Raw genomic sequence first — 288,358 nt, forward strand, 5'->3', positions numbered from 1 at the left:
TCCACCCCCCAGCAAAAGATAAGATCTTAATCATATTCTGATCAGCAAAACAGAAACAAAGTTTTATTACTAGCACATGATACTATTCTCTAGGTTTTACTCTATTAAAAAAAAAATTCAGAATAACTTCTTCATACTTTGCTCAGATATTTAAGATACACTTTAGATTGCAACAAAAACGTGATCCTGAGTAGAGTTAAATCATTCACAAACAAGCTGAACTTCAAACGGGTATATGCTGTAATTTTCATAATGTGGGGTGTTTAAGGGTATGAGTATTACGTTATCATCTCCATGTTAATTTTTGTTAAGCTATAGTATGACAGCACTTGGCCTTTGCTAATTACGCAAATGTGAATTTAGGGACTTTATATTTTTAGTCACAGTTCTATAAATTTCTATGGACTTAATCATTCATTCATTCAACAACTTATTTTAGAGCACCTCTTGTCGGTTAGCCACTCTTCTTTATACTGGGGATACAATGGTGACCAAAACTGACAGAAAGCACTGACGTCATAGAGCTTATGTTGTAGAGGGAGGAGACAGGCAATGAAAATAACAAATGTGAATAGTAAGTTAGAAAGAAATAAGTGCTATGGAGAAAGTGAGCAGGGTAAGAGAAGCGGGGAGGGCTGGGTGATGATCCTCATGATTATGATTGCACTTACCTACCCCAGAGCATCAGAAATAACATTGGTATGCCAAAATATTGTTTGCATTGGGTCTTTCACTTTATATACGATAGCTGCCAGTGGTTTATTTCCTAATTTATAACCAAGATTACTGGTTTGTTTCTAGAATCCCCTAAATTCAAGATCTTCCTAAAATATGTCCTTCTCTGAGAGTCTATTTGGAATGTGAGCGAAATTTGACTTAAAAAGACAAATTGTCTCTTTGTACTGGCTACTGTGGGAGTGATTGGCATATTAAAACCCCTGCAGAAAATTAGTCCTTGTCTTTTTTCTTGAATGCACGGAATTAATGTTAAAGTTGTAAAGTTAAAGTACAGTTAACATAATTTTGAAAGAATAATTTTCAAACAAATTTGAGTTGTCTCACTAAGAAACTTTCTCACTAAGAAATTAAGTGACTTTGGAAAATGACTAAGCCTCTGGGAATCTTTACATACTTACAATGAGGAAGGAGAAAATTGGGCAACTAAAGTTATCTTTAAAGTCTTGTGATAAGATCTTAACACAACATGGAGTAAATGGCTCCAGTGGTGGTCACGGAGGTGATACCTGATCTCCCTCGGGAAGTCTCCTTCGTCTTCCTCTTTGGGTTGGGTCTCAGCTGCAGAGAGTCTCCTCACCTTGGGTCATGTCCTTCTTGAGGCAGCCCACGACTAGTGACATCCAGGCAGAGTAAAGGTTTACCATTTCAGCCCTACGGGGGCCATTGTAACGGGCCACACTTGTTCTACACAGAACTGGCCACGTAATTTGTGGGGCCCAGCACAAAAGGAAAATGTGGACCACTTTTTTCAAAATTTACTAAGAATTTCATGAAGATGACGGCAGAGTAAGGAACCAAGTGCAGGATACTTCTGCAAGTGGGGCCATCTGCGCACGTGCAGAACGCAGGCTTTCCCCTGCTCCCAAGTCGACCCTGGCTCCACAACCCCGCGTGTTCCAGGCCCAGGAACATGGGGCTTATGTTGCAGTTCAACCTGGATTCCAAGCCCATTCTTGTGCTTGCTAGTTGTGTAACCAAGCAAGTTGCTTACTTTTTCTAAATCTCAAATACTTTATAATAAAAACTTTAAACTACCTACTTTTCAGATTCACTTATAGCTCTAAATACCATGACATGAGCAACTCTGCTGTCATTCAGTTTTATCTAAGTTATATCCAAATGTTTTACAGTAATTTCCACTTTCCTACCTAAGTCATCATGAATGTGATTATTCATCCATTTCGTTTTTGTCCTTACACAGGGGTACTTCCAGATTCTGTGGGTCCTGAAACTTATTCAATTTGAGAGGTCTTGTATAAGAAAAAGACTATGAAATCAAAAATACAAATTTGGTATGTGTGTTAGTATTTACTTAGAATGAAAGAAGTAATAAATTTAAATATAAAAACCTGACAAATGCCATAAATATAGAAATTTTTTTTCAACCCAGTTTTAACCAATCTTTTTTTTTTTTTTTTGCGTTATGTGGGCCTCTCACTGTCGTGACCTCTCTCGTTGCGGAGCACAGGCTCCGGACGTGCTGGCTCAGCGGCCATGGCTTATGGGCCTAGCCGCTCCGCGGCATGTGGGATCTTCCCGGACTGGGGCATGAACCCGCGTCCCCTGCATCGGCAGGCAGACTCTCAACCACTGTGCCACCAGGGAAGCCCTTAACCAATCTTTTTAAAGTTAATGTTTTTGGCTTCTACTAGCATACTTTTTTCATGTTATATTTGAATTTTGGTATGATCAATAATTATGAAAAATATACACAACTAACCTAAAATTAAGGCATAAAGAAGAGCAATTTAAGTGCATTTTTAAATGGCTGCACTTTCATATTGAGCTTTGCATTTGCACTTTATATGCTGACTGATGCATATGTGCACGGTAGTTTTGTTATTGGAATACTAGCTTTTTCAAGCGATTTTGCTGCATTGGTGGAATTTTGCATTTTGTTTGCTCTGAAAGCACCAGACTGTCAGAATAAGATAAAACAGATATGCTAAAATATAATCCAATACACTGATATGCATAAAGCAAGCATTTTTACACCCTGAAGTACTTCCTGCTTTTACTACTGTTACAAATTGTATTCTATAAGTAGAGGTAACTGACAATTCTATTTAATGTGCTTCCCACCGAAAAACAAAAAGAATGTGTGGTTTATTTACAATTGTGTGCACTGTCTCATCAAACATGACTGACAGAAGAGAACTTCTATCAATATATATTTTGACTAGGCATCAGTGAGAACCTAATGCTCCCATTCATTTGCACACAGCTGATGACTGGAAGAATTTTCCACAGACGAGTTTCTGGTTTCATACATTTCAAATCTTGTATTTTCTCCACTACCTATATAATTTCATTACAAGGCACATTGGATATGTTCATGTTAATAAATAAATTTTAGTCTTGAACCTTTGTGTTATGATGCTGGATCAAGTCAGCGCTCTGGGCAGGTGTATTTCTGGAAGCTATCCCTACGCTAGGCCTGCTAGCAGTATCTTAACTATATGTGGAATGGACTGTGAACCACATAAATATACCACACCAAATCAAAAATAAATGTATCCCCAACTCAGCTTCTTAGTTGGATCCCCAAAATGCCTGTGGCCTCTCCAACACTACTGGACCATGAGGGAAAGTGTGACAAAGAGGAATTCAGATGGAAAGTGACCTTAATTGATTACAGTTAAAATAGTTTATCTTTGTAGATTTTACAAAAATATGATTATGTGCACAAATTGCTAGGGCACATCCTAGAGTTCAGGAGGGTAAATCTATTCAGCTCTTACACTGATTACCAACATGGTCCTCTTTAAGGAATTCCTGATTTCCAGTATTGGTGTATTTGTGGGACAACAGGATGCTGATGCCATTCTTATTTCAGGAAGTAAATAAATGCAAAGACTGTATGGAGCTGTTCAATATCATTTGTAATTAATGAATCTTCATTCTTAAATAACAGGTGTTAATTTTTTTTAAAGAATTATTTTATTATATCAAGCAGGTCCAATGCAGTATTGTCACATAGATGCTTGCTGTCAGTTTCCCCCCTCTCTTCTTTTTTACACGCTTTCAAGGTAAATTTCATCTATTTCTTCATGTTTGTCCTCATTGATCAGTGAAATATCCATGTGTCTGCCCATGCCTTTCCCTCCAGCTAATTTAGATTTCATTAGATCCATTCAATAGTAATAAAAATGTACATTTTCCAGTATACACAATGTATCAGAGACAATGCTAAGGTCCCAGAGTATTACTGAATTTATTTAATCCTTAATAACACTCTGAAGTATTATTACTGTTTTCCCTATTTGAAGAAATGGAGACAGAGAAAGCCTAGATAATTTACCCAAGTTTACACAGCTAGTAAGTGTTCAGAATTAGAATTTAGAGCTGCATGACTCCAGATTTGTGATCTTAACATATTATACCATATTATTTGTTTAGAATCCAACTATCTGCTCTTTAATGTGACTACTTTTAATCTGATTAATTTATCCTAGTGACATGTACAGTATAATCTTTACTGTAGCAAAGTGTAACTATAATCACATTATAGCTTTTTGTTGTGTGGTTTACATACTAGATCTTGAGATCCCAAGGCAGCAGGTATTTAGTTTTCTCATCTTTGAATTCTCATCCCCTAACTTCTAGAGAAAAGAATACTGAATGAATGAATGAGTTAGTTAATTGTTGAATGAATCTAACAGTAGCCAGTAGAGATTAGTGGCTTGATCCAAAAGGGTCACATTGTCTATAGAGAATTTTACAAAATGAGCTACTGAAACTTGGTCGGCTTTATATTATCAGCCTCCACTGGCAATTCTAAACAATGTCAATGACAAAATAAACCGCTCCACCTGGAGGGATCACTCTCACTGTGCCACCTCCTCCTCTAAGCAGTTGATCTCAAATCGGGTTGCTGGAGTTTTCAGTGATTACTTGCTGGCAGTTGTTTGGGGATTGTCTTGTTGGTCAAGTCCTCTTGGCCTCCCTTGATTTTCTCTTGCACAGCTTCCCATCTCTTGCAGGTTTGAGGCTGTTGGTGGTGTGTTCCCACACATTTGTATATTGCCATCTAGTTTTGTTGTAAATGTTGTCCATGGGTTTTTGGTTTTACTCTCTAGCTCTTCTGTCCATTCTTATATAGGTTTTCTGGAATATCCAAAAACTCTGCTGTCTCTACTTCTGTCATCTTCCCCGAATCCCCCTGGGTATTTTCATTTTTAATCTTTGTTGATATGAAATGTGAGAATGGTTCCTCATTGTTTTTAACTTTTTATTACTTGATTTTTAGTAAGCCTGATAATTATTTTATTATGTATGTATTTATAATTGGCCATTTGTATTTTTTCTTTTCTATATGGACTGTTTTGCTATTTTTCTATTGGAGTCTTTGCCTTTTTCTTAATATGTAAGAACTCTTCTTAAGATATAAATCTTAATTCTTGTCTATCACATAACAATAATAATAATTTTTAACAGTGTGGCATTTATCATCTAAATTTATTTTTACATAATATAGTTTTAAGTGAATAAATTTCTCAATTTTTTTCTATGTTGTTTTTGGTTATATTTAGAGAGACCCATTAACACAACATTGTAAATTAACTATACTTCAATAAAAAAAAAAAAAACTGGAGAGACCCACCCACTGGTTGGTAAAGAGCTTGGTAAGTTTTACTGATGAACAATATTTAATTAATGTCAATTTAGGGTGAAAAACAATGAAATCTTAGAAAGCAGTACATTTTCTTAATGGGAAATGGCCCCAAACAGTGTTATTCCTATTCATAGATGATTTCTACATGTTCTGATCTATTAAACAAAAAATAACTAAGGTTTTTGCAGTGCCTCATTATTTAAAGACTCCTTTCACTTATATAATTTGAGCCTCACAATAATTCACATTCTTAGAAAAATAACTGCCTAAAGTCAGCAGCAATGGATTTCTTTTCCAAGTGAATTCTGCCTAATTATAAATCTCTCTTGTTGTTAAGGGATCTGAAGGTCAGTATTAGCAACTAGAGTAAAAAAAAAAGTCATGGACAAATTAGTTAGCAGACATTTGCCAGGAAATGGATTGTTTGCAGATTACTTGGCAAATCCCTGTAAACAAGCAAATCTGCCCCCCACCCCTTTACTCTGCTTGCTCTGCTTTACTCTGCTTGCTCTTTTCCTGCTTGCTGTGTTCCAAAGAAGCAAATGTTTAGACACATTTGAACCATCAAAACTAGCAGTTTCTACTAATCTATACAAAATAAGTTATAAAGACCAGATGATATTTAAATATTACCCATTTTTTCTATAGCTAACAAGATCTTTATATTTTAAAAGTATTAAAGAAGATCACCCTTTTATAGGGTTTTTTTCTGTTTGGTATTAAGTTAAAAGTTTAAGAAAACTGTAAAGCACTTTTATGAGATTTGGAGAGTTATTTCTTGAATAGAATTTTTTTTTTTTTTAATGTCTCTAAATCAAAGTTCCTATGATGCTGCAATTCTGGTGAGTCAGAAACAAACCATATTTGGACTTTCAATTTTCTCCTTTCCTGGCTTCCTCTATCTTTTTTTTTCAAGCTCAACAAATGTAAAATATTTTAATCAAGTGAAAACAGACGAAATGTGACTCATTCTACTTCATTCTACTCGGCTAGGGATTGGCTTGCTGATGTCATCCCATTCTCTGCTGCCAAATCATTCTAAGGCAAAAAATCAACTAAGGGGATCCTGCATTTCAGTGTAGGAACTAAAGCATTGTTTTAAACTCTCTTTATCTCCCCTTTTCCTCTTTTTTTGTTTCCTTTTAAAAAACCTCTTGAATAATTTCATACTTTGCTTGTGTGTCATACCACATATATTTCCTTTCATCCCCTGTGTCTCCATTCCACTGCTTAATATATATTTCTTCTGAAAACTGTTTGCTATGCTTTATGTAGGAAAAAGAGCCATAAGATTTATACTTAGCAGCTTGAAAACTCTGCTCACTCTCTTTCTATAGCCTCCCTTTCAGGGCTGGCATTACTCTCTGCTTTTATGACTTTATCTAACATCTTTATTCTAAGAGCTCTGAAAACTTTACCTTTTTACGAACCATTTTAAAGGACCTGACTCAAATTCAGCTTTCAGCTGACAGCACTCCTCAGATGTCCCACAAACATCTTTAACTCAAAACATTCAGAATATTCAAAACTGAATTAATTATTCCTACTGGGCACCCAAACCTGATTTTTAAAACAATTTTTCATTGTTAATATTAATAGCTTCATCGTTCACCTACTCACCAAAACTATGTCGCTGAAGTATTTTTTAAACTCTTCCCTCTCCATGATCCTTCCTATTGAATAAGTGTTCAAATACTATTGCTTTTTTTCTCAGAAATAACTCAAGAATTCAGTCCCTTTTTAATTGTTAAAAGGAAGGACTTTGGAACCAGGTTTAAATCCTGTCTCCACCACTACTATCTGTGTGACCTAGCCTGTTAGTTAAAACCTCTCTGGGCCCCAGTTTTCTGTCTATGAAGAGGAAATAAGTGTAGTACCTATATCATAGGGATTATGGATTTAAAACTGTACTTGGTATATTGTAAAGTACTCCATAAATATTAGTTATTATTATTTCATCATTATCATCTTCATAGCTTCACTCACTTTTATCTCTTGTCTAGAGTATTGAAATGATCTTTTTAAAAAATTAATTAATTAAGTTTTGGCTGCATTGGGTCTTTGTTGCTGCGCACGGGCTTTCTCTGGTTGCAGTGAGTGGGGGCTACTCTTCGTTGAGATGTGCGGGCTTCTCACTGCGGTGGCTTCTCTTGTTGCGGAGCACGGGCTCTAGGTGCACGGGCTTCAGTAGTTGTGGCGCACAGGCTCCGTAGTTGTGCCCATGTCCCCTGCATTGGCAGGTGGATTCTTAACCACTGTGCTACCAGGAAAGTCCTGAAATGGTCTTTTAAGTAGCCTTCTAACTCCAGTTCTTACCACTCAATTTCCTAATCTGAGTAAAGTGTTTATGTAGGTGAGGGTCCAGTCAGAACAACAGAAGTTATACTAAGTGTGTCAACATTGAGAATTGAAAAGGTATTGAATAATATTTATTAGAGGACTAAAAAAAAAAAAAGAAGTAACCAGAGGAATAACTGCAGAAGCTGCTACCACTCTTAAGGCTGAGGGAAGAGAGGCATGAGGCTGGGGTTTTCAGAAACTGGATGAATAAAGAAAAGGCCCTGTGAAAGGGACTCAGACTTGGGGGAAAGGGCACTACCTGGAAGGTACTGGTACCGCCAAGGGGCCTCATGAGGAAGGTTTGGGAGAGCCAAAAGAAGCCCGAGTGCCATGGTAGAGTGACTGACAATCATGAAGCAACCAGAAAGGAGACAGTCCCTTGTCCCTTTTCCCAGTCTTCTAGTTTCCCTCTACAGTCCCCTGTTGACAGAATCTAACAGAACCAGCTGGCAAAAGAGAGTTATTTGCATAGTTCCAGCACTAGCATCCCAGGAGAGAGTATAGAAGGATGTGTTGGAGATGAGAGTCAGTAACTTAATAACCAATACTGTATGCTTTCTGAAATACAGGCAATCTGTCCTCCTCAATTTGAAAACATTCAGTGGCTCCTCGTTGCCTAGTTTTAGACTCCTCACTCTCTGGTCAAAATCTACTTTTTCAGCTCGTTTCTCAATCCTCCCTTTCTTCCCTTATTACTATCCCCACCCCACCTCCTAACTTCCAGCTGCATCTTCACCATGCCCTTTACTGTGCAGTCCTTGATTCATTCTCCTGAAACATTTAATACTTCCATTGTCTTAGTCTGTTGCCTCATCTGACTTTTCTTATATTTTGACAAAATTGTGTCCATCCTTTAAGAGTCAACTCTTCCATTAAACTGAGTTCCAGACAAAATTATTGACCCATTCCTCGGTACTTCCATAGATTATCTGTTCATTCATTCAAATCAAGTGTGTATTGACTCCATATTATATTATAGACATTGTGCAAAGCATCGTACATACAATGATGAACCAAATGCTCTTGGTATTTGCTACATGGAGTTTCCTGAGGAAATGATTTTTGAGCTGGGATTGGAGGGAACTGGGATTGAGACATCTAAGAGAATTGAGAGGACTGTTGTATAACTGAGTGTGGAGGGTAGAAGTAAGGGCTAACTGGAAAAGTACATTGACACTCTATAGCATACACATTCTAATCACAGTCCTAGGAAGAGAGGAGAGGAAAGAGAAAAAGACAATGGCTAAGTTTTTAATAACTTCAACACTTAAAGGCTAAGTCAAGCAGAATGAGTAATCAGAGAGGCAGGATTAAAAACAGAAGCAGTGAGAAAAACATTTCAAAAAGATGGAGTAGCTAAAGTGTTGAATGCTGCTGAGGTTTAGTAAGATGAGCATGCAGACTTTTGCACTGGACTTAATGACCTCATAGTGATCATAGCAGATCTTTTTCAGTGGAGCAATGGCACCAGCACATAGAATAGAGTGAAGAATGAGGGAATGAAAACGGAGACAGCTAATGTAAAAAACTTGTTAAGAGGAATTTGACTTAAAGAAGAAAGACCCAGGGCACTTATTTTGTTGTATTATTTTCCAGCTTTTCTAACCAGTACAGTGTGTACTTCCTGCAAGCAACTTCTATAAACTTAGCACTTAGACCAGAAACTGGCACCTACTAGATGCTTGTTAAGGAGTTGAATGACTGATGAAGATTATTAAAGGGAGTTAATTAAACTGTAGAATAACAGAGTGTCTTAGTCTGTTTGGGCTGTTATTGCAAAATACCACAGACTAGGAGCTTATAAACAACAGAAATTTATTTCTCACAGTTTTGGAGGCTGGAAATCTGAGATCAGTTTGCCTGCATGGTCACCGTCTGGTGAAGGCCCCCTGCTGGGTCACAGCCTTCTTGTTGTATCCTCACAAGGTAGCAAGGGGCTAGGGATTTCGCTGGGGCCTCTTATAAGGGACTAATTTCATTCATGAGGGCTCCACCCTCATTACTTAAGCACCTCCTGAGAGCCCCACCTACAAATACCATCATTAGGGGTTAGGATTTCAACATATGAATTTGGGGTGGTTATGCACATTCAGATCATAGCACAGAGCAAGCTTTTTGTGGCTTAGGTTTAATAGAATAGAAGCTAAAATGTTTGTTAATTTTTTTCCCTGAGTTATTTTTGGCCTAATTTTGAAGATATGTTTCAATGATTCAAAAACATCTTGCATATTAAAAGGTAAAAATAGAAGTTAGAGGAATTGATTAGAAAATAAAGCCAATTTTTTGAAAATAGCACAGTGCAATAAACTTCACAACTCTAATCCACATTCCTGTTAAGTTTGAAAAGTCATAGGTGTACCCTAGTTTAATTCCAATTTAACATATGCAAGAAGAAAACTAAGCTTTGTTTGATCTGCAGTGGTATTACTAGTTTCTTTCAACATATATTCTCCAATGTTATAGGAGCAAGTATCTCAATTTTTGTCTTTAATTTGCATAAAATCCAAGTTTATGTTTACAAAATCACTTTTGCTAATTTTAAAAGTATAAATTTGAATTATGTGTAAAAAATATCTGCAATATTACAAGTCAACGGATTTTAATTTAGGCTTCCAAGTTTAATATCTCCTAGATGTTTTTATTGAATTGTTGCTCACAATACAATTGAAAACAAATTATCAGAGGACTTTGGGCCCAATTCTACACAAAATTTTCAAATATGTGATATTGTTATTAAAACCTTTCAGCGTCACCTTTCATAGCTTTGTCATCCCCTGTGGCTCTTCTTCCCTTCTCTGCTTCCCAGTCTTAAGCAACTTCCACAAAATTTTGTACTCCTTTGTTGAACTAACTCCCCTGAAGCTCCTTTCAGCATTTGCCTCAAGATTGGATACTCTTGCTCTTGCCATCTGCTTGTCTTATAATCACGTCCCTGGCCTTGACATATTTCTACCACTTGCCCTTCTTATGGAGTTCACCAATGAGCCTGAACTCACTCGAACCAGTTCTTTCTCTATTAATTTCCTATTATTGGTGTCATGTCAGGGGCTCATTATCTCTACACACCTCCTGTTATCCCTCCTCCGTGCCCTACTCAGTTCCTCTACTCCCAGGCTGTGATGTGACATACACACCTAGTAATCATTGGAAAAGTTTATTGGAGACTGAAGAGCTGCTAAGAGTAGTTTGTTTGGGGAAGAAAGGGAGTAATTGCTCTTTAAACAATTCATTTTGGGCAACTAGAATTTTGGTGGGATAATATGAAATTGGTGCTATATTATTACTTAAAATCTCCACCAATTTTGTAATAAATGTGATATCCTGATTCTAGCGTACTACACAAACTTGTAATTCACCAAAAAATGTTTATTACTTTTGCTAGCTAATGAATTATAGATCCCTTTTTAAACCTAGAGATCTTCTAGGAATTGTAAGAAATTAAAATATGAGTATAGACAACCAACAATTATTGACATCTACTATTGGCCAGATGTCTTACATGCAGTTATTTTACTAATCTTCATAATTATTTCACTATTTAGGGAGCATTATCTCCATATTATACACAAGGGAAGAGTGTCTCTATGAGACACAGGTAGCAAATATGGCATGAACACAGGTATCTAAGCCAAGGTCAACTGCAAACTGTGCTGTTTCTGAACATTAACATTCAGTTCAATTATTTTAGTAGGATCTAAATGTGGCCTATTGTCTCATTTAGAGACGTAATTTCCCATTGTAATTAAGAACACGGCATTTGGAATTAGATTTCCCGGGTTCTATCCCTTTTCTTCTACTCACCAGCACTGAGGCTCTGAGTACATCACTTAACATACCCAAGACTCAATTTTGTTATCTCTAGGTTAGGGATGGTAATGGTAAAAATGATAATAGTTCCTTTCTTCCAGGATTGTCTGTGCTAAATGAGATAATCCGTGTAAAGCAGTTAGCATGGTGACTGGTATAGAGTAAACATAAAGTAATAGTTCTTTTCTTAGTTTGGACATTTTGGCTTTTTTTAAAAAAAAAATAGCTTTCTTCCCATTTGGCTAATAAAATAGGAAGCCAAAAAACCTATGTGTTTGAGGCAAGAGTTTCCATATTCCTTTGAGGAGGAATTGTGTTTCTTGGCTTCTTTATGGATGCCACAACCTGAAGGTGGGAGGTAGAGGTGACCATCAGTAAAATCCTTAAATGAAGCAAAGGTGACGTGTCATGGTGGTTAGGACAACAGTGTTAGGATTCTCTTTCCTCTTTCAGGATATGAAAAACTACAGAGAATGGAGAATTCTGCAGTAAGATGTGTAGTGGCTTTAACTAGTTTAGAACTCTGAAGTAAGACTAAGATCTACCAGTAGATAAATACCAAGACCTGGGGTTCTAAATAAATGGTAACTATTTTACCACTTTTCATCCCACTATTTTAAACCCATAGCAGACATAATTAATCTAACACAGCATTCTTTCCTGTTAAATTCATAGATTTGTTCTCAAGCTCTTCCCAGTAAAATGATGCAGGTAGTCATCATAAATCCATCAGGAATCAGCCCACAGGATGAAACCTATTTGTAGTCTTTGTGGAATGTTCACTTTTTAAATAGTATTGGGACAAGGAATCTAGAGGGAAAATGAATTAAAGTAGGGAACCATCCTAGTGTGGTGAGATTAAAGTTTAAAGATAAAATGAATTTGATAATTTGAAAGTAAGTCTAAGTCAGTTCAATAACAATTACCGAAACACAAACTGGTCTAAAACTCTAAATGAGTAGGGGGTTAGACACACATGAACATGTAATTTAGAAGCAAGATAGGTTGTAGTAGGTGGTGATTAATTAGTCCAGAAAGAAGTCCTAAATATTTTCAACAGTGGGAAAAGTAAGGCACTAAGTGGACATTCAGTCATTATTCATTCAGCAAACATCTTTGGACAAAGCCCTACTTGGTAAATAAAAAGGTGCTTCTTTTTCATTTTTATTTTTGAAATGCTAAAGAGACCTAGACTTCTCCATAAAATAGCATAATTTACTAAATTGGAGACTTAAAAGTGTGTTATGTGAAAATGCCTCATTTTTTAGACAGGGATAGTCATGGACCAAGTTCTCCAATATTATTCTCAGTATTTCAGTATTGCTTTTCAGAATTTCAATGTGAAGTATTTCAGTTGTATTAAAATTTTCATACATATGTAAATTATATATTCAATTAAGTCTCTTTTAGGCGAGTGGGTCACTAGCTCCTCTGGAGTTTGCCTGTGTTACATTTGAGGAAAATAGTAAAATATCTAAATTGGAACAAGAACTGTACCCGTGTAAGTAAGAGATGACCCTCAATATTGAAGATGGAAGTACTATGTTACAAATGACATGGAGACAAAAATACTTAATACAAGTCACTTATTCTATAAAAATTTTTAAAATACTGTTCTCTAAACTTGCTGATACATTACAACTTTGGATCTGGTTTTATGTCTGATTCAGCAGTTTTAGAAACAGTAAAAACTCGGCATACAGATGTGTTCCTGTTTGCACAGACTTCAAATCTGCCAAAGCAAATACTGGTCTGCTCCCTGTAATTCTACCACACCACCAGAGTTTCTCCTGTATTTATGGGATGGGTGTGTTGATTGTAAGTTAAAGCTCTGGTGTTTGGTTCTTGATTACATTGTACTTAAGTTCATTCTATGTTTTTTTGGTTGGAACTTGAAAGCAATGACACTTTTAGATTTGGAAGAGTGGAAAGAAATAAGGCAGGGCAATTATATTATGGTCATGATATATCCTCATTATATACCCTTGACTTGTACACATGTTTGAAGAACTCATATTTTCTCTTGTTTCCAAAATATACCTTTAAAAACTCCATTTCAGATTTATACTTTATCTGTACTAGTGGGAAGTTACTGAACTTGAATTTTATTCTTAACATTTCCATGCTACTAGAGGAAAAAATATTTATCAGGGAAGAGGCTTGAAATCTATCAGTAATAATATTGTTCTAGAAATAATTGAGCTGTTAAGCAAAACTCTTTTGAGGAATAAAGAATTTCATTTAAATATTGGTAAATTTAAATGTAACAAGTAATGAAACATGAATGATTGAAATTGATCTTGAGAAAAGTTTAATAAATGAGCTTTATGTCTCTGATCCCTCTTTCCCTTCCCCTCATCCTCATTTCTACTTTCTGGCTGAATCTTCCACCAAAGATAATGATTTTTATGAGGATTCTCAAATTCATCATGCCCACCGTGAATGTATCATTTTCCTCAAAGTGAGTTATGGAATCTCATATTTTAATCTATCTCCTTAAATTTACCTTACATGTTTATTTATATACTACTCTTGTCATTTCTTTCTTTTGCTCAGTAGCTCTCACTTTTCTACATTAATTTTAAACCTGTAGAAATTAATTTCTACTGCTTCTGAATATGAAACCTCTGCTTGTTCACTTATTGCAACTTGAATAAATAAATGTTATTCCATCCTCCACCTTGCCTTGCACTTGTTCTCCTCACCTCTCTTCCACTCGTTCTAAATCCAGCTTTTTCTCAAGACCCCGTCTCACAATCTACGGCTTTTTAACTGCATAATTCAGTTGATTTACATTTCCTATGTCTTAAGTTTTAACATTGCATCTCATTCTTTTGATTTTTTTCCTATTTTTCTCTTTTCCTTTTTTATTTTTTCAGAGAGGGGGTTAGTGGTTTTGGTTTTTGTTTACATTCTACTCCCCCTCACCCAACTAGATTGTATTCTATGCATTTAACTTCTATTTTTAAAATTATCTTCCTAGTTTTTTACACATATATTAAAATTAACAGTCTAAAGAAGTTAATATCTTTAATCTCTTACCAACTAAAACAGCATCTTAAAATGCTATACTCCCCAAACCCTATGTGTATGTGCATATACATTATATTTATAATGTTTATATATATAATATATTTATATAATACATAAAATACAATACAACGTATATAATGTATTCGTATTATATTATCTACTACATAGACTATGTATTATATATATTGTATAATACATAGAATGTATATATTTATCATGTTATATTATACATTGCATACAATATAACTATATTATATATGACAATATGAAATGATTATATAATTTTAGTTTTATATTGTATTTATTAATCCATTGGAATTTTTAGAAATTGTTTTATATGGTCAATGATTATTTAGATTTACCCATATGTATACCATTTTTCTTTGCTTGCATCTCAGATATCTTTTCTGAGATAACTTTTGTTTTCTTCCTACAGTATATCCCTAAAGTGACTTACACTGGTTTCTATTTTTGCTGTTGAGAAATTAGCTCTTAGCTTATTTGTTGTTTTTTTCACAATAATTTGCCTTTTTCTCATGCTGCTCTTATAATATTATGTCTTTGGTGTGCTGCAGTTTCAACACAATGCATTTATTTGTGAGTTTCTTTTTATTTATCCTGTTTAGGTTTTTAAAATTTCTGACTTTGAGGATCAGAGTAATTTTCAATTTTGAAAAAATTATTGGCCATTATCTTTTTGAATATTGACTCTCTTCCATTCTCTTGAGTTTCTCCTTCTGGGATTCTAATTAGTTGTATGTTAGAACTTTCTTATTCTAACCTCTATATCTCTTAATGTCCCTATCGTATTTCTTATTGTATTGTTTTTGTTAATATTCCATACTGGATATTTTCTTAAATTCTAATTTCCAATTTATTAATTTTATCTTTAGTTGTGTCTAGTATGTCTGCTTTTGGATTAACTGAGTATTTTGTATGATTTCATTTTATCTCCATTATGGACTTTTTATTAATAGCCGTTTTTAATATTTTGTTAGTGGTTGCTCTAGGGTTTATAATATACATTTTTAAATCAAGGTCAACCTTCACATGTAGTATTAAACTTTACAACAGTACATTTTCAATTCTTCTTTCTCATCTTTTATGCTATTTTTATCTTATAGCTTACTTTCCCATGTGCTATAATTGCTATTATTGTTGATTTAGGCATTCAGTTATATTTTAGGGTAAAAATGATAAAATAACATCTTTTATATTTACCATAATTTTAACCATTCCCAGATATCTTCATTTCTTTGTGTAGACCCAAGTTTCTGTCATATTCCTTTTGCCTAAATAATTTTGTAGTGCAGGGCTTCCAGTAATGAATTACCTCTGTTATTGTTTGTCTTAATAAAGTCTATATTTCTTTTTTGTTTTAAAAGATATTTTTGCTGGGTAAATAATTTTTGGTTTGCATTGTTTTTTCCTTCCCTACTTTAAAAGTGATATTCCACTTTCTTCTGTCTTGCAATGTTTCTGATGGGAAATCTAGTGTAATTCTTTTTTCCCCTTTATATATTATGTCATTTAAGCCTGGCTGCCTTGAAGATTTTATTTTCTATCTTTGATTTTCAGAAGTTTAAAGATGATGTGCTTGTTTGTTTTTCCTTTTTGATATTTGTCTTGTTTGGTGTTCTCTGAGCTTCTTGAATCAGAGCCTTGTATATATTTTATTACTTAGATGAAGCTCTCAACCATTATCTCTCCAAATATTTCTTCTGTCCCATTGTCTCTCTCTTCTTGAGTTTGTTTTGCAACCCTATCTTCTTTTCATATTATTGGAATCCAAGCTGCTTGGCTCCCTTGTAACCTCACCTTTTTATGGGTTAAGGAAAAATTATGATTTTGAAGATTCTTTGGGTTTTACTTATTATTAGGATGGGAGCAATGCACTTATTAGATTTCTACTTACTAGTTAGAAGCAAGAGGTCCTCTAGTTATATATTTCATTTTGAGACATATTTAATGGCTTTGAGCAATGAAAGATGTGAAAATTAATACATTTCATCTTCTTTCTACCTTCTTTCTTTTCCAACTCCTTAATTTGGATTAGTTTGTTACTTCATTTATTTGTTTGTTTGTTGTTTATACCATCAAACTTAACTTTTTTTTTTTCTTTAGCTAAATGTTTTCAGTTTTTAGCACAATCTTTTCACATTGTGCCTCCATTTCATCAGCCACATCTTGATTGGCTGTTTTCATTATTGCAGATTTTTGTTTTAAAAGTATTATTTTGCCACTTTTCCTTCCCCTCAGTATTTTGTAGACATCACTTCATTTTGTTGTGGTGGTGAATATTACTGTGGAAAATTTTCAAGCCAATTTGATTTTCTTCCTTTGTATAGGACTTTTTCTTTAAACTACCTCAATATTCAGATCATTTTTTATTTACATGGAAATTCAGTAAGTCTGCTAAGATATGACCTTGTGTTGATTGTCCAGTAACAACTTTTCTTATGATATATATCTTCTTTTTATATGTGTATTAAAGATGTTCTCTTTATTAAAAATGTTTTTTCTCTCATATACTCTGTATATGTTTTCTGTTCCACTAGTTCTTTATTTTTTAATTGATTAATTTTTTCTTTCCTGTTTTAGAAATTTTATTTATTTATTTATTTTTGGCTGTGTTGGGTCTTCGTTACTGCACGTAGGCTTTCTCTATTTGCAGCAAGCGGGGGCTAATCTTCATTGTGATGTGCGGGCTTCTCATTGTGGTGGCTTGTCTTGTTGTGGAGGACGGGCTCTAGGTGCACGGGCCTCAGTAGTTGTGACACATGGGGTCAGTAGTTGTGGCTCACAGGCTCTAGAGTGCAGGCTCAGTAGTTGTAGTGCATGGGCTTAGTTGCTCCTCAGCATGTGGGATCTTCCCAGACCAGGGATTGAACCCATGTCCCCTGCATTGGCAGGCAGATTCTTAACCACTGCACCAGCAGGAAAGTCCCCATTAGTTCTAGTTTTAAAATCAGGAGCACCAATTATGTATATATTGAACCTCTGATTTCCTTAGTCTTCCAATATCTATTATTATCTTCATATATTTTAATAACTGTATTATCTACCATTTCATTTTTGTGTGAGTACCTTTAACCTGTTCACTATCTTTCTGCTTTCAGTAATAATTATTCCATTGCTTTTACTTTCAACTATGGCTTTCATTTCTAAATATTTTCATATTTATCTTCCATTTCCTTTTTGAGCACTTATAAACTCATTTTTCATCTCCTATAGACAGGTAAACTTTTTGACTCATAATTTATTATTAGTATAATTTGTTAATAAAAATATCACACACTAATTTTATTGACAGTCTGAAGAATTCTTTGTTTAAACTATGCCTCTTTTTTTTTTTTCATGTGTTCTGCTGTTCCTCTTTTACTTTTTGCTTGCATTCCTTTTCTCCTTTTATTTTTCAGTTTCTCTTTTTAATTTCCATGGTGGCATTAATGGGGCTGGAAATTAGCTGAAAGATAAAGTGGAGAAAAGAAAGTAGTAGCAAAGAAACAAACTGTAAGGGCCTGTCGCTTTGATTTGGATTTCTTATTTTGAGCACTCTTTCAGAGTGAATCTTCACCCAGTTTTCAGCATCCATAAGATTGGCATGGCTGACAGTGATGTTTACAGTGAAGTTCTCCTTCCTACTCACCTGTCATTTCCCCACAGACTTTCTGAGCTTTGATCTGGTAAAATTACAGATCTTTTGATTAAGTGCTATGCTACCTCCTTATATAAATGTTATATATAAATGCAATAATTGAAAAAGGTAGAAATTATATGGCTAAATAACTACCATGTGGTGATATTGTATTGTAGCTGAGGGAATGGACTCTGGAGTCAAAGGTACCAGAGTCTGAAACTCTGATCTAACCACGGTCTTCACCTGATTATACTTAACCATTCTAGGCTTTGGTTTTCTTAACTTTGAACCTATTTCATGCATCATGTTTGTATTAAATGATATAAGGCCCAAACAACACTTAGTAGAATGCCTGGCACAAAAAGTATTCAGTACATTTTATTATTATTATTACTATGATTAATTTTTTGTTTTTATTATATCATTTTGCTTTTAACTACTAATTCCTTCTTACTTATAAATTTGCAAAATCCTTACCTACAAGTTGCTACAGCAAACATCTTCCTTAATCTCATCTGGTTCACCTTTTCTTAGTCATCGTTTTTCTTTTTCTCACCAGTATTCTTCCGTATCTAACACTTGGAAGCATTCTGTTTTTGATAGATTGTATATACCAGGATCCTGGCAAGAAAGAGATGAGATCCTCTAGGGGCATAATAGAGGATGATGAATGAAAACATTTACAAACAAGTGGGAAGGAAAGTGTAGTCAACAACCAATGGTAAAGCACCCAAGACCTGTGTTTATCATTCTTAGGCCTGGAAAAGGAAAAGAGGAGAGCAGTTTTTGGAACCTGGGGAGATGTTGCTATAGGAAAAAGCTACCCCACAGGAATGCAGCCATTTTCTAACCACAGCCTGGCAGGCGGGGCCCAGAGGAATAAATACTCTGACCTCATTCTCTTCCCACTTTCCAATCCCCTACTGTGCTTCCCAATGGCCGGACCATAACAGGCCAAACCAGAGGATGAGGCTGTCTGTAGGTATAACCTGTAAATGTCAGCCTCTTGGGGCAAAGAGATGTACAAAGAAAGATGGAGAATGAATCTGATGGGGCAAATGGAGAAAACAAAGTACATTTGTTGCTTTCTTTGGGAATTTATTAAATCAGAATAAATATTCTAACTGTAGAAAATTCTGTAGAGCCATATCTGTACATAATTTAGACTTTAAATTGAACATCTTTTTGACCTGAATTTTTAGAGTTCTGGCTCTTTTTTAAATTAGCCACTCTGCTTTGTGTTTTGAAATAAAAACAAGTAAACATAACTTTGTGGGTTGTTCTATACTTTAAAGAGAAGAGAAAAAACTTGACTAAATACTACCTTAATAAACCTTACTCTGTAGATGCTTATGGCATGATCCCATGGTTCATCCCTCTTGCTAACATTTATGAGATAGTTTTACATTTAAGTTTTTAATGACCACTTATATGTGGATTATATAAATTTTTGCTAAATAAGAATAGAATTAACAAAGTGCCCACTCTTGCTTTTTCATCATGGGCCTGCTCAACAATTCATGTTTATGGGACTCCAGCTCACAAAAATTTACAAAAAGAATTGGTCTTGCTTCTTTCTCTTGAACCATAATCTATTGAAAAGACAGAACATCATGTGAAAACATAATTTTAGAAAAGAAAAAATATTAACATGGCTGAATGAATGAATACATAAAGTAGTTGATTAATAAATTATAAATTAGAGTCGAGTTACTCTGAAAATAAAAGTCAACAACTCTCTCTTAGTTTCCAACTTGGAATCTAAAAACTGACTATTGCTGAAAAGAAAAATTAGTTTATATCTCAAGTTGAGAAATGGGTGGCCTGATGTTGACCATCATTTCTAATGATTGTTTATTTTTATCACTTATGTGTATCCCTCAAGAGGGCAACTTATATATGTTCTATGACAGTAGGTAAGGGGTTGGTTTTCAGACCTTTAATTTTTTTCCATCTACTATTATGAAAGAAATTTCTGGATGATTAATTGACTTCTCAGACATATCATTAATAAATGGCTCTGGTCATTATGTGCCTCCCATCTGTCAACAAACCAACAATTAAAACTTTTTCAAGCTCCTCTCATTTTTCTAGCAAATCTTCTACCTTCCTATCCTTTCTCACTGGATTTTTCCAAAAAGTGGTACCTGCTGCCATGTTTCCCCTTTTGCTATCCACATTTCATCCATTTAAGATGAGCTTCATACTGTTTCATTTTCATGAGGTTTTTGCTGATAATCAAGTAATCACAGATTGGTGGTAAAAGATCTCACTTTATTCCAGCAGCACTGCCAAAGATGAGTGATTGCCAGACTAGATTCTATACTTGAAAGTGTATTCATTATCTTTATATCTATATGTCTTTATTATATAAAGATAATAATATTTATATATTCAGTGTCCATGTGGAAAACTGATGATAAAGAGTAATATACACTTCTTTCAGGTAAGAGTGATGTACTCCTAGATCTAAATATATATCTTATTAAAGGTCAAGTTTGCAGAATGAAAAATAGCAAGGGCCTATGAGAAATTTCTGCCACATAAAAGAACAGTAATCTGAAGCCTCTGGCCAAACTGGTCATCTCTGTTTCTTACGAATATCAAGCAGATCCTATCTTAATGCATTTGTATGCGTTTTTGCTGGAGTTTTCTTCCTCTGGTGATTTTCATGGCTAGCAACTTTTTGTCATCTAGCTCTCATTTTAAACATCATTAGTAAACTAACTAAACCTAAATAAACGTTCTTTTAAACCAATTCAACAGCTTTAACGTATCTTTTCCTAACCACAACAAAGCACATGCACGTCTCCAGGTGCCTTATCCACCACCCAGAAACAGAGAATCTTTCCAGCAACTCTTTCTACCTTCCTTTATTTATAATATTGTAAATTGGGGGAACAGCTTAAGTATCTGACAACAGGGGAATGGCTAAATAAGTTATAGATTGGACTATGATAGAATATGGTATAGTCATTAAAAGGGCTGTTCATAGAATTTTTAGTATATCATTAAATGCTATCTCATAGTGTTAATTGGGGGAAAAAGTGGTACATCAAGCAAGAGATTACATGTAAAATGTATTCTCAAATGAAAAAATTTTGAAGAGAAATAAATATTGTATTAACAATGATTATATCAGGGATTATTAAGCGAAATCATTTTCTTTATACTTTTTGCATTTTCCCTTTCCTAGGGATGAGGGAAGCATATGCTACTCTTGTAAACGTGAAAATTACATACTAGATTAAAAATGTAGAAGACATGCTTAGATCATGGTGTAGAGCAGTGTTTCTCAGACTTGTGGTTTGGTCTCAGGAGTGCTTTTCACTTTTATAATTATCAAGGACCCCAAATAGCATTTAGTAGATTACACCTATTGATATTTATCATTTTAGAAATTAAATCTCAGAAATTTTTAAAAAGTTATTAATTCATTTAAAATGACAATATACCCATTTTATGTTACCATCAATGATGTATTGTTATAAAATAGTATGTACCAAAACAAAAACGTAATGAGAAGAGTGACATTATTTAAAATTTTTGCAAATCCTTTAAATGTCTGGCTTAATAGAATACAGCAGATTCTCATATTTACATCTGATTTCAATCTGTTGCCATATTTTGTTGTGGTTAAAGTATATGAAAAAACCTGGCCTTATACAGATATGTGATTGGAAAAGGGAAAACTTCACAGACTCACCCTTACCCCCAACCCCCTAAAAAAAAGAATGTCTTAGGAGCACCCAGGAGTACTTAGACCCTTCTCTGAGGTAGAGGAAGAACTGGAAGTCAGATCTAGGTTTGAGTCCTGCGTGATTTACTTACTAGTGGTATAATTTTGACATTTCATGAAACCCCACTGAACTAAATGTTAGTTATCTGTAAAATGAGATTTGTATCCCACTGTGCCATTGAGAAAAGTCATTGTCATTGTGGAACTCCTTTGCAGTATCAAAACAAAGACTTGAGATCCAATACATGTCATTTTTCTATTTTCTCTGTTTAATCAGATACTGTCTTTAATAGTAGTAGTTATGTTTTCAGCTTTCATAGTCATAAATGGTAAAGGAATAATATTTTAATTCTGTGCATGACTTCTAAGCAAATGGAAAATCTGTCTTTTTTTTTTTTTTCAGAAGGCTATCAAACTGTTCTTGTCATTATTCTTACCCATCCTGTGTCTCCAAACTCTTGCTCTCCTCTTAGCACATTCTGTTATATCAATGTTCAAGTTGGAAGTTCTTTCTGAGTTGAGGCAATCTAAATGGAACCCTGCCAAACCAAGGAATATTACATTGCTCACTTGTCTTGTCCTTTTACCCATTGAAAATACGCTTTTAGTGGCTAAAAATAACTTCAGTATCCGCTGTCCATTCTTAAGCAAAGAAATGAATAAGGTTTTTCTTAAACAGTCTATTTAATCACCTTTTAAGGGTAGTAATAATGAGAATGATACCTTATATTTTATTAATTTTTAAAATTTATGAAGCTCATTCATGAATAGTCCCTGTAACAATACTTGGAAATATGAAGGGACATTTACTAACCCCTTTGCAAACAAGGAACTGGGCTCTGATGATATATGAGGTCCTCCTCAGGTCAAGAGGTTAATCAGAGACTGTCCCAGGACCAGAGCTCATGTTTCCCAAGGCCCAGTACTGCCAGTGATAATATTCTGTAGAACAAGATGAGTTTTTGTAGTTTTTTTTTTTTTTAACCTAAAATCATTTTGATTATACTAGCTATTCATTCCCTCTTTTCAAGATTTGGAATTTGGAACTGTATTTATCTTTCCAGATATTTTAAAGGGCTAGTAACACTCGCGGGCTTAGATAAGATAGGGACCTACAGATGAGTGTTTTCTACTTCTCTTTGCTATGTTGACTCAGGCTTCTGAAAAACCACTTTGGAGTGAGCTTAGAAGATGAGATGAGGTTGCTATGTGAAAAACAGAATTCAAATCTATGTATGGTTACTGATTCATGCACATTTTTTCTTGAGCTATGTCTTCTTTTGGAAGCTAAGTTATGGGTGTGGTTCTACAAGAAACAAAGCCATGCAGAGTATTAGAAATGCTTTTATTTTTTGCTACAAGACTAAAGATGTGGGGATATTAGCAGTATCCTTCTGTGTCTCTCTAATGACAGAGAGTTCTGAAGAATCCAGTACAGTAGTTTATTAGTTTAGTGAAATCATTACAAAATCATTTTACCCTGAAATATAATAATTACCATAGATATTATCTTGAAATACTGACTAGACCATTAAAAGATAAAGGTATTGTTAAGGTTGGGATTTATTGCAGTTAGCTTTTAAATATTTTTTGCCCCCTCTTCCCATCTCTTTTACTGTAAATACTTTATACTTTAAAAATATTGTTTTACCTAATAAGTTTTTAAGTATAAGTAAATATAAGTTTTACTTAAATACTTCATGCTTTTTAAAACATTGAGTTTTTACTTCCCCACTTTGTAGTGTGAAGTGGCCTATGATTTAACTCTGCTAGATTACCTTCAGTTTCTCTAAGTCACTTGAGTGTTCTCCTGTGTGTCTTCCCTAACCTCCCTTCAGCCAATCTTTGTTGGAGCGCTATTCATTCTTTGATGCTCTGCTTAAATTCCACCACATCCATAACTTCTTTCCAGATTCCTCATGATTCTAAGTGCCTTTTTTTTTTTTTTTAAAGAAGATGTTGGGGGTAGGAGTTTATTAATTAATTAATTTATTTTTGCTGTGTTGGGTCTTCGTTTCTGTGCGAGGGCTTTCTCTAGTTGTGGCAAGCGGGGGCCACTCTTCATTGCGGTGCGCGGGCCTCTCACTATCGCGGCCTCTCTTGTTGCAGAGCACAGGCTCCAGATGCACAGGCTCAGTAATTGTGGCTCATGGGCCTAGTTGCTCCGCGGCCAGGTAAGCCCATGAAGAACCAAGACTAGGTCCAATATATATTTGCATCCTCAAAGTAATCTCCTGACAAATGTGCATTGTATTGAATTGCATATAACTTCTGAAGCCACAACCTCCTCTTCCTTAAGTAAGTAGGATGGACATATTAGGATGAGCAAGGTGTATTTGTAATGAGGGTTTTGCGCTCATGCCTTTAGGCAGTTATTTATTAATTCTTCCTATTACTGATGATTTCCATGTCACAAATAATTGAAGTAATTGGGAGAGATTCATAAAAATTGAACAGAATCCAGGATAAGTTTAGTAAATTAAGTACATTGTGGCTTTTGGAGCCAACTGATGGGCCTTAGAGATTGACTACAAGATGTGAATTAATAAAGGGTCTCTTCTTACAAATAAATGTGTGTAAAATTAATTTTAGTTAGTTTAACAGGGAGAGAAATTGCCAAATGTTTAAGTGTCCCTTGATTGCTTTAACTGTGTATTTATGGAGAAGAGAGTTCAGATGTCCCAGGAACAGTTGTCTGGATTCCTCTCATTCCAGAATCATGGAAGTGGAGATGATGCTGAAAGGGAAGACAAGGCACATTTATAAAATTTCACTCATCCAATAATATCTTATGATTGCAATTATTCCAGAGAAAACAAAAGTAAGTCTTTGTAAAACAAGAAAATGAGATCCATGTGTTCCTCCTAATCTCATGAGATGGTATCACTCACATACTTAGAAAAATTAAAATAATACACTATTCGACTGGTGAGTGAAATCCTGTCTTAGTATTTTCTATGTATTAGGAATAATAACCCATTTTTTTGGTAATAAGTGGTCGTAGGAGTCTTTGCTTTTCTTATCCTTGGGTGTCAAGGAGGACTCGGACTTATGTTGCTGCAGTAACCTAAGAACATATTCAAAATCAAGTTTATAAATTGCTTTTTTGCCCACTCTTTTTGTGTATGTGTATGTTTTTGTGTATAGATATCTACACATTTTAATTAAATAGTAATTAGGGCAATGTGTGATAAATATACAGAATGCTCCTGATTTCTAAGCCATATAATCAATGAGCCACTGGGTCCTTGTGGTATTTAAAGCATTGAAAATCTTGGCTACAGAGTGACTAATTTTAATATTTAATTAACTTTAATTACTGTGGTAAGAGCCTATCTTAATTTATATTTGTATATTTATACCAAAGTGAGCTCATTGATTACTTGGAGATATTTAAATAAAAATTATAATCCAAATGCATTGTATGTTTTTTTTTTTTTTGCGGTACGCGGGCCTCTCACTGTTGTGGCCTCTCCCGTTGCGGAGCACAGGCTCCAGATGCGCAGGCTCAGCAGTCATGGCTCACGGGCCCAGCCGCTCAGCGGCATGTGGGATCTTCCCGGACCGGGGCACAAACCCGTGTCCCCTGCATCGGCAGGCAGACTCTCAAACACCGTGCCACCAGGGAAGCCCCACTGTATGTTTTTTAATCAGTAATATATTTTAGCTTTTTCATGATTATTAAAGTACTTACATATGACAAATAATTGTGATAATAGAGATTGTGAGCAGAAGTTTCTGCTTTTCAGCATTAAGAATTGACCACTGCTGGCCATTTCTCATTTGATATATGCATATCATATGGGAGGGATATATGTATATCAGAGGGAGATAGGGATGAATCTTTTTATTACTCATAGATTGTCTAAAAAAGTGTTTTAAAAAGTTGGCATTGAATACTCCTGACATATTGGTAACTAATGTAATTATTGGTGTAATTATTTTTCATATTCAAACACTGGACACAAATGTAAAATGTAAAACAAAACTACAACATAAATGACACTTGAAATGGCAGGTTATAGAAAATGCTATACTTTCTCAACAGCCAATTTACAAAAATTTCTTTTATTACCTCACAAAGGCAGAGAATTCCACAGCTCTGTAAAACTAAAATGAAGTTACTAAAGGGTCTGAAGGAGTAGTTTGTCCCAAGACACAGGAAAATGTAAAACATTAAACAAAATACTGATTGAGGTATGAAATGTGATAAGATGTCTCATATTGATTTCCTTGCCCTCTACTGCCCTCTCCAAGCCAAGGACCAATTTCCCAGACCTCTGGTCACCACATAGTTGTCAGTTGAACAATGTAAGAACTCAAAAGTCTGATGGGCTGAATGACTTCTTATTTTGTTGAGAAACAACTTGAGACTCTCAGGGCTTTAATTTTTTTCAAAGCAGTATACGGAGCATGGCAAGCTCATTTGGTATAAATGGCCTTTGGTGTCACTGAGTTTCTGGACAACTTCCCCTTTGTAGCTTGTACATACTCCTGCCATCTAAAAAGTTTCCCTCAGGGGAAGCCCTGACTCATGGACTCTCATTTTAGCTACAGAGAATTGTCTATTCTAATACAAACAGTCATCCACATTTCAGGATTTATTAGGCTTAATAAATAAGGGATTCATGGTTAAGAATGAGGAAATAAATGTTTTAAATGTAAACATAGTGTTTTTTAAAAAAGGAATGAACTACTGATACATGCAGCAACATGGATGAATCTTAGAACTAGACACAAAAGGGTACATACTGTCTGATTCCATTTATATAATGTTCTGGAAAGCTATGGGCATTGAAGTCAGATCACTGTTGCCAGGAGTGGGGTTGGGAGGAGAAGGTTGACTCCAAATGGAGGCACTTTTTGGGGTAAAGAAAATATCCTCTAGATTGCAGTGGTGGCTACACGATTATATACCTTTGTCATACTCAAAGGACTGTACTTTGAGTACATCTCAAAAGGTGAATTTACTCTATCTAAAATGTGCCTTAATAAACATGGCATAGTTACCTTTCTTGTGTGTGTGTGGTGAGAACCTTTAAGACCTACTCTCTTATCCAGCCTGAGGACTCTTTTGATGCTGTCTTCCTAGTTAGTAAAGTTGAATTATATTATACTTTAATTATCATGAAGTACAGTGCAGAGAGTGCTAGGACTTGGAAACCATTTTTGAAACTATTGTTTGCATTGTCTGAAAGGTCACTTAATCTCACTGAATCCCATTATAAAATGGGAATGATCATTCTGCTCATATTATTTCACTGGGTTATTGTGAATCTCAAAGAGTATGTGTGTGCTCAAACAGTATGTGAAGAGTTGGGTGCTATATGAGCCAACATGATTTATCAGATCATTTATAATTTTGGCTGACAGGACTCTCCATAACTTCTTTTTTTTTTAAAGATGTATAAAGTTTTATTGAAATACATTTAAAGACATGAATAAGTCGAGACATGCCATTTTTATTAGGAGAAAAATTCAATATCATTAACACATCTATCCTTTCCAAATTAATCTCTCAACTCAATGTAAGTCCAATAAAAATATTAACTGGCCTTTTCCTGGAATCTGACAAACTCAGTAAACAATTTATATGAAAGAGTAAAGGAACAGGAAGGGTGGAAGTGATTTTCATGATTAAGAGGAGTAGGAAGAGCAGACTTATTAAGTTATCAAGGTTTACTGACAACAACAGTAAGTATGCACGGTGCCACTGACACAGGGATACATCAACAGACAAAGGGAGGAGGCTGGAGAACCCGGGAGCAGACCCTCTAACAGCAGTGACATCACAATCAGTGGGGGAAGGATGGACTAGTCAGTAAATAATAGCTATTCAAATGAAAAAAAAAAAAGTATCTCTAACTTATAAACCAAGAGCAACAAAAACAAACCCAAACAAAACATCCAGGTGGATTAAAGACCTAAATGTGAAATACTTCCAGAAGAAAATACAGGAGTAGGGAGGATTTCCTAAAGAAGACACAAAAAGCACAGACTACAAAGTAATAGATAAAAGTTTTCACATTCTCCATAACTTCTAAATGTGACTGTTGATTGCCTTAAGAGATAAGATAATATTTTGAAAGGTAAAATTGCAAACTTTTCTCAAAATATGACATGCTAAAATATAAACATCTGGATTAAAATGAAAGTTCATATTTTAAGACTTTAAAAAAGAAAATATTTCTAGTTATGCCTAAATGTAAAAAGATATATTTACAATACAAATATTCAGATAGAGCTAACCTATATTTGTAAAGTTTGGATATAGATACCATTAAATTAATTGGTTCATATATTTGTTTACTTGAAAAGCTATTATACTGAAGGCATTTTGAGAGATTCTCTAAGTATTGTCATTTGTTTAAAAAAAAATCAGTGATGGCGTTTAAGGTAAAGAAATAAACATCATATAATTTCCTTGAACTTCAGCTCCTTAAGAGAAAAGACTGTGAAAGCAGAGTTCCAAACCTGGACCTAGCCATTTCTTGACTAGTAGGTCATTTCTTGACTTGTCTAGTATGACTTGATACAAGTTATTTAGCTTCTATGAGCCTCAATTTCCTTTCTTCATCTGTAAAACAGAGAAAATAAGAGGACTTATTCCATAGTATTGATTTGAGGATTAAGTTAATGAGTACATGCAAAGTACTTATATAGTATTTGACACATAGTAAGTACTTAATACATTCTAGCCATCATTATTTTTATTGTTATAGTTATTTTTACAATGACTTTCAGCCAGAAAGAAAGTATATTCACAATATGCAGTCTTTTTCTGTTCAGAAACTATGGTTTTGCTGTTTTATAGCAAATATGTGTAGACAGGCACCTAATCAGTTATGTGTCCTCCTTCTACTCATTTATGTTTCTGTTCCTTGCTTAGGTATTTCTTTGACTAGAACCATCATATTCCTAGTCCTCTGGGGATGACATCTTGTCAATAAATCATTTTTATTTATGATCACTGTTTCTTCTGTCATGGCCATTCAATCATCAAGTTCTACTGATTCTTTACTAAACAATATGGGTTCAACAATAACTATTAGGCAAATATAAATAACCAAACAATATCCGTAATCTTCGGGAGCTTTCAGTCTGGCAGGGAAATCAGACATAAATATTGTGTGAGGTTAGGGAGGTCCATACAGAACACGTTGGTCAGTTCTATGAAGGAGCAGACTGGTTTGTCAGGGGGGCAACACTTGAGCTTTGCTGGCTCTATCATCTACTTAGTTGGCAGAGGTGTCCTCCTCAAATTTGTACTTCAGCTTCTCATAAGTCATCAGTGAATTTATTTCCACAGTATAGTCTGAATTTCTTTGCTTTTTTCTATTTCCATCATCTCTCATTTGGACTAAAAGTGCTTCCTAACCTGTGTCCTCACTTCCATTCTTGCCTTGCTATAATACATTTCTCACAGGCCATTCAGATTTTTTAAAAATCCGTAAATTAGAGCACATCACTCCTTTGTTAAAAAACCCTCCTTGGATTCTCACTGCATTTAGAAAATAATCTAAACTCCTATACATGACCTGCAAGACTTTACTGACAGACCTCATCTCCAGCCTTACATCATATCAGGCTAGCCATAATGGCTTTCTTTCTACTCTTTCACACTCAAAGCTTATTCCTATCTTTGGTAAGAGGAATAATGACCTCCCAAAGATGTCCATGGCCTAGTGTCTAGAACCTGTGAATATGTTACCTTACATGTCAAAAAGGATTTTGTGATATGTGATTAAGGATGTTGAGATGGGGAAATTATTCTGGATTATTCAGGTGGAACCAATGCAGCCACATATGCTATTATAAGCAGAGAACCTTTCCTGGCTAGGGTCAGAGAAAGAGATGTGACCCCAAAAGTAGTGCCAGGGTGATGCTATGTTGCTGGCTTTGAAGATGAGGAATAGGTCACGAGAATGTGGGTGATCTCTAGCAGCGTGAAAAGGCAAAGAAATGAATTCATCCCTAGATCCTCTCAAAAGGAGTGCAGTCCTGCTGACACCTGGATTTTAGCTTAATGGGACCCAGGCTTCTGACCTATAGAACTGTAAGATGATACATTTGTGTTGTTTTAAGGCACTAAGTTTGTGGTAATTTTTATGGCAGCCCTAGAAAATTAATACACTATTCCAGGCCACTCATGTTCCCTGTCCCCTCTGCTTGGAATGCCATTTTCCCCCAGTTCTCCAGGGACAGATCCTTTTCAAATTTTAGGTCTCAGTTTCACTATTACCTCCTTACAGAGTCTACTCTTATGGCCTTATCTGCAGGATCCTTCCCACCACTGACTCCTGAGCAACTCTAAAACAACACACTGTTTATTTCCCTCATGGCGTATCCCTGTCTGGAATTACCTTGTTTGCTCACTTATTCTGTTTTAAGCTCCATAGCATCAGGGACCTTGTCTGTGTTGTTCACAGCTCTACTGCAGACCTTGTTTGTGTTGTTCATACTACATCCTTAGTGCTTTGATTAGAATCTGGCATATAATAGACAATCAACAAATATTTGTTGAATGAGAAAATGAATTAAACTGGGGAGGTGGTTATTTCAGGCAAAGGTCAGAGCCTGAATAAATTTTGAGGTGTGAAACTGCTTATGTTCCTGGGAAAATCTGTGTTTCCAATGGCTAAAGCCAAAAGAGGAAAGTAGAGGGAGATGGGACCAAGAAATAGGCATTTTCCTTCTCCTCCTTCATTATTATTACTGTTACTATTATTTTAAAATATCATGTTGCTATATCATGTAAGTACTTAGGAATTAGTGAATATAAAAAAACAAAATAGACTTACAGGTATAGAGAATAAATTAGTGTTTACCCATGGGGAGAGGGAAGGGGGGACTACATAGGGGTAGGGGATTAAGAGGTACAAACTTCTATGCATAAAATAAGCTACAAGGATATATTGTACAGCACGGGGAATATAGCCAATATTTTATAATAACTTTAAATGGAGTATTAGCTATAAAAATATTGAATCACTATGTTGTACACCTAAAACTAATATAATATTGTCAATCAGCTACAATTTTAAAAAAATGCAAGCACATAATAAAACCAGCAAGACTCAGTGAACAATTGATGTGGGTTGAAGGAGAAGGAAGAGTGTCCTCTGTGTCTTATCTTTGGGACTAGGGTAATTGTGGTAGTGTTCATTGGTATTGAGCTACATGGACTTGTCCAGAGGGAGATGTTCAAGCACTTAGAAGTACAGGTCCACAACTCAGGAGGGAAGCCTTGACTGGAAGTTATTAGCATGTAAATGGAAACAAAGTCAAGGGTCTAGTAGTTAAAATAGATCAAGATAATGGGCAAGGAGAGAAAAAAGCTGATAGTACAATACTGGGGAGCACAATAACTTTCTGAAAGGAATTAGCAAAGGAAATTTGACCCCAAAAAACAGAGGAGGAGGAGGAGTATGTGGGACCAGGAAGCCATGAGGGGAAATAGTTTCAGTAAGAAGAAGGGAGTAGTCTGAGTATCAAACACAACAGGAGGAAAAAGGAAAGATCTTTGGGTTTATCAACAAAGGGGTATTGGTGTCTCTTGTGGTGCTTGTGATGACATCCTGATGCACAGGGTGAAGTATAACCAGGAGGGGAAGGAGAGGAAAAAAAGAGATGGTAGAAGATGTGGAGTCAAGGGAAACCTTTGGTTTTCTGCTTCTTTTTTTGAAGAAATTGAGGAAGACACTGACAGAGTAATGTCTCGAAGGAAATGTAAAGGGAAGGGATAAAGAGTGCAGAGGGAGGGACTAACCCTGAAGGGTGCTGAGACACCTTCTGAGATTGTAAGTATTGGTATCAAGTAGATCTAAAAGCTAGGAAGCAGTGAGAACACTCACTTTGGAGTAACAGAAACCTAAATCTACCGCTTATTAGCTTAGCAAACTTGAAACTTCTTTGAAGCATAATCCCTTTATATATGACTTGAGAAAATTAATAAATACCCTTTCAGAGGGCTTCCCTGGTGGCGCAGTGGTTGAGAGTCCGCCTGCCGATACAGGGGACGCGGGTTCGTGCCCCGGTCTGGGAAGATCCCACATGCCGCGGAGCGGCTGGGCCCGTGAGCCATGGCCGCTGAGCCTGCGCGTCCGGAGCCTGTGCTCCGCAGCGGGAGGGGCCGCAGCGGTGAGAGGCCCGCGTACCGAAAAAAAAAAAATAATAATACCCTTTCAGAGTTGCTGTGAGAAATTGGATTAGTAAAAATTGACCCACTCGGCCCATATTATTATAATATGCACAATTCATCGGAATTGTGACAGATTTTTGAGCTCTCCACCCAAGCACTGAGGCCTAGAATCAGTTCTTCAAGGACTGAGAAATGGTCAAGTCTTCCTGAATTCAGCCACATCTATTAAACAGACACACCTGGTCAATACCTGTGTATGTTTTACTTTTTTCCAAATTATAATGTAGAATCCTAAAGCCAAACATAGAAAAAAAGCCCAAGTCACAAATCTAGCAAGGCTAAGAGAGAATGCTAATAATTTATCTCAGCTCTCTTGAAAATATTTGCTCTGCCTCTATCATACCATGTGCTTTTGGTATGATGGAAAGAGGAGGCTGGGACTGGAGGAAACTGTGAGAGGTTGCCTTGGATTTTAAATCTTTCTTATAAAAGCTGTGTTTACATTTAAATTTAAAATAACTATTGATTTGCTGATAATAACTGTTTTAATAACAGATACTAAGATGCTGGTCTGAGCAAGCACTGAGCGTTTATGTGCACTGATTCTGCTACAAGTCCTGTTCCTGTTTAGTTATCATCTATGTGCTCTCAGCATTTAGAATACTTTCTGCGAATTGCAGATTCTCCATAAATGTCCTTAGTCTCTGTGGTTCAGTAAAGATTCCACACAAGATGCCTGCAAATTGTGCCAACCCTTTGGTATTGGGGTGTTGATGTCTAAAACAGTTTCAAAGTAGAATAGAAGTGGCAAGCACATGGGGTGAAGTTTTTTTTCTCTGCATTTTCCTGTTATTCTTTTTGAATATTTAGCAAGGGGTTTTTCAAGTTCTGGCCTCTCTCAGATATTCTAGTTAGAATTAGCAGAAGGGTGATTTTTGGTTCTTACTCGGCCCATTCGTTTAAGTGGGAGCAGGGCATTTAAGTGTGGTGGTGCCAGAAGTATTTAATTGAAATGGGACGTGTTGAAGTGAAAAGCTAGACTGAGGGGTACAGCTGCGTGGAGAGTTGACCTCCTCTGGAACACTTCTCTGGAGATTCTAGCTCCAAAGCAAAAATTCAAAGTTTCTTGGATTTCTTCTATGAAGAAAAGTGAGGATAATACATCACTTACCTAATCTTACCCTATAATCTGTCCTTTCTCTGAATTTCTCCTAGGCTTAATGTATCCCACACATATGTATATGCTCTCGCTTATATTTCTTGTTTCATGTAAATTTCTTTTCTTAGTGTCTGCACGTGTTCCTTGGAGACAGTGGGTATGCCTTTCACTTACTTTGTGTCATCCTCTCCCTCCAGTGCTTAGTGCAGTGCAGGGTTCCTGATCACTGCTGAGTAATTATAAACCATTGACTCACCTGTGTTGTGTAGAACAGACATTCTGATTCTGGGTAGACTCAAGGTAGCAAACGTATTAGGTTATGTGGAACACTCGGAGGTCATTAGGATCTTGGCAAGCATGAGTGTGGCACAAAAGTTCATGAATAATGCTCTTGAATGGCAATTGCAACTGGAACTACCAAATTCCCTGAAAAGCTGGTTTAGGGGTAATAATACCAACATCTACTTTTATGTAGCTCTTTGCAACTCAGAACTTAGTTAATAATATATTACTTGTTTTAATGTCACTAAACGCTGTCCACTGGTCAGGGCAAAACTCTGTTCTCAAATGAGAAAATTGGAGTGCACAGAGATAAAGGACTCTGTGTTTACAAAATGGGTGAGTGGCAGAGCTGATTTCTGAAGCGAGGCTTTTTGCATCCAAATACAGTGTCCTTCCCATTACTCCACACTGACATAGTGGACTGCTTTTTTACATGATAAAACTCTCTGGGACAAGAAGGACCTGCAAATGTGTTTCTCTAAATAAGAGAGATGGAGAGATAAGGAGACGATCTTAATTCAAAGTATGATGCATTTGTCAAATAGTTTCTTCACCTGGACATTTAACGGTCCCCTTCCAGTATCTGGGTAAAGAAACAGAATGTAGCAAGGGGACAAGAATGAGTCCTCTTTAGTAAAAAGAAAGGGTTAAAATTTGTTCCTTTGAAAGTTTAAGGTGGACAAGGATCCTGAATTATCTAGATACCAAAAACTAGGCTGAAAGTCTGTATTTCCTCCCTATAGGGAAAAAGTGAAGGGGTGTGTGTCTGGGAAAAGGGTAGGGAGGGGAGAATAAGTCTCTTTCCTTCTAACAGGCTTTCTTTAAAAAAAAAAAAAAAAGGAAAGAGAAACAAACGTTTGTTTCTGTGATTAAGCCCCATTTATGTTTAAAACATAAATGAAATCGGGACAGTTCAAGGCACTGAGGCGCGTGTTCTGATTTGGTTGTTTACTATCAATCAGACCGTTGCTTGGCAGACACTGGATGGTTATGAGCCTGAACAAGCTGAAAAGGGGCAGGAAAAGAAGTGGAGGCAGCATTCTTCCTATTTAAAGCTGCATCGCTTGAAAAAAGTTTTCGCAGACTGTGCCGGAGCTGGTGCTGAAAAAGGGGGTTTTCAGAGGCTGCCCTGGGGCTGATGCTGAAAGAAGAGCCCACAGCTGACTTCATGGTGCTACAATAACCTTAGAATCTACTTTTCACTCCCAGGAGGACCCACATGTCTAATATTTAGACATGATGGCAAATTGGGTGGAAGCAAGACCTCTCCTCATTCTTACTATTTTATTAGGGCAATTTGTCTCAATAAAAGCCCAGGAAGAAGATGAGGATGGTGAGTTTGCCGTTTGCTTTCCTTGTGGTGTTTATTGCATAGTTTGGGAAATAGATGGAATGTTAAGCCTCAGGAAGAGCATGAAGAGGAGGTTCTGATTTGAAGTTGAGAAGGGGGCTGACAGATTTGCACCTGGGAAACAGCTCGGAAGACAATCGGGATGTTTGTAAATCCGGAGCTTCCACATCTGCGGTTCGAAGAGTACACTACTGAATATTTCTGGGAAAGCCTAGGATAAGTCCTTTTGCCTGAATGTGGAGAGTGGGAAGTTTAAAAGGAAAGGAGAGTGCTTAAAACAGAGCACTAAAGGCACTTTTAGTGAGAGGAGTTCTGTTCTGTGGGCTGGAGTTTTCAGAGCAAGGAGAAGTCGCAGCAGAAGCAGGGTAGGGTGGAGTCCTTTTTGTACTGAACTTCAGCTGCTTCATAAAATTCTTTGTTTAGAAAAACCTCTGCAGCCAGTCTGATAACTGATTTTTTCTTTGTTTTTGGCTCCTTATTTTTTTCTCTTTACAGACTTCTACGTCTTTCCCATTTTCATTTGTGATCTTACAATCACTTTTGCTTTCTGAGAGGCAGTCTCGTTTCTTTCCCCATGGCAGAAGTTGATAGAAGCCAGATTTCTTATTTTCCCACCCTACTGACTTGATTATCAGGACAGTGGTGGTTCCCTGTTGGATGGCGGAAGGCAGGAAATCCACATGCCTTATATAATTTATTTATCAAGGAGTATTTTATTGGCGTTATTCATTAGACACAAGTTTCCTTTCTTTTTTTAAAATGTGAGACAAATCTTGACTGGTTATCGATTTTTTTTCCTTTGAAATTTGCATATGTTAGGGTTGGGTTCTGTGGTATGTTAAGCAAAAATGCATGGCTGCTATAAAATATAAGAAAATATTTAAATTGGTTCCACTGATTATTAAATCCTTCCCGTCCAGGCCTGAAGTTTCAAATACGGACATGTACTGTTTCATAATAGGCCATTATAGATTTTCATAACAATTTAACATCAAACTCAAGCTTTTAAAACTTAGCATATTTATTAAACTTTTGTTATTGTCGTTCATATATTTTTTGTGTATATATACACATATGTATGCGTGTATATATATTTTTTAATACCTGCTTCTGTGTATTTTTGCTCTGTAAATGTTCATAAAATTAATATAGAGGCCACGAGGTCTAAAAAGCATTTAAAAAGTGAAAATAAGAATCTGGGATGAATACCCAACAATCTGTCCAGAGTCCCATAGAGGGGGCACTTTCTAAAATCTTGGATCTTTTTATGTTACTTTTTATGTTTTTGAAAATGAGACAATTTATAAAAGATGAAACTTCTTCAGTTTCCTTGTAATGTTGTGAAGAGCATGTACAGTTTGGAAGGGTTGGGGAGAAAATTTAATAGGAAGTAGAAGTCAGGAAAGGGGAGAAGTAAAATACAGAAAAATTACAATAGAAATAGAAAAATCTGAACATAAAAGAAGTAGTTGATTCCCCTCCCCCACCAAAACAACCAGCAACTTACTTTTAAAACTTAATTAACACAACTTTCCTTATTAATATATTTTAAAATAAATAACTTACATTTATAAAGTATGAAAATAATTGAACATGTAAATAAATGTTTCCTATAAGCATATGGAGTAGGCCATATGTTAAAAGACTTTCTCAAATAGTTGTAATTACATTGTAGGTGCTTCTGAAAAATGAGCAGAGTTCAATTTTCCTTAATACTAATTTACATAAATGTTAGGAATGTGAGGCTTGATGCAAAAAGTCCCTGATTCCATACCAACTCTGCTCCCCCCCAGTATAACCAAACAGCATAGAAACTGGAATTCCAAACATTATATTTTACAGAAAAAGGGTAATTGCTTTCATACGTATTATAAAAAATAAATTCTTCAGTTTTATAACTCAAGCTAAGAGAATATATGTAATAAAAATTCAAAAGCAAAAGAAAATAGTTATGGTCCTAATTAAAGTCGATGTAGAAAAGAATTCCAGAATCCAGAATATTCAGAGCTACATAACTTGTATTTACTTACCATGCATATTTTGGTTTAAGTTATATTGTGTGGTACTTGGCAATACTTAATTTCCCTGTTCAGGCTTGTCACAAGCTTAATAGAAGTGTCAGAATTTTGAAACTCCATGTGATTTTTAAGTTTGGGGAAGAGTAAGTTCAGGTAAATGTTTTAAACTAAAGAAATATCTAAGGCACACATGCAAAACAAGTATGTTTTTCAAATTTTAGCTCTAAGTCATATAATGTGGTATTGATTTTGTGTGCAAATATGTCCCCTTTGAGGAGACCTATTATCATATGTAAGTACATATTTGTGAGCTTTTATTTTTTTCTTTTCAGGACTTCAAGGTATATTTTTCTTCTGTTTGACTGTGATTATTTTTACTGGAAATTTAAAACATATTTTACTTAGTTACACAGTACCTGTCTGATAAAAATACTTATGAATGATAAAAGAAAGTAAATAAGTTTTAGGCTGTTTAGGCCAAAATCATTACTACTTCTCACTAAATTTTAAGAACTGAATTGATTTTTTAAATTCATAAAAATGAGAAAGTTTGAGAGTTGGGCTAACTTTAGTTGAGACTACTAAGTAAAATTAAGTAACAAAAATGAGTTAAGGTGACAAAATCAGCTTTTCATGAGTTTTTGTGTGTGTGTGTTTATTAGGGGGGGTGCTTTGAGAGGTTCCCCATTTGTTTTTTGTAGGAGAAAATACTAGTGCATTTATAGTAATTTTTATATTCCTAAATAAAGGTCTAACACCTAGTGAGCTTATATACATTCTTGTTATTAGAAGTGGACATACTTAATCTTGGAAAATAATCGCTGATATCAATCATTGATTTCAACAACAGAGAAGAAATGGAGAGAAGGGAGGGTGCAGAATTGTACCATTTTATTTCCAGAGACTATAAATGTCAGTGCTTCTCAGAGGCACTGAGAAGGTAGGTAACATCAATAAGTGAAGCAAGCGAGTGTTTGTACGTCAACAGGAGATGGTGGGCCTGTGGAGAACTGAAGATGCATGCCCACTTGAAGACAGTCACATCTAATGTTTTCAGAAAGCATTGCCTAAGCCGAGTGCAATATATTTGAGTGCCAGGTTTGGCTCCTGGACCATAAATTTGCAACCCTCTGTGGCAACCCTACACTAATATCCTGGACCCAAGCCAACTTCTGATTACTAAGAGATGAGGGGCTCACAGTCCTTTCTATACCATGGTCTCCTGCATTTTTATTATATTATGTCTACCATTTATCTCATTGTTAAAATACAAATATGAAGAAACTAATGCTTAACACTCAGCAGTACTTGGATGGGATGATTTTAAAGGAGGTACAGAATACAAATACATAGCTTAAGATACTTTTCACTCATAAATTGTTTTAAACTCTTTACTACTGGAATAGATACTTTGAATCATGTAGGATATGCAAACTTTTCTTTTATAGTGGATGTTTTAATCTAGGTCTACCTGCATATAGCAGAATGCAGGAGTTTAAACAAAAAAGTGGTTCTTTTCCTTATATAAAATACTTCTAGTTAGGTAGTGAAAGGCTGGTATACCAGCTCTACAAAGTCATCAGGGATTCAATTTTTTTCTAGCTCTCTCCTATCCCTAGGGTACAGTCCTTGATGTTATGTTCCTAGACAGCTGCTGGAATCCCAGCCATTATATTTACTTTCCTGGCATCTGGATAGAGAATGGGAGACAAAGGCTGTGATTCCCTCTTTTTTAATGGAGACTATTAAGTCATCATATCATTTCAACTTACTTGAAAGTTGGCTAGAATTTAGTCATATGGTCATACAAAGTTACAAGGACTGCTGGGAAATGTAGTCTTAGCTGGATAGCACTGGCAGTGTACTCTACTGAACAGAGTTATGTTATGAAGGATATAAAAGGGAGAATAGCTATTAGGAGGCAACTATAATCCCAGCCACAATGAGCTTAATTGTCAACTAGTGGAATAGATCTGGTTTCAATGGACAGAATATAGTTGAGTAACCTGATTTACCCTGGTTATTGTTCACTTCTGAGCAGACTACAAAGCCAAGAACACGGGATGGCACTTAAATACTAGGTTGTAATTCTTTGCAATTCTTTCCTTATTCTCTTCAGATAAATTTAGAAGTACCTATAACTTTTATTCAAATTAGAACGAGGCTTTATTTTGAAGAGTATCTCTCTATATATGTAGATTGGTAGATTGATAGTTATAGTGAATTTTTATATTGACAAATGCAGTGTATACTTTGACCATGACTCTTTAAGTTTGTTGGTAAGCGATCCACAGATCAGTGTTGAGCTGGCTGCATAAAGAATCACGTGAAGAGCTTGTTGCCAATATAGATTCTAGGCTCCCTTTGTTTCCAGATATCCTGATTTGGTAGATTTGGATGGGATCCAGGAAGCTTTCAGGTGATTCTGATTCATGCTGGTGAACCACTGTATTAAATCTGTACCTAACACTCTTGTCTTGATATGACACCATTTGGCTTCCTGTTCTAAGGCTACACGCTGTGACTTTGGCAATAGCTTGCTATTCTAGTCATTCCTTTCACTTATAAGGCTGCTTAATTGAAGTTTGTATATAAACCACTGCAAATTCACCATCATTTCTGGAAAAACATCTCAAGGCCCAAATCCTCCTCATGGCAGGTTAGGTGAATCATTCGACTATGCAAAGGACACAGACTATTAAAATGTATTTGCAGGTGAATATATAGTTTTCTTTTTCTCTCTTTTACTTCCTGCTCTTCACACTTCTATCATATCAACACAGGCCTAAAACTCATTGTGTTGATCATTCTAGAAATGCACATAATGCAGTATGTAAAGTAAAAACATAAAGAGAAAGCTTTGTTTTGAGAGGAGGAGACTTAGAAGACTGAAGTCATGTTAATCTATTTTTTTCTTTTTTTAATCAAACAGCTTGCTCCTACTTGAAGGATAATTCATACATCATCACTTAGCCTTATATGGAAATTCATAAAATATTTAAAAATGGATTAGTCACTTTTTGACTAATTTTTTTTCTCTGAGATTACAACATTGAAAAGTTTAGATTTACACATGAGAGATATAATGATAGTAGGAAAGAAAGACTAAAATTGTTAATTATTAATTGACCTATTGTGTACATTTTGGCAAGTTGAACAAGTTCATATAAGACAATGGAATGGTTGGAACATATGGACGGTTCAGTTTTCCTCTAAATTTCTTTCCATGTAAATTTCATGTGGCTTTTTCTAAATTTCATTTAAGGCTGAAGAACTGTTATATACAAAGAGTATCTATCCTTGGCATTTGCGTGAGAGGTAGTCTATCCAGTGGAAAATTTTGCCTTAAAGTTGTGACTACATTGCTGGCCTTAGTGTTCTTATTTTATTTTATTTTATTGATATGTTTACAACTAAACTCCTCAACAGAAATCAGGATGGTTCCATCATATACTGAGTATATTCTCTAAGGAACAGTATATCAGGGACATTACAATAGCACAAGATTTTCCTTACTCATGTGTTGCCTTCTACAGAGAAGGCAGTAATATTAACAATATTAATAAATTAATATTAATAAATAATGAACTTTGTCCCTATCAGCTTTCTGGTATAATGTTCAAACTCAAAAATGTTTGTATGCTTTTTTTAAAAAAATTTAGTTTACATCTTAGAAGGAGGAAGGACTGTCTCACAGTTGGTTTCCTTTTTCTTTTCTTTTCTTTTCCTTTCTGGGTGTCTGCTCAATCAGAATTATAAACTCAGTTCCAAGATGACAGTATTCTCAGTGGAAACATTGCTTGCAACATAAGCATCACAACCTTGTAGTCTATATACTTTAGTAAGTAAAATAAGCCACAGTCCAACCATCGTTGGGAGAACACCTTAGTTCTGGTCCATCTCTGCTATTTAGCAGTCTTGCTACCTTTACAGTCCTTTAACTTTACCAAACCTTTGGGTCCTCATCTGAAACTGGAAAATTTATACACACTCCTGTTAATCTGATGGGACTCTTAGAAGGGTCATTTGGGAACTTTACCTGAAGGCACTTTTAGAGCACTTAAATGAGACACAGAAAGTGATATTACAATCTGATTTCAGTCATCACAGATACAAACCTTGGTGGTATATTTTTTACTTTTGCCAATTTTTTCTTTTCCTGTGATTTTTTTTTTTTTTTTTTTTTTTTTGCGGTGCGCAGGCCTCTCACTGTTGTGGCCTCTCCCGTTGCGGAGCACAGGCTCCGGACGCGCAGGCTCAGCGGCCATGGCTCACGGGCCCAGCCGCTCCGCGGCATGTGGGATCCTCCTGGACCAGGGCACGAACCCATGTCCCCTGCATCGGCAGGCGGACCCTCAACCACTGTGCCACCAGGGAAGCCCTCGCCAAATCTTTGAATATGTTTTGAAGAAACTTCCAGATTTGTTCTCCTTCTGTACTTTGTTCTCCATCTCCTGGAGGAAGTTGCTCCATTAATCATGCTCTCTTTTCCATAATTCCAACAACTTCCTTTCTATGAGCTCTTTCCCCTTAGCCTGTAAACAAGCTCACCTTTCTCCCAAGGTCTGTGTCTGCCTCCCACCCTCTCTTTATTCTTAGCCCAGCTGCTTTAAAGGAGCAGAACAGTTTTCTGTCTGCCTCCATGCCCTCACTCATCCATGCACTCTGACTTTTGCCCCCTCCATTCCACTTATGCTCTTCTGGTAATGTGTGATGTTACAGTGGGCTCCTTTCACCTACCATTGACCACTCCAACTTTCCTGAAAGGCGGTGCTCTGAAGATTCTCCCTCTACCTTCCTGACCTTTCCCTCTCAGCTTCATGGGCTCCTTCTCCTTATTTATCCCTTAGCACTTTGTTTTCTCATAGGATTTTGTCCACTGGTCCTTTCTGTATATTCTCTCCCTAGAGTATCTAGGAATCTTACTTGCAGGGTTTTGGTTAACAGCTAATTGCTGATCATTCTCAAATCTCTCTCTCCAACCCTGACCGTCCACATCTACTTCAGAATACCCAGTTTCCCACTGGATGGTCCATAACCACTTCAAGTTCAGTGTATCCCAAACTCAATTCATTGTCTTCCCTCCAAGACAGGATCATCTTTCTCATGTATTCTTTTTTTTTTTTTTTTTTAATGCGATACGCGGGCCTCTCACTGTGGCCTCTCCCGTTGCAGAGCACAGGCTCTGGATGCGCAGGCTCAGCGGCCATGGGTCACGGGCCCAGCCGCTCCGCGGCATGTGGGATCCTCCCGGACCGGGGCACGAACCCGTGTCCCCTGCATCGTCAGGCGGACTCCCAACCACTGTGCCACCAGGGAAGCCCTCTCATGTATTCTTTATGTCAGTTAAAGGCAAGATCATCCTACCTGGTTATTCAAGCAAAAGTCTAATCAGTCACTAAACTCTACCATTTTACCTGCTAAATATTCCTCATATATACCTCCTCTCTCTCTCTACTACAAATGCCTAAGTTTAGGCTCTCATCATCATATTGCAGTATTACTACAATTTACTGCAGTAACATCTAACTTTGTCTCTTGCCTCCCATGTGACTACTTCCCAGCCACACCTATAGAGACCTCCTCTGTTGCCACTGTGATATAAAACTAAAATCTGATTACCTCATTACCTTCCTTAAAATCTTCCATTGACTCCCATAACCTGAGGAAAGAATAATGTTCAAGCTCCTAAGCAAGGCATACAAGACCTTCCATGATCTGGCCCATTTCTAGAATTTTAGTCACAGTCACTATCATTCTTTGCCTCAAAATAGAAATTGCCTGTAGTTCTCACCTCTCACTACACACGTGCACACACATGGTTCCTTTTTTTAAGTCTATTTCCCAGGTTCCACTTCATGTCATAAATTTATTTTATGTATTAAGTATATGATAGTTATTCCATGCATATATGCCAATGAATATTTTTGAAAATCTAAAAAATATCTCTCCCACTGTTTATTCATTCAAATATGAGTGAACTGATTTCAAATTCAGGATTTTCAAATTATATTTGCATATTCTTGAGCAATTTTCTTGATGGCTCTATGTCCCTGTGCTTTTGTCTATAAAATTAGAATAGTAATATTTACCTTAAATAATTATTTTGAAGACTATCATGTATATAAACCACCTACATAGTAGTATGGCTCCCAACAAATACTAGGAGCTCATCAAATGATTATTGATATCATTATCCAACATTATTATCCAGTTGATATTATTATTCCATTACTATTTAGTAGTATAGCAATAATGATAAATGCTTATTGGGTAATTATAAGAACCAAAATGTTAGATGTTATGGAAAAAATAAACAACTTTTGCTCTCAAAGAGATTAAAATTAGTGTAAACTTAAAATGCAAATTTTATTTACTGTTCTACTATTGTCATTTGGACAATACCTCAGTATTTTCATCTAAATCTAAATAGCCTATATTGTAAGCCCATTTATAAATTTTACGCTGCAAATAGCAGAGCTTTATTGTAGCGTCTTCTTGTGTAGGTTTATATGGGAAAAAACAAAGGAAACAAAAAGCTCTTTCCGTTGAATACTTTCTAATGACCCTGTGATTTGAAGCATCACTGCTGCTCTCCTGTTTCTCACCGCCACAGCATTTCATTCTCTGTAGTCGTTCCCAGGATGTAAGCAAGCCAAGCACGATCCGTTCCATGCCCCAGTGCTACCTCATGTCTGTCTACCAGCTCTGTCTGTTTCAGAGTTTATTTTCTGAAAATATGATAGTCATAAAAGTCTGTAGTAAAAATTGGAAGCTTATTTTCCACACTGCATTGCCCTGTGTTGTATCTGGAATGAGAGGAATTGCTTCACTGCACAGGGATTTACAATGCAGCTCACAGGACTATCTGGATACAGTAGAGGGAGTGACTGTCTTTTCTCAGACTTTGCAGCAAGTCTCTTCATTTTCCAAAGGCTGCTGGTTTCTTCACTCCCTTCGCTCCCAGAAGATTTTTGTGAAATTGACTCCAGAAAGCAGAAACTGGTGTAGGATGTAGGCACATTCTTTATACTCACACTTTCCTTACTTTGCTGTACTTTTCTTTCTTCTCAGTTTTTCAAACTTAAACAGAATGATGGGTTTGACTTGGCAGGAGGTGTGCACATGGAATTTCACCAGATAATTAGTAGCTATGAATTCCTTTAATTAAATCTTTGTTATTCAATATAGCTGTTCTGTGGCTGTCAGCTCTAGAGTTTTTCATTATGGAATTTTAAAGTATGGGTGCTTCCCTTAGCAAATACAATTTATTTATAGAGATTTAATATTTTCATTTCATTTATTTTTCATTTAGTATTTCTTAAATAGCAGTTATATACTTATTATTTTCTCCCGAGGGAGAAGAACCTATCAGATTTATTTATGCTAGTTTGAAATTATTTTTAAATTTTTCTTTTTCATTCTTTCCAGAGCTTTCTATTGAAGAAATAATTAAGTTACAGTTTAATTCAGAGCATTATGCTTCTCATGTTAGTGCTAAATTTTTAGCTAGAGTTTCCGGTAGGATGGACTGGTGGGTGAACAGTGAGGTTAACTGGTTACCATGGGAAGATGAACTACAAAGAAAAAGTTCCTAGTTTTCTGGTCTTTGGCTAAAAACACAAACCCTCTGAAGTTTTATAAAGAAGGCTTATACTTTCATTTGAGAGGGCAGAAGGGCACTGGCCATTCTAAGGCAAATGAGTGATTCTGATATGAGAATCTTCTTTTATGAGTTTGTACAGAAAAAAAGAAAAGGAGACTTGGGGGCAATGAAGGAGGAACAACTGAACATTCCATCAAGAGCTTGTGTTTAAGCTTTCAGGTGCTGCAAGTGTTATGTCTTTCTGAGTGTTCACAAAAAAACACTTCTTTCTCCAGCCCTTCCCCATTTCCTCTTAAATCTTGATCTCTACACATTAGATTAGGCATGTGTTTGTCTGTATTTTTATTTTTCTCCCTTAAGCACAGTAAAACTGAACTGAATTTTGCTGAGAAACAACTGATAAATTCCTGAACCAGCGGAGTGCTTATTAGCCTGGGAAGATTTCAGGATACTTTGAATCTGTTTTATTTTTTAAAAAAGTAGGCTAATTCCTTTATGTAGAGAATGAATCAAAATTGAAACAATTAGTTCTAAAGAGATTAATCCGTGGATACATTCAAAGTTCCATTGGCAGTGTTTGTGTTTGGGTATGTGAAGGATGATGAAATAAAATTAAATCAGTATTTTATGATAATTAAATTAGTATTTTTATGGTATTTTGGTATATTCAGAATATAAATATTTCATAAACTTGCCAGAGCTATATTCACCTGAGCTACCTTGTACCCCTTCCACATCTGTTCCATGTTGCTAAAGTCCCAGGAGGGTAGGCAGGTCCAGTTTTAAGAAAATAGTTTTGAAGTAGGTGACTTTTAAATTAAATTAAATTTTTTTTAGGGAAATACGCTTTCAACCTCCTTTCAGTTTGAAGGAAAGGCATTCAGAAATCTGCCTGAGAATCAAGGTCACACACTGAAGCTTTATCTGCATGTCTCCTTCCCAAATTTGGTTCAAATTACAGAATTTTTCTTCCAACCTGACCTCCTATCAAAACTTACCTGTTTGGTGTCCTCTTCTTCTCTACTCCTTGGGAAACTAGTCTACAACACGTGCCCTCTCTAGTCATTGTTCCAGTGCACCCTTTAAAAAATATTACTCCTTTGTAATTGACTATATTATATATGGTAATTTGCCTTTTATGATTTTTTTCCCCAATATTCTCTGGCCATCAGGATCAGCTGACATCATAGCTCTGGGTGAAAGTCCCAGTATCGGATGGACTCTATGGCACTATAGGTGGATAAAACACAGCTGTTATGGGCATCCTGTATTTGTCTGTGGAGAGTTCTACAGTCAAGACATTAGAATCACTTCAAACCTATTCTAATAGAAACTGAAAGTTGCCTTAGTATAATCAAAATGGAAATTTGCCCACAGGATTCCGACTGTTTCTGAAGAGGACTTCTGAGTTTCTTCAGGATAGAACCATATGATTGTGCATCATATGGAAAGCATACATGCATGGGAAGATGGGTTCTCTGTGGGTACACAAGGATACCAATTAGCAGTTGGCTCAGATAGCCTCATTGAAATCATACATTAAAATGTAAGGCTCCAATCTAATGTGGGGCTCCCTGACCATTCCTGTATCATGTCTTGTGGGATTTATTTTGAGAATTTTAAAGAGGTTGGGGAAGTTCATGATATCTCTTAATTTTTGTTCTTTGATTTCTCTAATTTTTTTGTTTACCCTATATTCCTAAAACATAGTCATTTTAGAATGAATAAATAAATAAACACAACCACAATACTATATCTCTGTTCTTTTGAGCTAATGGCATAGATACTCGTAACTAGGCCTATAGGCTGTAGGAATAGGGCACTATCTCACAATGAGATTTTTTAATTCTGGGAAATTCCTTCGGTTCCCAATTATTACCATTTTTCTACACTTAGAACCTTTAACAGTGAGCAGTTTCTACATTTAGAACTTCTTCTTTTCCATTTACTTTCAAAAAGCAATTAACAGGGCTTCCCTGGTGGCGCAGTGGTTGAGAGTCTGCCTGCCAATGCAGGGGACACGGGTTCGTGTCCCAGTCCGGGAAGATCCCACATGCCGCGGAGCGGCTGGGCCCGTGAGCCATGGCCACTGAGCCTGTGCGTCCGGAGCCTGTGCTCCGCAACGGAAGAGACCACAACAGTGAGAGGCCCGCATACCGCAAAAAAAAAAAAAAAGCAATTAACAGAGCCTGGGTTTTGGAGTCTCAAATTCGAATCCTGAGTTTGCCATTTGCAACCTTGTGACCTTGAGCAAGTTACTGATCTTTGAGATTCAGTTTTCTCATCTGCATATTGAAGAATTGAATTCAAATTTTGATGGGGGGAGCAGAATCCCTGGGACAGAACAGGGCCAGGAATGGGGGAGAGGAGTAGAGAGAGGTATAATTGCGAGGTTTGAAATGGCAATAAGGAATTTTTTTTTAATTTCATGTTTTTTCCTTGGGCCAGGCCTGTGCTCAGCTCCAGATTATTCACAAAGCAAGTCAGGAAAAGCAAACTGGCACAACTCCTGAAAGTTATACTTTGGTATTAGGATGCATTTTGCAAACTTAGTGGTACATATACTCATTTAATTTTATTCTTTTTTTTCTAATATAATGATTTTGGCAGTTGTTTGCCCATTTGTTTCAGGTAGAGTTCAAGAAAAGTGAAACTATGCTCAATACATAAAACATTTGTTTACTTTCTTGATATTTTACTGGTTCAAGACAGACTTATTTGGACCCTGGCAATGTTTTTATGAGGGATGGCATGCACCTCCACCTGGGTGGTCAATGCAGAGGAAGGAGCTCTCTGAGCTGATTCAACTTCTACTGACTCAACATAGCAACAGGGTGCAAAGAGCACTGGCCCTGAGTCAGACAACTCCAGTAAAGTTCTGACTCTTTCCTTATAAATTCCTTATAATGTGTTGGAACCTTAATTTCCTCATTTATAAAACAGGGATAATACTTTTTATTTTGCTACCTCACAGATTCAAAATGAAGAATTCATGATATCTGAGGAAATTCTGTGTCAGGTTTAAAAGCCTCGATAAGGGTAATGTTATTATTTTAGTACGATTTACTGTAATGAAAAGTTAGATGAATACAAAATAAATGTTTTATTTTAGGTAAATGAGAATATTTGTAATCCAAAGGAATATAAGACTCTTCATAGAACTGAAAGAAAGCAAAATTAGTGGGGTTTTTTAAACCTTGAATTTCAGAGAGTAAAACACCTTGTTTACATACATATCTATCTAGAAAACTCCCAAAGCCCCAAAATAGGAATTAAATAGGAAAAAAATGAGAATAGAGACTTTGACTTGAGGATAAACAGAACAGATGGAAAGACAAAACGTGATTTTTCTAATATAACTGGACTGCAGTCTCTCTACAAGCAAAAATGTAGCTTCCTGTCAGAAGGCTGAATCCACTATTATTGTTACTTTTTCCCTATTCATCTCTCATCAGGAAGCCTGTCTCAAAATCAAAGTTAAGCTCTAAGGGCCTGTTTGTAGCATGGTATCCTTTTTCCCTGGGTCAGAAGGTGACTTGGAGCCAGAAGTTTAAACTGGTGATAAATAGCCACAGCAATCTGAGCCAAGTGTTTAGAAAAAGGCTCCATCATCCCTCAAGCCTGTCTACTTTCTGGTGTATTTTAAGACTCTCTACTTGTACAGAGAGAAACATGCAGTTAACGAGATGAGGGCCTCAACTAAATAGACTGTTTCTTTCTTTCATGAATGAATTGTTGAAATAATTCTAAATTAAAACTAGACCAGGACACAGGAAATGTGCATTCTAATTGTAGCTCTATCATGAACTAACTTGGTGATTTTGTGGAAGTGACTTAAATTCTCAGGCCTCAGTTTCCTCCTTTGTAAGACCTGTGGTGTATTATCCAGGGCCACTTTCTGCTCTGAAATTCTATGACTATAAAAGGTTTACATAAACTTACTTCACATAGGTCAGATTTGTGCTATACCACTGTGAAGAATCTCATGTATGCATTTTGGTGGATTGAAGCATTATGCATAATTTCTGTAGGTAATATCTTTCTGTACTTTTAAGTTAGGATTTGAAGTTTTGATCCAGGTTTCTAGTTATTTACCTGACTCATGGTTCATTTAAGAAACACAACTTCCAAAATGATCTGCTTTTCAGTGAATGACTTTACAACAAAGTTTCTAGACACTGTTGTAAAAGGTGATTGTGAAAAAAATTCAGAATAATCTGGGATTAAATTTTGTAGATTTCAGATTAATTTTGAATTTCCCAGTTAGAAAATACGTAAATGCATTCAGTGCTGTGTTACACTATTACAACCATAAGACTTGGTGCTCTCTAAATATTTTTTGGTGGGATGGTGGTCAGAGGTTAGTGGCATCCTAGACCCTCGCCCTTAAAGCTGATGGATTTGTCTTTGCAATGAAGATACTGCTTACTTTTCCTGACAATCTGCTGAATGTACTAAATTGCTATTCTATCTAGCCTTTAAAAAAAAAGGAAGGAAGGAAGGAAGGAAGGAAGGGAGGGAGGGAGGGAGGGAGGCAGGAAGGGGAATTAAAAACTTACGAGCTTTACCTGAGGAGTAGATCATGAGATTGTCATGATTGTTCTTGATTCCTTATTTTATACTTGTTCCTGAGCCCTCATTTTTCTTTGCAATAATGTTTGTTGGGAGATATGTACACGTTTAGTCTGAATATTTAGAAGGTTTGATTTATTCCACTGATATTTCTTGAGCACAGAACTTTTTGGAACATGCTGCTTGTCTCCCATTTTCTTCAGGGAAAATGAGGGATTCATTTTTGTGTTTTATTTCCCACTTTTCCTACTTCACTGATCCTGATTTAGTCCTCTAAACATTTATGTCCCCAAGTCCTGCTAGAATTTCACTCCCAGGCATTATGGATAGAAAATAGCCTTTTTTTAAAAATGTCTTTACTAGAAGTACGTGTGTCTAATTCGGGCATATGAAAAATTTAGATTAAAAATCTGACAAGATTTTAAAAAGGCACTCACAAATGCTCACATTCATGTAAAATCAGAAATGCCAGTGGGAGAAAACTGTCAGGTTCTAGGTTAATGGACTCTTTGATAAATGAGATATACTCAGTCATCTTAAAGCAGGTGACAATAATTTCCTTCTTTGGGGAATATAAATCCCATTCTACCCTCAAAAACCATTATAAAACTGTTTTAGTGACATTAGAATTTGCTTCAGATGATTCTGAAAAATTTGTCTTTTTTAAAAGAAATAGTGCTCTGATCTCAAGTGATGATGATTTTGACTTGCTTTTCTATACAGGGCAGTATATCCCCACCCTGCAACCTACTTTCATTCCTTCATTATTCATTAACTCAGTAAATATTTACTCAGTACCTATTGTAAACCAGGCCCTTTACTGGATGATACAGAAACAAATATTTAGTCCTTGCCGACACACAGCCTGAGAGGTGGAGGCGGGATGGGAGGCCAGGGAAGGTCTCAGAGGAGGGAGCACCTGAGCAGTCATTTCCCTGCATTCACCCCATTATTTCCTCTATCTGTATTCCAGCCTCTTCTTCACACATCCACACCCTTCAAATCATAATCAAGTCTGGTGTGTGTCATCTTTGAAAACTTTTGATTATCCCAGATATCTTTGCTCTTTTTCTCTAAACTACAGCACTTCTCCTTTCTATGACATATTTAGCACTTAATAAAACCTTTCTGCATCGCCCATTGTTTTAGTTTTACTTAATAAATGTCATTGATCTCTTACTTATGTCATATGCTCCTTGAGTGTAAAGACCATTTCTCAAACCCAAAACGTCAGATACAGATTCAGTGCTATGCATATAAGAGGTTTTCAATAAATGTTTGTGATCAACAATTTGAACAAAATATATTTCCCTTGATGGTTTAAAGTCAAATGCCTTCTCTCCATTGATTGTCAGATTGTTGCCTAATTACATTACTCAATCTTGCTTGTTTTTACATACATAGCAGCAAACTTAAAAAAATGGAGCCGGCTTTTACGTATAGGTTAGCTGTATTTAGCGCCTTTTTGGGTAAATCCTCATAAAAATACATACTTCAAAGCACACTAATTGGCTACTATGTACAAACAAAAGTTAATTTTATAACTTACCCATTTTATTTATAGTGATTTTAGTCAGGCTATAAGGATGCAAAGATGATTGACACACTCTCCTGTATTTAAGGGACATCCATAATGAGGGGAATAGACATATGAACAAATAATTATAAAACAATATAATAAATATGATGAAAAAGAACGGCATAGGAGTATTCAGTTCACCTGTGAGAGCAAAGGTTAGTTTCCTGGAGGAGACAGATCCAAAATATAAGTGATGAATGTGCAGTAACCAGAAGAAATGAGACAAGAGGAGCAAGTAAATAGCATGTAGATAGGAAAAAATATTTGCAATACTCAGAAGTGTTATTTAACATTGTTTTGCAGGAAACTACAAGTACTTTGATGCTTGGAGAATGGACCGTGGAATGATCTCATTTATTATTAGAGATGACTTTTTTGGATAATTTATTACTAATTATTTAAAAATTCAGTATTTAATAACAGTAGAGACAGTGGGTGTAGACTATTTTTTTTCTTTCTCTATTTATTAAGCAACTTAATTGTGAAGGGAAGAAGAGATATAGGACCATAGTTAGGTAGAGTCAAGTGAGGATTTTTGTTTTGTTTTCAGATGACGGGATGGGATGTTCACAGACTGAGAGAAAGAGTCCCATGGAGGGAGAGATGTCGAAGATACAGAAGAAAGAAAGGGGGAAAAGACTGACCAGGATATAGGAGAGGGCAACACTGGGTGTAAGGGGAGAGGAATTAGCCTCTAAAAGGAGATTGGCTGTTGTATCTTCGACATTAGATGCAGGAAGGCAAAGATGCGGTTGTAGCTTCAGGTGAAATAAATACGTTTGGGGTACAAGAGGTAGGGGTGTGATTGTTCATGCTTGAATACATCAAGTCTTTTTATTGCCTCAATTATTTTAATGCCTCAATCATTTTGATGCATCAATATTAAATTAAAATGGAATCAATTTAATTTAAACAAATTATATATACTGGATGTCCTTTGAGACCAGTTGTCTCACCTATTGCTCTGTTTGTGCTAGCATCATGTGAAGATTTAAGTTATCAGTAAGTCATTTGTTTTCATTGTGAATGTTGGTTAAATATCAAATAGTTGCTCAAAATGCTTGCATCATGATACATGATGTTTCTTTTTCCAACTGGGCAATGTGTTGTGCCTTTGGATAGTCAGGTTCAACCTTCCATCAGTCTCTAACTCCCCCTGACCCCCACCTCACCCCCACTAAAAGTCAGGTGTTCCTAAATCACAACGATAAAAAAAGATTCACTTTTTCATAGGCAAGGTTAAGGTTTTCTGTGCTGGCCAGTGGTCTATATTCAGTTGACATTTATTTGTAGAGTTTTCTGCCTCTATTAGTAATAATATCACACTAGATATAAGTAGGATTGTACAGTTCACAAAGTACATTCACTCATTTGATGTTCACGTAAAACCTAAGCACCTTCGATTACAGATGAGGAAACTGAGATGCACAAGGGATAAATGATGCAGCAGATGTTGGATAGAGATAGAGAACCTAGGTTTTCTGGCTCCCAGTCCAGAACTCTTTCAATTGTATCTCACAGAGAGAAGAAAAGGAAAAAGGAAGACAGTTTTATTTATCAAGAAGAGCACTCCACACTACTATATGAAAATCATTTTTATTCAGTGACAGCATTCTTAGAGACTTCAGTGAGACAGACAATGATTAGGGAAAGTATAATTCAATCTTGTAGAAGCTTAGATTTTTTTTTTTTTAGACCTGGAAGTTACAGATTATCATGAAGAACTATAGTGAGGAGGAAATAACCATACAACTTTTAGTTTATACAAATAAAATTTTTTACTTGAGGTGAAATAGGAAACGTTGTAACCTGGAATCTGCATAGCAGTGAAAACAAACGCAATCACAGGTTGTGTTACAGGGCAAGAGCCAAAAGGGACGTTTGGAAAGAAACACTAATGCTGGTTTAGCGTTCAGTGAGATCCCTCAAATTATTAGGCTTTCTGACCTGGCTTTATATACTGCACTGATTATAAAATTAATGAAACCATCATTGGCCAAATATTTATTGAGTGCTTCCATGATCCCTGAATCCTAAGTGCCATGTTAAAAATTGGAAGTAGAAAGGATAAGAAATGATCTTCATATTTAAGAACCCCAATATGAGAGATACAACTAGTTATATACTTTTGTGAAGAGAAATGATGGATGTATAGGCACCAACATGCATGTAGACCATCTTAAGCTGGTTTATAAATTAATGAATGGACTTGAGGATATGGGGAGGGGGAAGGGTAATCTGTGACAAAACGAGAGAGTGGCATGGACATATATACACTACCAAACGTAAAATAGATAGCTAGTGGGAAGCAGCTGCATAGCACAGGGAGATCAGCTCGGGGCTTTGTCACCACCTAGAGGGGTGGGATAGGGAGGGTGGGAGGGAGGGAGACACAAGAGGGAAGAGATATGGGAGCATATGTATATGTATAACTGATTTACTTTGTTATAAAGCAGAAACTAACACACCATTGTAAAGCAATTATACTCCAATAAAGATGTAAAAGAAAATAATAAATTAGTCAAAAGTTATAAATATCAGACATCTGAACCAAACTTTTTTTTTTTTTTTTTTTTGGTATGCGGGCCTCTCACTGTTGTGGCCTCTCTCGTTGCGGAGCACAGGCTCCGGACGCACAGGCTCAGTGGCCATGGCTCACGGGCCCAGCCGCTCCGTGGCATGTGGGATCTTCCCGGACCGGGGCACGAACCCGTGTCCCCTGCATCGGCAGGCGGACTCTCAACCACTGCGCCACCAGGGAAGCCCTGAACCAAACATTTTTAATGGGAAGATCTGCAATGAAAATGTTTATTTGCTAAGAAAATATTTTTCTTCCTGCTATAGTACATTTTTGGTCAAAACATTTGTAAGAGTTTCCATGAAGGTAGTTACAGATGAGTTAAAAATTTAGTCACCTGGGCTTCCCTGGTGGCGCAGTGGTTGAGAGTCCACCTGCCGATGCAGGGGACACGGGTTCATGCCCCGGTCCGGGAAGATCCCACATAAAAAATTTAGTCACCTGCAGAAGTGTTCTACCAATTTGTGTAAATGCTGCCATTGATAATCACTAAATCTGCCAATAAGAAATATTTATTTGACTTCTGTGTACCAAGTCAAGTGCTATGGTGCACTTAACCTATATATTTATTAATAAATTAGGAAGTAGAATCCTTGATTCTTAACCATGGGAAGTTTCTAATTTAGTTGGAAAGTAAATACTTGAAATAATTAGGCTAAGAAATAGGATATGTAATATGAACTAAAAATACATTAAACTTTTCAGAATATGCCTAGAGTCAGTTCAGGAGAGGGGAAAATCAGCTGGAGTTGTCAGGAAATGAGTGAAGGTTTCAGAGAAGAAACAGACTGGAGGATATAGTGTTGTGGAAGCTATCAGAAGTGTTCTAAAAAGAAGTCAGTGGTAATTGTGTGTATCACAGAGATCCAAGGGAGGGGTGATGGAGAAAAGCTACTGGATCTGGCAGTGTGGAGTTTCCTGTTCACCTTTGAGAGTGGTTGTCCAGGCAGTAAACAACCAAAGCAAAATTTCCAGAGGTCAGACAGTTTTTATATTCTAATATACTGATTTTTGAACTAATTTTACATAGTAGTCATTTAGGTCATATATTTAACTAGATTGTACTCAGCTAATTTTAGTTCTATGTTGTTTTCTAATTCTAAGGAGCTACTGACTATTATTAATGAAATGATAGATGTGATCTGTTGGCGTTTCCATTATGTTAATATTTTTAGTGCTAGGAAATGTTTATGGTGCTGGTGAGGTATTATACAAAAGTAGAGAACGGTGATCAATGGATTAGATAGAGAGCTGCATAAAATTCTCTTTGGCTTGATGATATTTAACCTTAATGTGATAAGAATACTTGTTGTTACCATAAAAATAACAGAAATTTCCATAAATTACTCAATAAAGTCATTACTATGGAGTCAGTCATTGCACATATCTTCAGCCATTGCTGTGCTGATTCTCAGAGACTCATCTATTAATAACTGGTATGATTACCTAAAAATTTTGACTTTCTAATTACAATTTAGCAAACAGTTATTGGACACTACTGTGTTCCAGGTAGGGATACCACAGTGTATAAGACACAGTCCCTGCTCTCATTGAACTCATGGTTTATCTAGAGAGAGAGAAAAACAAGAACATAGAATGGGAATGTTTTAAAATTTAATTGTCACAAATAACATACTTTTTCTATTTAGATTAAGAAAAAGTCATGTATATATAACTGACATCAGATAAAAATTGTTTATTATTTCACTGTTTTCACTGAAGGTAAAAATATTGTTTCTTCAAACCAGGACATACCAGAGGGAGTAGGGCATTTTGACCCAACTCTTGGCAAAGTTTTATTTCAAGCAAGAATACCACAAAATATTTAGTTCCACTGAAGAATTAGCCCACATTTTATTTCTGTCATCCAAAGCTCATTATGTTCCAGACTTCCTATTACTGGTATGTGTGAAATACACTTTAGACAATAGCCTAGGTTGGGATTCCATGTTGTTTACTGTGTCCTGTCAGGTGGGCAGAGTAGTGCAACTAGCACTTCCTTTAGCATAAGGAAATAACAGAATCCCCTGTTTGTGATTACTGTTCAAGATAATTGATGAAATTGAATTCCTGTTCTTTTTGGACCGTTTTACTTAAATGTCCTTAGCATGCCCTGTTATCTCAATGAATATTTTACATTCTTCTATACCACTGTATTGTTTTTAACTTTTGTTTTGGGTCAAGCTTCCAGATGTGTTATCATTTGTATATGCTTTAATAAACATGGAAGAAACAAATTTAAAAAAGAAAGCAAATTTACACAACTTTCACTTTTAATGTGATCTAATAGTTTTAGCATTATTTGTATTCAGATCTTTGTATATCTCAAAAGCTCATTTAGAACATGGTGCTATGCTTTGTGATCTATCTATCTATCTATCTCTCTAATTTTCATTAAATTGTACAGAACATTTAGCTCCTTGTTTCATTACAGCCTGAGTGCTGAGGGCTATCCACTGGGAAGATGAGTGAAAAATATATACATAGTCAAAGCTATTACATAGTCATATTAACAGTTGCTTAGGCTGAATTTTTCCATTTTGTTACCAGATGTTATTTTTCATCTACCATGGCAACTAATCCTCCATCATATTTCCACTATTTTATTGCAAATTATTAGAGTAACTTAATAGACCATATGCTTATTATATTCCCTAGTGCGAATTAACACTGGATTTTGCACTAGCTATTTGGAAAGTTTCAGAAGATAATGTTAACACTGGCAATTTAATGGAATTTATTCTTAGATAACAAACTCAAATATTTAGCACAAAAGCATAATTGAGGCACATCAATATATATTTTGGGGTATGCAAAAGTAACATTAATTTTATTCTATTAGTGCATCCATGTGTGATAATGTTCTACTTATATAATGCCTATGACTCATTGGGGGCAATCTCTCCAACAAAGCAGGATAGCCAGACTCTTTTTAAATGAATACATGAGGACAAGACCATCAATATGTATCAGAAAACTGAGTATATTTGAAACTTTCAAGTATTGACAAGTCCTTATAAAAGGAAAATATGTTGAAATGAAGAAATAATATATTGGTTTGTTTTCAAATGTAATGTAAATTATGATTTTATGGTATGTTTTATTCTTGTATTTTTAAATTCTATAATCTTCAGTATACACAATCAAAAATCATTCTCTAAAAGGGAAATTTAGAATCCACTTATTTAACAAATATTTATTTTTATTCATTTATTTTTTAACATCTTTATTGGGGTATAATTGCTTTACAATGGTGTGTTAGTTTCTGCTTTATAACAAAGTGAATCAGTTATACATATACATATGTCCCCATATCTCTTCCCTCTTGCATCACCCTTCCTCCCACCCTCCCTATCCCACCCCTCTAGGTGGTCACAAAGCCCCGAGCTGATCTCCCTGTGCTATGCGGCGGCTTCCCACTAGCTATCTATTTTATGTTTGGTAGTGTATATATGTCCATGCCACTCTCTCGTTTTGTCCCAGCTTACCCTTCCCCCTCCCTGTATCTTCAAGTCCATTCTCTAGTAGGTATGCATCTTTATTCCCATCTTGCCCCTAGGTTCTTCATGACCATTTTTTTTTTTTTTTAGATGCCATATATATGTGTTAGCATACGGTATTTGTTTTTCTCTTCTGACTTACTTCACTCTGTATGACAGTCTCTAGGTCCATCCACCTCACTACCAATAACTCAGTTTCGTTCCTTTTAATGGCTGAGTAATATTCCATTGTATATATGTGCCACATCTTCTTTATCCATTCATCTGTTGATGGACACGTCAGTTGCTTCCATGTCCTGGCTATTGTAAATAGAGCTGCAATGAACATTTTGGTACATGACTCTTTTTGAATTATGATTTTCTCAGGGTATATGCCCAGTAGTGGGATTGCTGGGTCGTATGGTAGTTCTAACAAACATTTGTTGAGTGCAATGTGACAGACACAATTCTGTGGCTCTGGGAATGCAGCGATGAGTGGGTCTCTGACCACATGGAACTGGAATTTTATTCCAGGGTGTGGCTGGCAAATAATGGCTCTCCAAAGAAGTCCATGCTCTAATCCCTGTGACCTGTGGATATATTACTTCACACAGTAAAGGGGAATTAGGTTTATTGATGGCATTATGGTTGGTTATTAGCTGACTTTAAGAGAGGGAGATTAACTTGGATTAACTGAGTGGGCCCAATGTAATCACAGGATATTTATAAGAGAAAGAAAGGAGACAGAACAGATGCAGTCAGGGAAGATGTGATGACTAAGGCAGGAGTCAGAGTCAGAGAGAGACACACGAAGATGCTACATTGCTAGTTATGAAAATTGAGGAAGGGGCCACATGTCACAGAATGCAGGTGGCCTTTAGATGCTGGAAAAGGCAAAGCAATGGATTCTCTTCTAGGGCCTCCAGAGTGAGCACAGCCCTGCCGACACCTTGAGTTTAGCCCAGTGGGTCCTATTTCAGGCTTCTGATCTCCAACACTGCAAGATAATAAATTTGTGTGGTTGAGACAGTAAATTTGTAGTAATTTACAGCAACAATAAGATACAAATTCAACAATATAAAAGTAGAAGAGGGAATTGAAAGAAAGAAACAGAGAGATGGCAACGTTGGATCAACTGGCCTGTGGTTGCTGGCTTTGAAGCTGGAATGGATCCATGAGTCAAGGAATACAGGGAGCCTCCAGAAGCTGGAAAAGGCCATGGAATAAATTCTCTACTAGAGTCACCAGAAGGAATGCCAACACCTTTATTTTAGTCAGTGAGACCCATTTGGGATTTGGGATTTCCAGAACTGTAAAATAATATTGGTGATGTTTTTAAGCCACTAAGTCAGTGATAGTTTGTTATAGCAGCAATTGAAAATTAATACAATGGAATAAGACAATATATGAGCAAAATATGTCTTTTAAAAAAGATAATTTCAGTTACTAAGTGGCAAAGGAAGTAAAACAGAGTAGAGTTCTGAAGCTGTGCTGGCCAGTCTAATATCCACTATCCACTTGTAACGATTTAAATTTAATTTAAATTAATTAAAATCTAAGTGCTGCTACTGTGGCTAGTGACTACTGTATTGGACAGTGCAAATAATAGAACATTTTCATCATAACAGAAAGTCCTCTTCGACAGTGCTGTTCAGGAGAGCTGGAGAGTGATGCTCCTTTACATAAGGTGGATTTAGTTTGTGTACAAATCTGAATGAGAAGAAGGAATTGAGCATGTGAAAGGCCAAGGGAAGAGCATTCCTGGCAGAAAGAGCAAAATGCAGAGCAATACGTGCTATAAAATAAATAAAATATACGGATGGGATGTAGAGCACTTAAAAACCTCGCAGTGTGCTTTAGAGACATGCCTACCATTTTAAGTACCCATTAGGCCCTTCATTCATTCAGCAAGCATTTACTGAAAGCCTAATTTTGGGTCAGATTTTATGCCAAGTAACATATATGCAAAAATGATATGACAGAGATGCTAAACTCATGGAATTCACAGTTTGGTAGAATTCTCCTTTTAAAAATTATGGTTCGGGCTTCCCTGGTGGCGCAGTGGTTGAGAGTCCGCCTGCCGATTCAGGGGACACAGGTTCGTGCCCCGGTCCGGAAAGATCCCACATGCCACGGAGCGGCTGGGCCTGTGAGCCATGGCCGCTGAGCCTGCGCGTCTGGAGCCTGTGCTGCGCAGCGGGAGAGGCCACAACAGTGAGAAGCCCGCGTACTGAAAAAAAAATGAAAAAAGAAAAATTATGGTTCACTTTGATGGCTTCAGAAGGCCATTGATTCTAGAGGCAGAGAGTTAAACTGCAGTTTTGCATTGTTCTAGGGAGGGTGAAGGAAGAGGGGGACAGTCAGGATTGCCCTGCTATGCTGGGGACTGCCCACTTGTCCAGTGTCAAAGGCATCTTCCTGGTCATTTTGTGGAAATGATTTATCCCTGCCAAAAACACAAATCATATCAGTGGAAGAAGCAGAAGTAGGAATCATGAATTTTGGCTCCCCTAGCAAATGAGAAGCATCTTCAGTAAAATTTAAGTCCTTCTATTAGTAAGTCTTGAACTAGGACTTTATCTTGATAGTGTATTTTTGTTGTTGCTGCTCTGTATTCATTTCATTGTCCTTTTGCAGTTTATATTAGTGATATTGACTTTCAACTGTCATGTTTTATAGGGTAAAAAATAGAGTTTCTGGTATGGTTGTCTCCTTTAAGGAATCCAGAGGGTTGTGTGTGTGTGTGTGTGTGTGTGTGTGTGTGTGGTGTATGCTTTTTTGTTTGCTTGATCATTTGTTTTAATTTTTTCTTTTAAAATGATTTTACTTTAGGATGCTATAATATTGACTTATAAAATACATCATTATTAAGTTGATAGAAAGTGCCAGAGTTTGCAGTCAGTGGGTTACAATTTTCCACAGCCACGGAATATTGGAAAATTGTTACTCAAAGGTAATGTGGAATCTCAGGGGGTCTATATGGGTACTACCTTTTAAGGCAAATGCATCTTACCAGGGAAAGTGATGGAGGATGAGTTCCAGATGTTGAAATGCTTGTTTTGGCAACTGCTCCAAAAAACTGCAGCATGTCCTGCCAGAACAACCAGAAAGGATGTGAAGCACTGATGTAAGAGGGAATAGGCACATGGAGGCAAGGCAAGAAGAACCCAGAGAGTATAAGTACAGGGGAGATAGTTGAGCCAAGAGATCAAACTTTGGTGCCCCATTAACTGCAAATAGTAGCAGTATGTCTGCCTCTGTCCTGGGATGCACACACAAGCTTATCGCTGCTGTGTACCCCACTTACCCCTTCCTGTACCTTCATTATCTTTCCTATAACTATTTTTGTCAATATGTTAATCAGGAACCTCTTCCTGACTAATATGTTTATTAGATATCATGGGGTTATTAAAACCTGCATGACTGGAGTCAAACAGATTTGTCTTCAAATTCTGGGTTCCTCATTTACTACCAGGGTGGCTTTGACTGAGTTGTTTAACCTCTAAACCGTCCAGTTTCTTCATCTGTAGAATGGAGGTTATAATATCACTGCCAAAGATCTGTTGTGAGAATCAAATGAAATAACGTATGTGAAGTGCATGCATGAATGAATTTCTTCTCCCTTTTTTCTGCATCAACCAACCTCCAGGATTAGCATTATGTTTTTGTCCAATTAGAAAAAATTCTACTTTCGGAAGACATCTGAGAATTGAACGTAATGTTGGCAGACTCACAGATTGGATATTTTAGCCAGGTTGACTTTTTGTGAGCTCTTGTAATAGAATCACACAGGCAACCAGGTGTTTTCTCTACATATCAGGCACCCTGTTGGAATTGTTTCATAAAAGATGAAGAAAATACGAAAATAAAAAATCCATCCTTGATGAATTTCTTTTTACACACTGAATATCCACGATGCGTCTTTTACTCCAACATTCTTTTAACCTGTGTGTTGATTTTAAAATGCAGGCTAGTAATTGCCATCTGAAACTAGTCAACCAGTTCTAAGCAGTTCAAGACAGATAAAATTTCCCACCTAGCTTCACATCTTGGTGAGACCTTGAACTTCCCTTTCTAAATCATTTTCATTTTCCCACTTCCCTCTACAATCCTCTCTGCCCCAGATCTTTTCTGAAATAGAGATTTTTTTCCAACCTCTGTGCTAAGCCTGGTCCTGGGCCAGAAAAAGCCAGGCTCTTCCAAAAGGCCAGCCTCTGCAGGAGTTGGAACCTAAAAACCTAATTCATACCACAACTATTTTCCCAAGGGGCGGAGTAACAGGAGCCAGGATAACAGGAAGAGATCCCTGTGGGGAACTAGCTCTTTCCACACCTGGACACTTGGCTGAGTTCCTCTGTGAATTTGCTGCGGGAGCTTTGACGTCTAAATTTTGAGTTGAGCTATACCTTGTGTTGATCTTCCTGCCGCTTCAACTTAGCACATTAGCTGCCAATGCCTGTTGCCATCCTGATTTCTCTGAAGAAACATCACGGAGATACAATTCAGAATTTCTTGGTATCATGATTTGTGTAGCCTGAAAGTCATAGGGTGCTGACCTTACCTATTATTACACGTGGTGTTAGAAACTGTCAGTATAAATCTTAGCTCTTCCACTGACTAGCTGCATGATCTTCTATTTTAAATCATACATATAAGCCTCAGGTTCTGTACCTATAAAGTGTAGAGATAAGAATACTTGCTCTAAAAAAAAAAAAAAAAGAATACATATGTGTTGAAGTGCTTGAAACAGAGTGGATGACTCCTTCTCAGTTCTCTGAGATTTTGAATATTTCTGTTGACATTGTGATTTATTTGACTCTCTCTCCTTAGTGACTAAGTGATAGAGATCATTTTTATTTCTGTGTATTTGTTGCAGCCACAGTATCTAGCACTTGGTTGGTCCAGGGGAGGTACATAGAGCATTTTTGAGTGGGGCCTCTGAAGTCAAGCTGCAAATCCAAATCTCAGGCTGCCTTGATCCCTGTGACTTTGAGTAAGAAATTAACCTCGTGAAGCCTCAGTTATCTCATCTGTAAAATGGGATGAAAGTCATTGCTTATCTAATTCATGTATCAAACAAGAGAACATACCTACAGCAATTAACGCAATGTGTGGTATGGATTAAACTTACAAAATTCCTTAGTTTTAATTTTTACTGTAGGTAATCAACAATTTAAAAAAATGTTTCCAATGAGATTTTCTTTACTGAAATAAAATTTTCTTCTATGTTAGATTAGATGATTATGCTTTTTATTCTCCTAGAAATTTGAAAACAATGTTATGCCTTGAATTATAAGAAGTTATCTTTTTAAGGCTCTTAAGTAAACAAAGGAGCAGAACAGTTCTCTTTCTAATATAAAAGCTAGGATCATAGACCCAACAATACAACTTTCAGGTGAATTCCATAGTCATGTGATTTTTTTTAAAAAGCAAAGTGGTTTTTAAAATAAAAATAGCTTTTATATCATTTCTTACTGGGATATGTAAAGTGTGTTTAATTTAAACACACCTTTGAAACTCAATGTGGAAGGAGAATAAGCCAACTGCAAAGAAATCTTATAAAAGGAATAGCTAGATGTCAGATGTTTATTTGATTTTTAGATTGTCTAGGCCATCACTTCTCTTTAAGCATTTGCCATATATTCATGTCTTCAGTCATGGATAAGACAGAAAAAAGACAGTCAAAGCCCAGTTATTTTCACTGTTGCTTTCCTTGAGAGGATCTGTTATCTTGATTATGAGTGTCTTCACTCTGAAGATTGCTCCATTTGTCATTATGCCTTTATGAAATATAAACCATAAAACCATTTTGGGATCGATCGACTATAAGCCCATTTGCCATAGAGACCATTTTAGTTGAAAGAAGGTACATTTTGGAAGTATGTTCAGAGAAGAATGTGGTAATTCTATTGTAATACAAAGGGTAAAGTGATTGAGTGAGTATCAGAGAGGATAAGAAAGGAAGATAACAAGGTGGGGACCTTGTTAGTGCATCTTAAAATATTTGCTGGGATCATCTGTGTGGAAATGAGTTAGATTTATTTCTTGCAACTCTGGCAGGCCAAGGTAGCTCCATATGGTAGAAAGTATAGGTAGGTCGATTTTGGCTGCCACATAACCCGTGATATGCTCATTGAATTACGTTAAAGACTGCTCTGCTCTGTATTTATACATAGGAACATTCTAAAATGCCACATGGGATTCCCTATGGAAGATCTTTTTAATGATTTGACCTAAGTAAAAATAGAATGGGCTCCCATTTAGGTGGTGAATTCTCCATCTCTTGAACTAACCAAGCAGACCAATGAATATTGGGAACATGTTCAGGGAACATTGGGAAAATGTTCAGGGAACATTTATTGTGTATACAAAACTCTTTATCTTTCAAGGATTTTTTTAAATGGAGGAATAAAACCCAAGCCTGGTTTAGATTATTTCTTAAAAGATAGAAAATATTCATAGCCCACAAACACATTGACATTTCAAACTAACGTTTCAATCTCTGAGAACTTTTAAAGGGCTTTAAAATTTACGTCTTTGAAAATATTTGTGTCTCAAAGAATTCTAGTTGACTGAATTTCAAATAGAAATCTCTTCCATGCACCATATCTCAAGGATTTTTATATTGACATAACATAAGAAGATTTGTGTTTGTGCCTTGATATGTGACAATTAGCATGAACTCTATTCACTTCCTGTGCTGTTGCTTGTCATCTGAGAGCATTCTGGACATAATTTATTGCCTGTTAAGCCATCTGCAAAGTACGATTGTAATTTAGGACATCACAACCGTTTAGTGGCTAAACAGTTGGTTGCTTTCATTTGACCTTGTTACGGACTGTGAGCCTGTTTGATTCCTGAAGGCACACACATTGTTCAGGAATGTTTGCCAGTAATGAGTGAGGGCTAGTTTTCCATATTGACCTCATACATAATTACATAAATTAAAGCAAACCGTAACAACTGAGGGTACACATAAAATACACCTCACAGAGGGATTTTAAAGCCCTTGCACTAAGCTTGTAATTACATAGCCATATAGGACATATATCATTTTTGCAAAGGGTATGTTTAAGTTTCTAAGACTTCACAAAGAACACTAAATAAAAGGTTCTATTTTAATAAGTGTTATCATAAAGTTTTTCTCTAGAAAAATTTGGCTATGAAAGAGGAATGTCTTTATAGAAGCCCACGTTTTTATTCTGGAGGTTAATGACTTGATAACAGAAATTTCTAATGCTAGCCTTCCAAGCTGTGTTGAAACCACTAAATACTTAAAAAGGAAAAGGGAAATGTAGAATTTTAGATCCTAACCCATTGAAAAGAGCCATTTTTAATGCACTTTATTTTCTGTATTATCAGAATATGTTGATATTTAGCCAAGTCCAATTTAATTTTATAATTAACCTTTATCATATGTGGGTTTTGTTTTTTTTGGTTGATAGTATGGGAAATCATTGTTGCTTTTCTTCTTTTAACATCTTTATTGGAGTATAATTGTTTTACATTGCTCTGTTAGTTGCTGCTGTATAACAAAGTGAATCAGCTATGTGTATACATATATCCCCATATCCCCTCCCTCTTGCGTCTCCCTCCCACTCTCCCTATCCCACCCCTCTAGGTGTTCACAAAGCATGAGCTGATCTACCTGTGCTATGCGGGTGCTTCCCACTAGCTATCTATTTTATGTTTGGTAGTGTATATATGTCAATGTCACTCTCTCACTTCGTCTCAGCTTACCCTTCCCTCTCCCTGTGTCCTCAAGTCCATTCTCTATATCTGTGTCTTTATTCCTGTCCTAGGTCCTTCAGAACCATTTTTTTTTTTTTTTTTAGATTCCATATATATGTGTTAGCACATGGTATTTGTTTTTCTCTTTCTGACTTACTTCACTCTGCATGACAGACTCTAGGTCCATCCACCTCACTACAAATAACTCAATTTCATTTATTTTATGGCTGAGTAATATTCCATTGTATATATGTGCCACATCTTCTTTATCCATTCATCTGTCAGTGGACACTTAGGTTGCTTCCATGTCCTGGCTATTGTAAATAGTGCTGCAGTGAACATTGTGGTACATGACTCTTTTTGAATTATGGTTTCCTCAGAGTATATGCCCAGTAGTGGGATTGCTGGGTCGTATGGTAGTTCTATTTTTAGTTTTTTAAGGAACCTCCATACTGTTCTCCATAGTGACTGTATCAATTTACATTCCCGCCAACAGTGCAAGAGGGTTCCCTTTTCTCCACACCCTCTCCAGCATTTATTGTTTGTAGATTTTTTGGTGATGGCCATTCTAACTGGTGTGAGGTGATACCTCACTGTAGTTTTGATTTGCATTTCTCTAATGATTAGTGATGTTGAGCATCCTTTCACGTGTTTGTTGGCAATCTGTATATCTTCTTTGGAGAAATGTCTGTTTAGGTCTTCTGCCCATTTTTGGATTGGGTTTTTTGTTTTTTTGATATCAAGCTTCATGAGCTGCTTGTATATTTTGGAGATTAATCCTTTGTCAGTTGCTTCGTTTGCTAATATTTTCTCCCATTCTGAGGGTTGTCTTTTTGTCTTGTTTATGGTTTCCTTTGCTGTGCAAAAGCTTTTAAGTTTCATGAGGTCCCATTTTTATTTTTGTTTTTATTTCCATTTCTCTAGGAGGTGAGTCAAAAAGGATCTTGCTGTGATTTATGTCATAGAGTATTCTGCCTATGTTTTCCTCTAAGAGTTTTATAGTGTCTGACTATACTACCCAAAGCAATCTACCAATTCAAGGCAATCCCTATCAAACTACCAATGACATTTTTCACAGAACTAGAACAAAAAATTTCACAATTTTTATGGAAACACAAAAGACCCCGGGTAGCCAAAGCAATCTTGAGAAAAAAAAAACGGAGCTGGAGGAATCAGGTTCCCTGACTTTAGACTATACTACAAGGCTATAATAATCAAGACAGTATGGTACTCGCACAAAAACAGAAATATAGATCAACAGAACAGGATAGAAAGCCCAGAGATACGGTCACCTTATCTTTGATAAAGGAGGCAAGAATATACAATGAAGAAAAGACAGCATCTTCATTAAGTGGTGCTGGAAAAACTGGACAGCTACATGTAAAAGAATGAAAGTAGAACACTCCCTAACACCATACACAAAAATAAACTCAAAATGGATTAAAGACCTAAATGTAAGGCCAGACACTATAAAAGTCTTAGAGGAAAACATAGGCAGAACACTCTATGAAATAAATCACAGCAAGATCCTTTTTGACCCACCTCCTAGAGAAAGGAAAATAAAAATAAACAAATGGGACCTTGTGAAACTTAAAGGTTTTTTTTTTAATGTAAAGTATCACATTAGTTTTTATTCTATTAGATGTGTCTGTAAATGAAATTGCATTTCATCTGACTAGTAAAAGAATCATAGACTTTCAGAATTAAATGAAATTTAGGCCGAATATTAAAAATATTTACAAGTAATTTATTTTAGATTGTGGAAAGCCAAAAATTTAAGTACCCAATTAAATATTAATGTTCAGCAAGTGTTACTGTATTTATTTCACTTTCTGAAACAATCTTGTATGAATTTTGCAGGAATTTACTCCTAGTTGTCTTCACCACTAGTTTCTGAAACAACATATAAGATACAATGGTGAGAAAATCTTTATCTTAAAATTCACAAATCAAATTTTCTTTCTCATGAGAAGAGAGTGAAATGGCTTTGACGGAGGAGTAATATTTTCCATTTTTCAAACTTTCATTGGAGAGCAATTCGTATTTCTTATAGAAGATCATATTACAATTAAAATGAACTTAATTACCTCTCAAATATTTTAGGAATTCCATCTTTGGTTAAGGCCGTGGTCTATATGAATTATTAATCTCTATGTGGGATCAAGTTTGTGCAGTGACTCTTTGTGGCAAAATGAAGATTCAGCTAGATCTATGATTTTAGAATAGGTGGGGGTGAAGGACTTTAAAGGTACTCCCAAATATCTTTGTACTTTGTCTAGCATTCCTAAATTTCGCTAAATCTTGATTGTTGCAGTACTTCATAATTTTCTAATTCTATACAGGAAGGAAATATGGATTTTATGTTTATTATCAACTTTATAATGTTCTTTTCTTTTCAAACCTATATTTACATCTTTCCAGTCTCAATTTACACCCTCCATGACTAAGTAGAGGCCACTGGCCTGTCACACTCTTCTCAGCCTGGAAGCCTCATTTCTTCTGTATCTATTTATACCGATGCCAACCTCCCTTGGGTCTGTGTTTGGCTTTTGCTGGATTCTTTCTACCTCTATGTATCTTTCCCTAGATGCAGCAACCTAAGCTACATGACATGTTCCAGGCCCAGCTACATTGTGACTTTGTTTAAGTATCAGATACTACTTTGTTTATATACTTTTCTCTCTTCACAAATATGTTGCCTTTTTAAACTAGCATCTTGCTGGAATATCTTCAGAGATAACTGTGCAAAAGCTCAGATTATTTTTCTGAGTCTTTCCCATCATAGTGTAGCTTGTCATCTAAGGATCCCTCTTCCCCCAATGAATGGAAATTTGTTTTTCTGTAAATATAACTATATTTTCCACAGATAAGTTCATTAGCCCTTTTATGTGTCTACTAAGAGCATCACAGAACTTTTCATTGACAATTACTCACAATTTGGTTTTTCAATCCCCAGAAGGGTTTAGGATTGTCTAGTAGCAATTCTAAGGATTTGTGATAACATGCTCAATTTTTTTTCTACCAGCTCATTTGGTAGAGGTCCAGAAAGCTTGAGAGAGGAGATGAGGCTTTTCTTCCTTCTCCTTCTCCTCTGTCTCTTCTACCCACTCCCCATCTCCTTACCCAAGAGATTTTGCTGGGGTGCTAGAATATTGGGGAAGACTTGTAGATGGATTTGAAGGTAAAAATCACTCTCATGATTCTAGAGAAGTCTCTGGGCACTGCTTTGTTTAAAGAAATTACAGTACTCCACTCCTTGGAAGGCACCAGTATTTGAACTTCTATACCTGAAGAAATACTTATTTGGCCCTCCTACTTCTTGTTTCCTGACTCTGAGCTAGCTCCTTATGCATGTCAAGACATCTTCCTAAGTCTCACGGTGACTCAAAATTCAAGTAGTTTTGGTATGAACCTTGTCAGAGGCCCTTTGAAAATGTAAATAAATTACATCCACCAGGTCTGTCCTGTCCAAATTTCTTACTTAACCTGACAACTCTAATAGGTTAGTCAAGCACCATTTCCCCTTCCAGAACCATGATTCCTCTGTGAGTTCTGTTGTATTAAGTACATAGTTATGACCCACTTTATAACAGATTCCATAAGATTGCCTTGGTGGAAATGAGTCTTAGATTTCCAAGGTCTTCACTGGATTCTGTGTTTATGAGTGAGGATTATTATTGACAGTTTACCTTTTCTGGCTTGGTGTAATTTGTTATTGACAGGTCACATGTCTTACCTCACTGTTCGACATTCACTCTTAAATTTTTTCATAATTTTTGTGTAGATGCTACAGCATCACAGATATTTATCTGTGCCCAATTTTCTAATGAATAAAACACTTAATGTATTTTTAGCAATTTGAATCTAGTACCTCTGATGTGCCTACCTCAGTATACAGTTTAAATGTTGAAATCATGAAGTGAATACATCTAAACAGAAACAACTAACTATTCTTAGAGTATTCCCCCAATATACCATTTTATATTTAGGATTCTTCTGGATTCTGTGGTTGGATTTCTCCTTTTCTTTGACAAATTTAAGGATACTTTTCATTAGTGGCTATGATGTTCCTTGTAAGATAGTTTCCCAGATATTTTTCTGATCTGCCTAATTTCTATTTGTATCTTATCTGTCACATTTTGGAATTTACCCTTTTCTCCCTTGATTTGGAAATCTTTACATTTTATGCTTATTGCTTTACTCTCTGTGAAGTCAGCTTGTTCTGTAACGATTTGCTGTAAAAAAAATTTTTCTTTTTTTGCATCTGGCTTGTTTTTATGATTCGTGACAGAAAATTCATCTTGGGCTTCTAATGCTGTATTTTAAAATAGTCTCCAGACTTTCTGTGGTTTATGTTACTTTAAACTATTCTTTTTACTTTTTTTTAATATCATGGCCACATTTTCCTATACTTTCTTTCCTAAAATTAAATTATTTTTTATGGCATTCCTTCTTTTGCCCAAATGCTGAGCCTAATTGTTGTAAATAATGAGTAGACAGAAATGGGCACTCATGATACAGCCTGCATCAATTCCTGCTCAAATCTGTCTAGACTCTGAAAATTCAGTTTTACCAAGCAGATGTCTGTAATCTCTTGTATTCTTGCATATCTGCCTATGGGAGAATGGCAATATAAATTCACATGATCGTTAATTTATCAAGTTTTCACTTTCTGAATTGTCATATACTATTCTGATTATTTTACTTACAGTGGTTCTCTATAACATTCAGAATAAGGTTCATATTCTTTAGTTTGACAAACAAGGCCTTTGTTAATTTGGTGCCTGATTACTTGATTTACTTCCCACATGAACTCTTCCTTTTCTCTCCCAGTAAAGTTCTTACTAAATGGTATCATTTCACAACTCTGTACCTTCTCCCAGATCTTCCTGGAGTATCTTTCCTATCTTCTTCATTGTTCATATATTCAAATGTAATCACGATGTCCACTATAATCAAAATGTTACCTATAGGCCACTTTTCAATTAAATTCATGTAACTTTCCCTAAATCCATGATTCTTTGCTTTCTGTGTAATTCTACTGTCTTGCCCTGTGTGAGTCCAGATGTGAGAGTCAGCACATTACTCATAAACACGATAAAGACCATTCATGTCAAGTCTGTGATAATTTAATAATTTAATTGAAGATTTAGGGTTCTAAGGAAGGGTCATGTTATTAAGGACTAAGATCTCAATTTCTTTCTTCATCCTTCCTCAATCCTCTCTGTCTCTGTCTCCATCTCTCTATCTCTATCTGTATTTATCGCTATCTCTTTTTTCTCCCTTACCTTCCTTCTCAGGAAAAAAACATCTTTCCTTATTTCATACATCTTTGTAGCCTGACCTCACCTTTCATGCAGGCTTTCTCTATACTCTAAGCAACTTAGCAAATATATTCTTTCTTTTAAAATACTGTGCTTGCCCAATAGAAATTGTACTGAATAAAATCTTCTTCAGCTTATTACCTAACAATAATTTTTAAAGTGCCCACAACGATCTAGGCAATGTAGTAGACACCAATTCCATAGTGGTGAAAGTGCAGATAAGATTTTTACCTTCTTGGAGTTTCTAACTTAGCATGTGATCCAAACAGCAATGCATCGTTACAAATTACTTGATTTGGATCCCCAGCTGGATTTTGTGCCATTCCTATGGCTACCATAAGCATCCAATACACACTTCTATTCCTACATGTAACCATGCATTATTATAATTGATTATTTATGGGTTGATCTACTGTACTGGTCTGTAAACTCAAAGGAAGGATGATGTCTTATTCACTTTGCATTCTTGGAGTTAAGTGTAGCACCTATATATATTGTGCTCTACTGTAATAAGTATTTAATAAATATTAGGGGTGTGTGAATGAATCGTTTATATTTTCAGCTTAGTTTCATTATTTTAGTGAACTATAGTATATTTTCATTCTGTATTTTTACTATTAAATAGGAAATTCAATGAACACTGCCTTGAAATGTAAGAACATTAAACAAGGAAAAGATGCTCAAGGAATAAGTTATTCTTAATTTCCGATGTAAATGATTTTTCACATTATTTTACTCATTTGAGTAAGGTTTATATTGGATTCATAGTTCCCATATAGTATTTTTAGCACTTTATAGAATCAAGAATTCTTATATTCTCTCATCTCCCATTTTTTGAGAGTCTGGGGTTAGGAAGTCTTTATGAGAATAAAGAAATACTCATGGCTTCCATTGTTCCATAATGTAGGAATTTAGAAAGAATTCTGCAGTGCTCTGAAGGCAGTGCTGGTTGTGGACTAGAGTTCAGCTTTCCATGAGATTCCAAACTCAAAGAAGGGCTAATTCAGTAAGAATCATTGTAATAGGAGGAAAATTGCGTGCTAATGTATTCCAGGAGATGATGAAATCTCTTGTCTTATTAATTTGGCAGTGCTGAGTTCCTCTTATGTAGAAAGTAATTTCCTTTCTAAAGGAAAGTGAGGCATCTGTTCCTACTCAAAACCAAATGGAGAATTCATCATCCACATCAGCAAGTCAGGACTGCTCAGTGCTCAAGCCATACTTCCTGCTCAGCATATTCTATTCATACAGACTAGTTAGTCCCGCTAGTGTCTCACATTATTTGTTGGAATAATAAGCATTTGCCATTTCTCAAGTTCATTATGACTTTTAAAGACTCTGATAAAAATGTATATATTTTAAAAATTTAACAAGATGGCTCATGGAGTTCATTTAGTCAGATTTTTTGAAAAAGTATTACATATCATATCATGTACATCTGTTTTTCTTTGGTCCCAATCTTTTGGTATTGTGCAGTTACAACAAGGACATTGCAGCCTTCTGAGTCTTTATGAAGCTAAAGATATATTTATAAAATCACAGTCCAATTTTCTAATCCAACATTTACAATAAACAAGCACTGATTATTTGTTTTTCCTCCCTCTCCTTTAAGAAAAACCTTGCTCAAAAATAAAACTTTTGTTCCCCTAACTAGATAAAGCTAAGCAAATTCCCAACTATGTACTTGCTTATTGAAACTGAGATTCCTGTTCTTCATGTGTGTCAAACTGCATGTTTCTTTCCTTTCTTTTATTTATCTGTATTTTGATTTCTTGAATTCTTGAGAAAACTCTCAAGTACTTTTGAGTTCACTGTTTTTAGAGACTCCAGAGTCTTGCATCACAGCAGCATGTTTCTTGCAGGGGAAGAATGTCTTTGAGAGCCCGCACCCCTTTCCATACCATCTGGTTTGCAGATGACAAATACAAGTGCTAGGGTGTTTTCTTTTCCCCCCTAACGATCTGGGAAAAAGATTGGACCTAAAATTCTACCCTGGTGATCCCTAATATATTAATCTTCATTACCATGTCAGATTCTTCAGGAATTCAATTCTCTAGCTATATGTGTTTTTAAAGATGAAGCACACACTACCTATGACACTCCATTTGTAGGACATTTTCCATGGTGCTGTAACGTCTTCATTTCTTTTCTGTAGCCTAGCCACATCTTACTCCTTTTTCAAAGGCTGGTTTAAGATTTTGTTTTTCATGTGAAGTCTTTCCTAGTTAATCCGTCCTTTATGCATTGCTCTTTCATGGCCTGGAGCACTTGTCTTCACATCATATCATGGTGTACATTAGTTTAAATGTTTCACGTGTGCTTTGGTTCCTCAATCAGAGTGTAAACTGTTTGATAACAAGATTCTTTTTGTTTATTTTGTAAAGTGTAAGGGACAGTATAGGGACATAACAGATATTCAAGACCTAGTTGTTGAATGAATACTAAGTAATGCCTTTGAAGAAGCCTCATTCTAATACAGAATGTGGGAGAGACTGTATTAGGAAGGGATTAAGTTAGGGAAAAATTGTACAATGTGAAATATTAACCTCAATTACAGGGCGAGGTCTAGTCTTTACATAGATTTGTGTGAATTAGAGAAGGTGTCACCTCTGTGTGATCTTAGGCAAGTGGACAGTACCCTTGTGCAAACAAAAATGCCTCCCTTCATCCAGTAGGTGCAGCCTTCAAGCTAGGGCTCATAGCAAGACAAAGGGAGCTTGGAATGAATTTCACCTCCCACTGGCCCCCTCAGTTGGAGCTTTGTGAAGTGTACAAAATGCAAATGATACATAGGAGCCCTCCAAATAGTGGCACAGATGATGCATGCAAGTAAAGGAAGTTTGGTAGCTTAGGAAGTGCCTACTCTGTGTGGTATACCCTGTGTGGCACGAAGCTAGAGGCTAAGAACCTAGGAAATTTTATGGGTTGCATATTGGGAGAGAGTTGTGAGTAGTCATGGCTCGTGTGAAAAAGATTTATTTAAGAATCTAGGTTTTAAATTGGTGTTCAAAATTGTTTAAGAGATTGAAAAGGCCAGAGAATGGATATGTGGGTAAGGAAGCAGTAGATGAGGTTTGTAGGGAGTGAGCAACAGTCAGAGTGAAGAAAATGACACAATTCTGAAGGTGTGGACGAATTTGTTACTGGGGCAGAGTGCAACTGAGGGCTATCGCTGAGGTTCGTGAAAGGTGGCATGGTTGAGGTGCCATTTAAGAAGACAGTTTTAGTAGCTACATTTAAAACAGATTGCAGGATAGCATGAGTACAAAGAAATTGGCAAGATGTCTGTGGTATTGAAAGAAGAAAGAAAGGGAGAATGATTAAGACAAAGTATGGAGAAAAATTTCTGGTTAACTCTATGTGGGTATAAAATCTAAGGATGTGTGCTTTGAAAGTTGAGGAGATGGAACGGATAATAATGATTTAAATTATTATTCTTTAATGTATATTCATGAATGTAATAATAATTATTATTATTTTGAGAGCAACATTTATTGAGTTCCTAATATGTGCACTCAGTTACTAAGCATTCTTTTTTTTTTTTTTTGCCGTATGCGGGCCACTCACTGCTGTGGCCTCTCCCGCCGCGGAGCACAGGCCCCGGACTCACAGGCCCAGCGGCCGTGGCTCACCGGCCCAGCCGCTCCGCGGCATGCGGAATCCTCCTGGACCTGGGCACGAACCCGCGTCCCCTGCATCGGCAGGCAGACTCCCAACCACTACGCCACCAGGGAAGCCCTAAGCATTCTTAAATAAAGCAAGAACATAGTACTGAATTGGCATTCAAAAATATGATCTCCTCAGTATAGGTCTAAAGTATTCTTTTTTAATAGAGTGTCATTTGTTTTCCTTAATTGATAATCTGCTTATGATTTTATGTAACTTTAAAAATTACACTCTAAAATTCTGTGATCTTATGGGAATGTTTCCCAAAGCATAGGACATTAGTCTGTAGTGATACACAGGATAATTTCAGGTAGCACACATTTTATGTTTTGCAAGTTATGTGCTTATTTGTATGTTAGAAAAAAAACCCCAACTATATAGCTTATCAAATCTGAGGTTAAAAATTTAAAGCTTCAAAAATGGAAGAGTCAACTTAAAATGAATTTTAATGGAAAATACACAAAAACAATGGTACATAATATAAACAAGTATAGAAAATTTATAATTATGGTGAACTAGTTGACTGCCTTTGGGGAAATACTAATCTACAGTTTACTTATAAATTTTAAGAATTTATCTCAAAAATAAGAAAAAAAGGAATTTGGGGGGGGATTATAAATGTTAGACATATTTAATTGGAAAGAAAACCTGTGTTGCAGTAGAAGGAATTTTACTATTTTAATGAAATTTTTGGTTTAAAATTATTTTTAATCATAACATCAAAACATTTTAAATAGTTTTAATTTAAATCTTTTAGAATAGTCTGTATCTATTCCAATTGTAGATTGTCAAGTCTTTACAATATTTTCAATATTTACATAGATTAGGGGAAAATTTAGCTGTTAAATACATCAAATTTATATAATCTGTTAGCATAAGTCTTAAGAGATTCCAGAAGAGTTTGGTAGTATCTATAAAATGACTATCCGTAAAACATCTCAGTTTTTTTTCCTTAGTATCATGAAGCTTAACTTTTGGTCTTTGGTCTTTGACATAAACTTCATTATGAAGTTAAGCAAGGGAAATATATTGGACAACTGGATTACTTCAAGTTTAGAAGAGATGGCTTCACTACTAAGCTCTATAATCTCTTTGATCCAATTAACTGGCCAGTTAACTTTGTTTACAGGTCAGAATATACCTTAAGAATCCAGGGGAAATTTAGCATTGCATTTCACTCTTTCCCTGCAGCACTGGTAAATATCAAGAATTCAGGGGAAAGTTGAGAGATGAGAGTATGTTAACTATAAGTTTGCTTTAACTATGTGACCCATGCGACTGTGTAAACTTATTTTATTTATTGAGTGAGAGGAGATCTTTTACTAGAGCCACAAATAAATCATCCTAGACAGATGGGCATTCTACTGTATATCAATGACATAGTTGTTGGCTAACGTAACAGAAAGAACACACCTTCTGCAGTCACATAAGTAAGCTTTGAAACCTGGCTCTTCAGTACTTTGGGGAAATCATTTGCCTCTGTGAGCCCCAGTCCCTTTATCTGTAAAATGGGGAAATAGGAAAATAATTTCTACCTCAAATAATTGTGAGCATTTATCAGATAACATCTGAAAATGCCTTGGATAAAGTAAACACTTAATAAGTAATTCTTATTATTACTGGTGACCTTAAGCATCCTAATTAACCACTGTCTTCCTTGGTCTGTTGCACACTGTAGCTCCACACTAAACCATCTGGAGTCCTTAGCTCATGTCATTCATCTCCCATCTCTGCCTGTCAATCCTGCTTTAATTCCCAGAATGCTTCACTTTCAGCACATCTCTATTATAAGGAATACATCTGGTTGTTTTCTAGGTCCTTTCAATAAAAGAATGTTGATTTATTATTTAAAATATTTTTAAATTTCAAGTGGGCAAAGTATGATTTTTTAGTACATTTTAGAATAGAATATTTGAATCTTTATAAATTAACAAGGAATATTTGTGTAGCACTTAACAGGTTACAATGCTTTTTTTTCATGTAAATTATCTCATTTGATTTGAGGTGAGAATTATTAAACCCATTTTTTAAATTGGAAGAATTGAGGCTTAGAAAAATAAATAACTTACTCAAGGTCTTCCTGCTAGTAATTTCTAGAGCTGAGTCTTTTGATGCCAGAAACGGTTTTTTCTAGTATACATTAAACTTCTACAATGAGAAATAAGATGATAAAAACAAGGGGAAGGGGTAAAGATAATATCCTAAAAGGAAAGGAGTACGGATATTTAAAGCTCTGACAATAGAGCATTATGCATTTTGAGCAAAGACAAACTTCTCCATTCTCTCTCTTCCTTTTTGTATATATGTGCACATACGCATATATACATAAAATTTCTGTATCCTCATCGTTAGCTTTGTTGAAGCACAGTGGTATCTCTGTGTTTATCTATCTGTTCTATAAACATATCGTTGTTTCATAATAACGTGACAAATGTGCCTCCAGGCTTAAAATGTATTGGTATTCAGAATGGTACTCTAATTTGTTAAAGACAGAATAAAGGAAAGAAGGCGAAGGCGACTTCTTCCCCGGGAAAGAGCTCTAGAGTGAGACTCAGAAGGCTGTGTTCATCTTTGAGGCCTTGGGCGTGTTCTTTGTGTTTTAATGTTCTGGGAAATTTTTGTTTCGTTCTTTGTTCTGTATGGTACTCTATGGACTATGTACATATGTTAAAGTGAGTCCTCTTTGTTAGTATAAATGAGTTATTTTTAAAATTTTGATGCTTATTTTTATTCTCACTTTCTAGAGGGAGATAATTATAAATATGCTAAACAATTGTACTCCAGCATACTTTAACTTCTGGCCATTTTTTAAAATATATTTTTTATTTTAGAAGTTTCAGATTTACAGAAGAATCATGCAGTTAGTACATAGGGTTCCCCTATATCCAGACCCAATTTCCCCTCTTCTTTTTTTTTTTTTATGCAGTACGTGGGCCTCTCACTGTTGTGGCCTCTCCCGTTGCGGACGCGCAGGCTCAGCGGCCATGGCTCATAGGCCCAGCCGCTCCGCGGCATGTGGGATCCTCCCGGACTGGGGCACAAACCTGTGTCCCCTGCATCGGCAGGCGGACTCTCAACCACTGCGCCACCAGGGAAGCCCCTCCCCTCTTCTTTACATCTTACATTACCAACTGATGAACCAATAGTGGCACTTTATTGTCAATATTTTATTCAGGTTTCCCTGGGTTTTACCCAATGACCTCTTTCTCTTCCAGGATCCCATCAAGGATACCATATTACATGAAGTCATCAAAGCTTCTTACACTCTTCTTGGCTGGAACAGTTTCCCAGACTTACCTTGCTTTTCATGACCTTGACAGTTTTGAGGAGTACTGGCCACGTATTTTATAGAATATCTCTCAATTGGGATGTGTCTGATTTTTTTTTTACATTATTAAACTGGGGTTGTGTATATTGAGGAAGACAACCTGAGAGGTGGGTGTCATCCTCAACTACCCACATACCTTACCACTATTCATGTTAAACTTCATCCCCTGGCTAAGGTAGTATTTGTCAGATGTCTCCACCATAAATTTATTATTTTTCTCCCTTTCTATACTGTACTCTTTGGAAGAAACTCACTATGTGAAGCCCACAGTTAAGGAGTTGGAGTTATGTTCTATCTTCTTGAGAGTGTAGTATCTACAAAAATTATTTGGAATTCTGCACAGAGATTTGTCTATTCCATTTATTTACTTATTTATTTTCATGCATTTATTTCAGTATGGACTCATGGGTATCTATTTTAAATTTTGGGTAATAATTCAATGCTACTTTGCTTATTTTGTTGGTCAAATTGTTTTAGCTTTGGCTTTTGGGAGTTCTTTCACTTGGTTCTGGTGTCCCTTTGATATATCCCTATCATTATGGGGGTTTTTTGAGTATTTTATTACTTCATAGCGTTATAAGACATTCCAGGCTTATCCTGTGTATTTCCTACCCCCGTCATAGAATCAGTCATTTCTCCAAAGAGGCTTTTTAAATTGCAGTATGGCATTAGAAACCACTATTTGGGACCTAGGTGTGTGTTCATTGCTACTAACAAATCATTCTTTTTTTTTTTTTTTTTTTTTTTGCGGTACGCGGGTCTCTCACTTGTGGCCTCTCCCGTTGCGGAGCACAGCCTCCAGACGCGCAGGCTCAGCGGCCATGGCTCACGGGCCCAGCCGCTCCGCGGCATGTGGGATCTTCCCGGACCGGGGCACGAACCCGTGTCCCCTGCATCGGCAGGCGGACTCTCAACCACTGCACCACCAGGGAAGCCCACAAGTCATTCTTTTTACACCCTCTCAGTTGACAGAGCAAGGAAATATATGTGTGTATACAAACACGTGTGTGTGTGTGTGTGTGGGTGTGGGTGTGTGTGTATGTATATGTATAAATGAATTTTTAAAATATTTTGGAAACAACGACAGCTTGGAAGTAGGATAACCTTAGCTTTTATAGCATTTCTTCTGAAACTTTCCTTGTGTGGGATATCATATAAAATAGAGGCAAATTAGGACATATTAATGAATACCTTAATGGTAGAGCTAAGTAAAGGCTGGATACAATATCTTAAATATATACTCTAAACCAGAGATTCCCTACCTGGAGTTCACAGGCTGAATGGGCCTGCATATATGTTTTGTTTGGTCCACACAGTGTTTTTTAAAACTATTTGAATTACAAAACTAACACTGAAAAATTGAGAGATGTCAAATACAAATACTGATTTCTAGTTTCTTTTAAAAATTTATCCTATCCGAGAAACTGTGGACCCACATTATTCATGTACCAATCACCTGGCATTGAATGGTGGTTGAAATCTTGGTGGGGACTGCCTCCAGTCTACCATAAGCCCTCTACCCATCCCCACCTCCACCTCACTTTCTCTTGGACACTGAGGAAACAGTTCAGGTTCCACCTTACATGCACTGTTGTTTTTCACATAGTAAGGAAAAGAGGAAAATGCTTCTTGAACCCATGACTAGCACATTGGGAAAACAAAGGGTTGTCTATGACATATATGTTTTTTAAGTAAAATGAAAGAAAGCATATTCCTCTATGTGAGTGAGAAGTATCCCTATTTGCTTAATATGCAAAATGAACCCTGCCCACTAAATTTGGATGTCTGCCCCAATCCTTGGTTCTCCAGTGAGGATCAGAACGAAATGTTTTCCTGCCACTTCTATAAAATGACTTCATAGGGCTTCCCTGGTGGCACAGTGGTTGAGAGTCCGCCTGTCGATGCAGGGGACACAGGTTCGTGCCCCGGTCCGGAAAGATCCCACATGCCACGGAGCGGCTAGGCCCGTGAGCCATGGCCGCTGAGCCTGCATGTCCGGAGCCTGTGCTCCGCAACGGGAGAGACCACAACAGTGAGAGGCCCGCATACCACAAAAAAAAAAAAAAAAAAAATGACTTCATAAAGTAATACAATCCAACACAGAGTTTGGATTTTGGTGTGACCTTGATACCAGTATTATATGGCCTAGTTTTAAATCTTTAAAAGATATCTCTAATGTCTTTTATTTTTTGTGACAATTTTTATAAATCTTGAACCATGTTATTTTGTGTAAATGGCCAATGATAAATGATTTACTCAAGATCTATAAACTATATCTTATTGCTATATTTAAAGCACTATATTTGTATTTTTGCATGCAGAGATCAGTCCAGTTAGTTTTATTCAGAGGGGAAATGAATAAAGAACACATTTATTAATTGTAGAATATAGATTTCTGGTATGCTAAATATATAGAATATGAATTCAGCATCATATTTTACATTTATCTTCTGTTTTCAAAATGATGAACATTACAAGAAAATAAAAAGTTTGAGCCATCAACAATTAAAATAAAAATAAAGCCCAGGTTATAAGTAGCTGCAAATGAAGCAAGCTTGTAGCTTGCCATGTTTTACTGATTGAACTAAATTGGATATATTTGGCAAGACAATGGACTTATGGCAGGAACAACAACAACAAAAAGGTTGTAATTACCTGAATAAAGGTGGGTTTAAATCAAGTTTAAGTATAAAAATAGTAAAAACAAAATTTAAAAGTATATAAAATAAATCAGGTTTAGCAATTTGACCACCTCCCTCTCCCCATGTCATTGCATAATTGTCAGCATCATAAATTTTACCATGTTTATGCATGTCTGTCTGTACATATAAATATAAAAACACAAGATTTTACCGTGTTTATGCATGTCTGTCTGTATATATAAATATAAAACCACAAGATTTTACCATGTTTGTTCATGTATATTAGGTATATATGTATTTATAAAAAAATTAGTGGCCTAATATGAGTGTGTATAACCATTTGTAAAAAAGGAAATATCTACGACCACAATACACAATATAAAACTATGTTTTATATATATATGTATATATATGTGTGTGTATTTGTAAATACATACACACATACAAGGATATATGTGATGTAGGGTTTTTACCCGATATTTTTACATATATAATAGTAATATCTCTATTAGAAGATGCTGGTGAATTCAATGGAAACTTCTGGTCTGCAGAACAGTATGTTGGTTTATCATACATAAATTAATTTCTTATGAACTTATGCCACATAAATTAACATTTAGAGAAATAAATTTGATGAATACAGCTTAAGTTAACCATCAAGATTCTGGACTTTCAGTGCTGAGAAACCGGAGCTTGAGTCAGGAACCCTATCTCAGCAGCTCTCATGCTGCCAATCATTTTATACTAACACCCACCTGACTACAGCCCATCCAGAGAATGAATGTGATTGATAAAGAATGTATGATTAATAAAATCTTGTTTCTCTGCTGATCTCATTCTTCATGAAAAAGCTTACACCTGCAGTAGTACTGTCTGGTTTCAAATCCAGGGCCTATCACTTCTGAGGTGTGGGAATCTTTGTCCTGGGGCAAATTGTTTAATCACTGTGAGCTACTGTCTGTTACCTCCTGGGGATGAAAGTATGTTTAGGATTAAATGAGATCAAGAATATAAAACAGTTTGGACAGTACTTAGCACATATCGAGTATTCAATAAATATAAGCTTCTAGTGCTATTTCTAGTGCTACCATTACTGTGACTGCTATCAATTTACATAAAGTTCTTTGAAACTGAATTGTCTTTTATTTTAATAACTCTTAGAAAATCAAAAAAGATCAACATCAAAATGCTGAATCACCAGTTCATTGTCATTAATCTGGAAATTTCCTAAGTGTGTAGGTATGGCCATAGTGTTTGCAATTGTTTGAAGCCGAAACAGTTGAAACGCTTTAGCCTACAGATTATCATGAACAAGAAACTGCCAAGTGGAATACTACCTTCTGTTTTTCAGTTCACTGTTTGTAACCAATATTTATGACACAGAAGATTAGGACTTGTTAGAAATCATTGTAGTACCTCATTTGCAAGCTCAGGTAGTGTTTCTCTTATCAGGTACCCAGCAGCTTCATGGAGCATTGAAAACACTTGGGTTGCTGTTCAGAACACCCAATTGCCTGTGTAGCAATACTTTGTCAGAAAACATCTTCATCATAAATTATGTATTACACGTTATTATCCAGGTTTGGGAAGAAAAAAGTTGCTAAAGGGGTTGAGATAATACCCTAGAAATCTATGACCACCTGTGATAGGTTCTGTTTTTGCTGTTTGGTTGCTTTGAATTAGAAGTTATGGGTTTTTTAATTAAGCTAGTACTTTATTATTTGACTTCAGCTGTAAATGTAAGTGGAAATGGAAAATAGAAATAGGAGAACAAAAATAAAAAGTATGACTTAAAGATTTGTTATATACATTATATGTATATTCCCGAAAACCTTAGGTTGTGGAGCTGAAGATATGGTTACTGTTCTTAAGGGCAAGATGACTTTCCAAAACTTTGAAACTAATGCTTCTTGTAATTTCTCAGATTGTATTAATTTCACGTGGTTAATAAGGCATGTAGGAGTTAGTGTTTTCACTAATGATGGAATAATTGGGACCAGGGGGATTTCATTTTGTAAATCTTAAAACTGATTATCTACCCCATCTCCTTTTCGGACAGGCTTAAGAGAAATAAATGAAACTTTGCATTGCCATTTATTATATAATTTGCTTCACTTTCCTGGTATTTGCCCTTTATTTCTTGGTGTTTGGCAACTCCCCAATTCCAAAAGGATGTTTTTATGTAGTTTTGTTTACTCTGTAGTTCATCAAATTTGAATTTGCTTTATACAAAACTCTTGAAAATGATGCACTCCAGTACAGTCTAGCAAGTTGCTGAGAGATTATTATGTTTATATTGTCAACTACTTTAATAGAATGATATTCAAGCTCAAGCTATAATTACTATCAACTCTGTAAGGGCTTCCTGGCGGGTGAGTGAATAAGCTCTAAGTGAGTGGCTTATGGAACAGAATGGACGAATAGAGGTACTAAAAACTCTCAGAGCAGCATGGAGAGAATGTTAGATCTAGGAATCTTTCTTGATACTGAAGAACATTGATGAGCATATCATTTTCAGTGTTTGATTCTGTTTTTATTAGTGAAAGAAGAGCTTTCAGGGATGGTGAACCAATTAATTCTACATGCCTGTGTCCTCACTAGACTGTAAGGTCTGTGAGGACAGGGCAGTGATTTCCTATGTATCTCCCCAGTCTCTTGTTCAGAAATAGACACCGAAAAGAAGAATTAGTTGCTCCACTTTTCAAGGCAGGACAGACTGCTCCAAAAAATCATTACCATGTAAGAAACATAACTTCTGAACTCCTGTGGCTCTGTCACCAACATCTATCTGGCTTCACATGGCCTCTCTAGCTTCTTTCTGTTATTTTCCCTCTGTCCTTAGGCTGAACCCTCCCCAATACATACTAGGACCAGAGTAATGACCACCTACCTGTTTGCTGCCTGGCAACTTTCTGTCCTCTATGATTCTCCCAGTTTACTCTACAATCTCAGGAGATTCAATCTTCCTTTCATTTTTCTGCTCAGTGAAGGAAAAGACTTCAGTGCTGCCACATCATCATCAACCAAGTTAAATACAACGCTGTTAGTTGGTGTTCAGGATTTCTGTGATTGGACGCAACTCACACTTCCTGGCATTTCTTCTACTTATTCCCTATATAGAGTACTCAATATCAGGCAAACCAAATTCTAGAATGCTCCCCAAGCACACCCCATCTTTAACTCCTTATTTCTGTGTAATTGCTTAAGTATCTCCCCGGTTGTTACTTCTGAAGCTCATAGCCAGGCACTCACAGGCAGTGATTACTTAATTGCTGTATTGATTGAGTTCTGACAATAAATTAGGTAGGTAGTTAAAAATTATACATGTTTTATTGCTATATATTACGTTTTGGTTAGTTGAATTTCACTCATTGTTTTTTAATTCTATTATGCTTTAAAAATGATTCACGGTATTTGGTTTAAATAAAAGAACAGTCAAATTATTAGAAAGTTAGGTTAGTTTCTACTTAATATTTGAAGCCAGGGCTTAAAAAGTTAGTTACACAACACCCTTAAACATGCATAATTCATTTTATCTGATTAACAAAAAGGTTTTTTTAATTAAAAAAATATATAATCAAGATTGTAACTCTTCCTAAAACGCGATATTTTATTCTCTCTGATTTTTTGAAGTTGTCTGTACCAAAATGATACTGTTACTCTGGAATGTTGATGTGGTAGGAAACTTATACTTATGTCTCTAAAAAGTAGGCCATGACTACATATCATAAAAATAGATGTAAAACGTGGCTCTTCTGGCTTCTTGAGGTCAAAGAACCTTGCCATGTGCATGTTTAATTACATGTCCGTACATTCAGTGAGTTAACCTTTCCAATAACAGACATTTTAATACAAGACAATCAAAATATGAACCTCAGTCGGTGAATTACAGATACCTTATAATCAAAATCTAATATCTTCTGAATTAACCCAAAATTTAGTATTCATATTTTATTTTATCAATTATGTTACATAGAAGTATTTTGTTCAGAATTCAAATGTTATGTTCAAAATTCAAATATTATTATGAGAAATATGATTAACACATACAGTCTCTCCCTTTCCCCTCTAATTTGTTTTGCCAAGTACAAGAGGTAAATTTAGTTAAAAGTTTTACATATATATGAAGAAATTCTCTTGGAGAGACTGTAAAACTAATTGAATCATAGTTTTTATTCTTGTCAACAATTTGGTTTTTAAATTCACACTTCATTAGCGTTGCTAGATTTTCACCTTTTGGGGCTAAAGAGGGTATCATTAGTGTGTTCTTCTGAAGCCAAATTGCATCAAGAATCATCATATATTTTTCTATCCCCCAGGTCCAGACAGGCTGAGCATCTTATTAGTGAGCTCCAAGCCTAGTTGTTTATTGTTTCTGCTCAACAGTAATCCCCCTGCTTGTGACACACACACCTTTCTCTGTGAACTAAGCATAGTACTTAAAGCTGCCTTCAGTATCCAGCAGCAGCTCAAACCCAACCTTTGACCCTTAAATCTTTTGTCCAATGAAGTGTCCTAAAACCATCTATTTTGGTGTCTTAAGACAATCTAGTTCATTAAACTTTTTTTTTTCCAGCTGAGAACTCTTTAAGCAAAAGTTAATTTTCTCACTGAATGATTGTCATATTTTCATGAAATTTTTGACATGGCATGACCAATTTAAGGGCAAAACAGAATTCTTAAAATGCTTTGTATTTTATTTGCTGTTAAGTCACAAAAGTGTCCCATTATATGAACTTTACAATATACTTAACTGTCAAAGTCATTTCCTATAACCAAGAATGAACTTGAAATCACTGTTCATGATTATAATTTTCAAAGATGACATTTCTCCTAATAAGAATGGTCATTTTAAAATACTATATTATTTCCTTCAGATCTCTACTTACATTCTACTTTATCTGTGAGATCATCCCTGATTATTCAAAATTAACCCTGGTTTCCCCTTCCCATTCAATTCCCTTCTCTCCCAGCACTCCTTGTCTTTGCCTTGCTGCAGTTTTCTTTACTTGTCACTATTAGAGAGATCATATGATAATGTATTTAATTTGCTTATTTTCTGTTTCCCTCCACTAGTTCGTAAGCTCTTTGAGGATAAGACTTTTTATGTTCTGTCCACACTTACCTTCCTAACACTGGTATGGTGCCAATACAGAGCAGGTACTCAATATATATACATTGAATGAATGAAAAAGAAATCTACTGAGATTTTTGATGTGACTTGGGATTTTAAATCTGGACTCACAGTTAACAGTTACTGTGCAAAAGGTAAGATTGTAGACTGGTTGATCCTCTAAATACTCCTTCATCTATAAAATGAAGTGGACATATCCCTTTAGAAGAAATGAAAGATATGTATGAAATCTTTTCAGAGCCAAAGTGGCTATTTATATATGGTAGCATTCCTCTGATTTGATTTCTCCCTTTCCCTTTTAGTTAACCATGCAGCTGTAATGAACACCTACTGTGCCTGACATCGCCTACTAGAGATGTCAAGAATACAGATGTGAACAAAACAGAGACACCCTGCCTCAGTGGAGAGTGTAGTCTAGGAGGTAGTAAAGCAAAACTTAGGGTTGAATATGATCAGCTTTTTATAGAGGTACCCTTTTGAAATTGAGCACATATTAGGTGCTCAATAAATAATTGTTCAATAAGTGAGTAAATGAATTTTTTAAAATTCTCAAGCAAAATTTAATCTCTTTTCACTTATAAGTGAAAAGCAAACATTTTTTTCATAGACTCTCCTCTCACGATATCTCTGTGATTAACAAGATTTGGAGTAAATTATCCGAAAGTACACACATGGATTTTTCCTACAAAATACTGCCATCTTTCCATGAATTACTAGAGGAAGGAAAATTATCATGCAAAGCCAGGTGAGCCTGATCAGAAGTAAAAGTATTCAGGCATGTGTTGCCCATCACTGTATCACCAGTGTCCAGGGAAGTGTCTGGCACAGAGAAGATAGAAAATGCATTTTTGTCGAATTGAACTGAAGGAATTAAGGAAGGAAAAGTATTTTAATTCTGTGGCCAAAAAAGATCTCTAGAATATCACAATACATAAATCTTACTTCAGTTAACTGCTCATTTCTTTCATATTTCTTTGCTTCAATGTCAGTTATGGTCATAAAATTCATAACTGCTATAGACAGAACCATTACAAGGGCATAATTTAAAACAACGCAAATGTTCATGCCCCCTGGGGGCATGAACTTTATTTTACATCACTATAAACCTCCCAGTATACTATATACTATAATTTAACTGTATAAAATGTGTATTTAATAAATGGCTAAATTATAATCTAATGTCTTTTCCTAAGTCTTAGCATAAATTAAGTTTGAATGAATGCACACAATACAGTTAAGTCACTCTTTGATTCCTAACGTGAAAATAATTTCCTAGACCACAAATTTTGTCCATTTTGAGATTAAATAGGTGATTTATGAAAATAAACATCACCTAGTAGTTTTTGAATGTAAAAGACAGAAGAGGGTTTTAAAAAATGAAAACAAAAATGATATTTGTCATATAAACTATTATTTTGTCTACACCATTTTTCTCTATGTATTCTTGAATATTTATGGAATGTCTCAGAATTACCTCTCAAAATAAAAGGAACTAAAAAGATATTCTTCAATCATTTTACATTTTTCATATTCAAAATATGGATTTTCAGATTTCTTTAGCAAACTGTTTATGATCTGGGCCTTTTTTGGTGAAATGTGAGGGATTTTTCCTGCCAATTTATAAAAGCACAGAAAATAGGCGAAGGCACAGCTGACAGCCTTCCAGCTTTACTAACGCCAGCCATCTGTTTTCTATAAGGTAGTTATTGTTTTCTCTTGTTAAATTCTCCCTGTGAAATGTTTTCCTTGAGATTTCTTTTTCTGGTCTGAATTCTACCTAGTGATACAACTCACTAGTGGACCATAAAGGCACAGATGGATTCTCAGGGAGCTTTGCAACTTCTTACCTTCACAACAGAGTCTCACTGTACTGATCTAAATTGTACACTTTTCTAGGGAGGTTTATTACTAAAATACCAAAGAGTCATAATGATTAAATCAATTAATATTTGAGGGCATTTATACCTTAAAAAGATGATTATAGAGTGCGATTTCAGATTTGTGGTAGTTCTTCGTGGTAAATCATTTATGGAGGGGAATGGAGGGAAATTTATTACTAAAATACCAAAGAGTCATAATGATTAAATCAATTTATTTTTAAGGGCATTTATACCTTAAAAAGATGATTATAGAGTGAGATTTCAGATTTGTGGTAGTTCTTTGTGGTAAATCATTTATGGAGGGGAATGGCATTTAGCTTTTATCTGTGTTGTTAAAATGAAGGAGCAGAAAATATATTCTTTAACAGCTTGTACATAAGGAAGGAAAGGCCCTAAATGGGCATGATTACACTAAGGAACAATAGTTTTCCTGTTGTTTCTTCCATTTAAAGAAAGTAGTACATCATTGGAAGTGCTTATTGTGATGACTGTAGTAATATTCCCAAATCTGGTATCAAAATACAGAGAAGCATTTAAAAAATAGAGATTTCCAGGTGCAAAACAGAATCAGAATCACAAGAGGTAGGGTCTAGGAATTGGCATTACAAAAAAAATTGAGTAGATTCTGATGTACCAACTTAAAATAAAGGCTGAAATTAAAAATAAATTTAAAAGAAACCCTTCAATTTGAGGGATACATAGCATTTAAAGTCACAAAACCCATGTAATTTTTATGGGACTGATTTTGGGTGAAATCTTTGACTGAAGGAAGAACTGAAATATTATAAACTATGGACAAAAAAGTAACCTGAAGCTTTAAATGGCTCTGAAAGATGATACTGGGGTTTGCCTCTCAACCCTGTAGGCTCAATACCACTTACTTTTTAAAGACATAACTGGCGGGCTTCCCTGGTGGCGCAGTGGTTGAGAATCCGCCTGCTAATACAGGGGACACGGGTTCGAGCCCTGGTCTGGGAGGATCCCACATGCTGCGGAGCAACTGGGCCCGTGAGCCACAACTGCTGAGCCTGAACGTCTGGAGCCTGTGCTCCGCAATGAGAGGCCGCGACAGTGAGAGGCCTGCGCACCGCGATGAAGAGTGGCCCCCACTCGCTGCAACTGGAGAAAGCCCTCGCACAGAAACGAAGACCCAACACAGCCAAAAATAAATAAATAAATTTATTAAAAAACAAAAAAACAAAACAAAAAACATAACTGGCAAGGTATGGGTCATATTGGCTGAAATCACAAAATATTCTGCGACGACTTAAAAAGCCTCTTGTCAAAGTGCCACATAGTTAGCTGTGATTACATTAAACACAGGAGTACTGCTGTGGGCAGGTAGCTCAGGTTCTGTGGCATTAACAGGTCCAACTAACTGCTATAACAGCTTTGTCTGGTATCATATGCTAACTAGAAAAATTCCTCTTGCCCTACAGAAATCACATTCCCCCTCCTCCCTTTGTCTTATCACTGCTCTTCTTTGAAATCTGAGTGTGCTTCTGTTTTGTGATGTTGTTTATGTGGACAGACCAGAAGACTGATTGTTAAATACTTGACCTCGGGGTGCTTTGTGGGAGAAACAGGATTCCTCCACTGTGATCATAGCCCTGTATGAATGGATTTCTGCCAATATAATGTAGTGCAGGACTTCTCTCTCCTTCCTAACTATGCCAGATTCTGACAGGTACTCATGAGGGGGAGAGGAGTGAACATGAATTTGCTTTTGGTATACATGTAAATGGAGTCTGGGAACCTCTGTGCTAAATAATAATAATGGTTGTGTTTGAATAACATATTGATTTTTTAAAGCACTTTCACATCTATTTAGTTCTCAAAACATCCTTGTGTGAGGGGTAGTATATTACCCTACTTTTTAGAGGAAAAACCTTGAGGATCAAAAAAGTTGTCATTTGCCAGAAGTTATTAATACATAAGTAATATTTACTGCCAAGGTCAAAAAAGCAAAATAAAACAAAAAGCTTAGCATTCCTCAGCTCCTCAATTTTCATTCCCCATGTACCACTTTGCCTTGTAGAGGTTCCCAATGACTGGATTAAGAGTCAAACTACATCTGAAAGTTTCATCAGTTAGAGCTGCAAGTTTGCCCTCTCATTCCTTGTTGTCTTGAACTGAGTTGGCAGAGTACTACTTACCCCGAAGGTGGAGCCAAGAAAGGGGTGCCACTTCGTCCATCCCTGTCCCTTTAAACTGCCGTTCAATTTCTATTTCCTCTTCTTTCTCTTCTCGTTCCCTCTCTTCCTTCCAACCATAGTGAGTTACATATAGCAACTGGTTAAATTCTATTTCTCAGTTCGCACCTGACACGCAGCTTCCACCAGAAAGACTAACCCCCCCCAACTACAAAATGCCTGAAACAATGCTTGTGTGTGCTCCCTTAGCATCCTGTATTTATTTCTATCAAGATACTTATCATTACATACTTTAATTGCTTGATTATCTGACTGTCTTCCTCATTGGGCTGTAGCTATTTGGAATTAGGATGGCATTTTTTGCTTTGTTCAGCTCTAGTACATGGTAGAGAAAGGGCACATAGTAGGTGCTCAATATTTGTTGGCTGGATAAAGACCATATTGCCTCTCCTCATGGCCTTAGCATTCCTTGGAGTGTTTCTGTGGATACTTCTTTGGAGACTCCAGTTCGTACCTTTACTCTGCCAAGACCTTTCAAGGCCCGTATGTAGCACACTGGGTTGTATATGTTTCATTTTACTAAGCATGGTCATCTTTGTCATTGCCATTGTTAGGCCTTTGGTTTGGAATGCATTTTAATTACAATGCTACCTCTATAGGGGAAATTAGATTTGATTTACATTATTTTATTTACATGCTTCACTAAGAAATATAACTTATTCTTCCTGAGTTTTAGGACTTTTTGACATTTTAGTATAACTGCTGAAGAGCTGATTTCCTCTTTCCTCTTAAGATATTCTGCAGAATGTAATATATCACTTTTCTTGAAATCCATCCTTGTTTAGCAACGTGGAAAGAAATAAAATTTTACAAGGAAGAGAAATACTTCTTTGATTATAAAATAGTTCCTAAGTATGAACAACATTCTTGAAATAGAAATTATTAATTTGGTGTTAATATTCATAACTGAGGGAAATTTGCCATAGTCTCTTTCCATCACACAAGATACCGCCATGTAAACAATCCATATATACTGACTATTAGATAATATACATTTTGCTACCTGATTGTCACATTGGCTTTTTTCTTTACTAATTTTTAAATTATTTCACTCTTAATGTTGACAAACTGAATGATTGTTGAACTAAATTAATCCCCAATAATTTAAAGTATAATCTAGTTCCCATATAAGAATTATTTTTTAAAATTATGACATCTTTAGAACACTCTAAATGGTGGATTTTGTAATCTACCATACATGGGCTGGCATAAAGTAGCACAAAGTCATGGCTGAGAGAGGGTTATCACTGCATATTTCATATTCCTGTTCCGGGTAAACTCTTCATTTACTCCATGGACAGTTTAAGGACTCCAAAACCTGGGAGCCTATAAGAGATGAAAAGCCTCTTATTTTATGAGATGAGATAGAATGTTGAATATATAAATTCTGCTATACAGGACTTACAGTTTTGTGTGGATATGGAGAATGATTTTGTCTATGCCTTAGAATTCCTAACTCTAAGAGAAGTCATTGGTAAATGTAGATAGGCATGAAATAATGCCTCTAAATGTATTCTGTTTGGCAATTAAGATGTTGAGAATGACCTTATTCCCCTATAGTTGAACCTCTGCTACTCCGGAGAGATTTCTATTGGTGGAGACATACTGTAAGGGTTTTCTGTTTGTTTATTTGTTTGTTTTTGTATCTAGCCCACCTTGTCATCTCATTATCTTATTTGATAATATGATCCAGTCATGAAAAGTCTGGCTGAGCTCATGATAAATCCCATCAGCCTTTGTATTTGATATTTAGACAAAAAGTTCCATTAAATAAATCTTAATCACTACTGTTCCATTAACATCATAAGAATATCAATTCATCCAATTAGTTTCCATTAAATTAGGATGCATACGGGTCAGGTTTACATTTTTATTAGATCACATTCCCTCTTTTATTAACATAAAACAAAATGTACAATCACATCTATTCCATTATTTACTTTTATTTCTAATCATTATTGCCAGTCACATAGATTATGATGAACTGATAATTATTAAACAGGAAAAATTTGAAGTTGTAGATTGGTTCTTGGAGAAAGTTTCTATTTTCAGAGCTCTTAACAGAAGATTAAATGTTATAAAAAGGAAAACAGTTAACTTTTGTAAAGTCTAGTTCAGACTTCAGAAAAATGAAAGGAAATGAAGAACTGAATATGATGTAATTTAAGAAGCAGGTGTTTGATGGTTTCCTTTTAAATTATATTTTTTAATGTTGAATTTCATTGACTTTTCCCCAGTGGCTTTTTCAGCATCACCTCTTTAGTTTAAATAAAGTAGATAGAATAAAGTATATTGTTTGCTATGAGGAGAATCACATTTATACAAGGTAAGCTGAGTTTTCTGGGGGAAAATTTCATTTCCTGTGCCCTATAAACCAATCTAAAAAAGAACTGAATAACAGTTGGTATGCAGTCATTTACTATCCATACTCATCAAAATGCCTGAAAGCTTATTTGTGTCATGGAGCTAGTTTTCCCCATCAATATCCTGTGAAGCCTCAGGAAAGCTTAGGGGAAATTTCACAGGATATTAGGATGGTAACATTTGGTGGCTATACAGGCATAGCATCAGGAAATGAAATATTGACCATTTAGAGTTGGGAGCTGAATAGAAAGAAAGAATAGAGTTCATATTCTTAGTATGTTTCACTTGCTTCCCTCTGAAAACAAATTCATTAAAAAAAAAAAAACCGATCTCTCCCTTTTCGTATTTCTAAGAATGCTTTACTCTTTTAAATTTTTCTTTAAAGTTAATCCAGACTCCTCTTGTTCTTCATCCTTCATGTGGATTGTCAGGTTATTACTCTCACGCATTCAAAATCCACAATTGGAGTGTGAATTGTAAATCTTATGTATTCAAAGTTGTCTTTCTTTTAAATACTCTCTAAAGTAGCAGTCCAATTGTCTAACTTAGAACATAGTTATTAGGAATGCGTGTTTGTTCAGATATTGGCTCTGCTGCTCTCTAACTTTGTGATCCTGATTGACTCCAAGCCTCTACCAGGGTGGTTTAAGGATTAAATATAAAATGTACATAGGAATTTAGCATAGCTCTTACAACGCAATAAATAGTAGCTGTTAATATTTATACTGGATTGTTCTTCCTTAGTATTCATCCCAATATGCCTTAAATAGGGTTTACAATTTTTTCCAATCAAATTTATTTATCTTTCCAAAACTTGAATTTCATTCAATGTCCAGACCATCCTCCTATCCTGCAGATATCTGTTATTAGTTTTCTAGGACTGCTGTATAGCACGCTGGGTGGCTTAATAAAACAGAAATGTAATGTGTCACAGTTCTGGAGGCTACAAGTCCAAAATCAAGGTGTTGGCAGGGCCATGATCTCTCAGAAACCTGTAAAGGGATAATCTTTCCTTGCCTCTTCCTAGGTTCTGGTGGTTGCCTGCAGTCCTTGATTTTCCCTGGTTTGTAGCTGCAGCACTTTAATTTCTGCCTCTATCACATGTGCCTGTGTTTCTCTGTGTGTTCTCTTCTCCTCTTCTTATAAGGATACCAGTCATATTGGATTAAGGACCAACCCTATTCTAGTCCAACCTCATCTTAAGTAATTACATCTTCTAAGGACTTATTTCCAAAAAAGGTCAACATATCTTTTGGGGGGACACAGTTCCACCCACAACTGTATCCAATAAATGTTACTTCCTCCATTCTATCCTGAACCTCAAAAGTTATTTTTTAATTTTTCCAATGCCTTATCCCATCCATAGTTAATCAAATTCTACATATTTTCTATCTGGTGTCTTGTGGATTTACCCCTCTGCATTCCCAGAACAACTATTTCTCCTAACTACAGTATAACATTTTAAACTAATGGCCTTTAGTCTCATTTGCTTCCAATTCACCTTAAATTCTGTTGTTAGATTAATATTCCTGAAAGCTACTTATACATTCTCCTATTTATTCACTTATTCATTTATTCAATAAGCATTTACTGGACATGTACTATGTGTCAGGCACTGTTCTACATTCACAATACAGAGAGAAATGAAGAGTGTTCACCCTCAAGAAATGTACAGCCTGATAGAGTTTACATGTAAAAAAACAATAGACTGTTGCAGGTATTTTGCCAGGTGTATGGACAAGATGAGATCAGAGCACAAAGAAGATAGTCACCAAATTACATGTGGGAAAGGGTTAAGTCATGAAAACCTTCCTAGAGGAAGAAGTGTCACTCATAGCAAGAATTCATAGCAAGAATTTTCCGTATACGGCACCGTTCCCTCCTGTTATGACATGTTTGCCCTCCTCTCCATGCCTCTTTTAGGTGGTTCCTGCTCCCATCCCAGGCAGAGTCTTCCTTACCTCCACCATCTCAAATACCTTGCATTTTTCAAGACCTACTTTAGACCCAACTTCTGTTCACCCCTCCTCAGATAATTTCACCTCATCGTGATCTCAGCTCTTTAGATTTCTTACCCATAATTCCTTGAACCTAGTGTCTTACATAAACAATGTGCTTCCTTGACGAATTGTGGTCATTGGAGAAATAGCTGGATAGAAGATAATTTATATTTAGATAGTCCTTAGTAAATATTTATAAAAGTCCTTAGTAAATATTTAGTAAAAGTTTATAAAAGCATGATTTTATAAACTTCCTTCTTATTGTTTCAACTAAAAGCTCTTCTGGAGTAGCTTATATGTCTTTTACTTTTGTATCTCTCTGGCATGGGATATGGTCACAGACTCTTGATAAATGCTTATGTAATCTATGAAAGTGGATATGAATAGATTTGCTGAGTATAAAATAAGTGAACCTCTAGCACAGATATTTGATACCTTATTTCTCACTGTTTTCTAAATTATAAACTGGCACCCATGGTTGAAACTCATTGTCTTTCAAGCTAAATGTTACACAATACAACAATTTTTGACTTCCTAAAATTTCAAGGCAGCATAATCCAGAATTCTGTATCTAAATTGGAGGAATGGTATTTTAATTTGGCTTTGCTGAATTTCCAAATGGCTGTAGAATTGGACCTGGAAAAATGCATTTATAGCTCATCACAGTGTTGCCAGACTTAGTCATCGGTGGCAACTGATTCCTCCCGTGTTGCTGTGTGCCACTGTCCCGGTTTCTGCACTGTCAGGCAGCTCCAAGCACCGAAGAGCCACATCCCTGCTCCCCTCTAAGACACCCACCTATGTAGGCATCAGGAGGTTTAGAAACAAGAATGCTGTTGTTTTACCCTCAGACAAGAGAATAGATGCCAAAGAGATGAAAACAGGAAGTAATGAGTGAGAGGAAGTGCCTGTGCTCCTTCAGATCCATCCCAGCTAGTTGGTAGAAAGAAAGTGTTCGTTGCTTGTTACCAGCAATGAACCAGGAGTGATAATATTATACCGCCTGGAAGTGAATTTTTGGAAGAAATCATTTTGGATATTAGTTTTAGCACTTAAAAAAAAAAAACTAAAAAATTGTTAAAGAAAGGAAAGACATTACAGAACCCTTTTGACTTCTCTGACCTCTAGCCTCGGTGAAGTGCCTCTCTTAAATATTCCCACAACTTGGGTTTGCCTCTAGTTTTATACTTAAAGAACTGTGTCCTTCTAGTCTATTGCTGGAATGGTTCCCTAACTGTTCTGTGAGCTTCTTGAGGATGGGGAGGAATTCGTAACTTGACCTTTGCTTGGCAAAGTAACAGATGGATAATAAATATTTGTTAAGTAAATAAACTATATTATCAAAATGCATACGTTATGTTACTTTGATGTTTGTTTCAAGAGTAAGCGCATTTACTTTATAATTTGAAACTATTCTTAATGCCGAAGCTATTGGAAGACTAAAACATCCAAGGAAGCCTGAAAAACGCACAGTGGAGCAGCTGCACCATGGGGGCTGCTGGGATGGTGTGAATTGTGGCTTTCCGCTCTCTCACTGCATTCAGACTATCCTAGGGTTCAAAGTCCATTTTCTTACCAAAGAGGACATTGAAGGACAGTCAGTATGTGACCAATCTACTCTTCAATTAATGCCTTTTGGAATTCTGCATTCCTTTCACTCCTAGCTTATTTGCAGCCTGCTTTTATAAACATAACTTTTTTTTTTTTTCCCAAATGATTGAAGATTGTTTTTGTTTGGGATTCTAGAAAGCCCTCAGGTTGATGTTCCTGAGAATTTAGTTTTAGTTAATTAAAATAAATAGCATTAGGCAAAAACCTCTCAAAACACAGAGGAAGATTTCCAGGATAAGAACCAATAATTCAAAAGGGGCTGGGACTCATGTAGGTTAATGAGAAAATAGAATTAAGTTTATAAAAATTTCAACGTGTATGCAGATTTTCCAAAATGAATTCTTGAAATATACATGTGTACAAACTTATTTTTTCTCCTATAAGAAAGTTGCATTACCTTTTGCAACTTCTGTATATTTTGATTGTTTTTGGCAAGGAAGCTGGACTCCAAATGTCTCATTCCACCACCTAAACTGTGTTCTTGTACTAGACAAGTATTCACTAAAACTTTCTGGATAAATAAATACTGGTTAAATGGATTAAATAATGCCTCCATTCCTTTTTCCAGATTGACTAATTTATTTGGATTAACTTTCAGCAGCAATTTAAGGCAACTTTATTTGTCATCTCCTAGTATATTTCATCCCACCCAAAAGTGAAGGCTCATAGTTCATCTTTTCCTATACATTAATGAGTAGAGAAACTGAGGCACATATCCTTTACTAAAGTAAACAACCTAGTTAATGTCTTCTTGTTCAACCTAAATCTTACCCTCTACAGCTTAGCTAATGTTCTACATTCTTCTCTGATCTCAACACCAGATAACCCAATGTGTTAGCACAAAAAAAATGTTCCATAGCTATCTGGGATTGAACAAATAATGAAAAGTCTTTTGAAAACTCTAAATCTTCTTTCTTAAAACATGTTTTAAGAAAGAAATGTTTTAAGAAAATAATGTGTGTTCCTTTCCTTTATAGATATCTTCTTTTCCTCTACATAAGGGTGTTTTAATTTGATCTCCATTCATTTACTTATTAAGGGTAATAACTTCTCAGAAGCACTGAGAAGTTATTACCCTTAATAACTTTACAGTTATTCTAAATAACTGTATTTACAGTTATTTACTTTAAATACAGGTCAAAATCGTGGCTTTTGGCTTTACAGGTCAAAATCTTGGATTCCATTTTTTGTATTTTTCTTGTCCAAACATAGGATAATGAAATATCCCTAGTTTAGTTCTGTAAATATTCTCTTATAATATAACAATAACTCTTTTTAGTTACATAATAACTCTATAATTACAAAACAACTCCACCATCTAAAGCTGCTAACACAAACAATTAATATTCAATTCAATTAACAAATTAATTCAACAAATTTTTAATGAGCATCTACTATGATCCTGACTACTATTCTAGAATATCAGGATATATCAATGGACAAGCCAGAACAAGTTGTATCTGTCCTTATAAAGCTATAAATCTATCATGAAGAGACACAAAATAGACACAAATACAATAATATAGTAGGTTCAAAAGTGCTAAATACCACATTAAAAGAAAAAAAAGCAGGAATTGGTAGATGGAGGGTGACAATTTTTTGTAAGGCGGTCAGAGTAGGCTTCATGGAGAAGGTGACATTTGAGCTAAGACTTGAAGGAGATGAAGGAAATCTGAAATGTGGGTACTACATGTTGCTCGGAATTTGTTACTTAATTTATCTCCAGACTACATAAAAGTCATGATACTACCCATTTGAAGAGAGAAATAGCTAGGCAGATTTTTGGTTCTCTTCTTTATTTCAAGCAATGTCATTGCTGGAGAGAGATTAAGCAGACAGACTTCATTCAAAACAGTTCGAAACCTTTCATGCATTTAGGCAGGCATTTCATACATTTGGCATAGCACAAATTGTACTTAATTATTCATTTAGGATCAATATTTGAGCATAGAACTAGGGTTTGCTATAGATATTACTACTAAAATTTCTAGTGTTTTCAATATAAGGCAGGCTCAATTCTCTGTGTGGTGTTTTTACAGCTAGTCAATAGTTTGAGCCTTCGGTTGGAGAAAAAAAACTATGTCAAATGCATTAGCAGACTGAAAGTTGGTTTTCCAGACAAAACTGTAGATGAGCATTGCATGTGCACTGTGTGTAATTTTAGTTTCACATTTTGGCCACAGTCATTTGGATTTCCCAATGATACATGGAAAGAAACTTAAGTAATACCTAATATAAAAGATTTTCCTTTTTATTTTTTCCATTTTAAGTAAAGGAAAAACAGCAGTTTTACTAGTTAACTGGAAAGCCTTTGCATATGAGATTGAGAAACATTTCATGACTGTATTGAAGAAACTAACTACCTTTGTACAGTTTGTCTAATCTCATTATTTGTATGTTTCACTGACATACTATGTATACATTGTCTTCTTTTTACTTTCTCAGATTTCAAGATAAGCTTTCAAAATTAATTGTTATTATATTGCTTTAGAATATTAAATATGATTGTCCTAGTGGAACAGAAATTTAACTCAGCTCAAATAATCATCAAATGGCTACTTTTGTTCAATTGGTACAAAAAAATAGAGAAGGGCACAAAAAAAGTACTAGTTTGAGTAACCATCCTAAAAAGGGATTTAAATTCAGAGGGCTCATTGGAAAGTGAAAGTGTATAAGTGGATTGAAGAAACAAAAGATGCAAAGCTTCACAGGCCTGCTCCATACTCACCCACCCTCTCTCTCACAGACCTTGAGGCTGCAGTGGAAAAATTTTGTCAAAGTATGTAACAGATCCCCCTCAGCTATCCCTGGTGGCTTCATATGTATCTTATTTTTTAAATGTTGGGGATCAGATAAGGAAAAAGAAATGATCAATGTGGAATTGTTGGCATTGAGTCAGAAGGCTCTAAAGGAAGAGCTGAATACCCTTCATCATCTCTCCGTTGTGTGGATAAACAGTGCCTGAGCGCAGAAGGAAGGGAGGGATTTCCTTGGAACATTCTCTGGAACTGAGTCCAGCAGCTGGGGCTGTGCTGTGCATTGGTAAAGGCAGCATCTGTGCTCTGGTCCAGAGGGACCAGTGGAGCTGCTCTGCTGCTGCTTCTCTTGTCCCATAAAGCGTTCTCTGCCCACTTCATGAGGACACCAGCTGACTGTGCCATGATTCTAACCCTTCAAAAACTTTTACAATTAGAGAAACTTTAAATTATGTTAACCCAGACCTTCATAACCAGCAAAGGGACCTAGACCAACTGGGCCAGGAAGGCTGAAGGGCTGCTATAGCTTTTTGAAAATTTTTTCAAAATATGAGCGGCTATGACGGACACAGTTTTCTTCCTTTCTGGCCACACAGAAGTCTAGATGTCAGGGGCATACTTAACAAGAACAATCAAGTGACCCATTTCCCTATCATTCAAAATAGGGGTCCTCAGTGCACATCCTCTTTGGAAAGTTTAGGGAAGGAGGAATGAGAGCTTCATGTGCTATCTTTTTAATAAGCACGTTGATGAACTAGTCCTTTCTTCCTTCATTCACTCACTCATTCACCCACACAGCAAATATGTTTATCAAAGACTAATTATATGACATTGGATGTGAAGGTTACTGAGATGAACACATGTCTGGCTCCCAAGGAGCTCACAGTCCAGTGAGAGAAAATGGTCTGAACAAACACTTGTTTGAATAAGAGATTTAAAATTTCTGTGATATGCGAGCACATTATTTCTACAAGGAAGATCTTTAGTTAATGTCTACAAAATGTCCAGCATGGGCTTAGGAGCGTTTATTTCATATCTTTTTCAAAATTTTTAGGTAGACCCCAATAATTTAATATTAAAAGTAGAATCACATCTCTCTTGGACAGTCAAAGGTTTCAATAAGGCCATTTCTATACAGACTTTTTTGCACAAGTATAATTATATGAAGGAATGTAGCCCTAGGGTGTGGGCCATAGTTGTCAAGCAGCAGCAGTTCTGTTGTCTGAGTTTCTAATTATCTATTATAATAAGATGGTGGATTTGTTCTGCCATCTAGTGATTAAGAACTGAATTCTTACAAATAAATTTAAAAGCACCTAATCTTTGTGAGAAGACAAACCTCTGAGGATATATGAGAAACACAGGACATTGAGTTACTCTCAAACAAAACATGGTCAGATAAAATACATCTCTTTTCTCTAAGAGATTAGTGCCAAGATGTTTGTGGTAATGACTTTGCAATGGATTGGTTTAATTTGTTGGAACATTTGATAAGGGTGAAAGAATCATGTAGCTTGGAAGATAAAATTTTTGGAAGTTACAACACCATGGAAGATTACAAAATAATGGCAATACAATCAGATATCTATAGGCTTCCTCAATTTTAGGAAAATTAAAGAAACGTACATAGAAAAAATACAAGTTTCAAAGTATTTTGATTTTGGAATTCTTTTTCAGATTTTATAAGAAATAATTTTTAAACTTCTGGACCTTCAGTTAAGGTTAATGTCAGCTTGCATTATTTTATGATTTCTATAGAGGAATCAGGAGGGTGGTATTGACCCTCTCAGAATGTCATATGAGAATTCTTACTTAGTTATTTTTTAATAATATTGTCATTCATAAAATAATTATGTCATGACTACTTTACTGTAAATTGGCTGCAATTTTGCTTCCTATTTTACTTTTCTTTTTCATTTAAATAAACATCTTTGTAGAAAACAGAAGGGGCAACCTAATCATAAGGTACACAACTACCACGTACAAACTTGAGAACTGCAAGCCACCCTGTATTTTCTACCCAGTGTTTCTTTGTACATGTCTTTCATTCAGACACGAAAAATCAGAGTTCACTGAGTTTTTGTGCCCTCTGTGATGTGCATGGATTCTGTGCCGGGGAAGAGAGGGCAGGTTTTAGCAGCGAATGTGGTTTTTCATCTCCTTGCCATTTAAAAGCACTCCAACTAACTTTCCACATCATATTAAATTTAATTATAAATTCTCAGGGAGAAAAGGACCAGTGATGACTCAGAGTATAAAACTAACTTTTAACACTGTCATTTAAAGCAAGTAATATAGTGCCCGTTGGATTGAGGTCATGCTGTCTTAAACTTTCAGGAAGAAACTGACCTTCTGTGAGTTAACACAGACTGAGAGAATGTGTCTTTTTATTCCAACCATGAATGAGCCACAGAGAACAGGATAACTCACCCCTGAAGAGTCTCTCACATATTTTAATGATGTTTAATCAACAACATCATTGTATGTCATCTCGTTTTTTGTTTTTCACATTCACTACTTCCCCATATATAATTGTTTCATCAGTGAAATTGAGATCTACTTCACAATGATAGTATATATTTTTGAGAACGGAATAAATATACTTCCAATATTTTGCACATGCAGTCCTAGGCACATACCCACTTAACCCTCAGTAGATACGTGTGAACACTTTTACCTCCCAGGGTGGGGGAAGGGAGAAGCAAGCTAACAGAACTTGTGGTGTATCTCATTTTCAGTCAATGGTATTCAGTGCTTGTGATTGGATATTTCTTTCTCAATCAAAAAATTTAATGAACAAAGTTATTCTTTTTTTACTTAATGGAGTAGTTCGATGGACTATGGGTGTAAGTCCATTTCTATATAGGTTGTGTTTTGTGAAAACATTCACCATGGAACTACATTGTTTCAAAGTGATTTTTCTTCTAAAAGTAACACTGCTTATTTGATGTACAAATTTCTTATGTTTTCCAAAATAGTTCTGCATGAAAGCATATTAAAGCAGGATACTTATTTTCTCCTTAGTTTAAAATGCCTATAGTAACGCTGGATAGACAGAGCCAATATTGTTTTATTGAGTAGCTATATATTATGTGATAAATATCTTTTGATGAAAATGAAACAGATTAGAAACTTCGTGCTCTTCTTATGAATAACACAGAAGCCAGGATGTGGTGTCATGCTCTGAAAACAATTTTCCATTTACCAAATATGTGATGAAAGACTAAATATGTGAGGCAAAGTATTCCATAGAGCAGTGAGAAGAATGCTATCCAAGAAAAACTTTCTGAAGTTAAGAAGATGGATATTTGGACTAATGTCTTTAAACTGAAATCATTTTCATCCGTAGTTCTATATTAGCATTTGACTATATTTATTGTGATAAATATATAAATATAACTAAATATATTTCAAAAACTAATTGTAAATGCATTTTTAAATTTTTAGTTTTATTTTTGTAAAGTGCAAAGTTAGTGCTGGTGCAGTTAAATTAGTGAACCATAATTTAGATTCATTCATTCATTCATATCCACCCATTGAACAAGTATTTGTTGGATGTTGGCTCTATGCAAGGTATGATGTCAAGGTTTAGAAATACCGTGACGAACAAGACACACTAGTTCTTACCTTCATAAAATTTACTGTCTAGTGGTGGAAATAAGAACATAAACAAGGAAAAACAATGAATACTAATTGTGATAAATCTTATGAAGGCAGTGATTTTTGCCTAGCCATTCCATTTTAGTAAATATTTAATTACCTTGCATATAATACAAAATGAATGAATCACTGGATGGATGGGTGAATGGGTTCTTTAAGGAGTTCTGTGAAGCATTTCAATTCGGTGAAGGAAGTCTACTTTTATAGGGTAGTCAGAGAAGAATTGTGGGGGGCAGGTGACAATTAAGCAAACCATGATAGTGAGCTATCAGAGTCTGAGTTGAGGGATGGAAAGGTAGTGCTAGGCAAAGGGGTCAAGTTGTACAAGGACTGGGAGGGAGGGCCTTTGGGCTTGAAAAAGGAGCTTTGAATTGAAGTAGTTGGAAAGCTCCTGAAGGAATTAAGCAAGGATTATATGATCCACATTATGTTTTAAAATACTATAGTTTTGTTTCTTAAGAATCACAAAGTTAAAGATGTAATATATGTGTTTATTTTATAGTAAATGTATAAGAGAACTACGATGTGTATAACTGTGTGTATGTTTTCCAAATCTGCATTAAATTTTTATCTAGATATAAGAAAAGTATTTGGCAGATATTAGGTTATAGCTTACCATACTGTTTTGGTTGTGACTTTCCTTAATTAATTTTTTTTCCTTAATTAATTTTGATGCAAAGATAATGAATGCATTACCTGTATAAGCTTTGCATTTCCACTACAGTTTAGGAAGCACCTTTAGTTTCGGATGTTTAGTGGAAATCTATTCCATGAAATGGGTCACCATTATTCTTTTTTACCTTAATGTTTAAAATGAATTTAAGTTTTTCCTCATGGTATGAGAATATATATTGTCTTCTGTTGTTGTGGGATTTACTAATGGAAAATTTCTGGTCAGTTTAAAGTCACATAGGGTTCACCAGACACTGAAATTTTGTATTCTCTTTGGAACTGTTCTTTTCCTGCTTTTCAAATGGTTTATTTTGATCCTTCTGACATGATCTTACCACGTTTGGTTATTTGTATCTTCAAAAATGACTTTGGGAAGCCTCTCTGACTTAGTATACTTAACTTTGCATCACTTTTCCCCCCATCATGCTAGAATATAAGTATCATAATAATTTAATTGTGAATTACATGCTTTGTCTTTAAATACTAATGAAGTAAGTTCATCTGTGTTTTGCCTCCTTAGGAAGTTATTGCTTAGCCCAGAGTTTTTTAGAACCCACAAGATGACTCACCTTCTTAAATATTTCCCAGATTTCAAAATTTCAGAAGATTACTAACCTCCTTTTTTTCTTCTTATTTTAGAAGGATATGGTGAAGAAATAGCCTGCACTCAGAATGGTCAGATGTACTTAAACAGGGACATTTGGAAACCTGCCCCTTGCCAGATCTGTGTCTGTGACAATGGCGCCATTCTTTGTGACAAGATACAGTGCCAGGATGTGCTTGAATGTGCTGACCCCGTAACTCCCCCTGGGGAGTGCTGTCCTGTCTGTCCACATACAACTGGAAGTAGCAATACCAATTTTGGTAAGAATACTTAGGGCCAACTCAGAACTGGTCCAATGATTCATCTTTATAGTAACAGTGTTTTTTGCTCTCAGAACTCAGCAACCCAAGAAAACAATCAAGCCACTATTCAGTGGTCTTTGGGGTTAATAATTTCTCTCACTCACTTTATCTAACAGTAATGAAAATAAAGTTATTTCTTGTCTTCTTAAAAACCAGGGAATTTTTTTGGCTGCATTTTAAGTGGTTATGTCTAATTTGAGAATTCCTTGTAGTACTTAAGATGGTCATTTGTTACCCTATCCATGCTGGGCGCCTCCAAGATATTTGTTGCTTTTCTGTGAAGTCCATTAATATCTAAGAGGAGATCTAGAAACACATTTCTCTTCCCTGGTGCCAGCTTTGACCTTGGTAATGGAATAATAATTTCTAATGTAATTTATTGCCACAGCACCCTCTATTACAGTGGCTCAGAAATGCAGAATGCTTTTAATGTTGGCTAAGAAAGACGAGAATGAAATGGATTTCCTTGAGAAAACAATGATATAAATTACTGGTTTTTAAAACTTCTTTTTTGGAGAAAAGTGTCTGTGTTTAACATAGCCTGTGTATTTGAGTAACATGTTAGAAAAACTTCCATATAAGAGAAACAAGTTCATATTTATGTGTTTTAGTGAACCAGGTAAGATTAATATTAAACTTTTAGGTTATTTGTTTTAGCAGTCATGAATGGAGACTTGCATGCATCCTTGTCAAGACAGTGCCAAGGCTTTATTTTTTCCCCAAAATTTCACTGCAAATAACAACAAATATGATGAAGTATTCAAAAGTATTTTCATGGAAACATTACACAGTAATTTACCAATTATCCTCTTGGGTATCTTTCAACAGTGACAATCTGCCTGGAATAAATACCCAAACTTAATTTCTAGCCAGGTAATACGGAAGATATAATGGGAAGAATTAAAAACAAGACACCAAAGGGCTACCTGAAGTAGATACAATCTGCACAGAATCCCCAGGAGTAAAGCAAAATTAAACCTGTGGGAATAAGCAAGTAGTATGTTGGGACAATGGTGGCAAATATCAAAAAACAGAGCAAAATACACAACTTCCTACAAGTAGGTGGTTTACGGAAGCCCAATTTATTCCAAGATGAATAATGAAAAAAAAAAGAGATGACAACAGCATTGATACAAAGATACTATAAGGAAAAATGTAGGACAGTTTAACGAAATTTATGAGATAAAGAACACACTAGTAAATATACTATCACAGAACAGATAAAAATTCTGACCAACCATTTAACCATAAACTAAATAAAACTTAATGAAGTAATTGAAAGAAAGAACGTCATAAATTAGAAATACAAAAAGAAGAAATAATGAGTAAATAAGTAGAAGGATAACCAAATCATCATAGGGAAATGAAGATGAAATAGGAAGGTGCACAAGGAGAATTGATACTGCAGAAAATACAATAAGGGATGTAGAAAATAGAAATGAGAAAAGTAAAAATAAAAAATAGGGAAAAGGATTTGAAAGAAAATAATATAGAAGATATGTAAAGGATAGCCCTAAAGAAGAATCCCAAAGAAAAAATAAATGCAATAGAGCAGAACAAATAATGACATAATCCAATAAAACTTTTCTGGAGTAAAATTAAACTTTCATTTTTGATATTGAAAAAGGAAACCAAGTGGCTAAAAAAATTGACCCAGAAGAGTCAGCATAGAGACATATCTTAGTAAAGTTATTAAACTTTAAAGAAAAAGAGTCTTTTGGAAAATCAGTGAAAAAGAATGGATAAATTCTAAAATGAAAAACTATTCAGATTAGTCACAGGTTTCTCCATAGTAATAATATTCAATACCAGAAGAAAGTGGAACAATATCTACATGTTTCTCAAGGAAAACAATATGTGGAACCAAAGTTTAAAGATAAATCCATTCTCTCCTTCAAGTATAAAAGTTATGGAAAAAACAGTAAAACACACAGGAACTCTGGGAATCTTTCCATAAATTTCTTAGGGAAACTAACTATGGGACAAACCCAAGACAACCAAGAGTTAATTGGTGAAATTGTCAAAGAACTGGCATGAGCATTGATATATTTAACTCTAGAAGGAGACTAAAACAAAAGTGCAGTTTAGGGTGACGATGGGAATGTAAATGTTACTGAATCTGACAATATAGAAATAATACAACTAATAATAAATAATGAGAGAAGACAAAAAGGGGCAAAGTAGAGTTGAGTTTGCTAATTCCTCACCTTTAAGAGGCAGAAGTCAAAGAATATCATTCAAAGCTGACAAATCATATAGAAGAAGTATAGTAGCACATTTAACACCACAGAGATAAATACTAGCGCATTTTCTGTCTTAAATTGCGTGCTGGAAGAAAGTGTGGGGGTCAGAGAACAAATAGGAAGCACTGTAATTTTTATCACTGCTCATTTTAATAGAGCTAACAGAAACTGTCTAAATAAAGATATGAGTAATATAAAAGAATAATGTTAAATAGTAGAGCCAATATATGAATCTTCTCAAACATCAGAAAGACTAACATACCAAACAATACAAATGTTCTTGAAAACATTATGAAACATTTTTTTAAAATATAATGAAAAATCTACAGCTATATTCTTAAAAAATTGAAAAAGAAAGAATAAAATTATGTGCATTTAGCATCCATCTCAAAAAATTAGAAAAAGAACAACAAAATAAGCTGAAAATAAGCAGAAGAAATTCATAAGGAAAAAATGAGTTGAAAAGTGAGAAAACTGAAACACAGTAGAAATATGTAAATTCAAAAGACAGTACTACAGGAAATCAACAAAATAAATTAACCATAAAATAAGAAATGGTAATGGGGAAATGACCAAATGAAAACAGAGAACATAAAAGAATAATAAAAGGTTTCTCTGCACAACTTTATGCTGGTAAATTTGAAAACCTATATGAAATGGATACCTTTCTAGGAAAATATAATTTGCTAAAACTAGCCCTGGTAAAAGGAGAAAAAGTGAGCACACAGATTTCCCTAGAAGAAATAGAAAAATTTGTAAAGCAGATAGACCTACAAAATGTAGCAGATGATTTCACAATTGTGCTAAACCATTACAAAACAGATTATTTTAATGCTGTTTAAGCTCTTCTAGAACATGCAAAGAGAAGGCATACTTCTAATGACTTGTTATGAATGAAGTACATCCTTGATAGCCAAATGTGGCAAAATTGCACAAAAAAGAAAACTATAATCATATAAATTTACTTAATATTTTTAAATTTATTAAAAAACATAAATAAAATATTAAATCTGTTAGCACATTAAAAGGATAATTAGCCATGAAAAAGTAGAGATTATTCCTTAAGTAAAAGAATAATTCAATATTAGGAAAGCTATTAATAAAAATAATTAATTAAAAATAATTATCTTAGCAGATCTATTAAAAAAAAATCACATGCTTTTCTCCATAATTGAAGACATTTGGCAAAGGCAAATAAATATTCTTGATATAGATACTTAGTAACTTAGTAATAAATGGCATTTCATTAACATAAAATATTTACATCTCAGCTTAGAAGCTTTATTATATTTAATAATAGAAGCATTACCTTTAATGCTAAGGGCCAACTCAGAATTGGTCCAATGATTCATCTTTATAGTAACAGTGTTTTGTTACAATTGTGTACTTACAAAACCTGAGGGAATAGAGTAAAAAAATACTACAAAACAATTTAGTAAAATAGTGCAGTATAAAATTAACAAATTAATAGATATACTATATACAATTACCTCATAGAATAAATAATAGGAATAAAACTGTCTTATTTATAATAGCAATATATAGGATAAAGTGGCTAAGGATAAACTTCATACAAAATTTGCAAGACCTATCTGAAGAAAACTTTAAAACACTACTAACTCAAATGATGACTTTAATAAATGTAATGTTCTATTATGTTCTTGGTTAGGAAGACTAATAATAGAAAAATTAATAATAGTGACCTCCTGTGAGAAGTGAAATGTGGGAATTAGAGGAAAGGGGACAAGAAGATTTTTCACTGTATAATTGTATACTTTTATTAATATATTTTGGGTTTGTTTTTTTTAACCATGTGAATGAATAGCCTACTCAAAAAAGTATAAAAAACAGAGCATACTGATTGAAGATAATTAGTTATAATTTTAATGGTCAATGTTATAATTTAATGAATTTTAAATACTATATAAAGGATGTTAAGAATAATCACATAACGTCAGAATTTTCCAAAGGGATGTATTATTTTGCCTCCTACGAACATATTGATCCAAAACAACTTTTGAATTATATCTACTGGTGACAGGGAAAGCTGTTTAAGTTAAATTCTGACTCTAAAAATAATTATTGAAATAAATATTTAGGAGATTCTCAGTAACTATATCTGAATAAAATAACATATTTATTCTTTTCTTTTTATAGGTAGAGGAAGAAAGGTAAGTTTTACTTTGCATAGTTTCATTTTTGTAAATTTTTAAAATTCTAACGCTATCCACATAGGACTGTGCTTTGAAGTGTTTGAAAACCTTTTGTAAAGTATAAAGTACCACACAAATATAAATATATGAGCACAGTTTAACTACTTTGATTATAGATTATAGATGCCTCTGGTTTATTCACTTTGTTAATTTTTGTTTATAGATGTTTCTTCCAGAAGATTGTGAATCCCTTAGGAATTGAGACTGTGTCATATTAACCTTTGTATTACTTGCATTTATCACAGCACTTAGTATATACCTTATATATATTAAATGTCTAATTCATGTCTAATTAATTTATTTATTAAGGTCTAATTAATATATTAAATGTCTAATGAATGTCTAACAGAAGGAAATAAGGAGGGAAGGAAGGAAGAGAAGGGAGGGTATTAGTTCTACTTCAGTGGAATCGTGGTCTCTTGCCCATTGATTGGGAAGTAAAGATTCATTTAAAAGAATTAATTGAACGTTTTGCCAAACACACATTACCTTCCTTTCTCTCCCCTTCTTCACATTCAAGGAGCCTAAAATCTAATCCGAGAGACAGCCTTACACTCAAGAGGACAATATTGGGGTATAGCCGTGGTTTAGCCACTTGTCATCTGGACATGGGTAATCCCAGTCAGTGAAGAGAGTTCCATTCCCTTGGAAGTGCTCTCCGTTTTCTGGTTATGTTGAAAACTATGGAATTTGCTCTGGTCTTATCCAGATGCGCTGGGCACAGGAATCAAGAATGGAAATGAGCAGTCATTCCAATTTTCATGGCAGATTTTAGACAGCAAATTTAAATTCTTTGCCTCTGCATGCAGTGGAACTTTGGTAAAGTGATAATCAGATAATGCAATGCAATACCTTCATGGTAAATGAAGGTGATGCTGTCTATCAAGAGGGGGTCCTTGTCACCTTTACATTTTTTGGTTCAGAGGGCAGCACCATAAATTTGTCTTATTTGACATAAATATCAGTGAAGCTATTTACATTTGAATATATGTTAAAGGAGAAGGACTACAGATTCCAGCTCACATTTAATTTACATCTGAAAGCTATAAAAATATGAAACATAAAGGTTTGAGTAGAGGCCTCAAACAAACTAAACAGATAGGTGAATAGGTAGGTAGATAGATAAACAATCTGTGAAATAAAAAAAGAATGACGGTGAGAACTGCCCTGATGTAATCAATTTGATTTGGTTAGTAATCACCCAATTTGCTGAGGGACAACTGTCAGGCTATGTCATTTAGTTTACTGCCTTTTCCCAAAGGTGGAATGGGACAGCTGGACACACTCAAAACAGCTGTTAATTTAGCATGCTTTAGTTATGTGCTACTGTCTTCATAACCCTGTTATTTATTATCAAGCGTCATCAGAAATATGAGAGCAGAGTAATATTATATAAATACATTTTGTGCTTGGTTTCTATAAAATTGATTTTTATTTATAATTCATTCATTCATGTTAACCCCCAAATAATTACTGAGCCCTTGTTAAAATCCTGTGGGAGGCAAATAATACAGATGACATGATGCTGGGAAAAATGCTGTGACTGCTTCCATGGTAACGGCATGCTATAAAAGTGATGAGGCATGTCCACAGAGCATTAAGTGATGAATAACAGATGAGAAGTAAAATAAACTGTAATTCTCATCTGAATCTGAGTACTTGAATTTTATGTTTCCCAGGGGTATGGAAATCAAATTTAGTAAAATTATCATTCCACATAAATTGATTTATTCAAAGCCCATATTAACAAAAGCAACAAATATTTACATATATGGCTTATTTCCAAAATAAGAAAAATCATAGAATCATGAGATAAATTTGTTATCAGAACCTGATAAGAGAACATTTAATCCCGTATCAAGTATTGTGGAACAATAGGAGGCTCATTTTTCTAATTTTGCCTGAAATAATTTCTCCTCCCTTCTTACTTGTTTTTCTAGACTTGTTCCTAAAAGGAACATTTTCTTCAGTATCATTCTCATAAACTCCTTTATTTATTGGACACAGATTTGCATACCATCTCTGAACAATTAAAATGCTCTTGATATTTCAAAGAAAGCTCTTTTAGCTCTTAAAAGGTTAGCTTTTAGCTCTTAAAAGCTCTTTTAGCTCTTAATTTGTATTACTTTCATGTTAAAAGTGGAAAGACCTAGTCTAGAAGTTAGTGCAGAGATAAGCCTGTTCTACTTTGCCTCCCATATGTGTTGATCCCCTATTCCTCTAGTCTTTTTGTAGGTGTGCTTCAGTCTACCTTGAAGCATCCTCCTGCCTCTGTAGAGCCATTTCCAATACTTTTTTTTTTTTAAACATCATTATTGGAGTATAATTGCTTTACAATGGCGTGTTAGTTTCTGCTTTATAACAAAGTGAGTCAGCTATACATATACATATATCCCCATATTACCTCCCTCTTGTGTCTCCCTCCCACCCTCCGTATCCCACCCCTCTAAGTGGTCACAAAGCACTGAGCTGATCTCCCTGTGCTATGTGGCTGCTTCCCACTAGCTATCTATTTTACATTTTGTAGTGTAGATATTAGTCCATGCCACTCTCTCACTTCGTCCCAGCTTACCCTTCCCCCTCCCTGTGTCCTCAAGTCCATTCTCTACGTCTGCATCATTATGCCTGTTCTGCCCCTAGGTTCTTCATAACCTTTTTTTTTTTTTTTTTTTAGATTCCATATATATGTATTAGCATACAGTACTTGTTTTTCTCTTTCTGACTTACTTCATTCTGTATGACGGACTCTAGGTCCATCCACCTCATTACAAATAACTCAATTTCGTTTCTTTTTATGGCTGAGTAATATTCCATTGTATATATGTGCCACATCTTCTTTATCCATTTATCTGTTGATGGACACTTAGGTTGCTTCCATGTCCTGGCTATTGTAAATAGAGCTGCAAAGCATTTGCAATACTTCTGAATTCTCAGTTTATTCCTGACTTCATGAGTATTAGCTGCCTCAGCATTAGAATCAGCAAGTACAATCAGGGTACTGTTCTGTCATTGAGTCCATCATTAAGACTGTCAAGATTGTAAAATAATGTTTTAAATGAAGACAACATCTAAGAGTAAAATACTGAGGCATTGATTAGGTAAACCAACTCAGGTACATGATGGAAAACTAAGATTACCAGAATGTTAACAGTGATTATCTCCTGGGCATGAGTATGATATTTAGTTTATCTCTCTGTTTCCTCTATTTAACAATTCCCTACTATGAACTCATGTTCTTTATATAATCAGATATAAGAACAGTATATGTAAAAGGAGAAATTTAATAAAAGAGAATTCATTATCGTTGCATTTTCTATAGTTTGGGTATAAGCCTCAATGCATTCATTCTCTGTAATTGCCTAGGAAAAAACATTTTTCATAGTGTATTAATGAAAATTAATATATTAATTAATTTATTGAGAACTTCTGTGTGTCCAGCTGAGAATATAAAGTAGACATAATCACGACCTTGGGGAGACCAAAATCTGTTGGAAGACAAATTCTGAAATAAATAATGCAAGCAAGTACGTGATACAGTAGAGGTATATAAAGATTCAATTCATCCAATATTATTTAAACTATATACTTGACATCATGCTATAAGAATGCAGTTTTTGATAATCTAAAGTTCTAAGAATCAAAAGAAATTCCATCTATTTCTGTTGTGTTAGCTACATCTATTATAAGAGCAAATTAAACTTCCTGACTTTATTTAAGTTCTGATAGTTTCTTGTGTTATTTTTTACTTTCCTGTTCAGTTAATGTTTTTTCTAGATTTTCCACAGATATTGAGAATTACCTGACTAATATTATTATGTCCTTTCTTTTCTTTCCTTTTTTTTTTCTTAAAAGACAGCCATACATCTCTTGTTATTTCTCATATTCTTCCATGAGTTAAAAAAAAAGGGATGGCAGGTTTTTCAGGAATGGCATCTGATAGGTTACTAAAAGCTAGGTGGCATGTAATATGAGTGTGAAAATTCAAATATGTCCACATTTCTGGATTTTCTCTTTGGGTTTGTTTACTGTAAAAACTGAAGGGAAACAACTTTACACATTTCACACATTGGATTAATTTTCTTTTCATGTCTTTGAGATTAGTGTTTTTTCATGAATAATGTCTGACTAAATATTTTAAAGATTGATTGTTAACTTTTTTCTCAATTTATTTTTTTACCTTTCTTACGCAGAAATTTCCAGTGTTTATGTGGAATATTCTAATATGACATGTTAATGCTCAGCAAGCCACATATTTTGCTAATTGAACTTTTATTTTGTTTCATAGGGACAAAAAGGAGAACCAGGATTAGTGCCTGTTGTAAGTATATATGTATATACTGCTTTCATGTACCATTGATAAACTTAGTTATAGCCTTGTTGTATTGATATATTATTGCTTATATACATACTTTCAAAAACAGGGAATTTATTTTATAACCAAGTTTTTAGTATAAAAGAAGCAAACCAAAATAGATCAATTCTTTTTTTTTTTTTTTTTTAATTTATTTATGGCTGTGTTGGGTCTTCGTTTCTGTGCGAGGGCTTTCTCTACTTGTGGCAAGCGGGGGCCACTCTTCATCACGGTGCGCGGGCCTCTCACTATGGCGGCCTCTCTTGTTGCGGAGCACAAGCTCCAGACGCGCAAGCTCAGTAATTGTGGCTCACGGGCCCAGTTGGGATCGTCCCAGACCAGGGCATGTGGGATCGTCCCAGACCAGGGCTCAAACCCGTGTCTGCTGCATTGGCAGGCAGATTCTCAACCACTGCGCCACCAGGGAAGCCCCTAGATCAATTCTTTAATACAATATTTCATATTTATTTTTCACAATTTCCTGACTTTTATTGTTGCATGACTAAAGGTGTAAATTAGGGTTTTACAAAATTAAATATAATGTATGTGAATATAAAGTGATAGTTAAGATGTACATTTTTTATAGTATAAATAGCCATATATAATCCAAATGGAAAGGCATGATTTAATGTGCCACACTTCTGGAAATATGTTATGCCATTATCCTGATTTAAATTCCATAGTGTATAAGAGTTCTTAAGAGTTATTTAGACTTGTAGATGATCAAAAAGTGTATCATTAAAGAGGATGAAAGTTCTTCACCACTCTCCTAGATTTTAAAGGAGTTATCATCATTTTGTCAAGACAGAAGTATAACATGTTGATTTATTTGACAATATTTGCATTTTTGCTTTGCTTTTCAATTGGCTTGTCTTTAACAAAGATTCCCTAAAAAGTAAACCGTTCATATTGTTTTCTTTCATTTAAAAACACAATGTCTAAGGTGCTGTTTTAAGCGCTTTCCAAATATTTATTTGTTTGTCTTCACAACAACTCTGAGAGGGAAGTAATTTCATAATCATTATCACCATTTTACAGAAGAGGGACCTTAAGTACAGAGACGGTAATTAATTAGTCCAAGGTCATACAACTGGTAAGGGAAGGGATGGAGTTAGGATTTGAACCCAGGCCTCTTGGCTCCAGGATTGGTGCTGTCAATCACTATACCAGTACTGCCTCCCTATATTAGAGTTTAAATTAGATAATGTCTTAGCTTTATAGGCTAGGAGGAAATGGGCATCAACTACCAACATCTGTTTGTTCTAAAAAAATTCACTGGGCTTTTGCTGTTCTTCTTATTTGTTAGACTATTAAGTTTTCGAAAACTCTTTAGAAACTTTATCTTTACATATTATCTTGTTTATCATTTAGGTAACAGGCATACGTGGACGTCCAGGACCCTCAGTAAGTAGTTTCCTCCAATATTCATGGTACTCTTAAGTTCTTTGAGATACTGAATCTTTATGGATATTATATCTATGAAAAGACAACAGACTATAAAATAATGATGCTTGATTTCTTGAAACATTTTGTTTTGAAACATCCTCAAGTTTAAGAAGTCCTTTGCAGCAGTGAATGATATTGATGAACCCTAATTAGGTTAACTGTTCTCGTTGAAATTAGGGCATATTAGCCTGTTGTTTGACAATGATTAAGGGTAGACTCCTTTTATCTGTTTAATGAAACACACTGTTAATTTCATCTGTTACTATAAAATTAAATCATATATTACATTAGAGTTTGAGAAATTATGCATCAGATAGCATATTTCTGGTTTAGCGTAAAAGACTATTGATTTCAGGTTTGGATTAGTGGTAGCATTCACAGGTAACCAGATGGATAAGACACACACACACACACGCACACACAATTCCTGTAAATTTTAAAACACATTAAATTAACATAAGTGAAATACTGATACGCTTTAACAGACCTGCTATAGTCCTTCTGAAGCTTTTGCTTTTAAACAATACTGTATGTTGACCTGAGTAAATGAACAGTCTAATTTTTACAACTTGATTGAAACTCTTTTGAAGAGAAATAAAATTCTCCTGGCAACTGCCATTTTCTGGGGAAAAAAAGGTTAATTTAAGATATCAGCACAAAATGCCACTTTTGAAATATAATAATTTGTTATTTAAAAAATATATATTTATTCATTTGGCTGCATCGGGTCTTAGCTGTGGCGTGTGGGATCCTTTGTTGCAGCGCGCAGGCTCTTTATTGCGGTGCGTGGGCTTCTCTCTAGTTGCGGTGTGCGGGCTCTCTGGTTCTGGCTCAAGGGCTCTGGAGCGTGCGGGCTCTCTGGTTCTGGCTCAAGGGCTCTGGAGCACGCGGGCTTAGTTGCCCCGCTGCATGTGTGATCTTAGTTCTCCGACCAGGCGTCGAACCCGCGCCCCCTGCACTGGAAGGCGGATTCTTAACCACTGGACCACCAGGGAAGTCCCAATCATTTGTTTTTTTTTGGTTTTTTTTTTTTTTTTGCGGTATGCGGGCCTTTCACTGCTGTGGCCTCTCCAGTTGCAGAGCACAGTCATCCAGACGCGCAGGCTCAGCGGCCATGCCCCACGGGCCCAGCCGCTCCGCGGCATGTGGGATCCTCCCGGACCCGGGCACGAACCCGCGTCCCCTGCGTCGGCAGGCGGACTCCCAACCACTGCGCCACCAGGGAAGCCCCATTTGTTATTTTAATAGAGAAATAACTGCAATTACCATTTGGAAAATTCTCAGTGGATTTTAAATATACGATGGAGATGATGCAATTCTAAATCAAGTTAAAAAAAAGATACTAGATACTTGAAGGCACACAAATAAGTGTGTGAATAAGAGGCCTTTCTTTCCATTGCTTTCATCAGCAACTTGAATAGTGATGAACAGTTTGGGATATCATGTACCAATATGAACTCATACATTCCGTCAGAAAATTGGAAATCTGGAGTTTGTACAATTTTGTAGTTCTCAAATCTGAATCGTAAGTTTTTGTGTCTGAGACAAGACAGCAATGAAACAATCCTTACAAATTTACAGTTATTGTTCAAACTAGTATATACAGCTCATTGGGCACCACGATTTTACACTTCTTTTCAAGTCTTTAAGCTTCAGTGCTAAAAAAAACAGCCTTTCTATGCACACAGAGCTTTTATATACACATGGGTTTATTTTCTGTAGTCTTCAACTGAATTAAACTTAAAAAAAATGTGATATTTCTGTTTTCCAATTTTCTTATATCGGTAAACCTTTAAAACAAAAATGTCTGAAGTATATGTGTTTTGCAGGCATAACCATTGTTTTCTGTTTTAGGGACCTCCAGGATCACAAGGACCAAGAGGAGAGAGAGGCCCAAAAGGAAAACCTGTAAGTTGGCAGTGGAGTTCCCTTTTTGCGAATTGTACTGTGTACTGCATAAGCCCGTCTACACTAAGCTCCCTGGATGCAGCAAAGAGCCAGTGGCACCATTCGTTTCTCATTTCTATTAAACGTGGCATAGAATTCAGGTCATGCGGTAATTGCATATCGATCCTGATTCAGAGGAAAGCATCACATGCTAATAATTACCTAACATCTTCTTAGATAACACAGATGATATTTATTTGTCCTTTAGGGGATCAAATTAAAATAAAGTAGAATCTAAGGAAACATAATGAGTACCTCATGTTGTTTTCAGAGGTTGTAAATCATGACTTAACAATGCCAAGAATGCATTGTTGAGATAAAACACCCAAGTTCTGTGATCTGTGGTTGCTACAGGAATAACCAAATAGGATAAAGGAAAAAGAAATTATTAGAGGACAAAATTTTCTTTCAAGTGGTTGTGTAATGAATTTATTTCCCAAGTAACACTGGCTTTTTCACTGAGCGGCTGCTGCAGAGCCATCAAAGGAGTGATTTTAAACATCAACAAATTCATTACCAAAGGGAACATCTTTCAATTTAAATAATCAATTCTATATTCTTGAGATAAGACATGAGGTTATCATATAATACGTGCCAGATTTTTCTCTTATTACCAAGTCCTACTGTAGCAATTCTTTTGTTTTTTTTATATCTCACCCTCAAAAACTTATGTCCTTTATGTACTAAATACCTAGACAAATTTGTATATTGCTGTCATTATCCGTGTTACAATCAGAAAAATTTCTACTGCTTAATTTTCTGTCTAATGATATCTACTAAAATTTAACTCTATGGATTTTTAACCTTCCAAAGATGTATTTATCCATATCTAAATGGGAAAAATAGATGAGCCAGGAAGGAAAAACAACCTTAAATATATAAATAAGGATAAAACCTATTTTTAGATCATGTCGCTAGGAACTCTTGCCACTGGTTTCACCTTTGATACTGTTTTTTGCTTCTACACATTTCACCAAGTATAGGGTGACGCCAGTACTGTTTCCAAACCATAGCTGGAGTTATGGATGGTATTTGCAGGTATGCAGGTAAATGACAGTGGCCCCAAGGAAGGAGTTCATAGCCATGTAGGTGGGCAGCAAAGCTGTGTCCCAGTTCCCTTCCCTTATGGCCCATTCTTCTTTGCTGTTCTGCTGAGCTACCTCACCGGTGTTGGTAGCTTAAATGCTGTTGGTAGATCCTCAGATGTCTGTCCAGGGTCTAGGATGACAGAGACAGGTGGAAGATGACTTCAGTTGGGTGGAGGGTGGGTGGTCATGCAGAAAACACTGTGTATCAATGTACTTGTGCCCAGAATAATTGATAAAACTGAGTCCTAAGTCTAGGTAGAAGTTGCTGTGGAATTAGTTGCTGGAATTCCAGAATTTCTGTTAGGATTCAGTGAATCTACTCCTCAGTCCTCTTACTCTTCTCTCCTCAACTTAGTATGTTATATGCTCCATTTCCTATCTTGGTTAAGTTTGAGACAATCAATGTGAATTGCGTGTGTGTGTGTGTGTGTGTGTGTGTGTGTGTGTGTGTGTGTGTGTAAAACTTCGAGGAGTAGTTATTTACCTGGAATCAAGCAAGACAGTCCTGGCAGATACCCAAGTAGGAAATTTGTTCCTCTCTTAATCCTAGCAAGCAGTGGTGTGATGGTAAATGTTTAATGACTGACTTATTTAAAAAAAAAAAGGTCATGAAGAACCTAGGGGCAAGACAGGAATAAAGACACAGACCTACTAGAGAATGGACTTGAGGATACGGGGAGGGGGAAGGGTAAGCTGGGACAAAGAGAGAGAGTGGCATGGACATATATACACTACCAAACGTAAAATAGATAGCTAATGGGAAGCAGCCGCATAGCACAGGGAGATCAGCTCGGTGCTTTGTGACCACCTAGAGGGGTGGGATAGGGAGGGTGGGAGGGAGTGATTCACTGTTATAAAGCAGAAACTAACACACCATTGCAGAGCAATTATACTCCAATAAAGATGTTTAAAAAAAAAGAATATGCCTGTAGCTTTTGCTGATTTCCCTGGTGTAAATACTCCCACCAGGGCTGTTTTCAAGATACTGGCATGACGTCATAAGATACCTATAGGTAGAATGTTTTGCCTCAGGTTCCAAGACTTGCAGGAGATGCTTACCTGGACAAAAGCTGTGGCTGACACAATATAGGCTGGTACTGCAGTCATAAATACCATTTTTCTCCCCTTACTTCATTACCATCAAACACTACAAAAGCTCGTGAAGTAAAGCACAGTTTCTCAATCTTAACACCACTGATGTTTGGGGCCAGATCATTCCTTATGCATTGTAGGATATTTGGTAGCATTCCTGATTTCTACCCACTAGATGCTAGTAGAAACACCTGCCCCCCTCCCTCATACAATTGGAACAAATAAAAACGTGTCTTGGTGTTGCCAAATGTCCCCTGGCAGTGGGGAGTGGGGGAGGGGAGCAAATTGCTTAAGACTGAGAACTACTGATACAGAGATACTCTCTTGAAGCCCTCATTACTAGCCAGTGATCATAATGACTGTCTCTCATCACATATCCTTAGTTTTAAGTGTATTGTCCTGGTAAATTCATAGTGACAAACCTGTCAGGAGGTAGACAGTCAATGGTGTGATGAGTTCTAATTGCACAAGACACAACCTCTATAGGTCTCTTCCCTCATCTGTAAAGTGGGGAATATACCAGTTATTACCAACTCTAACATTTCATAGTGTGTGTGTGTGTGTGTGTGTGTGTGTGTGTGTGATATTACTAACCATCAGTGAATAAAGTTCTTTACAATTTGGGGTCATTATTATTCCTATTTGTGAATGTTTAAATGTTGCCACCTAGTGGCAATGTACAAGTACTTTTTATTGTGGTTTGCTGCCTGAGATAGTGGAGTATCCTGGGGGATGGGAAGGAATGATTATAAATAGAATACTTACCTTAATATAAAACTTATGTGATTCAGCACACTTGGAAATATGAAAATATATATTTTAATGTATTCTAAAGTTATAATTTTTGTTTTAAATATTTACCAGCAAAATATCATGTATTATAATATTTTTTCTTATTTTCACTTATAATCTTGCTTATTATGTTCACTTAATTTTGGATAGTTTTCACAAGTTTTTATTAATTTTAATCTCAATTTGTATAAAAGTAAATCATGTAGGCTATTTAGAGGATATACCATGAAGGCACAGAATGCATCATTAAGTCAATGAAAAAGTGAACTGTCTTCAGAGCAGACTTTGAAACATGATTTTTAATCACAGAGGGCTGGGGGAAGGACACAAGTTTTTGAGGATTAATATTGCCCAAACCCCTCTCTACTTGCACTGGAACTAAATGTAGTTTTTGGTTTTTCTTTGGAAATCTCTTTGGGAGCAGAGAGAATGTTTTAGCTCATTTTTTGTATTAACCAAACCTGGTTATCAATTAACAATTTCACATTTTAAAAATACATTAAGAGTTTTCCACATGTAATAGTCTGAGGAGGTCAGACTACTATGTTTTCTATGCCACCACTGACAATATACACTTCCAGCTCACAGTGTCACATTCATATGATCCAGAAGTCCTAGATAGCAATGAAAAATTAGCCTCCATTGTGTAAAATGAAAAAAGAGTGCAGTGAATGGTTAGTGGTGTAGGAGTCAGAAGGGGTTTGATTTTTAAAGGGTGAGAATAACTTTCTGAGAAATTAGTTTTCAAAATGTGAGTTTTCTTAGGCTAAGCGATCTACTTCTATTTGAACACATAAATTTGCTTAATTATTCCACTACTCCAGGAAGTAAACATGTCAAACATGAGTGTTTAAATATATTAAAATATATTAATTAAATTTCTGAATAGCTATTATGCCACCCTCCCCCAAACCGTTGTATGCAAACTGCCCCGTCTGCCCCCTCTGCTTGTCCTGCGTTTATTCCCTCTGCTGTACCAGCTTATATTTGCTTATTGTGGGCTGGAAGATATCCTCATGCTTAGGCATGAGAAGATTCTATTAAACTCTAACTCACTTACCATATTTTTCTTGATCCCTGCTTCTAATTAGTAAAAGTATATTGAGTTTTTTCATCCTTCCTTTCCTTTCTTTGGTCCTGTTAAGAATCTCTAGGGTTAAAAAGCCATAAAATAGTTAACAAGGCTTGTAGGAATGATAAGGTTAGAGGACGGAGCATTTCCAGAACTGAGGACGTGGCTGTTCCCCAACCTGCCTTCAGAATGTGGGCTAGGAGGAGGGTGGAATTCAGCAGCTACAACTCATTGCTCACTGCCCTGAGAAGTAGACTTGGCTGAGTCCCCGTGCCTTTCCCTCTACTTCTCATTGGTCTGGACTACCTTTGGGAGTAGTATGGAAAATAAAGTGTGCCAGACTTCAAGTACTAGAGTAGAGGATTGAAATGTGAAAATGTAATAAGCATATACTGAGTGTCTACTATGAGCCAGGAGCTATGTGAAGCATTAAAAAATTAGAAAGATGAGAAAAACCACAAACCCCAATCAAGGATCCATCACATTCTTTTTTTAAGTGGGGGAAAGTTAAGCAAGAACATACACAGTTAATTTAATCTAAGACAGACAAGTGAATTTAGAAATCGTTGATGAGATACCCTGAACAGCAAAACTCAACCAAATAAGGAAGCTTATACTAGAATACTGATGAACTGAATACACTCTTATAATTATTTCAAGAAGGCTCATTACTGGGGGTTTAACACATCAAGAGTAAAATTCTTACCCAGAATGTACCATGTCCCGATGGTAGAGGCTGTGACCAGGGCTGAAATCTGCAGTGTTGGAATAGCTGATGAAATTACTGTAGGTGGCTGGGTTGCTATTTTTAAAACAATAATGAACACTTTATCTCCATCAAGAAGTCTGGTTTTTGCTTTCAATTAAGTACATATTTGGCAATGGGTTCTAATTTCTACTGGCTTATTTTTCCAGGGTCCTCGTGGTCCTCAGGGAATCGATGGAGAACCAGGTGTTCCTGGTCAACCGGGTGCCCCAGGACCTCCTGGACATCCATCTCACCCAGGACCCGATGGCATGAACAGGGTGAGATGTGTGCATTGTTCAATATCATCTTTAGATAAAATATTAAGTTTTTGATTTATTGTTATGATTTTAAATTGCGTTAGTTCAGATGTTGACCCTTGACTGCAAGAGAAGCTTAAGTGAACACAATACTGCTATGAATAACAACAAAACTAGGAAATCCACAGGGAATTGTTGGAAAATTCGAAGTAGCACTTTTTAAAAGTGCTGCTTCAAATTATTTGTATTTCTCAATGTCAGTTCTGGTCATTGGAATTTTGTACTTTCTGTTGATTCTGAAGGACCAGTAATATTGTTCCTACTATGAATTGATAAGAGAAATATGTCCTTATCCTTTGTTCTCTAGGCTCAGAATGCTGACAGAATCTGTGTCATGTCCTCTACACCAAGGGAGGATGACACATCCAGGATGATGTATATGAAAGAGCCACTGAGTTGACACTAAAAATGCTACCTGGTTATTTCCTGAATATCAGTTTCCTGCCGGAAGTAAAATAAAACAAAGTGTCTTTCTATACCTGCCTCTTTGAATTCTTAGTGGCAGAGACAGGGGATTTATGAGTAGATTGCATAGCACAGCAAGGGAACTTATGGAACCCTGAAATATGATTTTTCTTTTACAACAATTTTTTACATTTGATTTTCAACACATTGTAGAAGGAATTGCCAGTTTATTTTTAAAACAATATGCACATTCTTTTCCCACTAAAATCTGGAAATTAATAGAACTCCTGGAATGAGTATGGGCAGCTTTGGTCAATTGGGTTACCAGAGATTTTTAGATATGAAAGAGAGTAGGTAAAACTGTTGCCAATTTTGGAACATTCAGGGACTCATTAAAAGGATTGTAAAATTGTAATCAGCTTATATAAGTACAGTTTAAAGTTGGCCACAAACAAAGAAGGATACCATCTAAGTAAAATATTCTGAAATGGAATCTGGAATCTTTAGGACAAATGTTTTAAAGGCACTTTTAGGTTTTGTTCAGATGCTTGGCATGCTCTAACCATGGAAGAAAATCAGATAAAATGATTCTCAGAAGAGCCATTCTTTAAGAATCCCAGAGAATGTACACTTCTCAGTTTAAAAAGTATGTTGATATATGTCTTTTACTGTGGAAATAATGTCAATACATTGCTTTTACAGCCGTTTTCAGCTCAGATGGCTGGGTTGGATGAAAAGTCTGGACTTGGGAGTCAAGTAGGACTGATGCCTGGCTCTGTGGTAAGCTCAGATTTTACTGATAATCAAAGTACTTTGGAAAAACCATTGTGCAGAGAGGTTTGAGTTGGCTAGTTAAGAAGTGATATATGTCTTCTTAAAACATATCCATCCATCAGTTCATTCATTCAATTTATTTATCAAACCCTGGTGTGTACCAGTTAAAAGCCCAATGGTTTTCCATTCCTAACTATGCGAAATATTTGTCTACATTAATAAAGGGCTGTCTGTATTTTTCACTTAGTATTTGAAGAAAATAAAGAATTTTAAAACATATAACCACCACCACCTCAACAAAAACTGTACTTTTCAAAAATTAAAAAAAAATTTTATGGTATTGTTAGAAAGTTATTTGAAAAAATTTTGAAATGAGAAGTTTTACCACTTTAAGTTTTTATTATTTCCTATTTAATACTCTCTGGTTGCCTTATGCCAACAACTCTAAAATTTATGCACTGGGCCATCCCCATTCTCTTTTGAATTTCTTCAGCAGCTAGAAAGATTCCCATTTTCTCTAAGTACGTATTTTAACCTGGGTATTTGGAGCAGTGCAATTTCATTGAATGAATTAACACTTTTCAAAGCAACTTCTCCATGCTTTTTTGCTCATAACATAATTCAAAGCCATCCCAGATTAATGACATTTCAGACAATGTAAAGTCAGAATGCATAAACACCCCTTCTACCCATCCTTAAGGCCAGCAAATAACTTAAACATTATTTGTATATATTTTAAGTCACTTAAACATTGTTTGTTTATATACATTCTAAGTCAGTAGCAGTATGGTCTCATTCAATGATTAACTTGGGATATTTTTCTGAAATATATGAGTTTTTAACCGTTTGAAGTTGAAATTACATATGTGTTTATTTTTTTTAAATGAAGCTTTTATTTTCTTACTAGCTAAATATCTGATCAATCCAAAACAAAAATTTAAGTTTTTGCCATAAGAACAAACTAGATTTTGATTTAATTGCTTTCACCTTTTAAAGTGTGACATTTTAAAAAATTACATAGACATTTGTTAATAATTTTTAAAATTGCATTTTCCTTTTTTCCTTTGGTTAAGCCTCAGTGTAATCATTTCATGATTAAATGGGGAAAGCCTGTGTGGATACTTTAAGTGTATGTTGTGAAAGAAAGAAATAACCCAGAAAACTTAGTGCCCCAGATAGTTTTAAACTTACATTTAAAATAATCTAGTCATTATTATTGATAGTTTCATAAGCCTTTAGTTCAACTTGCTCATTTTAAGTTATAAGAGTTAGCTGCTGTGAAGCTGAAGAATGAAATAGACAGTTTGATAATGACTTTATGCTTGCCACGGTTTTTCTTTGTTGGATGTTCTGCTTTAATAGAACCACCCCTTAAGCAATGCAAGTGTTCTTGTCCCAAAGACACTGGGTGTGTACAGGCACATTCTTTATTTCTTTGTATGACACTGAGGGTGTGTGTAAAATCATCCCAAATGTTGCCCAAGCTTTAATCTTTTTGAATTTAGCTGTATTCCAGGTAAATACAGAAGGACGTCATCACCTTTTCACTGTCAGAGCTTTACTTTTCCAGATTCTAAAGCTGATTCAACATTTTTGAAATGTTTCAACTAATTGTCATGAACACTATGCAACTTTTCTTCTCATTTGTTTCTAAGGGTCCTGTTGGCCCAAGGGGACCTCAAGGTTTACAAGGACAGCAGGTAAGTATTCTTATAATTAAATTACATACTGTAGCAAAAAAAGAAAAATTTACAAATAAGGTCTCTGTGACATGACTGCTTTTGGTTGGCCTTTGAATTGCATATTTTAATGCTCACTAAATGGGATGTATTCAGTTAATTTTCACTCACTTAGAAATATATGCAGTATGTTTTTCATAGATTCTTTATGATGTTAAAGTTTTATTATCTGGTTTCTTTATTTTACTGATCTCCAATACAAAGAATTTTTATGTGCCTGTGCTTCTGAAATAACACATCATTATCTCATGGCATGGTGAAAATTCTCATAATTAGTTACGTGCCAACTCTGGAGCTCTGAAATCAGATCATAGGACATCACCATGTGGTATTATTAAAAATAACAGTGAAGATGATCACTCCATCGAATCTTTAAAAAGAATATAATACTGTACTTTCTTTCTATAGCCTATCAAATACCAATAAAATAATGATGTAGAGCTATTTTAATGTTTGTAGCAATTTGACAGGCAGTAGGAAATGATTTTTCAAAAGAGAGAAAGAAAAGAATTCTTAGCTCAATCAAAGATACTGTATTTTCATTATCATGTGTGTGGACTTTTACTTCAAGCTATTTTATATTACTGCCATTGTGAATGGCAACTGTAGTTGATGAAGAAGAAGGAGAAGAGGGAGATAACTACCATTATTGAACACTCACTCTGTGCCAGCACTATTCTAGGTTCTTAACGTGCATTAGTTATCTGAAGAGCTATAGCAGCCTAATGAAGTAGGCACCATATTATTCTCATTTCACAGATTAGGAAATGAGGTATAGAGAGATTAAGTAACTCACTCAAAGTCACACAGGTGGAGAGTGGTAGAGCCAGCATTTTGAGCAATTGCATTATACTGCAGAGAGTGTAGGATTTAGTATTATGTTTTTCTTTGGTTTGTTTATATAACTTACATATTATACATAAATTATACATAGATATATAATTTATTTTCAATTTTAGGGTGGTACTGGCCCTACAGGACCTCCTGGTGAGCCTGGTGACCCTGGACCAATGGTAAATGTCAAGTAAGCATGTAGACCCAGTTAAATATGGGTCCACCATTATAATGATGTCATGAGTTATTTATATTACCAGCTCTTTCCTAATGTGGCAAGAAATTCCAGTCCAATTCAGGAGCGCTCTGTTATGGACTGTGCTTAAGCTATACATTTCTTTTGGCAGAGTATTTAAATTCAGAGGCTTTGAATGTGGTCAGCAGAAAGTGCTAAGATACTTGCATTTGTGAACTTTTTTCCTGTTGAGCACATAATCTGACAGATACAACATAAAATTCAGAATATTAATAAAGTTATTTTCTATGATATTTTTCGTTTGTTGCAGCCATATTTTGGATTATATCATTGATGGGTATGGGTAAATATAGGTAAATGTTCTTTTTTTTCCTTTTGTGTTGTTTCATTTTTTTATTAGGGTCCACTTGGTACACGTGGACCAGAGGGCCCTCCTGGAAAACCTGGTGAAGATGTAAGCTACCTTTCTTCATTTTGCTTTGAAAGTTTGAAAGAGGCTAAGAAGGAGCTACAGTGTTAGCATGAATGTTATTCATTGGTTCCCATTTCATTTCCTCCATTTCTAACTGTCATTAAAGTCACTAAAAACTGGAGAAGTCAGAATGGAATTTTACAAAATTTAAAAGTGCTCTTAATTTTGATGGTATTATATTATTATAATAATAATATAATAGGTACTGTATCCTTGCCTGCATTCTTAATGTTTTCCATTATGGTTTCTCCATGAGATACTAAAATTGTCACAATAGCAACAACCTTTGGTAGTAGAGCTTTTGAAGTGATCTTAAGGAAAAATACATTGCTTTGATCCCAAAACATCATTGTGAGGCCCTCATTAAATGGATTTTTAAAAATGTGTTAGTAAAATAGTGTCAATATTGTTCTCCAGTGCTCAAAATGCTTCATTTTGAGCACTGAAGAAATGCTACATTTCTTTAATTGAATTTTTAATTAAAGTTATGACTAAACTTCAGATTTTAACATTAAGAACATGTGATCAAAGAACAAAGAACACCCTGTTCTTTGATCAAAGAGCAAAGAACAGGGTATAACAACAGATTTGCTTTTCTGGATTCTTTTGTTAGTTGTACCAAAGTTGAGGATAAAATTATGGGTAAACCATCAACGTCCGTGTGACATTAAACCAAGAAAATATTTTCTCTTTGTGTATCATGAGATTTATTTAAGTGGATTACAATGAATTTGGCCATAAAGAAAATATCTCTGGTAGTTCTTAAACTTTTTTTCATCACAAGAAAGAAATGGCACATATCATTGTAAGAAGCACTATTTATTTAATTCAGTGCTACATGTTGATGTAGAATTTCATAGCATGTGTGTGTGTGTATGTGTGTGTGTAAATTTTGATGTTCATAAAATGGTGAGCTAGGTGAGACCAGTATAATTTATATTTATTTCTTCTTCTGATAAATGAGTGAAATCACAAACTGACTTGCTCTAATGGATTGCCATCAGGAATAGAGCTGTGTTCTTACATTGCTTAGAGCGTTGGGCATGAGCTTTCTAAGTAAGACTTTTTATCTGCAATTGATTTGTCATTTCGTCTCAGGAGAGAACATTTTAATTCCTCTTTGCTTCCCTCTACTTCGCTTTTTTTCCATAAAGGGTGAGCCTGGTAGAAATGGAAAAGCTGGTGAAGTAGGATTTGCAGGATCTCCGGTAAGTTTATACTGATCAATACAACAATGTAAAGACAAACTTCAAAAAATAAAGAACATTTAAAATTACCTCGCAGTTCATTGCCTGCACATGTATTAGGCACTGTCACCAAGATATGTTCTCTTCTGTCATTCTGAAACAGGACGATTTGCCAGGGTGATAGCTAATTCCAATTGCCTGCTTTGCATTGGCACCATATGAATGACCCTCCTAGAGCTAGAAAATTATATCACAACCTAACATGGATTCTTTCCAAAATGAGTATCAAATTTTCATTTAAGTCACCAGCTTGACTTACTTAAATTTCACAACATATCAATCCCATTTTTCTTTTAAAGATATTTTTAGTATTTTTAATTTTGTATTATTCATATGTTGAAAACAACTGCTTTAAAGAGTTTATTGATTTATTTTTTATATCCTAGAACAATAAATTGTGGACAAGATTCCTCTTCGGCTGCTTCCCCAAACCCTATTGTTGACTGAAATTCTTGATTGGTGTTCTGGCCCCTAAAATCTTATGACAAGGTGTACTGATCACCAGCTCTCCTAATACAGCTGTTTTCTTCCCGCTTGGCTTACTACAGGGAGAAGTCCCTGGCAACTGGCTCCACCAGAATTCAAGACCTGGGCCACTTGGCCACACTCTGACCCCACCTTTCTTTCTTCACTCATATTACTTTGATAGGTCCTCCCCTAGGACGCACTACACAGGCAATGGAGAAAATTAGAAAATGATAAGCAAGCAAAAATGTTCTAACATTCCTGCTCTTAAACTTTTTCCTTGTCCAAAATCCCCTAAACTGATTTGGCCTCCTTCTTATTATACTTCCGATAATATCCTAATGTTTCTACCACCCAATACATCCAACAATACTGAATTATTCTCCCTTTACTCTCTGAAGATTGATGAGGTTTAATGCTAGGATTTTTTTAAGCAAATAAATGCTGATCTTTTAAGGGAATTTACAAGGCTGTAAGGATTATTTCGTTACAAACAGAAAACCAGTTCCCCAGCTCCCCACTCTCCCTTTCCTTTCCTCCCCCTGAAAATTCTATGCAGACAAGTCCATGCAGACAAAGACATATGGTTTAGCCATTAGCACAGATGTCCACATGAACCAATCCAGGCTTGAACCTCCTGCCCTGCTACACTCTTGCACCTACTCACAGCGTGGGCCCTCCATGGGGAGGAAACGTGCCCTGCCAGCATGTCACAGATGCATTCTGTGAGTGCAATGCAACAATGTGTGATTGGGGTGTGATGACAGTCTTGGGTCAGCAGAATGAGAAAAATTTTATGAGCACTAGTACATCTGGTTTATTTTCTTGTTATATTAGAGATATGTAATCATATGAGAATTCCCTTGCAGACCACAAAAACTCAAAAGTTAACTAATTATTTGAAATAACATAGCTCAGTAATTCCCCTATAGACTTAGATGGGTGTATACTGAGTTTCTGCTCAGGATGGAGGGGAGTCGAATCTCAGTAAAGGGGAGCATTCCAGTGGAAAAACTTAAAGGGAGTTTTTGAAGTGAACAAATTCCTAAGTCAGCCTGTGTAAACAGAAGAATTAGTGGAACTTTATTTGTTCAGAGAGCATGGTTTGATGTGCCCTTACTATGATAACCCCCTAGAAAACACTACAGAAACATTTTCCCTGGAAGAGGTCGCAGAGGAATTATTGCTTTGCTTTTATCATACAAATTTCATTTATTGAGTTATTTATTCATTCAATTAACTTTAAGTAAAGTCTATGATAATACAGAACAGAAGGATTTAACTTGTTAGATTGTGCTAGTACAAGAGAAGTTCCTTAAGAAAGATTTAGGAAAAGCACTATGAATGTCAAGAAGATGGAAAAGATGATGAATGTTAAACCATTTCTTCATTCAGTTGTTTATTCAATGCTTATTCTTGAATGCCCACTACTAAGGCATAAGGCTAAGTGCCAGGGATATGCAGATTAATAATAATAATTGATAATATTTGATAGCATCAGTCTGTGCTAACAAGGTGCTCAGTCTACTGGTGGCAGTATTAGTAGCATTCAGTTCTAAACCTAATCAATGTAGTCAACCAGAATAAGGGAATAATTAAGTCACTGGTTCCTTATCTATTTTAAGAGGGTATGAGGAAAAAGTTTCAAGCATTATTTCAAAATAGTCATGCCATTTGGATTTTATTTAGTGTTTGATTTTTATTGTTCTTTTTATTTGATATGCTTAGGTGAAGGATGCATAGAATTAGAATAGAATAGAATTAACAGAAATGAAGACGCTGAGTCAAGGAGCCAACCCATTCTCTTCGTATTTCTTGACTTTCTTTTCTGTTGGATATTTCATTTTCTCAGTTTTTTAAACAATCACAAATCCACAAGCTTCTCCTGAACATTTTATTTTAAGAAATTTCTGATCACATTTTAATATAATCTTTCTAATCATATTCTGCTGCTAATACTTAGAAGTTCAGAAAAAATAAATCATATTGGTTTGCTACACATACATTTGTTCTTCTACCACAAATAAAACACGATATAAAGGCGGGAAAGCATAATTTTCCTTAAGTTCTTCGGATTTTTTTTCCTATACCTTGAGCTACTTGATTCAGACACTGAGCAGCTTGACTCAGGTTTATTTTCTTGTTGTTTATTCTTTATTAATTATAATACAGTGATATAATTTGAAATTTTAAAAATGTCATCAAATCAATACCTGACATTAATCTGTGTCTCTGTGTAAGACATGTTTCCATTTGCCTTGCTAATTTTTGATCACCTAGATGTATTTTGACAGGTAAAAATATACTTCTCCTTTTTCTTCTTAGGTTTGTTAGTGAAAAACTATGTACCAGATGTTTCTTGGAAGAAAAAGTGTATTATGCAATTAATGACTCTGAAATGCCTTATCTGGGTTTTTTTTTACCCTCAACAGGGAGCTCGAGGATTTCCTGGGGCTCCTGGTCTTCCAGGCCTGAAGGGTCACCGAGTAAGTTCAATCCTTTGTAATCCTTTTAGATACTGGGGCTTATAGAGTAGGGTCTGGGGAGCTTTACCTTCAAAATCGTTACAATTCCATTTGTCAATTGCCCTTAACTGGCTGTGGTTGTAGTAGTCATCTGCAGTTATCAAAATCACAATGCTTTTTTTTACATTTCCTTTGAATTTCATTTGATTCTATAAACAAATGTATTTTGAGTTCTTACTATGTAATACTGTGAATACTATGAATACTGTGCTATAAAAGAAAAAACAGTGATAAATGAGAAATGCCCAAAGCTGACTCTCAGCTTCAGGCTAATGATATTCAGTTAAGAAAATATGCAATTACTATATAGTGGAATAAATGACACAATACTATAAAGTGTACTAGATCACAGGGGGTGCCTAGCCAGCTCAGCCCAACTCAGACATGGAAGTCTATAGAATGCTTCTCTCTTTATAACTCAGGATAATTAATATATAACTATTATGTTACATACATATATAGAAATTACATATCTATCTATCTATCTGAAAGCATGGTTGATATTCACTCAGTGTACATTGACTGGCCTCTGTTTTGAGTGGTTGAGCTTATGATTAGAATGCTTGCTTCTATACTAGTTATTAAATATTTTGAACATCACTCCTGGATATAAACCATATTTTATAACTATATAAATTCTATAATTATTTGTTTTCTCTAAGGCCACCATAGGTTTTTTATTTGTTGCTATAAAATAAATTTCTATGAAGTCACAAAAATTTGAAAGGTGAGAACATTGCACATTGAAAACATCATTTAAAGAGGGAAACCCTACTTTAATTTTCTTTGAATAGACTTTCAAAAAAGGTTGAGAATTTGGAAACATTTTGAGTAACAACTGTAAATCTGAGGGCCATTTTCATAAGGTACTTTCTGTGAGCTTATTTTTGGTTCTTCTTTTACATTTCTGAGGCTCAAAAAAGCAGTAAATTACAAATTTATATTTTTCTTCTCAGGGACACAAAGGTCTTGAAGGCCCTAAAGGTGAAGTTGGAGCAATCGGTTCCAAGGTATTTGTATAGTATCTGAATGCAACCTCGCTATAGCATTTCTGTTCTGCTTCAAGTCTAAAATTTTTTTCAGGACCACCTTAAATAGTTCTGGAGGAAAGAGGAGTATAAAAAATGAATAGTTAAGTAGATAAATTTAACAGATAAGTATAATCTTTCATGGATGAGTGGCAATAGATTTAGCAGGGTACACAACATGACTTAATTTTGCCACCAAGAACAGCCACCATGGCACTGGGTTTCTACCAATGTAGGATGGCTGTTATCTTTATATAAAGATGCACTATGAATTCACCCTCTAAAACACATTTACTCTTTCTGTTTTCTTTAAAAATATCAGAGTTTTAGATGGTTCATTAGTCCCATTATTTAGTACCCTTTTAATTCTAGGGCCTTTTGGCCATCATTTCTTTCCCAAATTTATTTATGCTTCTAGAGGGAAAGAGAACATTCAGGAAGTACAGATGACTGTTTAGTAGAAAGTACGATGAAATACATATGTGGAAAAGCATTTGGCTTTAAATTTGTCATTTCTAAGCTTCCTATAAGAGATCTTAAAGGAATATTACAGTCAATTTTAGCTTTCTAAATTTTACTTGACCTAAAGTATTATCAGACATAGACAAATAGTTTTTTAATTCTAATTAATGTGGCTAGGTGTGATAGTTCTATCAATCTTGCTTAAATCCCCAATTTTATTTTAGACTTATTTCTGTAGAATCTAAATTTCCATTGTATTTTGAGAAAAGGTGTTACAGCAGAATTCTGAGGTCCTTCATTGAAAGTATACCTTTCAAATGCTCACTTTGAAAAATAAACCTTTAAAATAACACACACATGGAACAAACAGAATGATATGAATATCAACTGAAGGTTTCTTATATTGTAATATGATCTCATTTTTGCTTTAGGGTGAAGCTGGCCCTACTGGTCCAATGGGTGCCATGGGTCCAATGGTACGTAAAAATTCAATTCTTTGCTTTTTTAGATTATACTAAGAGAATGTTTAAATGAAAAAAAAAAAAAAAGACCTAGAGAACATATGTTAGCTGGTGAAATAATCCTTTATTATCAGCTGAAAGGCAAGCACACTATGAGAACTGCCCCTTCAGGGCTTCCCTGGTGGCGCAGTGGTTGAGCGTCCGCCTGCCAATGCAGGGGACACGGGTTCGTGCCCCGGTCCGGGAAGATCCCACATGCTGCGGAGCGGCTGGGCCCGTGAGCCGTGGCCGCTGAGCCTGCGCGTCCTGAGCCTGTTGCTCCGCAACGGAAGAGACCACAACAGTGAGAGGCCTACTTACCGCAAAAAAAAAAAAAAAAAAAAAAAATTGCCCCTTCAAATAGAAAAGGCTTCCTGCATTACATTGTTTTTCTTATTTGTTGAATGCCCTTATTCTTTTTCAGTACCCAGTGATCAAATCAGGATTATTGTAGATTTAGGCCATTAAAGCTAGGTTAAGTGAAATCTATTTAGGCCAATTATAATGAGTCTTGATTGATTTGAGTAGTGAAATCAATCTACCCTAGAAATTCAAGTAAGATGTTTCAAGAGATGTTTCTTTATCATCTGCAGGGCCCAAGAGGAATGCCAGGAGAAAGAGGGAGACTTGGGCCACAGGGTGCTCCTGTAAGTATGTGTATTTCAACTCTCTCAAATGCTTTACTGAATATGTGTTTTAAATGAGAATGACATACTGGTTGCCTACTTTGTAATTTTTATACTTTTTATTTTGAAACAAATTTAGGTTTACAGAAAAGTTGCAAAAATAGAAGAGAGTTTCCATGTACCCTTGTACACTATACCTTCCTTCTGTTAATGTTAACATCTTACATAACCAAAGTACATTTGTTGCCTACTTATTTTAATACAGAATTTAAGAAATAATAAAAACATTTAGCAGTATGGAGAATCATAGACTTTGGAATAGTAATCACATTATAATAACAGGTAATATTTATCAAGCACTTATTATCTGCCAAGCATTCTTCTGAATATCTTTATCTCTTGTTCATCACAATCCTAAAAGGTAAGTACTATGAATAAACCCTTTTAAAGATTAGAGTCTCCTGATCATCTTCGCTAGTTGTACAGATTGAGAAATTCTCTTGCTGTCTGTCCAACTACATTGAACCTGGAGGGGGGCGTTATTTTGTTCATTCTCATCACATCTCTCTGAAAGTCGGGCTATACTTGCTAATATTTCAAACTTACAGTTCATTATATTTCACCCACTTTTCTTTTGACAATTAAGGACTGCCACCTGGCCTCTGTTATTTTGATATCCTATCATCCACGTTACAATTAAAGTTCCCAGGTTTATAGCATCCCCTACTATTATCCCATAGAAGACAACCACCTTAGTGCTTCTCAGTGATACCAAAGTCAGGGCCTTGATTCAGGAGAAGTGAGACCCTCTCACTAGGCCATTCTTTATCACTTACAGGCAGAGTATCCTCTGGAAGTGTAGAGAATATTGTAGAATATAGTCAGCTATTGCCTTATCCAGACATACATATTATGTCCAATCTACTGTGTTCACTTCTCTGTGCTTTATTCTACCATCTGCCTGGGAAGTTCCAGCATTTCTGCTTCACTTAGTGTGTGCCATTGCTCTTTCCAAGTTTCTAAGAACTATTGTCCCTGTTAACAACATTTCCCAGGGTGTTTATCAGGGTGTTAAATATGTATTATGGGAGAGTGCTTCCAAATCATTAAAATTCTCCAGCTTTATATCCTGTCCCTCTTGATCCAGTACCTTCAGGACCTAGTCCCATACATTCTTTCTTGGATTCTGCCTCTACAAGATGTATAAGACTTATAGATTTTTTAGTGTATAGTCTCTTCACTCTTTTATCAGAAACAGCATTTCCTCAATACAGTTATTTTGTGACTTGATGCTAATTGTTGGTCTGGTGGCCGGGGGAGGAGCAGGTGGTGGTGGTGGTGGCATATGTTGTCTGATAAAGTAGAGGCCTTTGTTTCATCTTTAAGCAAAAGAGAAGTATAAGCTGTTAATAGTGGGAAGGAGCACTTCTGTAGGCCCAGAGGCTTCAGGGTATTTGAGATTTCAAAGTTCTTAAGATATCCCAATGAGAAATTTCAAGGTCCCTTTTGCTCCAATCAAGGGCCCTGACCATGGCATAGTAGACTTTCCACATTTTAGAGTTCGACCTTCTCAAGAGCACTTAAACCTTTATCATAAAGTCCTGGGCCTAATCTTCAACTTTTTCTTCCTTCTGGTTGTAGAAGATGACAATATTTTTAAATGCTGCTAAGGAGATTTATATTGATGATTAATTACCATCAGCCTTTCAACATCTTTCTCCAATGGATTCGCTTGACAAGACCCATGCAGTTCCATTAACTTTGTAAATGTTACATCCCCTAAACCTTCTCAAATGCCTGAGCTATTGCACTCATAGCCCATTCCCTTACACTTGTACCCTATCTGAGTTCACTACTGGAGACAATATTTACTACTGCATCACTACAGCATGCCAAGAGAAAACCATACTCCATCTATTGCCAGCTGGCCAAGGAGGAATCCAGCTTAAAAACTCCATTTTAGCATCGGCTTTCTTGACTACCTCTGGCACAAATGATATACGGGTCAATTTTCCAAGGAAATGGCATTAAAGCAGAGTTGTGTGCAGGAAATTTGTTTTCGGAATGCTCTCAGAAACTACACCCTATGGGACTTCCCTGGTGGTGCAGTGGTTAAGAATCTACCTGCCAAGAGGGCAAACAGCAAAAGCAAGAACTATAATCCTGCAGCCTGTGGAACAAAAACCACATTCACAGAAAGATAGACAAGATGAAAAGGCAGAGGGCTATTACCAGATAAAGGAACAAGATAACACTCCAGAAAAACAACTAAATGAAGTGGAGGTAGGCAAACTTCCAGAAAAAGAATTCAGAATAATGATAGTGAAGATGATTCAGGACCTTGGAAGAAGAATGGAGGCAAAGATCAAGAAGATGCAAGAAATGTTTAACAAAGACGTAGAACTAGAGGAATTAAAGAACAAACAAACAGAGATGAACAATAAAATAACTGAAATGAAAACTACACTAGAAGGAATCAATAGCAGAATAACTGAGGCAGAAGAACGGATAAGTGACCTGGAAGACAGAAGGGTGGAATTCACTGCCGCTGAACAGAATAAAGAAAAAAGAATGAGAAGAAATGAAGACAGCCTAAGAGACCTCTGGGACAACATTAAATGCAACAACATTTGCATTTTAGGGGTCCCAGAAGGAGAAGAGAGAGACAAAGGACCCAAGAAAATATTTGAAGAGATTATAGTTGTAAACTTCCCTAACATGGGAAAGGAAATAACCACCCAAGTCCAGGAAGCGCAGAGAGTCCCACAGAGGACAAACCCAAGGAGAAACACGCCAAGACACATAATAATCAAATTGGCAAAAATCAAAGACAAAGAAAAATTATTGAAAGCAGCAAGGGAAAAAATGACAAATAACATACAAGGGAACTCCCATAAGGTTAACAGCTGATTTCTCAGCAGAAACTCTACAAGCCAGAAGGGAGTGGCACGATATACTTAAAGTGATGAAAGGGAAGAACTTACAACCAAGATTACTCTACCCAGCAAGGATCTCATTCAGATTCTACGGAGAAATCAAAGGCTTTACAGACAAGCAAAAGCTAAGAGAATTCAGCACCACCAAACCAGCTCTACAACAAATGCTAAAGGAGCTTCTCTAAATGGGAAACACAAGAGAAGAAAAGGACCTACAAAAACAAACGCAAAACAATTAAGAAAATGGTCGTAGGAACATACATGTTGATAATTACCTTAAACGTGAATGGATTAAATGCTCCGACCAAAAGACACAGGCTTGCTGAATGGATACAAAAAAACAACACCCATCTACAAGAGACCCACTTCAGACCTAGGGACACATACAGACTGAAAGTGAGGGGATAGAAAAAGATATTCCATGCAAATGGAAAGATATTCCATGCAAATGGAAATCAAAAGAAAGCTGGAGTAGCAATACTCATATCAGATAAAATAGACTTTAAAATAAAGAATGTTACAAGAGACAAGGAAGGACACTACATAATGATCAAGGGATCAATCCAAGAAGAAGATATAACAATTATAAATATATATGCACCCAACATAGGAGCACCTCAATACATAAGGCAGCTGCTAACAACTATAAAACAGGAACTTGACAGTAACACAATACTAATAGGGGATTTTAACACCTCACTTACACCATTACTAATAGGGGATTTTAACACCTCATTTCATCCAAAATGAAAATTAATAAAGAAACAGAACCTTTAAATGACACAATAGACTAGATAGATTTAATTGATATTTATAGGACATTCCGTCCAAAAACAGCAGATTACACTTTCTTCTCAAGTGCACATGGAACATTCTCCAGGAAGATCGCATCTTAGGTCACAAATCAAGCCTCAGTAAATTTTAGAAAATTGAAATCATATCAAGCATCTTTTCTGACCACAGCACTATGAGATTACAAATGAATTACAGGGATAAAAACGTGAAAAACACAAACACATGGAGGCTAAACAATACGTTACTAAATAACCAAGAGATCACTGAAGAAATCAAAGAGGAAATCAAAAAATACCTAGAGACAAATAACAATGAAAATACAACAATCCAAAACCTATGGGATGAAGCAAAAGCAGTTCTAAGAGGGAAGTTTATAGCTATACAAGCCTACCTCAAGAAACAAGAAAAATCTCAAATAAACAATTTAACCTTACGCCTAAAGGAACTAGAGAAAGAAGAACAAACAAAACCCAAAGTTAGCAGAAAGAAAGAAATCATAAAGATCAGAGCAGAAATAAATGAAATAGAAACAAAGAAAACAATAGCAAAGATCAATAAAACTAAAAGCTCTTTCTTTGAGAACATAAACAAAATTGATAAACCATTAGCGAGACTCATCAAGAAAAAGAGGGAGAGGACTCAAATCAATAAAATTGAAAATGAAAAAGGAGAAGTTACAACAGACACTACAGAAGTGCAAAGCATCATGAGACTACTGCAAGCAACTCTATGCCAATAAAATGGACAACCTGGAAGAAATGAACAAATTCTTAGAAAGGTATAACCTTCCAAGACTGAACCAGGAAGAAATAGAAAATGTGAACAGACTAATCACAAGTAGTGAAATTGAAACTGTGATTAAAAATCTTCCAACAAACAAAAGTCCAGGACCAGATGGCTTCACAGGTGAATTCTATAAAACATTTAGAGAAGAGCTAACACCATCCTTCTCAAACTCTTCCAAAAAATTGCAGAGGAAGGAACACTCCCAAACCCATTCTATGAGGCCACCATCACCCTGATACCAAAACCAGACAAAGATACTACAAATAAAGAACATTACAGACCAAGATCACTGAAGAATATAGACACAAAAGTCCTCAACAAAATACTAGCAAACAGAATCCAACAACACATTAAAAGGATCATACACCGTGATCAAGTGGGATTTAGCCCAGGGATATAAGGATTCTTCAATATATGCAAATCAATGAAAGTGATACACCATATTAACAAATTGAAGAAGAAAAACCATATGATCATCTCAATAGATACAGAAAAAGCTTTCGACAAAATTCACAACCCATTTATGATAAAAACTCTCCAGAAAGTGGGCATAGAGGGAACCTACCTCAACATAATAAAGGCCATATATGACAAACCCACAGCAAACATCATTCTCAATGGTGAAAAACTGAAAGCATTTCCTCTAAGATCAGGAAAAAGACAAGGATGTCCACTCTCACCACTATTATTCAACATAGTTTTGGAAGTCCTAGCCACGGCAATCAGAGAAGAAAAAGAAATAAACAGAATACAGATTGGAAAAGAAGAAGTAAAACTGTCACTGTTTACAGATGACATGATACTATACATAGAGAATCCTAAAGATGCCACCAGAAAACTACTAGAGCTAATCAATGAATTTGATAGAGTTACAGGATACAACATTAATGCACAGAAATCTCTTGCATTCCTATATACTAATGGTGAAAAATCTGAAAAAGAAATTAAGGAAACACTCCCATTTACCATTGCAACAAAAAGAATAAAATACCTAGGAATAAACCTACCTAGGGAGACAAAAGACCTGTATGCAGAAAACTATAAGACACTGATGAAAAAAATTAAAGATGTTACCAACAGATGGAGAGATATTCCATGTTCTTGGATTGGAAGAATCAATATTGTGAAAATGACTATACTATCCAAAGCAAGCTACAGATTCAATGCAATCCCTATCAAATGACCAATGGCAGTTTTTACAGAGGTAGAACAAAAAATCTTAAAATTTGTATCGAGACACAAAGGACCCCGAATAGCCAAAGCAGCCTTGAGGGAAAAAAGCAGAGCTGGAGGAATCAGACTACCTGACTTCAGCCTATACTACAAAGCTATGGCAATCAAGACAATATGGCACTGGCACAAAAGCAGAAATAAAGATTAATGGAACAAGATAGAAAGCCCAGAGATAAACCCACGCACCTATGGTCAGCTTATCTATGACAAAGGAGGCAAGGATATACAATGGAGAAAAGACAGTCTCTTCAATAAGTGGTGCTGGGAAAACTGGACAGCTACGTGCAAAAGAATGAAATTAGAACACTTCCTAACACCATACACAAAAATAAACTCAAAATGGATTAGAGACCTAAATGTAAGACCAGACACTATAAAACTCTTAGAGGAAAACATAGGAAGAACACTCTTTGACATAAATCACACAAGATCTTTTTTGATCCACCTCCTAGAGTAATGGAAATAAAAACAAAAATAAACAAATGGGACCTAATGAAACTTCAAAGCATTTGCACAGCAAAGGAAACCATAAACAAGACGAAAAGACAACCCTCAGAATGGGAGAAAATATTTGCAAACCAATCAATGGACAAAGGATTAATCTCCAAAATATATAAACAGCTCATGCAACTCAATATTAAAAAAACAAACAACCCAATCCAAACATGCGCAGAAGACCTAAATAGACATTTCTACAAAGAAGACATACAGATGGCCAAGAAGCACATGAAAATCTGCTCAACATCACTAATTATTAGAGAAATGCAAATCAAAACTACAATGAGGGGGCTTCCCTGGTGGCGCAGTGGTTGAGAGTCCACCTGCCGATGCAGGGGACACGGCTTCATGCCCCGGTCCAGGAATATCCCACATGCCGCGGAGTGGCTGGGCCCATGAGCCATGGCTGCTGAGCCTGCACGTCCGGAGCCTATGCTCCACAATGGGAGAGGCCACAACAGTGAGAGGCCCGCGTACCGCAAAAAAAAAAAAAAAAAAAAAAAACTACAATGAGGTATCACCTCACACCAGTTAGAATGGGCATCATCAGAAAATTTGCAAACAACAAATGCTGGAGAGGGTGTAGAGAAAGGGGAACCCTCTTGCACTGTTGGTGAGAATGTAAATTGAAACAGCCACTATGGAGAACAGTATGGAGGTTCCTTAAAAAACCAAAAATAGAATTACCATATGATCCAGAAATCCCACTGCTGGGCTTATACCCAGAGAAAACCATAATTCAAAAAGACACGTGCACCCCAATGTTCATTGCAGCACTATTTACAATAGCCAGGTCATGGAAGCAACCTAAATGCCCATCGACAGATGAATGGATAAAGAAGTTATGGTACATATATACAATGGAATATTACTCAGCCATAAAAAGGAACGAAATTGGGTCATTTGTTGAGACATGGTTGGATCTAGAGACTGTCATACAGAGTGAAGTAAGTCAGAAAGAGAAAAACAAATATCGTATATTAATGCATATATGTGGAACCTAGACAAATGGTACAGATGAACCGGTTTGCAGGGCAGAAATTGAGACACAGATATAGAGAATAAATGTATGGACACCAAGGGGGGAAAGCTGGGGTGGGGGTGGGATGAATTTGGCAATTGGAATTGACATGTATACACTGATGTGTATAAAATTGATGACTAATAAGAACCTGCTGTATAAAAAAATAAATAAAATAAAATTCAAAAAAGAATCCACCTGCCAATGCAGGGGAAATGGGTTCGAGCCCTCGTCTGGGAAGATCCCACATGACGTGGAGCATCTAAGCCTGTGTACCACAGCTACTGAGCCTGCTCTCTAGAGCCCATGAGCCACAACTACTGAGCCCATGTGCCACAACTACTGAAGCCCGTACACCTAGAGACCGTGCTCCAGAACAAGAGAAGCCACCACCATGAGAAGCCCGTGCACCGCAGCAAAGAATAGACCCACTCTCAGCAACGAAGGCCCAACGCAGCCAAAAATAAATAAATTTATTAAAAAAATAAAGAAACTACACCTATGAAGAAATTAATAAAATAAGCAGGATTTGCCATAGGGAGAAATTAAACTGTGTTACATTTGCAACAGAGACCTCAATCTTCATGAGCCTTTCATTCCATGGGAACAGTGGAGCTGGGATGGCTCTTCAGACTGTTTTGAATGGGGGCTAATCCTTTGTACCACTGCATTGACCATGGAAAGGCATAACCTTGGGATAGGTAACTCCTTTCAGCAATTTGTGGGGAGGGTCTCAACTGTGAGCCATCACAGCTTATAACACTTCCAGCAGTGGTAGAATGATTATTTCTGTGCTGAAGGGGGATCTGGGTGACACCCGCAGCATTCACTACTACTTAATTTCCTTTGTGTGTGTGTGTGTACATGTGTGTGCACATGTGCTCTAGGTTTTTGTTTTACATGGAGTGCATTCCTTCCTCTGGGTTATTCTATTAAGAAGAGCCCAGTGTTCAAAGTTTCATTGTCTTTGAGCTCATTTGATAGAAGGTGACACGTTCAAGTAAAAAGAATCATTTTAATCAGTTTGTATTTCCAGTCTTGATTTTTCTCTCTTATTGCTGTAAGGGTAGATGTGCTTATTGCTACTTTACGCATGTTGTATAAATGTGTATTTTTATTGCTATTAACCTAGTTAAAGTTGTCAGTTAACCTTAATATTCATTCTCCAATTTTAACATAGACATTTTTATAACGTAAATGAATTGTCAACAAATACTGTAGAAAATGCACCGTTATCTTGCCTCTTCTCCTAACTAGGGACAACGAGGTGCACATGGTATGCCTGGAAAACCTGGGCCAATGGTGAGTGTATTACTTTCATATTCATTCATTCACTTATTCATTCATTCTTCCGTTTGTACATTCATTACCATTTACAAAGCACCTACTGTGTCCCAGGTGCTTGGAACAGAAAGACAATAAACACATAGTACTTGTCTTTGAAACCTGCCCTGTCAAAGAAGAGAGATATATCAATTGATATTGTAGCATAATGCTATTGCTAACTTCTGTAATAGGGAAAGCAACCTGAAGTATGGGAACCTACCTGTACCGACACCAGTAGTGAGACAAAGAAGTCAAGAAAGACTTAAAGAGGAACAACTTTTAAGCTTAGTCTTGAAAGATGAGTATATAAAAAGAACAAGAATACAACATGGTCCGTACAGTGGATAGGTGAAAAACATGATGAGCTCAGGGAGATATTCAGTACTAGGAGGGTAAATCGGATTTGCAATTACTTGCCCTTAAGATCTTTTCTTCCTTGTTACTCATAAAAAGGAAACAACCTATGGGAGGAAAAATAAGTGTAATTTAAAAGGGCTTTTATTAATGCAAAACTGATGGATTTAAAATACAGTCCTCAAAGAAGAATCAGGATAACCTAGAATGAAATTCCTCTTACACTCATTTCCTTTAAATCCAGCTTTAAATCAGTGGTTTAGACTCTATTCATGCCTTCCCAAATGTAGTATAGTGACACATATTCACTTTTTATTAGCCTGAAAAAAATCACTTCAAAATATCAAGATGATTCTTAATCATCATTTTTATAAAGTGAAGTCCTAGATTTTGGTACAATGTGTAACTTTCTAAAAACTATCCTTATTACTTGGTTAACACAAAGAAAGTAATTTCTCTAGAAGCAATTGTTTCAAACAATTTGTGTTTGTGACTGACTCTCGTATGCTACAACTAGGAAATTCTGTTATGTTTATTACCACTGGACATGTCTTTTAGCACAATTTCATATCAGTGTTGTAAGGTTCTTATGATAAAATTATATTATTATCTTTGTGATTTTAAAGTACTAAGTGGATTATTCTTATATGTCAAAGTACAGAATAAAAGATTTCATGTTAATTAAAATACACGTCTAATCATTTTTCTGGTTTCTTTTAATAGGGTCCTCTTGGGATAACTGGTTCTGCTGGTTTTCCAGGAAATCCTGGGTTGAAGGTAAGATGTTACTATATTTAGCTCTTGATGACATGAATTACCTGAATCCCAAAGTAAAGAATGTCATTTCTTTCACTGAAGAGTGTGGAAGTCGCTCTTAACTAAGGAAAAGAGCCTAGCGTATTCTCAGTGTCCATTATAGTAGGGGAAAAAAAAAGAAAATGAAAAATATGATATTATTATATAATAAGTAATTAAAAGAGAATTACTTATAATCATGCACTTGTAGTATCAAAGAATCTGTTGCAATAGGACTCTAACACCAGACAATTGTAACGGCTGTGAGGGGTAAAGGTTTAATCTGAATTGAACTCTATTCTTGGATACAGTGCCTGGCAGTAATAAATAGCAGAATGTTCTAAACAATAGGAGAGTAAAATAAATCCGAGGTGATCAAAAGGCCACACAATATTGGCCTCCACTTCTGCTCCCCTTCTCCCCACCTCCACACCCGCAACTTACACAATCATTAATGGAATGCGTGGGGAGGCTATTTGGCTGTCCATGTGGAAATGGATTGGAGTATTCTGCTGGGATGATTTACATTTGTAGTGAGTCACAACTTGTTCTTTCTCTCAACACTTTGGATGATAAATCCATGTATTACAGTGGGAGGTTATTAAGATTATATTAGCTAAATTAGTGAATAAACTCAGAACGCTACCTTCAAACTTTGAACAACACAATACGTTTGATTTTTCTCACACCCGGTTTTTCTTTGGCAATAATTTTCTTCATCTTGAAGAAGGGATTTGCTCACAAGATTCTGCTGTACAAAAATAACAGTGGCCAGTCACCTCACCTCTCTAAATCTTGTTTTCTCAAGGAATTTTATTGAAGATTAAGTGAGAAAATATGCAAACCCTTAGCATAGTGCCTGAGGCAGAGGATGCCCTCAGTACAGGCCCACGCTTCTTGTTAGTGGGGCCACTCAGATTGGATTTGAACTTCGAAACAAACAAATAAACAAACAAAAAAATCTCTAGTTGACATTTCAAGTATTCTTTGAAATGTGAGAGTCATCAAGTCAAATTATTCTTCGGCTGTCTCTAATGCTGACTTTAAATTCTGTGCCACAGGCATGTGCCTGCTTTATTTTAAAATGGTTCACTATTCACTCCGTTGGTTCACTAACCAGTCCCTCCGTTAACTGAGAACTCACTGTAGGACCTGCTTCAATTCCCCTCTGTATCTGATCTGCTCCCTGAAGTCCTAAGTTTGCTGCCACTGACTCTGACATGGGAAGGCCCAAACTCCCTGTGTACCTCAATCAAAATAGGCAAAATCCCTTCCCTCTCTCTCTCTGTAAGACTCTCCACCCTCACACCAAGCTCTGGCTAGAGAATTCAAGGAAGAATACTCACAATGCCCCGGACTCTCACTTAGCAGGAAGTGGTTTCTGCTCCTACTGTGGCCTCTAGTTAAGACTTCACTAGCCATCATAGTTTATACAGTAGTTCACTCTGGATACTTCCCTCTCCTCCTGGGTTTTTCTAACACGGGTTGTTGGCTACTGAAAACTCCTCAATAAAGTCAAACACCTCACAAAACTGTTTCAGAAATTGTTTCCCTGTCCTACCACCACCCCCAACATAAAGACCACCACCCCTGGTGTTTGTTTTTGGCCAAAATTCTGCTATACCTGTAATATTCTTCCAGGCTGTCTGGCTCTCTAGATGAAGAATAAACTTTCACGTCTAGTTCTTTGTATTTCAGTGAAGGATAATAGGAATTCCCTCTAGGATTTGATTTACATTAGGTACCTAATATGTTAGATAAAATGCAGAAACTCAGCTAAGTTTGAATTTCAGATAAATAAAGAACAATCTTTTAGGATAAATATGTTCCAGATATTGCATGGGACAAACTTATTCTGAAATCATTTGTTGTTTATCTGAATTAAAACTTAACCAGGCATCCTGTATTTTTATTTACTATCTGGATCCCTATCTTGGGTTGAAACAAGCGTAGCTATCAGGTGACCTTCACCAGGTTGCTCTGCTCTGCATGCTGTGGGCATCATCACATCCAGAGTGGCGGGAAGTGAGTCCATCCCTTAAGCTAAGTTAGGCACACACCCCTGGAAACTACTTTGTGTTCTTGACTCGTTTAAATGATTGGGTGTAAAATGTAAAACTCCAAATAAGCAGTCAGCTTTGAAACACACCACACTGATATTTTCTTAAATTAACGTTTTCCTCGTACCCCTTTAGGGAGAAGCAGGTCCCACTGGGGCACGAGGCCCTGAAGGTCCTCAGGGGCAAAGAGGTGAAACTGGGCTACCGGGTCCTGTTGGCTCTCAAGGTCTTCCTGTAAGTTCCTAGTATATTTAGAAATTATCACTGAAAGCTGGACATGTTTTATAACTATTGAGCAAAGGCAACGTATTTTAATATATTCTCTTTCAATTCTGAATGAGTGTTTAGAACTCATGAAAAAAAACATGTCCCTTGTCAACTCTGCAAATTTTGTCTATTTTATGGAAAAGGGAATTAATTAGTCATAAAAGTGATTTTTATAATATAATGGTGGTTGATTTATTTTTCCTTTCTTTCTTTTTGGTAATTTTTCTGCCTCCTTTTGTGAGATGGGTGGACATCTGAATACCACCCTAGATATGGCTTAATATTTCATGAACTTTTCCTGTATCTTTTAGGGTGCAGTGGGAACTGATGGTACGCCTGGTGCCAAAGGCCCAACAGTGAGTAACTAACTTCATTTATGCCACATGAGGTTCAAATGGGCACAATCCTTTGAACAGTGACCATAGACTTGTGCCTAGGTCTCTGCTCATCATGTTACTCTTGCATTCCAATAGGGTTCTCCGGGTACCTCTGGTCCTCCTGGCTTAGCAGGGCCCCCTGGATCTCCAGGACCTCAGGGTAGCACTGGACCTCCAGGAATTCGAGGCCAACCGGTAATGTCCATCAAAGAATTATCATCCATTAGTATAATACAACTAAGATCGCCAGAGAAATAATATGCAATGAGATACAGTGAAACATAGATAATGTGACTTATTTGAATGAGACAAAAGAAGGTAGGAATTTTTGTAAAGTGGAAGCCAAATATTAATGTACAATTTACATGTTTAAATTCAAAGGGGAAAATTATTGCACTATGTTAAATTTTAGTGTTCTTTTGTTTAAAATAGTAAGGTCATAACTTCATGATCCACCTCATAGAATTTTATGGAGTTACATAACAAATATGGAGACACTTTGCAAGCCAGTATGGGGAAATACGGAGTTTTCATGGGGGGTTATAATGACAACTTGGCTAAAATGGGTTCAACAGCTATTTCTTAAGATTTATTCTTGAAGAGTGCTTCCAACATGTTGTTTATATTGAATGAGTTTCCACATTTTGTATAAATTTGTATGTTTTATATTCATATATTTATCTATTGGTAAAAATATACGGTTAGTTCTTAAGAAATAAACACATTGAGAAGTTGTGCTTATGTATCTTTTAGCTTGATATATAACAAAACTTTGTTTCCTAGTACTACTTAAAACAAATATTTTAGATCCTGATCTAAGTAATTTGATTATGCTGATAAATCCTTTTTAAATGCTAGTGACGAATTTATAAAAACATGCGTGTTGTTGGTATTTTACATTTGATTTTATCATGTTCTCAATTTAGCAATCTGGTTCCCACAAATTATAGTACAATTGGCATTATAAAGACATACATACCCAAAACTCTTGAATACTCTAAAGATAAAATACCCTATTTGATGTTGTCAAATCTCAATAAATAGAACATAAATATAAAATTATTTTGATTTTGGGTGAAGAAATCTATTTCCTAAAATAGACTCTAAATAGATTTATCTATTGAAGTTGTCATTGTTAGTTCTAATTTTTATTATCAAATTGTAATAATAACTGAATAATTCTAATTATCCTACTATGCATGATTAAAAACAAGATTTTAAAAGTAAATCTTTTGAAGACCCCTGTAAAATATACAAACTACTACCTAACTATACTGGATTTTATAAAATTTCACACACATTCTACAAGATTTGCATAATTTAAAAAAATTATTATACTGCTGATTCAGTACAGATTCAGCTGCAGAAAATTTTCAAGGCCCATTCACTGTAATAATTAAAGCAGGTTGGGCTGGATAAATATCTTGGTTCTTAAAATTATCAATGTTTTTATTTTAGGGTGATCCAGGAGTTCCAGGTTTCAAAGGAGAAGCTGGCCCAAAAGGGGAACCGGTAAGGTTTTATTTCTTTTAAATGATAAGAAGAACATGAATATTATCCAGAAATGTAAGCCCAAAATACTCAAGTACTTCAAATAATGACAATGAGAATTATAATACTTTTGGATGGAAAAAGTTTGCTTAATATAGTTTAAAATTTGTGACTGACTTATTTAAATGAATCTTTTGACTATAACTCCCTTGTCAAACGGCTCTTTCTGGTATCTGTCCTTCTGTTTTCAATAGGGGCCACATGGTATTCAGGGTCCAATAGGCCCACCTGGTGAAGAAGGCAAACGAGGTCCCCGAGGTGATCCAGGAACAGTTGGTCCTCCAGGCCCCATGGGAGAAAGGGTAAAATTTGAATGATTGAATAAATTCTTATAGTTGTGGGGGAAGTACATGAATAACTTTTGGAATAGTGAGGAAAACTAGAGCAATTAAGAGAAATGCTAGCAGGTGCATTGCAGAGTTCAGTATGGCTATCTTTGAATTCAGGGAGCCAACTGTCTAATCATTGTTCATTCATTCATTCATCTAATATTGACTGAACAAATGCTCTATGCCAATTTGGTATATGGTGCTTGGGATACATCAGTGAACAAGAATGCTATGGGTCCAGCCTTCATGTGGGGGCTAGTAAACAATAGTTTAGTGGGGAGGTAAGCAATAAACAAGTTAACAGGTAAATAAAAATATAATTACACATTTTAATAAGTGCCATATACACTTAGGGAATAGCAGGGTGATGTGGTAGAGAGTAACTTATGACAGTAGTGTGGCATTAGGTTAGGTGGTTAGGAAATAAGATTCTTTGAGAAGATGGCATCTAGCTAAGATCTGAAGATTAAGATGAGCCAGCAAGAAAACTTGAGAGAAAAAGCATTTTTCAGCAGAGGAAACAAAAAATGCAAATCCAGGAGGCCAGAAAGGGCTTAGTGATTTTGAAGACCAGAAAAGGTTGCTGTGACTGGACTATAATGAAACAGGTCTGAAAGGGAGAATAACAATATCACCTTACTTTTGTATGGAACCTCAGAAAATGCAAAGGGCTTCACATCAAAGACAATACTAATGCCTGCAATCACTGACATTTTGATTGTGGTAGATGGTACCATTTCTTTACCTCTCGTATCTATATCTATGTATCAGTTTTTCTCTATGTTTAATTTTACAATGAAGTGGTAAAATATTTTTTGATTTGAATAATTTTGGCTCAGTACTTACATATATTTTTCAAAATTTAAAATGTCTTTCTGTATAGTCAGGTTATTTTTTCTTATACATATCTATTGCTGTGTTGGGTTGATCATAGCTCCTAAAACCTTATAGTACTAAGAATAAAAATCACCCACTCGTTATATATTACAAAAACATCCACAATTAAGAATCACATTTTGGTCATTTGTAGGGTGCTCCTGGCAATCGTGGTTTTCCAGGCTCTGATGGTTTACCTGGACCAAAGGTAAGGTTATCCTATCAAGGTTGACACTCCTGTGGGCAGTGTTGCAAAAGATGCCATTGTCCAGCATGGTGATCTAGCCTTGGTCCACATGGGTCCAGATCTAGAAAAGAGTTGGACACAGATGTTACTCCTACTGCCAAATCCCTCTTGTGCAATTTCTTCATTATAGAGGTCTAGGGGAGAAGGATGATGGTTGGAGGTGTATTGGAGTTTGTTTTCAAACTTTCCAGGGACATTCTTGAGAAGAATAGGCCATAAATCTTTCCTTTAGCCGATATATATTTTTTCCTTTATCTAGAAATTTAGGCTGTTTCAAAATTTGGGGGTTTCTAAATCTAAGTTATTGGAGTGAGGCTCTAAACACAACTTTCATTAGTTAATGATGAAAAACCTCTATTCTACAAGGAATCCAAATGAGAACAAAATGTGAAGTGACATGGTTTACAAAGAAGTCTTTGTAACTACTTTGACAAACTCTTTTATGTTATACCAGTGGTTTGATTTGTAAACAAGGATTTTATATATGCTTGCTTTTGTTTCCCTGCACTCCCTTTTTCCTGATATGTTCTGCTTTGCTTTGGAACAGGGGGCTCAAGGAGAGAGGGGTCCTGTAGGTTCTTCAGGACCTAAAGGAGGTCAGGGGGATCCAGGACGTCCGGGGGAACCTGGGCTTCCAGGTGCTCGGGTAAGAACACAGCAGTTTTTTGCTACATCAACCCAGGAGATATGCTCCTGAGAATTCATTAAAGGTTTCTTAAAGGTTTTTTTTTTTTTTTTTTTAATAGCTTGCTTTCGCGACTTGGAACATTTCTTTGTTTTTTTCTTTGGGTTTGACCTGATTCATTATTTTTGAAATAATGAATGGTTTGCTATTTTTATCATGTATAGAAAAAAAAACTTCTAGTCTCCTTTATTCAAAGAGGTATGTATTAATAATTTTACCACTTGATATGAAAAGAAAATCCTTTTTATCAATTTTTATGATTTTTCTTTACTTGCTGATGAACAACTTATATGACTTTTAGCACAGAGAATTCCTGACAAATTTCATTTTAACAAAATGTCACTTGAAAATTCATTAGAACTATGGAATTACCCTTATATTCAGTTGTCAACAATGCCCCTTAAAGAGAAAAGGATTATACAGAAAGCTTCATGGAAAGATACATTTGGCTCAACATAAGTTCTTTGTCCTGAACCCAGTGTTAGATATTTGAGTAAAAGTCTCCTACAACCCTTTCTCCTTCTACGTGAGAAAGAGGCATTGGGTTCATCTTCGATAAATATCTTCTATATTCTTCCCTAGACACATGATAAAGGTGGAATGCCAGTTGAATGACCATTCAATTACTTTTAGTAAAAATGATCCCTGATTGTAGACTGCATTTGGACTTGGAGGACTATGAATGAATTAAAAAAACTGGTAGGAGGCATAGCTTTGGATTTCCTGAGTTTGCAGGGACTTGTACCTGGGCATTCACCTTGCTGGGACCAGTATAGTATGTCCAAGGTGCTGTTACAAATATTGGTTATGTGAGATTTCAAACCAGGGTGGCTCCTGCACCCACCACATAGACTGATTCTCTCACATCGGGCCTCCCATTGTGGGAGGCTTAGAGTCTGGCCCTGAAGGCTGTGCTGTGAGGACTCCTCCCAGTGGGGAGTCCCACATGTGATGCCTTTTGCATGTTGTGTTGTCTGCCCTGTATCCTGCCCTATATCCTGAAACCAGGTTGAGTGGGGCCCATGATGGTCCTGTGAGTTTGTCTAGAGGAACCTAAGGCTACTGAGAGTGGGCATTGCAAAGCGGAACTGGATCTTTTTAATGCAGTGCTATTTTTACTCTTTAGAATCTTTACTCCAGTTGCAGGTCAGCAACAAACTGACAATTGCTTTTAATTTTTAGGGTCTGACAGGAAATCCTGGTGTTCAAGGTCCTGAAGGAAAACTTGGACCTTTGGTAAGTAATTTAAACAGAAGTCCACCACCATTAATATTTCTCAATAGACATGCAACTTACATGGTAAGATGTTTATTTAAGGTTAACATTTTTGATCAGGTGGATGCTGATCATGTTTACATGTTTAAAATGTACCTTCCTCTCCTGGAAGTAAATATTAAGGATCTGCGTATTTTCAAAATGACCAAAAATTGATAACGTTGTATTGAAATAAATGCTTGAGATTGTAATTGCTTCTCTGACATAAGTGAAAAAGTTTCCATGATGTATTTATTAATATTAGTGGAATTTGTTAGCAACATTCTCATTTCTTGATATCCTTCCAATTTTATACATTTAAGAGATAAGTGGGTATAAATTTGAAAGTTCATATATTCTGGGCCCTTTCCTTATACAGCAAATGTGAAATGGAAGTCCTGAGTTTTCATTACCACAAACAAGAGTAAATGAAAGAAGGAAGATTTCCCCTATTAATATGAGAATGTAAAGAGACATAAAGATGAGGCTTGTGTATAGAATAAGAATAAAGTCTCCGTTCTAAACATTCAAATACCTCAGCAGTTGTTTTTAAAAACACTCAACTGTCCTGATTCACTGAAATAAAAACGTGGCTTAATTTAAAACTTACATAACTTTTGTAGTAAGGAAAGGCAAGTGACAATTTGGGTGATGTAACATTCAGAGAGAACTTATGTGAAACTTACATTGCTCCTGTCAATTTTGTAGGGTGCTCCAGGAGAGGATGGCCGGCCAGGTCCTCCAGGCTCCATAGGAATCAGAGGGCAGCCTGGGAGTATGGGTCTTCCAGGCCCCAAAGGTAGCAGTGTGAGTACAGTGTATAATGTTGCCATCTCATCATAATCCTCACTTGGAGCTGACATGTTTATAGCAAACTGATTGAAATTTAAATTAGTTTGCATTGATTCTTTAGGGTGACCCTGGAAAACCTGGAGAAGCAGGAAATGCTGGTGTTCCTGGGCAGAGGGTAACTACACATTTTCTGCTAAAGAAAAAAATATATATGAAATTACCCAAATTCTCATGGTCTCACCTCATAAATTATCTCTCTGCGATGCTAGGGAGCTCCTGGAAAAGATGGTGAAGTTGGTCCTTCCGGTCCTGTGGGCCCCCCGGTATGTAAGTTTTAGTGAGAATATATTCACATTGCATTCTTCAGTAATGTTTGTCTGAGACTTTACTCATGGGTAGGTTTTGGGGGGAAGTAAATAAAAAAGTGCAAGATGGAAGAATTTCAGTTATATCTTTTCTTTTGATTCCTGTGCTGGCATCTTCTGCCTTTTTAAGTAGAATTATTGGTCTTTTCATTTTAAACTTCTATGAAATGCTGATGGTAAAAGCTACCTCATCATCTCTATGTTATCACAGTTGAAAATTATATGAGGAAAGTAGTGTCTGACAAATATTTTATACTGTATTTTATTTAAAATATATAAATACTCGATTATACCAGGGTTTTTTTTCTAATATTGTGTCTTATAGAAATTTATTTAAGCGTTTTTTTTGTTTGTTTGTTTTGTTTTTTTGGATGGACTAAAAAGGAATAATATTTATCCTTTGAGGTATATTTTCATCCTAGGATTTTAAAATTGTGTTAATCAGAAATATTATGGCATGTTTATTTGTTTTGGAATGGGGCAATTTAAATATCTTTTTTAAAATGTTAGCTTTGCTTTCTTTAGTTATTCTAGTTTTGAAGGTTTGATTAATAATTTTTATAACACTGAGAAACAAACTACAATGGAAACATTAATTACCTTTTAGATTAGACATATAAAAGTAATGGATTTTTCCATGCCAATAGTCAATTTCCCCCCAAATTTTACAGTTGGCTCCAGACATTTATGTTTGGATAAAAAATGAACACATGTTATCAGTTTCTTCACTGGCTTTAGAAGATATTTTCTCACCATCAGGGACTTAAAACGGTACAATTAGTTGACATTTAGGACTAGTTTATTATCTTGCTAAAGTGAAAAACTTGTGATTGGAAGAAATACAAAGAAATATAAATATTTCTTTATAAAATATAAATATAAATACTTCTGGTGGTTCACACAAGTGGGAAGCAGACATAAGGATCTGGCTCTTGATGTTCATGGTTTTCTTTCCTTCGTGACTTAGGGTCTAGCTGGGGAGAGAGGAGAACAGGGCCCTCCAGGCCCCACTGGCTTTCAGGTATGCACTGACTCAGTCTTCCATTTCTTCTTCCCCTAAGCAAAATGCTTTTTTATAAAAAGATATGGTTGAATGACGTGAAATTCTACAATTTTCAAAGGGGTCATTCCTCTTTTAGTAAATAAGATAGACATTTGGACAAAATCAAACATTTTTACTCAAAGAGAAGGAACAGATTTCCCCTGAACAACTGATCAAACCCCAAACCTATTAACAAATTATAAATCATAAAATGTTCTTAATATCTCAATAAGATTTATTTAACTATATTGAGGCTTATCTAATTTTATTGACACAGTGTCTAAAATTTTTTGTTGAACAAATTTTCATGATTTATTTAATTAAATATGATGGTATATTAATAGCATAGATAATCATAATTTGGGGAAAAAACTGTCAGGACTAACTTTCAATATTTATTCTAGTAGCCTAAAGTATTGTTCTCAAAGCCATTAAAAGCTCCACAAATATAAAGAACCTACTGTTATATCCTTACCTCTTTTTTGCTAAGTGGGGAAAAAATTTGGGGAAAAAACTGTCAGGACTAACTTTCAATATTTATTCTAGTAGCCTAAAGTATTGTTCTCAAAGCCATTAAAAGCGCCACAAATATAAAGAACCTACTGTTATATCCTTACCTCTTTTTTGCTAAGTGGTGTGCAAATGAAAATCTAAACCTACGAACTGACTAGCTGCTGTGTTATGTTAGAGGATGTAGGTTTCTCATTTTGCTTTGCTTAACTTGTGTTTAAATAATGTCTTTTGCTTGAAAATACAGTCAGGGAGCTCTATGAATTGTGAACTGTTAACACTGGTGGCCTATTAAATTTCCACAGAGTCACAATTTTATATTCTTACTTTTGCTTTAGGGGCTTCCTGGTCCTCCAGGGCCTCCTGGGGAAGGTGGAAAGCCAGGTGATCAGGTAAGTGTTTAAATAATAAGGATAACAATACTAAAAATTGCTAACATAATATCACTTACTATGTGTCAGGCTCTGTTCTGCTTTGCTTTAAATTAATTATCTCCTTTAATCCTCAAAACAACTCTTATGTACTAGGTACTATTATTATTATTATGCCCATTTTACAGATGAGGAAAATAAGGCACACGGATGTTAAGTAATTTTCCCAAAGTCACACAGCTGATATGATTTGAACCCAGGTCATGTGCTTATACTGTGTTCTTAATCACTAAATATGTCTTACTGTACATTTTACTGGAGGCTTCATAAACGGTTATGAACAGAAACTTACCATTTTATTTCTGTCATTTTACCAGCACATAGGTTTATGTAATTTATTTTTCTTTTAGTGATTTATTCATTCATTTAACTGTTCAGAAATATTTGCTGAGCACTCTGTGCTAAGCTCTACTAAGCCTTGGCCTGAACCAATTGAACAAGATGGACATGGACCTTGCCTTATATTTTATTTTACTAGGAGACAGAGAGTATAGAAAGTCAGTTACAACAGTAGCATATTCTAAATGCTATGGTAAGAGAGGCACTGTGTGTATGTAAACCTAGAAGATGCACCTAATTCAGACATTGGGGTTTAGAAAAAGTTTCCTGGACAAAATAGTATCTTTTATAAGATCTGAAGGAAGAATGATGGTAAGCGGGGAGGAGGGAAGGCAAGAAAATACTCCAGGAAATGCAAACAGCAAGTGCAAAGGCTTGATGATCAAATTTAGGCACTGAAAAAAGTTCGGTAGGTCAGAAATGTGAAATACAGGTTGAGGAGGGTGAAGAAGAGGCTGGAGAATGACAGGGGCCTGATCCTGGAAAGTCTTAATTTGAGTCTAGTTTGTTCTTATTATTAGAGTAATGGGAAGCTAATGAAGGGCGTTTAAGTAGAGAGAAATACTATTACATTTGGGTTTTAGGAAGATCATGCCACAATGAAGACAATACATTTCAAGGGACAAGACTGGAGGCCTACTTGATGTAGTTACTGTCTTTATGAAACAGAGAAGTTTTAAATGACAAATTTTCCTTTAGTTAAGAACAAACTTTTAATGTAGTGATGACAGCATTAGTTTGAACCCAAAATTCCTAGTACAGTGTGTTGTCTATATTATATGTTCAAGGAATATTTATTAAATTGAATTGAATTGGTTCTATTTAAAAGATTAGTACTTCATTGCTTTTAATTTCACTTTCCTCTGTTAAGTTTCTCACATTCCATTAGGAAATAAAAGGCCTTTTGCTTTTATTTTATTGTTGCTAAAAGTAATATCTTTGTGAGATAATATTTTGAATGAACTCATTGCCCAAAGTCAATCATTCAGGTATAATATAAACTTTTCTGGAAAAGTATTTCCATCCAATGTATATGATATCCCATTGTTTATAAAATTGTACATATTTTTCTTTCTTCAATATTATGGGCTTAGTCAGACTTCTAATAGTATGTTAGAAGAAATTAGGTATATGATCTGGAAAGATTTCTAATAAATACCTAAAGTTCAGTTGAAAGTTTTTCATTTAAAAAAATGTATTTTATAGGGAGTTCCTGGAGATCCTGGAGCAGTTGGCCCATTAGGACCTAGAGTAAGTATTTTCTTCTTCATGATTAACTTTGTGTCCATTGGCTTCAGTTTGAAAAAGCATCTTTTATCTTAAACTGGGCTTTAATTGTTACAGTTTTTTACTTAATGAAAATCAATCTTATGAGAAATATTTTGTGCTGTGAAACTAGTATATGCTTACTTCAAGTTCATTTCTTATTAAATTAGAAAACTGAGTCTTAATAGTTGCTCATTTCTAAATTTTTCCCCAGTAGAAGTCATTTTTCACATTTCCAGGAACACTTTTTTTTTTTTTTCCTGCGGTACGCGGGCCTCTCACCGCTGCGGCCTCTCGCGTTGCGGAGCACAGGCTCCGGACGCGCAGGCTCAGCGGCCATGGCTCACGGGCCCAGCCGCTCCGTGGCATGTGGGATCTTCGCGGACCGGGGAACGTACCCGTGTCCCCTGCATTGGCAGGCGGACTCCCAACCACTGCGCCACCAGGGAAGCCCATCCAGGAGCACTTTTAACCCATTTTCAGATCAAGCACTGAGACTGTTTGACATTCCTATGTTGTGTAGGGAGAACGAGGAAATCCAGGGGAAAGAGGAGAACCAGGAATAACCGGACTTCCTGGTGAGAAGGGAATGGCTGGAGGACATGGTCCTGATGGTCCAAAAGTAAGTATGGTAGTGAGCTCAGTAGTTTAAAATGGTCTAAAATTACTGCTCAATAAACACGTAATGGTACTAGGATTTATTATTATTTATTTCTCTTGTTTTTACAAAATATTTGATTATATAATTTCTTCAACAAATATTTAATGAACACCTTCTTGGCTTTTCTTTGGCACTAAAGAGTCAGCTAAAAAAGAATCTCTTCTTTGATGGGATTTTTGATCACTACATAAAGTAGTGATACATTCTCATATACAAACCTGTTTCTAATATTTATTTATATAACTTTTATTAATGACTTCTATTAATAAGCAGAGCTAATAAATCGAAAATAGTGTAATTTATTAGGATGTCTTCCTAATCATATGCTCCATTTTCCTTGTCTCAGTTTCTACAGTTCTGCTTACTTAATATATGAAAGTATGTCACTTTTGAAATCCGAAATTACAATACATTACACGGCAAAAATCAGTACCATTTCCTTTTGGGTGCTGTTTTAAAATTGGTGGAAGACTGTGTGGCCAACTTCAGTGCAAACAACTGAAGTAGAATTTTTCATGATCATATAATATTAGATCCCTTATTACCTTCAAAGGCTAGAGTGATTGAAGAAGATCTGCTTCAATTTAATTACTGAATGAGCCTGAAAGCCAGCTTCATATCATGGGTTCTTTAGAGAGAGAATGGAATACTCTCTAAATGTGATGTCTTCTTTTTTTATTAGAATCCCTATGATGTTGCCAAAAAAAGAAAATAAAAAGGCAATTCTATCATTTTTATTTGAATTGGTACCCAATTTCTCCAAAGAGAATGTTGAAAACAAACCAGCAATCAAAACAGCAAGATCTGATTTTTTTAAAATGAACTCAGAGTCAATTTTCCCAAATGAAAAATATAAGCACTAGGTTGAACCACAAGAAATTGCCAAGATTCTACTATTTTTGATTTACCAAAACAGGAATTTCATATAGTTTCAACCTTAAAATATAGGTGAGCTTACTTATTGTTGGTTCATTTCAGGGCAGTCCAGGACCAACTGGGACCCCTGGAGATACAGGCCCACCAGGTCTTCAAGGTATGCCAGGAGAAAGAGGAATTGCAGGAACTCCTGGCCCCAAGGGTGACAGAGTAAGTTTGGTTTGTTTAGTTCATCCATTTACACTTTCTACTGATAATGATTTCCTGGGCAGACTTTTACTTCTACCACCCTAAGTCACAAGTCATTCATTCATTCATTCTTTCAGTATATGTGTACTTAGAAAGTGTTCAGTCCCAGGCATTGTTCTATGCTCAAGGGGATACAGCTGTGAACATTAGAGAGAAGTCCCTGCTCTCATGAAGCTTCCATGCAAGTGTAGGAAAAAGACAATTAAATGATTAAATGGTGTTTTGTATGTTTTCCCAGGGTGGCATAGGAGAGAAAGGTTCTGAAGGTACAGCTGGAAATGATGGAGCAAGAGTAAGTGAAATCATTCCTTTCAGCAGCTGGGCTAGGAATCAACATCATCATTATCATATGAATTTGCCTGAACTTTAAAAAATAAGTTTCATGTTTCCATGGTTGTCAGGATTAGGAGAATGATGAGATTTGACACTGATGGACCACAGATACTCATTTTGCTTACCTTGAATTAGAACAAGCCAAAAAATAGTCATTATTGAGAGAATGAAGTAAGACACATTTTTATTGTGCATATGAGATTGGTGCTTTAAGCGGTGGGGCCCTCTTTATCTTTATTATCTTTTTATTTCATAGGCAATGTTTATTTTTATTAAAATGCTGCTCTAGTGAGTTGCCTTAGACCTCATTCCAGTGCAGGCAAGTAGAGTTTTACAGAGTAGCCAAAGGTGTGACAAATGTTTCTCAATATACTAGATGTTAGGGGTGAGAAAATTACTGCATGATGAATCGCCATTAATGCTTTCATTGATAAAGAGGCTGAATAAGTGAAATGTAAAGAAGGATTGTTTAATATCCTTCCAGAAATTGACATTTAACAAACTTTATGTCCTTAAAAATGGAATGTCTTTGCAATTCTAAGGATAATCAGACAATCAGACTGAAAATATATTTTCAGACATGAATGATCCTCTCAGGTAAGAGCAGGTAGTTACAGTTGCTCAGACAGTCAGCATTTCCTGGAAATAGTTCCTGATATTTGATAAATAGTTTCTGGTTCAGTATGACATGGTTTGCTGTTAGTTGTCATGCTGTGTCCTGACAATAGCCGTTATACTATTAAAAAAGAGATGACACTGAACCACTGTTAATATTTTGATTCTGTCCATTGAGCCACTGTTAATACATTGATTATATTAACTTTTGATTAAAGAAATAAAGTAAATTATAGAAAAGTTTTAGCCTTAGTGATAATTATCCCTTTTTTCTTTTTCTGGAAAGCTAATTAAGGGTGAAACACTTAGTTTAACAAATTATGAACTCAAAATATCTCTTGCCTTTTAATTAAATCTAATATTTGATTTAATACTTTAAAAAAGTGGTCTAAGTAAATCTGGTTTATGGTTTGTATTTCACATCATGGTTGGTCTGGAGTGCACAGTAAGTAGTGAAGTGCTGTTTGAAGGAGAGATGATGCATTGACAGTTTATTTTAAGGAGAAAGCTGAAATACATATCTATTGTTCCTTTGAACTATGAAAATGCAATGCAGTAGGATCAAGATTTAAGCAATGACTGCTTCATTTTTAGTGAGGGAAATATGTTGTTTTAGGGAAGAAGCAGAGCAGAGCATTTGCTGTAATCTCATGGTAAAGGAAAAAAATGAATCACTTTTTTTCTGTATGAAAAAAATGAGAATGTAATAAAGTCACCTTTATATTTAATCAAATCCTTTAAGGAAGTATATTAGGTAAACGGATGGCAGAACATTGTTTCATTATAGATCTAGAGAATTTAAGGTCACAGTTTTCTTATGTTCTTGTCACAGATATAAAATTAAAAAGTCATTTTGTTCCTTAAGTTTCTGCAGTAATGCATACAGAAATTAAATGACAAAAGCTTGTAAAGAGGCAATACACAAATATGAGAGAAAAAAACCTGTCTTAGGAAGGATTCCAATACAGTGCAGCAGTTTAAAGATTGTAACCTCATGTCAAGAAAACCCCATGTGGTAGCACCCTACATTCTGAGCCAGAGAACAGCGTCATCTTCAGTGTAGTGGGGTAGTGCAACTCCTTTTCATCTCAGGGGAATGTGGAAAACTGAGTGCTTTAGTAGAATTTCACTTTTTTAAAAAAAATAAAGGAGTGATATTTCACTAGTATAATTTAAGAATATAGTATTCTATACAAAAAAAGAAAAGCCTCTTCAATCTATTGTCACATTTCAAATAGGTATTAGCAAAATTAAATAAGCTAAGAAACACAGAAACACTGTTGAAGGGTAGCGCTAATTTCATACTAATGTTTGAAGACGGTGTTATATATGGAGGAGTTGAGTTGGATGAAAGAGATTAAAACGTTTTGTGGAGAAAATCCATTGGAAATTGTTTTAGACTATATAAAATATTGAGAATATACAGTTATATCATTTATAATAGGTAATGTTTTACAAAAGCAGTCAGCTGTAACAAAATAGTCCCTTCTTTGTTAGTTTGTTTAAACATGGAGATTTCTGTGCATTCTTTTCCTCAGTATGCCTATGTTATGTTAATTGCAGGGTCTTCCGGGTCCCTTGGGTCCTCCTGGTCCTGCAGGTCCTACTGGAGAAAAGGTAATGTCACAAGTTGTTATTTTGTGGACTTAAAATCCTGAGATTTGAATGCTGGATCTTTTTCATAATGTTTTCTCTTTCATAAAATTTGACAGTTGGACTAGATCATCTCAGAGTTCTCCTCCCATCCGCCCTACACATAGGGCCCAAATCCTACGGTTATACTGTTTTGCCACTGCTTTGGACAATAACAATCTAAAATCTGCTTTCTAGGGAGAACCTGGCCCTCGAGGTTTAGTTGGCCCACCTGGCTCCCGTGGGAATCCTGTAAGTGACAGTATTTTGATGTTCTTTAGTATGAGCTTGAGCAGTAAAACGATTCATCATTTTGTCTTGATATTTATAAAACCATGCCTGTTGGATTACGTTACTTTTAACTTCCTGGTTTTCACCTTTTACTATTCTCATTAAACTTAAAAAAAAATCATTGCATTATTTCTATACAATCTATTAAGTCTAGGTAGGCAGCTCATTTACTAAGAAATTAGAAGCTTCTTTGAGACTTTGGGCCTTGGAAAATTTCTTCTATGACCCTTTACATCACGCTTAAGAGTCCTCCTCAAGCAATATGTCTACTTTCTCTATATGTACATTTCAAGACACTACAAATTTATGTAATTGCATTTTAAAATACTGTTCCTATTTAGAATAATATGTGAAAGCTACAGTAATGTTTGTCTTCTTCTAGGGTTCTCGTGGTGAAAATGGCCCAACTGGAGCCGTTGGTTTTGCTGGACCCCAGGTATGATTTTCAAATATCCCTAATTTACAAACGAACATTCCTCTTGTTACAGCAGTGAACTTAATTACTTATCATTGTCATGTGTTTTGAAGGTATATTCAAGATTCTGGAAAACATAGTTTTCTAGGCAATATTCTCATTTTCAATACATATTTTCATGAACTGGCCCCAAAATGGATGAATTTGCATTATATTGAATTATATACTTATTTGTTATAATAAAAATGTGGTGGTGTAACATTTTTTCAGACTGTCTTCAAAGATCTTATCAGGGCTTTTTCTTTTCTTCTATGCTTTTATACTGATTTCAAAGCACCATTATACCATATATGAATAAATGATATGTTAGGAATAATTATCATGAAATAATATATCTATAAGTGTTATGATCAATTGCTTATTTGTTCAATTAATGTAGGGTCCTGATGGGCAGCCTGGAGTAAAAGGTGAACCTGGAGAGCCAGGACAGAAGGGCGATGCTGGCTCTCCTGGACCACAAGGTCTAGCAGGATCCCCAGGCCCTCATGTAAGTTTCAAATAAAAAAGACACAACTTGAGTCCAGTGCCCACTGTTTGACCTTGTGTTTAGACCATATTTCTATCCTATAGCGATCTTTTGTTTGTTTCGTTCTATTTAGGGTCCTAATGGCGTTCCTGGACTAAAAGGTGGTCGAGGAACTCAGGGTCCACCTGTAAGTTGGTTTGAAGCTCTGGGAATTACACACAGCTAGCCACAGATACCTATTATTTTATAGCCATTTTAAAGTTCATTTGAACCCGTAACAACAAATTTTTAGTTGTATAACTATACAGTAGTGGGAGGAGCGCTTAACTTTGATGCAGATCTGAGTTAAAATTAGTTTTTTGATCTTGGGGACCCAGCTGCCTCATATGTAACATAAATAATATATTACCTATGGAAGAGGGAATGAATAATGTCAAAGTACTTTGTATAATTCTGTTATATAAAATACTAATGTGATTCTAGCCCTTGCCTTCAATATACTTGTATGTATTCAAGAGAAATGGAAAGTGGAAAGAGAAAAATAGTATCCTTCCTACTAGTTAATCCAGATCCATTCCCAAAAACATAGGATACAAGAAAAAATATATATTGGTCATAACAAGAGGAATATAAAGGCCTAAGTATCCCTGTAAAATTAATAATCCCTATAAAGTGTATAGAATTAATTTTTATTTTAAAATTACTTATATGATATTATATTTCCAGGGTGCTACAGGATTTCCTGGTTCTGCCGGCAGAGTTGGACCTCCAGGTCCTACTGTAAGTCGATTCAGTAATTGAAATCATTGATAGTGGAGTAATTTTACACACACATAAAAATACACACAAACACATACATATGTACATATTATAATGATACACACATATATTTAATTGAGTTATTATTTGTTCTTTTGTTTAATCCCTTAATTAGTTGTTATCCCATGTTGACAACTCTTGTCCCAATAATTCATAGTGGTAAGCTGTCGAGCAAATCCTTCTTTAATCATCCAGTGTTTCCTGGAGGAGCTTATTTGCAAATCCTTTTAAGTATTTAATGTTTGACTGTTACTTCATTTGGGCACTAAATAGTAACAGTATTGTGTGCTAATAATCATTTCTTTCAGTTAGGAAGAATCTCTGAAATTATCTTTAATAAAAGTTATTCTTTCATTATAAGATCAGGTCAGACAATAAAATATCAATATTATGTATTCATTGTTGGGGCAGAGCCTTATGGAGTTTGAAAATTCAAGTTAACTTCAACACACTTTTTTTTTTTTGCAATTCCAAATCACTTTACTTTTATTTATTTTTTAATTGAAGTATAGTTGATTTTTCAATATTGTCGGCACACTTTTAATAATGACTAAAAGGTAATTGCAAATAATTTAGATTTTCCTCTGGGAAATGAATCAGCTGTGTGGCAGCTGTGTTTTTTATTTTTGTTTAAATCCACTGAGTGATCATCTAACAGGAAAAATGGACCTGTGAGGCTTGGGAATCTGCCTCTGAGGCAGAGACCATCACATTAGGTCTTCTAACGTGGCTTCCACTTTGCCCTCCCGGGTCTCTTTCTATGTTGTACTAGGGAGCTCCAGGACCTGCAGGGCCCTTAGGGGAACCTGGGAAGGAGGGACCTCCAGGTCTTCCTGGGGACCCCGGCTCTCACGGACGAGTAGGAGATCGAGGACCAGCTGGCCCCCCTGGTGGCCCAGGAGACAAAGGGGACCCAGGAGAAGATGGGCAACCTGTAAGTTTGGAATCTTTGTTCTAGACCACCTCTAACTGAGATATTTACTAGTAAAAATTCATAAGAATTACTGCCACAGAGAAACTGTTTATATATCCTGAGCACTTTCGTAATCCTTTAAATGCATTATGCCCTATAGGTTTTTAATTTATAATTCTCTGCTCTAGGAAAAAGTATATGTACAGATATAAAAATATAATAGTCATGGATATGGTGTTCAGAAACTAAACAAGGAAACATTTTTTGTTAAATATCTGTATTGAATGAAGAACCTTTTTTTAAACCAAACTATTTTATTTAATATCCAAATGCCTCAACATTAATATGTTTAGATAGAGCCCTATTTCTTTGTTTTAAAATTTTTCTAGTCATTTTAAAAAGAGGAAAAATATTTGCCTGAATAGTTACCTCTTTTATTCTACTAATATTCACATTAATCTTCAAGTTCCTTTCCAACTAAATGGGCCATTCTCACCTTTAAATAATGTTAGAGGCTCAGTGTGGATTACACATCTTGACTACTCATACATAGTATGGTTTTATGGAACAGAGAACTTTTTCTCATACCAAAAAACCTGTAAAGCTGTGATCTATTGTAAAGTGCTTGCATATAGTTTTCCCTGGAGAATTCCTCATTATAGTTTGTCCTCAAAATTAGGGTCCAGATGGTCCCCCTGGTCCAGCTGGAACTACTGGGCAAAGAGGAATCGTCGGCATGCCAGGGCAGCGTGGAGAGCGAGGGATGCCAGGCCTTCCAGGCCCAGCAGTGAGTAGCTGCGCTGGTCGATATTTCATCTGATTATATGCAATAAAATTTGTGAAGGGAAAATTTATCTTTTTTTTTTCTTAATAGATTTGAAGTCTTTTTTAGACACAGATTCTGAGTATCTTAAAAACCTTTTGACTTTAAATGTCAAATTCTTTACTTAAGTACCTTAGAAAGTCCTTGAAAAATATAGTTATTTAACCCTGGGACTAGAGAAGTAGACAAATAAGGATATAGATTTTGGTGACTAAATCTTTCTTCAAAGATTAAAAATATCCATGGAGCTAGAGAAAGGGAATAATCTCCTGGTGAGTAGGTAGCCTCTTTTTAAATAAGCATGCCTAACAGAAACACTCATATTTCACAGTTGAGAGAGTAAGTTCTCATAAACCATCAAAGGGAAGAAGTAGTTGAGCTAAAGTAATATTGGAGGTGAAAGTGGGGTGAACAATAAAGAAGGATTCTGAAAGTAATCTCCTGTTCCCTGGAGGGTGCTAAGAATTTCATATTCCCTGGAGTATGGATAAAAGTTTAACTCACTGTTAGCTTTGAAGAGACTAAATTTTACTGCTGAAAGTTTACATGCTTGAGGAAAAAACGGTGTTTTTATTTGGAATGTAGACAGAGAGATTTACTGCTGGGACCTTGGAACTGGGGACATGTGGGTGGAGATGTGAAACCAGAAAACCAGGAGTTAAGGGCTGTCTTATTGTTATCAGGAGTGAGCCAAGGAACCTGGAAGTAAAATCTCCCAATACTGAGACCAAAGTGCCAGGATATAGAAGTAAAGTGAGCAGACAAAGCAGAAATGAATAAAGATGAGCAAATCTTACTAGTGACACAGATTCAAGAAGGGCATCCGGAAATGACAATGGTACATCAGATTAGAAACCAAAATGAACCTGACTTGGTGCAAAGGATGCTTTTTATTCCCTTTGATATGTCAGGATGATTGTGATAAGAAGTACGCATGCCTCTGGGAAGGCACTACAGTGACATGAGTGTTGTGGGATAATGGACAATTATTACTATAGCAGGAGGGACTGGGGTGCCATTTGAATAAATGTAGCCTTTATGTGAACTGGCCTCCTTAAACTTCTTCAGAAGTGGTGGACATATTTGTACTTTTATTTCAGGGCACACCAGGAAAAGTAGGACCAACTGGTGCACCAGGAGATAAAGGCCCGCCTGGACCAGTGGGGCCCCCAGGCTCAAATGGCCCTGTGGGAGACCCAGGACCTGAAGTGAGTACTACAGTGAAAATCCCTCTCCCCTCCTCATCTGGGTGTTCCGGGGACATTTTTTAAATTTAGAAGTCAATTTAGAAATTTAGAAATTGTACATTTGACCTGAAGGAAGTTTCCTAGTGATGTTTCTTGATGTGTTCTTGCCTAGAGAGTTGACTAAATGATGACATAAGAAAAAGTAGTAAGATTTGTGTCTTGCACTGACTTTCATCTAGTCTGGAGCCAAGTATTTTAGTTGATTTATTTTGTTGCCAAATTATTTTGAAGGTGAAAGGACACAACCATTTACCTGTTCTCTTATTAGTATTTCATTCTGTAATGGCATATTTGTCAAAATTGCCAAGTTTTATGGTGATAGGATTAATATAATTGTTACAGCTTGTGAAGAGGGCAAAGTAAGTAGAGATGCTTTTACTTACATATCCCTATAAAGTTACATTATGGAGATCATGTTCCCTTAGTCTCTTCTGAGAGGAAATCAGCTTTTGAAAGGTGATTTGAGAAGTTATAGGTTGGAATTTCCTCTGTTCAGTGCTTTAATGAGTAAATCACCAAACATTTAGTGTCACATTTTCTTGAAAGAAACAATCAATGCCTTTCAAAGCAATTTTTGCTCAAATGGTAAAAATATAGTTCTGAAAAAAATCAAAATAAAATAGGAAAAGAAGACTATATATTTTTTAAAGTAATTTAATATCTAAACACAGATATTTTACTTTAAACTTTAAGGATATTATTTGGGTAAGTAAATGTGAGGAAAACCATTCACTGATAATATAAACAAAACATAAAATACCGGGAATGTAATTGTTGTCTATTTATTTAGAAGAATTTGAATACTTTTTATTTTTTAAAAATAAAAAATAGAAATGAATTTAGACTTAGTGCAGGAGGCACACCAGGAGGAATGTCTGGGGGCTTCTCTGGTGGTGGAGCTCCTCCATCTGGTGGCATCTCCTCTGGGCCCACCATTGAAGAGGTTGATTAAGCCAACCTGAACATAGATTTAGTACTGTTTCACACCAAACATTGAAGAGCCCAAATTTGTAGCAAATGCCAGGACAGTTTTAAAATTGAGCTGCTATAGTAAATAACTGGGCATTCTTAATACTTGAATATGAAATATGTATGTGGGGAAAGGAAATAACATTGCACTTTATAAGCACTGAATTGTAAGTGGAAAATAGTGTCTTAAACAAAACTGCATTTAAAGTTGGCACCAAAAATGTAAGAATGTGTTACTAATTTTACAGGCAAATCAAAGTAATAGAAAGATGGCAGAAGACTTTCTTCTACTGAAATTTCCATAAATGCTAATTTATAATATGGAAGAGAGGTGGAAAACATGCTGTAATTTTTCTGGCAATTGGAATGTGATTTTTTTATTACTCAGTTAATTCATTTTTCAAATATGATTCTTTATAGGGTCCAGCTGGTAATGATGGTACTCCAGGACGGGATGGTGCTGTTGGAGAACGTGTAAGGGCAGTTTCACTGATTAAAAACTCTGGAGTAATGTAAATTTGAAATCTTTTAATACTAAAGAGTAAAAAGCTACTCTTTCTTCTCATAGCTCCAATGCAGCCCTGAAATTTCTGATTGTAACAATATTTTTTGTAATGTCATAATTTGAGTAGATCTTATAAATGAAAGTTTGAATACATAGCCAAGTGAGATGGCATTTTTTTAATTAACAGTAGGAAAAGGTGCACCATGAAGGCTTTGGATGAGGATACATATGAAGTAGTCTGAATTTCAAACTCATTCACAAAAGTATGGCAGCACAAATAGAGCTGCGTAACATCTAAATTTCTCTACTCACCTCCTAAAGTGAATGCCCCATGAGGAAATAAACCATGTCTTTCTAAATATTGTATATTTCATGATGTGTTCTTAAATTAGACATGTGCTGAACTGAAAATATCCCCAACTTTATCTGAAAGTCTAGTCCCTTTGGGCAGTCACACAGTTGTCTCAGACTACTTAGTAGTAAATGGAAGGCAAAAACAAAAACCCTCTCTAATGTCTATTATGATGCAGAGGCTCTTTCCACTCCAGGAGCTCATAATGTAGCAGAATGGGCTTTGAAACCTGAGAGACCTGGTTGGAATCTTGATTAAGTAACTAGCTATGTGATCTTGAACATATTTTCTGAACCTCAATTTTCAAATACTTTAACTATGATTCGTACCTATACCACTGGGCATTTGTGTTTCAAATAACTTGTTTAAAATATCTAGTAGGCACTCAAAGAGAGGGGAAGAAAGAGTTTTGAAGAATCTTGGGGTAAAGCCAAGGAATGCAAATTCTCTTGGCATCTGGGTTTTTCCCTCGGTCGGTAATATATTGTCCAGTGTGGTAGTCTTCAAAGATTTTGCTGATGTACCCCTGATATAATTTTGAAAATCTATAAACCCCTATGCATAATTTAAGTTGCCATCACATTTTATTTTAATCACAAGTTTTAATTGTTGCAAAGGAGGTAATTCTTGGTAAATTCTAAATGTACATGTGCTTTCAATATATTTTTTTCAAAATCTTGGAGTTGCCAATTCAGCTTATTCAATGTATTATGTATCAATTCTCCAACCTAATTGCCAGAGTTTATCCTGGTTGCCAAACTAATCAGTCAAATAAGACTTAACTTCTGTCAGAAAAAAGGTCTGACTCCGTTTCTCAAGTCAAATAATTATATTAATACACGTTCATGTAACAATAATCTCATCTCTGACTTAAAGAGACAAGTAAGATTCAGAGCCTTGTCATAATGGGGTCCTCTGGGTAAAATAAGGAGCCACCTCTTTCTTTCCGAATACCTCTTTGCTTCATTCTTAAGTGAACCGTGCATTCTGGAAAAGTCCCTTAGTTTGATGCCCAGTGGTGTTTATTCTTCGAAGCACTGCAGCATAATAAGATTGCAGATTGTATGATATCTGCCTTTATTTCATAAAATGAGAGAAGGGTGATTGTTAAAGAGGAAGTAGGGAAGGATGCTCCAAGTCAGTTTTCTGAAAGAACACATATGAAGTTGAAAATCTGGAAAGCGGTTTCCTTAGAATTTTCCCTGTTTTTACACTCTTTGGAAAGTTTTTGTTTATACCAAGTGCACGGATACCCCAGTTGGAAGGCTTATTGGTCTAAGAAACATGCTGAATTCTGGAGGTGACCACTCCTATAGTCCAGCAATCTTGACTATGGGAATAATAGGGTGAGAGTGAGGGGAGGGATGAAATTGGGGGAAAATATCTCATTCTTTTCAGTTTGATTTATTAATAAGCAAATACAGTTAAAATATTTAAGTAAAATATTAGTAAAATAATAAATATGTTTTAAAAAGTTATATTTTTCCTTCTCATGAATAGCATGAGCATATAGAATACAGCTGTTTTAGAATTAATATTAAAAAGATAATATCATGGTTTTCTTGTCAGGGTGATCGTGGAGACCCTGGGCCTGCAGGTCTGCCAGGCTCTCAGGGTGCCCCTGGAACTCCCGGTCCCGTTGGTGCCCCAGGAGATGCAGGACAAAGAGGAGATCCGGTAAGGAGAGTCAGTTTCACACTGACAGTTATAAACATCAACATACTGTATTATGAGCTACATATATGCCTGCATTCAATGACATGTGTGTTTGATTAAGGACTCTAAACAAAGAATGATAAACAGTCAATTAGGAATTAATTTTTTTAGTCTTAAAAATTTGATTTCTAATAGGTATTAGGTATAGGTAATAGGTATTCTATAGGTAATAGGTATTCAAAAACCCTGATGCTTTGACTTTCATCATCTAAAAATGTTGTTGTTTATAGGAAATGTAATAAGGATGTGTCATGTTAAATTTAAGCAAGTAATGTCTTATGTAAACAACTAAGGTGATCTTCATTCAGTGAAGACCATAGATAAAATCGACTATAGAAATGTCATTGGGGTTATAGTGAGCACATTCTTATACCTAGGGACTTCAGCCTGGTTTTAATTAATTAGCCATAGAACTATACACTTAGATACACACATACACATATATAAGTATTCAACTACAAACATATATTCTTGAATTCTATGTCTATATAATACCTCCATATTTTTGTATTAATATCTGTGAAAATTTCTTCTAGGGTTCTCGGGGTCCTATTGGACCACCTGGTCGAGCTGGGAAACGTGGCTTACTTGTAAGTTCTCTGTTGTTTTTTTTTAAAATATATGTCTTCTTACGTAAAATATACTCCCAAAGAAGAAGTACAATTTAAGACTCATAAGTGAAAATTACCAAATTCTTCAAGCTTTGAACAAAATGTTGATTTAAAATGATACCCAGGAGTTTATATTTGTTTTTATAATGTTAATATAGCTCCTCTGAATTTAACTAAAAATTATTTCAATAATCAATTAACACTTTTAGAGTCACAATTTTCTCCCAAAATAACAGGAGAAATAGTGCCATTCTCTGAGATTTCCTAAAAATTACATAGGAAAATGGGTTTGAAAGCTCTTTGTAAACTTGAAAAGTACTATTCAAATATATTTTATTTTCAACTAGACTGCCCTGCCCGTGTTCTGATTTTTTTGCTCTTTGCAGTTGCTTCGACGTTAATGATTATTATATTGATGTCTTATCATGAGTGAATCATCTCTTACGGGCATGTTTCTTTCACACCCATTATATAAATCAATATCTGTATTCAATATCAATATCTATATTCATGAAGAACAATTATAGCCTTAAAATTATGACCTATTATTAAATCATCATTCTCAGCTTTGATTTGAGCTAGGCTAGAGAAGATTTTATAGTTACATGGCATGTCAAGTGAATGGTTTTCTAACCAGTTACAATTTGTTTTCCATGATTAAATGAACTCTAGTTAATAATTTAAATAGGTGCTTTCTGGTTTAGTTTATTTTAATTATGAAATTTGGGGGCATCTCTAAATTAAAATAACCTTTCTGACATTATAAAAACATTCAAACTGATTTTAGTATTTAACTTTACATTGTTTTATACAATATGTAAAAGTTACTGAGGTCTAGTCTTGTTTTTATTATAAAGAAGATTCTCGTACTGTTTGACAATTAGGATATCCAATTTAAAAAATAAGAACCAAACAAAATAAGAACAAAAAACTAATAAGGGAAAAGTTAACCTGAGAGCCAGTGTATTTGATAGTATCTTCCATTCTCCAAAGTCAGATTGATAGAATTTCAATTCTCTTTTAGAAAAACTTTAAAGACAACAGAAGCTTTCCCTGTAGTAGGTGACCCTGTGTTACTTGTCAGTTTACTGTGAACCACTAGACCCTTGGAGCTGCCTTTACTACCCGAGACTTTTACAAACAAAGAAAAAGTCTGTGACTGATAAGATTGATCAGATAATTTTCACTTCTTGGTGTAGCTTCTGTCCCACAATTAGATTCTCAACTATTGCTTTTTCTTTAGTTTCTCAGGATCAGGGTTGATTGATTTGGGTACAGATATTGCAGATATAAGGATAACATAGAGTTCTTTGTGTTTTCTTTGGCTGGATGTGGCTCGATGATGATATTCCTCTTTCATTTGTTCAAACAAGTTTTTGCCAATTTCTTATTTTTCCACCAGTTTTATTGAACTGTAATTGACATATAACACTGTACTTGTTTAAGGTAATAATGATTTGTTATAGGTGTATATTGTGAAATGATTACCACAGTAACTTTAGTTAACATCTATAATCCCACATAGTTGCAAATTTTATTTTCTTGTGGTAGAACTTTTAAGATCTACTCCCTCTGCAACTTTCAAATATGGCCAATTTCTTAACATAGTCCCAGCTCATATCTAGTTAATTTGTCTGCATATGCAAATTTAATAAACATTTTATTCTTAGAAGTAACATAAGTAAATAAGAACTCACGTTTTAATTTAAAAGAATCTATATATGGTGGCAGTATTTTTACATAATGATATCAGCTAAATGTGAAATATAATCTTTGGAAAATGTCTCAGATAGGCTAGATCAAACTTTAAAATACCTCATTTTAGTCTGAACGTAGGATAAACATAAAAAAACTGAATCTTTAGGAAAGCGTTATTATACATCTTATGATTTTAACGATTGCCTTAATTCCTTGAGGAAAAAAGACAAAAATTCCTAGGTCTAATACTATTTAGATAAGTAAATGTATTAGTTCATATAAAATACAGTACCCAAAATTGTAGCAAATACAATTGCACAAAGTAAAATTGTAGTAAATTGCAGTCTCAACAGGCAATATCCATGCTATGACCCTATTTCTAGGGACCCCAAGGACCTCGAGGTGACAAAGGTGATCATGGAGACCGAGGTGACCGAGGTCAGAAGGGTCACAGAGGCTTTACTGGTCTTCAAGGTCTTCCTGGGCCTCCTGTAAGTTATCCCTTTAAGTATTATTTGCCCTGCATGTGAGAATACACAGGTATCTTGACATGAACGTTTGTCTATAAAATGGATGGGGTTTTTTTGTATCTTATTTTCATTTCAAAGAATATCTCGATGAATAACTAGTTACCTAGCTATCCAATATAATTGTTCATATATTTGCTGTAATTTTGTAGGAAAGAAATAAAGCAAAAGGATATATGCACCATTACTCCTACAGTTGTCTTTAGTATTGGTCAACTCATGAAACATTATAGAGGTTGATGACTTTATGAAAGTAGTTTATGTTGCTAAAGTCAATGACGGGACATTTGAAAAAGGTAAGAATGGTAAAACGTAGGATATAAATATTTTGGCATCATTATTTTTTCCTACTAAGGGTCCCAATGGTGAACAAGGCAGTGCTGGAATCCCAGGACCATTTGGCCCAAGAGTAAGTAACAAAACTTAATAAGTTGCAGATGTAAATGATAATGCTCCTGGTGGCATACTGTTAGTGCTTCAGTATCATTTTCATGGTACTGAAGTTGGAGTTGACCTAGGTTCTCTGAAGCTGGCAGCAAACATATGAGACAAACCATTCACATTTACCTTTAAGTAGAAATATCCTGAACTATGACATATTACTTCATGGGCCCACATTAAAATCTCTTACCTAGGGTGGATATACTCATCTGTTAGTTCATTTTCTTACTCTGTGTTTATTGAAATTTCCATTTAATTGTACTCTTTGAAATGATATAATAGGATTTACCATGAAGTGGAGATAGATTTTGAAGCTGTATTTATTTTTTTCCCTTAAGTAATTGTAATAGTTCCTCAGAAATGGTTGGCATAAGGCTAACTAGGAAGCAAATCATAAAATGAAACCAATATTTGAAGCTTATAGAAATTCTACATTAGTATTAATGCTGCCTCTAATAGGTCATTAATGCCGTAAGACAATTGACACACATAATTACTTAGGAAAATCATTAGAAAAAATTTCTGCATCTAAATACAGTGTATTTAGTGTATTTCTGTATCTAAATACAGTGCAAACAAATCACACATAAAATTGAGAACAGTATCAAAATTACTAGGATGTGATGAGATTCTGGGGTATAGGCGCACATATTTAATTTATATCAGACGCTCCTTCTGTCATTTTCTTACTCCTACTTAATTGAATTTCTAGTTAGGAGTACAATACATGAAATTTGATGAAACATTGCCTACCAGTAAAAGTAGATGACTAGTCCATTAACGCTTTTAATTGACACTGGTCTTTTACCTTGCATGGATGGTGGAAAATTCATGTGTGATGAAGTAGTAAACATTAGAAAGTGCTAGAACTCCATTTATTAGTCATTAGGAAAACGAATATGAGAAATCACTCTGATAATTCCATAAAGAAATAGTTCTTTGATCAGAGAAAGGTATTGTAAAGATTTTCTTCCTAGAATCTAAAATGCAGTCTTTGTTGCTTACAGGGTCCTCCAGGCCCAGTTGGTCCTTCAGGTAAAGAAGGAAACCCTGGGCCACTTGGGCCCATCGGGCCTCCTGGTGTACGAGGCAGTGTCGGAGAAGCAGGCCCTGAGGTAAAATCACAGATTTGTATGCAAGTGATTGATTGATTCTATTGATTCTCATAGCTTGGATTCTGTCTAAAGAATGTCTGTGCAGCATGATGGACAAAAGACTTCAAGGAACCCTGAAAACAAGTCTGAAAGTCACATAAGAGCTTGTCTGTATAAGTAGCTATTTCAAACATTTTAATACAGATTATTCAGAGTATATAAAATCAGAGTCCAAGCTACCTAGGCCTTGACTTCTTGTGATATCAATGAAAGCAAATAGTAAGTTATGACTGTATTATAATTAGAATTATGGAAATGTTGCTTTGCTTTAAAAGGCAATAGACTAAATGTGAGATTTGATGAATGCATTCATTCATGAAAATGCTGGAAAGTGAAGCCTCTGAAATCGAAGAGTTATTTACTGAAAATGAAATTCAGAAAGGATTTCAATGAAAACTTTTAATAAAATATTTCAGTAGTATTGACTTGAGGATTATGTAAAGCTATAAAAATTGCTTTAGTTAGACTTTGGCTTCTTAGAAGACAAACTTTGAGAAAGTCTCCTCTATCTGTCATGCTTGTATGTATATATGTGCATGTGTGTATATGAGTTTATGCATCCCTCCCTCGTGTTTCTTCCTCTTTGGTTTTATTTTCCTTTTCTTATTCTGTCTCTGCCCTTTATTGTCAATACCATTAAGCCAAATATTTATTACTTATTACATGGAAAGAATAGCTTTACATTTCCTGTGGTCATCAAGAGGAATATTTTCTATTTGTTTATTTCTCTATCTTTAAATGGAAAACAGCCACAGAATTGGAATACCTCTGACTTATGTGGCTCTTGATTGACTTCATCTTGTGTTTTAGTGGTCCTTGATAGAAAAAAGATCTCCTCCCCTGAGATTAGCATAAAGGAATGTATGGAATCATGATATGATCTTAAAGAAAAAAAAACACACAGATTTAAAAGTCTCCTGACGGTGAGGAAATGTTTGCACTAGAGGTTGATGCAACTTTCCAGAGCCATGTAACAAGTGGCGGAGCCAGTAACAGAACTCCAGCCTTCTGCCTGCCAGGACTGTACTCCCCACGAGAGATGTGGACCACACATATCTTCAGGTTGTCGGTTAATTCTCTCAAGTTGCTGAGTTCTTCCTTGAGAAAATGCAGAAGGAAATTAATAGAGAGGATCCACTTTTCTAGCCTCTGCCAATTTTTGTGCTTATCTCCCTTTTGCTCTAGTAGTTCTTGTTCGGCAAAAAAAAGTAAGACAGCTCTTTATTTTTTGCTAATAAAAAGGGCAAAGAGAACTTCCTCCAGTTTTGTTTAGTATAGAGAGGATTTTGACCTACACACTAACTAATGCACATAAAAAGACTTCCTGTGCTTTCCCCCTTATTTGGGAATACGGGGAAATTCTCTTAGGGGTGTTTCTTGTGTGTATTTCCTTGGCGTTGATGTGTAGTCTTATAGAACTAGCACCCACAATTCCTCTGCATATCCTCATTCAGCTTCTGTCCATAAATCCTTTTAAAACATCTTAGTTGTGCCTTGCCCAGAATAGTTTGGAAATGAGTGTGCATATCTATATATTCTTAACATAAAGTGTATTGCATCTTCAAGGGTAAACATCAAAGCAAATATTTTGTGCTTTGCTCTTTATTTACCTCAGATGCCAACTTGCAGATATGTTGCCTGAAAAGCAATTATGCATCATTTCTCACCCTTGGAATGTTACAGGTTCACAGGCCAGAACCATCTAGTTTAAAAAGGGCATGAGTCACAGATCTCCCAAGTACCATCACATTGGGGTGTTGCATTGTAACTCTCTCTGCACCAAGTCCCATCAATGCCTTTGCGTCCAACAGAAAAACAAAAACCAAAAAAATGTGTTAAATGTATTTCCAATTTTTTTAAATTAGGGTCCTCCTGGCGAGCCTGGTCCCCCTGGCCCTCCGGGTCCCCCTGGCCACCTTACAGCTGCTCTTGGGGATATCATGGGGCACTATGATGAGAGCATGCCAGATCCACTTCCAGAGTTTACTGAAGATCAGGCAGCTCCTGATGACAAAAACAAAACGGACCCAGGGGTGCATGCTACCCTGAAGTCACTCAGTAGTCAGATCGAAACCATGCGCAGCCCTGATGGCTCTAGAAAGCACCCAGCCCGAACTTGTGATGACTTAAAGCTTTGCCATTCTGCAAAGCAGAGCGGTGAGTAGACAGCTGCCCATTTGAGCAAAGCTCATTGCTTCTGATGTGTAATTCTCCAATGCATTCCAAAATATTTTATTTACTCTCTATTTAGTGATAGACACAAGAGAGAAAATGGTGGACAGTCACAGAGTTTGTGGTTTAGTGGTGGGGATGGCCAATGATATGAAAAATTAGGGCGTGAGAAGCTAAGCGCTTTAATAGAGGACGTAGCCTATTCATGATCCAGTTTCACGGTGGTAGTTCCATTTCCATCCAGAAGTCTTAAAATATTGATAATTTTGTGGTGATATAAATGTCCAAAATACTTGCTTACGCAAGGTTAAATATATTTGGTTACCTCAGTAATTCTCAGGGATTTAATATGCTAACATATAGTTGGATCATCAAGAGTAGAATACAGTATAAATTTTATTTCCCAAATTTATTTGAATATGGAATTCTTTTCATGTCATTTACTGTTCTACAAATCACACTTCAGTAATCTCTGCTGCAGGATTATGTTATAGTTATGTTATAAAATATTTTGGAATTAAATAGTCTTTTTCTCTAGTTGTATATACCATGCCTGAAGTTTGCAAAATTCTATCATTTTGATTAATCTAATAAGACCTGGAAAAGAAAGATCCTAGGCCATAGGAATGAGCTATGAAATGCTTAAGAGTTTCAGTTAAATTTGAAATGATATTGACAGGGATAGCTAAAATTGTTATCTTTGCAGAATAAGCAATTCGATTACTAACTCTATACCTTACATCCCACCATCAAATAAATGCCCCTTCATTTCATTTAAAATGCAGTTTTTCCTACATAGTTTATATATATATTTTATGTATACATACATATATTTATATATTTTATACATACGTTTTATATATACATACATATATTTATATATTTTATACATATATTACATATTCTATTATATAAACGGTATATATTTATATATACATATATAAATATACATGTAATATATATACATATATTTTATATATGTACAAAATATACACACAGATGTGTACATAGACATATATGCACAAAAATTTATTAGTTTGTGTGTTTACTGACTGTATCTCTAGCACCAAGCACTATCTTGGTATATCCTGCTTCAAGGATCTCTTCTACATGAGAAGATCAATTCTAAATAAGGCCAGTGAGATAATTCATAGCATTCTAATTGTAGTTTGACTCATTTACTTACTTTATTCATAGTTTTGAATACATTATTTTATTACATTTCCATTATTATTTGTTTTAAAATATTGGCTTTACAAATTAAGTGGGAACACGTTCATTTTGGCAAAGCTGCTTACTTACTGTGGATTCTCTCTTTTTGGTATAGTTTCTCATTTGTAAAATGGGTTAGTTTCTCATTTATAAAATGGGTATAATGATATTTTCTTCACATTTGTGTTTTGAGCCTTAGGCACCTTTTGGCAAGGTGCCTGGCATGTAGAAAGGGCCCAAATGCATAACAGTTACTTTTTCCTTAGCTGCAGAGTGTTTCTTTAACTGTGATTCTCTCTTCAAAGAGTCCTTAATCAATGACTTCATATTTTCGAACCCTCTGTTAATTCTTTTAGAGACTCATAATCATGTTTGAAATTCTTTTCATTTAGCAAATATTTTTATTTTGGAAAATAGGTGAATACTGGATTGATCCTAACCAGGGATCTGTTGAAGATGCAATCAAAGTTTACTGCAACATGGAAACAGGAGAAACATGTATTTCAGCAAACCCATCCAGTGTACCACGTAAAACCTGGTGGGCCAGCAAATCTCCTGATAATAAGCCTGTTTGGTATGGTCTTGATATGAATAGAGGATCTCAGGTAATTTCATATATTTACTTAAAATTGTATTCATTGCTTGTCATTATTTATTGTATGTATTTAGGACTGTGCTATTATTTTTTGACTGGGTTTATTTTGAAGTGATATATTCTCATTAGTTACAACTGCGGTATCATTGCATAAACATTACTATGAATTAAATTAACATAAATTTTGAATGATAATTTTCCCATTGATGGAATGTACAAAAGTAATTATTTTTTCATATTAGCTCCTTTAATGCATATGACACTGACTGTGGTGTAGACTTGAAGGGATCTTGCCATAGTTGGAAGACAGGAAGTATATTTAGCGTCAGAAGACCTAGGTGACTCATACCTGGATGTCTTACTAACTTTGGGACCTTAGGAAGTCACTTAACCTTTTGGAGCTTCAGTTTCGCCATTTGAAAGTGAGGGCAATAATATTTATCTCATAGTTTCTGTGTGTATATAAGATGCTTAATATAGTGTCTAGTATTTGGTAAGTTATGGATAAATATTAGATAATTACTATAATATTATTTTTAATGATTGAATCACTTTGCAAACCTTTTAGTATTATTTAAACTTAAGGCATTTTTATGATTATGTAAATTGTATTGATGTTTTTCTGAGTCTAGTCCCCTCTATGTTTCTTTCACGGTCCAGTGTTTAGATTCTAATTCTATTCCAGATCTCTTTATGGCAGCCTAACTCTGAAATTTTCTTCTCAACTCTGCTCCTGACCTTTTCTCAGAATTCCTGTTCATAATAAACATAGTAGGAGGACATTATGGGTATATGCAGGATATACTAGCATCAACCATTATTTAATGAAAAGGAAAAATTTTTAATTTAAATATACCTAAGTGAAATGTAATTTAGTTAGCATATTATGTAAAAAGCTCATATAGGAGCATTGAAAGTAAAGCTCAAAGTAGAAGATGGGTAGGAAATATCCTGTAGGAAGTTATTTTTGATTATTTGTTTTAGCTAATGGAAAACTCGTACTTCATATTTCCTACAAGTATATAACAGTCGGGTTAAAAAAGATTTTATACCAATAGTTAAGTCCTAATTCTTATTATAATTAACAATAAAAACAGTGAGTTATTTTTGCTACATGATTGAATATCCAAACCTATGCCCAAGTATATAACTTCTTCTAAAAAGTAATGTTCAAGATTTTTTTTTAGACAAATAGAGAAGCAAAGTTAAAAATACTTAAACTTTCTCTGGTGAGTTATAATTAGCTTTGGTTTCATCACCACTTGTTTGGGGTAGTAAGGACAAAGCTTCTTATTTGTGAATATTCATAAAAATTTTAAGACATTTTTATGTATATAGGTATAATATCTTGTTATATGAAAGAATAATACTCTTCAAAAGAAGTAAACCTCTTCAAAATTAATTTGTCTGAAATCAGTACACACACACACACACACACACACACACACACACACACACACACACATCCCACTATAAAACTAATCAGTATTACATATATTGGGGCCCAGGGCAGGCCGCTCCAAAATATGATTCAGTGGCGTGTTGATTATTTTGAATTAAAGTTATTTAAGTAACAGTTGATGCAAGAGGGACACTTTGACCCTGCTCTTTGTCTCCCCGAAAGCAGGAAATAAATCTCCCTTGTGAAAGGTACCGTCCCTGTACTGGGGGACAGAAAGACATTTTTATCATCAGAGACAGGGTATTTAGAGCCAAGAAGCCTGTATAAACAAACCTTGTTACTTCCTTGTTAATTTACTACCCAAGCCCAAACTTTAAATTCCTTACCAATTACATACCCAAACCTAGGTTTCTTTGTCCTGTCAATTCCTTTCAAATTTATTGTTTTATTGTTTTTTTGGTTTTTTTTGTCTAAAAAGTATAAAAGCTGCCTGCTTTGGCCACTTCTTAGGTCCCATTTCTGAGACCTCTGTGTCCTGATTTAAAGTTGTTTCTTTTTCTCCTGTTAATCTGTCTTGTGCCAATTTTATTAGTCCAACCATAAGAACTCAAGAGGGGTAGACACATATAACAAAGACTCTTTTTGTTTTTCTAGTTTGTTTATGGAGACCACCAGTCACCTAATGCAGCCATTACACAAATGACCTTCTTGCGCCTTTTATCGAAAGAAGCCTCCCAGAACATTACTTACATCTGTAAAAACAGTGTAGGATACATGGATGATCAAGCTAAGAACTTCAAGAAAGCTGTGGTTCTCAAAGGGTCAAATGACTTAGAAATCAAAGCAGAGGGAAACGTTAGATTCAGATATGTAGTTCTTCATGATACTTGCTCTGTAAGTACTTTTGATCCATATTGATCTGGTTGAAGAAAAAAATCATTTTGTTAAAAATACTGCCCTGGCACTAGAGGTGGGGGCAATTTTACCCTGTATATAAACACAACAGCAGTTTGTTTATAGTTGTTCCTTAGGGTAAATTTGAATGTGTGTTAGTACGTGAAATACCGGTAGAGGTTTTAATACAAAACAATAAAGGACTGGATCCTTGCAGCTCTTTTGCAAACTCACTTTGGTTCTCCTGCAAGTTACTTAGTTTATTTAATCTCAATTCCATGCTTATGATTTCCTGATTCTAAAATATGGAATCAATCTGAGTTACCTTACATTTTTCACTGATTTATATGTCTTTCCCCTTGCATATCTAGATATAAAAAAGGAAAATAGTTAATGATGAATTATGGTTTCACTTGTGAAAATCAAAAAGGCTTTCATAATTTATATTGTTAGTGACCAGTTGGGAAGCTGCAAAAGAATAAAGGTCATTTTCTCAATTTAAAGAATGAGAGAAATGCCTGCCAGTTATGCCAGTATCTCACTTCATGTTAGCAGCGCTCTTACTTTTAAATAGTGCTCTAAAAATCATTGCTTTTACCTTATAAAAACTGGTTTGGAAGCTGCTGTCCAAAATCTTTGGAGTAATTTGTATATGCTGTTAACCCGTTGTACCATTTAATTCCAGAAACGAAATGGAAATGTGGGCAAGACCATCTTTGAATATAGAACACAGAATGTGGCACGCTTGCCCATTATAGATCTTGCCCCTGTGGATGTCGGCAGTACAGACCAAGAATTTGGCATCGAAGTTGGGCCAGTTTGTTTTGTGTGAAGCAAGCCGAGATACATCAACAATGAGCACCACCCCGACCCTCAATGACCACCACCATTCACAGGACTTTGACTGTTTGAAGCTGATCCTGAGACTCTTGAAGTAATGGCTGATCCTGCATCAGCATTGTATATATGGTCTTAAGTGCCTGGCCTCCTTATCCTTCAGAATATTTATTTTACTTACAATCCTCAAGTCTTAATTGATTTAAAATATTTTTCAATAAGCGGTTTAGGTTTAAGATGATCCATGATTATGACAACCTTTAAAAAAAGTAAACTGTTTGAATAAATAAATCTCCATTTTCTTCAATTTATTTCAATGTAATGACAAAATTGCTTAGTATTTATAAGAAAATCTTTCTTCCTGGCAGATAGCTTAAAGAGTGGGGTATGTAAAACCACAACACATGTTTATTTCACGTGGCTGCAGTTGGAAAAATAGAAAGTAGTGCCCTTTTGTGACCTCTCATTTCCAGATTATCAATTAAAAATGAAAGCAACATGTTTATCCTTGTGATTGAAACCCACATGCATGTCTTGATATTGTATAACTAACATGGAGACTCTTTAAAGGGAACCATGAAAAACATATCAGTTTCTCTCTGTCTTAAATGGAATGTTAAAATAGTATATATTCAATGGAATTTCTGAAAAAAAAGTAATCCTAAATTTTTGTAAAGTGTGGTGAATCTAGACTTCTTCCTCATTCAATTTTAAAGCTACATTTCCCTCTTGACTCGCTTTATCAATATAGGTAGAAGTTAAATGAGTATACCGTTGAATACATTTGAACTTCCTTGTTTAAGAAAACATAGAATGCTAAATAATTTCCACATAACTTTAAAAAAGAAAAATGTTCAGGACCCAAAGTTGAGAGTCTTCCACATGTACAATCTCATCTTCCTGAGGCCTATAACGAAGAAAAAGATTTAGAAACTCAGAGTTGTGGAGCTGATTCTAATCAAATCTGATGATTGGAATTAGAACATTTGGCCTTTGAACTCTCATAGGAAAAATGACCCAACATTTCTTAGCATGAGCTACCTCATCTCTACAAGCTGGGATGGACTTACTAGTCTTGTTTATATTTTAGATACTAAAAGGTGCTATGCTTCTGTGATTATTCCAAGACTGGAGATAGGCAGGGCTAAAGTGTATTATTATTTTTCCTTTAATGATGGTGCTAAAATTCCTCTTATAAAATTCTTTAAAAATAAAGATGGTTTCATCAATACCATTTGTGAAAACATAACTGTTACACTTCCCGTTTCTGAAAGAAGGAGCATTGTTCCAGTGCCTGTTCACTGTTCATCTGTCATACTGTATCTGGAATGTTTTGTAATACTTGCATGTTTCTTAGACTAGAACATGTAGGTCCCCTTATGTCTCAAGGATTTTTTTTCCTTAACTGCATTTGTTGGCTCCATTTTTATTTTTTCTTTAAAAATAAACAGCTGGGACCATCCCAAAGGACAAGCCATGCACACAACTTTAGTGATGTATCTCTGCAAAGCATTGAATTAAATGCACGCTTTTGTCATGTCAATGGTTTTCGTTTCGTGGAATTCCTTTGAACATATTAGATCCATTTCATTTTCAGTAGTGAAAAGTTAGGTGTTGTGGTATTCTTTGTTTGCCATTTGTTTAAAAGATAAAACAACAAATACCTTTCATCATGTAGATACTGGCTTATAAAGAAAATCAATTTGCAGCATCACTCACAAAGGCAACACGACACTAATTATCACTCTCTATGCCCTTAACAATCTCAGGGTACTGACTATTGATAACAAGATAAAAGCAACTTATTTTTCATGGTTGAATAAACTGTGATAATAAAACGTATGTCCCAGTGTATCACATATGAATTTAGCCTAAATGTTTGCAGAGTTTTACCTTCAATATTTATTTCACAATATTTTCTCCCAAATTGGTTATTATTTGAGCTCCACGTCTTGATTTTGAATATTTGAATATGTATATACCTAAAGATTTGTGAGTTTTGTTGGTAGTAACACTTCCTCCAAGTCCAACCTATACAAGTTGTACAAGTTCAGCTAGATGAGCCAGAAATGCGTGGTGATTCTCTTAAGTCAAAAGCACTAATAATTTTCAACTATAGAAATATCACTTCTTATTTGAACCTCAGGAATGTTACAAATAAAAGGCTGTCCCAGACCATTCCAGAATCCCTCAAATTTCTTGCCTTTGTTCCATATCTATAGGTTTCATTAGACGAGAGTACTCCTTTCCGTCATGTCCAACGCACACCCCAAACTCTGCATAATCAAAAGTGAAATAATCTGCAGCTGGGGAGGATGGTGAAATTAATTTATTATTACTTTATTAAAAATACAAATGAAAGTTCCCCAAATGAACAGAAAGGAAGAAAAATAGCAAAGAAAACACAGACAATGCTGAAAAAGTCCCAGACTCCTAACACAAAATTTGGCAAATGAGCCAGTTTCAATGTAACTTATTTTAAATTAAAAAAAGATTCAAAGAAATTGTAGAGAACATTTCTACTCACATCAATGTTATATGGCAGAAAGCAAGTGCAAGAAAAATCTGGAAAAAAAAATAATCATTGGAACCACCTCACTTAGAGTTCCTATCCCACCATGAAAAAAGAACACCTCAAGATAACACTTTTCTTTGAAATTATGAAAATTTTAGGAGAGACTAAGAATAATCACTTAAAAGCTGATTTGGGGGCTGAGGTCCAACAGTGGCAAACCAAGGCAATGATGCTGCAAAGACAACCAAAAGCCTATGGAGCGTGGGGCATGCCAGTAGGATGATTTTTTTTTTTTTTATCAGACTGGCTGGCTTACCCAAGAGCAGCTTTTCTTCTCAGTCTCCTTTATCAATGATCATTTTACTGAATATGTAAATGTCAGCATTCCCCAGGGACCAGTCTTTTTCTCTTCACCTTCACACTCAATACTCTTTCTTTCATCACCAGCTTTATCCATGTCATTTCTATCTAATGTCAATAGCTCCAATGTATATACATAACCTAAATCTTTCCTCAAGAAAGATTTCTTGAGGGAGCTCAAGAAATGCATGCATAAATGTTTAACTCACCATCTTCATTTGGATTTCAGAAGTACTAGTAGCTCATTATGTTTCAAAAAATTACGATACTTATATCTCAAAGCTGATTTATGTTCTGTGTTCCCTATCTCAGGCAAGAGCCTCATCATTCATCCATTTAGGCAGGCCAGAAACCTGGTAGTCATTCTTGTCACCTCTCTCTCCCTTACAATGCCAGAACCCTGGCATTGCTAAGTATTTTCAATTTTGCTTCCTAAATGTTCCTAATGGCCATACCCTTCGCTCTACCTCCACTGCCACTATCCTAGCTCACATTATCATTATTTCTCACCTGGGCTCCTTCAATAGCCTTCTAGAAGGTTTTTAGGCATCCATTCTTACCCTCTTCTGATCCATTACTCCCAGGAGAACCAGAGCGATCAATCTGAAATATAAACCTGAATATGTCACCTCACTCTCCGCCACCATCCAACACAACACACAGACATGCACGCACACGCGCGCGCGGGCGCGCGCACACACACACACACACACACACACACACATCCTTAAAAAGCTTCACTGGTAGCTTCTAGGATAAAGACAAAATACTTAAACTTTATGAGGCTCTGGCATGACCTGACTTCCTGCCTAATTCTCAAGCTTCATTTTGCCACCATCCGCTTTATTCTCTGCTTCACACACAATGAATTTCTGTCCATTTCCTAAACCAGATTCCCCATCCTGTCAAAGGCCATCTGCATTTGCATTTATTTTGCCCAGTTTACTAGTACTCATCTTTTAGAGCTCTGTTCAATGCTGTATCCTCATGAAATCCTCCTAGAGTCCTCACCCTTCACTACCTCCCAGGTTAGATAATGTCCCCCGTTATAAATTTTCTTGGCACCTTGTATTTTTTCCTCATAGCACAAATTATGATGCTTTCTATAATTGTATGATTATTTGATTAGTCTTAATCTTCTCTATTAATTGTATTTTTTATAAGGGCAGGGACTCTTTACAAGGATCCAACATACTGCTTGATATTTGTGTTTGTTCAAAATACATTCATAGAATGAATGATGAGAAAATATCTACTGTGTAACTGGAAAAGTATATTTAGAGAATATTCATAGTTGATTTACGTACTAGCATGAAGCACATGTCATTATTACTATTGTATTGTGATTACTGTTTCTATTTGTATTACTAGATAGAAAACATAACAGAAGAAGTGATTCTATCCACAAAGGCAATAACAACATACAACACTAAGGACCTAACATGATAAGACATTTATAGAACCTGATTGAAAAAAAAACATAACTTTTGACCAAGGTATGTAAAATAAGATAAAATGGGCATAATTGTGCCTTTTTCTCACATAGGGAAACTCAGTATTTGAAAAATGTAATTCTTTTTCCTAAATTAAAATATAAGTTTAGTACAATCTTACTTAAAATCCCTGTAGGATCTTAAAAGCATGGGACATGACAAAACCATTTTAAAGCTCGTTGGAATCAAAAATATGCAAGAAAAATGTTAAGGAATCCCCCCCAAAACAGAAATGCTGAGTAAAGATGGGTCACTCTTCCTATTAGATATGAAAAAAATAATAAAAATCTACTGACCATTGTAAAAGAAGAGTATTTAGACAAGAATCTATATATCTATATTAGATTTATATATATAAATACATGTCTATATTATATTTTTAATGTATAATTAAATTAATTCTCATTAATTCAATAAATGGTGTTACAGTTATTTTAAAGAATGTTTCCTTCCTTGGTCCTTAAACCAAGACATTTCCCAAATGGACTGAATATTTCACTTTTTAAAAAACCTCTAAATGTAGTATTTGCATAAATTATTTTGAGTAGTTTAATAATCTTGGAATGGTAATGAAAGCAAATATATAAATAACAAAGTAAAATGTTGAAATATCAGATTCTAAAATTTTAAATCTATATTATAAAACTCAATGAGCATGCATAAGAGCTTGTTTAAACAGGGAAAATTTTTGTAATAACTATGACAGAAAAGACTTGCTATACTTGCAAAAAAAAAACCCTTAAAAATCAGTACAAAAAAGCAAAATTATGCAAAATCCTATGTAGATAATTCAGAAAGTCATAATATAAAGGCCAATAAACATGTGGAAGAAATATAATGTCATTAGAAAGAAAAACTGCAACCAAAACAGTAAGATATTAAATTTCATCTATCAGAATTTGACAAATATTAAAATGTTTGATTGTAATAGGTGTAAAAGAAGATGCAGGAAAACACTCACATACACTTTCTGTCTGTTTTTCCCACTGGATGTGGAAAGTATAGTTACAGTCATTTTACCAAATTGGTTTACTTAGAGTTCCTGTAAATGTGAGTAGATAGTGCCACCAGAAGTGACCTGGGGGTAGGAGAAAGAAGAGGATGCACTGGAGATCTTCCAGAACTATGAATTTTAACAGATGATGAGTAACTTAAAATATCATTTGTAAAAATTGCAGATACAAATATAAAATAGAATGGAACTTAAAATTCACATAACAAAACCAATTTCACAATGGTGACCGATTAATTTACACTATAGCCTAAGAATCTGTTGTGAGTGCATGTTTTGCTTGTGTATTTCATGTAAGGATATTGGTATATTTTTTGTTTGGAATGTAGTATCCAGTTGATGCTACAGGAAGTCATTCCATGCTTTATAGGCTGTTTTTACCATTTTACCATTTTGTGGGTAAAACAGACCAATATACCAACTGAATTGAATAAACACATGGTTATAACTGATCTAAATGGAGTATGCACAGTGGAACCACAGAACTAAGCCCTCTAAAGGAGGCTGGGATTTGGAGAGGAGGGAGAGCAAAGAAGACTACCTGGAAAAGGTTTTCTCTTAATGAGTTGTGAGGGGTTAAGACAGTGCCTTGAGCAATGAAGGCATACCAGATATAAGGAACAACTTGTTCAGGGAATCCCAGTTAGGCTGACATGGCAGTAGACTGCCTACAAGGGATTGTTTGGAGTTAAAGTAGAAAGAGGTACCATGAAGGTATGTCAAGCTAAAGAGATTGAAAATTATTCTGAAGAAGTTTTTTTTTTTTTTTTTTTCCGGCAGCTATTTTTGGTTATAAGCTGGGAGTGTGAACATACTCTCTAGAGAACCCTTGGAAATGTGTGAGGAGGGTGTTTGTGATTATAGCAGTTGGGAAATATTCTAGGCACTTTATGGATGGGCCAAAGATGTTGAATATCTTGCATGCAAGCTAATCCCTTTGAACAAAATCTGAACCATCCAAAATATCAATAGAACCTTTACTGCAAAATACCGAAGTTTTAAGCAAAGAAGTTACATATTGTGATTTGCATATTGGAAAGATCACCTCGGCAGCAATACTCAGGGAGAATTTTTACTGTGAGTGAGACTGACAACAGAGAGATTAGTTAGAACAAGTTTGGAGAAAAAGTAACAGGGAATGAGAAATCAATGCCACTGAGGATGGAGAAAGAGAGATGGACTTGAAGAGATTGAAGAAATAGAATCAACAAAATCTGATGAAAGAGTGAGAGGGTGAGACAGCAAGAGATTTAGGATTATTCTCAGGTTTCTTGGCTTCTTAGGTACCTGGATGGAAGATGATGCATTTACTAACATGGGGAATAGAAAAGGAAACAGGCTGAGGATGTAACTGATGTGTGTATGGAGCATCTCTCTGGAGATAAAGTGGGTGTTATATCTAAAGATATGTGAGCCATCACATCATGCAATAATGCAGTTTCTATTCTCATTTTTGCCCTTTCATGACTAAACTCAAGAAGACCAATAGAAAGAAATATGAAGAAAGATGAAAATTCTGGTTGAAAATTAAGCTAAGCAAAGATACCAGTGAGACTGTTATAATAAGGATCCCTAAAGATGAAATTGTACTAATTAAGCATAATCCTGTACAACTTACAGTTTTAATTCTCTGCTGGATTTGATTTTGATGCCATCAACAAACACCTCAAATGATATTTAATTCACATCAATGCCTTACCATGGTACTATCTTACAAGTTAAAAGCAAAAACAAAAACACGAAGAGTGCATTTATTTTTATCTAAGAATACAATCCACCACAATTGAAAGAGTGTGTAACAAAAGCCTACATATATAAGCAATTACAGTTAAATGCCATCAATACTATAAGAGATTGGTCTGCACATATGTGAAGTAAAAAATGTGGATTCAGATGGTAATAAATAGAGGAAGGTAGAAATGCAATGTGAACAATTTTCCCAAGAGTTGAAACTGTTATGAGATAGATCTTATAACGAAAGGCAGCTGGAGATACAGAATGACCACAATTGTTAGTCACTTTAATGAGAAAAATGCAACAAAATTGAAGACATTTGTAGTCCAAATGTAAGCCCTAAAGATTCAGATAGGCAGATGCAGTCCAAGCCCCTCCTTGAGACATCTGACAAGTTTCTCTGAATAATGCTGTGCCCTGTGGGCTCTTACAGGCAGTTACAGCCTTCATTCCTTCAAATCTGTGCTCTTGCTGATGCCACTGAGGACAGTTTCCAGGTGGTTTAAACTCAAGACAAGATTTGAAAATCAGACCCCAATCATTTTTATCAGTAGCACAAATGATAACCCTCCTTCTGTTTAGTCTCCTCTCTCTTCTCATAACCCTTGAATTAATCACAACCTTAGCCCTCAAAATTAAACCCTCCTTTTCTTAATCCATTAAAAACCAAGGATGCCAAATCCAACGCTTGATGATGCTTTCTCCACATAACCCCTCCCACCACAGGCACAGCATGCTGTCCTTTTCCCCTTTCCTTTGGAAGTTTTGCTCCCTAATGATTTCATTCTGGAGCCAGATGATTTCATCGACCATCTGTATAAGGGTACTTTCCAAATCTACTTAACTGCCCCTGACCTAGTATTCTCCAATCAGTCACACATTTTATCATGTTCAGCTATCCTTCCAAAGGAATCACTGTCATGGTGAACTGCCATGTAGAGAGCTGTGAGTAAGACTGGAGTTGTGTAACTTTCCGCTGAGTTCTTCTGTGTTAAATAGAAACATCTCTTGCCTGACTTCTGATGTCCTCCTCTTGCTGTCCCCATTGTCCCCTCTTAACCTAATTTTCCCAGCAACTATGTGTATACTCTGTGACTCTTTCCTCAGTCTAGTCTTTGAAAATAAATGTGTTCTGATCCCTTGCCCAGGTTCTTCAGTCTCATCCTCTTCTTCGCTAAGATGTTGATTCATCTTTCTTTCTTCCACAGTAGGTATCTCCTCATCTCCTGTAAATCTGATGCTGTTTCACTACACTTCCCTTGACCTCAAGGCTCTCCTCAAGTAACAGCCTTCCAATAGTTAAAACCTTTATATGGGTCTACACTGAGATGTAGATTAGAAAAAAAAAAAAAAAGACAAAAACCTGTCACCTGACTCTTCTAAGCTCTCTGGTCCAGACTATACTTCCAGCCTTATCTCTTACACCACCACATGAAATCCATGCTTCATCTGAAACTGGGCTAATATAAGTTGCCAAATATACTTCACATAGCCTTTCCTGAGGACCTCCAAGCAGACATGACTGTTCCTTCCTTGGGCCTTTCTAAGTGCCTTGGATCTCTCTAATACAACTTACTACGTTGAATCTCATGACATTGTTATTTTCTAAATTTCATGGAATCTCATTCTCCTTGAACCTCTTTGAGCACTTGGTTCTGAGGCTTGCATTTAATAATTGCTCAGTACTGTTGTTGAAATAAATAGATTTAGGTAGCCTGGATTCTTCACTGTCCTGTGAGCATGGAATAATTATCCCTGCTTCGATTTCTCCTCTTTTTTTGTTTCTTACTCTAAAGTGGCTTTCCTTTTTGCCACAATTTACCAAAATTATTCCCCTTCTTTATTACACAACTCAAGTTTTATCTTCTTAAAGACTTTTATGACAATATAATCACCACTGGCTAATTCCTTTTCTCATCTACTACCTATATCTCAGATGGTTGGCCCAGCATAATTTAGCACTTAATTGTTCACCATCTGAAGGCTTTTGTACCATTTCATATGGGTTCAACTTATCTATTCTAGACAACACATTCCTAACAAGGAGTGATCATGTGTTATATTTCCCTATAGTGTTTGGCAGAGTGCTGAGTAGGAGCTTCTAGTAGAAAATGTGTTGCTCCACCCATATTCTCTCTTCAAAGCCAAAGCATCAGCTCCTGGAATATCTGTTACTGAGGACTCACAGCCATGCCCCTCATTAAAAATTTCCTTCAATCACCAAGACTGCCTTTCAGAAGGTTCTCCCACTCTGCACCCCTTCCAGGTTCTGGCCCAGAGTCAATGACCGTCTGAGTCAAGGTTACACAGACCCTTCACTCTTACTGTGAATTATAACAACTCTAAAGGGCCATCTCAGTTCCAGAGCTTCTTGTAGGATTTCCCAAAGCCTCGATGTCAGTTGCACGTGGGTCAACTTCTCTTTCTGTCCAAACCTGACTTTCTGTATCTCCCGAGATGACTCCCCAGTAAATCTTCACATAAGTTGCCATAGAGTCTGTTTCCAGGGAACCCAATCTAAGACAGAGCTTAAATCTTTTTATTATTTCTCCCACCTATTTAATTATGAAATAACTCCTTTTCAAAATTGAAGCAAGTGTATCATTGCTTTTCCATCATCACTAAACTGGTGTGAAATATAGTAATCCCCATTTATAAATTTATGGACTACATAGGGTAGCCTTTCTTCTATTAATGAACATCATGTTAGATATGGTTAAAAGATGCCAAAGTCATTTTGTGTATTTTAGTGAAATTTTAAAGGGAAATAGTTTTTGAACAAGATTTAAAGAGGTGAGAAGAAAAAGGAGGAAAAATATGATCAGATAAGAATTTGTTTAAAAAAATATTGGCTATAGATGATTGCCTTTTTTTCTTTATGACATTAACTCAACAAGTGATTCTTCAAAAATTTCTGAAGACCTTAGGTGTGGTAAATTGGGAAACATAAAGATTTAGGGAGAGCTTTCATGTATGCTCCATCATATAAAATATTTTCACCAATGTTGTATCAAGCTCACTTAGTGAGTTATGATTCAATGGAGAGTTTTGCCTGAAAAGAAAATATTTTTCACAGTTTATGATTCACTTTTAAAAATAAGTACATTCCTCTAAGATAGAACTCAGACAAGTAAAATTTTAATATAAACTAGATAAAAGCACAATCACTTTGATGTTATTTCTAACTTTGGAGCCATTACTGTTATTTTTCTTTATGTTTTTCCTAATTATTAACAAAATAAAAAAAATCTTATGGATAAAATGGTATTGTGTTAAATGAAATAAGCAGCATACAAAATTACACGTGTATTTTGTCATAATTATGTCAGCATATACAACGAAGACTTTAAGGAAGTATCCACAGATGTGAGACATGGATAATTAATTTTTCTTCCTACTTTTCTCCATTTTCCAAAAATGCTGTTATGACTGCAAAAATTTCACCCTCAAAACCTATAAAATAAATTTTATAAATGAAATATTTTTTGCTTAAATGCCAGCTTGAAGATAAAGAGAGTTGTATTCAATGTTCCATCAACAAAGAGTTAAAAAAGTGATACTATAACTGTGAATTAGAAGATTTAATTATATCATTATTTGCCATCTATAGGACATAGGAATAGTGATATAACCTCACGTGACCTTACTTTTTAAAATACGCAATTAGTGGCCTTGTAATACATTAACCTTAAGCATCCTTATCCTCTTAATATGCTATAATTTTAAAATTTAAACAGCAAACATTTTTTTTTTTTTTTGCGGTACGCAGGCCTCTCACTGTTGTGGCCTCTGCCGTTGTGGAGCACAGGCTCCGGATGCGCAGGCCCAGCGGCCACGGCTCACAGGCCCAGCCGTTCCGCGGCATGTGGGATCTTCCCAGACCCGGGCACGAACCCGTGTCCCCTGCATTGGCAGGCGGACTCTCAACCACTGCACCACCAGGGAAGCCCTAAACAGCAAACATTTTTTTTTCACACCTAGGTCACTACACTTTCCTGGTTTCCCTTTATTCCTACTCCAACTCCTTAGCTGCTTCATCCTCACTTCTCCAACCTGTAAGTATTCAAATATCCCAGAATTCAGTTCTTATACAGTTTCTACTTTCTTTCTATACTCAATTATTTAATGATTGTATCTACTTCCATGGATATAAAAGCCGTATATATGCTGAAACTCCTAAATTTATTTTTCTAACCTGGACCTCTCTTCTGACCTCCAGATTTATACCTAACTTCCAACTCAGCACGTTTACTTAGATGATTGATAGGCATTCTACATTTAACTTGCCCCATCTTGTTAAATCTTTTAGCTCCTCAAATCTTTTACCTTGATAGTCTCCTCTATCTCAGCTATTGGCAACTTTTCTCCCAGTTACTCAGGCCAAAACACTTGGATTCTTGCAAACAACCTAAACCAACTTGGGCTGATTTAAGAAATGCAATTTATAGATTTTATTTGAAGTTCAGGGAAATTCAGAGCAAGTTATAGAACCCAGGTTCATAAAATGAACAGCTATGAAGGGAATGCTGACATTCAGAGCCATCTTCAAAATCACACCCCAGAAGCAGCCTGGTGAAACCAACGAACTGGGCACTGGATGACATTTCTGGCACTACTGGCCAAGTTTCTTTGGAAACCTGGCTATTACTGCCCTCACTACAGCTATGACCACCACCATTCTCCTTACTTCTGTGCATCATTGTTGAAGTAGGCAGAATAATAGCTCCTAAATATGTCCACATCCTAAGCCCTGGATCCTGGGAATATGTTATGTTACATGGCAAGGCAAGGAGGAATTAAGGTTGCAGATGGAATTAAGGTTGCTAATCAACTAACCTAAAAATGGGGAAATTATCCTGAATTTTCTAGTTGTGGGCTGGGCTGATGTAGTTAAAAGAGTCCTTATAAATGAAAGATGAGGCAGGAGAGCCAATGTCAGAGTGATACAATGTGAGAAAGACTTGACCAAATATTGCTGGCTTTGAATATGTCTAAAATGAAACTGCAAGGAATTTAATTTCTGATGCATAACACAAATAGACTCAGATAGATAGATAGATGATAGATAGATAGATAATATTTCTGAAAATATGCACAAGAAACTGCTAACATTTGTTGCCTCTAGCTTGGAGGATAAGTAGACTAAGAGTCTTGACATTTGACTGATGGAATTTTTATTTTTGAAAGTATTATTATTATTAATTATATAGAGTGAATACATTTCAAACTATAAAGTCAGGTATGCAAGACGATGCTATTTTCATTTGCAGTAACTAAAAGATTAATAACTTGTTGGTGGAGAAGGGGCTGACCCAAGAGGGAAATGAGGCAGTGTTTAGAGGTGGTAGAAAAAGCCTAAGCTTGCAATTGTTCTTAATATTAATGTCTGTTTTGCCAGACCCTGCTCACTTCCTTCTAAATTACCAGCAATTTCCTCCCTGATTACTACCACTTTGGAGACTTCCTAATTTACTATGTTACTATTTCAAGGGATTGTGTCATATAGAAGCCCTCAGTTTTCAATATGCCCCAAGGAGTTCCACTAAATATGATCTAAAAATCTGCAAGATTCCCCATTGCGCATTATCTCTGTTCCCAGCATGAGTTATATTATCTCATATTCCTGAAAGTCATTGCATTATTAAGCCAGAGATCTAGGATTCAATATGCTTTTTTTCAAGAAAAATTACTAGATTGTAAACTTGCATTTTTTAAATCTATGAAAAGTTGACAAAAACCAGGAATGTTTATTATGATATTTTATTATGAGTGTCTGTAAGAAAAAAAAGATCAACAACCACATACAAGCTTACAAAGTTTAATTTCAACACATTCTCTGTTATTGTGACAAAAGCAGCCCCAAAATTTATTTTTTGTTGTTGTTATTGACTTTTACAGGTTGCAGAGAAAGAGTTCCCGGCAGTGACACACCAGGAAATCTTTTTGACCGAAGACACGTACAGATGGTGTGCATCTGTGTTTTGAACGTAAAGCAACAATTGACCTAGAGTTTTAAAAGTGAAAGTACATTAGCACCAGAACATGTGTCTTTAAAGCCTTGCCAAATATTGGTAATCTTGACCAGCAATGACAAGAAAAAGGAAAAGCACCTTTAAAAGAAGTTGATATTCAAGATTAAAATAATTATGGCTTCAAAAATATTTCTTTAAATTCTTGTACTACACTTTACTCTTTTTCTTTTAACCAATATTTTAGGAACTTAATCAGTGAAATTTATAAGTTTTGGTATTTTATACAATTATTTTCATCTTCTGGGGCTTATAGAATTCATCTGTGTTTCTGACCAGGTTGAGGTAGTTGAAACAGGAAGGTCTTTTCTAATTTCATGTTTGACTATTTCAGAAGAAAGGTTATCTTTTGATGGTAAGCACTGTCATTGCTCTGCAAATGGGCTAGTATTCAAAGAATGTAACACAGTGTTATTGGAAGAGTGTTGAAGTTTATTTATTATAGCACCACTGAGACATTTTGAAATTGGAATTGGTAAAAAAATAGAACAAAAAGCATTTGAACTGTATTTGGTGTAACAGCAAAAAAAAATAAAATAAAATAAAATTTTAAAATGTATTCTTTTTTGGTCAAATTACACTTTTTCCAAAAATTTTGGAAATAAATAACTGGAACTTGGTCACTTGTACTGGTTGACAAGATTAGAACAAGAGGAACACATATGGAGTGTGCAACTTTTTGCTGGGATTTCAGATAGAGTTTGGTTTATAAAAAGCAAACAGGGCCAACGTCCACACCAAATTCTTGATCAGGACCACCAATATCGTAGGGTGCAATATCTACAATAGGTAGTCTGACGGCCTTGCGTGTTCGATATTCGAAGACTGTTTTGCCCCATTCCCCAGTGTGTTTCTGTAAAAAAGAGCAAAAAAAAAAAAAAAAAAAAGTAAGTGATCATGACATTACAATTACTTAGACAGTTTCTCTGTTTGACAAAGTTAAAAAAAAAAATTTTGTTGAAGGGAGTTGCCAACTCGCCATGTATATTATCTTCCATACATCTGAGACCTGCTCCAGTCCAAAGTGATAATTCTCCCAGTCGATAAACCATATTGTTAACCAAAAGCTTTATAGGGCTTCAGGGTAAACCCAACAAGGAGATTGCCACAGGCCAGTCCATTCTCAGAAACCTTGGTTCTGGTCATTGTTACTAGGTATAGAGCTGGTTTACTTAGAAGTGGATAGGTCTCTCACACTGGAATCTGTTAATATTAGAAGTGAATTCTCCTTCTGTTCATGAATGATAATAATAAATGATTGATTTAAAGTTAACCTTTAAAATTAAAAAGAGATTTTAGATTGAGTCCATATGATGGCAATTATGTAGAGTGGATAGTAACTGTCTAAATTATCTGGCAAAGTTTATATCATGGATTTAAATTTCAATTGCTTTCACATCAGCTGGTTTTCACCTGGAGGTTGAGAAGATATAGTCATTTTTTGTGTGATTTAACCTTCCCTGGAATGGATCAGTAGATTCAATATAACTCACACCAAATGCCATCTTTTGTTCACCCTCGTTATTTTTATTCCTTCTTTTCAAAGTAGCATGATTAAATGAGAAATGCTAAGTTCATTATGATGCATGCTTATAAAAATGCTGTTACTTACAGTGCAACCATCCTCCAGAACTGAGTAGGTGAATTTGCCATTTCCTTCAGCCTTGAATTCACCGTCATTTGAGCCCATCAGCCTCAAGGCTTTCTTCACATTCCCACTGGCATGATCCATGTATGCAATGCTATTCTTGCAGTGATATGTGATGTTCTGGGAGGCCTGGCTGGAGAGAAGTCGGAGGAATGCCAGCTGGACATCGAGGACATCTTCAGGAAGTTCAGGATTGCCATAGCTAAACTGTAATACGGAACAAATAAGGCTGGTCAAACATTATAGCTGCAATTATACATAAGGGATTCATGCAGTGTAGTATGGTCATTGTGTAAGTTGTTCATATATTTTATGTATGACTATGTCTTTATTGCATGTATAACATACAATGCTAGAGTAAAGAAGGTCTTAAGAATTGAAGGAAAGTTGGTAACTTACGAAGAATAATTTAATCTAGTTTAGCTTTTGAGAGACAAGTTATAAAAGTAGTTACCTGAGTATATAAAATTTTTCACTTTTCTATTTATTAACTAAATTTGTTTTGTGATGAGCAAATGGGAGGAACAAAAATGTCAGCTAAGTAGAGATGGATTAAAGTTAAAGAAAAATGGTATATCTTTTCTTACCTGAAAACCACCATCCATGGATTCTCCAAACCAAACATGTTTCTTCTCAGCAGCAGAATTTGTCCACCAGTTCTTACGTGGAACAGTCAAAGGACTGGCATTTATGCACGTTTCCCCAGTTTCCATGTTACAGTATACTTTAATAGCATCCATCTTGCAACCTTGGTTAGGATCAACCCAATATTCTCCTGAATAGTCACAAAAAGGACAATGGAATTGGTTATAATATCCAGTAATGGGATTTGGACCAAAATGATTTTGTAAGGCATTCATAATGTTGACTGCTAATGTATTTGTACTTTATGTATTTGTACTTTTATAGTGTAGCAGAATAGAGGAACTTTTAGATTGTTTCTTAATTTGAAAAAATTGATAATTAGATTTATTATAAAAATTGTTTCAATAAATAAATGTTGCAATAATTAAATTACAAATTATGTCTGCATCAAATTACAAACACAGTGATATACGTTGTTTATTACTCAAACAACTTTGTGATGATATGAAAAGACATGCCAAACTATAATTTGTATTAAAATTTTTATAAAACTGTCTTTAGATTTTCCTACATTTGGCATATTTTGAATTTACATTACAGTTTAAGTACACCTACAAAATTCATATTTTCTTACTCAGAATATCAAGGAGTTTCAATTCAACTAACATTCTTTAAGTACGATCTCTGCTATATAATATTTTCTATTCCCAGTAAAATTTTCCTTTCCCCTAAATTCTAACATAAGCAGTTTTCTTTGTTATCCTGTTGCCATGAGTGTGAAAGATTCCCCAGCGTACCACTCTTGAGTTCAGGATGGCAGAATTTCAGGTCTCTGCAGTTCCGAGCAGGGTTTTTACGGGAACCATCAGGACTAAGGAGGCTTTCTATTTGTCCATTGACTGATTTGAGTGACGTCATAATCTCGTCGGTGTTGATTTTGAAATCCATTGGTTCATCTCCATAATATGGGGCAAAACCCCCAGATTTTTCACGTCCATTGCCAGTGATGGTACCAGGACAGCATGGACCAGGGACACCAGGGGGCCCAGGAGGGCCTGGTTGTCCTGGGTGGCCTGGGGAGCCCTAGGAAGGGTAAGAACATACATCACTGAGGGGCACTTGTTTGGTATCCACTGAAAAAATATGTTGCTAGCCCCCCAAAATGCATTACAAACAATTAATATATTGTGTCATAGTAATTGTTTCAGTAAAAGTTTATTTGGGTTGTTTTGTGATCAAATATTAACCAATTTATGATAACTATAATTCATTGTTATGACAGTGTGTTCCAGTGTGCAAGAAGAATTGGTGTTGGAACACACACATCTCACATGTTTCCTTCTGTATAAATGATGTAAGCAATTCTAATGCTGACATGACAGAGGGGTTATGATCAGGAAACTTAGATTCTGGTCCCAACTTTGGAATCTAACTTTGTGTTTTGGGGCTAACCACTTAACTTATTTGTGTTTTAATTGTGTAACTTGTGGGGATAATAGCTTTTCTTCTTTTTACTCCAAAAGTGTGGGATAGTAATGTTTTAGGAATGATGGTATCAGTAGAAAAACAGGAGTCATGGAAGCCGTTTGAGAAGTGGAATGTACTTTACACTTGTAAATCATTAAGATTATCATAATTGTGAGATGTCTAATATGAGATCAGTGCTGGCAGAGTTCATCTTATTAATTGGGCTATGTCTTTATTCTGATATAAGTGTTACCTCATAAACTGTAAGAAAGGTTTTTTCTCCCTGTCATTATAGTGTGATGAGGAAGTCTTCATGTGGGAGAGAATGTCTTAAAGTTATTGTTCAGGTCCTAAATTAGGTTTGGTAATTGCATCGTGTTTAACTCACTATCTCAGTTTTAAAATATTGCAAAGTGTTTCTGAAAATGTGAAAATTAAAACAAATTAAATACACATATTTATAAGTGATGTCTTACCTCAGATCCTCTTTCGCCTCTGTTACCTCGAGGCCCTGGTGGTCCAATGGGACCAGGGTGTCCACTTGTTCCATCTTTGCCAGGGGGCCCACTGGGTCCAACAGGTCCCTAAGAAATTATCATGATATCACAATGCTAGAATATTTTCTTGCAGTGCTAACATTTTAAAATATGGACCTCCCAATATCTGTGGTACGTACTCTGGGGCCTGCAGGTCCTGGACTACCTACTGCACCTTGGTGACCAGAGGGACCCTGAAAGGAAAGGAAGGTGAATATGAGTGAAGACTTCAAAAAGGCTTAGGAAACTGTATGTTCAAGATCAGATCAAGAAACATGGGGATCATGATAAAATATGATTTCCTTTTCCTTTAATATCCCCATTGTCTCATGCCAACTACTATTTCAAATAAGCCCTCAAATCCATTTCTAATCTCTTTTAGCATAGACTTGCACAGATGAACAATTTTCTACCATTGGTCTCTAAGATTTGCCTATCTCATTAGTTAAAATGCATTGAGGGGATTTTCTAACAAAATGGATGCACTTACTGGGGAACCTGGGGCACCTGGATTACCAGGGAATCCACGATGTCCTTTGATGCCATTAGCGCCACGTTCACCCGTTTCACCTTTGTCACCACGTGGGCCTTGGGGACCCTTCACAAACACATTAAGGTCATACACACATACACATTGGAAAAACAAAATAAGATTTATAACAACTAAGTCCACTTTATAACATTCTACAAGCTAGAAATCCCATCTACAAACACTGCATACTTGGAACAATAAAGATTGTTCTTGTGGTTGTTTTGATCTTGGACTGAGAATTGTATGCAGCCCCATTAATTGATGTGTAATCTCATAGCCCCAAGGAACTTTTAGATTCTAAATTGCTTTCTATATCATCAAAGGAAAGTTTAAATTTGGTTCCATAGTTATGTATTTAGTCATCCCTTTTTGCTGAGCATGCCAGAAAATAGAATATTTCCTACACTGTAGAATTAGTTAAAAAAAAAAAAAAAGACTTACAGGAGGACCTCTTGAGCCAACAGGACCTGGAGCACCAGAAGGACCAGCAGGGCCCTAAAATAAAAATAAACAAATGAACACGCACAGGGAAGTGTTTATTTATTGATACAGTTTTGTTTTACTTAAACGTTAATAATTTCATTGTGAGGGAATAATGATATGTTTGCTATTATTGAAAATTAGTATTATTTTCTCCTTAAAAATCCTTTACCTGTTTATAGCTATACCAGGGGGTCTGAATAGGAAAGCTGAGGAAACCCTGTTAATTCAAGCTTATATTGACCAAGTGGATATACACTTGGTGTGATTAATGCCATTGTGAATTTTAATAATGAATTCTTCACTGACTACTGCCAGAAATTCTCATATATCTTTATTACCACAGTTGCCTAAGGACTGACTAGCATGCAAAACTGTGAAACAATTGAGAGTAGATCTTTTGGTTGGCAGATATGACATTCTATTTTCTACCTACTGAGCTTATTGAGGAAGATAGATGAGTAGGGAAAGATGGAGTTCATGAGAACTCACAGTTTCTCCTCTGTCACCACTCTTTCCAGCTGCACCGACAGGGCCAGGGGGGCCTGGATGACCAGGAGCACCAGGGGGGCCAGGAGAGCCATTTTCACCACGGTCACCCTGTGGACAAGTTCACAGTTCCAAAATCAATCTGATCAGCAGCTATTGTTCTAATTACACAAACCTATTGTACGTGTGCCTGTTATACCTTGCTACCAGGAGCTCCATCTCGGCCTGGCAGACCATCTGATCCAGGGTTTCCCTGATTAAAGAAAAAACAAAGAGGAAGAAATGAAATCAAATTCTTTGGAACCATTTAAATACCATCTAAGCCCTGTATTCTCAATGGGAAAAATATCATCCTAAAGAGGATAAAAATTGGTTCTTGGGAGTGAAAAATCTTAGATATGACAATGGGTGTGGCCCTGCAAGGAGTGACAATAGCTAAACAGATATGCAGTATATCTATGGTACTCAAGTTTCACAGGGTGAGAGAGCAATAAGTGACTAGGAAAAAAAGTCTAAAAAGGAGCCTTAGGGGGAGAAATAATAAATAAAATCTTGACACACTGTAATTTAAGCTGATAACGGAAATCCACAATTTAAGGAAAGACTAATCACAGATAACACGCAGTATATTTTTACCCAGAAGGAATGTTGTAAATTGGGGGTCTCCCCATCCGCAACGTTTTTCTTATTTAGCTAAATATCATATTCTTTTCCATTAATGATCATTCATTGGGTAAATACTAAAGAACATGAACATTTAAGGCTATTCTAAGTTGTAATAGAAAGAATATCTATTACTAGAGAAAGAAGGAGAACTTTGAAATGCACAGTCCTCGGAGAGAGGTTCTCCTTTATGACAAAGAATGTACATCTTACCACTTTCTTGATGATTTTCTTTTATCATAGAAACTCAATGGCCCAATTTGACCCTTGCTTAAATAAATTATCAAATACTACCCGGCTTATTGTGTATTTTCTAAGAACTAGTATTTACATCTCTTCCAGGTTCACCAGCTGCACCAGCCAGACCAGGAAGACCCTGGGCTCCAGGAGGACCACGTTCTCCATTGAGACCACTAAGTCCTGGCTTCCCACTTTCACCCTGTGTACAAAAGAATAAAATAAATTTGTGTTTTAACCTAAGAAATCAATTAATATGATATTATCAGCTGTCTTTATTTCCCAGTTTCTATCGAATTTGTTCCTAAAACTATCCCTGCCATAGGGGAAAAGCTTTGGGGAAGCAAGTTTCTTGTCTTTTCTAACTTGCCCAATGAACCTGGATACCAAAAGCCTGAGTAATTACATTGATTATCATATTAGAATACATCTTAATATGAGGTACATAGATAGACATGGCTATTGTAAGAAAAATATAATGATGAGCCATCATGAAACTATAGGTTTACGGTACCCATTAGAATTAGGTTATATTGAACATTTGGCTCTATTTAAAGAATATATACATTTATTGGGAATGTTCATATAAATTGACTAGACTTAAATGTTATATTGTAATTTCACTACAATCGTATATGACATTTAGTTTAAAGAGGTGCTCAAAGTGGAAAAAGGTACGCCTTAATAAAATACGATTTTATTACCCTATTTGCTAAATAAATATTTAAGATGTTGAGCACTAGGATGTTATAGTAATATCAGTGAAAGAAAGTCAGGAGTATAAAATGAATTGAGTTGATGGATAATTGGTATCAATTAAAGGCTTTCATAGGTCTATAACCTGACATTATTTCCCGCTTCAAGACTGACAGTCAGCAAACTGAAGAATGCTGACAAGTTTCCTAACAGGTATTTGAGATGACAAGATATTTTTCTGTGATATCAATCTATTTGTTTTGATGTTCAAGACAGGTCTATTATGTGCATTGTTTTTGTGTTCCAGAGACTTTTAATAATATGCATGCTTCCTGAAAATTTGAAAATATCAAGAATTTGCATCTAATTACAGGAAAACTTGATCATTACATACTTGCTATGTTTATGTGATGTCTGAAGACTATCAAAGGAAACAAGAGTCCAGTGAAAGATAGCTATACTCACCTTGGGGCCCGGTGGGCCGCGGTTGCCCGTAGGACCTGTCATGCCTGGTGGGCCTGCAAGACCTCGTGCTCCAGGAACCCCTATAATCCCAAGTGGGCCTGGAGCTCCCTGTTGTGACAGATAATGAAACCTTAGTTATTCTTTATGTGACTATGTTTTCCTCTGTTGGATTTGTGATTGAAAATAAAACTACTGTCAATCAATAGAGACCACTCACCGGAGGGCCCTGGGCGCCAGGTGATCCCTTCTCACCTGGTTGGCCAGCATCACCCTTTGGTCCAGACACCCCAGGGCTGCCAGGAGCACCATTATTACCAGCTGGACCTGGGGGGCCATCTTTGCCTGGAGGGCCGCCGGCTCCTGGGGGGCCTGGGTTACCCTACAAAGAAATGTTTGAAATTTGAATATTTTATAATGAACAAGTAATTTTTTCCCCTCTTTTACTTGCATTCAAATAATTTTATATGGGATTTAATACAAAGAGAAGTAGCAATGGATAAGTTTCTCACCCTATGTATATATGAATGCTTTTTATGGAATATATGGTTAAAAAATACTTTAAAAAGTTCTTACATTATTGCCAGGAGGACCAATAGGACCACGAGCACCAGGGAAGCCAGCAGCACCCTGTGAAATTATAAATATATTTTGGATGTCAAAAATCAAGGAAAACAAATAATTAGCCACTAAAAACAAATATAAATTGTAAGAAATGTGGTAGGACCTGCATTCTACTCTGGGATCACTTGTGGTTTGTTTTTTCCTCTTGGAATTTACATATAACTCACATATGAATGAGTGATTATAATTTTATACTCTCTTTAGGGATCTAGTGCTTTCAAAGCAGTTTTTATACAGATTGATATTAATTAATGCTTTTCAATAATAGTTAAGAGGATCATTACTTACAGGACCACCAGGACTGCCACGTTCGCCTTTGACACCTGGGGGACCAGGGGCACCCTATATGGAAGGGAGATGGAAATGGTTTATAAGAATAGCACCAAAATCAAAATTTGGGAAAAGCATTAAGCCTTTGTAAGTCAGTAACTCTACTTATCATGATAATCATCTTGTAATACATACAATCATTATGTTGTACCTCTTAAACTTATACAATATAATGTTATATGTCAATTATATCTCAGTAGAACTGGGGGAAAAACATTACTACAGAAATGAGAAGCTACATCAAAAAAAAAAAACAAACCAGTAACTCTATGAGGACATTAAAATAATTTGACTGAGGTCATATCTAGATTGTTGGAGTCAAACGTCAAACTCAGAACTGTATTCCTAGGAAAACTGTACCCTTGTCACCATGACAAGCTCTCTCAGTATGAAATACTGAAGTATCGACAAATCTAAGTGCTTTCCATTAGAAGGCTTAGAGAAAGAGAAATACTTACAGAAGGCCCAGCACTTCCGGGGGGCCCTGCGATTCCAGGAGGTCCACCTTCACCTTTCTCACCAGGAGCGCCTCTTTCACCTTTACCACCAGGCTCACCGTTCTGGCCCTGCATTCAGAAACAAAAACAGCCTGTGAGCTTACATCCTTCACAATACACTGGGCTTGTCCTTATTTTCCTTCAGAAAATAGAATTCATCAGGTGGAGAGCTATTGAAATAAAATTGGAAAAGAAGAGTCTTTGAAGACATGGAAGAAACAAAGACAATGAAAATGTTTCCATGACAGGGACTTCCCTGGTGGTCCAGTGGTTAAGACTCTGAGCTTCCACTGCAGGGGTCGTGGGTTCGATCCCTGGTTGGGGAACTAAGATCCCGCATGCCCCATTATGTGCCCCCCCACCACCCAAAAAGAGTTTCTATGATAAAAGAAAATTATCAAGAAAGTGGTAAGATATACATTCTTTGTCATAAAGGAGAACCTCTCTCCGAGGACTGCGCATTTCAAAGCAATCACCAGTAAATGCATTTGAGAAAGATGGGGCTTAGAGCAAATTTTAATTAGTACCATCTAATAATGGAAGAACCTTTCAAATTTTCAGAGTGCTTTGGGTCTAGGGTAATGTTAGCCTCATTTACCTGGCATAAAGACAGGCCAGGTGTTTTTATCTCCATCGTTTAAACAGTAAGAATAGAGATAATGTGTAAAAAAAAAAAAAGGAGGTGGATAAATGAACCCCCATAAGGAATGAGTGGTTGAGATAGATTAGAATTCAGACTTGACTTATACTTCTGCTATTTTTCAGTGAGATAGTGATTCTGGGCTGTATGATATGTATGTTTTAATGTTCATACTTACAGGAGCACCAGGGAAGCCGGCAGGTCCTGGTGGCCCATGTTCACCTCTCTCACCCTTAATTGAAAAATATACTCATTAGTCACAGTGAAGACATCTTCCCATTGGGAGCACACGTCATCCTCTGTATCATCTTATCTTTCCTTTAAGCTAAGAAAAGATAGTGTTAGTGTGCAAAGCTAACTAATGTAGCTTAACCTCGGAAGACTTTTCCATTTCTCAATAAAATTCAAAGTAGACAACACCAGAACCATTGATTCCTTCTGCTTTTGACTGTGATATTATTTGCAAGAAAAATAATTTAAGAATTTTGAAGTGTTTAAAAGACTTACTTGTATAACTTCTAAAATGTAAGGATTTAAAAAAATTAAAATATGGTAAAAGTTTTGAGAAATCAATCATTAAATTAATTAATTAAAAGCATTTACTAAATATCTCTCCTGAGTCTGCAAACCCTGAAGGTAGAGAATTTTAGATCTAGAAGGAGGCGCAGGCAAAGATCCTATAGCTTTAAGAAATACTCATTTACAGATGCATATTACTTGTGCAATTTTTATATTTTTTCCAGAATTATTTAGGAAAGATGGTAAGACTTGAAATGGTCTCTTCTGAATTTTAGATTTAAGAACTTTAACATTGCCTTGCATGTCATATGATGCCTAAAGACAGTATCCCATCATTGAGACTCAGGACCACAAGCAGAATTGCTAAAGAGGGAAGCACAGGTAGCTGCTGCCTGTGTGGGCTTAAAATTATGTTGAAATGTCTTAAACACTTACAGGGCCACCACGAGGACCAGCTATACCCGGAAGTCCAGGGGCACCACTTTCACCCTTAAAAAAGAGAAAAATAATTTATATTGCCCTGCATCCAAACAACAATGACGACAAAAGACATTTTCCATTTCTAAATAGTGTCAAGCGTTACCTTATCTCCAGGCTGACCAGCTGGGCCAGGGGGACCAATGGGACCAGTAGGACCCTAAAGAAAATAGAAATATACTTTAATTTCGAAGATAAAAAGCACCATTTTCCTTATTAATCAAAGAGCATATATAAGGACATACTGTTCATCTAATAAACTAGATAATATGATTGCTTTGATAGCTTGAATGATATGCTCTTCACTCAGTGTGTAAATACTGCAGAGCTTAGTAAATATAAGATTTTATGGATTATATAATTCAGTGGCAAGTTATAGATTCATTTTTCCTTTCTATTGCAGAAGATAAATAAGATGTGATATAAGATTTCACAGTTGTATCTTTTAAAATTAAAGTGCATTGCCTTATTCAATTGTATGGTAATTCAAAATATTTCATTTAACCACTTAAAGTATTGTTACATATATTACAGTTTTCACATTGAAGTTTTCAAATATTAAAGTTTTACTTATATTACATAAATAAAATATTAGATTTTTTAAAAAATTGTATGATGGCTTACTCATCTAGTCTGTTAAAAGTGAAGCATTTATGAATTTGTTTAAGGCAACTACAGTAAAGATAACGTCTATCTAACGGCTTAGTTATCATGTTTATTTGCTACAGTCATATCTAGGTGTTTACTAATGTGAATAGAATTGATTGTAATGTGTTTTTTTTCAATTTTTATTTATAATAAATAGTTAAATAATAGTTAAATAGTTATATAGATTCATGGAAGTTTGCAAAGAAATATACAGCAGAATCCTGTGCATCTTTCTCCCAGCCTCCTTCAGGATTACATCTTACACAACTATGATATAGTATCAAAACAAAGCAATTGACATTGGTACGACCCATAGAGCTTATACAGTTCGCACCAGTTATACACGCACTCATTTGTGTGTGTGTGTGTGTGTGTGTATGTAGTTCTATGACATGTTATTATGCGTAGCCTCACATGACCACCACCACAATCAAGATATTCAAAGGTACAATCATCATAAAAGACTCCCTCATGTCACCTCTTTATAGTTACACCCATCTCCCTCTCCCCTATTCCTCAATTTTGGCAACCATAAAGCTGTTCTATATAATTACGTTATTTCACAAATGTTACATGAATGGAATCATGCAGTACGTCCTTTTGAGATTGCCTTTGTCACTCAGCATGATGTCCTTGGTGTTTGTATAAGTTGTTGCATGTATCAACTTTTTATTGCTAAGTAATATTCCATGGTATGAATGTACCATGGAATTTCAATGTTTTTTAAAATCAAAAAGTTCCTTTATCAGCATTGAATTTTAGTGACTTATTATGACTTCAGCTTATAACATTTATCATACTTTTGAGATTTTTTTCCATTCTTAGGTCACTGTTGAACTATTAGTGATAGAAATGAGGAATTTTAACAATCATGTCATTTGGGTCTTCTTAATGCCCAGAAGGTGGTAAAGTATGGTCTAACTTATCATGAGGAGTTTTTGGAAAAAATAGAAGTTGAGTTGAGGGACTACTCCATATCACATACAGATAAATTCTGTTTCTCCCCAATTCAAGTACTCACCCTTGGACCATCTTTCCCTGGAGCACCATCGACACCTGAACTGCCGGGCTCACCCTGTCAAATAAAACCCAGTGTCATCAGATTAGAGGTATTTTCACTGAAAACATGCCAAGAAGAGGACAAACTCTCAAGATTAGCTGCAACGTATAGTAGGTGTTCTGCTTAAAAAGTTGCTTTAGAAATCCATCTCAAATTACACTTACTAGATGGGGGTGGGGTGGGAGGGAGGTCCAGGAGGGAGGGGTTATAGGTATACATAAACCAGATTCATTTCATTGTACAGCAGAAACTAACACAATATTGTAAAGCAATTTTACTCCAATGAAAAATATATATATATAAATAAATAAATAAGTAAAATGATAATATTAATTTTGAAAATAGATTACTTTCCAGAAATGTTGCCTTCCTTTAACCAACAAAGTCTGTTTTATTACATAATTAACAGAGAATAAGTTGGTACCTTATCACCTTTTGGACCAGGGCCTCCAGGACCCCCTCTTTCTCCAGGCATTCCTTGCAGACCAGGTGAACCAGCATTACCAGGTGGCCCAGGGGAACCAGCAGGGCCCTGAAATTAAAGGAGAAATAGTAAATCACAAGAAAGAAATGAAATGCATTTTGTAAAATCTAGGTGAATTGAATTATGTGGAGTTACCTTTCCTCCTTCAGAACCAGGGGGGCCAGTTCCCCCTCTAGGCCCAGGGGGCCCTGCAGGTCCAGTAGGTCCACGTTCACCAGGGGCACCAGAATCACCCTGTAGTAGGAAAATGGAATATCCCTGTTAGGAAAACCAAGGCTAAAAACAAAGCAAAAACACCCTAAATTGTATTGTTTTGATATAGACTACAGGGTTCTTAACTTACATTTTTGAACAATTTAGAAATTTTTATAATTATAAAAGACATTTGATCAACTGAGTGAGAAACGGAAACACAAAATTAGTTAATCTAAACAAGGAAACTTGGATAGCTGGTCTGATGAGCTAGCTTTGACAATATTATTATTATTTTATCACAAAGGCAAATTTTTAAAGTTCCTCTACCAAAACAGTTTTTCTATAGAGAGCCAATGCACTAGAAAAGTTTTCTTTTGAAATTTCAGGTCCATAGTTGACTCTACAGTGTTTATTCATGTCAGAAAATTTCATTTTCCAGATGATGCAAATTTAATGTATTGGAAATGTCTCGGGTTACCCTAAGTGTATTCACCAAACATTTGCAATGTCGTGCTTCTAAAAAAAGGAATATTTTGGTTTGCTGTACTAAAAATGTGTCACTAATCAACTGCTCTATAACATGCTGAAGAAATGAGAAAATAAATGGAAATATTTACCTTGCCTCCTGGAATTCCAGGTGCACCAGCCTCACCCTTTGGGCCCTAGGAGATTGGCATTGCATGATTAGGCCTCTATCAGAATATACGTTATATAAGTATAAGCAAAATACACACTTGACTTGCATACTGTATAATTTGTCCAATCTTGAGCTGTATACTCTTCCTTGAGTTCCTTTTATTTTATGGTAAAATTCAAACTTTCCATGGAATAGTTACGACTGAATAATTTTTCTTTGTTTTATTAATGAATATTTCAAAACTAATTGTTAAATCTCAGATACCATGGCATGAAAATGCAGAAGTTAATAATTTATAAATGATTCGTATTTATTCTTTTGGTTTCTGAGTTTTGAAAAAATGGCAAGCAACTTACAGGTTCACCAGGTTTTCCATTTTCTCCCGGAGGACCACCCGTTCCAGGCAAGCCCTACAAAGAATCATATTTGTATTGTGTAATCACTTCAAACATTGCTTATAGAAAAGCTTCTCTCATGTAAGTATGTTTCCGCAAAGTATTCAAAAAATGGTTTTAGCAGTCTTTTTACGTGTAAAAAATATGTAGCTCTCAAAACCCAACGATAGAGAGGTGATAGTCATATCTTAAAACCTATGTTCATCTCCCTCAATTCTTTCTGTTGCTGTATATAAAAATGAATTGATGAATGTGGTGAGATGAATTTAGCTATATACATTTAAATTACAATAAAAATAAGTATAAGCATATAGAATTATGTGAACTTTATTTTTTTAAAAAAATTATTAATGCACTCCTTCTAGAATAGGCATGGAAGTTATGCCTATTAACATTGCCTATTGTTTTATTTCAAGGTAGAAGTCAGATCCACACATTTTAAGCTTAAGATGCATTATAATCTTTTAGTGTCACAAAAAACTGAACAGCTGATTAACTCAACAAATACAACTATCAAAGGAAAGTACTGATAAAAGTAGGTGCCCAATGACATTTAAGTAACAAATTCTTACTTGTAATCCTGGTGGACCAGGGCTTCCTGTGTCTCCTTTGTCACCACCTGGCCCCTATGTACAAAAAAATATTGAGATGCTTCATTATAAGATATCCTTTCATATTTAGTTCACACAGTTTTAATTTCATCAGGCCAGTTGCTTAATTAAAAAATTAATGGTGTAAAGGAGGTCAGAGTCTGGCTTGTGGAAGTGATGCAAGGGAGACATGTACAACATAAACTTTACTCAGTATTAGTATTTAGCTAGCTAACTAACTAAACAAGTTTTGTAATTGCTTTGGTGAACTATAATGATATAGTGTCAGAGATTGTATAATTCCCAAAGTCTTCCCTTGGCCCCAGTCCCATCCACTTCCATTTCCAATTTATGTGAGTAAACTTACGGTAGGTCCTGGGGGACCCTGAGGTCCAGTCTCGCCATTCTTTCCAGCAGGACCCTGAAAAAAAAAAAGCAGTTATGGAAGCAGAGATAAAGATAATAGAAGTCATAGAGTTGGAGAGAAATGCTTCTACTAGAAGACTGGAAATGTGTGGATGAAAGCTACATACCTGAGGGCCAGGACCTCCAGGACTACCACGTTCTCCATTCTTTCCAGGAGCGCCCTAAAGAAGTAGCCAGTATTTACTTATTCTCAAAAGGAAATTATTCATTATAGTGTTCTCTCATGTTTTTGATCTGTCCCCTACACACACATGCATACATCCACAACCGAAAACTACTTTCGAGAACTAGGTTTCCATAAATGTTCCACTCTTTGCCCAGAACTCCAGAAAAAATACTTTAGCTCCCTTCTCACATAGTATTTTGATTTTCATATACTCTTCTGTGCTTTGAAGTGGAGATCAATTTTTGGCTATCTGCACTCCCATATAGAAAGTAAAAGACCTTTTGTCAAATATTTATTGAAGAAATGAAGGAAGGAACTCACATCATTTCCTTTAGGACCAGGGAAACCCATGACACCAGGCTGACCTCGGGAACCAGGTGAGCCTGGAGGACCTGGTCGACCAGTTTCTCCTTGACTTCCCTAATGAGAAAAAATTATATTAATAGAGGTTTCATAAAAATCTGATCAAAATATACAATGTACATACCAAGGCTATACAATACACATCAAGCCTAGTCCAAATTGTGTGTTTCATTATTCTCTGGACTTGTAAAATGAGATGCTAAAAATGTACTTACGGGAGGCCCTGGTTTCCCATCGCTTCCTGGTCCTCCAGGACTACCAGGCATACCCTAAATTGAAGAATTCAGTCAGTCAGCTGATTTTAAGATGATAATTAAAAAAAAACTAAAAGCACCTATCTGTAAAATTTTGAGCTTTCCGCTGACATATGTGGACATATGAGCTTCATATTTGCACACATGTTTTTCTGTCTGTAAACATCTTCATCAAGCATTCTATTTTCTGTTCTTCAATCTATACTAGCTTAAGTTTTCTTCAGAGAATTTTGTTTTGTTTTGTTTTGAGCCTACAAAATGTATAGTCTGATTTAAGTTATTTTTGAACGTTCTTCATTTGCTTTTCCTCTTAGTAAATGACAGTGTCAAGCAAACAATGTTCCTCTTTACCCTCAATCCTGGACCTCCAGGGAGGCCGTCTCGGCCAGGTTCTCCAGGAGCTCCTCTGGACCCTGCAGGGCCTGGACCACCACGCTCCCCGGGGGGACCCTACATGATGAAATAAATCAACATGTATGTAAAAGAGCCTTCATTGACCTAGACGTTGACAGTACTTCGGTTGCAACTAGAGAACTTCTTTTGGTCCCTTGAAGAGAGTTGGGGTGTTACTGGCATGCTCAGCGTAAATCACCATTACCTATTAGCTTGGGTTGTCATACTGGAAATATTTTAAGGCAACTTCGATGAACATCACATGCTGAAGAAAGCAATATTTAGTGGGCTTAGCAGTATAGTTTGGTGCATATAAAATCAAATATCTTTGACGTTATGAAATCAGATTTGCACTGCACTTCAGAGTTTCCAAAGAACTTTCAGGCATTTTAGTCTAACTTATTCTTGCAATGATACTGAGATAAATAGTTCCCAATTGACAGATAAATTAAAGAATTCTCATAGAGGTTAAATAACGTTAGTTACAAAGCTAAGAGAATGGCTCAGCAGGGAATGCAATCATTGTTTTACATTGGGAATTATTATTTTTTTAACTCCAATATATTTCATTCAGATAGGTGTTAATTAATGGGAAACTATATAGAAGAATATACCTATGTGTAGCACCAACATTTCTGAACATTGAAAACTAAAGTTATCTACCTTTTCTCCTGGAAGGCCATTTGGTCCAGCAGGTCCTCGGAATCCAGGCATACCCTGAAATAGTGAAAGGCAAATATTTAAGTCCAAAGTGTCAAAACTTTTTCATAATTCTCATATTATGAAATGCTTCAGAACAATATTTGGGATTGACTACTACTCAAATTAAGAACAAACACGGTTGCCTCACAGTGAAGGTGAAGTTCTATGATTGTTTTCCTTTTCGATGCCCGTGGGAAACGTACCCTTTCTCCTGCAGCTCCGGGAAGTCCGTTCGCACCAGGTTCTCCAGGAGAACCGTCTTTGCCATCCTCACCCTTAAGTCCTGGAATACCTGGAGAACCAGCCTCCCCCTGTGAAAGGAGGTCAATAAAGAAATAATGACTGAATTTCATTGCTAATTTTTTACCTGTTTATTTCCTGATTATGGTATACATTTCTAAGAAATAATCAAATCTGTTAGGGCGATACTTACGCGTTCCCCACGTGGTCCTGGCTCTCCTTTGGCTCCATTCTTACCGGGTTCACCCTAAATTGGACATAATCTTGGTTTAAAAGTGTGGAAAATAGACTAACAAAATAATCACCAGTCACACCTGATTCAATTATAAAACCAGAGTGAAATCAATATAAATTCAATGGAACAAGAACAAAGAACCTGCTATTTCTTTTTTTACTGTGAGAAATAAGCCACACCTTTCAGACAATAAAGGAAAAATAGACAACTTACTGCAGCACCTCGCTGCCCGGGAGCACCATTTGTACCAGAGGGTCCTGGAGGACCGCGGGCTCCTATCAGTCCAGGGGCCCCAGGAATGCCAGCAGGACCCTAGAAACAATCCAAGAACATTAACACTAGGCAAACTTGAACTTTCTTTTCTAAATAGCTAACTTAAATGTATTGTCCTGCAAAATGCAGAGGAAGCCAATAATATGTGTGTGGCTGAATGTGGGTGAGTGGTGGGGCCATCTTACCATTTCACCTTTACCACCAGGACTACCATTACTCCCAGGAGGGCCCTAGAGGGGGAAAGGAGCATATTAATAAGAATGCAAATAGTACATATATTTTTGAAGTTGCTTATATAACTAAAATAAATTTTTTGATGGGTGTTGTGCTTTATAGAGATTAGGTGATTCTTCCAACTACAGTACAACACATAAAATGTCGCAAAAAATGATCATTATCTGAATAAATTAAAGATAATATGCGCTTGGTCTAAATTATTAAATAAGTACATAGAGAAGAGGTTTTTTTGTCTTGTTTCTTTTCCAAATTTTTCTGATTGGTGATTAGTTTGGGGCACAGTCTTCAAAGTATCAGATAACTGTCCATCCTCTACTTATTCTGTGTCATATAACCATAAAATTCATAAATTCTAGAAAAGTGCAGACCGCAAAACTAATTTCGGTACTAGTCAAATCAATAGTAGAGTTATTGCAGAGCACTAAGCAACATTTCTTTGCAAAAAAGTAATTTTAATTGATAGCAACATTAGAACATATGCTTTCATGAAATAAAGTGTAGCAATGCTCTCCCTTAATCAGCCATATTTGATACTTACAGGAGGACCTGGAGCACCAGCATGTCCCTGAGGTCCAGGTTCTCCTCTTTGTCCAGGGGAGCCACTAGAACCAGGAGATCCCGCAGGTCCAACTTCACCCTAAGGGATAAAACCCTAAGTAGTCAGTCTCCCTTGCCACTTCTAATCTCTTGGCCAGTTTGCTAGGCAGTCCTGTTTAAACCCATCTCCCAAAAGCTGAAGCAGTATGATAATTAAAGCAAAGTTTCATTAATCATATAGGCAGAGAAAAATGGTAACTATGTGTGTGACTGTGTTATCTCTGCTTGCAGAAAGAGACTGGGAAAAAAGAAAAGACAACAGAAGAGATCAGAATAGCAAAAGGCCAGGGATAAAACCCCTTTTGGAATCAAGAACAGGGCTTTAAAGATCTATATAGCTCAAAGAAATCCACTTGACTGTTAAAAAAAATCACTTTCAAGACGCAGCCCAATGATTTTCTGTTGTCTCAAAGATATATTTTACGTTCTTCTACAGAAATACATGTTTACCTTAGCACCAGGGGAACCAGGGAATCCTGCAGTTCCAGGGGGACCAGGGGGACCCTAAAAAAATAAATAGCATTTCAAGAGCTCTTAATCAAGTAAAAGAAAACTAACACTACTGGTAAATAATAAGTGGGTACATACAAAATACAAAGGAAAATTAGATAAAAACAGTATTTATCGTCAGTGATGAACATTATGTGGAGAAATAGTGTGGTAAAATAAAAAGAAAATTTGGATCCCCCATGCCCGACAACTTATGCCATGAATTCTGGTGACTTTGTGCAGGTCACTTAGCCTTGAGCTCTCATTTATAAAATACAGATAGCATTATTATCTATTTTGCAGGACTCTTTTAATTGTCATACCCAATATTGGCCCTTAACTAACATTATAAGCACCATAGAGATGTTAGTAACTGGTCAAGTATAATAAGGAGTATCAGAATTTTGTTTATGGGCTTACCATTTCTAGATTGTTTCTAGATTTTGTTTATGGGATTAGTGTCAGTTTGAATCAGATATTTATGAACAACGTTGAGTTTTAGGTCTACAATCCATGTTATTCCACTACTCCAAAATTCCATAATCTCTCATTACACTAAGCCCATCAGGGTTAGGTGAAAAGTTACTTACTGGCTGTCCATCACTTCCTCGAGCTCCATCATTACCTCGAGCCCCCTAAAAAGAGAAGTTGGTCTCAAATATCTTCTTTCTGAAAGGCTGGTCACAAGTAATATTTTAACTAAAAGTCTGACTCAATTGAGTCAGACTTTTCCTCAAGTGTATTAAAATCTGCTTGATAATTATATACCTTTAGAGGGAAATTGTTGAAATTCTGATAGGCACAGCAATGGTCTGATGTAGGAAGATTGGATTCTGTGTTTTACAGAACTGAAGGCAAATTAATGCATAAATATGCCAAGTTAACACGTTAAAAAAATCCTCAACAGATAATAACTATAAAACACTTATTTGTTTGCATATCGTTATGGCTAAAATCCTTATGGAGGTGATTTTAAATGCAATTTTATAGAAAACTTCTTGCAGATTGTCACAGCCTGAAAACTGACTGAGACACTTCTCGGTGACTCGGATTGTAATTGTGTAATGTCAGTAAGAATACTCACTGCAGCTCCAGGAAGTCCTGGTCGTCCTCTCTCACCAGCAGGTCCTCTTGGACCCTACAGAATAAAATTAAAAGTGTGGTCTTATTTTATACTAGATATGTGTGAGAATGGTTGCAGAGTGAGCGAGGCAAGTTTCGCGTTAGGTGGAAGTTAGTAGTAAAACTGAAAATTGTATGATAAGAAACATAATTACCATTGCTCCAGGAGATCCATTTTCACCTGGAAGGCCATTTTCACCCTAGAAACATATAAAATGTGTCACCATTTTGTATAACAGGAGGAGAAATTTATAACTTTTTCAACACAGCATATTATAAAAAACACATGGAACCAAGAAAAAGATTACATTTTAACAATACCAAATTTTTGTTAGCAATCTTATATGCTATAAATCTCAGTTTTTGCATTTTAAAAACTTGAAGACTAAACAGAAGTAATCAACGTGTTACTCAGGGGCGCTCAGTCATTTCTAATCTAGACAGTTCAAGTTATCAGCTTTCATGGAAGTTTTAAGAGAACATCTCAATTATTTAGCTCTTAAAATGCAAAACTCAGGTATGTTTTAGAAAAAGGCAAACCCTAAAATATAAATCTTAAATATAGCTATAATATTTAAATAAATTTATTTATGAAAATATGATTTTGTTGTGATTTACCTTTAATCCAGGAGCACCTTGATCACCTTTTTCTCCATTTCGTCCATCAAAGCCCTTTGAAATAGATAAAAGTAGTAAAAATATTAAGATCTGTTAACAATTCACAACAGTTAAGAACTTTACATTAAATTTTTTATAGCTAGCTTTACCACATAGCACTATTTTCAACATTGACATGAATAATTTAAAACTCTTTTAAGTGCATTGAAGACCTTGGACATTGATTTTACAGTTAAAAACATGAAATAATTAGAAAGTACAATTTAATCCAATTAGGAATTTGCTTTAAATGTAGCATTAGGCAAGTATCAGTTTCATAGATTTTTATGTCTATGTGATCCATTTTTGGCTCAGCTGGTTTACTCTATCTAATGTTTTGCATAGAATAAGTCATTTGATTCGATCTGTAAATCATATTGACTAAGTCAAGAACAGTTCTCAATAGTATATTTTCATCTTTTCTGACAGTGGCAGTACGAAACTTACTGTTTTATTTTTTTTTTATTTTTTTATTTTTTTTTCTTTTTGCTGTACGCGGGCCTCTCACTGTTGTGGCCTCTCCCGTTGCGGAGCACAGGCTCCGGACGCGCAGGCTCAGTGGCCATGGCTCACGGGCGCAGCCGCTCCGCGGCATGTGGGATCTTCCCGGACTGGGGCACGAACCCGTGTCTCCTGCATCGGCAGGCGGACTCTCAACCACTGCGCCACCAGGGAAGCCCCGAAACTTACTGTTTTGCAAATATTTTCCATACACTTAAAATCAGCTTTATTACTTTATCTAAAATAACTAATTGATTTGATCAACAAATAAAGTTGATAGACTTAGAAAATCAAAACAACTAGTCAGAATCAATCATTTTTGGCACACACTCAATTGTCCAATAAAATTGGTAAGTAAATTGGTAATAAAATTAGGTAAGTAAACATAGCCAAATGCAACAACTTAGAGTCAATTTAGAAACTGTACTTACTCTATGTCCTTTCATACCAGGGAATCCAGGCATGCCAGCTGGACCTTTAATACCCTAAAAATAAGGAATAAAAAAGATACTAATGAACTTTCAAATAGACTCACAATTCAGTAGTATTATCCTTTTTAAGTTTAATTTAATTATATAATAATTTTCAACCTAAGATCATTGTGCTTACTCCAACTAATTCATTGCATGCTGAAAACTTACTGGAGGGCCAGGCAGTCCTCGCTCTCCAGGCCGTCCGGGTCTTCCTGATTCCCCCTAGGTGGAGAAATGAAAGAATATATGGGAGCTTGTGTAAGAGAAAACTCATTGTAACCAATTAGTGAACTGATTATTTTGCATTTTTCTCACCAAGGACTCATGAAAATGGTTGGACTAAACATATGGTTGTGAGAACAGCTTTCCTAGTAAAAGGAATGGGGAGAGCTTCTCCCACCTTGATATAAACTTATAAAAAATGCAGGCATCACTCCAAACAAGTATTATGACCACCTCTCAATGCAGTGGGAAGAATTTGCCATTGGAAATTAAATGGGAAAGAAAGACTGACATAATAGTAATTGTGTTTTTAAGTTTTCAAGTTCATAAAGAACAGATACAAATTTCTTTATTACAAGAGACAGAGAGAAGCAGCGTCTTCTCTAGTTAAGTGTTGTATTCACTGGATGACTCTTCCTGACAGAGTCAAGAAGCACATTTGGGGGTTTTGTTGGCTTGGAATTCAGAAACTGGTATATGTAGCCATGCAAATACTATGTAGATTTTCAGAGATTAATATGAGCTAAAAAGTTATTAAGATATCAACAATGTTTTGAGTAAGGTTTTTCTCTTTGAGATTCTAGAACATGGGATATACTATTTAGAATATTCCAACTTGAATTTTGCTGTATCCCCATTCAATTCTTAAAAACTTACATCCTTTCCGGCAGGACCTAATGGACCTATAGCACCAGGAGATCCTGGAGGACCCTGAAAAAAAGGAAATAAAAAACAAATATATCTGTAGATTTTTCTGTTACAATCAAATTTATTATTCTAACTATGTGTATTTCTAGAAAAAAACTCCTTTTAAAAAATACTATCTATGTTTCTCATCATGAAAATGACACACCAAGTTAATAATATACCTATATTGAATCCAGTTGTTACTGTTTATTAAACTTATTTTTTATGAAAATTAAAAGTACCATGTATCAGTATTTTATATCACATGTGTGTATTTATAAACCCAAATGCACTTCTACATTTTTTGAGATATTGAAATTTTAAATGTATAGGTATTTTCAAATACTTTGAAATATTAAACTAACTTCACCTTATTTACACAGCATGTTTTCTTGGTGGACTTTGTTAGACTATGCTTATTTCTACTAAATTAATTTTAAAATTATATTTCAGAAGAGTAGACATGCAGGTGAACTGAGTGGCTACGGGATAATTAATCTATGTTTAAGACAAAGACGATTTGTATTCTCACTAAGAAGTGGACTGTGGTGGTGGCTAATTAGCCAGGAAATTCCTAGATTAAAATAGTAAGTGTCTCTTAAGATATCGAAACCATTGAGTCCAAAAGATCTTTGAAACCAGTTCAACGATCATAAAAGTACAATTTTTTATTTTAAATAAATTTGATCTATATTTTGTAGCATTCGACGGTTATGTTTTAGAAAATGAAGGTGGTTTCTATCTAGAACTGTTAATTTATTAAATATAGATATAATTGTTACTTACTGCAGGACCAGCTTGCCCAGGTTCACCAGGGGGACCTTGGTATCCTGGAGCACCCTAGTGGATAGAATAATACATAAATATTTTTAAACTAACTTAATCTTCATATGATTCATTTACATCGTGAAGACAGTATGAAATCAGAATTTGTGAATGTAGTCAGCGAATTTTATTCTAGTTTATAAATATTGAAACTACAATTTTTCAGATCAAAATAGAGTTAATTTATTCCATTCTACACACTTAATTCCACTGAAACTGAATTGTTTCAGACTTGAAGCCATATGACATGCAAATTAAATATGTGTTTTAATTTTACCAAGGTTTTAATTGCTAATAGTTAAAAGGAACTAAATGTGAAATTCCAACATCTTTGAAGGAATGATAGTTTCTTGGTTGCTACTTCCCTACTTAATTGGGATTATGCTTGCTGGAATGGCAAAATTACAGCAAGATCTGTATTAACTTGATTCATATAATATGCATGAAGAAGAAATCACCATTAATGGCTATACTTACAGGGGAACCAGGATGACCAGATGTACCAGGGGGACCAGGTGGGCCGGGCGGACCCTGGAACAAAAATTTGCAAGATAAGTACAAAATAAATGCATCTGAAATATACTTTATCCAGGCATCAGAGATGTCTCTGTTTTGAATGATACTGACATCTTTAAAAATGAGAACAGCATACCTCATTATGTGATAACTATTCATGGATTAATTAATTTTATTAATTTTAAATGAAAATCTCATCACAAAAACTTCACTCTAGATGAAATTCTCTCAGAGTCAATAAAAATTACTGGTGTTATAAAATGTTGACCTGAGTTCCCCAAAAGGTGCTTTCAAAATCTGGAAAAATCTATACAAAATGCTTTGAGAATCTCTGCAACATTAGGGTGATACTTGAACTGGTGAAGAAGCATATTTTTGCCTGGCAGCTCAACTCAATGTGGAAAAATATTGATCTGCATAGTATAAACCCCAGTTTCTAAAAATAATGATGTAAATCAACCCAAAAGTTCTTAACTATATCACTGAGTTGTGTTGATATGAAGATTTAGTTGCGTGTGTAAGATTCATCGTACGTGGGACAACAATAAATTGTAAATGATTTATCATTGTTCAGAAATACAGGTTAAACTAGAAAATCTTCAGTTTTGTAGCACACTATTTATAAATACTGATAATAAATTTATAAAACTAGAGTTTCTTCTTAAATTTTATCTTGTAACTTTTTTTCTGGAATCTTAATAAGTAGTGGATTTTTTAGTTTTTTTGGTTTTTCTTTTTAGTAAAAACAGTATATCTGATTGAAAAATAGGATTCATAATGTGAACGTAGCTGAGTAACAACAGATGTTTACATTTACATAGTTAATACAATTGTCCTTCTGGTTTTAAAATATACACAAAAAATTCACAGGCTCTAAAACTTTAAAGATGAATAAAATTCTCTTCTTACAATTTACTTTTTACAAATTAAGGGTCTTTCTTTAACTGATCATTTAGATCTAATAGCTGAAATTTTGTCCTCTCTAGTTTTAGAAGTCACAACTATGGGGTCCAATGATCTGGGCAGCAATCTTCCATAATCCCTGGGAATCCAGCTTCATGTCTCATTTACACATACATACCTGTTTCTGGCAGTAAAATGATAACCTTCCATAGTACTGCTCCTCCTAACGGCTATTCTTCAATAAGGGTCATTTACATGGGACACCATGCGTCAAGCACACGTGCCTAGGTTTCAATGCTTTTTTGCTCTTTTCTTCTATCAAAACTTCAAGTCATTTACCTTGAAGGGAACCTTTTGCATACAATGTGAATTGATATCATTTACAATAGATGAACTTCAATACTCGATAAATTCTGGAAATATATGTATTTCAGGATTTGAGGTGAGATGAATTGTGATATTGGATTGCCATCAAGTGGATTGTCATCTAGAAAGTAGCATTTGGATAGTGAGCAGACATTGAAAGAAGGTCTTCTCAGGTGAGGAAAAGGAAAAGTGGAAGTGAAAAATAACAAAATTTGGTTAAAATTAGGAAATATATGAGTGTGAGACCTAAGTATGAAGGCAGGTGTGCCCCTGGAATAGGTGGTTTTGTAAAGAAGGAAGGAGCGGCAAAACAAGCATGAAATAAGAGGCAGTGAAGAAAAAAATGAGTTAGGAAAGAAGGATCATGATAAACCTACCATTTTCTTTCCCGCCTTAACAAAGAATAAGCTATTTTGTACAATTCTGTCATAACACTGTATTACTAGAAGAACAACCATTCAAGATTTAACAGAGTGGAAGGCTAAATTATTCTCTAAATACTGACAAACACTTGTACATACAGGTGGCCCGGGATAGCCTGTGATTCCTCCTGGTACTCCAGACTTGACATCATATGCCTCATACTGGGGAGAATAGTTCTGTAGCAAAGAGACGAGGTAGATAAGATCATGTTGATATATAGATCATAATTCTTTTCAGAAACATTTAGAAGAAATGCATGCAACATCTGTTCACTGATAGAAAGTTTTCTGCATGCCAGAGAGTGTGGTATGTATTATTTAATTATCTTGCTAATTCTATCTCTGTAACTTTAGATATTAGCTGTCTTACAGAAATACTTGCCTAGGCAATGCACAAATCTTTCAACTGACTGTAAGCAATTTGTTTCTAAATAATTTTTTTCTACATGCTCTTACTAAAAATATTTCTAAGTGATATCTACAGCCTTAGAAACATAAGATCGTAGACGAAGGCTGAAAGAGCCTTGAGATCGTATAATCTGACTTTCTTACTTTGAGCAGAAAAAAATGAAGATGTCAAATTACTTTCTCAAAAGTTAATGATACAAGTAAAATTGATATCTCCAGTTTTTAGTTAATGTACCTAACAGATTCGCCAAAAAGTAAACATCCCCATAGAAAACAAGCACGAGATTTAATAGAAAGGTTCATGTGTTTATTGGATTGTTTTGGAGATTATTTTATTTTGAATTCTAGGCCTAGCAATGGATTCTGTTTGGTACCAAGATAAGAATAAGTTAGACTATATCTTTTGCTTCCTATCAAATTGATTTTTGAAAATCTTTTTTTTCAACCCACAGTGATTTGTATATATGTTTTCTGATTTCTCCTAATTTCATGCAGTAGAAATGTTGTCTTATTTATTTGTTTAGTTATCTGCTTTACATGCAGAGTTAGGGAGTTGCCATGCTTTTCAAGAGGAGCAGGATATGCTCTGAAGGCTTGGCAAGAGTAGTTGCATAGACTTGAATAATCCTCTGGACTTGAAGTCATTAAGGAGTGCTCATAGCTCTTCAACTGCTTTTGTCCAGACTTTCAGAGGCTTTACCATCAGGATTATAAGGGGAATAGTTACAGCAATTCCTAAGTTCTCTAGGTTAATTCTTTGGGGAGTTGATGGTTCATTTTTCAAGCCTAATGCATATATTATATGCCTGCTTAGAAGCTGGGAAATTTTGCAAAGATATAGTAGCAATAGCATTAGAATTATGAGGAAAAGTGAATATTTATAAAGCACTTAGAAGAGTGCCTAGCATATATAAGCACTAGATGGGAATTTGTTAAATACATAAAATCAGAGAATAGATATAAGAAATCCACAGAAGTGAGATGTCATATAGACTAAAGAAAAGAAAATGAACCAGGTAGTTTTAAATAGGACACTCTTTTAGTCCTGGAATTTATTACCTGGCTACCAGTTGGGCACGATTCACAGATTCCAGGAGGGCCGGGAGAACCAGGGGAACCTGGCAGTCCTGGAATACCAGGATCACCATTTCTCCCAGGAATACCAGGAGGACCCTAAAAAAAAATCAGAGATAAAAATAAACAAAACACTGAAAAGTCCTAGTGATTTAGAATCATTATTAAATTGTAGCTTCTATGCTTTATAAGAAATCAACATAAGGGATACGTTTTCTCAGGAATCTATACATTTGTACCCAAATCATGTGTATAATTTCAGTGTAATTTATTCCTTTGTATATTGACCTATATGTTATTTTTCAAACCAATAATAAGGATGAAGACATTATACAAAGTTGGGGAAATCTGAGTCTTTACATGCACAATTATGGATTCTCAGTTTGAGTTATCATGTGTCATTATTTAAATATGTGGTACTAAAGGAAATGTATACATGATGAAAGTTCAAATATGGAAAGGTTATTAGAAGGGAAAAAAAGAAAGCAAACTCATCAAGGAACTAATTTCCTTTCACTGTAGAATGTTTACTTACTGGATCTCCTTTGGGGCCTTGAGGTCCTTGACCAGTAGGAGGGCGAGTGGGCTAATAAATGGAAAAGATATAGATTAAACAAGACATAGATAGGAACAATTTTCCCATGAAGTGTGTCCCAATTTCTTATCCTAAATTGCATCCAATCCCTGGTTTTTAACAGGTTTTTACTGGTAATACCCATGTGATTATTTGCTGGACATTACTTTCACTTCCTTTCAGGCTCCTATGACATAGGAACTATTCATGTGTTTAAATATGAATCTTGAGTATGTACAGATTTTCTTTAAACTCACAGCTGTTGGAGGCTGTGGGCAAACTGCACAACATTCTCCAAATGGGATCTCGGGGTTGGGACAGTCTAATTCTTGGTCATCACATATTATGTCGTCACAGAGAACAGATCCTGAGTCACAGACGCATATTTGGCATGGTTCTGGTTTCCAGACATCTCTATCCGCATAGGACTGACCAAGATGGGAGCATCCTCCTTCAACAACTGAAAAATAAGAGAGATGATGTAATATTTTGCACATTCAAAAAAATCCAAAAATTAAATTATGAAGAATATCATGGTCTTCCTCCATAATTTGCTAAGTAGTAAGAGACTGCGTTAAATACCAAATCTGTTTATTAACAACAAATTGGCATACCAAGGTAAATTTTCCTTAGGGCTGGTAGGTATTTTACTTTTGCTTGTAGTGAGAACTTAATACCAGTGGAAATCTGACAATCGCTTAAACATTTACTTATTAATTGTGCAATTGAAAACAAGTTTTGCTATCTAATTTCTATTCTTTGCTTCAACTATAGATGGGAGCATTAAACTATAAAGATGATTTTGTCACTAACTCTGAAGACTTTCTGGATTTTATTAACCTAGTTGAGAAATTCAGGGGAAAACTGAATTACTCTTGGCAACATAAAACTCTTCCAGATTCCTGGGAAAATCTTAACAAGTCTTATTGTATGTATTGAATATCACTGCTAGCTCTGTTGGGCATTAGTAGGTCAACATAATATGATATAATATAATATACTGTATACCTCATATGGATGTAAAGAGGTTTCCAAATCACTAAAAAAAAAAAAGTTTTTAAAACAAAAATTGGCAAGGAATAATAAGGAAAAATATGAATCATGATCATGTGTATGTGTGGCTTAAAATGGTCAAAAATTTGCTTCAACGAAAATTTTAGACTTGTTTCCTAATTTTATGTACGATACTGAAATTTCAGCAGCTATTAACAATGAATCAGCTTAGGGGTTGCCAAAATAAAACCAGGTCTCAATTCTTAAAGCATTAGCTGTGGACTGTGCTTGAATACAACTTTAGCTCTTGAGGATTACTTTGATAGCTTGCCAGTAACTGAGAAAATAAATTACAAGTTTCTAAACATCTGCAAAAATTTTTGCCAACAACAAATCACGTACTTGTTCAGTATTTATATTTTTGTGAAACAGTGAAATTGTATTTTCTCAGAGCCTGAACTTTTGTCTGTTGAAAGAGGCTTGCTTGGGAGAAGGCAAGTCATTTAAGAACAATTTTTGGTGCCTTGTGGCCAAGAGGCCTTTGAGAGAGTCCTGAGATTTTTTCCACCTGGATACTACATAAAGCCATGAAGATCACCTCTTCAAGTTCCTGTTTTTATATCCTCTCCATACCTGAAGTAATGCTAAATATTTTGAGTATAGAGGTTTGGCTGATTCAGTAAAAAATTTTCACAGAAAAAGGAGAATTTTAGAATCTAGGGACTCTACAGCATACCTCCTCTCCTCATTTCCATCTATGTGTGCACATACAACTTTAATCATCTTGTGCCACACCCCTGATGGATTCAAGAAGTTTAAAAGTCTTTTCTTGTTACAATTACCCAATGTGTTTACAGCTAATAAAAGAAAGTATGATTGTTTCACTGCAATTTTAAATAGGCAAGAAAGAATCTGCTTATTTTAAAAAGTTATTATAGTTCCTCCTCCATGTTTGAAACAGATGAGAACATTGGAAAGAAATATTGTCTAAGCTTTTAAAGGAGCATTCCTTTATACTTTGTGAGCATAAAAGCTGAATGCCAAAATGCTTACCTCATGTGAATGAAGTAGGCCTATTTAAATGGTGTTTTGAAAGATATGCTTAAGAGAAGTGCAATCTTTTTCATATTATTATGAACAGTAGTAATTTAAAGGATCTAGGCATTAAGTTTGTTCTCTAAGCAGAAATGACATATTTAGGAACTAAGTTCACTGGTTTTCAGAAAAGGCATGAAAATTTTGATGAGATGGAAGGTTGTTTAATAAAATTGTATGACATACACTCGTCAAACTTTACACTGGCTCCCTTTTCTTAAGGTGAATTATTTTTTAAAAAATTCTCTAAATTAACATTATATGAAGTGTCCCAACAGATTAGTTTTAGCTCAAGATTTTTTCTCATTAATAATGTGGATATCAGGCTTCTCAGCTTCCTTGAAGATATCACTAGTATAAAGAATATTGACCATAGGCCAATATATGTTTGAAATTTGCTGAGAGTAGATTTTAAGTGTTTTCACCACACACACACACACACACACACACACACACACACACACGTAACTATGTGGATGTATTAATTAATTTGATTGTGGTAATCATTTCACAATGTGTATATATATCAACTCATCATGTTGTACACCTTAAATATATACAATTTCATTTGTCATTTATATTTCAATAAAGCTGAGAAAAAAAAGAAAAAGATACGACCAGTTTATACGAATACTTTTTTTAGCTCTTTGTCTTTGGGTCAAGAATATCTTTCTATATTTAACATAGGACCTGTTTTATAAAAATTAGCTGTTGGATACTGATGGCATATTAAAGACAAATGAAGATAACAGTTAAAACTAGGGTCAAGCATGTTGTATTTTAAATATCTTGTCTTCGTATGTTCTTATTCTGCTTTAAAATTAACATAAAACATTTTCCCTTGTGTATTCATCCTCCTGTATTTGTGTCTCATTGAAGGTACTATCACAACCTAGAGATACGGTATCTTACATTCGCTCTGCAAACTTTTAAACAAATAGCATAATATTGACATTAAAGTTGTAAATGCCTTTTTTAGAATTGGGGTTAAACTCAGTGTTACATAAATGAAAATTATTTAGCCTTTTCTTTCCAAATTTTATTAGAAGCCATGTGTGTTATGCTTTTTAAAACATAGAGGTCTCAATATAAAGGTTGAGTTAATTTGGTGTACTTCTCTTTTTTTTTAAGGTGATGTTGTTCTAAATAAAAGAAGAAAGGTGGAATACTTGAAAAGTAAGAATTAATGCACTTTTGTTTATTACCGTAACTTATCTCACATTCATTTGAAAGAAATCTGGCTCTCCTGAAAAGTCAGTTCCTGTAGAAACTTGTAGCTGAAAGTCAGACTTTTCTCTGCAGTTCTACCTCAGTCACCCTTGTTGAAAGAATGGAGAATTTTATGTAGTTGCCTCTAACTTTGTGTTTTGTGCATGACAAAATATGGTTGGCAATATGTTCTCTCAGAAGCTAAACCTATTACACAGATGTCTCACGGTCCTCAGTTTTAGGACTATAGCCTAGTTATAGATGAGAAAATCATGGCAGAGTCAAGGAAAAAAATGTTTTGTTTTCAAGAGGAATAAAATGCTCTAGTTAGCCACTTGCAGCATTTAGAAATAAAATAGAAAATGGAATTCAGAAACAGTAGTCATCTCATATTATTCCCTTATTTTCTTAGATATCTAAATTCAGAGCAGCTTTGATGAAAAAAATAAGATACGTACTTTTGTAAATATGTTAAAGAAAAAGTAAATAATCTCATTTTTACTGCTGGACAAGTAATAGATCTCCCAATTACTTCCTTTATTGTTATTGCTTAAACTAAGTCTCCCTGTTCCAATGTGTAATTAATTTTAAACCCCACCTCTCATGTCACTTAGTGTTTCTGTTCCTTAGTACAAAGAACTGTCCTGAAATAAATTTCTCTGTGGTCACTCAAACAATGCATTAGACTAAATCATCATCTAAGTTATAAAACAAAATGAAGCTAGTGTATGACATAATCCACTCTTTGACTCTTTTATTTCCTAGCTCTCTGCTTTGGAACTTTAGAGAAAAATAAAACCAAGTAACATAAGTTAATATTTTCAGATGTTCTTAAAAACTTTCCTTTTTGTTGTTTTGGTTTCCATTCTTCAAATGTTAATTTATGCTAATTTGATGGAATTTTACTGTAGTGACTAAAAAATAATGCAAGTTATGTTTGTCTTAATTACATTTTTGGAGTAAAAATAATATGCCTTAAAGCATCCAATCAAATTGTTAATTTAGCTTGAGTGATAAGTTTAATTTTTTTTCTCTTCTCTTCTTATTGAATCCTCTTCAGAGAGTAGGTTTTCTTTAATCTGAAAATCTAAAAATAACAGATGTGATATGCAAATTATCGTAACATTATTTTCCTGTTTACTGTAGAAAGTTGAACATTTTGTAAGTGTGAGCAAAAGGAGTTCATATAGCTTCCAACTGAAATATGTTTGGCTTTTAAATGATACTTATGTTTGAAGAACACACATTTTAATAAATATGTTTTGGCTGCTTATTATTAATCAGAGTATGTTAAAGTATGTTAGATGAATTAACAAAAAGGATTGAAGGAAATATCTGTAGACCTAAGTAGATAGATAATTTCAATTTTAAAATGTTTTGCATGGACAAGGTAGATTCTTCTTATTCTTGTCCCCTACAAAAAAACCCACAAAAACCCAAAACCAAGAAATTTTATGAATCATCATTTCTAGATGTTTCCTTGTTTTATTCTTTATAGTTATATGATTTTTATGTCTCCAATTAGAAATTTCCTTTAAGGTGGTTAATATTTTGCCCTGTGAAAAATAAAAAATATTAGAGAATTAGAATTAAAAGTATCATATACCTAACAATCAGCAATTACATTATAATATAATCTGATTAGTGATCAATTATAGGATTACTGAGGAAAATATATTCTACTTGTATAATTACGGTTGGCAAACATCTTTAAGTTTTATGTCTAATAACCAAAATGTTATTCTTACCTTCCTTATCACTAAATCATTAAGTACTTTAATTTCTTCCTTACAGTAATTTTATTTTCCAGTGTTAGTAAAACTAATACTAGGCAGAGTTTGTATCTGTATCTCTTATGTTGCAAGCCCTGTTCTGAGCGCTTCATGTATCTATTTTACTTAATCTTTCCACAGGCCCTTTGAGGTGGGTGTTGTCATAATCCTCATTTTACAGGTGGGAAATCTGAGATACAGAGACATGAAGTGATTTTCCCAAGGTTTTATATGGTAAGAGGTAAAGCTAATATTTGAACCTAGGAAAGCTGTCTCTAAATTCCATACTCTTAACTACTACATTCGATTCCCTTTCTGCAGTTTCAAGGGCAGGGTGGGATTAAAGAAGTTAACTTCAAAGCTCTGTCCCATTATGGTTTCTAAAGACTGCATGCTTAAAATCAGAATCTAAAAAGATGGGTTTATTTCTTGTTTTTTTTAAGGAATAACATTTTTCTGCAGAATATCTTTTCAATCTGGCCTCAAAACAAGAAGATACTATCTGGAGTTGAATTCTGTTGTTTATTTTCTCCTGACCTTATGAAAAAGACTTTAATCTCCAAGACCACCCTAATGACATCCAGACCACCAACAGGATTAACTGGGACTGGGAACTCAGCATACATTTTACTAGATACAGAGAAGCAGGATCCTCTCAGCGGCAACAACAATAAACAGATAAGGCTTATGTATCCAGTGCAAAACAACATATTTAGGATGTCTAGGATTGATTTTCAGAAAATATAGTTACTAAATGATTCATATTAATGAACTTCTAACTACATTAAAAGCTTCCCTTCTGAACCTGGACATTTATGAACATACCAGGCAGCTCCAGAGTGTTTCTCTGATTTTAATTAACTTGAGAAACACAGTCCCTGTTTGCTATCCTCCACACCAAATACTACAGAAAACAAAGTTTTGGAAAAATAAATGCCATTTTACTGAAGCAGTAATTTCTTAATGTGACTTTTCAAAGCAAATTTAATTTTTAATAGGTTCTGAATCCTTTATGTTCAATGTTTACATCTTTGGGACACTTTAATTTTTGCCCTCTTCTTTGAACTTTTCATTTTGTTCACTAAGATTACATTTTAAACGGCAGTTCTTGACCTCAGTCATGGAAAATACAACGGTTTTATTAGTTAATCTGAAAGGAATCCATTTCTGCTGTGTTTTCATTAGGCACAGACAGAAATTCTAGTGTTTAATGTAACTCCCCAAACTGCAGTTAACAAATGGTTTGTGTAAGAATTGCTATCTTATTTTTTCCGTTGTCATCTTGACATGAAACAGGCCAAGTTTCCCTTTTGAAAACTCTAGATGTTTTTACATCATACCACCCCTCTCTTTTCTATTTTATTTTATTTTTTCTTTTGAATGTAGAAAACAACAGCACTACACTTTTTTCCAAGAAAAATTGTTTTACGAGAAACAGCTCACTGAGACGTTTCCAGAAAGTTATTGTAGACCTGGAAACTTTACAAATGTTCTTCATGTCCAGCAAAGGCAATAACATCTTTCATCTTTAAAACTTTAACTCTTAAGCAATCCACTTTAATCACTTCAAGGTGGTGAGATCATCTGATGTTACAGAATGAAAGAACTGAGCTACATAATCTTTGGAACGCTGCACCAGTCATCCACAATGGAAACCATGGGGTTTCAGTAGATGGCACTCTTCTCCCTGAGTGACTACTCAAGTTCTGGTATGCAACTCTGTAGGTGTGGAACAGAGACTTTTGTGAGGGCTTTTAGTCTCAACTCTACTCCTAGAAAACTCATATCCAGTGGTTCTTGATTTTTTATAATGAGCCTGTAGATAAGACATCAACCCAAGAATCTGAGTTAGTTAGAAGCACATAACCACAGTCTTCCTTTTCCAGAATTGTTCCAGTGGCTTTGTTCTTTTCTCTTACAATACAGAGATGTTTAATTTCAGAATTTAATCAGAATATCTATTTTCTTAGAGGCCTTTAGATCATCTGATGTTGAATACTCTAGAGGTGGGGAGGAAATGCAAGGTATCATTAATGAAAAACACAAAATTTTGTACCAATATTTTATTTTCTTGGAATTTATATTTTTACGGAGCTGAAGATAATTTCTGCTTAAATTTTAGATGAGCCTCCTATTTAAAAAGTAGATTTAGCAATTCAAGGTGTGCTTGATCAGTAACAAATCCCCTCTTAAAGCATAATGGAAATTAATGTAAAAGAAAATAGACTCTCATAACCTGTGATAAGGAACTGATTTCTCTGAGTCCATTTACAGTGGACTTTAATTCTAAAACAATTAAATGCCCACAGTTCATTATCACAGTGTAATTAGCCGAGTAACTAAATATAAGCTCAAACATTAGAACACTTTTAATTAAAATAAAGTTTATCTCCCTGCCCTAATGAAGCAATATTACTTAGTAATAACTTTTTATCCTTTTATCTATTTAATAAGCAGTAACTAAAATATGTCAAATAGTCTAAAAAATCAGAAACTTGACAAATATTCACAAAATAGTTATATATTATATGTGGAATAGTTATATATGGAATTTTGAAAATGGTCATAACATTCAAGCCCATTTCCTAAAAGTCTTTGAATATTGCTACCATGTGTTTGTGTTTGAGTATGTGTGTTTGACAATATTTTATCAGTAATATACCTATTTTCTTAGGAAAGTAGTGTTTAATATTTAAAATTCACACACGTGATATTTTAAAAATCTCATTATAAAGTACGGAATCCAGCTGTGTAACATTTATGTTGGCATTGGTTATGCAAATGGTAACTGTCTGTCAGGTGGCAAGTCTTTGTGCTTAAAATCTGGCATGTTTATAAACTACAGGAAATATAAAATAGAACATATTTCTCCATTGGTAGAAGAAAATACATGAATTAGATAGAACTTTCACAGATTTGTAAAAAGACCAAAATTCTTTGTGAGGACATGTTTTATGCTCTAGAATATTCGTGTGAGTAGACTAGAAGTTAGCGCTTATTGGAGCTGTTCTGCTTCTGGGATTCTCAGGGCATTTATAAGAAACCCATATCCCAGAACTATATATGACTATTCTCAATGTGCTGTATATTCAACCACCTCCTGTAACCTCCCCAAAACTAATCTACCAGCAATTTTTGGCCTTGTTTTGTAAAACCTCCAGGGAACATAAGATGTTACTATTTCAAAAAAAACTTAAACATCTTTTTTCATGAGAAACAAAAGCAGCAAACTGAACAAAATCCTTTACAACTTCTTTTGAGCATAAAAGCATACAAATGGATCAGCAAAATTTCATAGTTTTTTATTATGTTCTGCAGCTAAAGGGAAAAGGGAAAATAAAAAGAACTTATGTGATATAAAGATCCTGTAGGTATCAAACACTTTTTTCCCCTCTGAAGTGGGATTGAGAAGAAAAACAGTCATAATGATTATAAAAGATTGTAACCACGAGGCAACCACAAATATTTTGTCACTCTTTTGAACGAAACATTAAATGTTTGCAGTCTTTCCAACAAATGAGAACTTTGTGATTTTTTTCCCAGAAATTAGCAGAATTTAAGGAGTTTTAAAAAGGTAAAAGTCTTGATTGAGGTGGAGGTGTGGTAGAAGTCATTTGGTATTTTAGCCAAGGAAGGACTAGGGGTTGTGGCATCTTCTGGGAGAATAGAATGGGGAGGAGAAGAGGAGAGGAACAGAAAAAAGAGGATTGAGAATTCAAGGGAAAGAAAGGGGGAGGAGACAAGAGGAGGGAAGAAATAAAAGAGATGAAGCCACACGGTGGGCACTAGGGGATGAGGGCGGGGGTGATAGAGGAAGTGGGGAAGGAGGAGGAGACATGGTCTTGCCTAGGAAGGGGGTGGGGTGATGAGTGAAGGAATGACAAGGGGGAAGAGGTCTAAAGGAGTCAAAAGGGGTGGAGAGATAAGAAGGTGGAGAAAGGAAGGGAGGAGAGGAAAAAGGAGGAGAGGAAATTAAGGGAACAAGGAATATGGATGTTTCTTTTCGTTTGTGGCCATGGTCTGAATATAACTGAAGAAATATCATTGGGTGTTTCCCCCCTACTTCCATATACAACCTATAGGACACTAAAGATATCTGACATTAAAAATGAAAAACTGTTTTCAGACACTATGTTTGCAAAAACTATAGGTTTAAATGTAAGCATTTTTGTATTATGTGCACATAGAAATGAATGTGTAATGATTTCTTCTAGTATCTTCAAACTTAGCATTTAAAGACTTATTTCTATGAAAGGTTTAATTCCAATATGTCTGGTATTTTAATGACTCTGAGAAACATATGAATTAAAATAAATATTTTCACACAGTAAGATAATGAACCAAACATGGTTTTGAGGAAATTAGAACATGAGAACCATCATTTGCACTTATTAGAAAATAGAACAAATCAACTTTTTGAAGTCAGAGAGTACTAATATCTTTACCTTGTTGGCAGAAAAGTCAAACATTCCTGTTGAAAATATTTTCATAAATATTCTCTTTGTCAATGTAAATGCAGTTAAAATGTAGAACATGCAGAAAACACTAGGCCCTTAACAATAAATTATTAGAAGATACGTATTAATCAACCATGTAAGTGCTTGAAACTGAATACCAACAGGAACAATGAAACTTTTTTACAGTTTGAACCTTTAAAGAACGTTGCAGATATTACCTTGTTGCCATTTTACAGAAATATATTTCAGTGGTTCTAATAATGTGTAGTGTTTTCCTTTAGACTATCCTTAATGCATGCTATTTTTCAGATGCATTATCTTACTGGGTAAACAATGCTTAATGCTCTATGCTGACAAAGAATCCAGCATACAAAGGAGAGCATAAAGGTATAACAAGAGACCAATAACTTCCAGACTGCTTAGGGAAGCGTTCCACGATGTTAACAATCCAGGAGGGGAACTTTGTAAAGCCATTTAAAAAAGTTTCCAGTACCATTAACGTGAAAACAAGTTAGTACAAGAACATCTTTATCTTCAACAACCAGAGAACTTTTAAATACAAAACGGACAGTATTCTCTTTAAGCAAATGTAAAAAGCACCACCCTGGTCGGTTCTATGTTTCACAGCTGGGAGCTGACAGAGGAAATTAGCTTTTAGGAGACTGGTTTCCCCTTTATACTGATTTGTAAAGAGAAGTAAAGGCAAAAACCCCATAAAGTTTCTTGAAATCGGTACCTACTCACCTTCCTGTTGTGCCAGAATAACAGTGGGATGAAGCAGGGCGAAAAGTAACCAGATCCCCTTTTGCACAAAGCTCATCATGTCTAAATATCGGACATGAGACTCTTTGTGCAAAAAGGAGAAAAGCAAAGCAGCTCAGAGTAGCACCATCAGTTGTTCCCTGCCCTTCAGCACCGGGCCCGTCATAAAACTCAGCCACTGAGATTCCTGTGCTTTGGCCTTAAATAGGAAAAAGTTTGGCTTCCCTCGCTCTCCAGCCCCTTTCTGAAATATGAGAGCAGCACCCATCCCCTGAGCAGTAAAAGAAATGATTAATATGTCTTTTTCCCTTATGGAAGACACAACACACAACTTAGGAGAAATTGCACATCTGGAGCTTGTGTCTATATGTGTGTGTATAAGTTTGTTTCATATTTTAGTCATACGTGTCTTTGCACAACTTAAGAATGTATATCAAAAAGCTCTGCCTTGAGTTTTAATAAAAGACTTAGATGTGGGTATTTTTTTATCTCCCCTTATTAACAACTGCATCATTTTGAGAAATTTCTTGATGCCCTTTTCTTGGGCATGACTAATTTGCCAACCTGATCTTCCTAGAAGACTTTTATATTGGGATTTTGCCAGAATCCACCCTAACTCAATTTAAATAGGGAACTGTAAAAGATTAACTGGAAGAAAAGCCTCTGTTTGTCCACCCACTCTGGGTCCTGGAAATTCAGTTTCAGGCAAATGTCAAAAGACTAAGTATCTAAGATATGTTTGAATGGCACCTTAAAAGTTAGCTACTAATCTATAGCTGTTTCTATTTGTCACAAATTTCTTTAGCCAGCCAAAGAGTAATTCCTTGTGAGAGTGCAAATTTTGTACTGCTTGTAAAAGCTGAAACGGATTTTTCTAGAGAAAAATTTAGCCCTTCATGTCTTGACTTTGTAAGAAACAGAAAGAGAAAGAGCTTATCACATGAAATATCAAAAGAGTACCAAAAGTTCTCATTTTATCTAGATTGGTATAAATATTAGTATAAATATTTCTCAATTTAGACTTTTGTATGTATAATTTCCAGGCCACGTTAACATAGATTTTCAATGTATTTCTGGATATGGGGAGTAATTTCTGGGTCATATTTTAAAGAGGGGCAAATACGGTCTTTGATAAATTTTTGCAAGAAAAATGTGCTTGTCCACAGTACCAAGTTATTTCTATTAATCACTATATTTCTTTATACCCTAATCATCAGTCCATAGTTCCTTCATTCATCTCTCTATTCTACATGAGCTATTCAATTCTAATCAAGGTCACATGCATTTATTTTATTTTTTCCATGTCAACTTAGCCATGCCCATCTCCATGCATGTATGCGCACGTAAAATTCTCCCCATCTCACACCAATTCATGGAAGTCACTTCTCTAATACCCAGTTCAAGACTTTCCTCCGTTACAACTGTTTTCATCTTCTTCTTTCTCTTTCTCCCAATTCATGTTACATAATTTTTTACTCAATTTACATGTTATTTGTATAATTGTAGGTGTACATCTATTCTATAAGAGAGGACAGTTGTACACTTGCCTCCCTACAGGCCCAGCTACTAAAAGCACAAAGATGTCCAAGTGTAGATGACATCATCTGGTGACAGGAAAAGAAAACTAGTTGGACCAATCTCTTGTACATCTTCTGATTTTAGACCAGAGATACACTATTTGAGGGAAAAAAAGTAACAATTGAACAGTCATGAAAATAAGCTTTGCTATTGGATCATAGTGGAGTTGTTGGGGGAAAAGACTGTTATATACATTTTTCTGTCTTTCAATCATCTTCACTTTATATTAAAAAAAAATCCCCTTGTGTTCAAACCAATTCAGAAACATGATTCATTTTTCTCCTGGTGTCTCTGACACTTGCATAAAATAATTTATATATCTGGATTCATTATCTTATCTTATGTAAATGATCAATAAAAGTTGAAATTTATTAAATTTCTTCATTAGAATTGGTTTCCAATGTGGAAAATTAGATACATTAGTTTTAAATAATGCTTTTTATGCTTTATCTCAGGCATTACATATACAATTTCTATTGTATTTTTGGTTTGTCCTAAAATTCTTAATTTGGTTATCTATTCAAATAAAAGTTTTATACTCATGAGAAAAATTCATGATTGATGTACTCATTTTTAAAAAGTTAGCTGATACTTTGCATAAAAAAATAATTGTTGTGTTTTAAGGTATCCATGAGAGATCCAGAGATAAATATCATACTCCAGATTTTCTGATTTGGCATTCTTCACTACCACAAGCATATCTGGAGGTCCTGCACCAGGATCCTTTGTATTCTATGTCCCAGATCTTATTTTCCTCTTCATGTCAAAATGTTTTCTAATAAGGTGTCTAGATGGATGTGGATCTCAGCTGGTATCACAACTGGACAAAATACAGACAGTGTTGAATTCTATTATGCAGTCCAAGGGCTGATGTCCTTGTAGTAATCTAGACACACATTGATTTCTATACATCCCTGACTTCCCTGATATTAACCAGTTCACAGAGACATGTCATTTTGCTGTCTGGATCACATTTAGAGTTTTAACACAAATCTAAACACCTGCACCAACTAAAGCACTGATTAATCTGGTTCTCCTTTAACGAAGAGGGTAACTGAAAAGATGAGGGAAAGCAAGGGTGTGGCAGATTATCAAACAAAAATTCAAATCTTTTCCAGTTCAGTGGAAAATGGAGCTTGGGAGAGATGCATAAACACAGCTGTGATGAATTCAGTAAGCCAGTGAATGTCAGCAGTGTTTTCTACAATAGCGATAAGAAAATCAATTATCTCCATCACGAAAAACACATGGAAGAGAAGTCTCTCCCTCTCTTTCTCTCTCTCTCTCTCTGTCTCTCTCTCTCTCTCATACTGCTTCATATATAACTTTCTTCTTTAAGCAAAGGAGGTGCATTTTTTAATGGACATTTTCTATATGCTTTCAAATCGCTGTAAAACCATTTAAAATGTATCTGTGGTAGGATTCACTTAAAAATATACTGAATCCATAGCAGAATTGCAGCCTAAAATAGGATAATTTACAATTGTAAAATACAATGCAAGTTTTCTTTGCTATTCCTAGAGAGGTGGGTCAGTTCACTTTATGTGGTGAAAACATGTTTGGAGAGATGTGTTCCCTTTAAAATAATGTAAACAAATACCAATATGTGTGTAGTAGAGCCAAAATGTGGTTGCAAATGTCATGTTGTATTGAATGACTGGGGCACTTCTAACCACAGGTATATCTAAGATTGAGGCAATGAGATTGGTAGTGGGACATGACAGGCAAATTTCTGAATGATTACTATGATCAGTTCTTCAAGACCCTGTAATTTCCTCTTATTCCCTAAAGTAGAGTTAATTGTCCCCTTATTTTTGTTCCTATAGAACTATACTGATAACCACTTCTCTTTAACCTAGAAATTTTACTTTTGGACAGGACTCACATTTCCTTGATGTTTAGTAAAATGAAGTGTGCTACACGTACTCATTTTGGAAACACTAAGTATCTCTATTCTTATCTATTTTTTGTATCGTTTGCTGTTAAGCCTGAGGTTCTGCATTTCTCTCCTGGTATTTTTCAGCTGAAAACTACCCCAAGATTGAACAGAAAGTTCAATGAGGTTACATGACCTCAAAATTACTCATTGGAATTAAATAGCATGCTTTCCAACTTTTTTTCACCATGTTTTCCACTTGAGTTAGTCACTGATGTGGTAACAATATTTTTATGCAATTTAGGAATTGGGTGAATACATTTTTTTTTTCTAATGAGGGATTGTAAAAAGATGGAGAAAGAATACAGTTGTAGAGTTAATGACCAATTTAAAAAGAAATATTCTGATTTCAGCTCATCACTAGTCTTTAAAAAGAAATATTCTGATTTTGGATCATCATTTAATTTCCAATGTTGCTGTAATTTTAGAAGTTTTGAGTAAATCCTCATTAATTTATACTGAATGATGGAGTTCAATCTTAGGGCATGCAAGAGAATTCACATCTGTGTTTGTGTGTCTATATGTGTGTCTGTGTATATGCTTATATATATGCAAATATATTTTTAATATATTCACATATACTTTTAAAGATTGACTAAAATTTGAGCAAGTAAAATTTCCTGGAAACTGCTTTAAAAAAATAATTAATTAATTTTTTTATTTTTGGCTGCATTGGATCTTTGTTGCTGTGCGCGGGCTTTCTCTAGTTGCGGTGAGCAGGGGCTCCTGGTTGCAGTGGCTTCTCTTGCTGCAGAGCACGGGCCCTAGGCACACAGGCTTCAGTAGTTGTGGCTCACGGTCTCTAGAGCGCAGGCTCCGTAGTGGTGGCGCACAGGCTTAGTTGCTCCGTGGCATGTGGCACCAGGGACAGAACCAGGGACCGGACCAGGGATGGAACCCGTGTCCCCCTCACTGGCAGGTGAATTCTTAACCACTACACCACCAGGGAAGTCCCCTGGAAACTGCTTTCATGTACATGTTTGAATTGTGAAAGTTTATGAAGTATTATGATTATGTCCTCCTGGAATGAAGTCTTTATATACTTATGTTTCAATGATATTTATTTGCCATCATAATTATTGTAATTATATTTGAAAATTCACAGAAAATTGGAATCTATCTCATTACCTAACATACTTACTCATTTCAGAACAGTGTGATTACTTTATAAATTTTGTCACAAAGGTGACACAGAGTCTGGGAGTAACATCTTGTAGGAGTTCAGAAGTTCCCTGTTGGGTCTTCAGTTAACTTAATCATTCTCAGGATTGAAGCTCCACTCTGCAAATCCCACCAGACTCTCTATCAAATATAATTTGTCATCTGAGTCATACTTAGGAATTTTCAGCAGTATCCAACACAGCTGCAATAGCTTTTCAAATGAAGCCAATTCTGTCTGAAGATAAAAAGAAAGCCCAAATTACAATCTTCTGATAGAAGCATGAGATAGGCCAAAGCCAAATTTATTGGATTTACATGCTTCAAATGGAGAGTGATTTTAATTCCTCTCAATATTTTTATATTCAGATATTCCATGGGGGGCCATATGTAGGGTCTCTTAATCCAAATAATTCTTTAGGACAAAGAAATTTAGAGCCACCTGCTTCTCTCTCACCAAGTAAATGGAGGTAAATGTGACCTTTCCAGGTGTAACTTATTATGACTGTTACTCTATACAACTAACCCCTCTTCAGGTCAGCATTACTGCTCATGTAACAAATATTCTGCTTGATTGTCTGAAGACTGCATTTTTGTCTATACATTAAATCATGTTTAAAGAAGCTTTATATTTAGGCATGTTATTGGTATATGGAATAATTCCAATATTAGATCCTTGGTGGAAGGAAGCTATGGTAAATAGGCTGCTTTTGTTCCAAAGGATGTGTTGCCCTCGGGAGTCTTAGCTTTCATGTGACAATGTCCATTTTTATAACTTTACTTTATATTTATGTTTATTTATGTATTTATTTTATTCCTGCCTATAGGATATTCTTATTTTTTATTCCCATCCCCTTTTAAAAATCACGCACATTGAGAGTCTGCCTGCCGATGCAGGGGACACGGGTTCGTGCTCCGGTCCGGGAAGATCCCACATGCCGCGGAGCGGCTAGGCCCGTGAGCCATGGCCGCTGAGCCTGCGCGTCCGGAGCCTGTGCTCCGCAACGGGAGAGGCCACAACAGTGAGAGGCCAGCATACCGCAAAAAAACAAACAAACAAACAAAAAAAAACCACTCTTGTAAAAATCATGCACAGCAGCAAACAGTCCTGTGTAGATCATAGGTAATAGGTCATAAATATAAAAAAAGAATGACTGGATTGGAATGAAGTAGTTGAAATATTAGGCATTCTCTTTCTGCCATCTTGGTACATGTGGACGCCCTCTGGGAATAGAATTTCTAAAATGCAGATATGTCTGGAAGGTTGTGGTCCAAGGCCATTTTTGCTGGCTTAAGTGGGATCTCCAGAACAAGAGGGAGTACCACCCAGCTTTTCTTAAAACTGAAGACGCTAATACCTGAAATAAAACTGAATCCTATTTTGGCAAGAAATGTTCTTTTGTATACAAAGCAAAGAACACAGTGACTCCTGGTGGCAGACCAGACAAAACCAAAAAAAAATGTGGGGAAAAGTCAGTCCACTTGTGCTCATGGAAACAGTGGCATGGTTTGTGCCAAATTCTGAAGCAATCTTCCTGCGAAGGCCACTGGACACAGAATCCACGTGATGCTGTGCCCCTTGAGATTTTAGACTTACTGAAAAGTAAATAAATAAAAGTGTGTGGGGAAAGTTAAGTGTTTAATAATATAAGAATCTCTTAAAATTTACAGGACCCATACCAAGAATCTGCCTCTACCCTTCATCATTTCACAGATCTTAGGTACCTTTCATGAAGTGATTAGGTCAAAACATCTGACTAATGAGAATCAAATGGCTCTCTTTCTCCAATACCTAACATATTTATTTGTATCCATGCCTTTCCTTATGCTGCCTTCCTGTCTGAAACGAGCCTTCCTCAACTCCATATGGTCGAGTCCTACTCAATTTTTAACACCCAACCCAAACATCACCTAATTTAGGAAATCTCTCTGATTCTCCGTGTTGAGATAATTCTCCTCCTCCTCTAATCTTCCTTAGCTTTCCCATGGCTCTTAGTTTCTTTTAATTTATGGTGTTTTATCTCTCTTGCTAGACTGAAAGCTACTGAAAGCAAGATTCAGGTTTAATCATCATTTTATACCCAATAGTAACTACTACAGTGCCTTACATAGAGTATGCAATTAATAAGTGTCAAGTGTCATGATTTACAATAGAAAACACTTAATCCAACAGAATGCATGTGAAGTAATCTATTTCCTTGGTATCCTTTAGAACTCATGTAATTTTTAATAAATTAATTATTCCCAGTATTTCCATCACTCTGAATAAAGGAAGGTCATACTTTCCAGCGTAGGAAGTCTTTGGATTTATAATTGGTTTTTAAGACTTCCAGATGTTATGAATTTATTTCTAAAATTGAAAAAAAAAGGTAAACAATAGAACTAGTTAGCAAACAAATTGAAAACAGTCAAACTCTGTGTTTACCACAAGTATCACAAGTAAGAGACCACTAAAAAAAAAAAAAAATTTTTTTTTAAATGGAAAGAAACACAGGTAATTTGCCAAGGATGATAAGAAAGAATGACAAGAAAGTCAAAAGTTAATTTCAAAATCAATTTAAATAATTGAGCTAGAAATGCATCATGATTTTCATCTGTTTTATTTTGGGGATAAAAATTTTTAAATGACATATAAGTGAGTATCATAAGAAGAAAATACTTCAACGAGGAGTTCTTACACTTTTGAACTGTTTCACTTCCCTTGACTCAATTTCCTTGCAGTAAAAATTCTAAAAAGGAAAAAAAATGTAAAATAATCAAGTCATCAAAATATTGACATTTTCCTCCTCTTCCACAAATACAGGCACCCCACACATAATGTAAGACAAATGTTGAATGCCTTTTTTCGTATTGCTTGCTTTATTGGTTTAAATTTCCCGGAGAAGTATAGAAATGCCAGTTGGGTTAGTTGAGTATGCCAAGGAATATATAGAAGCAGGTAATAGTATTCTTGAGAGGACCCCTGTGTGTAGGAGTTGGAATCCAGTTTTCGGTTGTTTGGGTCAAGGTCAGCTCCAAAGTGAGCAGCCTCATTGACCTAGATTCAGCATCTGGGTTGTATCACTCTTGATTGTTGCTTGGTGTGAGCTGAAATGGTCACTCCTAAAATATCAGTTAGGGTATGACTAGCAGTGAGAGGCCAACAGCTAAAGGTTATAGTTGGAGGCACTATGTGATCAAACTGCATAGGATTGTATGAAAATTCCTTGGCCCTCTCCATCTCCCAGTTTGAAGTGGTGTACTTCAAATAAAAGTACGTTTCAAAGAAAACATATTTTTATGGTGGGGAACGGAAGAAATAAGAAGGAAATATGTTAGCTAGTTATTAATTGTGATGACTAACTAATTAAGAAGAAAGCCTAAGCTAAAATAAGTCTCTTGAAATATTTTAAAATATCAGAGAGTTACTCTTTCCTATTCAAAATATAATCAAGAACTGATGGACTCTTTGAAATCATATAGCTTTAGCGGAGGAAAAGGGGAGAGGATGCATCTTGAGAGATTTCACTGAAATTAACATCAGGTTGAAGAAGGTAACTTTATATCTGCTCTTTTTGCTATAGCAGACACCAGAGCAAAATATGGCCAGACAGTCAATTGGGACAGCATGACACACCACTGGAAAAAATGATGTCAGGTGCAAAATTACAAGAAAAGTAAAATCATTGTTGAAGCCACGTTAGCATACCCTGCTCAAAATTATATCTGATTCTCTAGACACTTCACTTGGAAGATTCCCCAAAACAAAGGCAGAGAAATTACATAAATGGTTTTCCAGGCCAACCTTTCTGATTTAGTGTGCTGTAAGTTGCTTGTAGTGTTTCTCCAAGTAGGGAATCCAGGAAAACTTCTAGGGGCTGTGGGTTTGGGAATCTCACCAAATTGTTAATGATTGCAGCCATACTAGTTAGCAAAAAGAGCTAACCATGGTGTTAGCTCTCTTCCTAGTTGTTTTTGTCCAACACTACATTGGTGTAATTAAATTTTGTTCTCTTTGGCTAAAAAAGGTGAAGAGAACACTTCTCATTTCCTCTTCTCAACAGCTTAGAACTTAGGGGAAGTGGGCATCAAGAGTTTGGGGTAAAGAAATCTTAAGACACAGAATTTTAAAATATTGAAAAAGAAGGCCAAGATATGGGTCATATTGAATGGGCACATTCCTGAAGTGGCCATTAGTTCAGTTATTTTCTCTCATTATTTTCTGGTAGTTATTTACTTATTATGATAATTTACTTGATTACTCATAATTATTATTTTATATTTTCTGCAAGAATGAAAGCTCCATGGGGAAAGGGCTGTGTCTGTTCTGGTGGTCACTGTTTCTCTGGTACCTTGCATGTAGTCTCAAAGAGAAGGTACTCACTCAGTAAGTAAGTGCTCAGGAAGTACTGACCTATTCTAAGCTTTCTGGTGATGCTATTATTTTTCTAGTCTAATTTATATAATCTAAATTTAAATTAAAGGCTTCTTAATTCTCAACCTGGAATAGTGGTTTTATAAGAAAATCATCACTTTAGAATAAAAATATGCATCTGTAAAGTTTTATGATATTTTTCTTCTTTTCTTTTTTTTTTAAAATCCCCAAATAAAATCCCTGCCAAATGAAAGTAATACAAGGAAACTCAAATAATTTGCCAGGGCAAGTTTATTAACATTTTCCCAAAGGATATCTTATTTGAACTGTTTATTTTGGATCACCATCCAAAAGATAATTTTTTTTAAAGCTTATAAGAAAATGCTTGGCTTATAAATGTTAGTTTGCATAGATAAAGGCAAGGAATGGGGTTGAGTGAGGAAGAGGAATAGTGTCTCCCACAATTAAAATATTCTCAGAAATTGTTTCTGACTGTGTCATTTAAGTGCTTAGCCCTAAAGAGTGTTAATGCAGAGAGATTCAATCATCTCAAAATAAAATTTGAAAAATACTAAATATCTAATGCCTGATGAAGTTCCTGGCACATAAGGTGCTCAATTATGAATTGGGTTTTCATGTTTTGATTTTATTAGTAGGAAGAAGGTTATTTTCATGAAAAAATAATTGTGGACAATTGTCCGTAATTAAAACAATAAAGAAAGCCCTGAATAATAATAATAATAATAGCAGGTTTTATTTAATATTTACTATGTGCCAGCCTTATTCTAAGTTTTATTGGTATGTATTTATTTTTATATGTATTTAATATAATATATAAAAATAGAATATATAAGTAAAATATATAACATGTACATATAATTTATTTAATCTTCACTACAACCCTGGGAGCATGACTAATGCTATACCTGTTTTGCAAATGAGTAAAATGACTTCCCAAAGACCACATGCTTAGTGAACACAGAGCCAAGATTCAAACCCAGGAAATCTGATTCCAGGACCCATTCTTTCAATCCCCATGTATTAAGTTGAATTTAGTAGCCCTGAATGCTTTCAAACAGATCAGAAACTTTATATTTAAATGAGTGTTTTCCTCATCAATGAAAACATCGGAGTAGCTAGGTTTAGTTCATTCTTTTCCCTCTCAATTACATATTTGTTTGAAGCATTATTTTCACTGTTTCCACTGGTGAACCTATTGAGAGTAGGTTTAATTTTTTTAACTGCCAAAAACGATTTGTTGCAATTTCTGGTGAATAAGTAGGATTAAATAAGTAAAATTGTGTGACACTGCATCAAAAAACAAAATGTGAATACAAAGTAATGATTCCAATTTTCCTTCATGTCTCATAAAATGATTGTAAAGACAATCCCACAGATTAGATCCAAAAGTGTTTTTGAAAAAATATATAATGTGAAGATGTAGTCAAAAGTGTATTCTTTCTATTATATTAGTAAAAAGAGAAGAATAGAAAAGAAAAATCTCAGTGCTTTATGGAATTTAAAAGTCAATGGAAGAGTCCTTGAAGTCTATTGTCTTGAATTGGGGTGGTGAATGTACATTGCAATGCAGAGGTCTTTGTGTAGAATCTCATTCTTCTACTAAATTATATTTTTTAATCTGATTTTTGTTTTTCTCAGAATCTGTTAGGACAACCCAAGTTTTATTGTAGGCAGTATTAATCTAGGATTAGCCAAGCAAAACCAGAAAGTGAAAAATTAGGCTTTCCCTCCCCTGAGGGCCTGTCCACGTTGTAAACTGTACAAAATGATCCCATCCTGACAGTGCAGAAATGAACACAGTTTCCAACAAAACTTACATATGTGGCAGGGAGCTGTCCCGAAATGACACACTTAGACAAATATTTCCAAAAGGATCATAGATTTTCCTTTACAACAGTATTTCATAGGCTTACAGCATTTCTCAACTTGGCCTTCTCTTTATCACTTTCTCTCTTTATCATTTTTTTTTAAAAGCTTGATTAATTTTCAGTTTCTTCAAAGAAAATTTTTTATTCAAACAACAATTTTATTTTGATGTACATGTTGTTTCAGTGCTATGAAGCAATTGAAGAACATGAAAAACAGTTAAGCTGGGGAACATTGTGGATTATTAACAGTTAAATTAAAGCAGATAACTAAATTCCAATTTTTATTTTATTTTATTTTCACTTTAATCATTTGATAGATGTGCTGTTTTCCCTTACTTTATAGATTTGGATTTTCAGGGACATTGTCCGCTTTCCACATTTTTGTCTCCAAATTACTTTCCAACAACTCAGGTAAGTGCCTCTAGGTGTAGAGCGTATCTCCTTGATGATTCTAACAGTTTCTGATCAATTAATTAATTATGCTATTTAAATACCTATTGTGTGCAAAGCACCGCACTAAGTTTGTTAGGGTATAAACAGAAAAGTAATATGATTCTTAGTCTTAAAGAGATTATATAATTTACTTAATATTGAACAAATCCATTGGGCACTCTTATAATAAATTCATCTATGAAGTGGTAAGTTTAAACATAATTTGACTGAGATTTATTCTAGTTTAAGAATTTGACAATTTTCTAAAAAAATCATAGCGTACTTATTTTTTCCCCAATTAAAAATATTTCAATTATTTACTCATACTTGCTTCTCCCTCTTGTAATATGTTTTTTATTTCTACAGTAGTTTCTGTTTTCCAAATAGCTCTCACAGAAATAGATGCATCTGTTCTCTGGACTTAACAGTATATCATTCTTTTTCTTAAAACACATTATTGTAAAACACAGGTAAAGAGAAGCAAACATAAGTTTTTAAAAAATTGCACATGAAGTGTTTTCTGAGCTATGAGCTACTTAAGCTCTCTCTGGAGCTGATATATGGATGCTTTTCACTTAAAGTTCATGCTAGAATTTTTTGTACTTTAAAATAAGAGATGATACCTATTCTAGATTAATTCTTTTTTGTTATTTATTTTATTACACTTGAGTTCATTTTGTTTTTAGTTGGAGTAGCCTGATTAATTGATGTATTAATTTTGAATGGGATGCTTCAGAATAAGGCAATAAGCTTACAAACTCTAACTATTAGTAGGTAGCATCTATTTTTTTCTATTGTATACACTTTAGTGAAATAAACCTAGAAAAAAAGAAAAAAGAAACTTACTTTCTCAATCCAACCAAAATGTTTCTTATACCAAGAGATCAAAGAAATTCACATCAAAATATGTAGCATTTTTAAAAGGCGTATTAACTGCTTAATAACTATAGGGACTGTTAATATCCACGATCCAGAGATGGGGTGGTTAGCCTTTTTGTGACTGCTTTGTTGAGTCATGGTAAGCATATTCTTCATCTGACTGTCACATTGTTTTATTTGTTAGTCATAGCAATTGAGTCTGATTCATACTCTCCTATAGAAAGCTTAAGGCCTTGCAAGCATGCATTCTTCTAACATTTCTAATCAAATGCTTCACTCTGACTTAGGAAAGTGCTGACAATAATGTAAGCTTTTTAGTGTAGAGAACAGTGGATATACTTTAAAATAATATGACAAAAATCTCAACATTACTATCTTCCAATTGGACAATTTTACATGATTGGGGCTAATTAGATCTTTCTTCCTGATTCTGCAGAGTTCATGTTAGTGAATTTTGGCAATGTCTCTCATATTATCCTGTGCCAGATAAGTGAAGATGTCTTGGTGGGCTGATATTGAAATAAAAGGTGTGAAATCAGTTTAATCAATGGTCCTATGATTAATGGACATAGCAGAAATTTTAATCAAATTTGTAGGTGATAAAAACCACATGTTGCATGGCAATATTAGGATTAAAATTAAAATCTCAGAATTTAGTGATGGTGGGCTGATATCAACATCATAAAGTTGTGTAAAAAGTTGTGTAAGAGATAAATGTAAAAGCATCTATCAAAAACTGATTACAGAAGAATATGGTGAAGAGACATGGCTGCATAATAGTAGCTGATGTGACAAAAACCTACCAAAAAAAGTTGATAGGTTTTAGTCAATCTTAGCAGGGAAATATGGCTGTTAAATTGGTCTATGCCCTTGTTTATGAATTAGATGTATACTTATTGAGTACCTATTGTGTGCTAAGCATTATGCCTGGCATGGGGCTAGTGATGAAATAGACCTAATCCACATCTTTAATAAATCTACAAACAGTCTTGTCTGAAAGGTTGACAAGAAATTTTCAACTCAGAGTGAAAGATACTATGAAAAAGGTGGTAATGAAACTTGTGAAGACCATATGATCTAGTCTATAGTGGTCAAGATGAGTTTTCCACAGCAAATGATTTCAAGAATGATACTGCTTCTGCTTCTATCTTCTACAAATCTTACACAAAGAGGCTCATCCAGTTACATCTAAATCCCAACCTTGGACTGTTCTATAATGTTCTTGCTACCCTTCCCCCTCCTCTACACTACCTGGGAAAGACTGAACATGGTACCATTTCTAACTTCCACAACCATCCAGAAAATTCTTATAAATGTGAAATTGGGCAATGAAAAATTCTGACAACCAAAGGGCTTTCGTAATACTTCTTCCCTCTCCTTGATAAGAAATAGAGTTGCATTCAGGTTGTGCATCCCAGTAGCTTTTTTAGGAAAGAAAGTAGGAAAGAGGATAGATAAAAGCAATCTAGGGACTTCTCTGGTGGCACAGTGGTTAAGAATCTGTCTGCCAATGCAGGGGACACAGGTTCAAGCCCTGGTCCGGGAAGATCCCACATGCTGCAGAACAGCTAAGCCCGTGTGCCACAACTTCTGAAGCCCATGAGCTTAGAGCTCGTGCTCAGCAACAACGGAAGCCACCATAATGAGAAGCCTGCCCACCACAAAGAAGAGTAGCCCCACCTCTCCACAACTAGAGAAAGCCTGCATACAGCAACGAAGACCCAAAGCAGCCAAAAAATTAAAAATTAAAAAAAAAAAGAAATCTAAAAGGCAGATTAGTTACTCTTTCTTATTTCCAGATCATAATGTCTCAAAACATTCAGAGTTGGAGCAAACACATCTACAAAAGCCATTAGCCCCCAAACAAGCCATATTCTGTAGTATTGTCAATAATGTTTATCAGTAAGAGAGAGATGTTATATTCTATATTCTATTAAAGGAGTTAGGTAATGCATTTGAGAAAGAGATCTAAACGTCTATTTTTAGAGTAATCTAGGTATTGTTTATCCTAAGATCTCTTTACTTTTTCTTCTTCTTCTTCTCCTTCCCCTCCTCATCCTGGATCATTCCTTCCCAACATCTGCATGGTTTGCCCCCTCAACTTCTGCAGATCTTTGCTCAAATATCACTCAGTGAGTATTTCTTTGACTGTCTCATTTAAAATCTCACATCCTTACCATCCCTCTACCTTCTCTTTCCTGCTTTATTTTTCTTCTCACCACTTAAGATTCCCTGATATACTATACATTTTACTTACTCTTCTGCTAGTGTCTTTCCAAATGGATTATCAATTCCATGAAGACAAGGCTTTTGTCTCTTCTATTATTTCCTGCAACGCCAGCACCTAATACTCAAGTACCAAGTATTGGACATGGTAGATCTTCAATAAATATTTGTAAAATAAATGAATGAATAAATAAACCCTAAACACTTACTTCACCTCTGACCTCTTTCCTGAGTGCCACACATCTTTACTCTAGAGATCAGCACTATCTATAGTCCACCTCTTGCCTGGATTCAGGTAAGACCCTTCTAGGTTCTCGCCTTGCTTCCAGTCTTTCTTCTTTTTACATTTATTCTCTATACCATCTCTTGAGAAATTATTCTGAAGTCCAAATCTTATCCTGTCACTCACCAATTTATAATTTTCCAATGGATTTCACCACCCTTAGAAGAAAAACCTACATTTTAAGAAGAATCACGTTAGCTTTCCTCATCTCACTTTGCTGTCTCAGGTCCTAACACTCCAGTCTTCATTCTGATCATCCTAAACTACTGGTGTTAGAGTTCCTCTAACTCACCACCTACTTTCATACCTCGAGATCTTCACCGACATTCTTCTTGACACACTATTTTCACAACCCATTTTATTAGCCTAGCTCTTATGCGTTCTTCAGTGTCAGATGTTCTCGCCCTGGGACGCTTTCCCTAAAGGACAGAAAAGCCAGTTGTTCCTGATAAGTACCACATAGTACTGGCATTTTCTCAAAGCAGTCATCACATGTTATTTATTTTATTTTTTATTTTTTTGCAGTACGCGGGATTCTCACTGTCGTGGCCTCTCCCGTTGTGGAGCACAGGCTCCGGATGCGCAGACTCAGCGGCCATGGCTCACGGGCCCAGCCGCTCCGCGGCATGTGGGATCCTCCCGGACCGGGGCACGAACCCGTGTACCCTGCATCGGCAGGCGGACTCTCAACCACTGCGCCACCAGGGAAGCCCCCATCACATGTTATTTAAATTGATTATTCTTCTGTGTCCTCTACTGGAGTCTAAGTGCCATGCAGATGGTCATCTCATTTGTTTTGCTCACATCCAGATCCCTAGAGCTTATTATGGTGCCTAGCTTATGGTATGCATTTGATATTTGTTGCAAGTAAAAGAGAGAAAGAATGAATAAGGAAAAATGGAAAGGGAGGAGGTGGGAGGATTAGACTTTATTCTGTATTTAAAAGAAGACAAGCTTAGATTGCCCATGGAGATAAATGTTCTTATCTTAAATATTTTAATTAGATAATAAAAACACATTTAAAATCCAGCAGAAAATGTTTCAATGTTATCTTTAACTCACTCTCTTATTTAATCCAATATGCTCCCCAGGCCATAACAGGTACTAAATAAATATCTGGTAAATAACACACAAGACTGTTCTTTTTTTCAGCCAGATAAGACATAATCTCTGTGAATATACACAGAATGTTTGTTCAATAAATTTACTGTATTTTAGTGAGAGAATTTAAAATGCCCTCCAGGCCAGGATCTGGTGCACCCACCCCAGTTCACCATGAGACTAACAGTGACTCCATGAAAAGAATTGGATGGGAGACCTCTCAGAGGTCATTTCTGTGCAATGGATTTTTAATCAAGTTCTTCTAAACTAACTGTAATTTATTATCTATATATTCCTCAAAATTGCTATTAAATTGTTCCATCTTCAAACAACATTAACCCTTGGTCAGTCAAGTTCCACAAATTATCAGTCACTGTTTTAAATAAATGTTTTCAGTTGTTCTAACACTACCTATTCAAAGCTTTCTAGGGTGCCCAGTACTTCTAACCTTGCCAGACTTCTCGAACCACTCCAAACCACCAAATGATTAACTTCCCTCTTATTTCCCCTAACTTTGATCAAATTTCTTATCTGCTCTTGCCTTTCAAGGATACTGAGACAAGTATCAAATCCAATCCGCCTGGACCTAGAAGCCTCACTGTAGGGAAGGCCAGGTGCATCCTCACACATCCATAGCCTGATAAGAGGCTTCTTGTCTGTCCACTCCTCTCAAATCTGCAGCAATAACCATTCTGAAACAAAGCTAGAAATGTAGGTGAAGAAAAAGGGTGGAATCAGTCTGAGCTTGAAACTGCTGCCATCATGTGTATTGATTTTTCCTTGTCAAAATATTATTGCCATCTTTCAGAGCTCTGCTAAGGCTTTGGAATCCATCTCTTTGCTGAGTCTGTCATGTGTTATAATTCTCCTCAGACCATGAGCTAATGCTGTAGGGTAGTCCACCACCTGGTCTCAGAGGACTAAACTCTATCTTCATGCTTAAGACAAGAATGCTGATGTGGCGCTCCTATTAAGTAGAGCTTTCTCTTTCATACCATGTTGGCAAAATTAAGCACACACTAAAAAACCTAACAACAGTAACAGCAAAATTAAAAAATTACAGGGATTAATTTTACAGGTGAACATTGTGAACATTTTATTCCTTGTTTGTTTCATTGTGCCTTGAATTTTTTTTCATCAAAATATACTCAACTCACATTTTAATGTAACGCTTTTCTTCTGGTTCTGCTTACATAAGACACCTATGACTATAACAACCATTTCCTAACTGAATAAAGGAGTAAAATGTGGGAGAGAGGACTTAAAAATTAATAAATATTAACCTAAGAAAATGAGATCTTGTCAAATGTCATTATTTAAAGCCAAATATTGGATATTAATTCTGGTTACTTCCTGATTTTCTGCTTTAACTTCAACTAGCAAAGTGATTCAATAATATGTTGGATATGAATTCACCACAAAATTGTCAATTTACTGCAATGTGATTTCTAGAAATATGAAACGAACAAGTCTTGGTATGTTAAAGTGAGATCTGAGAAGTGAGAGAAAAGAATGTGAAATTAGCATATGGCATAATTTGGAAAAGGAATTGATTAGACTGAAATTTTGAGATGGAAAAAGTACTGAGCAAGTTTGTGATGTAGGTGCAAGCATGCTGGCTAGCTTAGGAGTGGAATAGAAGAAAGGAGAAAGAGATGTAAGAAAAGGTAGTTAGGCAAACATTATTTTATTTTTATACCCATAATTTAATTATTATCATTAAATTTCTATTCATTTTCAGTTAATAAGTAATCCTGTATAAGAGTACATTTCCTACCAAAACTCAAATAAAGAATGTGAAAAAAAGTTGTCAGTTCAGTTCAGAGTTTTCCTTACATTTACCATTCATACCATTAGGAAGAACATGGGCATGTTGTATTTAATAAAGCCTACATAAACTACTTATTAAAAAAAAACACTCTCTATTTATGTACCCCATGAAAAATACATACCACTGAAGAGAAAAAAACAATGGAGTGTACATAAACTAATAAAAGTGGTAGAATTTATCTTTTTTCTTTCTTTTTTTCCCTGAATTATGGTAAAATTCCTGAAAAAGAGAGAATTGGACAAATATATGTGTTACTTGTACTTGGACCCACAGATGCTTCCTCAGAGGTCAATGAGTTCCCCATGAGATATTATATTATTGTGTTCTCATTTTGATGATACACACAAACACACATGCACACATATGTATGCTCTGGATAATACGTTTGGCACTTCTGTAATCAAGTGGTGCCAAACAATAGTCCTTGTCTTTACGTTTGTGTTTACAGCTTTTGGGTGCCAAATAAAACTATACTAATTGAGTTGAGCTAAGAGAACAGTGAAAACAGCAGGAGTCAAAATAATAATTAGTATAGAAATGTTGTATTTTCCCCAAGTTCAAATGCTGTCATGGCTTGATTGATGAATCAGAGTTTCACCGTAGTTTGAAAAGACAAAAATGATGGAAAACTTGAGCAGAGAATGAAGTAGAATATAAGGGAGAGAGAATGACACTTTCTTGAGTATATGCTTTTGTATAATTTTGACATTTGAAAGCTCTATTTTTAGTTGGAAATTTAGGCCATTTATATTTAAAGTTATTATTAAGCATAGTTTTACATTTCTACATATTTTAAATATAAATTAATATAAATGGGAAAGGAAAACAGTAACTCAAAAACTGAAAGAACACTGAAACAAAAGGACCTAATTGTGTTTCAACTGAATACCATAACCACACTACAGGGACAAATAAACTCAACTAGATACTGCCTATATGAAACTCAAAATATAGGAAATAATAAATAAGTAAAAATCAGTGTATTAGGAAATAAGAACAACATACAAAATAGAAAAATCAGAAAACCAAAGGTGGTTTTGACATGGTCAATACAATTAATAAAACTCTAGTCAGGATAATTAAGAAAAGGAAAAAAAAGATACAGAAAAGAAGCCAACTACCCATATCAGGAATGAGAGAGGTAATATTACTACAGATGTTACAGTTATTAAAAAGATAAAGGGGGTATTATGAACAATTTGTGTCATAACTTTGAAAATTTATATTAAGCAAATAACATGAAAAGCACAAACTACGATGTTTACTCAGGAAGAAACAGATAACCTGAATGCCATAGGTTTATTTAAAATTATGTAATTGCAGGGCTTCCCTGGTGGCGCAGTTGTTAAGAATCCACCTGCCAATGCAGGGGACACGGATTCGAGCCTTGGTCCAGAAAGATCCCACATGCTGCAGAGCAACTAAGCCTGTGTGCCACAACTACTGAGCCTGCGCTCTAGAGCTCCCGAGCCACAACTACTGAGCCCACGTGCCACAACTACTGAAGCCTGCACACTTAGAGCCCATGCTCCTCAACAAGAGAAGCCACCGCAATGAGAAGCCCGTGCAACAATACCAAGAGTAATCCCCGCTCGCCGCAACTAGAGAAAGCCTGCACGCAGCAACAAAGACCCAACACTGCCAAAAATAAATAAATAAATTTATTTTAAAAAAATGTAATTGCAGTTAAAATCTTTGTAGAAAGAAAATCTAGTTCTAGATAAGAGGTGAATTCTAACAGTAAAGAGGTAGCAGTATCTATGCTACTCTATCTTGTCAAGAAAAATAAACAGGATGAGATATTTCCCTACTCATTCTATGAGGCTATTGTTACCATGATCCTAAAACCAGATCAAGATAATACACAAATAGAAAATAGCAAACTACATCCCTTGTGACTATAGATGCAAAAATTTTAAACAGGGCTTCCCTGATGGCGCAGTGGTTGAGAGTCTGCCTGCCGATGCAGGGGATGCAGGTTCGTGCCCCGGCCCGGGAAGATCCCACATGCCGCGGAGCGGCTGGGCCCGTGAGCCATGGCCGCTGAGCCTGTGCGTCCAGAGCCTGTGCTCCGCAACGGGAGAGGCCACAACAGTGAGAGCCCCACGTACCGCAAAAAAAAAAAAAAAAAAAATTTAAACAAAATGATAGCAAATTGAATCCAACAATACTTTTAACAGTATAATATACTGACCACCTGAGTTTTACCCAAGGAATGAAATGTTTTAGAGTTTGAAAATCAACCAATATAGCTCACAATATTAACAGAGTAGAAAAAAAAGAAAAAACACATGATTGTCCCAAGAGATGCAGAAAAAGCATATGGCAACATCCAAATCTAGTCCTGACGAAAAACTTTCAGCTTACTTGGAATAGAAAGGTACTTTCTCGACCTGATAAAGTGCTTCTATGACAAATCTACAGCTAAATTTATACGTAATGAAGCAAGACTGATTACCTTCCCTCTAAGAGAAGCAAGAGGTCAAGACAGTTTACTCTCACCACTTCTATTCAGCATTGTGTGGGAGGTTCCAGTAGGTGCAGTAAGGCAAGAAAACTAAATGAAAGGCATATAGATTGGACAATGAAAACTGGAACTCACTCTGAGTTTAGCACAGTGCAGGAGACCAGATAAATATACTAAAATTAATTTTATTCTATATGCTAGCCAGACAAAATTGGAAATTGAAACTTAAGTAGATACAATTTACAATAGCACTAAAATATAAAATACTTAAGAGCAAATCTGAAAAATATGGTACAAGGCCTGTACACTCAATATTACAAAACTGATAAAAGGTTTCAAAGAAAATCTAAATAAATGGAGATATATGCCTTGCTTACAAATTAGAACACACAATAATGTTAAGATGTCATTTCTCCTAAAATTGAGCTATAGGTTTAATGCAATCTCAGTCAAAATTACAGCAGGTTTTCTACTGTAGAAATCAGCAAGGTCATTCTAAGTTTTGTACAGAAATACAAATTAGCTAGAATAGACAAAACAACTTAGAAAAAAAAGATTAAACTTAGATGACTAGGAATATGACTTTAGGACTTATTATAAGTTACAGTAGTCAATATAGTGTGATGATGGTGTGAGGATGAACAGATTGATGAAATAGAATCGCGATTATAGAAATAGACATACTTGTACACGGTCATTCATCAAGGGTTCAAAGTCAATTTCACAAAGAAAGAATACAATTCTCGTACTGTATGAGAATAATTGAATATCCATTTATAAAAAAAATGGTGAACTTTGATCCATAATTTTCTCTCCTTTCATGTCCAGCTGTACTTTTATTCAAGAGTTGGGGTTAAATAAGAACTTCCCGACGCACACAAATGCTAAAGGGAATTTTCCATCCACATCCTTTCACAGAAACCACAATTAATTGATTCTTTTAGTTAATTAATTAAAGTTTATCTGTAAGTTCCCTTACTAGACTCAGGGTCTTTTCTTTTTCTTTCCTTCAAGGCTTATTGAGATATAACTCATCTACAGTACTTTATGAGTTTAAGGTGTGCAACATACTGACTTGACCACATACATCAGGAAATGATTATCACAATAAGTTTAGTGAACATCCATCATCTCATATAGATCATATGAGATATAGATATAAAATTAAAGAAATAGAAAAAATTTTTTTCCTTGTGATAAGAGCTCTTAGGATATACTCTCAACGACTTTCATATATAACTTATAGCAGTGTTAATTATATTTATCATCTTGTACATTACATCCTTAGTACTTATTTATCTTATAACTGGAAGTTTGTACGTTTTGACTGCCTTCATCCAAACCATCTCTGGTAGCCACAACTCTGATCTCTTTTTCTATGAGTTTGTTTGCTTTTGATGTATAATTGACCTACACTGTTAGCTCTTGTTGCAAAACATAGTGATTTGATATTGTTATACATTTCAAAATGATCACCACAGTAAGTCTAGTTACCATCTGTTACCATACAAAGATATTACATAATTATTGACTATATTCCCCACACTGTACATGTCACACCTGTGATTCATTTATTTTGCAACTGGAAGTTTGTACCTCTTAATCTCCCTCACCAATTTCTTTCTCTTTCTCTATATGTAAAATGTATATCTTTCTCTATATACGAAAATAAACTCAAAGTGGTATATTGACCTAAATGTAACACCAAAGACCATAAAAGTGATTTCTCTCACCAAAGAAAATGTGAGAGAAAATTTTTTGATCCTGTGTTGGGTAAATGTTTCTTAGATATAACACCAAAATTACAATGTATCAAAGAAATAATTGATAAATGGAACATTATTAAAATTAAGAACTTTGGCTCTTTGAACAACAATGATGAGAAATTGAAAAGAGAAACCACACATGGGGAGAAAATATCTGCAAATTGCACAACTAGTAAGGAAATTGTATCCAGAACATATATAGAACTCTCAAAACTGAATAAGACAACCAACAACCAAATTAAAAAAGCAAAAGATTTGAACACTTTATCAAAGAATATATATGGATTGCAACAAGTACATGAAAAGATGCTCAACATCATTAGTCTCTGGAGAAAAGGAAATTAGAACAACAATAAGGTAAGTCTGCACATCTATTAGAAAGTCAAAAGTTAAAGTGTAGATGAGATGTTAAAGTGCTGATGAGGATGTATAACAACGGAAATTCTCACACACAAATGTAAAATGATACAACGGCTTTGAGAAACAATTTCTCATTTTCTTAAGTTAAAATTATCATATGACCTAGTCATTTCCTTCTTAGCTATTTACTCAATATAAATAAAGCATATGTTTATACTTGTTCATGAATGTTATTTGTAATAACCGAAAACCGGAAACAATCCATATTTCCAACAGCAGATCAATGGATAACAAATTATAGAATTTGGTATAGAATGGACTACTACTCAGTAATAAAAAGCAGTGAACTATTGAGTCACTTAGCAGTCTTGATGCATATCAAAATAATCATGCTGGGTGAAAGAAGCCAGACTAAAAAAAGTATATAATGTATGATTTCACTGTATTAAATTCTATAAAATGCAAATTCATCTATAGTGAAATAGAGCAAATAAATGATTTTTTGGGGATGGAGGGCATGGGGAAGAACACAGAGAGGGATTACAAAGAGACCTAAAGAAATTTGAGTGTGATTGCTTATTACCTTGATTTTGGTGATAGTTTCATGGGTATATACATATATCAAATCTTACCAGTTTTAAACTTTAATCATAAGCATTTTACTGATGTTTATTATTCTTAATCAAAGCTGTTAAAAAAGAAAAAGAGTACCACAAATGAAGAAAATAGCAGGGGCGTGGGGCGGGGGACCGTGATCAGCAGACAATGGATTTCTTGCAAGAGAGAATGTGGATAAACATTATTTATGGATTAAACAAAGTTAAGTACACAGGTGTTCTGGGGACAGGATCACACATTGACTAAGGAGAGGGACCCTCTCCATGGGCACTCTGCTTTAAAGGGCTCACATAAGCAAACACACAAAAAACAAATGTACGTGTTTGTGTTTATAATATGAAAGCCTAAGAACAAGTTAGATCCCTCCCTAAAAGTTTATTAGAAGAACTCATCTTAAAACTCCAATTAAAATAAAAATTTAAAAAAAAGCAAATACTCTAAGTGCAATGGGGTTTGGGCAAATCGCACGGTCTGAGGGAATAGTACCCAAAACATTGTCCTCACTTTAGACACCAGCCACAAGTCTGGGGGCTGCAGGACCACCTTCACTTTGGACCAACTCACAAGTTCAGGTATTCCCAGAACCCCACTAGGTTTGAGAATTTTCTAGATAGCTCACAGAACTTGGCACTATATTTACAACTACACTATTCTTTTTTCTTTTTTAAGTGAACGTATATAAATTAGAACTAACCAAAAGAAGAGACACACAGGGCAAATCTGGGAGGGTTTTGAACATGAAGCTCCTGTTATTCTCAGGGACAAGTTATCCTCCTGGCATTGCAGTGTGACAATACTCAGAGTATTTCAAGCAGAGAAGTTCACTCTAGTCTTTGCTTGCTGTCCAGAATTTTAACTGGGGCTCACATACTATCCACACGGCTGACCTTTAGTCTCCAGTACACCCCTCCCTCCAGAGGTTTGGCTAATACCTTCAGTGTCCAGTTTCTTTTGGAAGTCCAAACTAATATGGTGTGGTCTAAAGCTCCCATTACAAATTACATTGTTAGGTTGTCTGGTTGCCAAAACCTCTGATAAACAAAGATGTGCTTATCAGCAACACATTCCAGGAGCTTGGAATCACTTCCCAGTAGCTAAGGACAAAGACCAGACCTCTCTTTGGGTAAAGTTAATTCTTCACTATACATTAAGGAATGCACGAGTTTCTGTCACTCAGGATCCAGCCCTTGGCACCAAAGCAAAGCAACCCAATGAGTGTTTACTGTAAGCATCCACAGTCTGTGAACTAACACCATTCTGACCCCTAGGAAATCTCTGTTTCTCTTGCCCAATGTTCAGAAGCTAAAGTCAATGCAGTCCGAATGCTGTGAAAATTTTAATTTGTGTGATGCCAAAGCTGGAGACTGACAGTGCTTACACGTGCCCAGAGGAATTGAGTGGCAGAATTGCTTAAAGAGAAAAAATAAATTCATGTATCATATCCTTCCATTAAATAGCATGATTACCATAGTTTCTTGCATAATGAAGTGTCCTTTCCCAGTAGTGCTGAGATCTACTTTATTTTGTTTTTCTTTTTGCTCCATTTTGAGGTTTTGGTGACACAAATTAGCATGATATTCACGGGTACTGTGCATGGCAATGAGGGATATTTTGCAATTTTAAATAATTAACATATTACTTTTTGCAATCGTAAACATATTATTTTTACTATCTTTCTGGGGTCTAGCCATACCATACTGGAAGTGTGTTATTTGTCCTTTGGACCAGCAAGTATATGGACATTAAGTGATATAACAATATTTAACTTAATTTACAAAGTTTTATGACAAATTTAACTTCAAATAATTTTGATTTAAATTTTAGATATTTATTGATTATAATTGTATTTTGTCTCTAAATTCTAACAGATAATTTTAAGTAATTTAGAAAAATAACTTTTTGGAAAAATACATAAGTATAATTTAGTCATTTTGATTTTTTACATTTACATTTTTAATTCAATTATATTTTATTTCATATTTTTAAGATTAAGATTATCATATAATAACATTATGCTAAAATGAAAATAAATAAAAGAAAATGTTATGGAATAAGTGTACAATAATTTATTACATTTCGATTTTATTTTTCCTCCAAGAAATATGTCAGGTCATCAGCAGAATGCCTACATGCACAATAATAATTGATTTCACTCATCCTTGATATTATTATTATTTTATTTTATTTATTTATTTTTTTTTTGCAGTATGCGGGCCTCTCACTGTTGTGGCCTCTCCCGTTGCGGACAGGCTCCGGACGCACAGGCTCAGCGGCCATGGCTCACGGGCCCAGCCGCTCCACTGCATGTGGGATCTTCCCGGACTGGGGCACGAACCCGTGTCCCTTGCATCGGCAGGCGGACTCTCAACCACTGCGCCACCAGTGAAGCCCCTTGATATTATTTTGACTTTCAGTAATATACAAAGCATAGCTTTACACATATTTCTTTAAATACATTTTTATGAATGCATATTTGTAAGGCACAGGGATAAATCATAATTTATTAGCAGTTTGTTAACTTGGTTTATAATCTTTAAAAATTTAGCCATATGCTACATGGGTCTCTGTTCATTCTCTTGCTCAGGACCTCATAAATGACAGAGTTGAGCATGTTGGTAGAGATGAGAGTCTAATTGTCCAAGAAATGCCATGGGGAGACTTGGTTCCTGAAGATACAAAGAGAAAAGTGATTTGTGGGGCTCTCATGTGGAATAATCAAGATTAGCGTGTGTGTGTCTGTGTGCAAAACAACTTCGAGGCCTCCAGGAGGTATGTGTTTGAGAAAACAAGACAATTTTGTTGAAAAACTGATCAGTTGAAAGGGCACATTATTTTGTGTCAAAAATATGAAGGCAACATATAAACAGAAATATGAAGGCAATTTACTCTGAGAAATATACAGTGCTCACCAGAAAGTCGTGGATCAAATAAAAGAATAGTATGATTTTGAGCAACTAATGGAGTAAGAAGACAGAATTACTTTTACCACACCAATATCTAAATGCACATGACAGTTTAAGTCAGCAATTTTTTTTTTTTTTTGCGGTACGCGGGCCTCTCACTGTTGTGGCCTCTCCCGTTGCGGAGCACAGGCTCCGGACGCACAGGCTCAGCGGCCATGGCTCACGGGCCCAGACGCTCCGCGGCATGTGGGATCTTCCCCGACCGGGGCACGAACCCATGTCCCCTACCTTGGCAGGCGGACTCTCAACCACTGCGCCACCAGGGAAGCCCTAAGTCAGCAATTTAGATGAGCCTCTCACACTTTGAAAACAGTTCTTTTGAATCTCATCCTAGATTCTTCCTAGTTTCTTTTGGCCTCTATTTCTCACTCTAATGTTCTAGCTTTAAATTTTGTACACTATCTAGCAAATAGACAGAGGTGAGGGAGCCTGTTGACTAATCTTAATAAAATATCTCATTTTTGTGATATACACATTACTCTTAAAGGGAGGAAAAATCAATGAAGAGTGAAAAAATAAAACTGCAGTGGTGGATAATAAAATAATCTGGGCAAAATCACAATTTCTCCCTCTTTCAGTTTTCTTCCTTAATCTTCAGAATAGATCCTCATGGTGCCTGTGATAAATGCCAATGCAGTTTTAGTTTTACTTTAATTAGTAGTTAGACTATTTATTTCTTACTTTTTGTTTTGTTTTGTTTTGGCTTTATAATTATGTCTTCATGTTATCAAAAGCATGAGGTTATGCATATGCTAATATATGATATGTATTACAGGCAAATGAGTACATGTGAAGAGGTAGATTTGCTTATGTGGGTGACAATAGGTTGGTAACATAAGAGTTCAGGAGAAGTAATAGATCCATCAAACTGTATCTCTTTGAATGATGTTAATTGTATATGATAAATGGAAAGAGTGCTACAAAAGCGTGATGTGTACATAGGGAAAACTTTTTTTTTTTTTTTAATAAATTTATTTATTTATTTATTTATTTTTGGCTGTGTTGAGTCTTCGTTTCTGTGCGAGGGCTTTCTCTAGTTGCGGCGAGCGGGGGCCACTCTTCATCGCGGTGTGCAGGCCTCTCACTGTCGCGGCCTTCTCTTGTTGCAGAGTACAGGCTCCAGTCGCGCATGCTCAGTAGCTGCGGCGCACGGGCTTAGTTGCTCCGCGGCATGTGGGATCTTCCCAGACCAGGGCTCGAACCCGTGTCCCCTGCATTGGCAGGCAGATTCTCAACCACTGCGCCACTAGGGAAGCCCGGGAAAACTTTTATATGAGAAAACCGAACTTTTCAACTCCTGCGAAAAATTAGAACAAAACCAGAAGGGGTGAGGATTAGAGAAATTGAGAAGAGGTCATGATTATTTTTCATAAATTCTAGAAATAATATAGAAAATACAGGAGCTGTATCTGGACATGGATAAGATGTGATCAGCAACTTTGGCAGGGATTTTTTCTTAGGTATATAAAGGAAGACTGTACAGTTACAGAGAAAAGACCAATTAAATAAACATAAGTGACTTAAAATTTAATTCTGAGCTTAGGCCAAATTTTTGAAACTCCAAATAAATATCCATATTGAGGGAAAAATTCTATCTGTGTCTTTGCAGTTCAGTTCATCAATTTCTACCAATGTTTTCAGCATTATAAATACAAGGGATTCAGAAAAACTCCTTAATACTCAATTTTCCTGAGGCTATCTTGCATAAACATGTTAACATTGTGTTTTTTTAACATGAAATTAAATTTTAAATCAGTGTTATTTTTGACCATGTTCATACCTCAGCTCATACCGATTATGAATATAAGGATACATATACACATGCAAATACGATGGTTCACAACAGATTCAAGTCATGCAATGATACTAAGCAAAGTTAGAGAAATAATACCAAGTGACTGAGCTTATTATATTGGAAAGCTGAAATCTACCTATATAAATTCATTTCTACTGAACATTCAAAAATTCAGTCTTACGATCATGGATTCTAACTTGTTCGTATTTTAATTTGAGTGTTTCCTACTAGATTTTCCCAGATAACAAATGCCAGGGTTCAAAGCACCCTTCACTGTAAATCCTCGGAATCCCTGGGTATGAAGGCTGTCTGTGCCATTTTCCAGATAAGTAATGTTAGATAAATCACTGATGGCTCTAATACCTTCATTTCCTCATCTTCAAGGGAGGATGGTGACACACTTGTTTGCCCAATTATATCTGGCGATTTGTTGAAACAAGTAGGTACAGCACCTTTAGAGAATACAAAACAATAAACACACGCGTGTTTATAAATTAAATTTGCAATTGCCAATATTTAAAAAACAAGATTGTATGCATTTAACTAGGTAAAGTTCTCTTCTCATGTACAAAATAAAACAGTTTAGTAAATTGGGCAAAGTTTTCAAGGAGAGTACTGTAGATTTGGACGGTTCCTTAGGAATCAGTCATTATTAAAAACTCACTCCGGAATTCTCTGATGGTCCAGTGGTTAGGGTGCTGAGCTTTCACTGCAGGGTCCCAGGTTTGAGCCCTGGATGGAGAACTAAGATCCCACAATGTGGAGCTCATGCTATTGAAACTATTTCTGAGCTACATGCCATTTTTAAGATATGGACATTTCATAACTTTTTCTACAAACTTTCAATTAATTTGTAGGCCTGAATGTATTTCTAACAAGTAACTCATTTAATGAAAATGAATTTTTTGGTAATTATTTTTTTCTCCAAAGAAAGAATATACTAGATATAATGAAATGTGGCCTTAGGAAAAGAAGCAGTTGGTTTTCATTGCTGGGCAAGTTCATAAAACTATATTAATAACCACATGTTTCACATTGAAAATTACTACCTTAAGATGTTCCTTTACACAAATCTGTACAGAATAGCTCTGTGGCAGGCAGCAAAACAGACTACCAAAGACGTCATATCCTAGTTCCCCAGAATCTATGAATATGGTGGTTTCCATGACAAAAGAATTAAAGAAGCAGATGGAATTCAGGTTGCTAATCAGGGAGATTATCTAAAATAGGGAGATTATCCTGGATTATCTGCATGGGCCCAAGGTAATCACATGGGTTCTTAAATGTGGAAGAGGGAGGCAAAAGAGTTAGTATCACAGTGATATCATGTGAAAAAGATTCCACCAGCCACTGCTGGCTTTGAAGATGAAAGGAAGACACAAATCAAGAAATGCAGGCAGCCTCTAGAAGCTGGAAAGAGCAAGGAAATATTTTCCTCTAGAGCCTCCTGAGATGAATGCAAGCTGTCTGGATTTTAGCCTGTGAGACCCATTTTTGACACCTAACCTCCAGAATTGTAAGCTAATAAATGTGTGTTGTTTTAAGCCACAAAGTTTGTGGTAATTTGTTATAGCAGCAGTAGAAAACTAATACAATCTCCATACTTTCAATCAATATAAAAGACTGTGGCTTTGCCCACCAGGACATTATCATTATCATCCTGGGCTTTGATGTTACGTAAATGAATGGATGGAAAGACAATTTTCCTTAAGTCACAGAATAAACTAAATATTCTCTGTACCTGTCAAGATTAAGCTAGTTACGTCAAATTAAAATGTATGAGCCAAGAAAAAGAGACAAAAATGGCAATTAATCGATATCACTTCAGAAATCTGTTAGTTTATTAACTAACGGAGCATTATACCTAGTGCTCTTAATAGTTTTGGTGGATTTTGGCAAAGGGTCTTTAGTAAACATGGGAAGAAGTCTTGACTTTTAATGAAAAATAAATCTTGCTGTCACCTCCCAACTGGACAGAGATCTGCTACTGTGACACTTGCAATTTGTTTAGAACTTCCATGATGCTTCTCTTTGCCAAATACAACATTATTATTATTATTACCACTACTACTACTTTAATGCTTCAATTACCCATAGAAAGCCATAATGTTTTTCCTCTGAGTTTTTTTATATGAAAGTCAAGAGCACCATTAAAGTTTGTAAAATTCTCCAATTAGCTTATTTAAAACTAAGTGGTTTATTTTGGAACAGTGTATATATTTTTGAAATATTCTAAAACTTTAGCAAGACAAAGAAAACCATAGGAGGCCCTCCCCACCAACTAGTCCTCACCACCAAAGACTGAGTTTTTAACTGACACTCTGAATGGAAATATATTAACTTTTCATTCTTTTATCCAGAAGTCATGACTATCACCGCCAATATGCAATACGTGCTCTGACCACTGTACTCTTGACCTCATATGGCACCTGTCCTCAAATGAAATGGAAGCATTTACAAGGGAACTAGAAATGGTGTGTGTCATTAGGATGTGACAGCCAAGGAGTGTTTTTTTATGGGAGGGTGGATGGAAATGTTGTTTATTCCAAAAAACATACCCTTTGCTATTGTAGAAATAGCTCTTAAAATTTTTCACATAAAAAGTAGGACATATTGAGAGTATTTTTCATATGGGTTGGATATATTTGTATATAGGTCAGTTTTTATACTCATATCTAAAGAAACCAGCAATTTACCAACCCCTCCTGAGATTTGCGTCTCAAACAATACTTTCTTAATGAAATATAGTTTTAAAATTTGGAATTTTCTTTGTGTAGAAAACCAGTTGGTCTAGGTAAACTAGAACTGGTGATTCGTTTTTTTATTTAAATTAATTAATTTATGGCAGCACTGGGTCTTCGTTGCTGCACGCCGGCTTTCTCTAGTTGCGGCAAGCAAGGGCTACTCTTCATTGCGGTGTGCGGGCTTCTCATTGCAGTGGCTTCTCTTGTTGCGGAGCACGGGCTCTAGGCGCGCGGGCTTCAGTAGTTGTGGCACACGGACTCTAGAGCGCAGGTTCAGTAGTTGTGGCACACCGGTTTAGTAGCTCTGCTGCGTGTGGAGTCATCCTGGACCAGGGCTCGAACCCATGTCCCCTGCATTGGCAGGTGGATTCTTAACCACTGCACCACCAGGGAAGTCCCTGGTGATTAGTTTTTATTGTACTTTTTCACGAAGGATGAGAATTCCAGAACATTCATGTGTATTCTCTTGATTTGATAATATATCCAGTGTTTGAAGTTTCTCATTACCATTCCCATATCCCCTATTATCAAGTTTACTAGGTAGTAGTAAGATTTTAATGAGTTTGGTTACACTTTCTCATTCTATTCTGACTATTGAATTCTATATAATTCACTCTATTCAGCCATATTGAATTATATATAAAGTCATATATAGTGAAGTAAGATGAGCTATAATGAAGAATGCTAAGAAAAAAAATGGATTAGAGAAAACCAGCCTCTGTGGGGCTTATACTAGTGAATATGAGAAGAAATTAAATGCAACTTTCCAAAAAGTCGAAAAAAAAGTATAGTATCAGAGTTTTAGGTCTACAATGAAAGAAGTAATATATAGCATAAAATATGAATCACTTTTCTTTAACTAACCAGTCTCCTCCCTCTGCCAATAAAATATGTAGATTCAATTTTACTTTTCTAAATCTAATTTCACTTTAGCTCTGGCTGGCCTCGTATGCTTATGTTTTCCATACATAAAAGGAAAGATTAAAAGAAAGAGTTTACTTTTATTGGGGAACAGTTCTGAAAGATTTTCAACCAGTGAAAGATAATTCAGTTCAAAGTTAGAAAAGAAAATATAATAATCAAGAAGCTGGCACTGGTCCACAGGAAAGGATTGTTCATGAGCCCACATGACTGGAACATTTAGAAGAGATGGAAGCTGTGGGTGGAAAGCCACTGCTTACATTAAATAAAGTGGGTTTTGGCACTGCTTTAAACTTGATGTCAAACTCCCTGTCTGTACACTTTTGTCTTCCCAGACAGTCAGTTTCACCGAGGGCAGCACAGTGAGGGTGGGTGCAGGGGAGCCAATTGCAGCTTTCTCCTTCGGACTTGCCAGCTCCCTGGAGGGGATTGTTAGCGGTCCAGCTGAGTCTCATCACAGCCATGGAAAAAAGCCCTCAGTCGATAGTCTGATCCTGGGAACAAAGTCCTAAGAGACTCAAATGCCTTCTACACTAAAAATCTTACTTTGTTGTATGTATTTTGTGTTGACACTTTATAGCTCTTTAAATTCATACTTTTAAAATCATTTTCTTGAAATCAATATGTACTCCATTTAATGCTGACATCATATTGAAAAAATACTGTTCACAAATATGTGTTTGTTAATTTCTTGTCACTGGAAATTAGTATAGTATGCACTGAATTTCTTATACCCAAAAGACTTTGGGAAATTTAGACCATATCTAGGTGTTAAACAACTTGCAAGAAAATGTTTTAGTGGGTAATACTTAATTATATTTTGGGAAATAGGATAACATCTTGGGATGTATTTCTTAAAATATCTGCCCTCATTTCAGAATAAAATGCTAATACTTATTTCCTTTAACATTTAGTGAAAATGTTCAGTATAATGAGTAGTAAACCTCATGCCTATAAAATCTGAGATCCTGCATTCCTATTTAGTTGTATTTTTTTTCCACCAGTTAGAGAGTACCCTAAGTTCCCTGTTATCATGAAACTCCAGACAAATGAGCTTCTCTGTTTCAATTCTCAAATTCTAAAATAGAATTTATTCTGATTCTTATATAATATGTAAATAAGATGTCTTAAAACATAAATTTCTGAGAAAATAAACCTTAAATGAACACATCAACACATATATTTTCCTGATATGACATCAAATTTTTGCTTTTTATTTTAAAACTCCATTTTTTTGAGGCATAGTAAAAGGAAAATAAAAGAAGAAAAATAGAGAAAAAGAGAAAAGGAAAAAGGAGGGTAAGAAAAGAAGAGGGGGGAGTATGATTGAATACTGCTTCTATTGGAGATGTGTATAAACCTGTTCATTATTTTTCACATCCCATATCATTTTCTCCAAGCTTTCCAAACAAAACAATAGAGATAATTTGCACTAACTCCAAATGGCACCACTTTTACATTACTGTGCTCTAAGTTGTGTACAATTATGTATTTAGAGGTTAGGGTAGGTGGGTGGAGATTAGGACTCTGGAGACTGAATAACCATAGGGAGGGGAAGCAGAAAGTTTCAAAAACCAAAATTTCACAAGGTTGCCTTTTTCCAGATCTGTATATCTTGTTCTTCTTGTATACTTATGGCTACTGCATTTTGGAGGGATATAGAAACTTGACTAAAATAATGATTTTTTTTTCTGAGAATTTAAGGCAGAATCTGGACATTTTTAACTTATCTACAAAGTTGTTGAGTTTTAATTCATCAAAGTATCAAATGTTGTTAAGCAATTTACCTGGTGCAATAATCAGGGTAGATTACCTTAGGCTGCAAAACAAAGAGTCACCACACTTTAGTGGTTTAAAAGAGAAGAAATATATTTCTTTTTCATGTTACATGTGTTATCCAGGTTGGCAAAGGGCAAGCTGCTTATTGGAGTTGCTCAGAAGACCACATTGATCAAGGTGTTGTTGTCATCTGAACCTGAGGTTTCAGGCTTAGGCATGGTAGGATCAAAGAACACAGAAAATTGAATTTCTTAAGTACTTCCACTCAGGAGTGACACATCAATTTCATTCACATTCCATTGGCCAAAACAAGTCCCACAGCAATGCATAACTTAGAGTGAATCTTCGTGGAAGGGGAGGAGAACCAGAAATTTCTGGGAATAATAGTAGTATTTATCACAACTTGCTTTCTTTTGATCAGCAAGTATTATGTTCACTTTCCTTCCCACGTGAGAATTTAGACATCATCACCTCAAAAAAGAAAATCCAAAAGCCTATTCCAGTCATGGTATGGAATTTAAAATCCAGATCTCTGAGTAATGTGCATTGGTTTATCCATCAGGTCATAATGTGGCTTCCCTTGGTCTGGAGAATAGTGAGCTAAAAGGAGCTAAAATGCACCACCTTCCCAACCAGATACACCCATAATATGCAATGGTGGAAAAGAAAAACAAACAAAAAATTACTTCCATTCAGAAAGAGGAAGAATGGGGACTTTCTACAGACTCTGGCTCACAGCAATTCTAAAATTCCAATGGGAAGATATTATGAGACTCCCTTCCCTGGGGGTATGGAATGTTCCTTGTTTATGCCCTGATTCTATTCCTTGGGAGGAACTTTGTTCATTGTTTTTTAAGTCACTAGCTAGACCCTCTGGGAGAGTATTCCTTTTCCAATATATTTCTTGGCCACATCTTAAGTGGACACTGGGGAATATGCATTTCTGCTTTCTTAACTCATTTCCTGCCTATATATGGTTGGGTGCCTAAAGAGCATTTAAAGTCTGGAAGAGGAACAGACTCCTCAGAAACTCAGTAAGATTATCATCTCTCTGCTTTTAGTCAGCTCCTTGGGCCAATAACTGACCAACGATATTTTTTAAGACATAGTTCCCAGAACTGCTACATTACTTAGTTTTCTCTTCCATGTTCTCTCTCTCTCTCTCTCTCTCTCTTTAGTGTCAGGTACTTTGAGGCCTGGGATCTAATAATTTTTTTCCCTAACTTAAAGGACTTAAGAACATGATACTCCTAATTTGCTCCTGGCCCAGAGGTAATTTAATCAATTGAAAGGTATTAATGGATTTTGATCTCACAAAGCATTTCTCAATCTCATCTTTCACAGTTTGAGATGGAAAAGTAGTTTCTGGACTCATTCTACTCCCTTTTTTCTCTGTTTTGGAAACTGTCTAGTTCTTTTCTGAGTTCATTTGTATCTTGCAATTTATTGCCAAACTATCCAGTGGTAACCAAAACACACAATTAACGTTTTGCTTTCCAATATACTCCCCTAGAGCTACAAGTGCATCGGGAACATAATCTACCTTTCATGTTTTTATAGGTCCTAGCAAATATTTCACCATGCTGTAGAGCACAAATCTCCATCTTCTCAGTTTCCAATACTTTTCCCCACCAGCAGCTATTAGATCCCTAAGACAGTAAGACATATTTTAGGTTTTTATTAGGGAATCAGCATGCTTTAGGTACAACCTTCATATTCATCAAGATAATTAATGGGTAACAAATAACCCAAATGTTCCAATGGTTTAAAGCAACAGAGGCACAAGGCAGTTGCCTTCCTATACACCAGCAATTAATAATTTGAATTTGAAATTAAAGAAAAATAGCATTTACAATAGCACCAAAAAGAAAAATAAAACAATTATAAATCTACAAAATATGTAAGAATCTGCATGTGGAATACTGCAGATTATTGATGAAAGAAATCAAATAATATTTAAGTAAATGGAAAGAAAAGATAGTTCCATGTCCATGAATTGGAAAATTCAACAGTGTTAAGATGTTAGTTCTTCCCAGCCTGATCTAAAGATTAAACATAATCCCAATCAAAATCCCCACAAGCTTTTTTGTAGACATAAAAAAAAATTCTAAAATTTATGTTGAAAGGTAAAGGGACTAGAATAGTCAACACAATTCTGAAAAAGAAAAATAAAGTTGGCGTGTTCTCAATACCGGATGTATTATAAAGCAACCAGAATCAAAACAGTCTGTTATTGACAAAAAATAGACATATTGACTAATGGTACAGAATAGAAAGCCCAAAAGTAGACCCACACAGATAGAGCTAACAGATTTTTGACAAAAATTCAAAGGCATTTCAATGAAGATAGGCTAGTCTCTTCAACAAATAGTGCTGAAATAGTTGTATGCCCTTATTCAAAAATGTGAACCTACTTGCAGATCTCACACCTTACACAAAATCAACTCAAAATGGACCAAAGATATAATGTAAAATGAAAAGCTATAAAACTTCTAGAAGCAAAATAAGAGAAAATCTGCATGACCTTGTATTTGGTTATGAATTTTTAGATACAACATCAAAAGTACCATTCATGAAAGAAAAAAAAGTACTTTATTAAAACTAAGAACATTTGCTCCATGGAAGATACTGTTAAGTGTGTAAAGAGAAAAGCTAGAGGTTGAGAGAAAATATTTGCAAATCACATATTTGATAAAAGAATCGAACCTGGAATAGGCAAAGACCTCATAAAACAACAGATTTATTTTATACTTATGCTACATTTCAATACAGATTGGTAGGGGTTTTGCTCATCATGGTCGCTCAAGGAATCAGACTAATGGAGCCTTTGCTGTTCACAGGAGACAGGGTTCCCCCATCAGCTGAAGAGAATATGGAGAATCGGACAAGTTTTAAGTGTTCTCATTAGTAATTGGCATGCCACTTCTGATCATCTTTCATGGGCTAAAGAAGATAATATTACCTGAGGTGTGCCTTCAGAAGAAAACTTCCAGAAGAAAACACTGGAAATTTTTTTCCAGTAAACTAGTAAATATTCCATATCAGGTTACTTACATATGCACAGACAACTGAGAGGTCATTTAGATGACATTTATTGAACACTGCATAAGTAAAAGTAGATATTTCATGGTATAGGAAACTAGCTACTTCCCATCTTTGCAGGAAATTGAGTCTAAAACATTAAAGCATTCAGCTTTCCTTTTAGGTGTTGGATTGTAATGTAATCATTAGATACTCATCTTAGAAAATCATAAGACCTTTAAGAAGGCGGAAAGATGAAGGAAAACAAATATGCCTTTTGAAAGTGACTTATGCAGTGAAGGTCATTAGAAACAAAACAATTTTAGAGGAATGTCTAATAAAACCATGTAAACCGTGGTGGTTTCCTCTAAAGTTGCCGAATTCTTTGGTTCAGTTAGACATCTCAAGTGAACTTAAAGACAAGGAAAACATGAGAAGACCACATGAGGGGCTTCCTGAGTCAAAGTAAAACCATCAAATTCAACCAAGTTATAGAAGTTTTTATGTTCAAAGAACTTTCATTTGAGAAATACAAATTATTCAAATTTTACTCATTTCCATAGGTTTTTTAAATAAAAATTTAATTTACTATCACAAACAACTGTCATTTAAATAGGTCAGTACCTCTAAATATTTATGCAAGTTTTGGTGGTCTTACTTCTTTGAGATATTTCCAACTTTCAGTTAAATTCAGTACAGAAGTAGATAATGAAAATTTTTCTCTTTCAACGAAGAGTGTAAACCTATTATTGGAATAAAATACATCAATAATACATAAATGTCTAGTATCTGATAGGCCAAATGGAGTGGTCAGGAAGTATGCTTCTCCAGCTTTGTGAACTTGACTGATGAAAGAAACAAGTTCAATGTATATTAGTAGCTAAGCACAAATTTAGAAAAAAAAAATCACTTTGCTTATCAATTTGATGTTTCTTTTTCCATTTTAGTACAATCAAGAATCACAGGCAACCACTACATAAAATGCTGTTTCTTTTTTTTCTTACAATAATCAGCTTTTTAATCTTGTTTTTATGGTTAGTTCTATCACAAATTATTGGCCTGAAAAGAACAAACTGACAAGACATTTCTATAGATCTCAATTAAAACAACAACAACAACAACAAAATAAAAAACAGATTAAAGAAACCCCAGCTAAATCTGAAAAGAATATTCAAGTCTGTGGTTTCTGAGTGATAAATTGTGGGAACAAGGGATAAACGACATCTCAGAGTTATAAACTATATGCTCTTTGAAATAAATGGCATATTGAATGTTGCCTTGGATATTCAGAGTATTTCAGGGTTTAAAAGGGCTCACAAGCAAATTTACCCACAAAACAGTTGTTGCTTATTAGTTTTTCAAATGAATTTCCAAGAAATGAATATTGTTTTTAGTTCACTAAGTTTGTGCTAGGTCCAATACATGTTTGCATGTTGCCATTTTCTCTTCTATTAACTCAAAGTTATAACAGAGAAATATCCTCACATACATTTCCACAAATACATGCGAATATAATGGGTTTCTTTATATACTGTAGCCAATTATTTTTTTATATAGCCAATTTTCTTAAAATTGAAAAAAACAACATCTATCTCAAAGGATTTTTATGAGAATTACATGAATATATATATCAATATATAAAATATATCATAGAGAGAGAGAGAGAGAGAGAGAGAGAGAGAGAGAGAGAATAGATCCTGGTATATAGCTAAAGTAAAAGTAAAGGCTGGATAACTGTTAGTAATTATTATTAAATTCATTGTCTGATATTCAAGAAATTGTTAAGACCATTTCTTTTCCATCTTTCTATCTAGACTTCCTTTGTATTGATGGCCCCATCTAGAACAAATCAAGTTCTAAAACACTTTAAGAATGCTTTTCTCCAGGTCTTGATATTATTGCAGTTGATGTCATTCTCTTCATTGTCATCATTTTATTCAAACTATGATCCCTTCATTTCTCACCTATTTGCATGCATCAGGAATTCTACATCACCCAAAGGCAAGATCAGTTTCACAGGTTGTTATAAGTTGCCTTAGAAAGAAGTGATATCATTAATCTACCTTTGAGCGCATATGGTATTTACTATATTCTTGAAATTTAGAAAGGTCTCTAATCAAGACCAAATTGGTTATCTTAATATAAACTGTGTAACAATCAAAATTATTATCTGTTGGTAAATATTTTTTGAAGGATTGAGAGGCACAATTTAATAACTTTATTCCTTGCTCAGTTCTGATTATCTGATGGTTTCAAAATTGACTTTGCCTTAGTATCCTTTCCCATCTACTTCCATAGATATATAATCATAGTATAGCTACAGTAACATTCCAGAAATTTTTTTTGAGTAACATATTCTATGGGAAAACTAGTTGCAGTGTAATTTCTCAAAAGATTGTTCTTTTGTACCTGCACCTCCCACCTATTAGATAAGTATGGTTTCCTTTTATCTCGGTAGGAGGAGATAAGGTAAATTTTCATCCTTCATTTCTTTTTTATTTTATTTAAAAAAATGTTTATTTATTTATTTGGCTGCACCAGGTCTTAGTTGCAGCATGCAGGATCTTCAGTGCGGTGTGCGGGATCATTTTTGTTGTTGTTGTGGCATGAGAACTCTTAGTTGCAGCATGTGGGATCTAGTTCCGTGACCAGCGATGGAAACTGGGCCCTCTGCATTGAGAGTGCCACTGGACAACCATGGAAGTCCCCTTCATTTTATTTTGTAAGTCAGAGAGAGGAAGAAAATTGAGGTTTCTATTAGAGCTAGTGATCGTTGGACAAAGTCTATTCTTGTGGATTGCTATCTCTGCTGCCTGTGTAGACAACCATGTTACAGTTTGTGACCTCACCCCTCTCTTGCCTCAGGGATCCAGTGGCAGCCATCCTTAGGCTGGCTACTGGTCTTAACAATGGACTGCTGAAATAGTGTACTAATCCAGTCAGGTTCCCTCTTACAACTCTGGATCAGACTATGGAAATAATTTACCAATTAAATAAAAGGACAAAACTTGAAAAAAATGCTATACATGTGAGCATAGCACATATATAGATAAAACTAAAATTATGAGAAATCAGAGGAAATCGGTTGTGAAAAATGCATTAAGAGAAAAATCCAGTAGCTCATAAGAAAAACAACATGGTCACTAAGATTCCCTGGATACTTACCACCATTCTGATTCCCATTATAGTCCTTCCCTTGTCATCTCTAACAACTTCAAGAAGTTTATTTATGTGTTTTTATTTTTTAACTACAGCATGTATAAATTATTGTATAAAGGATAATATGCCTCAGTAGGGGCAACAGATAGTGTGCATGAATTTCACTAATTTTCACTATCTGGAGGAAACGAAGACTAAGAACAAATTTCATAATGATGAATTGTTTAGCACAGAATGTATTACGAAAGGCCTTTTTGGAATGGCTTAGCAGTAAAATGATTTATCATGTGGGAGAATAGATTTATGTTTGCTAAGGAAAGTATGAATAAATGCCATAGCACAGCTCTCTCATAAAAAAAAAGTTTTATTTATTTTTGAATGATAGTTTTATGTATAACATGCATCTAAAATTGTTAGCTTTACCTAAAGAAAATTGAGGCCGAGGTGGAATGTATTAGTTTTGTATTTCTGTTTCACAAATCACCACAAACTTAATGGATTAAAACAATGTCCATTTATTAGTTCAGTTTTGTCAGACACAAGTCTGGTCTGGTGTGCCTGGGTTCTCTGCTCAGGGTGTCACAAGCTGAAATCATGACATTGGTTGGTTAAGTTCTTATCTGGAGGATCAGTGGAAATATTACTTCTAAGCTCATTCTTGTTCCTTGGCGTTGAAGGGCTGAGGTCTTCATTCCCTTGCTGTCAACAGAGACCTACTCTCAGCTTCTAGAGGTCACCCACATTCTTTGTCAAGTGGCCTCTTCCATCTTCAAACATGCAATGGTTGGATTTTGAATTTCTGACTTCCTCTTCTGTTACTAGCCTCAGAAAACTCTTGGCTTTTTTTTTCTTTTTTTAAAAAAATTTGGCTGTGCCACATGGCTTGTGGGATCTTAGTTCCCCAACCAGGGATTGAACCCGCTCTCTACGCAGTGAAAGTGCAGAGTCCTAACCACTGGACCACGAGGGAATGCCCAGAAAACTCTTGGCTTTTAAAAGATTCTTGGGATTAGGTCAAGCTCACCTCAATAATCTCTCTTTACTTGAGTCAATTATGACATTATAACGTAACCTAATCATAGGAGTAATATCTGTTTTATTCACAATCCTAGGGATTAGGATAGAATATTTTGGGAGACATCTTAGAATTCCGTCTACCACAGTGATATTTTTACATAGATCTCTAGATACAGACAGGCCTGTTAATACCTATATAATTAGAGTATTAGAATGTGATTTCTACAAATTTGTAAATTAGTTCAATATTTAATATTATAAGATCAAGGGAAATGAAATATAACATATATTATAAGTAAAGAAATAAATGCAATGTAAATAGGGAAATCGGGTACCTGGTACTCATTTCTGGCAATTTAATCAAAACTACTGAGAAAAGATTTCAATTAACCTACTTATGGTTTTGAAAGACATAATGAGACATTTTAATTATTTGATTAAACAACTACTCAAGGAAAAATTGTTTGATGATCTATACTGTATTCACTATAGACAAAGAATTTAGCTGAAGTCTGTACTACACAGAAGGAAACAAATTTAATTAAAAGTGACAACCTCGTCACTTTGAGTACCATCTATTGTTTGCAACTGAGAAAATTACATTTATATTAGAATTAGGGATTGAAGAAGAAAGTACAAGAAATTCTCAATCTACACCTCTTTATTTAACTCTTGAGGAAACTGATCCAGAGAGATTGTGATTTGCCCAAGAAGATATAGTCGTTTGATGGCAGAATTGAGACTACAGTTCCTATCTCTGATCCCAGAACTTTGTTTCTTTTGCTACTCCTTTACATGACTGACATCCTCATTGTCTCATGCCATCGTCCCAACTGGATTCGAAGCACGAGTGTGAGAATCTGTTTAGTCCCTTCCTCTGCTTTGAAAAGAGCTGAAGAAGTAGTCACTGTAAACCAAATTAAAAATTGAGTCCATTTAAAATAAAAATTAAAAGAACAGCATGACTAACAACATGCCTGGTTATGACAGCTAGACATAGCAAGAAACACAAGATTTGAGTCAAGAACATGGTATACAAGCCTTGGCTCTGCCACTGACTGACTTTGGACACAGATGTTGGCACTTAACCCCATGAGCAATTATGAAAGTATGAAGGAAAGATGAAAGATTAAATATGATATTAAGGTTCAGAATGAAACTTTCAACAATGGACTTAATTTTATGCTTAACTCTGATATATTTATCATAATATAATTAACATCATTTCTCTGCACATTGGTGATAGCTAGAATTAATTCTTACAGTTCTCTTTAGTTGGCAAAGCCCTTTCTTGGTCAGAATCAACTTTATTCCATTAACTCTGGTTTGCAGAAGATGATAGCCAGCAGTGTTGGAATTATTCATGTGGATTATGGGCAGGGATTTTGGTATCTGGACTCAACTTTAATGAATTTGAGCCAAGGAAAACACTTCATCAAAATCAAAGGACTCCAGATTTATTATTTCTTTTTTCTTTTATTTAATAGAGCTCTTAAGTATAAAACAAAGAACTTTCATTGCCACAAAAGGCCTACTTCATCATAATTATAAAGGATACTCTCTCAAATGAAAAGTTGTACATTTTAGAAACATTAAAATAATCATTCAGGATGCTCCTCAAACCAGTTATAGAATTGTAGGGCTGGAGAGAATCATAGAGATCATTCATCCCAACCTGGTTATTTTACAGGTGAGGAAACAGAGATACACAGCTTAATTTATGGATGAAGGTCTTGAAAACCCAGGACACATCCTCCAGGTTTAACATATATTGTATCACATCATGCAACTTTTCAAGTACACATAACTTTCACTTTTTGATCTGAAAATATCCTGCAGTTTAGGATTGAGGAACTGAAATATTAATCATTCTCCTCTAAGACATTCTAAGTCTGTTTAAAGTAGTTATTGTCATTATTATCAATCTTGAAATTAGCTTAGCTTTTACTTTTTAAGGTATATCAATGAAATAACTGTATTCTTCAGGTTTCTCTACAAAGTGTTTTTTAAACTTAATTGCATATTGAAATCAGCATGGGGGCTTTAAGAAATACAGGTCCTTGCATCTCACTTTCAGAGATTTTGATTTATTTAATCTGAGATGTGATCTGGGTGGGATCTTTTAAAAAAACTCCCTAGATGATTCCATTGTAAGGGTAAAATTGAGAACCACTGCAAGATCAACAAAGTAGGCAGGGTTGATGGCAAGAATCTAAGCTATCGGGTAACACAATTCTGGTGTCTTTCTTCCGTATCTTGTGAGTTCCTTTATTAATTGATCAGAATGTTAAATGGAGAATTGGCACATTTTGCTCCTACTTTTACAAATTTATTTGTCTACTAAAAGTCTAAATATTTGCTAAACACCGTTAATATAAATACAAATAACATGTATACCCTGTCCTTAAGGAACTTCCTGTCATAGTGGGGTCAGATTAGGAGGCATTCTTGTCAATGAAGCTTATAAGACAATGGGAAGATTGTCCAGACGAGGCATGCATGGCTGATTTTGCCCACTGACATTATTCATCTATAGTACTAGTTGTGCATGGAGCATTTCTATCTATCCAGATATAGTTCACCTGGATGTAGTATATCATTTTGTGATGAACAGTTAAAAGAAAACAGTTCTTGGATAGGATGGCTGGTTTTCCAAATTCACTCAAATAACATGGATGGAGAATAGACACTTTCCTCCCTCATTGTGCTGGAAGTGCGTGTGATTTTGTATGAGTCAATGAGTCAATTGACGTTAAAGAACAGTCAATAGAGTTCAAGAAAAACACTTCTGCTTATCCCTGAGCACACCCTGTTCATTCATGCTTCCCTCCAGCCGCATGAACACTTCTCTCCAAGAACATAACCAGGCAGATTCTTGCCAACCTGTGGGGTGGATCTGGAAGGTGTATAAATAGTGATGAGGAAGAGATGAGAAATATGTTTTCATAAATGACTTAGAGTAATTTAAAATATGAAACCTCTGTTACTGAAAGGAATAAAAAAAAAACAATTTAACTTCTAGGTGCTGTAGCTATTTTTTATTTTATTATATTGTATGTACATATGAAAAAAAATTTTTTAATACTTGAAAAAAACACAATCAACTAGCGAGAAATCAAAACATTTATTGTCTCTATTTGGTTTATATAATATGAACTATTAACTATCAACTTCACATAATATTTGGATATAATAAGAATCATATACAAGCTCAACGACTGAGGTTAAAAAATAAATCTCTATATGATGGGATTTAACAAAATTAAGATTAAAATTCTTTGGAAAGAAATTAGATTAAGCTCTGTGAAGTTAGGAACATCCTTAACTGTCAATGTAGTACCTGGCAGATTTATTTGCTGAATGAATGAGGAAATGTCTTCAGTTTGTAAGCTAAATGTGCATTTGCCATTTTTCTCATTTGAAAGTGCTCAGAATCTGGTTTTAGTGTTTCTTCCTGTGTAATCATATTTATAGCTTTTAAAAAAGAAGTTAGAGACTGTCTTATACAAATTTTGATTCAGTGATATTAGTAGTAAAGTGGTACATAATAATTTCTTTATTATGTTATAGGACTCATTGAACTGAACATTTTATGACAAATAAATAATCTTACAGTCAATGAATACCTAATAAAATAAAGGTATAAAGTAAATTTTCAGATCTCGTGTGATGATTAAAAGTTATATTTGTATTTTAATAGATATTACATATGCATTGAATTTATATATCAATTTCCAAAGCATTGATTATGGTTGGCTATTAGCTATATAGTTTTGTGGATATACATTCTCGGTCAGTGGCCTCCAATTTTTTCAGCTCAAAGTTGGCAGTAACCATCCTAAATGGTATAAACCACTTAAAATGAAGCCTCTTCTTTCCTTGTGTGGCCGGTAAATTAGCCAACTATGTTCAAATTTTACCATTCAAAATTAAAATCAGATGCTTTCTGAAAAGCATAGTAAAGCATTGGCCAGAGAATTCCCATTACTTCTCTCCAGTCACATTTAAGTATGATGTCCTGTCACTGTGGGGCTTACTGGTATCAAGAAGATGTCAAAAATATCTCTTCCTAAATTTAAAAAAGACCACTCAATATCTAAATTTCACTGTTAGAGATGGGGAGGATCCAGCTCTCTTAAATATTGTATTACTATGTTTTATGATAAAAATATGTTTACATATATATATCAACAATATGTTTCAATTCATATATAAATAATAGGAGCTGGAATTTTGCATCATGAAACTGCAGAAGTGGTACAAGTACAAAGTTCTACATCACTCTTTCTTGCTCTCTGCCAACGAGTCATTCAGAAACATTAATATGTACATCAGTGACAAAATTGGCATTTTGTTTTGTTTTGTTTTTTTGCAGTACGCGGGCCTCTCACTGTTGTGGCCTCTCCCGTTGTGGAGCACAGGCTCCGGACACACAGGCTCAGCAGGCATGACTCATGGGCCCAGCCGCTCCGCGGCATGTGGGATCTTCCCAGACCGGGGCACGAACCCGTGTCCCCTGCATCGGCAGGCGGACTCTCAACCACTGCGCCACCAGGGAAGCCCAAATTAGCATTTTTTGAGTCAGTTTTACTTGATCAAGATCTATCCATGTAGATCAGAGGTATAAAACTGAAAAGACAGACATTCGATTATTTCACTGTATCAAATTAACCAATTTCCATCTCTACAGAATCAGTTCATCTGGTTTTTCATCCCATGAAACTTCATTAAGCATTAATTATATGACAAGACTTGTGCTAGACTCTAGGTATGCAATAGTGACAAAAGCAGCCATGGTGTCTGCCATCACAGAGAGGTACTGGGAAAGAGAGACGTTAATCATATTAAGGCACAAATTTTTATTTAATACATAATGTTAAGTGCTATGAAGAACTGACATGTTGTGCTACCAGAATATATAATAAAAGGGTCTTGATCTGCTCTGTGGTGTTTGGGAATTCTTCCCTCAGGAAGTGAAGTTTGACCTGAATTACTATTCTTCAAATTTGAGACAATAACAGAGAATATCTTAAGCAGAGAGAAGAGTTCTAGCAAAAGCCCTGCAATGAGATAGAACATGACATTTTGAGAAAGTGAGACAATGCCACTAAAGCTGGAGCAAAGAGCAAGGGTGGATGGTGTAAGACGAAGCTGGAGATGTAGGTGAGGTTGAAACCACGTAAGGTATTATTTTGTGCTGTATAAAGGCTATGTCTTCATTCTCAGTGGCAGTGAAAAACCATTGAAGAGTTTCTAAGCAAAGAAGAAAAAATGATGAAATTTTAGCTTTCAAAACATCAGTTTCATGAAGAAATATTAGCTTCATGAAGTAATATGAAGAAAGGATTGGAATAAGAGTGACTATGAAGAGATCAATCATTAGGCAATTCAGAAATCAAGTCTTGGGCAAATGGATGACTATACTAAGGTGGTGAAAGGAAGCTTAAAGAAGAGTGGACTTCCGGGAAGATGGTGGAAGAGTAAGACGCGGAGATCACCTTCCTCCCCACAGATACACCAGAAATACATCTACACGTGGAACAACTCCTACAGAACACCTACTGAAAGCTGGCAGAAGACCTCAGACCTCCCAAAAGGCAAGAACCCCCCACCCCCACCCCACATACCTGGGTAGGGCAAAAGAAAAAAGAAAAAACAGAGACAAAATATAGGGACGAGATCTGCACCAGTGGGAGGGAGCTGTGAAGGAGGAAATGTTTCCACACACTAGGAAGCCCCTTCGCGGGCGGAGACTGCGGGTGGCGGAGGGGGAAGCTTCGGGGCCGCGGAGGAGAGCACAGCAACAGGGGTGCGGAAGCCAAAGCGGAGGGATTCCTGCACAGAGGCTCAGGGCCGACCGGCACTCACCAGCCGAGAGGCTTGTCTGCTCACCCGCCAGGGCGGGCGGGGCTGCGAGCTGAGGCTCGGGCTTTGGTCGGAGCGCCGGGAGAGGACCGTTGGCGGCGTGAACACAGCCTGCAGGGAGTTAGTGCACCACGACTAACTGGGAGGGAGTCTGGGGAAAAGTCTGGACCTGCCGAAGAGGTAAGAGACTTTTTTTTCCCTCTTTGTTTCCTGGTGCGCGAGGAGAGGGGATTAAGAGCGCTGCTTAAAGGAGCTCCAAAGACGGGCGCGAGCCGCGGCTAAAAGCGCGGACCCCAGAGACGGGCAGGAGATGCTAAGGCTGCTGCTGTCGCCCCCAAGAAGCCTGTGTGCGAGCACAGGTTACTATCCACACCTCGCTTCCGAGAAACCTGTGCAGCCCGCCACTGCCAGGGTCCCGGGATCCAGGGACAACTTCCCCGGTAGAATGCACAGAGCGCCTCAGGCTGCTGCAATGTTACGCCGGCCTCTGCCGCCGCAGGCTTGCCCCACACTCCGTGCCCCTCCCTCCCCCCGGCCTGAGTGAGCAGAGCCCCTGAATCAGCGGCTCCTTTAACCCCGTCCTGTCTGAGCGAAAAACAGACGCCCTCCGGTGACCTACACGCAGAGGCGGGGCCAAATCCAAAGCTGAGCCCCTGGGAGCTGTGAGAACAAAGAAGAGAAAGGGAAATCTCTCCCAGCAGCCTCAGGAGCAGTGGATTAAATCTCCACAATCAACTTGATGTACTCTGCATCTGTGGAATACATGAATAGACAATGAATCATCCCGAATTAAGGAGCCGTGTGGATGAAAGGATCTTGGTGCTCCAGCCAGGAGTCAGGGCTGTGCCTCTGAGGTGGGAGAGCCAACTTCAGGACACTGGTCCACAAGAGACCTCCCAGCTGCACATAATATCAAACGGCAAAAATCTCCCAGAGATCTCCATCTCAACACCAGCACACAGCTTCACTCAACGACCAGCAAGCTACAGTGCTGGACATCCTATGCCAAATAACTAGCTAGACAGGAACACAACCCCACCCATTAGCAGAGAGGCTGCCTAAAATCATAATAAGTCCACAGACACCCCAAAACACACCACCAGACGTGGACCTGCCCACCAGAAAGACAAGATCCAGCCTCATCCACCAGAACACAGGCACTAGTCCCCTCCACCAGGAAGCCTACACAACCCACTGAACCAAACTTAGCCACTGGGGACAGACACCAAAAACAACGGGAACTATGAACCTGCAGCCTGCAAAAAGGAGACCCCAAACACAGTAAGGTAAGCAAAATGCTAAGACAGAAAAACACACAGCAGATGAAGGAGCAAGATAAAAACCCACCAGACCTAACAAATGAAGAGGAAATAGGCAGTCTACCTGAAAAAGAATTCAGAATAATGATAGTAAAGATGATCCAAAATCTTGGAAATAGAATAGACAAAATGCAAGAAACATTTAACAAGGACCTAGAAGAACTAAAGATGAAAAAAACAATGATGAACAACACAATAAATGAAATTAAAAATACTCTAGATGGGATCAATAGCAGAATAACTGAGGCAGAAGAACGGATAAGTGACCTGAAAGATAAAATAGTGGAAATAACTACTGCAGTGAAGAATAAAGAAAAAAGAATGAAAAGAACTGAGGACAGTCTCAGAGACCTCTGGGACATTAAACGCAGCAACATTCGAATTATAGGGGTTCCAGAAGAAGAAGAGAAAAAGAAAGGGACTGAGAAAATATTTGAAGAGTTTATAGTTGAAAACTTCCCTAATATGGGCAAGGAAATAGTTAATCAAGTCCAGGAAGCACAGAGAGTCCCATACAGGATAAATCCAAGCAGAAATACGCCAAGACACTTATTAATCAAACTGTCAAAAATTAAATACAAAGAAAACATATTAAAAGCAGCAAGGGAAAAACAACAAATAACACACAAGGGAATCCCCATAAGGTTAACAGCTGATCTTTCAGCAGAAACTCTGCAAGCCAGAAGGAACTGGCAGGACATATTTAAAATAATGAAGGAAAAAACCCCCAACCAAGATTACTCTACCCAGCAAGGATCTCATTCAGATTTGATGGAGAAATTAAAACCTTTACAGACAAGCAAAAGCTGAGAGAGTTCAGCACCACCAAACCAGCTTTACAACAACTGCTAAAGGAACTTCTCTAGGCAAGAGACACAAGAGATGGAAAAGACCTACAATAACGAACCCAAAACAATTAAGAAAATGGGAATAGGAACATACATATCGATAATTACCTTAAATGTAAATGGACTAAATGCTCCCACCAAATATTCCACCAAAATGGAATATTACTCAGCCATAAAAAGAAACAAAATTGAGCTATTTGTAATGAGGTGGATAGACCTAGAGTCTGTCATACAGAGTGAAGTAAGTCAGAAAGAGAAAGATAAATACCGTATGCTAACACATATATATGGAATTTAAGAAAAAAAAATGTCATGAAGAGCCTAAGGGTAAGACAGGAATAAAGACACAGACCTACTAGAGAATGGACTTGCGGATATGGGGAGGGGAAGGGTAAGCTGTGACAAAGCTAGAGAGAGGCATGGACATATATACACTACCAAACGTAAGGTAGATAGCTAGTGGGAAGCAGCCGCATAGCACAGGGAGATCAGCTCGGTGCTTTGTGACCACCTGAAGGGGTGGGATAGGGAGGGTGGGAGGGAGGGAGACGCAACAGGGAAGAGATATGGGAACATATGTATATGTATAACTGATTCACTTTGTTATTAAGCAGAAACTAACATACCATTGTAAAGTGATTATACTCCAATAAAGATGTAAAAAAAAAAAAAAAAAAAAAAGAAGAGTGAATGCCCTTAAGAGATCTCTAGAAATTGAATCTAAATAATTGATTTAACATGGAAATAAGGAAAATAATTATGTTAAGTTTCTAATTTTTACGACTAGGATACTGATGATCGTTGTATTGAGACAGGGAACACTGGAAGAGAACCGGGTAGTTGCTTTTGTAGAGGGGGATTTGCTTTGTTTATTCATTCATTTGTATAGTTTTGTTTCGGGTGGGAAGAAATCAGGGATTTGATTTTGGCCATGTTGAGTCTGAGGTGCATCTGAGGTATGTGGAGCTGTATAGTTCTTCATTGTAGTTTTATACTATACACCTTTCTCCTGCTGTCAGAAAGTGAGCATTCCTATGAAATCTTTTATAAGCTGAAATGGCATAAAGCAAAGAAGCAGTTACCTTAGGACAGAGCTTGCTAACAGTTGCACGAAATAAACTGAGATAAAGCACAGATGCTCACAGACAGAGTTCAGAGATGTGGCGTCTTGATGCTGAGATGCTGAATATAGTTCCCAGGGAAGGAGCTTGGCAGCGCCATTCTTACTGCTTGGGGTGTAGGCCACTTTTGTAACGGGCTTGCTACAAAACCAACGCTGACCACCATTTTCACTCTTCACCTTTTTTTGTAAAAGTGAAAATCCTTTTTGATTTCTTTCGGTTAGCAAAAACAGGTACTAATGTAGGTCTTTCATAAAAATGAAGTGTGTAAAGTGAACTTTCACAAAACGGAGGTACCAGTACAGGTTTGGAAATCATCTAGGGCTGAAAATGTAAATCTGGAAGGCCTGGGTATCTAGTCACCAGTTGACTAGATCAGCAATTGAAGCTGTAGATTTAGATGCGAGTGTAGAATAGGAAGTCTCACAGACTAGATAGCCTTGAAGAACTCTAACAATTGGGCTGAGGAGGCTGAAAATTGATCAGAGTTGGGAGTATAACCAAGAGGTTGTTGTTACAGGCAAAGGAAGAGAATGTTTGCAGGAGGAGCTGACCAAAAGCTGCTGAAACTGTTGAGAGGTTACAGTGACAGTGAATTTTTTAACTGAAGGTTATTTCAATACAAAATCTGGCCAATAACTCAGAAGTCTGGAAAAAAAGTCTGACTGATGAATTTGATGATGTAGATGTCATTGGGTGTGAGGATGTTTTTATTTTTGTTTTTTAGGTTGGTAGGGGACACTTGAGAATTTTTAAATTCTGATGAGAGGGATCCAAGTGAGAAAGTATGTTAAGCATATTGGAATATTTATATGCATGTATTTTGTGTTCACTGTACTTTCCCATCTCCCTTTCTAAGGAGAGAGCCAGGCCTTGGCAATCCCTTTTCCCAGGGGAAGGTTTATTCTGCATTTCAGAATATTGTTTTCCCTGAAGCTCCTTGAGAGGATTATTTTATAGGAGTAGAAAAGGATGGGAGGGGCTCTACCTACTCTATCAAGTGGGAGGAGGGTGAGAAAGGCTCTCGTGGCTTTTAAGAATCTTATCAAGAGCTCCTCAAGCATTCATAGTGCAATTTCAGTGGGTAGGAGCTGACAGATCTTCAGAGTCCTATGACTGTTGCCAGAAAATTATGGGAACAAGGCAGTAAAGGATTTGACAGTTATTGCCAGGGATAAGCATACTGCATGGGAATTGTTTCCTTGTTGCTTTATCTCACCAGAAGCAAAAGTTACCCATGTTCAGCATGTAGATTCAGACTGGTCTGAAAGCATTCTTTTCTTAATTATCTATCTAGGACCTTCAGTCTTCTGTGAAGTTCATCTGTTATTTTTCTTTACCTATTTTTTTCAAAGTAAATTTTTAGTTTGATTATATTTCAATTTTTTAAGCATATTCTGCTTTCTCTTTTGTGTTACTTCTGTCCAGTCAGGATTTTATGGTTTATACTAGATTAGCATTCAAAGATTTAGCTATTTGTTTTCAGGTAGTAGTATTTTCTGGTGCTGTGTTGCTAACAGGCAGGAAAGAGATGTTTAGCTCATGAAAGAAACTAGCCCACCTCCAAACAGCTGAATTTCAATGTGGTTCTATGATAGTATGCAGCATCCCTTGATCTTGTAGTTGATGAATTTATAATAAGCTTATTTAACATTAGACCTTGAACTACAATTTGGATCATTCAGTATACAGAACCTGAGCCTGATATATTCAATTGTTACTCTTGAACAATAACAGTACAAATGTAGATTAAAGAAGGTTCAATGCACTGAGTCCTATAATTTTATAGATAAAACATGAAATCTCTGTATTTTTATTCTCTATTGTATGCTTGTGTAATTGGACTTTTCCATCACTCAGTAATTTTGGAATTATACGCAATATTCATCTCCTCAGCAGACTGCAATCTCTCGATGTGGACCAGCATGTCATACTGAGCACAGTATTCACAGTGAGTTGCCTGGAAAATAGCAAGCCCTCAGTCAATATTTATTGAATGAATGAGTGGGTGGATGGATAAGATATTTTCTTTTTAAATTTTCTTTTACTTATTTTTTATACAGCACGTTCTTATTGGTTATCTATTTTATACATATTAGTGTATACATGTCAATCCCAATCTCTCAATTCATCCCACCACCACCACCCGCCACTTTCCCCCCTTGGTGTCCATACGGTTGTTCTCTATATTTGTGTCTCTATTTCTGCCCTGCAAAGAGGTTCATCTGTACCATTTTTCTAGGTTCCACATATACGTGTTAATATATGATATTGGTTTTCCTCTTTTTGACTTACTTCACTCTGTATGACAGTCTCTAGTTCCATCCACATCTCTACAAATGAAACAATTTTGTTCCTTTTTACGGCTGAATAATATTCCATTGCATATATGTACCACATCTTCTTTATTCATTCATCTGTTGATGGGCATTTAGGTTGCTTCCATGACCTGGCTATTGTAAATAATGCTGCAGTGAACATTGGGGTGCATGTGTCTTTTTGAATTATGGTTTTCTCTGGGTATATGACCAGTAGTGGGATTGCTGGATCATATGGTAATTCTATTTTTAGTTTTTTAAGGAACCTCCATACTGTTCTTCATAGTGGCTGTATCAATTTACATTCCCACCAACAGTGCAAGAGGGTTCCCTTTTCTCCACACTCTCTCCAGCATTTGTTGTTTGTAGATTTTCTGATGATACCCATTCTAACTGGCGTGAGGTGATACCTCATTGTAGTTTTGATTTGCATTTCTCTAATAATTAGTGATGTTGAGCAGCTTTTCATGTGCTTCTTGGCCATCTGTATGTCTTCTTTGGAGAAATGTCTATTTAGGTCTTCTGCCCATTTTTTGATTGGGTTGTTTGTTTTTTTAATATTGAGCTGCATGGGCTGTTTATATATTTTGGAGATTAATCCTTTGTCCGTTGATTCATTTTCAAATATTTTCTCCCATTATGAGGGTTGTCTTTTTGTCTTGTTTGTAGTTTCCTTTGCTGTACAAAAGCTTTTAAGTTTCATTAGGTCCCATTTGTTTAGTTTTGTTTTTATTTCCATTACTCTAGGAGGTGGGTCAAAAAAGATCTTTCTGTGATTTATGTCAGAGTGTTCTGCCTATGTTTTCCTCTAAGAGTTTTATAGTGTCCGGTCTTACATTAAGGTCTCTAATACATTTTGAGTTTATTTTTGTGTATGGTGTTAGGGAGTGTTCTAATTTCATACTTTTACATGTAACTGTCCAGTTTTCCCAGCACCACTTATTGAAGAGACTATCTTTTCTCCATTTTATATTCTTGCCTCCTTTGTCATAGATTAGTTGACCATAGGTGCGTGGCTTTGTCTCTGGGCTTTCTGTCCTGTTCTATTGATCTATATATCTGTTTTTGTGCCAGTACCATATTGTCTTGATTACTGTAGCTTTGCAGTATAGTCTGAAGTCAGGGAGTCTGATTCCTCCGGCTCCATATTTTTCCCTCAAGACTGCTTTGGCCATTTGGGGTCTTTTGTGTTTCCATACAAATTTTAAGATTTTTAGTTCTAGTTCTGTAAAAAATGCCACTGGTAACTTGGTAGGGATTGCATTGAATCTGTAGATTGCTTTGGGTAGTATAGTCATTTTCACAATATTGATTCTTCCAATCCAAGAACATGGTATATCTCTCCATCTGTTTGTGTCATCCTTGATTTCTTTTATCAGTGTCTTATAGTTTTCTGAATACAGGTGTTTACCTCCTTAGGTAGGTTTATTCCTAGGTATTTTTTTTGTTGTTGCAATGGTGAATGGAGTTGTTTCCTTAATTTCTCTTTCTGATCTTTCATTGTTAGTGTATAGCAGTGCAAGACATTTCTGTGCATTAATTTTGTATCCTGCAACTTTACTAAATTCATTGATTAGCTCTAGTAGTTTTCTGGTGGCATATTTAGGATTCTCTATGTATAGTATCATGTCATCTGCAAACAGTGACAGTTTTACTTCTTTTCCAATTTGTATTCCTTTTATTTCTTTTTCTTCTCTGATTGCCGTGGCTAGGACTTCCAAAACTATGTTGAATAATAGTGGCACGAGTGGACATCTTTGTCTTGTTCCTCATCTTAGAGGAAATGCTTTCAGTTTTTCACCATTGAGAATGATGTTTGCTGCGAGTTTGTCATATATAGCCTTTATTATGATGAGGTAGGTTCCCTCTATGCCCACTTTCTGGAGAGTTTTTATAATAAATCGGTGTTGAATTCTGTCAAAAGCTTTTTCTGCATCTATTGAGATGATCATATGGTTTTTATTCTTCAATTTGTTAATATGGTTTATCACATTGATTGATTTGCATATATTGAAGAATCCTTGCATCCCTGGGATAAATCTCACTTGATCATGATGTATGATCCTTTTAATGTGTTGTTGGATTCTGTTTGCTAGTATTTAGTTGAGGATTTTTGCATCTATATTCATCAGTGATATTGGTCTGTAATTTTCTTTTTTTGTATTATCTTTGTATGGTTTCGGTATCAGGGTGATGGTGGCCTCGTAGAATGAGTTTGGGAGTGTTCCTTCCTCTGCAATTTTTGGATGAGTTTGAGAAGGATAGGTGTTAGCTCTCCTCTAAATGTTTGATAAGTTATATTTTCTACTGAAACATTTCCCCAGTTCTCTAAGGTGCTAAGATATTTCCCAAACAAATGATTTCTTTTTTTAAAAAAAATTGGATACTTTTCCTTTCATTATTCATTCATGTAACATTTATTTAAAACCTGGTTTATGCCAGGCATAGTCCTTGTAGCTGCTTTCACAATTCATAATGTAGTGTGTATTCTTATCATACTTAGAAACCTACTGCATTGACTGCCAAAGGAAATTTCTGGACACGGAAGATGTTTGACTGTGCAAACAGTGGCCTTCCTCCTTTCCATGTGTCCTAGAAAGAAATTCAGAGAAGGAAATGTCAGTAACTATTCAATGGCAAATATGTTTTAGAGATTATATGTAAGGAGAACTGCACTGGCCACATTTTAGTTATAAATAAGAAGCCCTGGGAAACGTTCAACATGAACACATGTTTGGATCAAACAGTCTTGTTATGCAAAAGACAAATTGCTGGAAAGGTACCCCAGCCAGGAGATTCACTCACTAGTGGCTGTTATTATTAAGGCAGTAATAGCCAAAATATTTTATTTAGTGTGATATTTATATTGACCTTGCTATTTATGGATACACGGTTGGACTTTTCCACTGTAATTCAGGAGAAAGGTCACACTGATTCACTTGAAGGTATATATGTGTTATGTTGTTTTCCTTACTTGTTAGCTCACAGAACAGGTAAATTAATATTTACTGAGAGCAGAGTTCTTGGCTAGTGTTTTATATACCTTCTTACATTTTATCCTTTAATAATTTCTATTCAGCAACTCATATTAGTTATGCATAAAGATGAAAAAATTAAGACTCAGAGATTCTAATTTGCCTAAGTCACAGCTACTAAGTCGTGAGGTCAGAATTTGATTCCAGTTCCCTGAGAGTTGAAATTTTATGATTATCCCATTATGAACATTGGCCAAATAGGCACTAGTAATGTATGTTCCAGCCTTTAAAGAAAACCCAAGTGTAAAACAAAGTGAATAAATCAGTGCATATTATCCAATGCCTAAACAGGCTTATTTCAGGAATGAAAAGGTGATTCAGTATAGGGAAGTTTACCATAATAATTTTTGTCATTAACAAATTAAAGGAGAAAAATCAAACTATTACATCAGGAAATGCTACCCTCCAGAAAAGCACTTGATAAACATCAGCAGGATCTATTCTTGGCAAAAAGCAACAACAAAAAACCAATAATAGATGAAACTTTCTTAAACATAATTAAAAATTATTAGCAGTCAATTTTTTTACATATTTTTAAATAGCTGTATTCTACAAATATTTTGGTAAGAGATTGGGAACATTTTTGTTATCACTATTATTCAAATAATTTTTGGCATTTCTATGAAATGTAATATATCAAGCAGAATTAATCACACAAAATATCACAAAGGAAAGGATAATATCATAAAAATTTGAGGTATTTAAGGAAGAAGCTATTAAATCTAACAAAAATTGTTATAAGCCAACTAGGTATGACAAACTAAATAATAGTTTTCCTTAATACTAAAAGTGAGTTATAAATTAAAATAAAAAAGATCTCATTCACAAAAGCAGAGTCAAAAATACCAACATATAAAAATGGAAAAAAAAAAAGATATTCCTTGTAGAATGGAGTTTCTAGGATAACAGGACACAAAATGTCAACAATAGGAGAGTGATTAATTCATTATAGTAAATTTTCTTAATATAATAATATGTAATTATAAAAATAATAGATATAAATGTACTTAGTTTTAAATGATGTTCATGACATGATAAGACTAATGAGTACATTCCTCATTTTTATAGAAAAGATAGCTTTCATATTATATATTTATATGTATAATATATATTTCTATAGGCACATATTTTATATGAAACCCTTGACATTACATCTCTATGTGGGTATTTATGTGTGTCTGCATGTGTGTGTGTAGGTGAGCAGAAATCTTGACAAGTCAAAAACTAGAGAGAACTTAGAATAGTACATATCAGTAATACATGTTTATTGTTATTTTCATGTCTTTATAAAATTTTTCCTTAAAAAATTTTCGCATGAAGAATCTGGGAAAAATAAACTCCAAACTGTAAGTTGCTGTCTTCAGGAGACAGGATTTCACAGACTGGGTCTGTATGGGCAGGACAATGTAAATGAAGCTTTTACTTTCAATCTCAGGTAGGTTTTTTTTTAAGTGTCTGTAGACTTAGAGGACATTTTTACCTTACAGTGTTTTCCAGTACTTTTCAAGGAAAAATAAAGAAGAAATTTTTTTAAATGTTAGGAGAATTTTCAATTTCCAAATATCATAAAATGTCAGAACTGGAATTGGTGTTCAGTGGATACATTCAGTCACTCACAAAAAGACATGCTTTACACTGTGTGACATTATGTAAGCCCTCATTCACTGATGAGAACATTGAAGCCTAGAAAGAAATATAGACTTTGCCTCTTGTTTTGAGGTTAGCAAATTAGAACAGAAACAAAAACCACAAAAAACCCTGAGGGATTCGTACATGGGGCAAATGTGTTTCAGATAAGCTTCTCTCCACACAAGGAAGGTAGGGAACAGTATGAAGGAACTAGAGTAGCAGGGACCAGCCATGATCATCTAGGAGTAGTAAGAGTACTAATAACAGAGATCATAATCCTTGCCATAGTAGCTGCCACTTCCTATTAGGCACCAGGATGGGCAGTTTTTAGTTTATATCATTAATTCTGACATTGAACCTATGAGGTAATTCTTGGTCACATTAATTTTCAGAGGTGAAACTGTGTCTAAGAAATTTCCAGAGTTAAGGGATGTGCCCAGAGTTCAGTGATGTGATGCTAAATGTTTAACTACCAGCTTTGAGGAAAAATAAATGTATGCCCATGTACTCACACATATGTTAACTATATGAAAAGATAAATTTATGTACACACATAACCTTACTATAATTTTTACTTACGTAAAAGATGTGTAGCACACAATTTACAAATAATAATAAAATATAAAATACTCTATTATAAATCCATGTAACCAGTTGAGTCTCACAGGATACCCTCTGATTTTTGCTGAACTCAGCAACCATATATCTATAATTGTAAATGATGGAAAAATGTAATTCAGATGTGAAAATGGTTTGACATTTTCATTTATATTAATGAGTAAGATGAAGTGAAATAGCAAAGCCACATATTGGAACTTTATTCATTAATCAATACTTCGAGCAACTTCTTTACTGAATCCCAGAATAGCTTTTGAATGCTGGCAGAATATTTCTTTAATTGTTTTTGTGCTATTCAAAATATAAAGGTTACATATCTGACATAAATTTTTAAGTTTAATCTGCATTATTAACGTTTTCTCAATCATTTTGTTAAGTATAGTCAATCAGCAAAACAATAAAGCAAACCCTGATTTGTAGCATGTGCTGATTTCCATAGTGTAAATACTCCCATCAATGGCCAGTGAAAGCTGGTATGAGCCAGCTTCAGCACCCAGTGCCAGATTTGCAAAAGGGAGGTAGAAAAATACTTTAAAAGGGAGAAAAGTTAATCTTTGCCTATTCAGATATTACTCTGATTTCAAGTAATACTTGGGATTTTAAAAAAATAATTTAAAAAATTTTCACCACACCTTTTTCAGCATTTATTGTTCCTAGATTTTTTGATAATGGCCATTCTTACCTTGAGAAAACCATAATTCAAAAAGAGTCATGTACCACAATGTTCACTGCAGCACTATTTACAATAGCCAGAACATGGAAGCAACCTAAGTGTCCATTAACAGATGAATGGATAATGAAGATGTGGTGCATATATACAATGGAATATTACTCAGCCTTAAAAAGAAAGCAAATTGAGTTATCTGTAGCAAGGTGGATGGACCTAGAGTCTGTCATACAGAGTGAAGTAAGTCAGAAAGAGAAAAGCAAATGCCGCATGCTAGTGCATATATATAGAATCTAAAAAAAAAATAAAAAATGGTACTGGTGAACCTAGTGACAGTGCAGGACTAAAGACGTTGACATAGAGAATGGACTTGAGGACACGGAGTGGGAGGGGAAAGCTGGGCCAAAGTGAGAGTGGCATCGACATATACACACTACCAAATGTAAAATAGCTAGTGGAAAGCAGCAGTATAGCACAGGGAGAACAGCTCAGTGCTTTGCCGATGACCTAGAGGGGTGGGATAGGGAGGGTGGGAGGGAGGCTCAAGAGGGAGAGGATATGGGGATATATGTATGCATATGGCTGAGTTACTTTGTTGTACAACAGAAACTAACACAGTATTGTGAAGCAATTATGCTCCAATAAAGATCTATTAAAATAACATTTTTGATTTATTTTCAAATTTAGAGAAAATTTGTAGGAAAAGTACAAAGACCTTCCACATGTTCTTCAGCAGTTGTTTATGTTTCTCCCCAATTTGCTTTATTATTTTTCTCCAAATCTTCTGTCGTTCCTTTCTCCATTTCTCTCTCTCTCTTTCCATTTATCTCTCTTTGTCTGTCTCTCTCTCTGATCAGTCATGCTAGGTGTAGGTGTTTATTTACCTTTTCAAGGAACCAGATTTTAGCTTCGTTAATTTTGTCTTTTTTTTCTCACACTACATTATTGGTTTTTGCTCTATCACTATCATTTTCTTTATTCTACTTAAGTCTAAGCTGTTCTTTTTTTTTTCCTAGCCTCTTAATGGAAAAACTTGGTAACAGATTTTAAGAACTTTATTCTTTAATAGGAACTTCTCAGGCTACACATTTCCCCCAAAACACAGCTTTAAGTTGATCTTGCAAATTTTGTTGTGATATATTTTTACTACAATTCTCTTGCAATAACTTCTAATTTCCCTTGTAATTTGTTTTTGAGCTGTGAGTTACCTAGCAGTACGTCAAATTTTGAAATAATTGGGGCTTTTATACATATCTTATACTTACTGATTTCTAATTCAATCCTCTATTAGTTTTTCAGCTATAACTACTTACATTATTTTAAGTAAGTGTTCTAAGGATTGCAATACGTATTCTTTATTTTAGAATTAATATTGTACCACTTTATGTAAAAGGTAATAACTTTGCAACAGTACAATTCCTTTTATCTGGTTACTGTTGTTCTTGTCA

At 35.5% G+C, this 288,358-nt stretch overlaps 2 protein-coding genes across 2 annotated transcripts; one reads left to right on the forward strand and one right to left on the reverse strand.

Annotated features, from left to right (window-relative positions):
• Positions 1-103,122: 103,122 nt before the first annotated feature.
• COL5A2 (collagen type V alpha 2 chain) lies at positions 103,123-179,480 on the forward strand (the record flags this gene model as incomplete). The annotated part of the gene is made up of 53 exons (XM_082658912.1): positions 103,123-103,183; positions 106,965-106,978; positions 111,306-111,338; positions 112,743-112,775; positions 114,672-114,725; positions 119,724-119,834; positions 120,981-121,058; positions 122,708-122,752; positions 123,751-123,804; positions 124,222-124,275; positions 125,448-125,501; positions 128,438-128,491; positions 129,487-129,540; positions 130,452-130,496; positions 131,114-131,167; positions 139,673-139,717; positions 140,819-140,872; positions 143,086-143,184; positions 143,529-143,573; positions 143,691-143,789; positions 145,053-145,106; positions 145,340-145,447; positions 146,505-146,558; positions 147,145-147,243; positions 148,465-148,518; positions 149,245-149,343; positions 149,450-149,503; positions 149,598-149,651; positions 150,661-150,714; positions 151,584-151,637; positions 153,222-153,266; positions 153,805-153,903; positions 154,921-155,028; positions 155,306-155,359; positions 157,579-157,632; positions 157,846-157,899; positions 158,321-158,374; positions 158,793-158,900; positions 159,013-159,066; positions 159,606-159,659; positions 160,471-160,632; positions 161,291-161,398; positions 162,535-162,642; positions 164,071-164,124; positions 166,077-166,184; positions 166,760-166,813; positions 168,916-169,023; positions 169,415-169,468; positions 170,508-170,615; positions 172,520-172,811; positions 174,456-174,643; positions 176,690-176,929; positions 177,615-179,480. The coding sequence occupies 53 exons, from the start codon at positions 103,123-103,125 to the stop codon at positions 177,759-177,761; spliced, it is 4,239 nt and encodes a 1,412-aa protein (XP_082515038.1). The 3' UTR covers positions 177,762-179,480.
• An 11,144-nt stretch (positions 179,481-190,624) lies between these two features.
• Positions 190,625-229,373, reverse strand: COL3A1 (collagen type III alpha 1 chain). The gene is made up of 51 exons (XM_082658235.1): positions 229,196-229,373; positions 219,183-219,385; positions 218,887-218,937; positions 218,337-218,450; positions 216,969-217,046; positions 215,140-215,193; positions 214,624-214,677; positions 213,808-213,861; positions 213,097-213,150; positions 212,887-212,940; positions 211,916-211,969; positions 211,453-211,497; positions 211,260-211,313; positions 210,766-210,810; positions 210,137-210,190; positions 209,628-209,726; positions 209,038-209,082; positions 208,793-208,891; positions 208,538-208,591; positions 208,308-208,415; positions 208,066-208,119; positions 207,361-207,459; positions 206,971-207,024; positions 206,714-206,812; positions 206,334-206,387; positions 206,168-206,221; positions 205,783-205,836; positions 205,172-205,225; positions 204,796-204,840; positions 204,119-204,217; positions 203,924-204,031; positions 203,461-203,514; positions 201,898-201,951; positions 201,750-201,803; positions 200,974-201,027; positions 200,117-200,224; positions 199,617-199,670; positions 199,281-199,334; positions 198,925-199,086; positions 198,708-198,815; positions 197,641-197,748; positions 196,846-196,899; positions 196,650-196,757; positions 196,119-196,172; positions 195,636-195,743; positions 195,286-195,339; positions 195,086-195,193; positions 193,940-194,225; positions 193,145-193,332; positions 192,522-192,764; positions 190,625-191,762 (listed from the first exon to the last, which is right to left on the reverse strand). Exons 1-51 carry the CDS (start codon positions 229,272-229,274, stop codon positions 191,616-191,618), a joined length of 4,386 nt encoding a protein of 1,461 aa, XP_082514361.1. The 5' UTR covers positions 229,275-229,373; the 3' UTR covers positions 190,625-191,615.
• Positions 229,374-288,358: the final 58,985 nt, after the last annotated feature.

Source organism: Grampus griseus (genome assembly GCF_964374135.1).
Source record: "Grampus griseus genome assembly, chromosome: 7".
Classification (NCBI taxonomy): Eukaryota; Metazoa; Chordata; class Mammalia; order Artiodactyla; family Delphinidae; genus Grampus; species Grampus griseus.

Coding starts and splice junctions, on each gene's coding strand:
- COL3A1 (XM_082658235.1), bottom strand. CDS start 229,274: ATGATGAGCTTTGTGCAAAAGGGGATCTGGTTACTTTTCGCCCTGCTT. Junction 208,120..208,307: donor CCGGAGCTGCAGGAGAAAGG/GTACGTTTCCCA, acceptor TCACTATTTCAG/GGTATGCCTGGATTCCGAGG. Junction 205,837..206,167: donor AGGGTCCCCCAGGACCTACC/GTAAGTTTACTC, acceptor TTTTGTACATAG/GGGCCAGGTGGTGACAAAGG.